Source organism: Pipistrellus kuhlii, unplaced genomic scaffold, assembly GCF_014108245.1.
Source record: "Pipistrellus kuhlii isolate mPipKuh1 unplaced genomic scaffold, mPipKuh1.p scaffold_m20_p_3, whole genome shotgun sequence".
Lineage (NCBI taxonomy): Eukaryota > Metazoa > Chordata > Mammalia > Chiroptera > Vespertilionidae > Pipistrellus > Pipistrellus kuhlii.
The window spans coordinates 72,749,265-73,037,622 of NW_023425529.1; the positions used below are offsets into that span (position 1 = coordinate 72,749,265).

The 288,358-nt window shown below is 36.5% G+C and overlaps 1 pseudogene; it reads right to left on the reverse strand.

Moving 5' to 3' along the window:
- Positions 1-283,246: 283,246 nt before the first annotated feature.
- On the reverse strand, positions 283,247-283,886 carry LOC118729937 (annotated as a pseudogene).
- Between the last annotated feature and the right edge of the window lie 4,472 nt (positions 283,887-288,358).

Below are 288,358 nucleotides of genomic sequence, written 5' to 3' on the forward strand. Positions count from 1 at the left end.
ATTCATCAAATCTGAGAACCTGACTTAAGTGGCAGAGTGATTTGTTAAAATTATGATGATGTGACTAGAAGCCACACAAAATAAGCAGTCATTTATTAATTAGCATCTTAGACATTCTCATTATTATTGTTATAAATACAATAACAACACAAAGCAACAGAGATATGATAATTCATATTGTGCTAAGTTTTACATAAAAGTTAAAGAACTTTAGGGATTTTCATAGAAAATGCTGTACTCTTCAATTGATTGTTTCTTGGTGTTATTGTCAAATTCAGAATCCTGAATTGGACAAAACATTATTCTGAACCTATTTTTTAATTTCCTCTTATTTAATATGGTAAATTTTATGATTTTTGGAAGGGGGTCAAAATTTCAGAATAGCTGAAAAATATCAAGTAGAATGGATGAGCACAGAGAATAAATAAATCACTTACATAAAGATGAGATGAGCAATTTTCTCAAGCTCTTAGGTAGTGCACAAATAATATACATGATACAAGAACGGTGTGATAAATATGCACTCGTTGAGGCACCTTGAGATCTATCTTCTTATACAAACAGACACACACAGACACACAAACATAAAAAATAAACCAAAACAAAAACAGGTAATGGAAAATTAAGTGCCATACCAATGGAACTATTCAATAAAATTATCTAGAGAATAGTTATGTGCCTAACCCAAATTTACTGTGTTTCTTTATACTAGTCATTTAGCAGCTCTGAGTTTTATCTTAAAAATGAAAATAATACGTACTTCTCAGAGAAAACAAATCTGTAAAATGGGGTAGAATTTCTTAAATGAGATGTCTGGGAACACAGATAATAGTCCTCTGGGAATAATATAACAAGTGAAATTTTACTTAAAGTAATGAAATCTTGTCTCAACATAAAGTAATTTAAAATAAAAACACATTATATATGCATAAATTATAAAATATAAAATGACATGTATTGACATATAAAAGATGACATACCAGAAAGCAAACCCTCTTTTTTGACTCTACAGACCAAATACTGGTGCCAATGCAGAAATGAATCCTGATTTTCTGATTTTATTAATTTATTCCAAAGCTATAAAATGATAAGCTTTTATTGACTCTGTTAGATCCAATAGGCTTGAACTTCATGACAATTATAATAGAAACTTATAAATCTTAGGAGGCAGATGATATTAACATAGATGGGAGATATAAATTAAAATATTATTATCATTGACATTTTCCATATATTGGAAATGCATCTCAATATGTCCAATGTAACTCTACTGAAAAATAGCTTGTTTTCATAGTAGACTTAGAACAAAGAAAGTTTTTTCTTAACCCAAATCCAGTACATGTATATTTTCAATGTTCTAATTCTTTGGAATTCTCGTTGAACACCATCAGTAAACAAATAAACTAGAATATGTCATAAGAGAGTTTTTCATAACATCCCTAGACAGCATTATTTTTCTAATCTGTGTTTACTACTACAATGCATATTATATTTACACATCATTTTCTCTTTCACATCCCTCCAAAGACAATGATGGTAATAATAACATCTAGCATCATCAACAGAGTATTCCCATGTTCTAGTGTGAATGCTGAATATTTAATGTGATTCACCTTATTAGTTTTCACAGAAGCCCGGCAGAGTTAAGTCACTTGAGAAAAGTGAAGTTTAAGTGGGTTAAGAAACTTACCCAATTTCACAAGGATAATGAACGGTAGAAACAAAATTTGAAGCAGAGATTTTAATTCTAGCACCTCTACTTTTAACTGCTTTACTCTGCCCCTGCTTCTGGGCAGATAAACACATTGTATGGCAAGCTTGAGATTGTTTAGCATTACTTAAAAAATTCAGCAGTGAATTGGATATTAGACAAATTTAGTGTCATATCTGCAACAACTTTGCATATCTCAGTGCTACTTCAGACTTCAGGTTAAACTTATATTTTAAATAATTTCATATCAAACCTTGAAAAAAAGTGCGCTCATGTTTGTTTAGAAAATATCGCTTGGGGTTTAGGAGAAGTCAATACATTTCAACTTGCAGCAATTTTGTATCCAAGTAAATTTTCCATATGTGACTTTTTTTAACCAATTAATAAACCTCGGATGTCATTTAATAATTATTGATGCAAATGCCATTTAAATTTAAATACCATTTAAAAACATACATACTCCATATCATTGCTTATTCATGAGTGTAATCATAGTGCTTTCCTAGCAAAGATAATGTGTGTGTCCTTTCCCTACAGCTTTCAATGTTTTATTCAAGATGACTGAGTTAGACTCAACTTGCCTGTCTCTTAACTCCATCCCTGGAGAATCGGTCTACTTCCACTGGAGTTCCCTTTATGACACCATACTATAAAAAGTTCAACGAATCACATAAAGATCCCAGTAGTTTCTATTTGTTGTGTGCCTACTAGTTCTGGGGCCCAGTTAAAACTTAGGAACTCACTCTGATAATGCCACAGTGTGTTTAATGAGTGTCTTGTTGGTGTGGAGTACTTTATTATACTAGAGTTAATCATGGTTTTATTGTTTATAAGAAGTTCTTCATGAAAGGGTGTTTTAGCTGCTAGCATTTTTAAATGGCATAGAGGTAATCAGCCCTCTAAGGACTGTGCCTACCTAGGTTAGCTGAAAAACACAGCAGCCTAATTAGCATCCTGAATTACCCCCAACCATCTGTTATCTCTAGGCAAAGAGGAAGAAAATGTAAATGTTGAGAAAATAAGGGCTTTGTGTGGGAAGTCCAAATTTTTTTATTTTTTTATTACAATAATTTTCATTGTATTTCTGGTATATTTTATTGTTGAGAAGTGAGTGTGAGAAAAGGTGTCAGAAATAGCAGAGCCAGGGAATGATAACAAGCATATATCACTTTAGCCCATTTTTAAGATAAAAAATGGGATGCAAAGTAGGAGGACAAACAGAATTTCACTCCCTAGAGCTATCCATCTGACACCTTGTGCTGACATAAACTCATTATAGAAATGACACATTTTTCAAATAGGTGACATAGTTTCTTCCTAGATTTGAAAATTACACAGCTCTTATCTTACCAATAGTCACTATTTTTCACACATCATTTTGTTGATATAAAACAAGAGCATGGGGTAATGTTCTCACCTTTTGAAAAAAAAAAAAGGTTGTTTTTCTTCCCCCCCCCCCCCCCAACCACTGTATTGCTCTTCTTTGTCCTACAGGGCTATCCTGATATCAAAAACAAAACTAACCTTTCATTATGTCTTCGCTAAAGAGACACTCGGAATGCAAAATCTTATATAATAAAAGCATAATATGCTAATTAGATCAGCTGTCCTTTGGGATGTCCTTCCAGACATCCTTCCAGACAAAGCAGAGGCTGTGGGGGAAGCTCGGGTCCCAGGTGCCAAGGAAAGCAGGTGCCGGCAGCTGGGGAAAGGAAGGTTTTCTCTGGAACACATTTTGTGCACCATGCCTCTAGTAGTTTATAGTGACTAAAGCATAACACAATTTAAAGCTTTTCCACATTTCCATTTTACTGTCCTACCAAGGCCTTTACTTTGATGATCAAACCACTTATGAACATTCTATCATGTATCTCACAAATCTCACAAAAGCACTATGATTTTATCAAGGAAAGAAGGTAATTTCAATTCCAATCCTATTCATACACACTGTAATTATAAATTAATCAAGCAGTTAATAGTTAAAATACTTTAACTAATATAAAGATCCTGTTGTTATTATATTCAAATACCCCTGAAAATCATGCTATAATATAGTCATCATTATGTAACTTGGAAGAAATCTTATTCTAAAAGATCGTATATCAGTGACATATAATAGATTGCCAAAAATAAAAAATCTGGACTTCTCACACAAAGCCCTTATTTCCTCAACATTTACATTTTCTTCCGCTTTGCCTAGAGATAACAGATGGTTGGGTGGTGATTCGGGATGCTAATTAGGCTGCTGTGTTCTTCAGCTAACCTAGGTAAGCACAGTCCTTAGTGGACAAGTTTGCTCAGTGGTTAAAGCATCAGGCCTTGGACCAATGGATAAAAGGTTTGATTCCCAGTCAAAGGCACATACCTGGGTTACAGGTTTGATTCTGGGCCCAAATTAGGGCTCCTGAGGGAGGCAACCAATTGATGTGTCTCTCATGTCCATGTTTCTTTTTCTCTCACTCTTCTCCCTGCTTTTCAACTCTGTCTGAAAATCAATGGGGAAAAAAACATTCTCAGATTATTTTAAATGACAAGCCTACGAAAAATAAAAAAATGTGATATTTTTATTCCAAATACTAAACTGATAAAATCTGTAAATGTTTTAGATTCCCGCTTACTGTAATTTTTTTTTTACTATTCTGGGATAGTGTTCTGTACCAGAAAGAGAATAAGCATTGAAATATGCATTCTCTTTCTGGCTGACTTGATATTCAACAATAGATATATTGAGTGCCTATCATATATTAAGCAACATTGTGTACCCTAGGAGTACACAATTAGCAAATGTTACTAGTCTCATAGCATACTACCTACTGTGTGATAAAGATATTAATTAAATATAGAAGGAAACACACAAAAGAAAACAAATAAATGTATGTAGGTACCCGATGGAATCTGAAATAGCCTGGGGAGAAAGCCACACTTGATGGAATCTGAAGGATGAAAGTTAATTCAGCAAAGAAATAGGAGCAAAAGATGCCTGAGTGCATAAACCTCACAGGTGAATACTCTGTATTATGAGAAAGTATGCCATATGTAAGGAACTAAAAGAAGACCAGGAAAAGGAAACTTCAAAGGTAGTGAAGGGGCAGTCCATGCAGTGCATTGGTCTCAGTTCTAAAGTACTGGTAAGGCAGTAAATGTATCCTGCCATGAAGTTATTTTAGTCAGGTGTGTATTTTGAAAAAAGCTCTGTGGCTGGGTTTCATAGGGGATATCCAGTGATGATGATGAATATGGTTTAGCCGTTAATGTATGATTATTTGGCGTGAGCTGGGAGCAGTGACTAATGGGCTAAGTAGATGGAGTGGAGAAATTATTTGACAGTACTTAATAAGTAGCCACCTACTTTGTGATCTTTTAAATTATATACACTCGTAGAGGCTTTATTTCTTCATGTGTAAAATCATGAACATTAATCATTAATTAAAGTGATGGAGTGATAGAATTGGTCAGTGAAATATGATGGATGATTTGATGGGTTTATTTCCTTTTCTTCCAAAACCATTGCGTTAATCATTAGTACCTTCTCCAATGTATATATTTCTCCACCCTTCTGGCCAATGGCATGCTTGCCCTTACCTGTCCTATGGAAATTAGGCACAGACATGTAATTTGTTTGGCTAATGACAAGGTGGACAGAAGAGTCATGGAAATCTTTTGAATATGCAACAGTTAAAGAAGAATGGGATGTAGGTTTTCTTTTTTTTCTTTTTTTCTTTTTTAAATATATTTTATTGATTTTTTTTTTTTTTTTTTTTTTTTTTTTTTTTTTTTTTTGCAGAGAGGAAGAGAGAGGGATAGAGAGTTAGAAACATCAATGAGAGAGAATCATTGACCAGCTTCCTCTTGCACACCCCACTGGGGATGTGCCCACAACGAAGGTACATGCCCCTGACCGGAATCGAACCTGGGGCCTTTCAGTCCGCAGGCCAACGCTCTATCCACTGAGCCAAACTGGTTTTGCTGGGTGTAGGATTTCAAGCAAATCCTCAACCTAGTTAGTTAAATTCCACTTTATCTTTTCTCTCAAATATATTTATTTTCATAAAAGCAGTCTGTTTTCTCAGCAATCCAGGTACTGAGTACATTGCACAATCAGAAAATAACACTTTCCCTCAATTTAATATGGCCCTCTGTGTGAGCAAGGGAGCTTCTGCAAAAGGAGCCACTCACACATGTCTGTGCCTTTCCACAATGCCAAGTTCATTAGAGTCACTCACAGGTTGCACACAGGGAGCGGGGCCTTATGTGATAGAAGCCAACAGAGTGAGTCTTAACGCAAAGACTGGGTCACTGGCCACATCCACAGGTGGAGAGATGGGTGTCAGTCTCAAACCAGGTGGTCACAGTGGCCTCAGGTGTCCAGTGGAGAGAAGTCCTGCAGGGCTCCTTGGGTGACCCAGGGTGCAGCGAAGCTCCACACTGAGTGGTTAGAACTCTGAATCCTGACAGCCCACAGTGGACCAAGTCCCACTTATCCACTTATGTTGGGTTCCAGATGGAATCTGTATCCAACTGTCCAGACTTGTGGTTTTAGGCACTCGGCCTCTCCTATGGATGTTCTTGGTAAAGGCTATTACCTCAGTCTTTTATTAAAAATACTAGCTGAAACAGGTTTGGCTTAGTGGATAGAGCGTTGGCCTGCGGACTGAAAGGTCCCAGGTTCGATTCCTGTCAAGGGCATGTACCTTGGTTGTGGGCACATCCCCAGTGGGGGGTGTGCAGGAGGCAGCTGATTGATGATTCTCTCTCATCAATGTTTCTAACTCTCTATCCCTCTCCCTTCCTCTCTGTAAAAAATCAATAAAATATTTAAAAAAAAATACTAGAGGCCCAATGCATGAAAATTCATGCACTGGAGTGGGGGTCCCTCATTCTGGCCTGCACCCTCTCACAGTCTGGGAGCCCTCAGGGGTGGGAGACGGCACGGCAATCAGGGGAAGGTAATGCCCCATTACACCTCTGATGCTGCCACTGCCAGCAGCACAAACCTTGGCCAGCCCTGGTTACCTGAGCCTCTGGTGGCCCTGGGTGGATGGTCAGCCATCATCCAAGGCTTGCCTGTGCAACAGGCTAGTCCTGGACAGCTGGGGCCTGAGGAGGCTGGAAAACTCCAGAGGCAGGTACGCAGCAAGGCCGGGTCTGCCTGAGAATGGCCCGGCCTTGCCACATGCCTGCTTCCCCAGCAGGACTGAGGGGACTGAGCACTGCCATCTTGTGGCAATGGGTGCTGCCATCTTTGAGGGCAGGGCAGTCAATTAACACATTCCCTCCTTATTGTCAGTGGGCACCGCCATCTTTGCAACAGCGTGAGGGTCAATTGGCATATCCCCTCTTTATTATATAGGACTAGTGGACCAGTGTATGAAATTCATGCATGGGGTGGTGAGATTTGTTCCTCAGCCCGGCCTGTACCCTCTCCAATATGGGACTCCTTGAAGGCTGTCCTACTGCTGGTTTACAGGGATCAGGCCTAAACCGGCAGTCAGACATCCCTCTCATAATGTGGGACTGTTGGTTCCAGCCACTCACCTGCCTTCTGGACTGCTTGTCCCCAACTGCCCCCCACTACCAGCCTGCTCATTCCAAACTGCCCTCCCCCAACCCTGCTGTCCTGTTCATCTCTAACTGACCCCCACTGATGGCCTGTTCACTCCCAACTGACCCCCCTGCTGGTCTGCTTACCCCAAATGTCCCCAAACCCCACCAGCCTGATCACCCAGGGCTGGCTGGAAACTACCTAGGATTTATTTATCTTCTATAATTGAAACTTTGTAGCCTTGAGCAGAGGCCAGGGCCAGCCAGCCAGGGCAGGAAGCTTGGCTTCCTCCATTGCTGGGGCAACCCAAGCCTCCTGCTCACTCTAGCTCCCTGGTTGCCACCATCTTTAGTTGGATTAATTTGCATACTCACTCTGATTGGCTGGTGGGTGTAGCAGAGGTAGGTATGGTCAATTGGTCAATTTTCATGTTTCTCTTTTACTAGAAAGGATATATATTGAATTTATTTGGATTACATCAGTTAATAAAATATAGGTCTCAGGTGTATAATTTTATAATACATCTCCTGCATATTGTATCGTGGATTCACTTTGTCAAGTCTCCCCTTTCATCACCATTTATCTCCCTCTAAATTTAATGATACAAAATTTTTAGACTGGAACCTGGATTCTTTGTCCACAAGAGTCAAAGAATGAATCCATGGACAGAAGGTGGTATAGCAAAGGTGGAGATTTACTGAAGAACAAGTACAGACTTCCATGTGGGGAGAGGGAAAGTCTCAGAGAATGGACTCCCATGTGGGGAGGGGAAAGGGTCTCACTGAATTCCTTTTCCTATGACTTATAAAGGCTACAGATCCTGGTGCCTTGATATCCTCTCTGATTGATCACTATTTCTTTGGCCTGGTTACTAGAGTAACTCCTGAGCCCAAAGGTTAAACCTCACATGAAACATGTGGAGTTCTCTCTCCCTTCTTCCTTATTGTTTTCCTATTCCTTTTGGCTTTCTTCTTCTCTTTCTGGGTGAAGGGCTTCCTTCTCTTTGTAAATATAGACCTTTTGCTGTTTCCAACTCCCTCATTCTATGGAAATGTATCTTTTGCAGTTTTTTACTTCCCTATTCTATGAAAATAAACCTTCTGCTGCTCTGCAGCCCTGTATTTCTTCCATGGTTTTCTTAATTTCTAAAATTTCCTAAAGCCTGTCTTTTTCACCCCCCAAAATTTATGTTTCAATAGCAGATGACATAACTGTCATGGCTAACAGTGACTACATAATGGATTGTAAAAGTGTTCAAACAGTCCTCTTGGCTCTTGTTCTCACACTCTGTTATACCAGAACCAGTCTTCAGCATCCACTTAATCAAATGCAAGCCTGCAACTGGATCACTTAGTGCCTTGAGTGTCCATTAGGATTCATTTGACTTTAGGGCTCCAGAATAATTTTTTTTTTAATTTTATGCTCTACCCTCTAGCCCCTGGGGCAGCAATAGCAACCCTCAATGCTCCTCAGGTGGCCCCATTCCCTCATCTCTCTTTAAGGGCCCTGCCCTATAAAACAGACTAAAGCAAATTGCCCCCCTCTCCCCCGCTAGCCTGTAGTAGTAGTAGCAGTCTATAATATTTCTGAATCACCCTCAGGCTCATTCTTCCCTAAACTTGAATGATAATGCTTATTAGCAAACTTCCTTCATTTTGTCCCATTCATTCTATTTTCTTTATTCCCAAATAGTAGTGCTTCTGCAGACATAATCCCAACTTTATTTCTAGCTTTTGCTGACATAGATGATTAAATTTCCAGATTATACTCATTCTAATCTCCTTTTCAAATAGTTGTTCAATCATACCTTTAGGGTTCTCTTTCTCATTTCTTACAACATGGCCAGGCTAAGAAATGCCCAAGTTTTCAAGTTCAGTTGTTTTTGGCCAATAATTTTTTCAATCTGTCTCTCTCCTCTCATATTTTACTGAAAACAGACCAAGTAGCTCATTCAACATTTGCTTAAAAATAGTATCAACTAAACACAGTTACCTAATTATTTCACTCATAAGTTTTACCTTTTACACAACACTAGGACACAATTCAGGTAAGTTTGTTGCTACTTTAGGTTAAGGATCACTTTCCCAGTTTCCAATAATCTATTCCTTAATTTTACTCTGGACTTCACCAGAAAGACCTTTAAAGTCCGTATTTCTATCAATATTCTCTTCATGATAGTGCATGTTTTCTCTAAAATTTATAGAGGCTTTCTCTATAGCTCTCCTCTTTTCTTCCTAAGGCTTCAACAAAATTGACTTTAGTGTTGATACCGAATATTTGGACTGGAACCTGGATTCTTTGTCTTCCGGAATCAAAAATTGAATCTATAGACAGAAAGGGGTATAGCAAAGGTGGTGATTTATTGAGGAAGAAGTACAGACTCCCACATGTGGAGGTGGAAGAGAACCACAGAACTGACTCCCATGTAGGGAGGGGGGAAAGTCCCACTGGATTCTTTTCCCCATGGCTTAATAAATACTGCAGATCCTGGTGCCTGATATTCCCTCTGATTGGTTACTATTCCCTTAGATTGGTTACTATGGTAATTCCTGGGCTTTAAGGTTCTCCCCACTTCACCCCCTTCCTTATTGTTTTCCTATTCCCTTTGGGCTTTCTTCTCCTTCTGGAAGAAGGGCTTACTTCTCTTTATTTTGTAAATATGACCTTTCTTGGCTACTTCCAGTTCCCTTGTCTTATGGAAATGTACCTGTTGCTGCCTCCTTATCTTATGGAGGTTTAACTGCACCAGGCTTCCATGTGTTATGGTAATGTACCTTCTCCCAGTCTGCAGCCCTGTGCTTTTTCCCATGGACCCCAATTCTAAAAAATCTCTAATCCTGCCTATAGCCCCCTGAAATTCCCTCTTCAGTGTCCACATTTCAATTAACAGTCCCTTCAAGACAAAATTGGATTTTTCCTAGCATTTAACACAAAACCTCTTTTATTTTCTATCACCTACTACCTACTTCAAAGCCACTTTTGCTTCTTTAGGTATTTATTATAGGAGCACTCCACTTCACACTTTCAAAATCTGTATTAGTCCATTGGGACTGTCATAACAAAATAGCATAGGATGGAGTGGCTTAAACAATAGTGTTTTTTTTTTTTTTTTTTTTTTTTTTTTTTCCTTATCTGTTTTGAAGATAGAATTCTAAGATCAGGGTGCTATCTGATTGAATTTCTGGGGAGAGCTCTCTTCCTGGCTTGCTGAAGGTTGCCTTCCTCTACCCTTATGTGGTCTTTCCTTAGGCCACACCTAAGAAAAGGGGATGGGGAAGAAGCTCTCTGGTATATGTTCCTATAAAATGCCAATTCTATTGGATTTGTACCTCACACTTATGGTCTCATTTAAGCTTAATTAGTTCCTTAGAGGACCCATCTCTAAATACAGCCACACTGGGCATTAGGTCTTCAACATATGAATTTTGGGGACAAACCAAACATTTAGTTCTTAACGAAAGATGAAACGGAGAGGACTGGAGAACAGGATGTCAGGACACAGGCTTTATTGGAGAAAATAGTACCACTGCCTATTGCCTTCCAGAGGAGAGAGGAAAGAAAGTGAGGGCTGGGGTTTAGGCACCTTTCAAGGGGGGGAGGGGAAGAGAGGGGAAAGGGCTTAGGGCACTCAGCACACACTGGTGGTTTCATGTAAGCCATATGATTAGGGACCTAGGGTCTTAAGAATCAAGGGGGGAAGGCGGCTTAGGGTATTTGGGAGGTGCTGATTTGTGGGTCAGTGCTCAGGAATGTCCAGCTGCAGGTGGAATTTAAATCATTCTCTGTCCATCAGTTGGAGGAAGGGAGGATCTATCACTTAACACCTGAGTTGCTTCCACTTTTAGACTGTTTTGAGTAATGATGCTATGATAATCGGTACACAAATATCTGTTGGGGTCCCTGCTTTTACTTCTTTTGGGTATGTATTAAATTGCTGAGTTTTATGGCAAATTCATTAATTTTTCAACAGTATTTAAGTACTTACTATTTCATAAGCAATGTTCTGTGTACTGAGATCAAGTGACTGCTTTTAAAATTAATCTCTAACTCTTCTAAACTTGCAAGGTCAAAGTCATCCCCTAAAGAGAGATTAACCATATATTTTAGTTTCATCAGTAGAAAGTGTCCAGGTTTAAAATAACATCACCTTTCAGTCTCAGTAGTGTTCATTTTTAGAGGACAGATTTTATGGTCACATTACCTAAAGCAATTTCCTAAAACTCAGGACCTTAAAACAAATCCACCTAATGTATAACCTCATAACTCTTTTAATTCAAATAAATATTCTCCCACATGAATGGTGCTTTATTCTTTTAAATGGTTTTTCTATTTTTATCCTATTCATAATTTCAAGGATTTTTTCTATTAACTAAAGATCATTACTACTAAAACTTAAGTGAACAGTAAGTTACAAATCTTAGGATGTAGAGAAAGTCAAAAGCCAGGGAAGAGACAATGACACCCATGTGATTGAGGATACTGCACCTTCAGCCTTACCACTGTCACTTCATCTTTTGTTTTCTTTGTTGTGATAAGACTTAGGAGGAATGAGTAAGAAATATAATTTTGGAAATGTACCATCATCCTTTCCTACTCAGTTCTGGAGAAAAAATAAGAACTTCAGTTAACTCCTACTTCAAAATTAATTACTCTGAGAGTAACAAATTTACAAAGCATAATGAAATGAAATAAATAAAAATAATTTTATAATTTTGCTAGGGAAATATCCCTTCTTTACTTTAAATTAATTTTAAAAATCCCACTGAAGGATAGAGATACATATAAAATTAATTAAAAAAGAAAAAATAATGTTTATTCATGATACCAGCAATTATTGAACTCTGTTCTAAGACATCTTCTCTTAGATTCTGGGACAACAAAGATTAACATCACAGTCCTGATCCCATAAAATAAACTAAGGGGTAACAGATACCAAAACAATCATGAAATGAGAGAGATCTAAATAAATATATATCTAAATTTATACTTATGAAATGCTTCCTATTGTTTATAGCTTCAAAGCAATAATTGGTTAAAAATCATGATAACACAATTTTTAAAATTTATTTTAATTGTTGAATGTATTAGGGATGCCCCCTTTTGTCCCCCCCATTGACCACTCCACCCTGTTCTCACTCCCACACCAGGTCTTCACCACACAATTATCAGTGTCCATGGGTTATGCACATATGCATATAAATTATTTCGTTAATCTCATCCCCACCCTTCTTTCCTCTGAGATTCCTCAGTTTATTGCATGCTTCCATATTTCTGTATTTATTTTATTCATTGGATTCCACATGTGAGTAAGATCATGTGATACTTGTCTTTCTCTAATTGGCTTATTTATATTAGCATAATACTCTCCAGGTCCTGGCCTGGCCGGTGTATACAGTGGTTAGAATGTCAGCCTGCACACTGAAGGGTTTCAGGTTTGATTTTCAGTCAAGATCACTTTACCTGGGTTGCAGATTGGATTTCTGATCCCAGTTGGGGCAGGTGCAGGAAAGAACCAGTTGATGTATCTCTCTGTCATTGATGTCTATCTCTTTCTCTCTCTCTCTTTCTCTCTCTCTCTCTCTCCTCTCTTTCTCTATTCCTTTGTCCATCCCTCTCTGCCACTCTCTCTACAAATCAATGGGAAAAAAAATATCCTCTGATGAGGATTAACAAAAAAAATCCTATATAACAAAAGCCTAATATGCTCAGTGTCTGGTCATCTAGTCAGCCATTCAACCAATCAAAGTGTAATATGCTAATGATATGCTAAAGCTGCTCAGCTGCTCACTATAATGTGCACTGACCATCAGGGGGCAGGCAGTTGACTGGTCAATGAGTTGCTATAATGTGCACTGACCACCAGGGGGCAGACAATCAGACCAGAGGTTAGTTTGCTGCTGGGGTCTGGCCAATCAGGACTGAGTGAGATGGGCCAGACATACCGTAGAGCCCTTCTGCAGTCCTTTTCCAGCTGGCCAACCTCATGTGTCTCACCCTGCATCCTCTAACAATCCAGGCTGAGGGGACCACCCCCCCACCCACCGAGTGCACAAATTTTGTGCACCAGGCCTCTATTAAAAAAAAAAAAAAAGCAACTCTCTAGGTTCTTCCATAATGTTGCAAAGGGTAAGATGTCCTCCTTTTTTATAGCTACATAGTATTTCATGGTATAAAGGTACTACAGATTTTTTATCCACTCATCTATCGATGGACACTTGGGCTGTTTCCATATCTCAGCAATTGTACATATCACTGCTATGAACATAGGGATGCATATATTCTTCCTGATTGGTGTTTCAGGATTTTTAGGACATACTTCTAGAACTGGGATCACTGGGTCAAAAGGAAGTTTCATTTTTTTTTTCACTTTTCTAGGAAACTCCATACTGTTTTTATAAAGACTGCATCAGTCTGCTTTCCCACCAGCAGTATACTAACTAGTATTCCCTTTTCTTCACATCCTCACCAGCACTTGTCATTTTTTGATTTGTTGATGATAACCATTCCGGCAGGTGTGAGGTTATACCACCAACTTACAACATATATAAGAATAAGCTAAAAATGGATTTTAAAAAATGTAAATATAAGATGTGAAACTATAAAAGCCCTAAGAAGAAACCATAGACAGCAAAAACTCAGGTATCTCTTATAGCAATATGTTTGCCAATACATCACCTTGGCAAGTGATACAAAAGAAAAAATAAACAAATGGGACTACATAAAAATAAAAAGCTTCTGCACAACAAAAGAAACCATCCACAAAGTGAAAAGTGACCCCCCACTGTATGGGAGAATATATTTGACAATGATATATCTGACAAGAGATTAATTTCCAAAATATATAAAGAATTCATACAACTTAACAAAAGGAAGACAAACAATCCAATTAAAAAATGGGCAAAGGACATAAACACACACATTTTATAGCTCATCTTCAAATGGCTGCTTTTCAAGCAGGAAGAATAATTTTGATTCTTTAAAATACATTAACTCTTCCTGCCCACTCTTTATGAATTAGGTTCCTGGCTCATGAACCACATCTCTACACATAAAGTTTCAGGTTTCTACTAATAAAGGTCTTTTTATTACAATGACCCTCTTGCTACTTTAGTAATTCAATACAATTTTCTCTTTTTTTCACTATTTATGTTTATTTTTTAAAAATTTAAGCCATCTCAACCTTTAATTTATATTGTGTTGGGTTTTTTTTTTTGCTTTTTTGATAAGCATTAAATATTCTATTAAAGTAAAAAAGGTTAAATTTGCTTTCAAAGGTAATTCTCAAGTAAGAAACATGTTAGACTCCTTTTATTGTTGCATTGCATTCTTAATTTTACAAAGCATTCTAATAAATGGTTATCCACTTATACGTCACATCCCCATGATTATTTTATAACCACCAACTTGTCTTTAACCCATTGACATTTTTCACCCTTCAACCTTCTTTCCCTCTGTTAACCATCAGTCTGTTCTCTGTATCTGAATCTGTTTCTATTTTGTTTGCTCATTTGTTTTGTTCTTTATAATCCACATACAAGTCAAGTAATACTATTTTGTGGTTGTTATTAATGTTTTTCTTTGTTTCCACTTGCCTTTCCACTATTGGCAATATCATATAGTAAAGAGAAGTTTTTTAGCACATAAAGAGACCACATTTGAATTTTCACTTTATGATTCAGCTTCCCTATTTATCAATAAATTTAATCAAACTTTATAATAAAAATAAATAAGTAGTATGTATGATTATGTTGCTATGTCTTCAGAAAAATTATATTATATAAAATCATGTAGGTGATATTATTATTTGCCATTTCTTGCCCACTTTATAAAAGTTATTTGCATATTTACCTTCCATAATATATTCTCCATAATTTTTCAGACTAATGGCTAGAGTTGGCACAATATCTACTCTGTTTGTATATTACATATCATCTGGCATCACTGTTTTCCAAACAATTCCCTCTCATGTAATCTGTTTTATATTATAATGCCCTAAACATATTAACCTGTATTTGTACAAGTTGATCTAATTTTCTTAAAATTTGTTCATATTTTTAGGTTCCTCACTTCCTTAGCAAGAACTCACAATGAAATACTGTTGGCAACTTTTTTAAATGCTTAATATGGAAAAAACAAAACAAAACAATAACAAGCATCAAACTCAAAGACTTAACCTAGAAAAACTTAATGTAGAATCAAATGAAGTTGGAATGCCTCTATCAATTTATTTAGCTTCTCTCCTTTGACACTTTTATTCCCATATAATTTGACATATTCAAAACAATATTAAATATTTGTAAATATTAAGATATCTTTTTCTCTTTGTGTTCATTATTGCCTGTTTTATTGTATCTTGACATGTTCTTCATATAGAGAATATTTATGTCTTATATAAAGACTTTCTAATTGCCCTGCTTTTTTGGTAAGACTAACATTTTTAAATTTTTAAATTACAGTTTACATTCAATATTATTTTGTATGAAGTTCTAAATGTACAGCATAGTGGTTAGACAATCATATACTTTTCAAAGCATTTTCCCCACATTTCCATTACCAACCTAGCACCATAGATAATTATTACAAAATTATTGACTATATTCCCTATGCTGTACTTTATATTCCTATAACTATTATGTAAGTACTAGTTTGTACTTCTTAATCCCTTCACTTTTCCATCCAGTGCTCCAAACACCCTTCCCTTGGCAACCATAAGTCTGTTCTCTGTATCTGAGTCTCTTTCAATTTTGTTGTTTATTTATTTTGTTCTCTGGATTTCACATATAAGTGAGATCATATAGTATTTGTCTTTCTCTTACTACCTTATTTCACTGGGTATAATAGCCTCTAGGTCCAACCATGTTGTCACAAATTATAATAGTTCATTCTTTTTTATGGCTGAATAATATTCCATTATAAATGTACCACAGCCTTTATGCTCATTCGTCTGTTTGACGAATATTTTTCTCACTTGGGTCCCTTCCATATCTTGGCCACTATAATAATAAAAGCATAATATACAATTAGACCAGATAGCCAAATGACCTTCTGGACTATCTTCTGGACAACCTTCTCGACAAAGACACCATGGCAGGGGCAAGGCAGAGGCAGTTAAGAGCAATCAGGCAGGCAGGCAAACAGTTAGGGGTGACCAGGCAGGCAGGCAGGTGAGCAGTTAGGAGCCAGCATGCCCAGACTGTAAAAAGGATTCCTGCAGAATTGGGCCTAAACCAGCAGTCAGACATTCCCTGAGGGGTCCCAGATTATGAGAGGGTGCAAGCTTGGCTGAGAAATCTCTCCTCAACATGCACAAATTTTGTGCACAAGGCCTCTGGTCCTACATAATAAAAGCCTAATATGCTAAGTGTCTAGTCATCAGGTCATTCATTCAACCAACCAAAGCATAATATGCTAATGATAGACTAAGGCCACTCAACCACTCACTATGATGTGCACTAACCACCAAGGGTCAGAGAGTAGACCTCTCAACCAGTTACTATGCCATGCACTGACCACCAGGGGGCAGACACTCTGACCGGTAGGTTAGGTTAGCTTAGTGCTGGGGTTTACCTGATCGGGACTGGGTGAGGCAGGCCAGACATGTCCTGGAGCCCTCCTGTGGTCCCTCCCAGGCTGGCTAACCTCCCATGTATCTCTCTGGCCCCGATCATGCACCAGGGGGGTTCTTCAGCCTGGCCTGCACCATCTCACAATCAAGGACCCAGGTTTTGACCTAATCCCTCAGGACAAATTTGTGCACTGGGCCTCTAGTTATAAATAATGGTGCAATGAACATAGGGGTGCATAACATATGACTTTTTTATTTGAAAGCAACACAAATCCACTTTAATAACAAAACTGCCAGGATAAACAGTATTTTATTGGAAGATAGTAGGAATAGCTTTAAAAAAATCGACAAAAGCTTAAATAGCAAAACTGCAAAAACGAAACTAACTACTATAACATTAGCAATAGGATGTTATCATCCTGACTTCTAAAGTTTAATGATTAAGGTGACTCAAGTTTTAACTCCACTTTTCTCTCTGTCTTCCAAGGCAAATTCTCAATTAAAAAACTGTTTTTGCCCAGCCTGATTAGATCCCTTATCTAAAACACAGCTATATAGGCCCCTGAGGCCTACTCCATTGAATGAGTATGTGAGCTGCTCAGTTAAGAGGTCCTGGCAGCACCACTCCACCGGAAATCTACAACTCTATCCTTTTGTAAACAAACATATTGCAGGCTTAGATAATGTCATGGAAACATTTTTTCCCCAACAAACATGAGTTGAACATCTTCTGTGGACCAGCTACTATGGAAAGAACAATATTTATCAGGGTTAGCAGACTATAAATGATCATTCTGATTAGTAAGTAAAATAATTATCAATTACAATGAGTGCTGTGAAAGAAATACTAGTAAGATTGATGAGAGAACCTGGGTATGGCACTTATCTTTCTTTTAGATAGGCTGGTAAAAAGAGGCCTCTCTGAGAAGTTGGCATCTTTTTGGAGACATAAAAGATAAGAAGGAGCCGGTCTAAGGAGGGAGAATTCTTTCTGGCAAAGGCAATAGCAAGTGAAAAGGATGGACGGAGAAAGAGTGCATTGTGTTTGCTCGCAGAAAGGAGGTACTCGCTGCAGCAGATTCAATGTCAGGGGCCAGAGTAAGAAACGTTTGGGAAGGTGGAGAGAAGAAAGATTGCGCAAGACTTGTAAACTTACATAAAAATTTAGTCACAAATTTAATGAAATAGGTACCAAGGGAAGTGTTTGAAGCATGTTGAGGAGGGGAAGGAGACTACCTTTCAAAGAGTTCATTGCTCCTAAACTATAGAGAAGGGTACAAAAGAATAGAAACAAAACATATGTATCTATTGGCACAGTTTGGATAATACACAATGGCGGCTTTATCTAGAGAAATTACAATGAAGATCAAAAAACAAAACAAAACAAAACAAAAAACAACCAAAAGATGTAAAATTTATTTTGGCAAAAGAATTGATATTGGATTAAAACTGGGAAAGGGGAAAAATGGAGATTATTGGTGAATGGTATCCTTTGCTGGGATGAGAAAGACTCCCAAGTAGCTAAATCATTATGATGTGTTGGGTTGTTTGTTTTTATACACCCAATTAAAACAATCAATAATGTTCAAAGAGTGTATTTTCCTTAAGAAAAGGCTTTACCCATTGTTTAAAAAGGAGACCACTACCAAAATTCTCTGATTTCAAGTATTTGCTATACATTCCCAATGTTAGTAACATTATCAGAAATATCAACCCCTTTTGTTCCCAAGGAAACAGCCAATAGCTCATGTAGCTTTTTGCCCTCTCCATATGAATTAGAAAAGATCACAAATGTCACTTTATTTATAATTTCTATCATCAAATACTGCTAGTCCTGTTTTTCTTTATCTTTTTTCTTTTTTTGGCTTATCTGCATTTGGGTATATGTGCTTCTATGACCTTACTGTGGCTACAAAGATTGTCTGCACTAAATAGCTTTATCTTTTGTAGGGTCTAAGAAGCAATTATTCAGTCAGTAAATATTACTAATTATCCATTATATCATAATAGGCATGCAACAACGAGAAAACAAAAAAGTAAAACCAATAGCAACAAAAACAAAAACTAATACGCTATTGAATTCTCATCTTACTGCAAAGCTGTAAAATTCAGTATGCTATAAAGATAAGATAAAAAGGGAATGGATGTAATAAATATTTCCCAAATATATGCCACACTGTCTGTTAACAATTTCTGTATACAGGGTGTCCAAAAATGTATACACACTTTTTTTCCTCAATTGATGCTTTTTTTCTTTCTTTTCAGATTAAACCCATTGGAATTAATAATTATTCAAAGTGTGTATACAGTTTTTTTGGGGGAGACACCCTATATTTTACACTGTTGTAATCTCACCTACTTGGGGGAAAATTAAAACCAATTCTATCTCCATTATGAAGCACATATGTTCATAATTTCTGTGCTAATAAAAAGTGAGATGAATGTTATAACTTTAGAGGGGGACATTTTTTGAAAATTATATACATAAATTGTTATGTTCTAATTTAATTTGAAATAAGTAAAGTTTAATTACTTTTACATGTGTAGTTTCAACATATGAATTTATGATTTATAATCAAATTTTACATATTCAGCATCCATATTTAGCATTTTTGTTAACTGATTTGCAAGTTTGCTGCTTCCTGTGTACATTAATTTAATGATTTGTTTCTGAGTAATTAATATTATCCTTCTCTTTTGTAGTTAATGATCCTTTTTCTAATATTTTTTTCTAAACTAGCATACTAGGAATACTATCAAAACCAGAAATATTCCTCAAGAAAAGATTAAGTAAGCAAAAAAGAGAGACAAAGAACCTGCCTTTATTGGGTTACCAAAGAGATCAAAGAAGAAAAAAAAAAAAGAAAAGAAAAGAAAAGAAAAGAAAAGAAAAGAAAAGAAAAGAAAAGAAAAGAAAAGAAAAGGAAAAAGAAATAACATCCTGGGAACAAATGACACTGAAAACACAACAATCCAAAATCTATGGGATACAGTGAAAGCAATCCTGAGAGGGAAGTTCATAGCTCTCAGGCATAGCCTACAATTTAAAATTTGGTAATAAATTATCTAATCCTACAATTTAAAGAAGTAGAAAGAGAATAACAAAAAAAGTCCGGAGTAAGCTGAAGGAGGAAAATAACAAAGATCAGAGTGGAAATAAATGACATAGAGACCAAAACAACAATGCAGAAGATCAATAAAATCAAGAGCTGGTTCTTTGAAAGGATAAACAAGACTGATGAACCTCTACCCAGGTTCATCAAGAGAGAGGACCAAAATAAACAAAATCAGAAATGAAAGATGTGAAGTAACAACTGACCCCACAGAAATACAAAGGATGGGAAAAAAACACAAACAAAACAACAAACAAACAAAAACACTATTCCAACAAACTGGACAACCTAGATTAAATAGACATATTCCTAGAAAAATGTAATCTTCTAAAGCTCAATTAGGAAGAATAAAAAATCTGAATAGGCCCATAACTATGGAGGAAATTAAAGCAGTAATAAAAAAAATCTTCCAGCAAACAAAAGTCCTGTTCCAGATGGTTTCACAAGGGAGTTCTACCAAACATTCAAAGAAGAATCAAAACCTACCCTTCTCATATTATGCCAAAAAGGTTGAGGAAGGAATATTTCCAAGCTCTTTCTATGAGGCCAGCATTACCCTAATCCCAAAACCAGATAAAGTCACCACAAAGAAAGATAACTACAGGCTAATATCCTGATGAACATAGGTGCTAAAGTCCTCAACAAAATTCTAGAAAATCAGATCTAGCATTACATTAGAAAGATCATACCCCATGACAAGTGGGATTTATTCTGGGGATGCAAGGCTGGTATAATATCCACAAGTCAATAAATGTGATTATTGTATTGTGTTTATGTGATACATCACATAAACAAATTGAAAAACAAAAATCACATAATCATATCAACTTATGCAGAAAAAGCATTTGACAAAATCCAACACCATTTCCTGATTTAAAATCTCAACAAAGTGGAAATAGAAGTGTCATACCTCAACATAATAAAACCCTTATATGACAAGCCTACAGCCAACATCATACTCAGACAAACCTACAGCTAACATCATACATCAAACACTAAAACTATTTCTTCTAAGAACAGGAACAAGACAGGGATGCCCACTTTCACTACTCCTGTTCAACATAGTATTGGAGTGCTAGTCACAGTGATCAGACAAGAAGAAGAAAAAAAAAATGGCATCCAAATTGGAAAAGAAGAAGTAAAAATGTCATTAATCACAGATGACATGTTATTATATTGGGTAGGCAACTAAGTAATTGCGGATTTTTAAAAGAAAATCAAAGACAATTTTTTCATGGAACTAAATAACTTTATTCTGTAATGTATTGCCCATTTTGATCAATGACCTTTTGCCATCTTTCAGGCAGCATCATAATCCCACGTTCAAAAAACTTCTGGTTTTTATTAGCAAAAAACTGAATCAGGTACGATTTGACATCATCATCATTATTGAAATTTTTACCATTCAAGGAGTTTTGTAAAGATCGAAACAAAAAGTAATCAGATGGTGCAAGGTCAGGACTATATGGTGGATGTGGCAAAACATCCCAACCAAGCTCCATTAATTTTTGCCGAGTGACCAAAGATGTGTGTGGCCTTGCATTGTCATGATGGAATACAACACCTTTTCGATTTGTCAATTCGGGCCGCTTTTCTTCAACTGCATTGTTTAATTTCATTAGTTGTTCAATGTAGACATCAGAATTGATCGTTCGGTTGGGTGGTAAGAGTTCAAAGTAGACAATTCCTTTGTAATCCCACCAAACTGATAACAAAACCTTCTTTTGATGAATATCAGCTTTTGATGTTGTTTGAGTTGGTTCACCTGGCCTGCTCCACGATCTTTTCCGCTTGATATTGTTGTAAACAACCCATTTTTCATCGCCAGTTATAAGTCGTTTTAAAAATGGATCATTTTCATTACGTTTCTTTAGCAAATCGCAGCTGCTAATGCGTTGCGTTAACTGTGATTCTTTCAGTTCGAGAGGAACCCATGTATCGAGTTTTTGAACATAGCCAAGTTATTTTAAGTGATTTTCAATGCATGTATGTGATACATGAAGCTTCTCTGCAATCTCACGTGTTGTACTGTGACAGTCCGAATTGATTATTGCTTTGATTAGGGCGTCATCAACTTCAACTGGACGACCAGAGCGTTTTTCATCTTTGAGTGAAAAATCACCAGAACGAAATTTGGCAAACCAATTTTGACACTGCCGTTCTTTTAAGGCTTCGTCACCATAAACAGCACATAACTTTTTATGAGCTTGCGATGCGTTTTTCCCTTTGCGAAAATAAAAAAGCAAAATATGACGAAAATGTTCCTTTTGATTTTCCATTTTTCAACGAACGCCAAACGAAAACTACAAAACAGATCAAAACACTTTTTTTACTGATTAACAGCTGAATAGCCAACTATCAAATAACAAAATGTGTTTTACATTTGTACTACGTCTGCAAACCTAAAAATTCAACTGAAGCCATATATGTGTGAAACCCGCAATTACTTAGCTGCCGACCCAATATATAGAAAACCCCAGAGACTCCATTAAAAATTATTAGACTTAATAAAGAATTTGGCAGTGTACCATGATACAAAATTAACACCCAGAAACCTATGACTTTTTTATACACTGTAAATGAACTCACGGAAAGAAACTACAAAAACAATACAATTTACTATTGCAACAACAAAAAATTAAGACACCTAGGAATAAACTTAACCAAGGAGGTAAAAGACCTATACTTGGAAAAATACAGGATGTTGAAAAAAAAAGAGATAGAGGAAGACACAAATGGAAGAACATACCATATTCATGGACTGGTAGAATCAACATCATTAAAATGTCCAAACTACCCAAAACAATCTATAGATTCAATGCAAACCCCATTAAAATATCAATGGCATAGTCACAGATCTAGAACAAACTCTGCAAAAATGTATATAGGATAAAAAAGACCCCAAAATAAATTGCCTCTCTCATCTTATTCCTCATTTTTTCCCCCCTTAACTCCATTCCCTTCTCATGAGAGACAAAGAGTGTATGAATTTAGACTTTAACATACAGATGCATTTTTGTGAAATTGTGAAACTACAACCTTCATATATTATTTGTGTGGTGACTTTGGTGGTGATAGTGGTAGTTGTCATGGTAGTGGTATAGTGGTATGTGGGTAAACTAATAAAAACACTTCAGATAACATTTTGTTATAAATTTAAATTCATAAATACATTATACTAGGTATTAAATTCCTGGGAATATACAGTATAGAAACTCCTGCACATATGTCTTATATAAAAAAGATGATAAGTAATAACTCAGATCTATAAGCATCATAAGTATTCTTCAAGTTTATAGTGGTTAAATATATTATGGTATGTTTATGCAATGAAAAAGGCTATAGCAAAAGACATAAACTAGTTTTATATACCAATGAGTTTAAAACTCAAAACAATGTTAGGAAAAAGGAACAAGTATTCATATAATATTATACCATCACATGAAATGCACACAGATGAATATTATATGTATACTATATTGGAAATATAATAAAGAAAATAAAAATATCCACCACAGAATTCAGAACAATGATTAAGCCTTGATAATGAAAAGAGAGGGGTATGTAGAATATTTATAAGAGATTGATATGGTTCTGCTTCATAATATGAATGGTGCACAATGAGTGTTGGCATCTTTTTATTAAATCAGCAATACTATTGCTATTAATATTATTACATTATTAATACTGTTATTAATAGAATATTCATGTGTAGACCAAAGGAAAATTTTAGGATTCCCCACTGAGTTTCTGATTTAATGCCAGCTACCTTAAGGCATCACTTCCTATCTATGTCCTAGCCCATCATCTTTGTAGCATACTGATAAATCCCCCCACAAATACACAGACACAGACACCCAATCTATGTTATGTTGCTGTCTCTTTTAAATTTGGCACGGGGCAGAAGTTTTTTTAAAATCTCTTGCCAGTGAGATATTTTCTTCATAAATATTTGCATACTTTTAAAAATTATATTAATAATGAGAGAGGATCTTTGATTGATGGATAGACTGTCTCCTGCAGACTCTTCTCTGAGGATCAGCCAGCAGTGTGGGCATGTGCCCTGACCAATCTGATAACTGGTTCCTATATTGATGTTCCACCACTAAGCCAAACCGGTTTCGGCTGATTGCATACTTCTTGATTGCTTTTTCTTAACTTCCTTCTTGGTGGCGAATGCTCTGCCCCATTTATGGAACTTCCCACCTTTGTGAATAAATATAAATTTTCTTTGAGTCCCAAAGATGAACTGTCATCAGTTTCAACATCAGGACTTAACTTTGGGAGGAATCTTACCCACATCACTGCAATGTTGTTATAATAATAACATACATTTTTTAAATTTTATATTTTAATGTGAAAAAGATAGCTCTTATCAAGGTTAAATTTTTAATAAGTCAATTTACAGAGTAATTATTTATTATAACAGGTTTTTTTTTTGTCAAAATTTTTCTCTTAATAAGTTTCTTATAACCTAAGATCTAAAAAGGCCTTTGGTGCCGCTGGTGATACTTATTTTCCTTAAAATTGAATTTTTTATTAATCATTTTAAAATGCTGCCAATGTTATTTCATTGGAAGTTCCTGTTAAAGAAGCTGAGAATCTAAAAATATAACAAACTGAAATAAATTAGATTAGTTTGTACAAATACCGGTTAATATGTCTAGGGCATTATATTATGAAACAGATTACATGAGAGAAATTGTTTGGATAACAATGATGCCAAAAATTCTCCCTCAAGGATGATATGTAATATATCCAAACATATTAGAGATTGTGCCAACTTTAGCCATTAGTTGGAGGAATAGCAAGAGAAATGATGGGGAGCATGTCATAGAGAGAAAGGATATGGATTATTTTTATAAAATGGGCAAATAATGGCAAATAATAATATCATATATTTAAATGTATATAGCATCATTCCTCTGAAGACATAGAAAACATCATAGCCATCTATACTCTTTTATGTACATTATAAAAAGAAATATCAACTTTATTGATAAGTGGAAAAACTGAATTATAAGCAAAAATTCAAATGTGGTCTCTTTATGTGCTGACAAAATTCTCTTTGTTATGTTGCCTACAGTGATATGGCAAGTAGAACAAAAGAGCATTATTGACAATCACAAAATCATGGGATAACCATTAATGATTGTGTTATGTAAAATCAAGCATGTAGTTCAATAATAAAAAGTGTCTAACATGCACCTTACTTGAGGTTTATCCTAAAAAGTGAATCAACACTTTCTTACTTCTATAGAATATTTTAAAATGCTTATTATAAGAGAAAAAGGCACAATAAAAATCAAATGTTGAGATGGCTTAATTTTAAAAGATAAGTATAAATAGTAAAAGAAAAGGGAAAATTTTTAAGTTGCTAAAATAGCAAGAGGAACCTTGTAGTTAAGCAATCTTTACTAGCCGAAACCTAAGACTATTTGTAGAGGGATGAGTGGTCAGCACCATAAACCTTGAAATCAATGAACACCTCACAGCAACATACTTACCTTCTTGCTGAAATCCCACAATACCAACAAAACAAATACTTCCCAGAAAATCAAACTGATTTTACCTTAGTGATTTGGCTTTAAAATGCTCAATACTTTACAGAACAAATAAAATGCTGATGGCGATAGCTTTAGATAATACAAAAATGAGCTTGAAGGTGCTTGAAAAGAAGTTCTTGCTCCAAGAGTTTCTGCTTCACAAACTTAAAAGTCCATCTTTTGCAAATGTCTAATTTATTTAAAGGACACTTAGAATATCTTAACATTATAAAGGTAGAAAAAAATTATAGTCATATAAATAAAAACTTTTTTCATGCTTCAGTGAATTTTAATAACTGTAATCCATAATGAATGCAATACAGTGTGGAATTCTAATAATGTAAATTCATGCTCTCTTGCCCAGGAACATTAAAAGGCCATGAGGCAGTGGGGGGCATTTATTAAAACTGAACATGAGATTGGGAGCATGAATATACATACACATTACAATGCTGTATTTAGAGGACAGATCAAGCAGTAGTATTCTCAGATAAATATGAGAGGAAATGTTACACCTATACCGTTGCTTTTATACTGGGGAAAAACAAATTCCAATTTAAGGTAACAATAACACTTCAAGACATAGTCATATTGTTTACTATTTCTTTAAATTTCTGAATCCCAATTTCCTTAACAATAAATTAGTTTTACTTGCCTTTCCTATTGCATAGTGACAATAAGAATTGAATAGAGTGTATGCCTAGGTGACTTGTTAAAAAAACACCATAATGCGTTCTATTGTGTACTCTGTAGTAAAGCATTCAAACTTAAAATAGATATGAAGGTTGAGCTATGTTTGAAATCTATGAAAAATAAACATCAAAATAGTTCATGAAAGAAAGGGAGAAATAAGCAGAGAAATATCAAAATGCTTTAAATTGAAAGATATGAAAGCAATTGATTTTTCTGATCTTATGAAATTCAGTTTAAAACTAAGTTATAGATAAATGCATGGCTTCTGATGAAAATATTTCAATACCAGTAAAATGGAAAATAATTCCAATCAAAAACCTTTTTAAGAAATCAAAATATGGAAATACTACAGATAGAGTTATCAATTAATAAAATAGAAAGCAAATGAGCACTAAAACTATGAAAAGTTAGAGTTACAGAGTAACATTATGAGACACAGAATAGTTATACATTTGAAAGGGGGCAGGTGCCTTTTTAAAAATACAGTTTAAATGAAGTGAAGTGAGAGTACATATAAGAGGCTAGAAATAGGAAAAAAGCATAATGCATTTACTCAGTGAACAAAAATTTATTGGACACCTATTATGTGTCTGGCACTATTCTGGGCACTTTTCTACAAAAGATAAATGACACTTAGAGCACTCATTGTAGTAGGAAAGATTGCTAAACAAAATGAAAAAGCAAATAATTAGCACTTTAAATTGTAATGAGTGTTTTGGATAAAATGTAATTGCAGATAATGAGATTTGAGGTTTGCTGGGGATGGAGGTTGTATTTTTAAACAGGGTGATGAGAACAGGCTTATCTTTCTCAAGTCAGTCTTATTTTTGAAAAATACAAAATAACTCCAACGTTTATTTTTTCCATCAAAAGCATATATTTCTAGTTCATATCTCATATTAAAAATCTCCAAGTCTATTCTGAAGTGCCATAAAAATCTGTATTCTGTTGCTACCAAAAATGCTTGGTCCAGTTTTTCTCATGAGTCAATGGCACCCTTTCAGTTACTTAGAAAATAAATATTAAGTAAATACGTAAACAAAGTCCTTCAGAATTTCTTGTTTACCTCTTCCTAATAAAAGAATATCTAATGTGTAAAAAAAAAACAAACAAAACACCACAAAAACACAAAACTGTCTAAAATATCAAAACAGTGTATGAGTATTTAATGGAGCAACAGATGTACATATAAGTAAGTGTGTATGTGTCTGAATACCTGTACAGAAATACATATATCATTATTCACCAAATAATCAAATAATCACCAAAGGTATATATATATGTATATACCTTTACTTATCTCTGTATACAGACATACATATATGTGTGTGTATGTTTTATGTATGTGAGTAAAGATAGAAAAAAAATTTAAATTCCAATAATTTTGTTCGAACTTATTTGAATAAGCATTTGTAGGACACCGTAACTTCCTCTGAAAATCCATTCTTCCTAACCACATATACGTAGTGTTCATAAAAATTGCAATAAATCACATCTCAACTTGCTTCAAATAAGTGATGTTTAAAACCTAACATTAAAGGACACATATTTCAAAATTTAAAACAAAATTTTAAATATTCAATGAATTAAGTAAAAAGTCATAAAGCCCAATAAACAAAGACAGTTGAATAAGTCACTATATGTCAAACTGAAATGCAAAAGATGCATGATTTGAGTGCTTACTTTTTAAAGAAGCAGTAAGAAAGAAACTTTAAATTAGCTGTACCCCCAAATCTTAAGAAGTTAACAGAACAGTAGAACAAATTCACAGGTACTACAAGGAAATTAGTGGTGGGGAGCTCGAGAGACTTGGTTGGAAAGTTGTAAGGATGACTCTGAGAAAAGGGAAGTGTGTGGAAGGCTTCCTGCCCTGTTTATCACAATTCCAACTTCAGGGAGACTTCGGGGAGTGTCGAAGGCGTGCCCCTAATCATTCCTTGACCTTTCCAAACAAGTCTGTGCTTGTATAGATGCCAGGTGTTTACTGGAATCCTTAGGCTTAATCCCTGGATGCCCTTGCCTAGAGGACAATGTGAACATGTGTCTTTCCAGGATTACTCACCCTACTGATTGGATTTAAAGATAAAAACTGTAATAAAAGCCTTATGAAGCAGGCAACTGAGGCTGCCTGGCTTCTTCAGCTGTGCTGTCCCTCTCTTAGCCTTCTCCCCCACAGAGAAGCTGTGTCGGAGTAATCTGCCGTTCAGGGGCTGCTGGCCAGCCCCTGCAGATTAGGATAGTACATCACTTCACCAAGTATAAAATACTGATTCAAGAAAAAACAAAAACTGATTTTTTAAAAAAATATATTAACAATGACAAAAGTAGAACTAAACCACAATAATAATTTACAGGCAAATCATACACACAAACAGAAATGCAAATGTCTTCCATAAAATAAAGTGTACTCAGGAATAATTAAAGAATATAATTCCTTATTGTATATTATTTTACATATACAAATGTATTAGGAGGTTAGAGATATTTATATTTCAAAACTGTTATTCAACTTAATATCAAGTTGGGGATCCCCATGTGTTTATACAGCCCAGCGGGTGCACACAGCAGTGCCCTCCTATACCCACTAGATCAATCTTCAGCTGGAGGGTCCCTTTACATGATGCTGTAATGCCCTCCTGGGTCTAACTCCAGCAGGGATATTAGGGACACACTACAATGGCTATGCAAGTCAGCCAGAGAGCTTCCAAAAAGCTGCCACCATTACCCTAGTGCAGGAGATACACTCCCAATGGTGCTCACCAGATATGTGGTCTGGATAGTTCTCTCAGTTCCCAGAGAGTGCTTGGTTCTCCAATGTTCTCCCTGAGGTACCTCTCTCTTCCTTGCTGTGCACAAGCTGTTCAGCGGACTGGGTTATTTTTCAAAAGGGATTGCTCTAAATATAGATGTATATTCTATGTTTTTTTAGAGAAGGGGTGAGTTCAGCATCGTCCTACACCATCTTGGTCCAGCCTCCCTTAGATCATTCTTGGACAATAGGCTATCTGGCTGGAAAAAAACACACACAAGTGATCATTGTATCTCACTATATATACAGACACATGCATGCTCATACACACACATCAGTGCAAATATACATACATACCTAATATAAAAATGTATATAGTCTGTATAAATTAAAAATTAAATGTAAAAACAAGCTATGTGGTGTTAGCTTTCTATGATTTTGAAATATTTTTGTCAACACACTAGCATAAATATATTTTCTTTAAAATGTTAGCTTGTTTTAATTAAATGTAAAGACAAGCTAACATTTTAAAGAAAATATATTTATGCTAGTGTGTTGACAAAAATATTTCAAAATCATAGAAAGCTTTTCAAAGTAGATAAAATAATAAGCTTTAATATAGTGAAAATAAAACCATAACCAAAGTATAAAAGTAAACATTTGTATATATGATTATGTATATGTATATGTCACAATGGATTAGCATTTGAATTGTAGATGGAGAAAAACATAATAGAAAAAAATGAATAATTCAAAACGTATGAACAGATAATTTTAAGAAAAGGAAACCTGACTAGCAAGATAAAATATTTGCTTTACAAAATTACTTTGAGAAAAATCAAGTTAAAACATTGCTGGTTCACTCAAAACTTATAAAATAGGCAGCAATCAAAATCTGCATGAATATTAAGTGTGTGGGCAGTGCTACATGAAATCTAAAATTGGAAAGTAATTTGTCAATATCTGAGATAGCTGATGATGTACAAGTCATATAATATAGACATGCCACTTCTACATAAATGGTTTGGAAAAAGTGCTTGAATCTATATAATAAAAGCCTAAGCAACCATTATGGCAGTATGACCAATATGACTGGTCGCTATGGTGCACACTCAACACCAGAAGCCAGGCTCATGGCTGATGAGTGCAGCAGCAGTGGCGGGAGCCTCTCCCACCTCTACGGCAACACTTAAGCAAACCAAGCAGTAAGGAGCCTGCCAATAAGGAGCTGCAAGCTAAGTAGTAAGGAGAGAGGGGTCCTGGACTGCCAGAGGACACAGGACACCCACCCCCACCATACCCCCTTGTGCATGAATTTCATGCACTGGGTCTCTAGTATGTATATAATAAAACATTCAAATGGTTATTTCTTGAACCTTTAATTATGGTGATATGGTACTTTAAATTATGTTATCATTAGGCAAATGAATAAATATAATAGGACATACAGCATATTTGAATTAAGTAATTAGGATAAATATCTGAAAAAATCCTAACATATTTAATAAATTTACATGCATTTTTTGTATATTTAAAATCTGTCAAAATTTAAAAAATGAATCAGATAAATAACTATGAAGCCTTTCCTAAAGCACTTAGGAAGTTGATGCTTTATTCTCTGCGAAAACTGTGGTGTCCTCACTGACTACTATAAATATAATAAGAGGATAAGGGAAGATTAAACTTGACTCTCAGTCATTTTTATACCATTTGTAACTTAATGGTGGCATTTAATTTTGCTGATCAAATGGATTAAATGAATGAGTTTGCATACTTTAATATATTTAATAATACATTTAAGTCAGTTAAAACTATAAGAATTTATCAATAATGTATGGTCTGCCACACACAAGCACACATATACACATCAAGCAAAAGATATATAAATCTATGTGTGTGGTTTTATATATTATATATATTCAATGTATATGCATATATTACATCGGTAAATATATATATGCTTGTGATTCAATGTCTAAATAATCCAAAGAAAGAAGAGAGTGCTTATTTTCATTCTAGGATAGCATGTTGAGAAAGAAAGTATACCATCAATTTAAATATTTCCCTAATTCTTTTTATTTAAAAAAAGGGGGGGGAATATATATATATGTGTGTATATATATATATATATATATATATATATATATATATATATAATCAGTTTTCCTAGCCTTCTGAATTTAAAGGAACCTAGAACACATTTTATCTATATTACTTGATATATTTGTGTAGAAAAAAAATTCAGCAAGACCGATTTTGTGTTGTTTTGTTAGTTGAGACCATTCAATTATAATTCCTCAGCATCTCCTAATGTAAGACTTAAAAATCTTGTGGCAAAGATCAAATGAAATAAAGAAGTTTAATGTCAATAAAAATACACAATAGAGTAAATATCACTGATGAAAAAGTCATTTCTTCTTCATTTCTTTATAAACATTTCTTCTGAGAATTCTTAACTAAAACTCATTTTTATTTGACATACATATACTATTTAAATAATAAAACAGTGGCTTCAGTCACCATTGAATATGAATTGCCCAACTTATATATCTCCTAATTCCCATGACTAAATTTACACATTTCATGCTACCTAATTAAACTAGCTATTTTCCAACTGGGCTGAAAGCATTTTTTCTTTGTGCAAACCCAACACAGTGCACGGAATGTGGTCAATATTTAATAAAGAGTTGTTACATGTGTGCCACTGTTGCAATGGGTTGACTGGGTCCCAGCGCAATTCAACACAAACCACATACAATAATTAATGAACACATGAATTTTTCATTCGCAGAAGATCTGGCTGTGTATTTGTTAAGGAAAATAGTATTCTTAAATTATCCCAAAGTAAGCCTTTAAGATTAGTTCTGAATTTAAGATTAAAAAGAATGAATTAAAATTATAATAAACTATACAAAATAAAAGAAAAAACTTTCATTTAAATTTACTAATATTTTTAATATTAAAAATAAATACAGTTTTTATGTATATATTCAGATATAAGCAAATATTTGAAATCATCCCTATGTTACTATGTCAGTGCCCCAGGCACATGACAAAACTAATAATAAACTTGGATCATTTCCTGATTAAGTGGCTAAAAATCATTAAATTAATTAGTTAATGGGAAATCACTAACCATAGGTTATCTGTCTCTTTAAATAAAACTACCAGGATATGTTCTTATTTGCCCATTTACATGGCAGTTCTCAATTTAGATATTGGTTATTATTGGTCCAATTTGGAAAATTGTTTTTGTTATATAATTTGCATTGATGAGCCTAGTTTCCATGAGGTGAAAAATCATTATATTATCATTTACTTCATTGTTTCATTTAGGCTTATTTTACTACTAGAGGCCAAGTGCATGGATTCATGCGGGTCCCTCAGCCTGGCCTGTGGCCCTCTCACAATCTGTGACCCCTTATTCCTCTCTGGCCAGGCCACGGGACCCCTGACCGCAAAAATCTATAGGAATAGATAAGTAGTACATTTAATAATGAAAACAAATAAATATACCTACCTAACTAACTAAATAAATAAATAAATGGAATTCTTTAAATGGCTTAGCTAGAAGCTTTTTTAGGATTGGAGCTAACTTTAAGTACATTGGCAAGTTCCCTGCCTTTCAAGCAGCCTTCTAGAGAGCATGAAGGATTTGTAATGAAGATGGCTGAAGTGTTGCTATTACTTTCCAGAATTCTATTCAACGCTGCGATGATTGCTGAATAATTTTTGCTCCTCAGTGGGCCCATAGTAGCATGTGTTGGTTCATATCCAAGTCCTCAGGCTTAGGATACTAGAGAGAAACATGAATTTAGTCATACTTGGCATTTTACCATCTGCTCTCATGCTTCTTGGCTTGGTCTGATGACCATGCTGACAAACTTTCAGTAAGAAATTGCAGAGTTAGCCAATGATTTCCTTGATCTGCTTCTTAATCTCAGAATAATTTCCAGGGACTATATCCAGATCATAGTTTATGCTATTTTTACTATAGAAGAGCAGTACTGTTTGCATTTCCCCATCACCTATAAAATTCTTATTAAATATTTATTGAATGGATTTTTTGCTTAATGGTTGTGAAAAAATGACAGTTCTATAACAATCATTCTGAAGTTTTCATGCTGGAAAGGATCCAAATGAAACCTGAATATCAATCTACTATACATTTTTTCCCCTAAAATTTTCTGGTGCTGTTACCAGAATATGTGACTGAATCAAAAATTTAATCATTTATTGATTTATTCTTTCAAATACATTTACTCATTCATATAGGCACTGTGTTAGGACTAAAAAATTATTCTATATCAATATATTGATTACAATTTATTAATTGTACTATAAATATAGTAATATCCAGATAGTCTGCAGTGGTCATTAAAGAATACAGTGCTGGTCAGTATCCTGAACTTTTTTTTTAAAGAACATAGATGTGAACAATCCTTGATGGATTTTTAAAATTTCTCCATACAAGTGGAACAGCATCTTGCATCTCATTCTCTGAAATCATTTACTCTTTGTTTGCATTAGCAAAGTCACATTGATGTGCCTTTGTTCTAAACAAATTTAATCTTTAGCTTTCAGCTCTCCTTGTTGACATTGTATGATAAACATGAATGGGTTTGGAAAATATCAGGCAAAAATTTGAAAAGATGACATAGAAAAGATTGTATTTTAGGAGTGAAATTTACCTTTTATAGCATCTAAGTTAACCTTCCCACCTCATCCTCTTTTTGTGGATGAGAAAAGCTAGGTTCAGAAAAGTGAAGCAATTTTCCAAAGTCAGGAGTAGAAATGGTATAAACTCAAATATTCTAAAATTATCCCACAATAGTAATGATAATAATAATAATAATAATAATAATAATAACAAACTACAACAAATTAAACCCAGTGTTTAATTAAGCTGAGTTGCCTTGTGTAACACTGTCTGTCACATTTTTGGCAGACAACCCATTCTCTCACCCCACTTGAAACTTCCTCTAAGTTTCTGCATCTTCATTTGGAGGAGATACTTTACTGTATGACCTTCTGAGCAGAGTAATTCTAGCCACCCTTTTACTACTGCCTTTCATAAGGAAAGCTCAGGCAATCCTATTGTTTCTTTGCTTGTCCTTGGATGTATTTCAGAGACCAGGAATAACGTAAATTAAAACTGTAAATCAAATGCACACTACAAGTATTTATATAATAGTTTAAGTTACTAATCAAAAATAGAGGCAACTTTTGGCTGTAAAATTCAATTCTACCCAATTAATTGTGTGAGATTTCACACAGCACAACCAGCCAGCTGGTTCCATTGATATAGCTTGTATAAGGAGGGACCAGTAAACATCAGAACCTCTAGTTTCATATTTCAAGAATAGACAAGTAGCCTCCTGTTGAAACTCTACATCCCATCTCAATCACAATTTTTCTCTCCCCACCTCTCTCATATATCTCTATGTTTATCTCTGATAGCACCCAAGTCATATATGTTTCAAAGTATGTCTTTTTTAAGTGGTAAAATAAACACAAAATGTGTGTGTAATTAGAATACCCTCAACAGAAAGTCTTTGCACATTAGAAAAATAGACATACTACTGATTCCAGGTAGCATACATATTTCCCTGTAATGAATGTTTTTCTGACTTTGTTGAAAACATTATTTTAAATAAATAACCAGAAAGGACAAACTTTTGATGGTAATAAATAATCAGGCTGTATAAGCAAAGACAAAACTCCATTAATTCTTTGATGTTCAGCTTTTTTAACTTGTTTATAATACCAACATTACCATATATAAAATTTCAGCTCACAGTTTGAATTAACATTGTTCTGAGCATGCAAAAGTGAATGAGAATAGAAGTTCCTAATAAAATCCCAAGTTCTCTTTCTGCCAATAAAAAGAACAGTGATAAGAACAATTATGTTAATACCCAACAGGAATATTATATTGAGTAGTATGATTAAATGTGATCCTTCTTTCTTCATTTTTTTTACTTTTTAAAAAATTTGTCTTTATTGTGGAAAGTATTACAGATGACCCCTCTTTTTCCCTTGGTGCCAGTGTCTAGGTGCACACAGGGTAAGGGAATTTCCCATCATCCCCATCCCCCTGGGGTGCTGTAGATTTAAGGAAGCACTGCAATCACACCACGACAGACAAAAGACTAAGGTATTGGTTATTAGTAGGGAAACATGGGTAAATAGAACCCTGATTTATCCTGAGTCCAGTAAGAATAGAATCAATTAAGTTGTCAGCACCACTCTGGCATTGAAAAAAAAAATGCTCCAGCTTGCAGGAATAAGCCTCAGTAGACTTGCTTCTAGAACCAGGGCTCAGTTTCAGGCTCAGTTGGTGACATCCTGCAGACACTCAACCAGGAGCTCCTCCGCTGTGTTGTCAGATCATCAAAAAGAGTGTGCAGGGTGGTGGGAGGATATAGCAGGTGACTTCAGAGGAATGGACACAGGTGTCACACGTGTCCCAATCTGGGTTTAAATATCCCAATCAGATGGCACAGCAGACAAAAGGATTCTCAGACACTGGGTGGGAATGTAGATAATACTGAGGAAGCATTTCCATTAATCAGAAGCCACTAGTGATCAGGTCTGAACTTTGGGTGCCTTTTCTCAGCATTACTGAGATTCTAATAATCCAGGTGTAAATTTTTTTAAGATCACATTGAGTTGGGGAGGGAGTTTATAACTATAAAATGAACAGGCAGGAGACAGTAACCTGGGCAAGATGTAAAGAAATAGATGCTAATTTCTACCTGAAATAGAGAATTGACTTTGGAAGGACACAGAAAAACAAAACATTTTATAGAGACTTAATACAAAAATGTCACAGAGGATTATAGACTTCATCTAAAATTAGTACAGAAATAAAAAGAATAAATTAACAACCCATCATGTAGGGAACAGAAGAAAGACAAAGTAAGGCTGCCATTCAGAAATCAAAGTTGAATTGAATCATCAGCCATTTGAAATTACAGGTTTCAGATTTTTCAAAAGTGAAATGTATTTTCCATTTTATTATAAAAGACAACTCGGAAGACGATTATAAGACAGTCTGAGAGACTAAATAAAAAAGCATTTCTCAGAGGCTATCTTCAAAAAAAACAATGAGTTTAAGATTTTACAGATAGCCTTGAAAAAGCATCAAATGATTATTTTTGCATTGAGCTTTGTCCCTCTAATTTCTATAAAAGGAAAATTTTTTAAATCTTTCTTAATATTCTTGACATTTACTTATACATTGGAAAGTTTCTGCAAATAGATAAGTGGGCTTTCAGCCAGGGTGTTTTCTCAAGTAATTCTCATTAATCAATGCTCAAAAAGAAAAAGCACCTCACTTTAATGCCATTGTAAGTGGGTTTTATTTACAGAAGTTCTAAATTCACGGCATCTTAAAATTTGCAGGTCTGAATACAGAAATTATCATTTGAATATTTAACTCCTTTGTGTGCATATGTGCATTTAGTAAAGAATTAATCAAGACCATACTGGATGCTTTCAACTAGCAGTATTCATTTATAATAGCCTATATACATATAAAACTGAAATAATCATTACTCGTGTTTGGACCCCATTAACAGAAGAACTCGGAAAGCAGTTTTATGTCAGTGTCATTAAATACTTCAAATTGAAAATCAATGAAGTTAACTTAATAAAATTTGATTCTTCTCAACCAATTTATAGAAACAAATAAAGCTTTTTGAAGTTAATTCTTTCAATGGTGAAATGCTTGACATTATGTGAATGTCCAAAATAATTTAAAATATCATCAAGAAAGATAACTTTATATGTTTCCATGTTGTGTTATAAATACATATTTTGATGGAGCTTACTTTTATAGAACATTTTTTAACTAATTTAAAATAAAGTGGGTCAGAAATATACTAAGAATTGCCCATGGTGAATACATAATCCTGACTGCTACTGAGAGGATGTTTAGAGACAAAACAGGTAGGTTTAAGGAATCTTAAAGAGGGTCCTTGGGAGAAGAACGCATACATGGTGGATTGGAGACACCAAAATGTTTATCTTACTTGTACAGAGGATAAAAGAATGTTGTAAGATAAAGGGAGAAAAAGAAGGGGGTACCGCGTGGCCTTTGAGCTACTAATACAATGTAGCAGAATGACCAATGAGGAAAGCACTGGGGTCCTAAGTCAAGGAAGGGTGCAATTAGAAAGGGTCCGGGTCAGACAAAGAACTGCAGCCTTTATAAACTGGATACAAAGAGACTCGGTAAATTTAGATTTTGGATTTTTTTCCCATTAGAGAGAGAGAGAGAGGGAGAGAGAGAGAGAGCAGGCCATTCCCATTTTGGGGGCCCTCCCAAGGAATTCCCATTTGGGGACTCTCCTGTCCAGGTGGAGTTTGTATCTGCTTCTAATAAACTTCTACATTTTTTATTAAGAAGCCTTTTTTGTCCATGAGTTTTATTCTTCATAGAGCAAGAACCCATGGAAGTTCCATGTTTCACTATCAACTAAGGTGAAATATTCCAATAAAAGCATAATTTTAAAAATTTACAATTTAAATATAATCACATAATTATTAAACTAGAAAATTATTTGTGACAAATCTAATGTTGAATTAAAAAAAAGAATTTGACATGACAAGTGTTTGTTTGTTTTTATTGTCCCATCATTAGATTCTAGAAGTATTTCAAATTTTGAAAATATACTTTCAAATTAACAGTGTTAGGACACTAAATGTTGTTTGCATATTTATAATCAGTTGGAAATTCTTATTCCAAGCAATTAATGAAAGAAGGCCCACAAACTTAACTCATTTTATTTTAAGCTTCATAAATATATGAATCAGGCTTTACTACTTTTATCATCTCCCTTTGCCTGTTCACTCTGTAGTACCTGGTTATGTTTGTTTACATTGTGATCTGGCATACTTCAAGTAAGTGGATAGTAACTATTTGTAGAATGATTGATTGGACTTAAAAACTGCAGTGTAAATAGAATTACAAAAGGGTATTTTTAAAGATTTAAACCTACATAATAAAACCCTAATATGCAAATCGACTGAACAGCAGAAAGACCCAGTCACTATGATGCACACTGACCACTAAGGGGGCAGACACTCAACAAAGGAGATGGCTGAGGACATTTCCCAAAACCTGAAAAGGATGCATTAAATGATTGCTTGCTGCCAGACAGCTAAGGCCAAATAATCTACATGTTATTGCCTCCTACTGGCCAAACACTCGAACAGCCTAAGGCAATTCCCCAATCTGACAATGGACTGTGTGTATGAAACCCTACCCTTTGATGAGTATATCTCAACCTTGCCATAGGACAAATTTTATTAATAAAAAGCAAGGGATCCTGAGACAAGGAGAACTTAGTTCCTTTTGCTAAGTCTTCACTGAATCCTCATGATGCCTTTAAAAATTATGTTTCATCTCTGGACTCTTATTTAATTTATGTACAGTGCCTTTTCCAGGTTCCTGAACCCTTCTATTGATAGATGTGAGATCAAGACCAACGGCATTATTTTCCAAATCATTTGTTATGTTAAATAATTAACTTTCATCAACTTTGGTAATTTGAGTGCTGATTATATCTACTTGTTAGGTGTCTAAAACATCCTATAAGTTCATTCTCTTAAACAAGATACAATCTCAAATGTTCCATTCTTGAGTGGACTAGAGTCCCATTGACCATAAAAACCTCAAAAATTAGGAGTTCTTATGGAGACTGAGCTTCACTCAACATATATCTGTTTTATCTACTGGAGATAATAATATTTTTTTTTATGGATTAGAGGTCATTAGACTACTATTCAGGTCCATGTTTACTGTGAGAAATGTATTCAGAGTTTGGAGATGCTAGAGTAGAAAGCTTATTCATTAAATTACTGACAACATTAATTTGGATAAGACAGTTGGCACCTTAGAGAATAGGATAAAATTTAAAAACCTGACAAGTTGAAGTATAGGGGATGTCAACAAGATAAGTTTTAATATGGAGGTCGAAGGAAGAGAATTCACCCAAGAGGAAAAACAAACTGCACAAATACATAAAGAGAAGATAATATTTGCAGAAATGTGATGCATGTATATACTGTATATAACAGTACTATATATAATGTCTTATAATGAAATATGCTATTAAACAAATTTTCTTTTTTAAATATATTTTATTGATTTTTTACAGAGAGGAAGGGAGAGAGATAGAGAGCTAGAAACATCGATGAGAGAGAAACATCGACCAGCTGCCTCTTGCACACCCCCTACTGGGGATGTGCTTGCAACCCAGGTACATGCCCTTCACCTGAATCAAACCTGGGACCGGGACCTTTCAGTCTGCACACCGACGCTCTACCACTGAGCCAAACTGGTTTTGGCTAAACAAATTTTCTTAATTAGCATTTATACTTTATGATCAAAAATAAATTTTAGTTGATACATTTCTATTTATCTTTATGTCTAACTGGCTGCATTATCTATACTTTCCTTCATTCATTCACACTTTCATGCTTATATGCCTATATTTAGTCAATAAATATTTAATGAAATTAAACATTCTTATTTTTTTAATATATTTTATTAATTTTTTACAGAGAGGAAGGGAGAGAGATAGAGAGTTAGAAACATCGTTGAGAGAGAATCATCGATCAGCTGCCTCTTGCACACCCCCTACTGGGGATATGCCTGCAACCAAGGTACATGCCCTTGACCGGAATCGAACCCGAGACCCTTCAGTCCCCAAGCCGACACTCTATCCATTGAGCCAAACCGGTCTCGGCAAACATTCTTATTTTTACAAGAGAGCTATAGTAAAGGAATAGGTAAAATCTGAGTCAGCTATTGGAGCAGAATCTTTCTGTGATTTTGATTGTAAGAAGAAATCAGACTGAAATTTTGGAAAACCTTTCTTCTTGCTCTGATACTGATTGAAAATCCCATGTATTATAGACCAGATGCTTGTGTCCCTTTCAAATTCATAAGTTGAAGTCAGTGTTGGCATTTGGAGTCAGGACTTTGGGGAGCTAATTAGATTTAATGAGGTTATGAGGGTGAGACTCTCATGATGGGATTAGTCTCCTTATAAGAAGAGGAAGAGAGACCATATCTCTTTCTTTCTCCACCATGTGTGGACATACTGTGCTTCCCTGAAAATAAGACATCCTCTGAAAATAAGACCTAGCACATGTAAAGATAAGACATCCCCTGAAAATAAGACCTAGCGCAACTTTGAGAGAAAAAATTAATATAAGACACTGTCTTATTTTCGGGAAAACAGGGTAGTAAGAGGGCTATAGTCTAAGTCAGAAAGAGTGTGCCACTAGCAGCTGAGTTGGCCTGCAGATAGAGGCCTGGTGTATGGGTGGGGGCTGGCTAATTTGCCCTGAAGGGTGTCCTGGATCAGGGTGAGGGTTCCCTTGGTGCATGGGGCAGCCTGGGCAAGGGGCCTGTGGTGGTTTGCAGGCTGGCCAAGTCCCCATGGGGTGAGTGTCCCTGCTGGGGATGGGGGGGGGGTAGACAGCCTGTATGAGGGGCTGAGGGCTGTTTTCAAGCTGGCCACACCCCCTTCAGGGTGGGGGTCCCTGCTGGAGTGCTGGCCAGCCTGGGTGAGGGGCTGGTGGCTGTTTTCAGGCTGGCCACGTCCCCTGGTGATCCAGGCCCCCAGCCCCTCCTTGATAAGAGGCCAGGGCTTGAGGGAAGATTGGCATCCTCCAAAGCTGGGGGCAACCCAAGCCTCCTGCTCACTCCAGCTCCGCGGCTGCCACCATCTTTGTTGGGTTAATTTGTATACTCACTCCTGATTGGATGGTGGGCATAGTAGAGGGACAGTCAATTTGCATGTTTCTCTTTTATTAGTGTAGATAAGCCTCTACCCACAATTCCTGACCATATGCTAATAAAGTGACTCTTGATGAGCGGGAAGAGAGCAAAGGAAAGGCCAGACATTATAAGCATGGTATTCAGGAAGCTACAGCTTCATATTATACTCCCCACAGTAAACCACCAGTTCATTCCCTGCACATCACTGGGGAAAAGAGTCCAATAAAGGTGGAAACTGGAGTATTTGCAGTGAAGTTGAGGCGAGATAGGGAAGGTACTTGCCTGTCAGGCTAACGCGGGAAAAAGATAATTGGCTAGAAGGGTAGAGCCACTGCAAACATTCAAAATCCTGAAGGGTTAATTGGTTAAGTTCCCAGTTATAATTCCCAGACAAAGAGCTGTCTCCTGTGCCATCCCCTACGCCATGATGCCTTCTCACTCATGTGCCTCCCTAACCATGTGTCTTTAAGCAGCGGCAAGGCGCATGGCCATGTGGACCCACAGGCAATGGACTGCAGCTGGGAGCACAAGCTCAGCTAGCCAGATTCTGGACTGGGCTGGACTTTAATACAGAGAAGAGACTTTGGGAAACAGCCTTAATCCTAGCCCGGCCCAAGACAAGTTTGGACTTTTTCCATGGTGAGACAGAAAGAGATTGGGTCATGGAAGGGAAACCCCTTAATTTTACATGTCAATAAAGATTTCCACAAAGTCCCATCCCCTATGGGGGCCTCAGGAAATTCTTTCCCCAGTGTCACCCCAAGAGCTCCACTTGCACCAGCAATAGATAGGAACACAGAGACACCCCCGGATAACAGTCCCAGAATTTGAAATCAGGTTTATAGGATCTGTATACACTTTGTCCTCAAAACTCCATGGTCTCTTTCCAGAGAAGAAAAAAAATGGCAGCTTAATGCTTTCTTTACACTGTTAAATCTCAGGATTGTTTCATACAGCTTTGGCTTGATTTATTCCCAGTATCAAATGCTGAAATCTACTGTTGCTGGCTCCCTATATGGTTCTTATGGACCCACTGGAATAACTCCTGCCAAAGACATGAAGCATGTAGTCATCTCTGTTTCCGTGGTTGCATTTATTATTCCCGCTATGTTAAAAGCCTCCAAATACTTTTGGCTTTTCTCCTAACTCAACACTCTGCTTCCCATTGCTTACTCAATTTGCATTTTACAAGCCTCTCAACTTCCCCTACCAATCACATATTCTGGGCCAGTAGCTTTTTAAGCTGCTTTTCCAGAAAGTGGTTTCCTTGAAAGAGAAAATATTTTATTTGTAAAATATAAAAAGTAGTTTGAGCAAGATGAAACTGAGTAGAATATACCTGATATATTCTATTTTCACTATAAGTTTTGGAATAAAACATAAACAGATGCAGTGTTTTATTGGTATTAACTCTGTCTCCTGGGACTAAATTGCCAAACAATTAAACTTTTGGTGCCCCCTCTTTTCATGTGTGCTATAAAGATAAAATCCATAATAAATAGAGAAAGAGAAAGCTCAGAAATCAGAAAGGTAATAAAGTCAAAGTTTTTCTTTGGAAACTGTATTAATTTTTCTGGGGAATTTTAAAAAAGGTTATAATAGGGGGGGAAAAACACCTAAATTTTAGGAAGCATAAACAGCTTTGTTTTTTTAGCCTGATAAAGCAATGTTAAAGATACATTAGAGAAAGCCAGGCAATTGTTGAGAATTCTTTTTTTTTTACTATGTGCTTAAAAATTAGAAATTTTCTAATTGAGGGGGTGTGCAGAAGGCAGCTGATCAATGTTTCTAACTCTTGATTCCCTCTCTCTTCCTCTCTGTAAAAAAATCAGTAAAATATATTAAAAAAAAAAGAAAAACAAAATATATTTTAAAAAAACAAAACAAAACATTTAAATGATATAAACAAGTTATAAGCATATAGCATATTTCTATATGCAAATGTTTCTATCACAATCCTAGTTTTATTATACAGCAAAGTAATAATGTGACAAAGTTACTAAAATAAACTAGGCATTCTGAAAAAACAAAGTGTTATATATTTTAAATGTATAAGAAAAAAAATTGAGAATGGAAATCCTGAAGTGACTTAATAGGTAGAATAGATATAGCTATCTGGAATGTTTTAAAGGAAGTAGTAAAATTAAAAATTAACTTTAAAAATAAGGAAATTCCTGGGCTAAAGGAGAAGAATGACAACCAATATATCAGAGGTGAGACAATGGTGGAACAATTTACTATGGAACTAAGCCAATGCTACAAGTCAGGATTTTCTTTTTTTTTCTTTCCTTCTTTTTTTAAAAATATATATTTTATTGAGTTTTTTTACAGAGAGGAAGAGAGAGGGATAGAAAGCTAGAAACATCAATGAGGGAGAAACATCAATCAGCTGCCTCTTGCTCGCAACCAAGGTACATGCCCTTGACTGGAATTGAACCTGCAACCTTTCAGTCCACAGGCTGATGCTGTGAAACCTGTTTCGGCCAAGATTTTCTTTGTATGGTTTTCTGAAGAGCTGGTTTACCAGTAAAACACAAAAGTCACTGCTATACTTGAAATTAGTTTCCAAATATGATTATAGAAATATGTTTTGGAATGTTTTAACAAAGAGTGTCCTAAGTATCTACTTAAATTATTATTATTATTATTATTTTTAACTATATTTTATTGATTTTTTACAGAGAGGAAGGGAGAGAGATAGAGAGCCAGAAACGTCGATGAGAGAGAAACATCGACCAGCCGCCTCCTGCACACCCCCCACCGGGGATATGCCCGCAACCAACGTACATGCCCTTGACCGGAATCGAACCTTTAAGTCCACAGACTGACGCTCTACCACTGAGCCAAACCGGTTTCGGCTTAAATTATTTCTTATTTACTAGGTCAAAAGTCAAAAATATAGGCCCCTCAGTAAAACTCTACCTTTACTAATTAGCTCCTGAGGAACATTTCTCTAAATTTTCTTGTTAGCTTTTGATGCAGTTAATTTTTTTAAAGATAATGCTAAGACCAATATTTTTTAGATAAAGGAGAAATAAAGCTGCTATCTATTTAATGAAAAGACAGCTGTCAAATGAAGAAAACATGAAATCATGGAAAAAGGAACAAACTTGTCTATAAAAAAAGGATACTTTCTAATTTTAAAGAATGAATTATTTTTTTTTCTTTTTGTTACATATTAAGTGTTGATTTATGTAAAATTTTTGAGGCTCAAATGTATGTTTGTTTGCCCAGGTGCTTTGATTATAATTATATAAATACTGTAGGCCCAGTGCATGAAATTCATGCACTCTGGTGGTGGGGTTCACTAACAGCCTGCACCCTCTCACAGTCCTAGAGACCTTGGGGGATGTCTGACTGTCTTGGAGGCTGGAAAGGCTCCCGCCAATGCCACTGCACTTACCAGCTGTGAGCCCAGCTTCTGGCTAAGCAATGCACCCCCTATGGGAGTGTACTGATCACCAGGGGGCAGTTCCTGCATTGAGTGTCTGCCCCCTGGTAGTCAGTATGCATCATAGAGACCAGTCGTTCTGCAATTTGGTGGATTTGCATACTAGCCTTTTATTATATAGGATGCTTATTAGATTAAAAATAATTGGATGACAAAATACAATGAGTTAGCATTTTAAATTATATTTAAAATTGTATTCCTCAAATTTGGGGATGAATTAAAAAATAGAGAGTAAAATGGCTTCTCACAGTGCTGCTTCCTCAGTATTCACTTGCTTGAATAAATATACTAAATGAATATAACATATAAAGCAAAATATTGCATTTGCTAAAATAAATGCACATTTAAATGTGCGCAGCTACAGATGGCTACAGCTCTTAGAGAAATAAATAGGGTTCAGCCCAAAATGCATGTAAGACATTGAAAGAAGCATAAAACCGTTTTATAGAACATGATAAAATGAAAACTGATTGACAGGTAATGAACTATAAAATCTACATTTAAATGAAAATTACACAAAAAAAGAATAGCACATGCCCTTATTCCTATAGTCTTGGGGTTGAAAAATTGAAAATTTTCTAAACCACCAGCTCACAAAAATTAAGCAAATTAAAAACTGATGAAAAATCTATGTGCTATGATTGCTGTGATTGAATTAGCCAGTTGCTAAGGAAGAAAATGCAGTTTAACTTTGTGATATCAGAATGATCTTCCAACTCATATTAGATTGAATTGGCAGTTGAAAATGAAATGTTTCCTGCATATATGTTTGTTTATTTATTCACCTTTATGTTTCTAGATAATTCTTCATCTACCAGAGTATTAAAGCATATGTTAGAGATCTAAATTCTTCATTTTAGCCTATCAGCATACCCAGGTAGACCTTATTTTGGTACTTTACAATTTAATAGTCTGAATTGTGTTGCCATAACTAGTAAACATTTAGTTTTATTGCTAATTTTATGTAACTGTTCTGCATAAAATTTAAACTGCTTCACTTACAAAACGTATGTCTTTATACTTTAACTCCCTATCTTTTTTACCTGCCTAAGAAATGTGGTAGAAAAAAAGAAACCTGCACTTTACCTCTTACATTAAAAAAAACTAACTAAAACTAGATTTATAAATGAAAAGCAATATTGGTGAAGTTATAAGGATATACCACAAGCTTACTTCAGGACACAAGAGCATGCATGCACACATGGATCAGCTATCATGTATTAAAAACCTATTATTAAAAAATAAAATAAAAAAGAGAACCTATTATTTGTCAGGTTCTACTTTAGAAATTATATTTATTGGGTCGGCAACTAAGTACTTGCGGATTTTTTAAAGAAAATCAAAGACAATTTTTTCATGGAACTAAATAACTTTATTCTGTAATGTATTGCCCATTTTGATCAATGACCTTTTACCATCTTTCAGGCAGCATCATAATCCCACGTTCAAAAAACTTCTGGTTTTTATTAGCAAAAAACTGAATCAGGTACGATTTGACATCATCATCATTATTGAAATTTTTACCATTCAAGGAGTTTTGTAAAGATCGAAACAAAAAGTAATCAGATGGTGCAAGGTCAGGACTATATGGTGGATGTGGCAAAACATCCCAACCAAGCTCCATTAATTTTTGCCGAGTGACCAAAGATGTGTGTGGCCTTGCATTGTCATGATGGAATACAACACCTTTTCGATTTGTCAATTCGGGCCGCTTTTCTTCAACTGCATTGTTTAATTTCGTTAGTTGTTCAATGTAGACATCAGAATTGATCGTTCGGTTGGGTGGTAAGAGTTCAAAGTAGACAATTCCTTTGTAATCCCACCAAACTGATAACAAAACCTCCTTTTGATGAATATCAGCTTTTGATGTTGTTTGAGTTGGTTCGCCTGGCCTGCTCCACGATCTTTTCCACTTGATATTGTTGTAAACAACCCATTTTTCATCGCCAGTTATCAGTTGTTTTAAAAATGGATCATTTTCATTACGTTTCTTTAGCAAATCGCAGCTGCTAATGCGTTGTGTTAACTGTGATTCTTTCAGTTCGTGAGGAACCCATGTATCGAGTTTTTGAACATAGCCAAGTTGTTTTAAGTGATTTTCAATGCATGTATGTGATACATGAAGCTTCTCTGCAATCTCACGTGTTGTACTGTGACAGTCCAAATTGATTATTGCTTTGATTAGGGCGTCATCAACTTCAACTGGACGACCAGAGCGTTTTTCATCTTTGAGTGAAAAATCACCAGAACGAAATTTGGCAAACCAATTTTGACACTGCCGTTCTTTTAAGGCTTCGTCACCATAAACAGCACATAACTTTTTATGAGCTTGCAATGTGTTTTTCCCTTGTGGAAATAAAAAAGCAAAATATGACGAAAATGTTCCTTTTGAATTTCCATTTTTCAACGAACGCCAAACGAAAACTACAAAACAGATCAAAAAACTTTTTTCACTGATTAACAGCTGAATAGCCAACTACCAAATAACAAAATGTGTTTTACATTTGTACTACGTCTGCAAACCTAAAAATTCAACTGAAGCCATATGTGTGTGAAACCCGCAATTACTTAGCTGCCGACCCAATACATTAAAATTGTTTAATTTTATACTGGACTCTAATAAGATAGACGTAATGCTATTTCTGATAATCACTTATGACAAAGGTAAGACACAGAGACATGAAAAAAATTTGCCAAATTTGTACAGGTAGTATATGGCCATAGCCTATTCCAAATTCAGTAGCCTTACTCCCAAAGATGTTTTCTTAACCTTTTCAAGCCAAATTGTTAGGTTATTTTTTTAACAGGTATATATTTTAACTAGCCACCTGGTGCACAAAATTCATGCATGGGTTATGTGTGTGTGTGTGTGTGTGTGTGTGTGTGTGACCCTCAGCCCAGCCTGTACCCTCTCTAATCTGGGACCCCTCGAGGGATGTCTGACTGTCCAGTTGTATCAGGCCTAAATAGGCAGTCAGACAACCCTCTCACAATTCAGGACTGCTGGCTCCCAACCACTCACCTGCCTGCCTGCCTGACTGCCCCTAACCACTTCTGTCTGCCAGCATGATCACCCCCTAACCACTCCCATGCCAGCCTGATCGATGCCTAGATGCTCCCCTGCTGGCCCAATTGCATCTAACTGCCCTCCCCTGCTGGCCTGGTCATCCCTAACTACCCTCCCCTGCCGGCCTGGTCACCCTTAACTGCCCTTCACTACAGGCTTTATCGCCCCCAACTGCCCTCCCCTGCTGGCCATCTTATGTCTACATGGGGTAGGCCATCTTGTGTGTTGGAGTGATGGCCAATTTGCATATTACCTCTTTATTATATAGGATTATACCCAAACTGGATTGACAGCTAAATTATAGAGCAATTAACCTGAACAACCAAATGAAGTCTAGCTGAACTGAAATATCATAACCAAGGATTTGCAGAAGAAGCCACATAGAGACTGGTAAGAAGGGTAGAGAAGTGAAAAAGTCTATCACCAGCACCCAGGTGTGGCAGCAGAGAAGCTAGAGGGATATCTTGGCTGCAAAACTCCCCACCCAAACCCCTTTCCCCCTAGAGCTTGGGGTCTCAAACCCACCCAGAAATCCCCATATGAGAGCAATAGAGGTAGGAAGAGGAGCTCACATAGCATCTGGGGATGAAAGTCAGTGGGGTTTCAGCACCCCTGGGACACCCAGATACCACTTTCCCAGGGAGGAGCACTTTGCTTGTGGAAATGGGTTCACAATGCCATGTGCAGGTGTTATGTTTTATTGAGTTGTACCCTTGAAACCTCGTTTTGTGAACCAATGTCACCCCAATAAATTCAATTAAAATAAAAATCTATAGCTCCACTTATCCTCTAAAAAACAAATGCTGAATCCTGAAAACCTTCATTTAAATCTACTGGCCTCAAGTCTGTGTACAATCTTCTGGAAAAAAAGATGTGCACATATTTGTGCAAATATATTTATTTGTAGAGAACTTGTTACTTCTTTGGACAATAAACCAATTTGGGATGTGTAATTCAATTCTTCTCTTAAACTTTTACAATCTTAGAGCTGTCAAGATGACATGGATTAATGGAAAGAGGAACCAGTGATAAAGCTAGATTGTGTCATGGTTAAGAAAACATATTTGAGAGGAAAGCAAGCAAATCTGAATGTGGCCTATGGCCACTTAGAACCTGTGCAAATTTGGACAATTTGCCTTACCTTCTCTGCAGCCCCAGGCTTGTCATTAGATAATTAGTTACAATTGCAGTATGGATCTTATTAGGCATCCCATAAACAATTTTGACATACATAAAGTGTGTAGAGTTATAAAATTTCATTTTGAATCCTATGCCTTTATCAGATCCTATGTGAGCCTTGGAAAAGCCAATTTTTTACTCTAAAACTCAGGCCACATGTGTTAAAAATAATGACTATTTTAGTCATCTGTGGCAGAGTAACAAACCACCCTAAACTTAGCAGCTTAAAACAATAAAGATGCCGAACTGGTTTGGCTCAGTGGATAGAGCGTCAGTCTGAGGACTGAAAGGTCCGATTCCGGTCAAGGGCATGTACCTTGGTTGCTGGCACATCCCCAGTGGGGTGTGTGCAGGAGGCAGCTGGTTGATGTTTCTCTCTTACTGATGTTTCTAACTCTCTATCCCTCTCTCTTCCTCTCTGTAAAAAATCAATAAAATATATTAAAAAAAAAACAAAACAATAAAGATGTATTTTGCTATTTGTCAGGGTTCAATAAGAACAGCCTATCTCTGCTCCACAGGACATCACCTACAGGGTGTGACTCAATGGCTTGGGCTGAAAGCATTTGAAGGCTTCTTCCTTCTCATGCCTGGAAGTTGGTATTGATTGTCAGCAAGAATCTCCACTGGGTTTTCAACCAGAATACCTACATGTAGCATCTCCTTGTGGCTACTATTGTAGATTTCATCAATATGGCTAGGATCCAAAAGTAAGCACCTAGAAAAAAAAAACAAAAAACAAAACAAAAAACAAAACAAAACAAAACAAAAACAGGCAGATTCTATATCATTTTTATGACCTAACTAGAGGCCTGGTGCACAAAAAGTTGTGCACCTGGGGGAAGGGGGATCACCTCAGCCTGGCCTGCACCATCTCACAATCCGGAACCCCTTGGGTAGGGTCCCTGGGCCTGGCCTAAGATCAGGGCCTATTGGGGCTTTCTTCCCTGGGATGCAGGCAGCTGGCCTCACTCCCACTGCCGTGCAGCGTTAAACACCCCCCCCCCCCCCCCCCCCACCCCCCCACCCCCCACCCCCCCCACCCCCCACCCCCCCCACCCCCCCGCCACAAGTGGCCTCCCTTTGCAGGCGACAGGTTGGGGTGCAATGGTTTGGCTGGCCTGGGCCTCCCTCTTTCTTTGCTGGAGGGCAAGGCCAGCCTGCCAGGGGCCGTCTGCCTATCTGATCTCCCCTAACCATTTGCCTGCCTACTTGATCACCCCTAACCACCAGTCTACCTACTTTATCACTCTTAACCACTCTGACTGCCTTCCTGATTGCCCCTAACCCCTTGCTTGGGGGTGGGGCTAGCACTGACTTCTGATTGGTCAACCTCCAGATGATCATTACCACCGAGGGTTTTTATAGGATTTCAGAAATCACAGTGTTGAATCTGTCATAATCACACACACACCCAAATTCAAGAAGAGGAAACTTGAAGCCAACTTCTCAGTGAGACAAATATCAAAACTACAATGTAAGAGCACTGTGGTGGAGTTATTATGGTAGCAATCTGTGAAAGATACAATCTAACCACAGCTATTTAACAGGTAAGGATTTTGCCAGAGTGGAACAATGTGTCTGAAAATGGGTTGCAATATCTTAATTTCAGTAATTAAAGTAAATCATATGTGGGTGAGTACATGGAAAGCACTATTACATAGTTATATGTTATCATTATTATCCAGCACACAAAAAATGTTAAATTACAAATATGCTTACAACTTTTACTAAATCTTTTAATTTCTCTGGAGCTCAGATTGAAAATATTCTAAATTTTTAAAAGGGCACAAGTGTGATAGAGTTTTGAAGGTTAGGCAATTTTAAAAATTATCTGCAGTATACATTCTAGATAGGTTTAATTAATATATTGAATGGTAGAACCCTTTGAGCATCTTATAACATAGCACCAATATCAGAATTTTCAACAGCCACATGGAATCCCAGAGATACAAAGAAATGTATTTCCCCATGCAGAGTGAAAATAACTTTCACATTATATGGAGGAAAACTATCCTTTAGGAATAAAGATTACCTAAAACTGAGTTCTTCCTAAAGCACTTTCTGAGAGATATACTTCTGGAAGAAAAAAAAGGATCCAGAATTTGAAAAACAATGATATTAAAGATACTAAAATGTTTGTGGATATATCTAATTTTTTTAAAATGTATATGTCAATAATAAAATTATACCGAATATGTGAGTTGAAAACAATGAACAGAGCCCTGGCAGCTGTTGCTCAGTAATTAGAGTGTGGGTCCATGTACCAAAGGGTTACAGGTTCCATAGCTGAGCCAGGGTATGTAGCAGGGTTGCAGATTTGATGCCTGGCCCTGGTCAGTATGCATGCAGTGAAGCAACCAACTGATGTGTCTCATATCTCTCTCTCTCTCTCTCTCTCTCTCTCTCTCTCTCTCTCTCTCTCTCTCTCTTTCTCTCTCTTTCTCTCTCTTCTTTTCACTCTCTTTAAAAATTAATGGGAAAAAGTCCTTGGGTGAGGGTTAATAAAGTACAGAATTAAAATATTGGTATGTAGTAGCATAAAAATATTGCTTTATGGAAGGGTAAAACTTTTCATATACTTTAGACAGGTATAGGCAAACTTATGCAGCAAAGAGCCAGATAGTATTGTTGTGTGAATTCTGCATAATTTTAACTTCCAAGCCTGAGGAGAACTGTACAATGAATGACTAAAATCCAAAACACTGACAACACCAAATGCTGGTGAGAATTCGGAACAAGAGGAAATCACATTCATTGCTGGTGCCAAAGCAAAATGGTACATTCGCTTTGGAAGAAAATTTTATTGTTTTCTGTAAAACTCAGCACACTATCATCATATTATCCAGAAATTGTGCTCTTAGGACTTTATTCAAATGAGTTGAAAATGTATGTCTACACAAAAAATACCTACACATGGATGAGATAGTAAATTTATTAATATTGCCAAGACTGCTGCATAGAAACCAAAAATATCCTTCATTAGGTGAAAGGATCTATAATAATAAAAGTGTCATATGCTAATTAGACCGGATATCCTTCCAGACCACCTCTGGAGGAAGCTGGGGCTGTGAGGGAAGCTGGTGCTGCAACTGGGAGAAGGAAGGCCTACTCTTGCATGAATTTCATGCATCAGGCCTCTAATAAATAAAAACACAGACAATGGAATATTATTCAAATCTTTAAAGGAAATAAGCTATCAAACCACAAAAAGACATGGAGGAACTCCTTTTTTAATTTTCTCTTATTTAAAAAATTACAAATGTCTTCTTTTTTCCCCATTGACCTCTCTTTGACCACCCCCAGCACACGCCCTCACACCCCTAGTGTCTGTGCCCAACTTATCTGCATGCATACCAGTCCTTTGGTTGATCTCTTACCCTCCCTTCCTACCCTTCCCTGCTTTTTCTCTGACAGTCTATTCAGTGCTTCCACATCTCTATTTTTCTTCTTCAGTTTTTGTTGTTCATTAAATTTCACAAATGACTGAGATCATGTGATATTTGTCTTTCTCTGACTCTTATTTTAAGGACCATCTAACTCAAAGCAACAATTAAAATAATTTTACCTCTTCCAAATAAGCAAAAGTCTATAAACTCTTATAGTTTTCATCAGTGGCTGAATAATGGGATATTTTATAACCTGTTAGTGTGAGAATACACTCTTTCAACCACTCTTTTTTTATTCTTCTTCTGCGCAGGAAATGCTATTGTAGGTTACATAGGACTGGGATAATATTTTATGTTTTATTGTGGCAATAGCTAACCTTCAAGTCAGATCTGAGAGTTATGTGAGAGGGAGCCAGAAGTAAATAATTCCAATAGCCCATGTTTTCTATAATGGATGTATGCAGACTACTGCAGGAACACAAAGCGGAATTAAACAAAAATGGCACAGATTGGTCTAAGTGTCAAAGGAGTTCTAGAGGAGATACATCTTTAGATCAGGCGAGAGCTGTATGCAGTCTGATATAGGGGGTTTGCTTACTCAGAGCAAGAGACCAGATTGGATGAAGTCAGAAGCAATAAAGACTAAGGCACATTTGAGGATCTCTAAATATAATAGTCTAGTACCACAGGTATAAGGAGTGTCTATAGAAGAATTAGTAGACATAAGGTTAAAGAATAAGATAGATGCTGGATTAATAAAGGCCTTATTTGTTACAGTTAGATTTCATGGTAGGGCAATGTTAACAGTATAGCATTCACTTTTGTCAGTTTCGTATTTGAGGGCCTGTTCTATGATCTAAAAGTTTAATAAACCATATATGATATTGACAGATAGTGAGTCAATCTATAAGTGTCTTATTAGTACTTGCAAATTTATTAATATTTCAATAACATTGTTCTGTTCAATAACATACTTTTAAATTTTATTCTTTTAATACAAAAGAATAATGGTCACAATTATGTATAATATATATTACAATAGATTATGTATGTTAATATAAGCAGTATATTAATTATAACACAATATATAATCATATATTAATTAATATGTTATATGTTAATATATATTATTTGTATATTAATGATAATATATTCATACTAGAGGCTCGGTGCATGAAATTCGTACCTGGGGAGGGGGTGTCCCTCAGCCCAGCCTGCACCCTCTCCAATCTGGGACCACTTGAAGGATGTCCAACTTAGATAGATATACATACAGTATAGATATATATGTTCAGGGCTCTCATAACTTTGGGAAGACTAAAAGTTTCTTCTTCCTTAAAATATAACTTATAAGTTTAGGAGAAATAAGCTTTGGTCTAAGAAAGTTGCTTTTTGGAGAATAAGACCTTTAACATGTTCACAATTGTACAATTAGAGCTTCAATAATAGTTGGTGCTTAACAAATCTTTACTGATGAATAAAATTAATCTCCTAATTAAATAAATGTTTGATGTATGCACACCATGGGTTCAAATCTTTGCATTTCCACTAAATGTACCTTAGAGCAAGGAACTGTTTTTTCCTCTTGGTTTTTTAAATTTTTACAATAGAAGTATGTAATTCCTACCTCCTAGAGATGGTGACAACATTTACCATTTAAGATGCCACAAAATGCCGAGTATATTACCTCCCATCTAGGAGACATTTAAATTAATGGTAACTATTATTATTGTTACTGTTCAACATCCTCCTCCATTACACTTGCTGATGTCCAAGCTTGTGGAAGTTAAAAGCCTATCAACCACAAATAGAAACATTTGTCACATCTTGTCAGAAAAGGTTAAATACAGAGCTAGCCAAAAACATAAGATCAGGATGCTTCTGACTTGATTTTTAATATGCTCCAGTGTGCCACCTTTAAGGAGATCGTAAGCAATACTGCTTTTTCAGCTTCTACAGGCATCACCCTAAGAGCAATTATTTTTTAATCTCATCCCTACTTATCCTCTCTCTTGCTCTTCCCTTACCTGCATAGGAAAGGGCATTTTCCTCTGCTCTTAAGAAAAATTTACTGCAGTCTACACCCTCTTTGTCCTCACAGGAAAGTGAATTGGCCTTATCACATAGCAATATAGTGCCACAGTCCAAAAGCTTAAGTTTAATTCACTCATTAGTGAGAAATACTCTACCTCAAGAGAGATAATGGTGATCTAATGCATATGCTACATAGCTTCCCAATAGAGTGTTCCTTTTAAAAAGAAATAATTAGATGACTAAATTAGATCTTAAGCACTGATCTACCTATATACCCCACCGAATATGTAATTAGAAATTTAAGCACTCAGCCAGCTATTAAGTCATTGGAGACATTTCTATCAGAAGCCAATAGTATTACCAAAATGTTAATTTTCTAAAACCATTTTAAATTCCTTAAACATTGTGAAGTGCACATAAAGTTGATTGAGCAAGTCAATTCAGATAAATGTGTCAGATAAATAATGCTGTACTTATGTGAAATGCATGCTATACTATAGTTATGAAGTAGGTATTTAAAAACCATGGTAAAGGATAATGGAAATGGTGTGGCAAAGAGACATTTACATTCAAGAAAACATGCACCCCTTAAAAAATAATTGATCATCATCTAACGATGACATTGAGCCAGGTGACAGAGAAAAACAGGCTATTTCCTTTCTCCTTGTAGGCCCTGTCTACAAACACAATCACACTGTGGTGAGGGCTACAATATGTGAATTTGGGTGGAGTACCCATCAGTCCATAACACATGGATATTCAAAATGACCAAATGACTTTTATTCTTTTAATACACAAGAAAAGATAACTAGAGAAACATGTAAGATGGAAATATGTGTGTATGGAGGAATGGTTTCATATTTGGAAACAGAAAATTTACTTATGGATAATTAGAAATTCTTTGCAAGCTGCTCTCCTTATTTTCACTTTTACTTCTAAATTGACATACTCTTTTTTTTTTTTTTTCTACTATGAGAATAAATTCTAGATTAATTCTAAACTGTGTGAACCTCTGGGATATGAACCTGTCTGGACAGGCTAACAGATTTGTTAGATGAGTCTAAAGGAATCCTATTTGCATAGGGAACTAAGGAGTCTCACTCATGGGATGGGGAGGGAGGAACAGGATTCATGGGTCATAAGCTTAATCTATTTTTTTTTAAAGTCTTATTTTTGCAAGGGAAAGCATATGCTACATCAATTAGAATTATCCATCAGCCTAGCATATGGTATATTGCATGAAAAAATCTAAGGTACTAAGGCAAAAGCAGCAACTATTTTGTATTTATATACTATACCCAAGTGCTATAATTAATATGAAAAGAGACATTTTTTTCTTATTTTTTAACACAGCTCTAAAGGTTTGGCTTTATGAGGACTGCAGACTACTGTGAAGACAGTGGCATTGCCCAGCATATAGTAGAATAAGAAATTACCCTGAGGAAACAGAAAATCATGATAACATTTAGAAAAGGTTGAGTGCCTGGTGTATTCTCCAATGAGGTTGAGATGAAACAGAAATTGTTCTTAGCACAGGGGCCAGCATAGTTTAGGAAACTGATTTCAGTAAGAGGAAGAGGAATAAAATTACAAATGCCGGTAGCAAATAACTTGACATATCTGTAGTTGGTGTAATCAAATGTCACCATGTGTCAGAAACCGTTCTGACTTATAGCCGATTGACAGAATACTTATTAAAGTGGCCCTCTGCCCTCTCCATCATTTTCCATTTTGGAAACCAAGTCCAGGGGTAGAGAAATTTGGAGGAAGTTTGAAAGAGCCTTAGCAAGATAAGGACAACAGTAAAATGCATATTATGCTTTATAAAATTATATTGCATCATATTATATTGTGTGGAATTCAGAGTACTGAAAGATTTAAAGTACTCTCAGCCATATTACTGGTTGATCACTAAGTTCTAACAGTGACAAAAATAAAAACAGAACAGGAAGTTCTCTAGTTTTATGATTACTTTGTGCAATGTCTACAAAAAAATTCAGTTCCAGTGCATTTTTCTTCTTGGACATATTAAGGAAGTACTGGGGTATGTGACAACAGGGGTATGTGACAACAATTGGAGACAATTGTGTTCACTGGAAAGAAGAGGCCCTCCTAGCACTCACATGGGTTAACTTTGGGAACAAAAGTTATAAACTCCAGACACAGGTAGGGAGGGTTTCAGACTCTCCAGATAGAATGGAAATCAGAAAAGAAAAAAAAAAAAAGACTTTCTTTAGTACTTTAGATGCATGACAGAAATCTAGAATCCAAATTGATTTTATTTTTGAATCAAGGGTAGAGTCATACCATGTCTGGAAATTCTCCCTATTATAAATGAGGTTTAACTAGAATCAGAATTATAGTTAGGCACTTCTCCAATTATATGGTGTTAGAAGTTTTCAGTAAATACCAGAGAAATCTATACGTATGCAATATTAAGGCTTAGCAGAGTTTCTAATTTTGGCATTAAGGTTTATCAGTGTTTCTAATTTTAGGTTAGATAATCCTTCTTATGGGATTATTCTGTGCATCGAAGGATTTTTTTTTATAGCATCCTTGGCCTCTATCCACAAGATTCTGGTAGCACAGTTCCCCACCTCCACAGTAACTCAGGACATTGCCAAATTTCCCCAGAGTGGGGAAGATGGGGAGAACCTCGGGTTTAGATGGAATACCATGGTGAATTTCTTGAAATGGGACTCCATGTCCATTTGCTCATGGAAGCAAAATTTGGAAATCTCACACACAACCTTACTTGTGTAGACACAGCCTTACTGTCTGGGCTTAAAGCCAGAATTAAAATTAAGTATCTCCCAATTCCCTAAGACAATCAGGAAACACATTTTTCTACCTCCCTTCTTTCTACCCTGACATTATTTCTTTTGGACAATTAAACTACAGTACTTTAGGCTCCTGAGAGAAAAGCTACTGTGCAAATGCAAAGTAATAATGGATAGTAGCCAAGTAAAATGAAAGAAACTATACTAAAAGCTAATTGTCTAAATTGAGAAGTTGATGCTCATGAATAAATATTCATCGACATATTTTCATACTAGTAAACTGAAGTAATACCAGACTCCTACTATCAGATTAATTTGAAGCCAAAGGAGACATAGTTTTGAAGCTAGAGACATTGATCTTGTGGTGATCTATAACAATAACTGCATTTCTACCATAGAAGGTGAATTATATAATTTTAAAATGATAAATGCCACTGTTGTGGCTAGATGCACATTTATTAATTTGATTTGCTTTAATGGAATTTTCCCCCTAAGGGTCTTGGTGGGAGGCAGCACACTTATAATGCACAAGAAATGGTTGTTCTTACTGTTACTTTTATCACAGAAAACATAATCACTGACTATGCTTCAGCATCAACATACATATTCAAATACTAATATCTTGCTGCGCAGTGGGAATTTGAGAGTTTTGGTGATGAAATACACACTGTTGAAAGGAAAGTTTCATTAATTCCAAGGAGGAAAAAAAATGTGGTTATGTGTTCTCTGAAAAGACTAATTCTGTTAATTAGTTAATTGTAGGCTTGATTTCACTGTGAAAGGCAATGGGATAAGTAGTTAATTATACTATAAATTTATCCAATTTATTTGATAATCTAGCTGAATTGAATGGCTGAATTAAGGCTAATAACTTAATCTTGGTAATAAATTTAAAAAATAACATTTCTTTGGAATAGAGAGCTAAGTGAACTCATGGGTATTTATTTTTATTTTAATTTATCTTTACTTTAAATAATAATTTTTAAAGGAATTCTATAGTTTGGCTAGACAGAGGATATCTGATAGGGGACAGGGTGTATATGTAAGCAGGATTTGAAGATGAGAGTGAAAGAGAAGATAATCTCTTGGGTGGAGATAGAGGGAATTACTACAAAAACCCAGGTAAAGGTTTGGATTTGCAAATTAAGATGATAGGGCATCTCTTCCATATGGCTATAGGAGGTTTCTTTCCTCCTCAAGACTTGTTGGAGCTGGCCTGAGCTGGGAAACCTTGTTTTCCTACCTCAGACATTTGTAATAATAAAGAAGATGGAAATATTTAATTTAAAACAATGCACACTCCCTTTCATGTGTTTTGTCTTAGGTTAAAGGCCATAGTTCTATATAATGGCTAACAGGACCTTCTTAGCTCCTCATTACCATATTATCTCCTTAATTTCAGCCATGTGACCTTCTATCAGTTCTTAAAAGTATTCAGGGCCTTCACTCATGTTGTTCCCTTTGTCTGTAGCTATCTTATTTATTTTCCTTTCTGGATTGTCTAATATTCAGGTCTCGCCTTAGATAGCATCTCATTAAGAAAAATGTTTCCAACTGTCTTTATTAGGTTAGAGGGTAGCAAATTATAGATACTTTATGAATTGCTATATTACATGAATATCTATATTGTCACTACACTATACCCCATGTTATTAGGCAAAGAATCTGTATTCTTTGCTAATACAGCTCTAACTCCCAACATAATGTCTGACAAATTTTTATTGAAAAATGAAGCAATATAGTAGTCAGATTGGAAAGAATGGAACATTAAAATATAGATATTTATAGAGACAGAAAAGCAGATGTATTTCATATTAGATACTTTTTTTTTCTTCATGGTGAACTAGCTAAGTAGAGTTGAAAATTTTCAGAAAAATAAGAAATTTACCATCAGACAAGGTGAAAAATTTAATAGGAAATAAACAAAGACTCAATTTAAACCCACTCATTAGCCAACAATATCCTAGCCAATAAATAAATCTGAGATTATCAATGCAGCTCTCCAAATTCTTCCTTGCCCTGCTAGGACACACCCTGCTCCAAATTGACAGCTAAAATTTCTAAGCAATTTAGGAAAGACATCATTTCCACAAAGCAAATTATTTTAGTTATAAAATATACTCATTTAATACTCTGATAATTATAAAGTTGGCATTAACATTTATCAGTGGATTATGTCCGGTAAATGCTTACAGTTAAAGTTTATTATGACCAGCAACTTTGACTGACTACAGAGATACCCTAAAGCTTTCCATAGATCATGATTTTCCATTACCTTTCTACTGGAAGTCTGATACATACACAGGAAGGCTTTTCTTCAGCATTTCTTTCTTCTTTTATCTTATTTCTAGTGTCCTTGGAGAGGGAGAATGGAGAGGATGAATTATAAAACAGCTGCCAATCTTGGTCTTACTACTTAGTATCCCAAGTTCATTTAAATCAATTGCCAGATAATCATCAGAAATCAAGCACACAATTTTAATGTGTTCTAATATCCAATTTATAGGAGACATCTGAAGAAAAAAAAAAGTATACATACCCCAAGATTTAACTTTTTAGAGAGAAAAAAATACATATAAAAACAAAATAGCCACTTCCTATTGTGATCCTTAGATGACATTGACCAGTGAATGATCTCTCTCTCTCTCTCTCTCTCTCTCTCTCTCTCTCTCTCTCTCTCTCATAATCTTATTGTATCACTAGAGGTCCGGAGCACAAAATTTGTGCATTGGAGGGGGGTATCTCTCAGCCCGGCCTGCATGCTCTCCAATCTGGAATGCCTTGGGGGAAATTGGACCTCCCTCCCACAATCCAGGACCACTGGCTCCTATCTGCTCACCTGCCTGACTGCCTAATTGTCCCTAACTGCTTCTGCCTGTCAGCTTGATCATCCTCTAATTGCCCCCCCCCCTTCTGCTGGCCTGATTGATGCCTAACCACCTCCCTGCCAGCCTGATCATCCCCAGCTGCCCTCCTCTGCTAGCCTGATCGCCTCTGACTGCTCAAAAATACCTTCTCCCCCAGCATTGGGGAGGGGGCAGCAAGAAATAGAAAACATTCCTCCATATTGCACATGGACCCTATATATAGGCCCATCTGGCCCAGGCTAGTAGGATGCTTGGCACATTCTCGGATTCCTGCACAAGGGCGAGAGGGGTGACTGGTGGCAGCATACATGAGAGGGAACCTCCAGGTGATCACTCTGGTCCTGGCTACTAGTCCTGCCACATCCTGATGATCGGTTCTTCCTTGTTCTGCCTGCAGCCCTGGTCCTCCTACCCCTGATTGGGCTGGTTCGCTGGCTAATGGGTGGCAGCAGTGCTTCACCGGAGGCCAGCGAGAGCCACTGGCACCCACAGGGGGCAGTAGTGAGAGGAGGGAAGCAGGAAGGAGCCGCCACCACCCGTGGGAGGAGGGAGAGAGCCATCACTGCCCGCAGAAAGTTGGAGGGAGACACTTCTGCTGCCCATGGGAACTGGCGGAGGAGGGACCAAGGGGTCAGCAGTTCAGCCTGCTCGCCAGTCAATGCCACCTCATGGTGACCAGTCCTCATCAGGTCGTTTCAGTCATGTTGCTCCCCTGGCTCTTTATATATTAGGATACACAATCTTCTCTCGATAATGTGAGGTAATAAAATCCCTACATGATGAGATGAAGTGATGAAGCATTATTGAAGTAAAATAAGAGTTACTTGAACATAGCACTACAATACTGTGACAGCTGATCTGCTAATTAAGAGGGCTACAAAATGCCTAGTGGGCAGGATGTATGTACAACATGAACAGTAGGAACTAAGGGACGAATCATATCCCAGGGAAGTGGAAGTATATTTGCACAAGATTTCATTACTCTACCAGAACCCAGTGCAATTTAAAACTTATGAATTATTGATTTCTGGAATTTTCTGTTTAATAGTTTCAGACCTTAGTTGATTGTAAGTAACTGAAAATGAGAAAAACAAAACCTTGGGTAAGGAGGCACACTATATTTTTAATCTCATTTTTCAGATAAGCCAACTGTCATATTAAGAGCATAATCATATCCACATTTTCTAACTCAATGTCCTCATGCATCATATGCACCAGATTTTATTTTCACTGTTCTTTGCTTCTGTGGCATTTAAGTAGAGTTGAGTAGAAAATGGCTTTTTTTTTTTTTTAAATTTTAATGTAGATACTTTTCTCTATCCCCCATTGCCTTATAAATGTAATGAGTCTTCTACTTCCACAAAATAATCACAGGGCTGCAATCAAGGAAGGATTGTAAACATCACTACATTTAAAGACCAAGATTTTGAGATAGAAAGATAAAAGAGAATAAAAATTAAAGCCTAAAAGAAACCAAAAATATTTTTCTTAATTTTCCATTTTTAAATTAGGAAAAAACAAAAACCTGATCCTACACTATACCTTCTTTCTGAGCTTTTTTTTTTTTTTTTCATTTATTTTTTATAAAGCACAAAGGAAAATACAAAATTACAAACAAATAGAAAAGAATACCAACAAAAAATGGAAACATTGAATTAAAAAATTATAAATTTTACAAACAATTATAAAGATTACAAAAAATATATATTTTTATTTCTTTTTTATATTTTATACACAATAAAAAATATAAAAATATTAACAATTACAGAACAATAAAAAGCACACAAATAAGATAGAAATATTGAGTTTAAAAAATTGAAATATAGATGTAAAAATTCAAAACTCAACTTCCGTGTGATATATTTTATAACAATTGTTGATACATAGTGCTTTTAATTTTAAACATACATAAGTCTTTTTAAACATAGAAACCCATCCAATTAAAAATGGAACCATGCTTTCTTTTCTTTTCCCCTTAATAATTCCTTCCATCATCTCACAAGAATAGCTCCACATACTAGTTTCTTCATGTATATAATTAAGAATATATAGTAAATCAATTGTTTCAAAAACAGTTTACACTCAGGTGTTAATGTCACAATAATCGTAATGTGATCTTCATTTATGGTCAATTCTCAAGCAGGATGAAAAAGAGTCAGAATAATCAATTATCCCCCAAACTCAGAAATTGAAAGGTTCCCAGTCAGTAACTGTGCCTCTGAGATCAGCATAAAATTGTACATTGAAGGCTTTTGCTAGGTATGGGATGATAATATGTAGCATCAGTCAGTGAACACTGGCTATCTTAGTGCTTAAGGGAATCAAGCTTTAGCTTATTTCTCTGGGTGAGGAGCTGACAATTATCCTGACTAGTATATTTTTGAAGGATAAGTGTAGAGAAGAGTCTGTTTTTGCTGCTGGAAACAATAAAAAGCAATATCACCCTCAGGCAATGAAGCAATGCCAGTGTAATGGATGGATTCTTTAGAAAAGGGAAAAGTAAGAAAGATAATAGAAGGTATTTGGTAAACATTTATTACTTTCCACTATATACTGAGCAAGTGAGGGAATAAGTGCAAGTAGTGGGAAATGAATATCCAGGGGTACACTTACTGTCAGAATAATGAAGTTTAAGCCTCACAGCCTTTCTTTTTCTGTAGACCCCTTCTGAGAAAGGTTCTATCAATATTTGATATAACCATATATTTCGGTAAAATTTACAAAAGCATTTTGTACTCTTCTTTTTAATGACAGCTCCGCTTTCCCATACTGTTCAGACTGTAGTTATCCTCAACTCTATCTCCCTATGCACACACGTCCTGAAATTAATTAAGATGATCACTTTTAATTATTCCAGGAAAGTATATATGAGCTTTATTTCCTTATAAGATTTGAGCTCATATATCTTTCCAGCTTTGTAGGGCTTTCTCTGTAAGCATGGACTTTTTGGAAAAGCAAGAATAACTGAAAAAGTCTCTTTTTCACTTGTCATTCAAAATGTACTTTGCACATAGAACACCTTTTGACATTTGTCCTCGGCTGTCAGTGGCAGCTTCTCTCTCTCAGAAGGAGTCATGTGTGGGGGCATTTTTAGGGCAGCCAGAATGTATTCTGAGACTAAAGTGGTGGTGGGTAAACATATCCTCAGAGCCAGCCTAGACTCAATTATCCCACCCACATTATGCCTGTGAAGGCAGCTAATTTATACAAATCTGCTGGAGGTGTTTGGAGTTCTCAATGAGAATGGCAATCCAAGGAGCCAGAGCTATAGAGCCAAATTAATTCCAGGAGAGATTAGGCAGAGAAAGATACCGAATCAGGGGCACACGGAATAATCCTATGATCACATGCATCCTAAAAGTTTTCTTATTTCCTCTGGAATCTCTGGGCAACACTTGAATAGACTGATAACTATGCTTTCTATTGGTACTGTGACATTTATTGCAGATTCACTGTTTTTGTGACTGTCTGTCTCTTCCTGCCAACTTAGCGATCATGATCCCCAAAATAAAAGAAGCCAAAAACAAACAATAGTACAAGACTGTCTAAGGTACTGCCACTCACCAGAGGTTAGAAGTCCAAATTCTGTTAATAATATAAGGTGAGGTCAACAGACTCTGAAATTAGTTTTACAAAACCTGAGCCTAGAAGTTAGTTTCACCACATTTTTTTTTCACCACATCTTTAAATAGCTATGTTAGACATAAAGACAAGCCCCAAAGATGCCCACATCCTAATCTCCAGAATGTAGGAATATATTACTTTACAGAGTAAAAGAGGCTTTAAATTAAAACATTTTGAGATGAAAAGATTGTATTGGATTATCCCCATGAGCTCAATGTAATCACAAGAGTTCTTACACGAGGAAGGCAGGAGGGTCAGTGTCGGAGAAGGAGTTGTGACAACAGAAGTAGGGATGCTATCTTTGCTGAAAGAAGGCCAAGAAGAGGGCAGAAGAAGAAAAAGAAAAAGGGGAGGAAATGGATTTACTTCTAGAGCCTGCAGGAGGAGTGCAGCCTGCCAACACCCAATATTTGTCCCATTTCACTCATTAAGGATTTCTAACTTTCAGAGCTATCAGACAAAGTTTGTGTGGTTTTAAGCCATGAAGTTTACAGTAAATTGTTATAGAAGTAATTGAACACTAATACAATGATTGCACAATCTGTGAGTTCCATTGGCTTTAGTAGTAGGTGTTTAGCCTTCTACTTTATAGGTATTGTTTCTCATTTGAACATTAGATCAGAATCACCCCAGCCTCTCGCTGGGCTGGCCCCACCCTCCAGCAAGCAGTTAGGGGTGATCAGGTAGGCAGGCAGAGTGGTTAGGGGTGATCAGGTAGGAAGACCAGTGGTTAGGGTTGATCAGGTAGGCAGGACAGAAGTTAGGGGTGATCAGGTAGGCAGATGGTCCCTTGCAGGGCTGGCCCTGAACCCAGAAAGCAGTTAGGGGTGATAGGTAGGCCGTAAAATGGTTAGAGGTGATCTGGCAGGCAGGCAGAGGCATTAGTGGTGATCAGGCAGGCAGGTAGAGAGGTTAGGGGCAGGCAAGCAGGTGAGCAGTTAGGAGTCAATGGTCCTGGATTGTGAGAGGGATCCAAGATTGGAGAGGGTGCAGGCTAGGCTGAGGGACACAACCCCTGTAAGAATTTTGTGCACCAGGCTATATATATATATATATATATATATATATATATATATATATATATATATATATATAAAGCCTAAGCAATCATAAAGACCAAACGACCGGATTGACCCATCGACCAGTTGCTATAATGCGCACTGACTACCAGCTCAATGCAGGAGCTTCCCCCTGTTGGTCAGTGCACTCCCACAGCCAACCTCCTGTGATTGGTTAATGGCATCGGCAGCCCAAGGCTGTTCCTTCCATGTCAGTATGGCTACTGTTGCATCCTCTTCAGACCTTGTCAGGGCCTTCGGACCCCAGGCTGGAATGGGGAACCAGGGTGAGTGGCGGCAGATGTGGCCCCTTTCCTAGGGAGGGCAAGGGCCAGCTGCCAACCTCCCACACCTTGTTCTTCTATTGTCCCGTCCCCCCCCCCCCCCCGCCCCATTTGCTGGCAGGCCCTAGTCGGCCCAGCCCTGATTGGTCCTGATCACTGGCCAGGCCTAGGGGGACCCCCCCAAGGCATGCTCAACTCTATGCACCAGGCCTCTAGAAGTATATAAATATGCAATTGACCAATTGTTCAGCCAATTATAAAATTAAATAATTTCATTCTAAAGGTTAAATGAATGAAGAAAAATACGTAAAATGAAAAGTAGATTAATCAATAAGAATGCTTTTATTTTTAAACCTTTTATTGATTTGAGAGAGACATCAATTTGTTGTTCCATTTATTTGTGTATTCATTATTTCCTCTCGTATGGCCTGAACAACATCAAATACACAACCTTGTGATATCAGGACAATGCTCTAACCAACTGAGCTACCCAACAAGGACAAATACTTTTAAATATCAGAAATACTGTATAATCTATATTTACATAATTTTAGAGCTAGTACAGAAACCAAAAGGGGAAAAAGCAGAAACAAAGCTACAAAAGTCCCCAGAATCAGGGACATTTCATTTCTATTAATACAACATAATGAAATACTTCACATTAATCTACTATAGGCACAAATATATGATACTTTTCTGAAGAAGTAAATAAACTTTCTGAACAGAGGTCAGGGATTGATTCAGACAAACCACTCTCATAAAAGCTTCACAAATGTTCTGTTTAAAATAGTGTGCATTTTTACAAACAGGCAGCTCTAAAACAAGGTATGAAGTACGAATTAACTTCCTTAATTTGGAGTGATTTTTACTTAGTTTATAACATCAGTTTAATTGGTTCCTTTTTCATTGACATCTCTAAGACTTGTCACTTTTCTAAATCCTCAGTCAAATATTAAGACTAAATTTAGCTTATCCTGTTCTTTCACATCTTTTAATTATGTCCTCCCATCAAAATTATTTTCTTCTGCTATCAGTTCAAATGGTTGAGCTCATAACCATTAGCTTTGTCAGGTGTTTCAGTTATTTAAGTTGTTTACTTAATTTCAGCTTTGTTTATAACACTCAGTTTCCCACTCTTATTATGCTTTTCCAGCTGCCCTAGATAGCCCATTATGAATAATAACATTTACAAAACATCCCAAACTTGACTGCCCACTACATTAGTTCTAATTAAGTACATTTTCTTGCAGCCTGATTTGTTTTATATTTCTTAACATTATGGGAAAGCATAAAAAAAATCCTCAACACCGAACCTGATAATGCTGATCACTACTTGTAATGGATTTTCATCTCATGGACAACAGATGGGATAAGCAGACTGTGGCTATTATGCACTGTTGTTCTTCAGCAAAGTATGCCAATATATCTGCCGTTTCTTGAGATTGGCACACAGCTATGAGCAATAGCTACAGATCCTCTGCATAAGTCCTTTAGCTTAAAAATCATAATGTTGTTGTTTTTTTGTTCTATTTTATTTTTATAATATGAAAGAACTTGTTCATAGATACACCAAATAATGTAAGTGTAACAGAAGCTCACTAAGGAGTCACTCTTTCTACCACTCTTTCTAAAAGTCGTAAGAAAAGTCTGGACACTATTTCTTTTCTCCCACCCAATGTACCAGCCAGTCACCATCTTCCACACATATTCACACCCCTTTCAGATAAGTTCCAGACCATGTTTTCAGAGGTTCTGCTAAAGATAGCATATGAGTTATGTTTATTGTAGTATATTTCAAAGTACCTAATCCTATATAATAAAACCCTAATATACAAATCAGCCGAACAGCAGAACTACTGGTCGTTATGATGTGCACTGACCATTAGGGGCCAGATGCTCAACACAGGAGCTGCCCCCTGGTGGTCAGTGCGCTCCCACAGGGAGAGTGCTGCTCAGCCAGAAGCGAGGCTCAATGGTTGGTGAGTACAGTGGTGGTAGCGAAGCCTCTTCCCCCTCCACTGCAGGAGAGCAATAAAGAGCGAGGGGTCCCAGTCTGTGAGAGCCCCAGAATGTGAAAGGGATGTCTGACTGCTGGCTTAGGCCCAAATACCTGGGGCAATCAGGCCTAAACCAGTAGGCAGACATCTCCCAAAGGGTCCTGGACTGCAAGAGGGTACTGGCCATGCTGAGGAACCCCCTCCCCAGTGTACATATTTTTGTGCACCAGGCCTCTAGTCTAATATAAGACCTTACACATACTAGGCTCTCAGTAAATATTTTCTGTGTCATGACATTTAGGAATAAATATTAAGGAAGACACTGAAGCATCCTACCTAATAAAAGAGTAATATGCAAATTAATCATCACTCTGCTATACCCACAAGCCACACTCACCAGCCAATCAGCGAGTATGCAAATAAACCCAACCAAGATGGCTATGGCCAAAGAGAACAGGAGGGAAGCTTGGGTTTCCTAGGCAATGGAAGAAGCCAAGTTTTCCACCTGCCTACCAGCCTAAGCCTCCACTCAAGGCTACAAAGTTTCAATTATAGAAGGTAAACAAATCCAAACAGAAATGGCAGCAGCCATGGGGCTGGAGGTTAGGGCTGCCCCTGGCAATGGGAGAAGCAAAGCTTTCAGCACACCCTGGCTGGCCCAGGCCTCCACTCCAGGTTACAAAGTTTCAATTATAGAAGGTAAACAAATTCCAATAGAAATGGCTGCTGGCCACGGAGCTAGCAGGAGGCTTAGCTCCCCTCCAGGCTATAAAGTTTCAATTATAAAAGGTAAATAAATTCCAGATACCAGGGCCTCCACTTGGGTCGCCAGGGGCATGGCTGGCCAGCAAACCACCACAGGCCCCTCACTAAGGCCGCCCCATGCACCAAGGAAACCCCCACCCTGATCTGGAACACCCTTCAGGGCAAATAAGCTGGTCCCACCCATGGACCAGGCCTCTATTCTATCTAATGAAAGAGTAATATGCAGTCTGACCATCACCCCAACACAATATGGTTGCCCCCATGTGGTCAAAGATCCTGCCCCCATGTGGACATAAGATGGCCACCACAAGATGGCCAGCAGGGGAGGGCAGTTGGGAGGGAACAGGCCTGCCTGGGAGGGCAGTTCTGGGGAATCAGGTAAGCAAGAAAGGGAAATTGGGAGGCACCAGGTCTGCAGAGGAGGATAGTTAGGGGTGACCAGGCCTGAAGGGAAGAGTAGCTAAGGTTGACCAGGCCTGCAAGAGAGGATAGTTAGGGGCAACCCAGCTGGCAGGGGAGCAGTTAGGCATCAATCAGGATGGCAGGGGAGTGGTTAGGGGGTAATCAGGCTGGCAGGCTAAAGTGGTTAGGGGCAATCAGGAAGGTAAGCAGGCAAGCAGTTAGGAGCCAGCAGTATTCCAAACCAGTAAGAATTAATGTATGCCAAATCAATCTTGATGAATTAATGAATATAGGGGTGATCTTGAGAACCCCTTAAACATATGAATATACCGTTTGGGGCAGTCAGACATCCCTTGAGGGGTCCCAGATTGAAGAGGGTGCAGACTGGGCGGAGGGACACACCCCCATGCAGGAATTCCATGCACCAGGCCTCTAGTAATTCATAATATATGGTCTCTAGCCCTTCATCTATAGATCACAACTCTTGATATATATAATGTGGGAAATAGTTATTTTTGAAAGTCATTCCTGTGTTGGCATGGCTAGCCATGATGTAATCATACATATAAGTAACTGAGCATCATTTACATATTTCCCATCAAGCTCATATTATATCGGGTCTAGTAATAATTAATGTCGTTTTTAAACATTCGTTTAAAATCTTGCTTGGCGTTGACTTGTATTGACATAACCTTCAAACACGTGGTATCTACAGAACGTGTGAAGTGCAATTAACAAGTTTTGCTTGAAAAAGTTTGTGTTTGGTTTGGTTTTTGTTGCAAAACTAGGGCTAAGAAGATGGCGGATGAAGAGCATATTCGGCACTGCATGCTTTATGAGTTCCAATTAGGAAGAAAAGCAAGTGAGGCTGCAAAAAACATCTGTAGTGCTCTTGGTCAACATGCAGTTAGCGCCAGAAAATACCAGCCTTGGTATTTGAGAAATTTCGCGAGGGAAATTTTTCGTTAGATGATGATTGTGGTCGAGGCCATGTGTCCAATTTTGATCAAGAAGATCTTCAAGCTCTTTTGGTGCAAAATCCTCAAATTACCCAACAAGAGCTTGCGACAACTTTAAATTGTTCACAAAAAACAATTTCCAATCAATTGCGTGCACTTGGCAAAGTCCAAAAGTTTGGAAAATGGGTTGCTCATGAGTTGACCTACAACAACCGTAATCAAAGAGTCACAATTTGCAGTTCGCTCCTCTCTCATCAAAACCGTTTGCCGTTTTTAGAGCAAATTGTTACCGGAGATGAAAAATGGGTGCTGTATGTTAATTTGAAAAGGCAGCCTCAATGGCTGGACAAAAATGAGGCTCCGCAGCCCACGCCAAAACCTGACTTGCATGCGAAAAAAGTGATGTTGTGTGTTTGGTGGAATTCTAAAGGAATTCTTCATTATGAACTTTTACCATCTAACCAAACCATTACAAGTGCAGTGTATAGTGCCCAATTGGAAAGGTTAGCCCAAGCTTTAAGAGAAAAAGAACCCGCGCTGATTAATCGGAAGGGCGTAATTCTTCACCAGGATAACGCATGACCGCATACTGCAAGAATCACTGCTGAAAAACTGTGCCAGTTGGAATGGGAAGTTCTCCCTCAACCTGCATATTCTCCTGATATTGCCCCTTCCGATTACCATTTGTTTCGTTCTTTGCAAAACTTTCTTCTTGGAAAAAAATTTAATAATGAAGAATGCCTCAAAAATGCATTGACAGAATTTTTTGCATCAAAATCACAAGAATTTTACAACAGAGGGATTAAAATGCTTCCTGAGCATAGGGCACAAGTAGTAGAAAAAACAACGGCAAGTATATTGTTGATTAAATTTTGTTGTATTGTTTAAATAAATTCGATTTAAAAAAGTATTAGAAAACGACATTAATTATTACTAGACCTAATATGTAATCATATTAAATAAATCTGCAGTTGAACTTCTTTTTATCTAGTTTTTCAAAAATGTCTGTGGTACATGGATACCATCTACAAAACTAGAATATAACAGAAGAGAATTTGAAGCTAGGAGTGACCTTACCCAATTGAAGATAAAAAAAAAGTTCAATTTATCAAATATTTTCAAAACTTGACCACATGATTGTATTTCTATTGTCATGATACATACTCCCGTGTGACCTCTGGATTAGTAATGTACTCCCTTCCTTCTAGTCTCCTCATATATCACCTTTCTAATGAGGTGTACTCTACCCAACCTCTTTAATTTCACTACCATCCACAGCTTTCTTGATATTCTGATTTATTTCTTTCATATACCTCTGTATATTATAAAATTTGCTTTACTAAGTATTTCTAGGTGGTTGCTTCCCTAATATCACTGTTAGGTAAATGCCATGAGAACAAGAATTTTTAATAACTTTTTTTCTCCTGATGCATTCCCAATGCTTTCAATCATGCTTAGAGCAGAGTAACTACTGAATATATGTGTACTCAATGAATAAAGAAGCCAGAACTTTTTATCTTTTTGCTCTGCCAACTTCTCTGGTCTTCAGACTTTTCTCTCATGCTTGAAAGGCAATACAGCTGACATCATCTTTTCAAACAGCTTCCTTTCCAACATGGACAAGGAAGCTTTCTTTCTTGGCTTTCCTGTGTGTTCATTAAGTTTAATTTCAATATTGTCAATTTTCTTCATTATGCTTTCTTGTCATTAATTGCATTTTTTCTATCATCGTGTTTTGAATGCCTGACTTCCTTCTCTCTTTTTCCCCCTATGAATATGGGTACCAAATGTGTGTGTGTGTGTGTGTGTGTGTGTGTGTGTGTGTGTATATACATATATATAATCTTTTCTTTTAGGCTTATTTAATGGTTCCATTCATATTTATATGCCAGATTTTAATTGACATACATTTAATGGTTTTGCAATTTGTGATTGAACTTCCCATATAACTCCTAAATTCCTTAAGAGATAGTTTTGTTTTGATATAATTTATAAATAAATAAGACAATATTTCTCTGTGGACATCTTTTATATGTATAGTTTCACTGTGTTGTGACAAGAAAATTCTTATTTTAAAAATATATTGGGGTTTTGTGAAGTCTAATAAATGAAAGTTTATAATGATTGATCCACTGATAGTCATATGTGTTTACATGTTGCTGCATTTTTAAAACATATTTTTATTGATTTAAGAGAGAAGAGTAGAGAGAGAGATAGAAACAACAATGATGAGAAGAGCGGATCATTGATCAACTGCCTCCTGCATGTCCCCCACTGGGGATTAAGTCCACAATCTGGGCATGCTCTCTGACGAGGAATCAAACCATGACCTCCTGGTTCATAGGTCAATGCTAAATCACTGAGCTATGCCAGCTGGGCATATTGCTGCATTTTTTTTTAACAAAACACATAATTTATTCCAAATAGACTTATTACTTCCATTAAGCTATACATTCAAAGAAATCTACCTATAACTAGTATTGCTAAAGCAGATAAAAATGTTAAAATTGTCATCATTGAAAAAGTAAAATGTTAATGGCACTGTAAAAAATAATTCATTTCACATTTTACTATACATAGAAAGTGCTAAATTAAGAGATTTCTTTTGTCACTTAGGAATACAAAGAAAAATAAATAGAATAAAAATAATGTACCAGTTTGGCTCAATGGATAGAGCGTCAGCTTAGGGACTGAAAGGTCCCGAGTTCAATTCCGGTCAAGGGCATATCCCCAGTAGGGGGTGTGCAAGAGGCAGCTGATCGATGACTCTCTCTCATCGATGTTTCTAACTCTGTATCTCTCTCCTTTCCTCTCTGTACAAAATCAATAAAATATATTTAAAAAAACAAAACAACAACAACAAAAAATGAATGCATTTGAAAGCAACTTTTTACAATATTCTTTAGTAGATGTAAAAAACTCACTTAACATGTAGATATAAACAGTGACTAAGAGTGTGTAATTAATGGCTGTAGTATCGTTCGTTCAGTGAAAGTTTAGTCCAAAGGATGAACTGGAAAAGGGATCATTGAAGTTGTCTCTTTTACCCATAAAGGGTGAATTATTTATCATGAAAATGTAAGGTTATCATTAGTATTAGTAAGAGTTTATAATAATATGAAGTCAGTGTCCTGTCTATGTATATGTGTAAAATTTCAAATAAAGAAATGGAATTTATTTCAATAAGCCAGATTTTAAGATTTAGATGGAAAAGTAGAAAAATCCATTTTTCTGTAACCTTAAATTTGACCTAATATCTGTCTTTGTAATGCAGCTCTTTGTAAATACTGTATTATGTCTTATCTATTTCTGAAAAGGCAAAGCCAACAAAAGAATATTTCTGTAGTTATTTTTAGCATCAGGTCAGCCTCTCTCTAAATTCCCACTGCTTTAAAATGTGATTTCAAGATCTACTGGGTTTGTAGGTGGAACAGGTTTCAAGGATTTTGAACTTGAATGCATTGTGATTATTTTTTTTCTTTCCTTGACAAAATTGCAAAGAATGTCTGCTCCTTCTAAAGCACTTCTGAAGAAATGGAGCTGACTAGCTACAGCTTTATATACAGCAAGGCTTTCCCTGTGGGAGATGAATAATAATTGTTTTGTTTCCAGAGCATCACAGAGTAATATGAGATTTGAAGAAAATAATAAACAGAACCTAGGCTCAGTTCCTGACTCTGAATCATCAGTCAGATCAAATGAGTACTGGATGTCGTACAAAGTGAATGTAATGTTAACTTTCTGTACTTGAAATGAAAATATTTCACCTGCTAACATATTTCAAAATGACTTTTGAAAGAGATGCCTTGCTTTGATTGATAGTATTCTATTCAGTATATATTACAGAAACTGTTATTTATCAACATGATTTTTTTGATATTTTACTCTAAGATTTAATCTTGATTAAAAGAACATGCTTGAATTTACATTTTTTATGATTTCATGGAATCTTAAAGATATTTTTTATTGTTGACAGAGGAGTGTTTCAAAATCCAGTCCTCGGTGTATGATAAGGATATGTGTGATTGAGAGGTTGCTGAATGTACTTAATTTCTAGGGTTGAAATTTAGTTTAGATTCCTAATTCAGGAGTTCCTAGGTTTTGAGACTGGACTCAAGCCTTTACTTTTTCTGTGATCTCATAAAATTACTGATCTTTAATATCATGAAAATAATAACTAACCCTATCTGATAGTAATGTTATGAAAATTAAATGAGGTAGCCAGAGCAGAACTCCTTACAGTGTGCCAGACACATAATGAATGTTAATAAATTATAGATATTAGTTATAAAAGTGGACTTATAACAATAGCGAAAATAATCCTGGCCAAGAAATGCTGAGTTCTAATAAAAAATAAAAAAATAAACTATTACTTAATCACTCTATAACCTTGGGAAAAACACATAAACTCTTTGAATTCATTTTAATATTCACACATAAATTTTATAAGTATCTTCTATATCAAATAAAACTGAAATAAAAAATAAAATATGATAATATATATGGTTCTTTCATATAGTCAGATGCTCTTTTATTTAATGGTCTATTTATTTTATTATCTCTCTTCACACCCAAATTCCTTTAAAATCATGAAATTAGTTGATGCTTTCTACATAAGTCCATATTTAAAATAAGTGAAAACTCAAATTTAAACTGCCTTCAATCTTATGCAGAATTTGCATGTATATAAATATTTTTCATGGTTTCAGTTTTTTAGAAACGTGCTTTTCAATGCTATTTTACCTCCTTCCTGATAGTTAACTATCAACCCTATATTCAGAATAGTTTACTTCTCCAACCATTTGCTACAACTGCCGTATTTCTTATATCCCTATGGAATACTCTGGTTATAAAATTGAGCATAGAAAAAGAATGAAATTGGATGTACAGCTCAAGAAGCTATTTTGGTCACCATATCTCCTAGGAACAACTTGATATAGATTTATAATCCATCTTTAAAATTGATTAACTTTAGGGACTGGAAAGGAAATGAAATATTTAAGCACTCAAACTTTAATATGATTTAAATATCCAAGTATGATTTAGAGGGCTAGCTTGGAGGAAATAAAGAAAAAAGAAAAAAAGAAAAGAATTAGTTTTCTGTCTGATTTATTTTACCTCAAGAAAACATTAACTTTTGCATACTGGACCAAAATATATATCACTGGCATTTGAGTTTCTATTTCCACTCACTATTGCTGGGAATCTAAAAGTGAATTGAACTGAATGAATGTTTTTGTATATTCCCAGGTGCTCCAGTTTCTTGTTTGTTTGTTTTTTGTTTGTTTGTTTGTTTGTTTGTTTGTTTTTGGTGTGTGTGTGTGTGTTTGTGTGTGTGTGTGAATTTTAGAGGTGATTGGCAGCGCAGCTATCTCGATGGAGATAAGTAGTATGACCTTGCAACATGCTTTTAAAGTAACTTAAATTGCCAAATTTAATGATACTTAACTATAGAATATGAGCCAATTTTGTGCCAAGCTGTAAATATTTGGGCATGAGATCTATAGAAAACAAAAACTATATTACCTACATTTTCAATATAAATAATATACAAAATTATATCTCATGCAATTTAAAAAATAGTTGCTATTTAATTGCATGTGAGTCTTTTGGGTTTGGGGGCTGGGGTTGGTAATTCTCTATGGTATTTCCACACATTTTTTGACAGTTTTGTCCTGGGATATCTTTCCAAGGACATTTGTAAAGTAAACGGCCTAAGAGACTAGGAAGAGTATCTCCCTGTGGGTCAGTGCACACGTTTGTTTCCTGACCAGGATAATAGAGATAATGTTTTCTTCTTTCCTTAGTAGATTGTGGCAAGCCTAAACTCAGGTTTCCAAAACTGTGAATCAGCCCTTGAGGATTTGAGGGCAAAAGTAACTGATGCAAACACGAAACCCGTGTGATGTGATGACGTGTTGTAAGTCGCACAGTCCTCTGTTTCTGTCTCGGGGGGTTCTGCCTTCTTTCAACACCCATGAAACGGTGGCAGGCAACTTGTTAGCTTAGAAGTAGGATAAAATCTCAGTTTTTGCAGATTTATTGTGATCTTAATGTATAAATGATTGTGTTCAATGTTGCAGAGAAATACAGAAACTATGTGGGCCATATTTTAAAGGTATTTATCATTAAAGGTGAGGTGGGAAAGCAAACTACACCCAGAAGAGTGTAACTCAGAGGAAAAAAATATTTATACTGACACAATACTAAAAAAAACCCACCACCATCACTAACAAGTTATATGTTGATAGGTGCCAAATGGGTTATATGGGGTAAAGAAGTATCCAGACTAATGAAGCTAAGGTAGTTCTTGACCTGTTTCTGTAATGACAATCATGGCTTAATTTGATATTATGTGGAACACTGCCTGAGTGTGATAGTTAAAAGGCAATTTAGGACAGATCAAGAAATAGACGATAGACAAAAAAAGAAGTTGGATCTTGTGTTTCCACTAGGAAACACACACACACACACACACACACACACACACACACACACAGATTTATTACAGGAAATTGGCCTACATATTTGGCAACTACTTCAAAAGTCCTTGCAAGGCTGTCTCCTCATCTCATGGTGGAGCCCCAAGTCCAGTAGGCAGCAGAAAGAAAGGGAAGTTCATGAGCAGACTGGAATCTCTTGAGAGTGAGCTTGAATCCCCTAAAGTTGGATTGAATTGTGTGTTCATTCTTTTTGCCTCTGACCTTGGTGATAAAGGTACCTTTCATGCAAACAAGGTGAGTTGGCAGATGATCAACAATGTATGTATAAAATGATTGCTGCTTCCCTTCCACCTCCAGAATTGTGTAAGAATCTCTCTTATAGCACACCTTAGCAGGAGGCATAGGAGAAAGGGAAGCAGTTTAGTCTAGCCCAGTTGACACATTACAAAGTCATCATAGATCTTAACATATAGATATCAAAAGGTCTTTATATATTTTTAATTTTTTAATAAATACTACATTAACTACCAATTAATATATTATATTAAAATGCACAAACACATTTGAAAAATAATGTTAAATTCTAGAAGAGCAGCTAATTGTATTGAAAACATTTATGTCATTGGCAGTTTATAAAGTATGTGCTGTATTACCCTCTAAAGTTTATCATTTTTTTCTATTTTGCCTACCAGAAAAATAGTATGCTTCTCTTCAATATAATATTAAGCACATACTCAAATAACTAAATTAGCAAACAATATAATAAATCAGCTTTAAATATATACCCTTAATGTAGCAGGAAGATCCCAATAAAGGCTATCTTATTAGTTTATCTCATTCAGTGTGGTCGTCTGGTTTGGACCATTCAAAACCAAAGCTGTGGAAGACCATTTCACTGTCCTAAACAAGTGCTTTGGCTGAGAACTTAATTATGTGGGCAAATCTCTAGAAGGTAAAGAAGCACAAAATTGTCAAAGGTCTTCAGCTGTTCATTTTTATTTTAATCTGCTTTAGATGCTACACACTTCTTTTTGTGCCTCAAAAAAAAATTGAATGTGAAGACAGTGCCACAAGTTTTACTGTATTTAATTCAGCTTTTCCTAAGCTTAAAATGGAGAAAGCATTAATAAATACTGACCTCCCTGTCTCAGATCTGCCTGCAACAAATTTTAATAAGTTACATTTTATGCTGCAATACAAGCATTGAACTGCCATAACTATGATTAATAGAGCAGTATTGTTATAAAAGAACAGCAGTTCTAAAAGAAAAGAATTTGTTACACAGTTACTATCACATCAATATTAAAAGAGGTACGATACTGTTGGAGTAAAAAACAAACACCTAAACATAAAAATTTTATTGTTCAATAGTAAATTATTATGCTGTTAATTCAATTACTTATCAGATTTTAAAGTATCATAATAATAGCTGTCATCAAAATTTGAAAAATAATTTCTAATAAAGTTATGTGAAATCACTATTATTTTGGTGTAAGACTTTAAGAGACAGATTACTCATAAAAAATGTATTTGAGCCAAGGCTGATTTGGCTCAGTGGTAGAGCGTCGGTCTGCAGACTGAAAGGTCCGGGGTTCGATTCCGGTCAAGGGCATGTACTTTGGTTGTGGGCACATCCCCGGAAGGGGGTGTGCAGGAGGCAGCTGGTCAATGTTTGTCTCTCATCAATGTTTCTAACTCTCTATCCCTCTCCCTTCCTCTCTGTGGGAAATCAATAAAATATTTAAAAAAATGTATTTGAATAGAAAGATTCTAAATTGAAATTAGACTCTTTATTTGATGTCTTAAACAAATAGACATGAAAAACCATCAAAGCTGCCAGTAATTTTAATATTCTTAATAAATGTCTTTATCAACATTGAAACTTGGCATTTTAAAATTTTAATTTCTATGTTTTTTAATAATTCAGTTATTACTGAAATTATTTTTAAAATATTGTTCAATAAAAACTGACTTCTCCATTCAGTGGGGGTAAACATATATTTTCTCAATAGCTATTCCAGAATTTTTCATTGAACAAGAACTATGTTTGTTTAGAAATTGTACTGAAGAAAGAAAGATTAAACTTTTAGGTACATCTAATAGATCATGTGAGTGAAGGAGGAGGGAAATTGTTACACATTACAGATTAGCAGAAATTAGAAGTAAGAAGAGCAGAGAAAAGAGAAGACTATAAGAGAGAGAGCTCAAGTACTGTCGTGGTTCACCAAAGCTTGAGTTGCAGAAATAGCTGAGGAACTTTTACCCAGGTAGTTAATATGGATCCTCAAGTCATTTTAATTACAAAGAGAGAATTTTCTAATCTTCTTTAATCTCCTAAAGCAGTGGTTGGCAAACTCATGAGTCAACAGAGCCAAATATCAACTGTACAATGATTGAAATTTCTTTTGAGAGCCAAATTTTTTAAACTTAAACTTCTTCTAACTCCACTTCTTCAAAATAGACTTGCCCAGGCTGTGGTAATTTGTGGAAGAGCCACACTCAAGGGGCCAAAGAGCCGCATGTGGCTCATGAGCAGCAGTTTGCTGACCATGGTCCTAAAGTGAAGACAACTCTCCTCTAGAAACAACAAACATTCTAGAGATTAGTCATCTTGATGCTTTTCTTTGACTTATTTGCTATCCTCATGTCTTTCAGTTCTTCTAAGCAGTGGCTTTCAAAATTCTGCATTCATCAGAATTGCCTGGGCAACTTTTAAAAAAATCATAATCAGTGTTTTTTATTTAGTAAATTTATAGTGTGGCCCAACACTGCTGGTTAGCAGACCACATTGTGAGAATCCTATATAATAAAAGGCTAACATGCAAATAGACTGAACAGCGGAACAACAGAACAAACAACTGGTCACTGTGATGTGCACTGACCACCAGGGGCCATGGATGGAACATGACGGGCATCAACAGCAGGTAGCAGAACACAGAACATGATGGGCATCAGCCATGGAGAAATGGTGGAGCAGTTGAGCTGGAGCACTAAACCAAGGCCAGTCGCTGTCATCTGGGTAAGCCTCTGGTGGTTACTGAAAATTCTTTGCTCCCATGCACTGTGGTCCTACTCAGTGTTCACATAGGCTCCTGGTGCTGGCCCCTCTCACACCTGCTGATGATGCCAGCACTGGAGCCGCCACTCGCACATGCTGCTGGTGCCCAGCTCTAGTCCTGATTGCTCCACACCATCAGTGGCTGCATGGCCCCTATTACCCTTGAGGGCTTCTCCACCTCCCCCTGCTCCTAAGGGGTAATCGGGACTCCAGCCACCACTTGTATCTGCTGATGGCACCGGCTCTGCTCACATCTGCTATTGCAACTGGCCTCAATTGCTCTGCGCTATTAAGGGTGTGAGTGGGGCTGGTGCTGTCAGTGCATGGACCAGTGGTTGTGGAAGCAGAGCTGCCAGCAGACAGGGGACCAAAGGTTGCAGTAGGAGGGGCTGGGCAGGGGCATGGAAGATGGGACAAGATCCACAGTTTCTTTCAAGGTGCACAAATTTGTGCACTGGGCCCTTAGTCTACATATATATAAAAGACTAATATGCTAATTGTCCACTTACCAGTAGCTATGATGCACACTGACCAACAGAGGGCAGACATTCAATGAGGAGATGCCAGGATACACACTAGCCATTTATAGAGAAACAGCACCATGAATCTGGTGCCCACCAATCAACACTCGGCTTCCCTCAAGTGTTGACACAAGCTCTGCCAACATCCCCGAAAGACACCCCACCAAATCTCAGCCAACACTGCTGAGACCCCATGGTGCAAAATGCGGCCCACAGCACAGTCCAGCACAGCCCATTACATAGCAACGCCCAGCTTCCTCTCCCTAGCGACTAGCCTCCTTGGAGTTTCTTCAACCCATGAACAGGATTTGCTTTATAGCCAGATGCAAACATTTTACAGTTCAACCAAATGTCTATGAAGCATTTTGCCATGCCTCATCTCATTTGATCCTCACAGAAGTCCTGGAATAGGTAGATAGCAGACTTGGTGAAATCCTGTTTTCTTTTCATTAGCCTAAAAATGGAAATTTAGAAAGCTTAGAAACTTGACTTGACTTAAAAGAAGTGAGAAAGGGTGGACCTTAAAAATGGCTTCAAGTTTTTTCACTAAGCAGAATATAATCAAACACTGCTGTAGGTAAATATCTTACCCTCTGTTCTCCCTGCATGATCTTCAATAATAATCTGCTTTGTGTTGATATTTAATGCTACGTTGCTAACAATTACCTGGAAGAGAAGTTGGATTGATTCACTGGGCTGGAAAAAGTTTAGTTAAATCAGAAAGCAGGCCTAACTAAGCAAATATATATATATATGCATTGTGCACGCATGAGTCAACTTAGCTATATATATATATATATTTGCTTAGTTAGCTATATATTGCAATATATATAGCTAAATTGACTCATGCGTGCACAATGCATATAAAGCTCTCGCTGGCACCAATTGCATGCGTGTGTTTTGATCTGTCATTGTCAATCATGAATTTGGTTGACATTTCTATTATAGAGAAAAGGTGAATAGTGATATTAAATATTTCTTCTAATTAATTTCCTTTCAATGTGCACAAATTTGTGGACCAGGCCACTAGTAAGAGTATATTTAGGTAGGTCTCATTTTCCTGCTACCAAGCTCAGTCAGGCCACCATCACTCACCTGAAAAATAGCTTCCTAACTGATCTACCTCTCCTCTTCTTAGTAGTCAAAATGATCTTTCCAAAAAAATATAAATCTGATTGGGTAAATAAAATTTCCACAATAGGCCTCCTCTGTCTATTTTATGTAAAGTGAAATGAATTCCTTTTCTCCTATATCCCACTCTCCAAATATACATTGCTTTATATTTTAAAGGTATACAGTATTATATTATTTTATATGTTTTATTTATAAATCATTGGATTTGTGACAATCTTGTCTTTCTTGCTTATATCCCTGCTCCTAACCAGTGTATGGCCCATATTACAGATTTCATTAATATTTGTTGTAAGAATAAATAAAATTGTATATGTGTGTTGGGTTGGGGGGGATATTGCTGTTTTGTAGAATTTAAAGAACAGAATTCTATATCTAAATAAGCATATTAAGAGAGAAATTATGTAGTTGAGATAAGAAAACAATCTCTAAAATATTTAATTCTTTGGAATAGGAACTCAGAAGTAAAGGTTATAAGAATAATATTTTTGTTCCCCTATATTTAGGAATTTCAATGCCTTTGAGGTTTGGATTTTTCACAGATGATTGAATCAATATTTAATCAATATTTTCTAGAGCTAAAAGGAAGGGTGATATCAAACAAATTGGATATAATTAAACTTATTTCTTCTTTGATAACCTAACAATTCAGATACAATGGTATTAATAAGTAACTGATGACTACACTGGGAGATATGTTTGAACTGCACTCTATATTTTGGAAGTTGGCATGGCAAATAATTCTTGAAAACTTGATTTGGTTTTTAAACTCAGAGGATCTTTCAGTCTAATTTATATATTGTTTAAAGCATTTTCCTATGTATAAATACATAGATATATTCATACACCTATATGTGCACATGCACACCACAATCCACAACTTGATTCAAATATATCAGACATTTACAAACAGGTTGATGCATCTGCATGTGTGGTATGCCAAAGAGAAAAATATTATAAGCTGAATTTAATTTTCCTCAAAATAATCACTTGTTTTAATTATCATTACATTTTAAGATTACACTTGTGATTCTGTCTTTTAAAAATATTTTGCTTAAGTTGGCCACTTATTTTCAAATTTTCCATGGAACTTCAGATTGTAAGAATTTCTTTCTTTTTAAAAAAAATATATTTTCTTGATTTTGTACAGAGAGGAAGGGAGAGAGATAGTCAGAAACATCGATGAGAGTGTCATCAATCAGCTGCCTCTTACACACCCCCCACTAGGGATATGCCCACAACCAAGGCACATGCCCTTGACCGGAATCGAACCCGGGACTCTTCAGTCCCCAAGCTGATGCTCTATCCATTGAGCCAAACCTGTCTCGGCAAGAATTTCTATTTACACCCTTACTCATAGCTCTGTCATTTTCTAGCTTTATGACTTTATGACAGATAGTTGTCTTCTCTGTGCTTCAGTTTCTTTATCCATAAAATGGGGATAATAATACTATTAATACCTATGTCAAAGGTTGCTTGGAGGAGTTGATTAATCATTACATGTAAGATACCAGACTATTGGTAAATTCTCAATAAATGCTACTTTCATTATTATTTTGTTATTTTTATTATTAGTAGTAGTAAATACCATGTGTCTATAGATTATATTGTTTACTACCAACTAAAAATATTGTTGGCCAAAGTAGGAGGATAAAGAGCAGTCAAAAGATAAATGAAAATGATGGTGTCATAAAGTTAAAATCTTTATCTGGTTGGTACAGTTTATGAGGCTATATGTAGAGATTGAGATTGTGGAGCAGCTGGCTCAAGCAGCAAATTGTTTTGGAAAATGGAGTTGTCTGACATCCAATCCAATTCTGGAGACTGTGAAATGGAACAATTTACTAAGCACTTGCTAACTATCAGGTAATGGTATTCATTTTATCTTATTTCAGAGATGCCAATATTTTTATTTTTTAAGATTATAAAGGAAAAGACACAGACAGTGGGTATCTTATAGAATACTAATGGCCTGGTGCATGAAATTTGTGTACATTAAAAGGAAATTAATTAAAGGGAATATTTTAATATTGCTATTTGTTGTTTCTCTATAATAGAAATGTCAGAGATGAAAGAAAATTAGTAAAATGTTTATGAAAATCTTCCTCCTGTCAGAGTCTGGGGCATGCCATGGGACCCAGAGTCAAATCCCCACCTACTTGCATGCATCTCGAAATCTCATGAGACCAAGACCCAGCTGGCCCCACCCTTGTCAAGCTCCACTGGGTTGGGGGCACACCCTCAGATCCCCTGGAACTGATGCTGGGGCAGGGGGGAAACCTCAGGTCCCCTGGCCCAGTGCCGGGTGGGAGGCATGGCCTGAGGTCCCCCGGCTCTGGGTTGGTGGTACAGTCTGAGGTCCCCCATTAAACCCCTCTGGGCCGGGGCGACCTCAGGTCCCCTGGCCAGGTGCCAGGGCAAGGGTGTGACCTGAGGCCCCCTAGCCCAACACCAGAGCAGGGAGCTTGGCCTGAAGTCCCCCTTGAAGCCTCACTAGGAATGGGGCATGGCCTGAGGTCCCCCACCCCAGCGCAGCACCTTGAAGCCTCAGGTCCCTGCTAATCCCTCTGCTGTGGGCACAGCCATCTTGTGACAGCGTGACAGAGTGGGGGTCAATTTACATGCTACCTCTTTATTATATAGGAATACACAATTTTAAATCATAATATCAGAATTCAATCTTGGTTTTGTCTAAATCTAAAAACAACAGCCTCTTTTATGTTTTCTTTTGATGTTAATAAGCAGTGAATTTGCAAGAGTTTTTTTATATACAAATTCAATCTGCCTACAATGTAAAGACTTCCTTCATTTTATATCAAAACCAAAACACTTTTTGGGGGAATATGGCTTCCTGGAGCCAAGTTTAATAAGGTGAGGAAGTAAGTGGCTAGGATATCTAGGGGATGAATAAAAAGGAAGTGTACTAGAGGCAACAGAAAGAGATTTCTAGATTTCAATATTAATGCTCTAGACCTGACACCATTACCAAAATATGGCTCCTCTTTATACTAAAATTCTTTATGTTCAACCAAGACAAGTCCACACTGGAATTCTGAAAAACTAAAGAGGTTAAAAGTGTGTCTACAACACACTAAAGCTACTTAGAAAGAATAAATATCAGATCCAAAATGTCTCTCAGAGATAATCTAGTTCACTTGGCAGACTTGTTAATTGAAATACGCGTTGCTTTCCAACCCTAAACCCAAGTTTCTGATTCATTAAGCCTCAGGTTAATGAGAAAATTTGCATCTCTAACAACTTCTGAGGTAATGCTGATGCTGCTGATCTCAAGCCATTCTTTGAGAATCACTGCTGAAGTCTAAAAGCACGCATTTTATACGGGAATAAATGAGGGCCCAGATGAGGGTGTGTCTAAAGTTGCACAGTAAAGGGTCTTAGAAGTATAAAAAGAAGGAAGGACCACTGAGATTTGTCCAAAGAAATTATACAAAGTCAATCTTGTTATAGCGTGGTTGTGGCCTTGCCTGATTCAGTATATTTTGATATCCAAACACTTTTGGACTAAGTTAACTGTCAGGAAAAGGAATCAACATAATATGTTTGGTGCCATCTTCTTGTACATACTAACAATTTTTCTGAACCTTACTAAATAGAACAAATGTTATTAGTCCATTTTAAAGTGTAATAAAAATAGGTGAAACATATTTTTGTCTGAAATGCATTAGAAAAAGTTTGGCTATTTAAATCATGTAGTAAATGCTATGCTCTCAAGAGAAAATTGATTTTATTTCCCAGGCTAAATCAGATAGAGTGAATTTGATTGGCAAGAATGCTATTTTGAAAATTATTTGGATGTTAAGATGGAACATAGAGAAAAAGATAACTATCTGTCAAGTATAATGAAGAGAGAAGGAACATTATCAAACTTTGTGATGTTATTGTGATGGTTTTTCACATTTTTATATGAAAAATGTTTGCATTGTTCTAAATTTGCTTAAAGTTTATGCTAATAATTATGACCATGGAAAATTCTTTATCACATATTATTTGCATATTGGTTGATACACCAAATTAAATTCTACATCTGGGATAGATGGACAACCTGTTAATTCCACAATTCTACTATACTACTTAGTTTTCTATGTGACTGTTCATGTAACACAACTTAAGACTCATAATTTTCAATTGAAAAATATCGGCTGTTAATTATTTTGAAAGTTTATAAGAATGAAAGTGCAAAATAATTTTAATCAACTGTGTGGCATAATTTTGAGTAAAACACTATTACTTGTAAGAACTATCTAGAAAATTTATTAATAAAAAATGTAAAAGGATATTAGCTCTAAAGAGCTGTTTTATTTATCTACTGCTACATTAATTGCCACAAATTTAGCATAGTAAACAAAACAAATTTATTGTTGCATAGTTTCTATAGGCTTAGGAGTCTGGGTTGAGATTAATAGACTCAAAGCCAAGCATTATCCAGGCCAGCAAGCTCCTCTGACGCTTCGATCATCTTCCAAGCTCATTAGTTGTCAGTAGAATTCAGTTCCTTATTTTCATTTTAGAGTAACAGGATCTTTATCACAGAAGGCACCCTCAGTGACTAGTGAAATGAACCTCTTACAATATGGCATATTACTTTTATGAAACTAACAAGAGAATCTATGTCATGCTTTAAATCTCCGCCTTCATTAAAAACAAAAAAGAAAAAACAAGGTCAAGTGCCTTTTAAGACTTACCTGAATTAGTCAGAGCCCCCCAGGATAATCTCACTTTGATGAACTCAAATGTAAAGCATTTGGGACATTAATTATATCTTCAAAATCTTTCAGTTTTGTCATGTAAAATAATCTAATCAAAAGAATGACATTTATAATGCTCACCGACCTTCTTAACATCGAAGGGAAATAGATTATAGAGAATATACATCTATCAGAGGAAAGGAATTGATCCTTGCCATCTTAAAATTTGAATACCTACCAAAGCTACTGTTTATATAAAGTTTATTTTATATTATTTTCTGATTATAAAGTATTTTGGATACAGATTATGTGTTATGGAAATGTACACTTGAAACCTATGTCATTTTTTAATCTATGTTACCCCAATAAATTTAATACAAAAATAAACCATTGTTAAGCCATGACTCTTCTCTATTTTTTTATTTGTATACATATGTGTAAATAATTTTAACTATTAGACCTTACTGCATATACAATTTTGCATCTTACTTTTTCACTTAAAATATTAGAAATATTTTCCATGTTATTTATATTATTCTAAAACGCTCTTTCCAGTGACTATATAATACTGATCCTATGAATGCATTATCATGTATTTTAATAATTCTTTAGGTTTATTTCCATCATTTTCATATTTCAATGATCCTTGACATAGGTACTTCTATATATTGGTCTTTGTTAGCTTCTTTATTTAACTTATGTGTAGAAGGTATTGATGGATATAATGTTTCATGCCTACCCACATCTCTGCCCTGTGGTTTCAACCCCCATTCTCCATGATTTCTGTGCCTGGCCATTGGATTACTTTAGCCAGTCGCACATTAGCAACCCGATTCAATCAGTGTTGAATTACCCCTTGAGCAATCTGTTTTATGAACTCTTGCCACTTCCATGAAATCGCTCCAGGCTACGCTGTGGAGTTATGTGATTATCACTGAAGGAAACCTGCCTGTACATAGCAAAGGCCAGGTAGCCGAAGCCTAAAACCAGGTTAGTGCACACACCTAAGTGAACCCAGTAAAGATCGTCTGCTCCAAGGCAGGGAAACCATAGACTCGTGAAAAATGATCATTGGTAATTGTTTTAAGCAACTAAACATTTTGAGTAGTTTGTTAACTTATACAAATTTCTAGAAATGAACTAAAGAGTATACATTTAGTGGTGTCAAAAAGTTGACATGAAGTACTAGTAATTATTTAGCAGAGTAATATTTAAAGTCCCACTGAAAAGCAAGTGAGATGAAAACTGCTTTCTTAAAAGAAAAAGGAATAGGCTTTTTTTGTAAAGACACAGAGAGACTCATTAGGAAGAAAGACAATCCAGAGCTTTGGCTTGAGACATATAAACCATGTGAAGATATGAAAAAAGTAGTTTCATTGTGACTTTCAGAATTTTTCTCTTTGACATGATAAGGCCATCACCATATCTTCTACAAGATACAACTGCACCAACCTCCAAAGAACATAACATTTTGTCAAAAACTTCTGAATATAGTCTGGCCAGTGTGGCTCAATGGTTGAGCATTGCACTATGACACAGGAGGTCATGGTTCGATTCCTAGTCAGGGCACATGCCCAGGCTGGGGGCTCGATCCTCAATAGGAGGTGTAAAGGAAGCACTGGATCAATGATTCTCTCATCACCGATGTTTCTATATCTCTCTCCCTCTCCCTTCCTCTCTTTCTAAAACTTAATAAAAACATATTAAAAACAAACAAAAAAACTTCTGACTATATATAGCCTACACTGCTCTGTGGCATGACTAACACCCCAGACAAACTGAAACCACTCACCTATATGAGCATTCCCCTTTCTCCTTCAATCCATTTAATTTAGTGAAGCAAGAACTTGGCTGCATTCAGAAGTAGTCAGCAGAGATCATTAACCACAAACTCTTTCTTTTCCCTTCTTTTACATTTTTTTTGAAAATTCTTCAGAAACAGCAACCTACAGAGTCTCAAAGGAACATAGCCAATGGAATTAAAATATGCACAACTTTTCGGTCTGGTGATGGATGGAGTCTCATTCTTGGCAGAGCTGTGTATTCTTCTCATGATGCTGCCCAACCAATGAAACATACCTATTTCAGGAATAATAGCATCCAGGTCCAATCAACCAGGTACAGAGACTCATTCCCTAAAGCAAAATTTGTATTAATATCTATTTGAATTCATATATTAAAAATCTACAGAAATTTAAGACTGATAAGAAATGAAGTAATCCTATCTTCATACCACCTTAAGTTTTACTATTAAAAATATTGACAGGAATGGAAATAAGAAGAAACTAGATAAGAAAAGTATATATTTCATCATCATTAACAGATTTCATTCAGTTAAGAGCACCATAATTTTTCCTTCAAGGATAGTTTTATTGTTGTTGTTTCATAATTATATTTTTGAAGCAGAGGCAATATCAAGTTTGACCATGAAAGGAAAACCAGAAACAGATTACTCACCATTTTTTCTTTCCCATGCATTATGCCAAGAAAAGAAAAGAAAAAAAAAAGGCATTTGACTTAAACATATTGCAACTGACAACAATCAACGTTAGTTTATAATGAGTAATAATTAAAATCATCTAAATGACTTCCTAGATGTTTTATGTCATTTTATTTGCATTGTTCAACTTAATCTCACATGCTTGTTTACTCCTTCAGTAGATAATTAATCTAAAATAATGATTCAAGATACATTAAATTATCAAAAATGTTGAGGCATTTTGTCAACATAGTATTTATACAGAAGTTTACGCATTAGAATTACAGTTGAAAAGAATGTAAAATATCCAAGAAAAAATAATTTGATAGATTAAAGATGGCCACAAGTTCTTTGCCACTCATTCCATTAAAAAGCAAGAGTACTGGAACAAAGACTTTTACAATGCTTGGATATGATTTTGGTTTAAGACAAATGGTTCTCTAAACTTCAATTGTATCTTCAAATTATGACTACTTGAAAAGAATGTTACTAGGGGAAATTAAATAAAGATAAAATTACAGAAATGGACATTTACTCATGGTTTGCTGATGCATTCGTCACATGTCAGCAGAAGGGGAGTAGCAGTGGAGTCAGGAAAATTATTTCACCAGGATCATCCCAGAAAGAAACATGGATTCTCAGAAGATTTTGCATTTTTTTTCTTATATCCTTCTATATATTTAGAAGGTTGGGTCATCTCCCATTTGATAAATTACTAAAGCTAGATGTGTTAATACTTTTATAGTCAACATACATTTTATCAGTTATCACAATTAATACTAATAAAAGAGTAATATGCTAATTAGACTGGGAGATCTTCCAGATGTCCTTCCGGACAGAGCTGGGGGCTTGGCTGCCCTGCAGACCGCCCCAGGCCCTCACCCAGTCCACCCTGCCCCCAGCATGGACCCCCACCCCATCAGGGGCCTGGCCCGCCTGCAAACTGCCTCAGGCCCCTTGCCCAGGCCACGTGCTCCCCAGCAGGGACCCTCACTCCAATTGGGGCATGTCCACCCTGCAAACAGCCCTCAGCTTCTTGCCCACACCAGCCATGCTCCCCAATGGGGAGCCCCCGCCCCTGGTGGGGGCATGGCTGGCCTACAAACCCCTGATGGCTTCTTTCCAGGCCAGCCCCATCCCCCAGTGAGGACCCCACATGTCAATCAGGGTGTGGCCAGCCTGAAAACTGCCCCAGACCCCTCACCCCAGCCAGCCCTGCTCCCTAAGGGGGCGCCCACTATGACCTGGGACCCCCTTCAGGGAAGACTAGCCAGCCCCCACCCATGCACCTGGCCTCTATACTAATAAAAGGATAATATGCTAATTAGACTGGACACCTTTCCAGACAAAGCCTTGGTGGTGGGGTCAAAGCAGAGGCAGTTAGGGGTGATCAGGCTAGCAAGGGAGAGCAGTTAGGGGATCAGGCTGTCAGGGGAGAGCAGTTAGGGGGATCAGGCTGGCAGAGGAGAGCAGTTAGGGGGATCAGGTCAGCAGGCAGGCAAGTGGTTAGGAACCAGCAGTCCTGAATTGCAAGAGGGATGTCCAACTGTTGATTTAGGATGATATCCCCTGAGGGATCTCAGAAAGGAGAGGGTGCAAGCTGGGCTGAGGGAATTTCGTGCACCCAGGCCTCTAGTTGATTATACTCATTTAATCTACTTTTTCTCAGAGTAACTTTTAGAGAACACCAGTCCTTTAGATATGCACATATGTAAACACAAAGAATTGGGGGCAAGTAAATATAAGAAACTCTTTAAAGTGCAATCTCCCTCTTGGGAAATTATAATGCCTGTTAAAATATTGGAGAATCCACAAATTCCATTATTAAGAAGAACAAACTTAAATGACAATGGGAACTATTATCACTCTACAGAACTAGTGATCTGTGAGAACACTAAAATAAAGGCTGCCTGTAAGCATAGCTTTAGAAACTACAAATTAAATCAAAATAGAGAAAATAATAGAAATGTGGGTATCCAATTGGGTAGAAAACATGTGTATATAAGTGGCTGTTTCTAATCATTCCATGTCTTTAAAATGTAAAAACAAGAAGGAGATACTTCTTTCCTGCAGGAAAAACAGGTTTGCTGACTATTTTTCTAGAATTCCTAATATCTTTAAACATTGATTTAGGAGGTCATAGTTTTCAGAAAGCCACATTTTATGATTTTACTATTTTTTTCCTTCTGTATGAGTTTGCACAAATTAATCCCTTTGCTTCAGTTTCCATGTCTGCAAAATGGAAACAGTACCAAATTTATAGGATTTTTGAAGATTAAATGAATGGATATATCTAATGGGTTAGAGTAAATTTTTATATTAGCAATCCCTTGTTACATTTGCTATTATATTTTGTTATTTATTATTTATTTGACAATTCATTGGCATATTTTGGGAACTTGTTGACTTTGAAGTTTCACTCTCATATGGATGTCATAAATGAGGAGTTTTAAAATTTGTATTGGAATAGAAAAACAAACAAATATTAAATTTATACTTTGTGCATAGGTTAAAGACCTCTTTGAGTGTAGCACCAATGTTTTCACCATCATCTAAACATTCCAAATTAGAAAAATTACATAAATAAGAACAGAACATGTGTTGAACAAGTTTTTTTAATAGAGATAGAAAAATAATAGATATGTAGCAAAATCCACCTGCAGACTAATCAATAACTATATTATACAGGGATATTTCTGAACAATTTACATATAATAAGAACATGTATTTAAACTATTTATAACCCTTAAGTGTATGCAAAGTGCTCAGATCACTGAGTAGTCTGTGATCCTACATTTTACCAGCTTCCAAATTGCTTTTCTCACTTGCAGTCAAAAGGTGCTACATCTAACTAAACCCCAACTAACCCAATTAAATGGAACATTTCACATCATCTTTTAAAACAGGCTGCCTATGTGTCATGATCTCATAAGTTAGAAGTTTTATTAAAAGGTTTCACACAAAATGCCTAAAATTTTCAGTTAAGACCTAACAATTTCAAAATGCCCAATGAAGTGTAAATGAATTTACTTAAGAGGAGGAATTAAACAATATATTATTAATATATTAGCATTATAAACATTTTTATAGTGAACATAAAGTTACTAGCTACTATTTCAATAAAGTAAATGAGGCCCAAGAACTACTAAAAAGATAAATGTTGAAGATGGTGTATACCAGGCAAATTAATGTTTGAGCTGGTATGATGTCAAGACTAGAAGTGTTCCAATTGATGCCAGGAATGAATAGGTTGGAGCAGGCAATGAAAATAGATATTAGGAGAAAGAAAAATTTCAAAAATATGTATCTTTTTCCCAGTAATATGGTTTTGTCATTGTGCATGAATGTGGGTAAATATGGATGTATGGGGATATTTTTAAACGCAATTATATTTGGGGGAAAATGTATAAATTATTCAAAATTAATAAAGTTTAAATTTGTCAAGTTGGAATTTATGGAATGAATGAATGTATAATATCCAAATCTATGCCAAGTGGAGACCTGGCATAGGTGCAATAAAAAAGTGCAATAAAATGCACTTAGATGTTACACTCATTTTTCTCCCATAAGATTTTGTCAATTTATAGCTCACATCCCTTCCACCATGTAATTGATTATCAAAGCAGCTTATTTGCTTGTAAAAGAGATAGTTTTCTTACGCTGAAGGTTTTGATAACCCTCTTGGGGGTTGGATGAGTGGGTGAAGAGCAAGCAGCTGAGCAAGACCACTAGGTGGGTGTTTAAAAGTGTAGATGTCTGCTGAAAGCTGTTCCTAGGGAGATAGAGCATTTCACCATCTCACTGCTGAACTTTCACTGGCCTAAGTAGAAAGAAAAACTAAGCACTGGGTCTGAAATCAGAGGAACAATGAAGAGTACCTAAGAGGCTACACAAGAAAAGAGATATGTGTTAGCAGTTATTAAGAGAAGTGCCTTTTGGAAAAAATATCAAAAATATAAAGAAGTCTGGTCTAGTCGGTATGTGATATGTGATGCAAATCCTTTCCCTCTTCACCCACTAAATCTTTAAACATCCATTGCTTGCAAATACGTTGCAGGTAAAATTAAGTTGGGAGAGAAAAACCCTATAATTCTATGAGAAGAAGCAATCTTTAAAGATTGTTATTTTAGTAAGTGAACATTTATAAAACATTTAAAACAACTAACCTAGATGTAGGTATTATTGCTCATGTGATTCCCAAATTTACAGATAAGAAAATAGAAACTCAACAAAATGAAATTACTTGATTGACTAATAAAAGCAAAAATTAAAAATTTAAATTCAGGCTTAATTTCACATCTCGATGGCTCCACATTTGATGGTTCTGTGGGGGTTTTTTTGTTGTTTGTTTTTTTCCTGACCAACAAGCCAAGATGTATTATTGCTTTTCTCCTTATTTGGGGGTGACAAGAAGATATAGCTGATAAATTTGAAATTTGTCTAACATAAATATTCTAGTTGGAGAGAAAAAAGAAAAAAAAATTAGAAGAAATCATGTTTTGATTCTATACAGGGATGAATCACCTGAAAAGCATGGAGTATTTTAGAAAATTATCATGCTGGCTGTTTGACATTTGAAAGAGACAAGGGATTCAGCCAGAGATAATACCTATACAGTGCATGACCTATATAAAATATCCATAGCACCCAGAGACAGGTTCAAAGAGACAGCAAAAGAATGGAGAAGTCAGGGGAGCCAGACTAACAGTGGGAGTGAAAATAAATCTTTCTATAAACCCAGTGAGAGAGCACAATCCTAATGGAAAACCAATATTGCTTATGAAATGAATATGGCCATAGCTACAGAGCACTCGAGAGAATAAGATCATAGGTTAACAACTAAGAGCCCCACATTTCAAAATGTTAGATATTAACTATGACTATAGGCTTATTCCAATTACTGAACAAAAATATTACACTACAGAACTTTGTATAAACACTCCTCAGGAAATATCTTCCAAAGCACTGTCAGGACAGTTGTTGAAAGGAAACTACAGCCTAGGTGTGGTAAAAGGGTCACATCAGCTTGTGTGTGTGGCCAAGGCTTGAGGGCAAGGCAGGAGGAGTTAGATTTAAGCATTGGAGCATTTTCAAATTGAAGTCACAGTGACAAAAAGCCAGTGACATGCCTTGAGCAACAAAGAAATGTAAACTAGATCCACTGAAAAGCTTAGCAATTTGCAAGATGAAAATAGTGGAAGGCGGATCACTTAACTTGTGAAGTTCAGTCAACTACTCTAAGAAATTCAGCATTTATTATCAAGACTGACTAGAAAAAAAAATCCTTTGGGAATATGATAATGATGTTGGCTGAGCAAAATCAGTGAATGCATGCATAACAGTTTGGACATTTTCATTTATTTTTTTGGAATACCAATTAGCATGTAAAGTTGGCTTGCCTGGTTTATGACTACAACCTCCAGTCAGGGAAGAGGACAAATCTCAGAGGTAGTAAACTTGGAGCCAGGTCAAAATCATGAGGCCTTGCTTGAATTTCCTGAACATCTATTGAAAGGAGTTTTAGGGATAAAACAGGCAGGTTTAGGGAGTTTTAGGAACAAAGAGGGCCCATGGGGGAGGAAGGCATGGGGGAGGGCTTGGAGCTGCCAAAAGGCATGCATCCACAGACAAGAAAAAAGAGGTGACTCAGGAGAGGGGAGAGGAAGACATCCACGCACAGAAGAGAGGGAAAAGCCACAGGGTATGGGGAGAAAAGGAAACAAACTTTCACAGAGGATAGAGAAATGCGGACAAATGGGAGAAAAAGAAAACCACATTTTCACAGGAGATAGAGAATCCCACCACTGAAGGGAAAGAAAAAAAAAAGAGGACACCCTGTGAGTTTTGAGCTTTGAAGCTGATATTCTACGAAATGGTGGACAGTATGAAGAAACAAAAATCTGCAGCCTTTATAAAGCTTAGAAAAAAGGAGCTTAGTGGATTGCCCCCTTGGGACCTCCTCCCAAGGAGTGTGTCCTTGCTTCCAATAAATTCCCACCCTTTTCATCTCCCATCCTTTGTCCATGGCTTCATTCTTCGAATCCACCTTGACAGGAACTTGGAAAAGAAACTACCCTGCTCAGGAAAACAACCCAACTCACTATCTCAATCTTTTTTTCTTTTTCTTCTGGCAAACACTCTAGCATAATATACTAGTAAAAACAGATCAAGGCAATTACTATCTAATAAGATGCAGTTACATGTACCAGAGATCAGAAAACTAGCTTTTGGGTTTTATCTGGCCCACTAACTTTTTTTATACAGCCACCTAGCTAAAAAGACTTTTTACATTGTTAAATGGTTGTAAAGAAGATATCAAAGGAAGAATCATATTTTTTCATGTGAAAAAATAGAAAATTGAAACTTCATAACCATAAGTGGAGTTTATTAGAATATATCCACACATACTTTACTTACGTACTAGAGGCCTGATGCATGAAATTCGTGTAAGAATAAGCTTTCCTTCCCCCGGCTGCCAGCTTTCCCCTGCTCCCAGGATCCGGGCTTGCTTCCCTCCACAGCCAATGGGCACCTGGGACCCAGGCTTTCCTCACAGCACTAGCTTTGTCCAGAAGGATGTCCAGTCTAATTAGCATATTGTGCTTTTATTATTATAGATTACCTATGGCTGCTTTTATGCTAGAGTGATAGAGTTGTGCAGCTGCGTGGTAGGCAGTTAGACAGACATGAGCAGAGCAAAGATGATAGGCCAGATACAGAAGGTCACCGTGAGGGAAAGCCCTGGATGCCTAGTGATGGGCAAAACTGGAAAAACAATTACCACATCCCTAGTTCATGTGCTTCAGACCCTCCCCTGACCTTTCTTCCCTTGGCATGTTGCTTGTCCTGTGGATTAGATCACCTTAGGGGAGGGGGGGATGAACAAGGGACCTGAGAATAGCTCCTAATATCGGGTCTAGTAATAATTAATGTCGTTTTTAAACATTCGTTTAAAATCTTGCTTGGCGTTGACTTGTATTGACATAACCTTCAAACACGTGGTATCTACAGAATGTGTGAAGTGCAATTAACAAGTTTTGCTTGAAAAAGTTTGTGTTTGGTTTGGTTTTTGTTGCAAAACTAGGGCTAAGAAGATGGCGGATGAAGAGCATATTCGGCACTGCATGCTTTACGAGTTCCAATTAGGAAGAAAAGCAAGTGAGGCTGCAAAAAACATCTGTAGTGCTCTTGGTCAAGATTCAGTTAGCGCCAGAAAATGCCAGCGTTGGTTTGAGAAATTTCGCGAGGGAAATTTTTTGTTAGATGACAAGAGTGGTCGAGGCCGTGTGTCCAATTTTGATCAAGAAGTTCTTCAAGCTCTTTTGGTGCAAAATCCTCAAATTACCCAACAAGAGCTTGCGACAACTTTAAATTGTTCACAAAAAACAATTTCCAATCAATTGCGTGCACTTAGCAAAGTCCAAAAGTTTGGAAAATGGGTTCCTCATGAGTTGACCGACAACAACCGTAATCCAAGAGTCACAATTTGCAGTTCGCTCCTCTCTTGTCAAAACCGTTTGCCGTTTTTAGAGCAAATTGTTACCGGAGATGAAGAATGGGTGCTATATGTTAATTTGAAAAGGTGGCCTCAATGGTTGGACAAAAATGAGGCTCCGCAGCCCACGCCAAAACCTGACTTGCATGCGAAAAAAGTGATGTTGTGTGTTTGGTGGAATTTTAAAGGAATTCTTTATTATGAACTTTTACCATCTAACCAAACCATTACAAGTGCAGTGTATAGTGCCCAATTGGAAAGGTTAGCCCAAGCTTTAAGAGAAAAAGAACCCGCCCTGATTAATCGGAAGGGCGTAATTCTTCACCAGGATAACGCATGACCGCATACTGCAAGAATCACTGCTGAAAAACTGTGCCAGTTGGAATGGGAAGTTCTCCCTCAACCTGCATATTCTCCTGATATTGCCCCCTCCGATTACCATTTGTTTCGTTCTTTGCAAAACTTTCTTCTTGGAAAAAAATTTAATAATGAAGAATGCCTCAAAAATGCATTGACAGAATTTTTTGCATCAAAATCACAATAATTTTACAACAGAGGGATTAAAATGCTTCCTGAGCGTTTGGCACAAGTAGTAGAAAACAACTATATTGTTGATTAAATTTTGTTGTATTGTTTAAATAAATTCGATTTTAAAAAGTATTAGAAAACGACATTAATTATTACTAGACCTAATATTTAGCCCCAGAACAATGAGGTTCTGACCCACATCAAATGCATCCAGGCCCCTGTGTATTTCAGGTCCTCACCCAGAAAAGCAGCAGATTTAGGCAAGCAACACCACAAACAATGACCTCATGATCATCTGCATTGACTAATGACCCTGACCTGGCAGCAAACAATCAGTGGAGACCATAACCCTGAAAAAACACACCTGGAAAGTTGATGAATATTCTATTGAGATCCTCCCTTAATACCTCTTCTAAGACCCCCCATCCTTAAAAGCCCTTAGAATGGATGTCCCACTTTTTTACAGCTACATAGTATCCCACAGTGCAAATGTCCCACCGCTTTTTTATCCACTCATCTACTGATGGGCACTCAGCTGTTTCCAAATCTTAGCTATTGCAAATAACACTGCTATGAACATAGGGGGGCATGTATTCTTTCTTATTGGTGTTTTGGGGTTTTCAGGAAGTGGGATCACTGGGTCAAACAAAAGTTCCATTTTTAATTTTTTGAAGAAACTCCATACTGTTCTCCACAGTGGCTGCACCTGTCTGCACTCTCACCAGCAGTGCACTGGGGTTCCCTTTTCTTCACATCCTCACCAGCACTTGTTGTTTGTTGATTTATTGATGGTAGCTATTCTGACAGGTGTGAGGTGATAGCTCATGGTTTTAATTTGCATTTATCTGATGATTAGTGACTTTGAGTATTTTTTTCATATCTCTCTTGGCCATTTGCATGTCCATATTGGAGAAAATGTCTATTCAGGTCTTCTACCCATTTTTTAATTAGATTGTTTGCCCTCTTTTTGTTGAGTTGTATGAATACTTTATATATTTTGTATATTAACCCCTTATCAGATGTAACATTGGCAAATATGTTCTCCCATTCAGTGGGTTTCGTTTTCAATTTGATGGTGGTTTCTTTCACTGTGCAGAAACTTTTTATTTGTTTACTTTATCCTCAGTTTCCTTTTCTCTAGGAGATATATCCATCAATATATTGCTACATGAGATGTCTGAGAGTTTACTGTCTATGTTCTCTGTTGGGATTGTTCTCCAACATCTAGAAGGGTTCAGAAACCTGGAGAAGGGGCTGCATGTAAATTAATAAAGAGACTAGACATGAAATATAAATTTGGAAAGCATTTTGGGGAGCCAGAGGAGACCTAGCTTTAGTAACCAAGATCTCCAAATCTCTGGACTCTTAGCTTTTTATTCATACAAAGTACCCTAAGGCAAAGTAGATATACATATCAAAGGTAAGGCTTGGTATAAAGTACGCATTGTCAGATTTGGGGAACTGCCCTCAGCTGCTCAGCTGTTTGGCCAGCAGCAGGTAATAACATGTAGATTGAAATGCCCTCAACTGTCTGGCAACAGGCAATAACATATGAAGATTTTCAGGTTTGGGGGAAATGCTTTTGGCTATTCCAGCAGGCAATAATATGTATCTTCAAGCCTTGCTGAATATAGAAGCTTATCAACCTTTTGAGAACTTGTTGCATTTATTATGACATGCTGGTATTAGCTTCCAGCAGTTCTCCTCTCAGATTTTTATAGTTTCAGACCTTATATTTAAGTATTTTACCCATCTTAAGTTTATTCTTGTGTATGGTATTAAGTTGGTGGTCTAGTTTTATTTTATTTTTTTGTATGTGTCTGTCCAGTTTTTTCAGCACCATTTGTTGAAGAAACTGTCTTTACTCCACTGTATGTTCTTGACTCCTTTGTCAAATATTAATTGTCCATAATGGTGTGGGTAAATTTCTGAGGTCTCTGTTATAATCTCTGTTATGGTCTATATGCCTGTTCTTGTGACAGTACCAGGGTTTTTGGGTTATATTGGCTTTTTAGTATAGTTTAATATGCAGTATTGTGATCCCTCCTCCTTTATTCTTCTTTCTCAAGATTGCTGTAGTACTATGCGTCTTTTATGGTTGTAAAAATATTTTTGGACTATTTGTTCTAGCTCTGTGAAGTATGCCATTAATATATTAATAGGGATTGCATTGAATCTATAGATTGCTTTGGGTAATATAGAGATTTTAATAATGTTAATGAATGAACCTGGGAAATATTATGCTAAGTGAATTAAGCCAAACTGAGAAAGACAAACATCACATGACTTCACTTATTTGTGTAATCTAATGAACAAAATGAATTGACCAACAAAATAAGACCTGAAGCAGGGAGACATGACAGACTGACATACTTCAATTTGGAGTTGGGGGGAATGAAAAGAAATAAGGCTTATTGTAAGGGGTGTGATTTGCCTCTATATTGACTAATATAATCATTGGCTTCTACTTACCTGACAAATTAAAGAGGTTAATTAGTATATAAATTTTAAAAACAAAACATTGTTTTCTTGAATTAACAAAGTTTCATTTGCTAAATTTAGTTTTCAAATTGTTTTTCAGAACAAGAAGTATTCTATATATTTTTCTCTCCAGAAAAAAGGTGTAAGTTGGTGGTCTAGTTTTATTTATTTTTTTATACAGACCACAAAACAACAAAAAAATAATACTTTCCCCTTTCTTCTATTATATTTAAAATAAAGGGTATAAAATAGCTGATAGCAGTAGCAGCACCTGCAAAATTAATTTTTTTGCAATTATGTGGATGCTTTAGAGCCAGAGCATCTTTAAAGCAACACATTCACTCCTCAACCTAGCTCAGCCTTCCAACATGTAAGAAAAAAAAATTAAAACAAAAGCACATTGAGCTTCTTTCTCATTAAAATTTACACTTCAAGGGACAAGGTGAATAGAATAGAAAAGCAGTTATTATAATTACATCTTCTCACCCATAGTATATTACCTTCTTTATATTTCAATGGGCAATCTAATTCTACTATCTAAAAAAAAAATTACCTCCAACCGAGAGAGAAGATGATATTTGTAAGCATAAGGTGTGTAAAATTGTGTGATACTGAACCCTGCTCAAAGTACCTGCCTGCTGGAGTGATTTTAAGTTTCCAGAAGCACTGAAAACATTATGTGTCAATAAGACATGTACCTATAAAGTACTAGAAGAATCATTTTCTCCCATTATATGCCATAATAATATGTTATACCTCTACATGAACTCTGGTTGCTCCATAGCTATTCATATCCCTCTCTCTCCAGCTATTCTATTCCCTTCTCTCCTGAGAGTAGGGAATATAATACAAGGTGGTTCCTATACAATATTTTATTTAATCCTCACTCAATAATAGGAGCTAAGCATTTGTAACTCAATTTTTTAAGACACAAGAAAACTAAGGCTTAAAATGTTTAAGAGATTTTCCCATGATTGCCTCAGATAATAAAAGGCTGAGACAGAATTGATACCTCTGAGATACTCCCTCCTCCCAACTGGTGAGCAGAGATATGACATTTCTGGCATCTGTCACAGAGACATCCCCAAAACATTGACCCACCAATCAGCGCCTGCCAAAGTGCCCTGAAGTCCACCCCTTGCTGTTCAGCCCTGGGTCCAACCCTCTCCTGTTTCTCCCCTTAAAAGCACCCTCAGACCAGCCACGTGTTGCTTTTTCCTCCCTGTTCATCTGGAGGAGCCCGGCTGAGTCTTCTGTCCCCTCCCTACTCCTTCAATTCTGATTTCTCTACCTCTGTAATGAGACCCGCTCATTACTGGGGAATAAACTTTACTTTAAAATGTTTTGGTGGTCAGTTTCCTGCACCTCAAACCTTAAAATACCCAATTCTGGCCTCAAAGGCCTCAAGTGCTTTAATTTTCATTCATTTTCTATATACCTCACCCACACAAATTCACTCATGCCCATCCTAATGCCTTGCACATAGTGTTTATATATGCTTTATTATTTTTTTTATTATGTTTTAATCCTCACCAAAGGGCATGCTTATAGAGAGGGAGAGATAGGCATCGATGTGAGAGAAATACATCAGTTGGTTTCCTTCCATACATTCCCTGACTAGAGATTGAACCTGCAATCTAGGTATGTACCCTGACCAGGAATCAATCCAGCAACCTTACTGTGAACAGGACAATGTTCAACCAACTAAGCCACTCCTGCTTTGCCATAATACTTTTTTGAGTTGAATAGTTTAAATAAACCATCCAGTACTGACTGATTTTCATCACTCATACTTTGTCTTTTTGACAATTAAGTTAATGATATTATTTCATGGTAACAATATATTATATTGTAATTGCATTACATTTCACAAAAAGTGGAATTTTGCCAAATGTTAATATTTACTTCATTAAAATGTATTCTAGATTCCCATTTCAAAAATATTTGTATGTCCCTTATATTGCCATTGACCAATATAATTTCTGTTTTGCTTGAGGGAATTAGAAAGATAATATCTCATCTTATTTTATGTAATTGCTTAATTTGTATTTGTGCTAACAGTCAATTGTCTTCCTTGGAAAAGGCTTATTCTTCATGTTATCCTCTGCTCTGCAATGTCATCCTAGGCTCACAGCCTTAGGAAGAGTGTTAATACTATTACTTCAAAATTTCCAAATTGATTTTTTTTTTTTAAATGGGCATCTATGTTGAAGAAATAAAGGTAGGGAATTATCTTAAGTAAATTCACTCCTAGGGTTTATCTTTACAGTAATCTTATGGTAATGGATGAAAAAATATAATCATCTTGGCTGTAGGTATTCGCTTACTTTAAAGAGAAATAACTTTCACTTCAATGACTTAAATAGTCCACTTTCATGTACAGTCACCCTGCACACTCATAGAAAATGTATATGTAAACCCAGTGACTGATATCAATTTAGCCATCTTGCTATAAAAATATATATGATTTTCAAAGAATGCCTTTTAAAAAACTGGGTTGATTTGGGTTTTTAAGTTTTTACTTATGCAATATGCAATATGCTAAGCAGAAAAACAATGTTGATTTGAAGGGAAAAATAAAAGGAACATAATCAATTAAGTTGATTTCGTAACAGTAGAATTTTATCCAACTGAGATTGACATTAGCCAGTTTTTTACGTGCAGACATGAGAAGCAATTCTAAGGAACTCATTTTTTTTCAAATTGCATTCACTTCTTTTAGACTCTGATGAAGGGGCCAAACATTGTACCCAGTAAAGGCATTGGAGACATAAAATCAAGTTATGCTCTTCTGAAGCTTACTGAAAAGTGAAAATAGGATTTGAAAATATCCATCAACTAGAAGTCTGGCTTGGGAGAGCTGCACTGAATGAACAGAAGCAGTTTGCTTGAGGTATGTGGCAAAGGAGTAGATAGCAGAGTTCTACAGCCATCCACTTTTTGAATGCCCAGATAACAATAATGATTTTCAGTCAGGTATAATATAACTTCCTCTATTTCATACCCTCACTTGCAGCATTTTGTTGAAAGATTTCATTGGAAATTCTGTTTTCTAGCTAGAGATACTAATATGGATTCATACTGCTACTTCATATTTTAAAGTATGTTATAAAATTGTATACATGTGGGAACCAAACAAAGAAGATAAAGCATCTGGTTCTATGCTTTGTGTCTTTAAGCTATTATATAAGAGATACACAAGTCTTCTTATTTTCAATATCTACTGCCAATAGGAAATAAGCTATTTTGATTTTATTAGCTCTGAAATTTGAACGGATTAAATGAGACAAAAATACTGGAATTATTTTAGAATTCTAAACTATAAAAAAGAGTATCTATTGTGTAGAAAATTACACAGGAATCCAAATCTGTGTCCACCACATTGCTATAAAACTCTGAACAAATAATTTATGTAAATCTAAGTTTCTCTTGTTATGTAGGAAAGATAGCTGCTGGGGCAGGAGAAAGGGAAGAGGGAAAGGGAGGAGTCTATCTCACTCACTAAACAAAGGAGTTATCAGTCTTGGGATTTGCCAAGATAAAATCACCAGATGTTCTCATGAATTCTGGGGAAAGCTGCAGTAATGTAAAAAAGGGGGATCTTGAAATCTGTAGGAGGAAACTGTATAAAACCCTTGAACCCCCACCTGGTGGGGCACTTAGACTAGCTGAGTTGCCAGCTTGTGCTTTATGCCAAGTATATTCTTAATAAATCCACTTGCTATGCTTCTTTAATAAATATGCTTGCTTTGCTTTAACATTTCTGTTTTTCACTGGTCTGAAAACCTCCTGAGGTGACGAGAGCTGAGAGGAGAGCTGAGTCCCTTTGATTCCTCCAATAGGTAGCTCTCAGGTAACAATCTGAATAAAAATTACTATCATTAGATCGTATTTCATGAGTTATTGAGAGGATTAACTGAGGGAAAAAATTATAAAGGTATTAGAAAATGGCCTAAATACTTGTCATTATTTTTAATATCATCATATAATCATTTTCTTAGTTTTATCAGTTATAAAAAAATGCTGTTTCCTATAATATTTCTATGAATTTTCAATAAATTTTTCTTTTTTTTTAAACCTTCATTCTTACTTTTAATGCAGGAACCAATGCAAGTTACCATACATAACTTTTTTTCCAAGTTATCATTGTATCCTGTTTATAGATTTAGAACATTTTTCATTCCAGCAAAATATTACAATTTGTAGCAGTCTCCTTTTGTATCTTAAACCTTGTTTTATCATTCCTGTACACATAACTGCATTACATTTTTCAGTGTCCTTATCAGGCCATTGTGATAATGTTGCTAAATTATAGCTTATGGGGCAAAAATAATGCAATCCTCCCCCCACATTTAGGCCAGACCCTTAAAACTCTTTTATACATAATCCTCTGGGCTTTTCCTCTATGCTGTCTTCATTCAGGGGAGCAATAGAATCCACACTTTAAATAAAAAAGAACACAATGAGGAAGGAGTTAGGGTCTCTCCACATCTTGCAAAAGGTCTGTTTATTACATCTACCTGTTTGGATTTACATGATTAAAAAATATACTTCAATTGTGTTTAGCCTCTGATATTTTAGAGTGCAACTATTCTAGCAGCTCTGATTAAAGAGAAAACCACAGGCCCAAAATGACATAATTTGTGCTAAGTCCCATAATACCAAACCCGATTTAATACCTGACCTAATTATTATTTGAAACTCTTCCAGAAATATAATCTTTAACAACCAGTCTGAAAGTTTCTGATCAAGCACTAGTAATTTATCAAGTGAGCCTTTTTTATCTCCTCTACCAGAAATAAGAAATCTGCATTATAAACATCTTTACTCCAAAATAAGGTGTCCCAGTCTAAAAATAATCCTTTCTTTTCTTATGCTAATAGTTCCCTTGTTCCAACCTTCTTCTTATAAAAAACTTGGAGTGCCCTTCTAGTTGCTAGATGAGATGTGGCCCTACTCATAAATTGTTTAATAAACCCAATTAGATTTTCAAATTCACTTGAATTTTGTTTTTCAGCTCTCAAGGTGAGAAAATCTCATAAACATATACAACATTTCAAAGCTAGAACAAATGCTCAAATTATCTACAGTCTGAAAAAATTTGTTACATCAGGCATTTAGAAACTAAATCCTGAAGGTTACAAAAAAAAAAAAAAAATGGTGGCCAAATAGGCAGAGGTGTTGTGCACCTAGTACCTGGGCCAGACTGGAACATCAACTAAATCAGAGAACATCCACCCAGAATTAAATTAGACACAGCTGAGAAGATAATTTACAACAAGGAAAGGCAGAGGATGCCTGGAGAATGCTAGGAAAGGGGATGCCAGCTTGAGAGAGAGACAATGACCTGCAGGCCGAGAGGGTCAAGAGGAAGGAGGAAGTAGCATTGCACCAAAGCCACAGGTGACAGGCTTAATACCCAACTATGAAAAGGAGAGGCCACAGGGCTGCTGGCAGCCAGGGAATCTGGAAATCTGGGCCTAAGACCACAGCTCAAAAGGCAGCTCAAGCAGGGCAATGCTGGGGGAGAGAAACCCACAGTTTTGTTGTTCTGGTATGTTTTATCCTTGCTTTTAATCTCTAAACCCAGAATCCAGGACTTTTCGATTGCAAATACTCACCCTAGACTCTGGTGCAAAAAGAAAGGCAAAGACTTGAGGTGCCTGAAGAGAGGCTGGGGGGGAGAGAGACGTGGCCAGGATTCTGTGTTGGGACATTCTTAAGCTTCCAAACCTAAATGGCCATTTCTTCCCAGAAGAGCTAACCCCTTCCAGTAGCCTTCTGACAGGTAATACATCCTGCCCACAGATTGAGCTATACAAAGGAAAGAAAAGCTCCGAATAGCCCAAAGAACCCTTATTAACTGCATCAGAAGAGAGGCCAATCCACCCCCTATTCTGGCAATCAGATTGATAAAAACACCGGGTTGCCAGCCAAACCCACTTGTATCCAGTTAAGGATCTCTGACCAACCAAGGCCAAAGTAATATCTGGACCACTGGCAGAGGAGTAGTTCTGGGTCAGGAAAAAATAAGCAAACACAAACACACACCCACCTTATTCCCTGTAAGTGAAACAGCACCAACCTCACCTAAATCCTTGTCAGAAACAGAAGCTTGAGTGATTAAGACTGACAGCTGGCAGACAGGCAAAGAGGGCAGACTGGCCTCATCTGCTTGCTGCCATGGCCTGCAGAGACTGACATAAGCAAAGGACCTGGATCACTTGGAGAATCAAGCAGGGTGCTAAAACCCAAAAGACAGTGCCTAACAATGGTTAGGACCTGAGTATCTACAAAGGATTTAGCAAACGAAACAGAAAAGTGGGGTCCTAAACCAGTCCTCAGAGGGCATTAAAAGTCAGCTGAAATGAACAGCACTTTCTATTTTTTATTCTTTAATTTTAAAAATGATTTTTATTTTATTTTATATTTTCCTTTTTAGTTTTTTAACACCTTTTTCTTCCTCACTTCTCTTTTTCCCCCTCCTGTTTTTGTTTTTCTTCTCCTTTTCCATTTTAGTTTTTCACTTTTGTGTCCTTTTCCCCCTCTTTTAAAAAATGAATATTATCTGTTTTGTTGATATGCTATTATCCTAGTCTTTGTTGCGTTTTTCATATGTATAATTTCTTCTTCCTTGCTCGTATTCCATTTCCCCTTTTCTTTTTTTTCACTATTAATTTGTTTCTTTTTTCTCTCTGCTATTTTTTTTTAAATTTGTTTTACTTAATATATTTAGGCCTACCTGCTCTTTCCTCTATTCTTTTCAAAAAAAATTTTTCAGATTTTTTTTCTTCTTCTCTCTTTATATATTTTCTTTCTCTCCTTTATTCTAAACCATAGTCCTTCCCCTATTCATTCAATTCCTTAACCTCATTTTCTCTAAGTTATGCTTCTACAGATTCTTCTTACTTGTTTTATTGTTTTTCACCATAATAATTTTTTTCTTTCCACTTCTCACTATCATTCTTATTCTCTTTTTTTTCTTTCTAATTCTCTTTTCTCTGTTGGTCACTTTTATTGAAGTTATAGATGTCTTGTGTACATTCATGTTCTGTTCCTTCTGTGTCATGTCTTGTTGTGTTGCATTTTGCGCTCTTTGGTCAGTGGCTCCATAATGGTTGGCATGATGTAGTAGGGAGGGAGCCACATAAACAGACACCCTGAGAGGAGACTTCATCCATGAACAGGATAATAATATTCAAAACCCAAATACATCAGTAGAACCCAAATATCTCAAGTAGGGGAACTCCCTAGAACACCCAGCCCAGGAGACCTGAGAGACTGCACCACTGGTCCCACAAAACATCTACTACATAAGACAAATTAAAAAATCTGGTAGCATACCAGTTGAACCTAATACATAGAAATAATTACAAAGGAACAACAAAAATGGGGAGACAAAGAATGAAAGAAAAGAAGGAATCACCAGAAAAGGAATTTATTGAAATGGAGGCAAACAATTTGAAAGAATTCAGAGTAATGGTTATAAGGATGCTCAAATGTCTGGATGTGAAATTCACCATGTTTAAGAATCAAGAGGTAATGAAAAATGACATAGTTACAATAAAGAACACAATGGAAGAGTTCAATAGTAGACTAGAAGCAGATGAGGGCTGAATCAGCAACTTTGAAGACATGACAGAAAAAAGACACAAGCAGAGCAGCCATTGGGGGGAAAAAAAAATTAAAAGCAGAAGGAGAGATTAAGTGAGCTCTGGGACAACATGAAACAAAACAACATCTTCCAGGAGAGTAAGCTGAGCAAGGAGTAGAAAACCTATTTGAATAAATAATGACAGAAAATCTCCCTGACTCTGGGAAAAAAAAGAGTCACACAAGTCTAAGAAGCACACAGAGTCTCAAACAAAATGATCCTAGAAAGACCCACGCAAAGACACATTGTAATTAAATTGGCAAACGTCAAGGACAAAGTAAGAATTTGAAAGCTTCTAGAGAGAAACTAAAAGTTACTTACAAGGGATCTTCCATTAGACTATCAAATGATTTGTCAACATAAACACACCAGGCTGGAATGGAATGGAATGAAGCATACAAATTGATGCAAAGCAAGGGTCTGAATTCAATCCAGCAAGGCTATTATTCAAAATTGAAGGGAAAATCAGGAGCTTCACAGATTTAAAAAAAAAAAAATGTTAGGGAAGTTTATTACCACAAAGAAAGAAATGCTAAAGAGTATTATAAAAAGGAAGAAATAGAAAGGGAAGAAAAAACACAGGCATAAAGAAAAAAAAAAAAAACAGCAACAAACAAGTACCTATCAATAATAACTTTAAATATAAATGGACTAAATGCTCCTATCAAAAGGCTTAGGGTAGCTTAATGGGTAGGAAAACATAACCTGGATATAAGCTGTCCACAAGAGACATAACAAAGGACTCACACAAACTGATGGAAAAAAACATTTTTTTCAGGCAAATGGAAATAAAAAAAAAAAGCTGATGTAGCAATACTTATATCTAATAAAATAGACCTCAAAATGCAGGCCATAACAAGAGATAACGAGGGTCACTTCATAATATTAAAGAGATTATTTTAACAAGAGGATACGTATGTGCACCAAATACAGGAGCACCCAAGTACAAAAACAAAACCAAAACAAACAAACAAATAAACAACTTTTGGAAGACATCAAGGGAGAGATTGACAGACATATGATCAGAGTAGGAAACTTTAATACCCCATTGACATCACTGAATAAATTTTATAGACAAAATAACAGCAAACAAACAGCAACCCTGAACAACTCACTAAATCAGATTGAACTATTAATTAACATCTTCAGAACATTTCACCCAAAAGGTAAGGAATATACATTCTTCTCAAGTGGACATGGGACATTTTCAAAGATAGACCACATATTAGGACACAGGCTAAGTCTCTCCAAATTCAAAAAGATTGAAATTATATCAAGCTTCTTTTAACAATTGCATAAAATCAGAAATCAACAAAATAAAAACAATTAAAAAAAATAAACATATGGAGGCTAAATAGCATGTTATTAAATAATGAATGGGTTATCAAAGAGATAAAAAAAGAAATAAGAAACAAAAGTTAATGAAAATATAAAAATACAAAATCTATGGGACACAGTGAAAGCAGTCTTGAGAGGAAAGTTCATGTGGGAAGTTCATAGCACTACAGGCCTACAAAAAGAAAGAAAAGAAAAGAAAAGAAAAGAAAAGAAAAGAAAAGAAAAGAAAAGAAAAGAAAAGGAAAGGAAAGGAAAGAAAAGAAAAGAAAAGAAAAGAAAAGAAAAGAGAAAAGAAAAGAAAAGAAAAGAGAAAAGAAAAGAAAAAAAAGAAAAGAAAAGAAAAGACAACTGATAATAAGTCATATAACCATACAATGTAAAGAACTAGATAAAGAGCAACAAGAAAATCCCAGAGGTACTAGAAGGAAGAAAATAATGAGTATCAGAGTGGAAATAAATAACATAAAAAAACAAGCAGAAAAAATACAAAAGGTCAGTAGAACCAAGAGCATATTCTTTGAGAGAATAAACAAGATTGATGACTCTCTAGCCAGGCTAACCAAGATACAAAGAAAGAAGACCTAAATAAACAAAATCAGAAATGAAAAAGGTGAAGTAACAACTGACCCCACAGGAATACAAAGGACTGTAAAAAAAAATTATTATGAACAACTCTATTCCAACAAACTGCACAACCTACATGAAATGGACATATTCCTAGAAAAATTTAATCTTCCAATACTTAATCAGGAAGAATCAGAAAACCTGATTAGGCCAATACTACTGATAAAATTCAAGCAGTAAAACAATCTTCCACCAAAAAAATCCCTGTTATAGATGGCTTCATAGGGGAGTTTTACCAAACATTCAAAGAAAAACTAATACCTTCCCTACTGAGACTATTCCAAAAAATTCAAGAGGAAAGAACATTTCCATGTTTTTTCTATGAAGTCAGTATTACTCTAATCCCAAACAAGATAAAGTCACTACAAAGAAAATCACAGGCCAATATCCCTGATAAACATATATGCTAAAATCCTCAATAAAATATTAGCAAATCACATCCATCAATACATTAAAAAATTATACAACATGACCAAGTGGGATTTATTCCAAGGAAGCAAGGCTGGTACAATATCTGCAAATCAAATAAATGTAATACATCACATTAACAAATTGAGAAAAAAAAAACACGAAAAAAAAAACCCACACCACATGAATCATATCAATTTATGCAGAAAAAAAGTTAACAAAATTGAAAACCCTTTTTTGATTGAAATGATCAGCAAAGTGGGAATAGAGAGATCATACCTCAACATAATAAAAGTCTTACAGGACAAATCTACAGCCTACATCCTACTCAATGCTAAAACCATTTCCACTAAGAACAGAAACAAGATAAGGATGCTCACTCTCACCACTCCTATCGGACATATTATTGGAAGTGTTAGCCATAGCAATCAGACAAGAAGAAGAAATAAAAGGCATCTTAATACCCTGTTTCCCCGAAAATAAGACAGTGTCTTATATTAATTTTTGCTCCCAAAGATGTGCTAGGTCTTATTTTCAGGGGATGTCTTATTTTTCCATGAAGAAGAATACGGTACACATTTATTGTTAAATGATAATAAAGGAAATTTATTACCTGTATATGGTACGGTAGTATGGTAGTTGTCAACACAAACCAGACAAACTGTGAATCCTACAGTATCAAGAATTTACTCATTTGCCGAAACCGGTTTGGCTCAATGGATAGAGCGTCGGCTTGGGGACTGAAGGGACCCGGGTTCGATTCCGGTCAAGGGCATGTACCTTGGTTGCGGGCATATCCCCAGTAGGGGGTGTGCAAGAGGCAGCTGATGGATGACTCTCTCTCATCGATGTTTCTAACTCTCTATCTCTCTCCCTTCCTCTCTGTATAAAATCAATAAAATATATTTAAAAAAAAAAAAAAAGAATTTACTCATTTATTCAATGACAATCACGCCATCATCTTCTGGAACACCATCATAACAATCCAATTCCTGAATTTCCTGGTGAATTTCTTGTGACTCCATTTTTTTTCAGAATCAGTGGTCCAAATCTCTCATGTTTAGCAATAGCACTGTCTTTAAATGAGTACTTCTTGTCAAGGTAGCCTGCTCGCAGTGCATTTGCAATGTAATTGTCAGTGATTTTCTCCCATGAATTCTTAACTCAAGTCACAACTTCTTGCAGTTTAGGTTTCACAAAGTTTTCAAGCTGATTTATTTCCATTCTATTTTCAATATAGTCATTAATTTCCATGCACAAATTGTCTTTGAATGGCTTGTTTATTGCAATAACAAGAGTCTGGAGATAGGCCGTCATTCCTGCGGGAATCATTATTTGATCTATTTTTCTTTCCTGAAGAAATGTCTTCATGTCTTTAATGTGGTGAGTGCTGGCTGCATCCCAGACTAGCAGACCTCATTGGCTCCCTCGGATAACAAGCGGCAGCATTAAATAGACCCACTTCCTTATAACTGCTTGTGTGGCCCAGGCTTTTTCAGTTTCAAGAATAAAAACACACAAAACACATTCAATCTTTTCCTTCTTGCCCTTAGAAATGATTAAAGGTGGGATTTTAGGGCCATCCAGACGAATTGCCTAATTACAGAAAACATGTGCACTTTTGTAAGCAGTGGAGGGAATGTACACTAAGGAGGCACCCCGCTGTTTAATTGTTGTTTGAGATGATTGGCCCATAAACACTGCAGTTTCATCCATAGCAATCATGTTGGAAAGATTGTATTTAGAGAAGTCAGCATCATCAATAAAGGACTTGAATGCAAGTGCTTGCTTAATAACTTGAGTATCTTCTAACCTAAAAAATGTTGTATTGGTAGATCTTCTTAAAGACAGTTCACTTCTCTGAAGGAAATTATCTAGCCAGTGTTGTGATGCTTTGAAATCTTGAGGGCTATGTCAAACTGTGGTGCCATTGCAAGGGCAAATTCTTAAATCTGAGCTCTATTCACAACCAAAGCCTTTGCTCTCCTCTCAACAACCCATTCACAGATCAGGTCTTCTAGCTCGGAAAATAATGGTTGCCAACCTGATCCACACTTGTGCTTTTTAGCATTTCCCTTGTCCACTTGTTCAATGAGGTTACCATACTCTGCTCACCATTTCGGACCAATTGGATACTCAACAACTTCTCTTTGCAGAAAGCAGTAAGATTTTGACCCCAAGAGTCTTCCACGATTCCTTTCTCCATGGAGTAGCTTTTTCTTTTTGTGCTCATTTCTAGGGGTAAAAAAAAGAAATTGGGATATCACGGTGGGGGGAGGGGGGTCACTTAAAAAGACACAGGAGGGATCAGAGGGGGGAATCAAAATGACACAGGAGAATCAGAGGGGGGATTACCATTTTAGTAACCCCTTTTGATCCTCCTGTGTCATTTTGATTGCCCCCTCTGATCCTCCTGTGTCATTTTAAGTGATCCCCCTCCTCCCATTCCTGTGCCACTGAACCCACTGATCCCCCTCCTCCCATCCCTGTGCCACCTTTACCAGACATCCCCCTACCCCTTTATCAGACATTTACCCCCTGGGGCCTGCCTGGGGACTGTCACTGGGCTTGCTGGGGCCTGGATCTGGGCTGGTGCAGGGTCTGCCACTGACTGAGAACCTTCAGTCATCATGAGGGCGGCTGTGAGCATCAGGTAGTGTCACCAGAGACAGACCAGCACTCACCACCTTCACAGCGTCCTTTCTGCTCTAATCCTCCTGTTCTTCTACACGCATCTGTGAAAGTCTCCTCCTCTCTCCCACCCCGAGCTCACAGCTCACTTCGACCTCCGCTCCGCCTCCACACAGCAGTGACATCAGGACTCTGCGTAACATCACTGGATCACTGGTTGCTAGACGACAGTCGGTGCGGCCCTAGCCACCAGTTTACGGTAAATTAATTTTCATTCTGAGACAGAGCCTCGGGGGAGGGGGAATTTATTTTCGAGGGGATGCCTTATATTTCACTCAGAAGGAAACCTGTAAATAGGCCTTATTTTTGGAGGATGTTTTATTTTCGGGGAAACATGGTAGGAAAAGAAGTAAAATTGTCATAATTCACAAATGATATAATATTGTACACAGAAAATCCTAAAGACTCCACCAAAAAACTACTAGAATTAATACATTAATGCAACAACATAGCACGATACAAAATTAACACCCAGAAATCCATGGCATTTTTGTACACTAATAATTAACTCACAGAAAAATAAACTTTAAAATCCTATTGACCATTGCAAAAAAATTAAAACACCTAGGAATAAACTTAACTAAGCAGGTAAAATATCTGTACTCAGACAACTACAGGATGTTGAAAAAAGATAAAAAAAGATATGAACCAGTGTAAGAATATGCCATGTTCATGGATTGGTAGAATCAACATCATTAAAATGTTCATACTAAACAAAGCAATCTATAGATTCAATACAATCCCTATTAAACAACCACCAGCATATTTCACAGACCTAGAACAAACTCCCCAAAAATTTATATGGAATAAAAAAAGACCCTGAATATTTTCATCAATCCTGAGAAAGGAGAACAAAGTTGGAGGGATCACAATACCAGATGTCAAGTTATATAACAAAGCTACTGCTCTCAAAGCTGCTTGGTACTGGCACAAGAACTGACATATAGACCGATGGAACAGAACAGAGAACCCTGAAATTGACTCTAGCCATATGCTCAATAAATATTTGATAAAGTGGGCAAGAGCATACAATAGAGTCAAGAGAGGCTTTTCAATAAATGGTGTTGGAAAAATTGGACATATACAAACAAAAAATAAAAATTAGACCACTAACTTATCTAATAAAAGATTAATATGCAATTTGATCATACCTCCACTACACCTGCAACTACGCCCACAAGCCACACCTACCAGCCAATCAGAGTGAGTATGCAAATTAACCCCAATCATGATGGCTGCAGCCATGGAGAGCAGGAGAGAGGCTTGAGTTTCCCTGGCAATGGAAGAAGCCAAGCTTTGCACCTGTCCTTGCTGTCCAAAGCTTTCACTAAATGCTACAAAGTTTCAATTATAGAAGGTAAACAATTCCAAATAGAAATGGCGGCAGCCACTGAGCAAGCAGAAGGATTGGCTCTGCTCCAGGCTACAAAGTTTCAATTGTAGAAGGTAAATAAATTCCAGATACCAGGGCCTCCACTTGGGTCATCAGGGGGGCATGGCTGGCTTGTAAATCACCACAGGCCCCTTACTGAGGCCGCCCCATGCCCCAAGGAAACCCCCACCCTGATCTGGGACACACTTCAGGACAAACCAGCTAGCCCCCACTTGTGCACCAGGCCTCTATCTTATCTAATAAAAGAGTCATATGTAGATTGACCATCACACCAACACCCAAGATGGCTGCACCCATGTGTTCAAAGATCCTGCCCCCAGGTGGACACAAGATGGCCAGCAGGGGAAGGCAGTTGGGAGGGACCTGGCCTGCAAGGGAGGGCAGTTGGGGGTGATCAGGCAAGCAAGGGAGGACAGTTGGGAAGCACCAGGCCTGCAGGGTGGGAGCAGGCTGGGAGAGGTCAATGGAGGGAAAAGGAGACATATGTAATACTTTCAATAATAAAGAATTTTAAAAAAGAAACAAAATTTTATTGATATAAGAATCAATATCTCTTGTCTTTTTTTCTACACATTAAAACTTTGTTTTTATGTGGGGCTTATCTACAATAGAACATGACTGAATGTTTTTCCTCTATTATTTCTTAAGAGTAATCAGAAATTGATATATAGTGACATCAGAGATAGAAATCATGTTCTGTGAAGCAGGAGTCTTTCATTAAGTTTTATCTATCTAGGTAAATGGATTCATAAAAGTATATGGGGCTTATAATCTGTCATATCTGGGTTTAAATTCCAGCTCTAATACTACTTTTTTTTCTGCTTGCTATATGGCAAATTACTAAAATTTAGATATCCAGTCTATAAATTTGGAATAATAACAGTAACTACATTAAAGAATAATTACAAAATATATAGCTATCTAATATGTACTTAATATATATCTCTATACTCATGAAACAGTATAGAAAAGGAGCAGAAAATAACGTTGACTTTGTATGCCCTAGGTGCCAGGAACAGTGCTAAGTATCATTTAAGATAGATGTTAACCTATTTAATATTCCTTATAATCAATGTGAGTTCTTTCAAAAAAACATGTCTTTATATATAAGTAACAAGGGGATTAATATAATAATTAATGTTTAATTATGGTAGAACAAAACTGAAGCTGGGGGGGGGGTGAAGATCAGGTGCACTATGACTGTAAATAAGACAGTCACTAACCTCTTCAGCCTCAACTGCTGACACAGATGGAAGATCCAAGTCTCAGAACTGGGACCACAGAATGGAAGCTGATGATTGCAAAGCTGCTTTGCTAGTTTATTGCACTGTGTTGAATAAAGTCACTATGTTTGACCTTTATTTATTTCTCTATCTCAAGTGAATTCTCATTTGGCAAACTCTAACTTGGAACCACACAACTGAGGAAAGCAATTCCTAGCCTTAGAATTGGTAGTACTGATGTTGACCTGAAAATAAATAGTATCTTCATAAATATTTTCTATAAATACAAGAAATAAAGAAGAGAAGAAATTATAGTAAAAACAACAAATGTGTGTCTGGCATTAACTATGTTCTTGGCACACTTCACAACGTTGTTATATTTGCATTCATTTAATTTTAAAAACGCTTTCTGTTCTACATTTAAGAGTAATAAGAGTGAACAAGTTAAAGCAGAGCTGCTTAGTAGAGCCAAGATTCAAAGCTCCCATCCTTTCTGATATCAGAGCTTGTGTTTTGAAAAGGTGAATGCAGAAATAAGATTATGATCTGTTTAAATTCTAAGTCCTTGCCATTGACCACTTTACCACTTCTATGGTGCAACACTTAGTGTTTTATCTTTTAAGGATTTGCCCTAAGATAGATGATTTAGCCATAGATATAGTTATAGTACTGTAATTTGTTGGCATATATGAGAATTGGTCAGTTAAGTTTCAGTGAAAATTAACTCCACTAAGACACATAAATAGAATTGCATAATATGACTATTATGGACTAAGCTGCATTGAAGCCCTGACTCCCAGTGTGACTGTAGTTAAGGCCTCCACAAAGGTAATTACAGTTGAATGAGGTTATAGGGTGAAGTGCTAATTCAATATGACTAGTGTCTTTATAAGATGAGGAAGAGGCAACAGGGCTGTGTGCATACAGATAAAAGGTCATGGGAATTGGATATCCTCAAGCCAAGGAGGAGACCTCAAGAGGAACTAAACTTCTCTACACCTTGAGCTAGGACTTCCAACTTCCTGGACTGTAAGAAAGAAATTTCCTCTGTGTAATCTACCCAGCCTTATGCTATCTTGTGATGGCAGTCCTAGAAGACAACATAACAGAGTGGGAGAGAGGATGGGTTTGAATGTGCATTGGTCAGATGGAAAGCACTTTTAATTTCACACAAAAATAACATCTGTATCAGTCAGGATTCCACTGTAATAATAATCATCCTATCTATGTTAAAGCAGAAAAGGATGTTCATAAGAATCCTACAGCTAATATCATGTTTAATGGTGAAATATTGAAAGTTCTACCCAAGATTAGCTACAAGACAAGGATGACTGTCCTCCAAACTTCTACCCAGCATTTTACTGGATGTGATACCCAGTGCAGACATGTATAAAGAGAAATAAAAAGCATCCAGATTGGACAGAAATAAGTGAAATTATCTTTACTAACAAATCAAATGATCTGCCTTATAGAAATCTGATAGAATCAACAAAAAAGCTACTACAACTCCTGAATTTAATAAGTTTTATGATGCAAAAATCAATGAACAATTAACATTTGAAATTAACAAAAAATATGATAAACAGTATCATCAAAATATTAAATATTTAGGCATAAATCAGGTCAAAGATCTATAAGATGTGTATGTGAAAACTGTGAAATATGGCTAAGAGAAATTAGAGAAGATTTAAATAAATTAAGAGATTAGCCAAATTCATAGTGAAAAGATAATATTTTAAAATATTAACTCACTTAAAATCATTATTATTGTATACGAGGTCCAATTTTTCAATTGTTTCAAGCAGGAGGTTAAATTGGGTTCCAGTTTATACCACCTTGGTAGAAGTGAAAATAATTAAAGGTGTTTTGATTCTGATATAAAAATAAAATATATATTCAACAGAGTATATGTATTATAGTAAAGAAGGACAAAGCAAAATTTTTAAAAAAGATAAAAATCTACTTTTACAAATTAAAGGCTGATGCCAAGTTCAAGTAATTAGACTTTCTGGGCTTTAGTGTTCTCATCTGTGGAATTAAGGTATTATCTATAGTTTCTGCTGGACACTATTATTGTGAGACTTCAGTGGCAAAATTAAATATTTTAAAGGAAATATTTTAAGTAGTTCAGCAATATCAGGCATCTTTCTATAATAAGAAACTGATCACATAGCCCTAGCCAGTTTGGTGTCAGCCTATGGACCAAAATGTCCCAGGTTCAATTCCGGTCAAGGGTACACACCTCAGCTGTAGGCTTCTCCTCGGCCAGGGACATGGTCAGGGGCATTCAGGAGGCAATCAATCGATGTATTTCTCTCACATCAATATTTCTGTCTTTTCCTTTCACTTACATTCTCTCTAAAAACCAATGGAAAAATATCCTCGGGTGATGATTTTAAAAAGAAAAAAAAACTGATCACATAAATATTAAAGTGCATATTAAGAACAAAATTAGCTCTTACTTCAGCAATATGGACTTAAGAGCTATTTCTGCTGCCTATTAGGTGTTTGGTAAGTAAAACTCAATATTCTCTTCTTCAAAATGAAAGTAATTGTTCCTTTTTAGAAAAGTTGTTTTTAGAAATTTTAAAAAGAAAATATATGCACAACTCTTAGGGAACTGGATTGTGTAATAAGGAATAAAAAAAGAAAAGAGAGAAGCAGGCTATGGAGAAAGGAAAAACAGACCATTCTGCACACAGGTGTTATATACTGTACTTGTGTTGTCTGGACTTTTTTCTAAGAAGTGGGTATCAAGGCCACCACCAGTCTACATCGCATCCCTGTGTGTGTTACTAATGTGTGAACAAATTGGAGAAAGATGTCTCTTGCTTCAGAGGACCCAACCCTTTAAAAAGCAAAGTGTAAACTGGATTTTAGCCTCTCACCCCCAGGGCCAGACTTCTCTGTGCAGGGCCCAGACTGCAAAGCTCAGTCTGGAGGCCCTGGTGGTAATGACTGGCATTTATTCTCATTACACTCACCTTCTTGGCTTTCCTTTCAGAATCTATGGCTTCAGACAAAGGAGAATAATTTGAGGATAGGCAGAAGTTGACACTTGGTGTTAAGATATTTGTTTATATACATTCCCTGAACTCTGAGAATTTGAGCATGTGCTATTTGGGAGAAGTAAGTAGTAATTTTTTTTAAATTACATATTTGTATGATCTATTCTACAATGAGCTAAATAATCCCTGTTAAGTATTGGTTATTTAAAATAAACATTTCCCTTTTAAAAAAAAGTTAGGAAAGCATATGCAACTATTTTTAGACTATGATATCCTTCTTAGGTTCAGAGACTTAAAGATGATGATGATTTCTCTGAATTAAAGTTCAGGTTTTACTGAATTTTAATGCTAAACGTTTTATTTAGATTTTTCAAAGTCGAATAATTAGAACTCTTGTTACTGTAGCTATTTGTGTGGGATCTGTGTAATTGAAAAGAAGAGGTAATGTTAATGAGGAGAAAGAAGTGCATGCTACCAGGACATATTTCTGCAGGCAAAATCATGGAGACAGTATATAGATGAGTGGTTGCCAGAGGTGAGGCTGAGGGGATGGTAGCATACAGTGAGAGATGAGTAGATGAAGCACAAAACATTTTTAGAACAATAAAAATAGTCTGTATGAGTATAATGCAAAACTATAAAACCAGTAGAAGGTGACACTAACAAAAACCTAGATGATACTGATTATGGTGATGACTTTATAAATATAACACCAAATGTATGATTCATGAAAAAAAAAGAGTTGATATGTTAGGCTTTATTAAAATGTAAAACTTTTGCTCCGTAAAAGATGTCAAGAAAATGAGAAGACAAACCACAGACTAGGAGAATGTATTTGCAAAAGATAAAAGACTCATCTAAAATATACAAAGAATTCTTGACCTCAACAATAAGAAAACAAACAAATTAAAAATGGGTCAATGACCTTTATATTAGACATATCTCATGTATTTATTCTGATATATATATACACCAAGTGGCCAGATTATTATGCCCTCTGAATGCATAATAATCTGTCCACTCAGTGTATATCCTATGTAATAAAAGGCTAATATACAAATTGTTACCTCAACCAGGATTTTGACCAGCAGGCAGACTGGTCAAGTACCCATGCATGAATTCATGCACAGGGCCTCTAATATAGATATACTGAGTGGCCATATTATTATGCATTCAGAGATCATAATAATCTGGCCACTCAATGTGTGTGTGTGTGTGTGTGTGTGTGTATTCTGATATCTATATAGTCTGATGTATATATGTATGTATATAAACCATGCAGACAGTTTGGTACATTTTTACAAAACTGAACATATTCTTACCTAACAATCCAGAAACAGTACTCCTTTGTATTTACGCAAATTATTTGAAAACTTATATTCACATGAAAACCTGTACGTAAATGTTTATAGAAGCTTTATTCATAATTGCTAAAACTTAGAAGCAACTAAAATTTCCTTTAGTAGCTCAATAAATAAATTGTGGCACATCCTGACAATGTGGCATCATTTTAGTAAGAGTAGCTAAACTAAAAAGAGATTCATCAGAATAACTGGAACAGAAACACAGGCAGATGCTGTGCCCTGGTTGTGGGTATCAAGGACCCAGATGCTGTGGATGCTGAGTCAAACCTGCAGGTGACCCTGGATTCTTGAGTTCTTACTTTGTGACATTTCTTCTGGGGACCCAATGATTTGAGGAACAGCCTGGCACCTCAGGGTCTCTGAGGGCTGTGGGTAGAGCAGCAGGAGCAAAAGGGCCACCTGGGAAAGGCTAGAACTTGGACATGGACCTGACTCCCACCATTTGCCCACAAGAGATCATTTCCTCTCCTTAGGTTCTCTAACTTGCTCTCCTGGGCTTGTGACCTGGGCTGCTCTCCACTTCTTCAGATATTTTCCGGGGGAATCAAATCTGATTTCCATAGCAGAAAGTGCTTCTTCGTAGTTCCTGATTCATGTCTTGGACCATGTTCTTATACATGCTCAGAAAATGGTAGTTGAAGTTCATGTTTTTCCAGACATTGAAAAATTTCTTCTCCATTTCAAAGCCGCACATTTTCTCCTTAAACAGTTTTTTTTCTGTAGTTGTTTTACAGGATCTTCATATATATATCAGGGAGGAAATGAAACTTCAGATACAGCCTCGGAATCTCATATTTTAAGTTTAAATTTTCACACTGCAAAGATACTTTCTCAGTTTGCATACTCATTATTTCTGATGCAAGCTCTTCATTCCTTTGCTTTTGCTCCCACACTTGTCTGGCTAATTCCCAATTCTCTTGTCAGCACTCGGAAGGGACACCTTAACCTCAGCATCATGAGGGAGACCTTTGAGATCAACTTCCAACTCGAGGACAAATTGATCCTTATTCCCTGCCTCCCTCTTTTGTGGGAATTCCAAGTTCATGTCATCCACGTGATTTCCAAGTTTGTCAGGCTTGGGGATGGTCAACACCAGGTTTCCAGCCACTGGCATTGATTGGCTGCCTCTATCTTTCAGAATCTGCAGCATTTGTATGTTCCCTTGCTCCAGCCTTTGTTTCTCCTCCTTCTCCTCTTGGATTTTCCTGCTTTCATCCCATAATTTCTTATTGGATCAATTCTGGAGTTATTAGATAATGAGTGTTTTTGTTCAGACCACCCATTATGCTTTTCTGAAGTCGTTCTCTATCAATCCCCAATGCTTTTGAGATCAGCTTTTCATCAATCACTTGAGAAACTTTAGGAAGCTGTCTCTTTCTTGCCATTTTCTTTAAGTCAACTGTGTTCTGAAGTGACAACCTGCTCAGGTATTTACTCAGTGCCCTCAAGCACAAAGTCTGTAGCAAGAGAGGACCTGCCTCCACCCCAGGTGACTTGATGGTGTGGTTGGCTTCTGTCAATGGCCCAATATCCTCACTATATCTTGCACAGACTTCATTGTGAACAGAACACCTTTTACCTGGAGCCATCATACTTCTTGAAGTGTGTCATCTACTATCACAGACATCACGACCAGCTACCCAACCAGGATTCCCCAAAGGAACACAGGGGCACCTGGGGACATGTCTCAAGTTCTCAGAAATCACCAACAGAATCCTGCAGAGGTGCTTCAGATCAATGGGAAAGTGAATGCTGTGGCAGACAGCAGCCACTTCATGGCTGGTTGGGCTCACAGTTCTGCCCTTGACTACCAGTGTCAGGTGGGCACAAATAACCTTCGAAGTGTTCTGTCTCTAAGGTAACCAGGTATCTAGCAACCAGGGCTGATCAGTTGGGCTGGGAAAGGGGAGGCCAGTAGGTCTAGAAAACAGTTCCTAACTTGGTTCTTGTTAGAGAATGAAAATGTTGGAGCATGCTTCCAGAGAGGCTGTGATCTGTGCCCCAGAAGACTTATCAGTGCTGATACCAGGCCAGGCCTTGAGATACGGTCTCATGGCCTTCTTTTCCAGCACATTGGCCTTCTTTCAAGGGCAGAGCAGGACTGACTCCATTTTGTACTGTGTCTTCCATCTTGTATAACTATGTCTCCAACATAACCCCTTTCCAAGAAAAACCACAAAATGTATCAATTACCCAACTCACCCTTAAATCAGCCAATAGAAATACAGAGGGAAGTAACCCAGCATAACCGGACCCTGGCCCTCACCCTTCCAATCAGAACCAGCCAACTCAGTGGTCAGGGCATCACTGCACCACCCAACTCTAAACCCTATAAAAAGCCCTTGTTCTCTCAAGGCAGTCTCTCTCTCGCCATTGCGCTGGTGATTGCTGGAGACGGGAGCCCATGCTAGCATGGAATAAAAGGCTCTTTTGTTTTTACATCGGACTCAGCTACCTGGTGGTCCTTGGGGATCTTGAAATCTGGGCATAACAGTTCTGAAAAAGGACACAATTCTACAGGCCCTGGAGCAGGTGAAGAGCACTGATTGCAGCCTAGAAATTGGTCACTCTAGGCCCACCTGGCTCCACAGCAAACCTAGGGCGTCAAAGCAGGGAAAGGCCATATTCCTTTCCTTGCACAAGAGCCAATCAGGACTGAGATAGACTCATTCCTGGGTGAAGCCCATTCTCCTGATTTAAAGTTTCCTTCTGTTGCAGGGATGTCCGCTGCTTCCCACAAGACTCCTGGGCTTTCTCTCCTCAAAGACCCCTCTCTCCTTGTGGTTACTGTGGGCAGGCAGGGACCCAGGACTCAAGGGGTCCCCACAGGTATTAACAAAGGGACCTAGATTTCAATCCTAACATCTCAGGAGAAATCAGAACCGGGAAAGGCCTACAATCATGGAGGCTGTGGAGCCAGCATGTCCTGTTCAAGTTTCCTTGAAGAGGGTTACTTTGACCCTGGGTGACATGTGACCTGGGCTCCTTGCCTAGTGTGACCCTGCTGTCATCAGCCCACACCCAAGGTGGCCCTGGGAATGGTTTTCAGTCTAGAGAATCATATTCACAAGTGGCTTCTGGGAGGGGCATGTCCTCCTCTGGCTCAATTTGCCACCTTTTATGTCATAAAACCATGTCTAATCCACCTAGCATCTCTGTGGCAGACCAGGTCAGAGCCTTTTAGTCTGTTGCCTGGGATTCTTCTATGACAGGCTGCCCCCACCTTTTTCCCGAGAGTGAAAGGAGCCAGCATTCAGCCCAGGCCAGTCTGGGGGTCCTGAGGGGTGCAGTATTCCCCTGAGTGGAGAGAACAGAGACTTGGTGGTAAAGGGAGGATGTAGCTGTGGTATGAACTGTGAGTTGTATTCTATTTTTTCTTTCTAATGAGGCTTTTTTCTTTAGAGCAATGTTAGGTTTAAAGAAGAAGGAAAAAAAAGAAGAAAAAAAACGTAGTTGGAAAGTACAGAGTTCACATGTACCCCCTTATGTCCCACATGAAGAATCCCATGCTGTTGACATCTGAAATGACTGTGGTATGACTATATAGTCAATAGATGAACCAATAGTGGTGCATTGTTGTCACTTAAAGAATCTTTACATTAGGGTTCATGCTTTGTGTTGCACATGCTATGATTTTTGCGAAATGCATGATCTCTATAATTTCACTGCCCTAAAAATCCCTCGTGCTCCACCAAGTCATTCCCCCTCCCCCTGAACCCTTGATCACTTTTCCTCCTCTGTACTCTGCTTTGTCTGATATCAGCTTTTTTAAGTTAGTGTCAGCATGGTGCCTCTCTCCTACCCTATACTCTTCACCTCACTGTGCCTTATATATAAAGTGGGTTTCTTAAAGGCAACATTATAGTTGGTTATTTTTATTTTATTTTATTTCTTCTCCCGCCATTTAACCATTCTAAGCTCTCTTCTACTATCCCCTCCCCCCACCCCAATCACCACAATTCACCACACTGTTGTCCTTATTCATAAGTTCTCTCTCTTTTTTTTTCTTTTATCTCTCCACCCCTCCCAATACCACCATCCTCTTCCCACTAGAGTTTTCTATCTGTTCTCTATCTATGAGTTTGTTTATATTTTGCTTGGTAGTTCAGTTTGTTTACTAAATTCCACATGAGTGAAATCATACCGTACTTTTCTTTCTCTGATTGCCTTACTTCACTTACTAGTAGCATATTGTTGTCCAAGTTCATTCATGCTGTTGCAAAGGGTAAAATTTTCTTTCTTTCTATGGCAGAGTAGTATTCCATTGAGTAACTGTACCACAGCTTTATTGTCCACTCATCTACTGATGGACACTTGGGGTGTTTTTGTAAATAATACTTCAGTGAACATAAAAGTACGAATATTCTTTTGAATTCTTATTTCAGGTTTCTTAGGAAAAATTCCCAGAAGTGGAATCACTGGCTCATAAGGCAGTCCGATTTTTAAGTTTTTGAGGTAACTCAATATGGCTTTCCACAGTGATGGTACCAATCTGCATTTCCATGCAGTACACAACTTACTTGTTTAATTTAGACCTGTGAAGTAAATTAAAATTACATTGTTAAAATAAAGCAGATTGAACATTACCTTTGACAGTGGGAGGCATTCTCTATCAGGAAACCATTTCTAATAACACAGCAGGATATATGTCACACACCTAGATGATATTCCTGTCTGAAAAACCATGTTTATGTAACCTGCCTAAATGTTCTACTCATGCTAATATAATCTAAATTGGAAGTGGCAGCATGCATTCTACAATCCTTTCCTTTTTATCTTTCTACAGTTCCCAAAAGACTCATTTCCTTTTTATTTCATTTATTTTAAATGCTAAAGTCTTACATGCATTCACTGGCTTTGTTTCCAGTTCCAATTCTACATTAATTCTATCTTGGGCATTGAGCAACAAAGTGTTGATGCTAATGTACTGAAGAAAAAAAAAATTTCTTCAGTTTGTATTGATCGCACTAGAGTGTTTAATCCAACACTAGATCCTTTTCTATTTTTAACTTTTCTCATTCTCCTAGAGTAAGTTGTTTTTCTTTGTCCGGGTTACTTTTATTCTCCTGATTACTTTTCAGAAAATGACCAAATTTTTTTTTAAAAGACAGGGATATAAGCTGAGTCTTATAAATTACTGATCAGTTCTCTGAAAAGCGAACATTTCTGTCAACCAACTAGATGCCTCCCCAAACATTCCAGATGTTTAAAACAATAAAATTGTCTGAATTTGTTAGTTGTGATATTAGGTGACTATAGAATAGAGGCAGGAGAACTAGACATAAAGCAAATATTATAGTATATTCTACTCAGCAAAATTGTTAAATTTTTATATCTTTTTTATTTTCTGTTTCCATAATCACCATTTTTATATTTTTTTTGTTTTGTTTTGTTTAGTTTTTTGTTGTTGTTGTTGTTGTTTTTTTTACTACAAGAGACTTTTTTCCTTGTAATGCATCCTGTAATTTTCAGCCAGGTCAGTGTATTTAAAACACTATTTCAATAGTGTCATTTGTGGAATATATTTAAAAAGACACTTTACTCACCTGCCTAAATGATAAATTCTAAACTTCTTAATCTGAATTTCAAGGGACCAGCTAATCTAACTAGCCCTGCCTTTTCAGAGCTAAATCTACCCTTCTACTGTGAATCCCTGCTCAAGCCAGATTTGTAGATTCATTCACTGTCTCACTTTGCCCCTTTGTACCTTTGCTAAAAGCAAGTTATTCCCTTCCCATCTGCCTACCAAAGTAATATTCCCCAGCAAGGTCCATGCCTAATCTTTCTCTCCTTTCAATATTACAATAATCTCGCTGGTATAAACCCCTGTAAGTGACAATCAAATAAAATGAAATAACATTTGATACCTTTGAAGCTTGATAGTTAACCACTTTCTTACGAGGTCAAAGTATCATGAAAGGAATAAGTGATTGTGACAATTCTTATTCTTTGACACCTACACTAACATTTGTCTAACCAACAAGTTTACTTGCTTTTACAGACTTTTTATATTTTTATCCATGGAAGCAACTTTATCAATAGATTTATTGTTGGGTTTTGTTTTGTTTTTGTCCCATGCAGAAGATTAAGACCAATGACTTCAGAAGGATTAGGAATGCACCTGTTATTTTTTCTTCTACTCCAAAATCTACTGTAATCCAGAGTCTGACACATAGCAGATATTGAATACATATCTCCTGAATCAATGATAGTTCACTTCTATGACATTTTATAGGGATTATAATACAAAGATCATACATAACAATAAAACTTCTGAAAATAGTTATTAGTGTACAATCTTAAGAAAATGATCTTATGTTTTGTTAGAAACACAACATAAAATATGCTATGAATTCCAACATTTTTTAAAAATGCAAGAAACTAGTCCTCTTCTGATGGCCTAAGTATATATAGCCAGTTGTTGGGATTTTATAATTTCAAACAGATAAGATGTGTTACCTCCAGGTTCTACATTCAGCAAATATTTACTTTCACAGTCACTGAGTCAGATTCAGGATATATGAATATTTTAAAAATTTCCATCAAATGCTATAAATAGAGGAACTAACAAATAAATACACAACTTCAATGCATTATGATGTAGATTATGACACAGTAATTACAGGCACTATAAAAGTATTTATTATATATTTAATTAGAAAAAGATTCTGAGACAGGATCTTTTTCTAATTAAATATATAATAAATAAATATATAATTATAATTATATTATAATATATAATGTATATTATATAATATAAATATATAATATATAATATAAAAGAGAGAAAATATATAATAAATAATTTAAAAGAGAGAAAAACAGATCTGGCTGAGGGGGTAACCAGAAAAAAATTATATGTAAGCTAGGTTTTTTTAAAAAAACTAGTAAATATTAACCTTGTTTAAAACAAAGAAATAATAGCAGGGTTCAAGAGAAGTTTGAAAGAAGTTAGGGTGTATCAGATAGAACATCCTGTGTAAATGTACAGTGGAATAGATACACCCAAGGCATTATAGTTATTTTAGAATTACTCAAATGTGATTATAGCAGGATCTTGGAAGAACAAAATGGGAGAATTACTAATAAAACATCTATACTTTTTTAGATTTCATTCTGTAATAGAAGGGGATACATTCAATGTTTTTAAGTGGAACAACTGAATATATGCTTCTGAAAGACCACTGTCATCTCAACGTTGGGTGAATTGCAGAAAACAAGACATAGTAAAGAATTATGAGATTGTTGCAGTAATCTGGATGAGAAATCATAAAAGCATGAGCTAAGGTGGTGACAAAAAAAGAGGATAAATTTTAAAGACATTAAGGGGAATCAATAAGGTTCAGTGACAGATATTGCACTGAGTTAAGAGACAGGAAAGAATAAAAGATGACACGAGTTTCTGGCTTAGTAGACCTTTTAGATAGTGAAAATATCTACCTTGAAAGGAATAAAGAGAGAAAAACAGATCTGGCTGAGGGGGTAACCAGATTACCTTCTAATAAACAGGTTACCATCTGTTCCAGTGAACATAAAAAGAAGAAGTCTGGTTTTAGATTTGATTATTGTTAAAATAGAATGTAACCTCCTGCAATGATAAGAGAGTTGCTGTTAAGCAATAAATGGGTATTGTTTAATAGTACTTAAGTCTAAAATGTTACAGAATTTTTAAATAGGAAGTACAAACTATGCTTTACTGCATTAAACTTCATTTGTTATGAATCATTGACAGAAACTTTTAATATCACTGTCTGCTTCATAACAACTCCATGTCTTCTTCAAAGGGATTACTATTTGTGGATATTTCTCTTTTTTCCGAGTGCAGTGTGGCTAGAGTAGGGGTGGCTGGGGATTGAGAAAATGAAAGAGACAGAAACTGAGATAGAAGGAAAGAGCTGGGCCAGGTGGGGCCACTGTCCTCTAACAGGGACAGGGACCCAGAGCCAATACAGAAAAAACAGAAAGTTTTAATAAAAGTCAAGATAAAGGAGATTATATGCATTCTTGGATGAGCCTGAGTCATATTCATTCCTGATGCTTGCCTGGATTTAAATAACAAAAACTACCCCCTGGCACCTGGGCTGAAGGTCAAGCTGACAACACTCCTGCCTTTTGGCAAAGTGTGTTTCCAGGACGTGGCTTTGCCAATGCCACTGGATTCAGCTGACAATAATATGCCTTCTCAGACACTCTCTACAACTATTTATTAACTTAATAACTGCCTATTCTAGCAGAAGGTGGACCCAAGGGCATAAGAGAAGACATTGAGAAGAAAAGGAATCCTTTCCTTTAGCGTGTCATTTTAAAATTTTCCCTGCTTTAGGATATATTCACATTATGGCCCTTCATTCTAAACTACTAGAGACCTGGTGCACAAATTTCTGCATGGGTGGGGTCTGGCCAGCATGCCCTGATCAGGGCCTATTGGGCAAGACTGGGGGAGGGGCCATGTAGAGATGGCTGGCTGGCCCTGCCCCCTGGTTGAACTCCCCATTCGAGGGGACAATTCATATATTAGTCTTTTGTTATATAGGATTTGATTAGTGACTTAGATGTCTTCAGCTTCATTGCCTTTAAAGTTCTTCCTTTCTTCCCATCTGACTTATGGAAATGACTAACTTGTATCCTTGACTTTACCAATGACCATTTTTGCCCTATTCCCAAAACATGGCATTACTCTCAGTTCACATGTTACTTCACCTTGTTTGTTTAAAGTTTACTTTTAAATTATATGAATTAACCTGTGTTAACAGTATAGTAACTTCTTTGTAACTACTGGAGAAGTGATATTTATGTAGTATTTTAAAAGAGAACATTACTTTATATGCCATTATAAAAATAAGATATGCTTACTCTAAATAATTCTTACAATAAAAACATAAAGAAGCTAAAAAACACTCAAAATTCCATCTTCTTTAGGCAATCTATGTCAATATATTAATAAATGTACTTTTATATATGTGTGTGTGTGTGTGAGAAAGAGAGAGAAGAAAGTTGATAAATAATTTTATATTCATGGAATTGCACAGTATTTCCAATTTTATAACTTTTTTATGAAAACATTTTATCTCTTTTTATTGGTACATAATCTCTCCTTGTTTGCATATAATATGATTTTACTTTACCACTATACTTTAATAAATTTGAGGTTGCTTCCTTTTTATTTCAATATAAAAAGTACTTCAATATGAATCTTTGCCACTTGTTTAATTATTTTCTTAATAAAAAATAAATTCATAGACATATTGCCAAAATGCATAGCAGAAAAGCTGTATCAATCTACACATTCACCAATAGCATATAAAATTATCTCTTTCCCTATATCCTTATGCTAATGCTCTTTTTCTCATCTTTGCCAATCTTTTATAAAATATTCCATAAGTTTGTACAAATGCCACTTAGGAGAACAACTTCATTCTGTGGTCAACCTCTGCCTCCCTTATTAATGTTTCTCATAGCATTTTCACTGCCTGACATATCATATATTTATTTGTTATTTATTGCATCTCTTTAACCACTAGGATTTATACTCTATAATGGTGTGGATCTTATAGCTTTTCTTTAATTTTTCTAGCAACTTGTGTGGGTTTAGGCATGTAGTAGATATTCAAAACTAAAATGGTAAATAAATTCTGAATGAATTATAAAAACCCAATATTTTTCTTTATGAATCAATTATGTCTAAGGACCTCTTCTAAAACTTTGTCATATGTTAAATTCTTATACATATTTCAATGGTCCATAGATTAATATGCCTATTTTTAAGTCAGTATGACATACTTATTTTTACTATATTTCCTAAATACATTTGGAACTAAAAGAGTATGTCCCAGCCCTATTTTATACTTAGAATGTTTCCGGTAATATCTTGATTTTATATTATCGCAGATGATCTTTAGAGCCACTTAATCAAATTTCACATAATGCCATCAAAATTTTAATTAGAATTTTACTAAGTCTAGAAAAATATTTAGAGAAATTTGATATCTCCATTGTGCCTTTCTCTCTAAGATAATGCATGTCTATATTTCAAAACTGCATTTTAAAACATACTAAATTTCATTTGTGTATATCTGTAGAGAATGTTAATAGTTTTCTTTACATATAGTCTGAATTATCTTAAAATCTACACCTAGAAACAAAGAAACAAAAAAAAATCTACACCTCGATATATTAAGCTTTTGTTGTTAGTATGAGTGGGCTATTTCTCTATTATAGCTGATGTTTACCTTGCTTTTTGAAAGACCTGGCACTATTAGAAGCTCTCAGAAACACTACATTGTAATATCTTAAACCACAGTAAAACTGGATAAAAACTTTAGATATAGAAATGGTTCTATGCCCTGGTAGGTGGTTAGAGCATGGGCTTGTGCACCAAAGGGTCAGGAAAATTGTAGGAGGCAACCAATCAGTATGTCTCTGTCACATTGATGCTTCTCTTTTACCCTTTCTCCTTCCTCTTCCTCCCTTCCACTGTCTCTAAAAATCAACAGAAAACCATATCCTCAAGTGAGGTTTAACAAAAACAAAAAAACAAAAATGATCCCAACACAATATGGATTCATAAGCTTAAAAATGAACAAAATCAACTTACATTTACATTGAGTTTAAAAATAAGTCTCATTTTTATTTTAAAAATTACCAATAAAAATATACTTATAATTTCATAAATGAAGCCCATTGATCTTTTTATTTAGGATATATTTTAGAAGTATGGTTGAATCATTCTTCCAAACTTTTAAGATAGTGATTCTATGTATATTTTTTAAATGTTCTTTTTTTTCTTTGTTTATTTAAATAATCAAGAATTAAAACCTTAGGAGTAAATGAAAAATAAATGCATATGCTCAATCAACATGCTCACTCCCGAGAATGCAATTTGAAAGAACTCAGACATGCTTTGACCTGAGGAAAATAGAAAACTCCCATAGATGTATCTGTAAGGGCTTGTTTGTTTTACATAAATGCCACACCAGCCTTTACATAGTCATAAAAAGTTTTATAGCTTTGCCATTAAGAAGAAAACTTAAAATGAGTAAAGTTTCCCAAAGGTGTTTGTAAGCCAAACTATTGTTGCTGGGAGAATATGATTGCTAATAAATGTGTTTACAATCAGTTGAGGGAAAAGCCTGAGTAAGAAGAAAGCTAAATTGTAGCCTTCTGAGTATTTCTAAAGTGACCATAGGTTTAATATGTTATAGGACTTCTGAGTACTGATCTCTGAATTGATTATAGCTTTTCTGATAGACTGATTTTTTATGCCCTATTTCAGTTGGCATATATAAACCATAACTTCTACATTGTTACAATTCCATGATTTGAATGAATCTTCCTGTGTAATTTCCAGTAATCATTTTTATTCCCCCATCTGTGCAAAAAACTACATGATATTACCAACTAACCATCTGCACATTTATGGAAAGGCTGCACAGTGCCCATTTATGTGAAACCAGCCATGTCCCTTCCCATCACAAGCCGGATTTGCCAAGAGACTATTATAAATATTTTTAAATGTCCCTTCTTACATTAAATAAAGATGTATGAGATGATTAATGCAGCATAATCAGGCTGCATAATAAAAGCATCAACCACAGTATTTCAATGCTAGTTTTATTCTTTTGAGAGAAAAAGGAGTTTTAAAAACAAATGCATAAAATAAGGAAATGATTTTAAAGCAAAACTGTGCTAAATTGACGGTTTTGCATCACAACATTTTCTTGGGAGATATAAAGGCAATTTCTGCCAATTGTGCAAAAACACCTCCCTTTTCCAGCTTTACTTACTATCCCCTAGAGCACTCTATCTCTTTTCCTGTAGAATAAGATGCTATTATTCCTCTAGGGGATAAAGAAAAAACTAATCTCACCACTTGAAATTCACATGCTGTGCTCTAGTTTTCTGAGATTTTCAAAAGAAGACCCTGCTCTCTCTCCCATTCTCATCTCACTACACTGGAGCCCACTCCATCAGATGCAACGCAGGCTCTCTTCACTGTCACAGTTCAAGTGTTTTTTATCTCTCCTCAAACAGTTATTGTATCTTTTGAAATATTTGAATGTACTTGACAACTAAAATCACATATTTTACTAATTTTCAAACATATTTTAGTCTCTGAAATTGTCTTTAATGGGATTTACTCAACAGACTGCATATTTTAACAATCAGCTGGTGTGCTCCCATGATTGTGCTGCATATTTGAATACTAAAGGTTATATTATATATATATATAATGTATGTATATGTATATATATAGATGTGTGTGTGTGTATGTATGTATATATATATTGATTGAGCCTCCTACTTTAATGAGCCACATAAATTATGTCTTTGCTGAGAAGGACCATCAGAAACTTAGTATTCAGTGTTTGGGAGGCACTCCTCTTACATCTTCAAATGTGTGTTTATGTATGTACATGGGCATAGAGGGAGGTTTTGCTGGTGTCTGGGTAGTTGCTGTTAGAAATAAGCCTCATATTATAACCAAGAATTAAAACCTTAGGAGTAGATGAAAAATAAATGCATATGCTCAATCAACATGCTCTGTCCAGAGAATGCAATTTGAAAGAACTCAGACATGCTTGACCTGAGAAAAATAGAAAACTCCCATAGATGTATCTGTAAGGGCTTGTTTGTTTTACATAAATGCCATGGCAGCCTTTATATAGTCATAAAAAGTTCAATAGCTTTGTCATTAGGAAGAAAACTTAAAATGAGTAAAGTTTCCCAAAGCTGTTTGTAAGCCAAAATATTGTTGCTGGGAGAATATGAGGGACACCAGCCACCACCTTCACCCCCACCTCCACCCCGTGAATGAATTTTTTGCACCAGGCCTCTAGTCTATAATAATAGAAGCCTAAGTGATCATCACAACTGAACAGGCTGTGTGGGGCAACTAGGCCAGCAAGGGGATTAGTATGGAGTCTCCAAACAACAGAGCAGCAGACTGCATGGGGCAACTAGGCCAGCAGGGGGTGCAGTTGGGGCGATCAGGCCAGAAGAGGGGGCAGTTAGTGGCAATCAGGCAGACAGGTAGGCAGGTGAGCAGTTAGGAGCCAGTGGTCCCAGACTGTGAGAGAAATATCTCCAGGATCAGGCCTAATCCAGCAGTTGGACATCCCCCAGGGGATCCTGGATTGCAGAGGGTGCAGACTGGGCTAAGGCTACCCCTCCCACTGCCCCCAGTGCATGAATTTTGTGTACGGGGCCTCTTGTTCATTTATATTTTTGACTACTTAAATGTGGCTTAAGTATGTGGTGCCTCGCATAAAGAACACCTCGCACAGCGAACGCTGCACACAATGAACTTCATTTCATGATTCATACAACGAACTTCGTTTCACACAACGAAGTCGCCCGAGCTTCCACGACCGCTTTGCCTGAGCTTCCACGACTGCTTCGCCCGAGCTTCCACGATCGCTGCCGATGTATTGCATCCTTCCGCACAGGCACTGCAGGCAGTCGTTAGTCACTGCGCTTAACTGAAGCACGTATCGCGGCAATCGTTCTTCATTACGAATTAAATCACGCACGTATCACGGCAGTCGTCCTTTTAAGTTAAACTCAATATTTTTTTTATATCATGATGTATCTAAATAAAAATAATAACAAAAAAATTATCTTTTTTATGTCATCTTAGCATATTTTATGCTACAGAACGAATTATTTTTTTTAACATTTATTGTTATGGGAAAACGCGTTTCACATAACGAACTTTTCGCATAACAAACTTGCTCCTGGAACGAATTAAGTTTGTTGTGTGAGGCACCACTGTATGTGGATTAGAGATGAGATACTATTTGAATTGTATGTATAGTTTGGTAACAACACCATCAATGAAATCACCTCACAATAAAAATAATCCCTTACTCATAGACTATCTAGAAGCAATAAAACATAACTATACATTTTATTTATAATGATTTTATCATACTATAGTTTGAGAAATGTGGTTTTACATTTATATTACCATTCATTCATTTGTTAAGGAAAGTTATAAAAAATATTTTTTAAAGCCAGATGCTGCTTGGTATCAGAGAAATTGCTGTAGAAAAACAAATAAACAAACAAACATAGTTCCTGGTATCAATACATTGTTCCATCTAAAATGAACAATTTCTGTTTTTACTTCCCAGAGTTCAGCTTTTTTGACTTTTACAGATTTTTTAAGTCAAATTATGAAGAATTTGAGATTTTACTCTATTTGCATATTATCTTGCCACAGTTTCAAATACAGTACAAGAAAAACATGAAACCTCTGGGTCAAAAAGACAAAGACATTTTAGTACCAATAAGAATGACAGAGCCAGAATACCATCTTAGTGCTGGTTCACTGAGCTCCATACCCACACAGCAACACAATTCGGGCCAGTGTTGGATGCACAGATAGTGGAGATGTATTACAAGAGAGGAAGCCTTTGATGCAGTGTAGGAGGTTTGGGCAATCTGAGCATCCTCTTGTTCAAAGAGAGAGACATTATCCTCATTGCCCTGGATCTAAGTAAATCTTCTCTAGAGATAGGAGTGAGTCATGTCTATCTTTACTGGAATATAAATAAAACTGAGCAAATTGGCTGTTAATGCCTGGTCACAAAGTAACGTGAGAAATTTATAGATAATTACTCCCACCAAAGGGAAGTCCTCATATTACTTTTGCAAGGGTGTAGCATATGTGTTAGGAATGGACAACCTCTTGCTCCCACTCTGCAGTGTTGTACTTAGAAAGTCTATCTTATATAACCTAATTCAAATTATCTCTCTTTTCCCCATTAAACATGCACAAAGGGTTATTGAACAGTTATTAAGTTCATCATGCATTCTTTGAGAGTATGATAATCAATAAACAGATAATCAAACATTGAATACATATAAGACACATATGATATAAAGATGAAGTGGGCATAGTTTCTTCCAACAAGGAGCTCAACAATCAGTGGGGAGGAGGTGGATAAATAACTATGTATGAGGTTAAAGAGGCAGCAGAACACAGGTAGTAGAGTATAAGCTCTAGGAAGCCTTTCTTCTAGTTAAGGTTGAGGCAGTTTATTTAAACTTTCTGTAGCCCAGGAATAATCACCAGGTAATAGATCCATGAAAATATAATTACATATGTACTGATATAAAGCACTATACATTTTAGTTATTATTATTATTATTATGCTAAGTGATGGCTATGTTTTAACTGCTTTCAACTTATGGTTGAAAAAGCACTGTATAACTTATCTTCTTTTAATTTTATTCATGGCATATATTACTATCTAAAATGATGACATGCATATACATACATAAATATATATATGTACATATATATTTATTGAGGATTTATTTTCATACATATGCTTACTTGTTTGTTTAGATCTCCTTTTTCTATAATACTAGAGGCCCAGCACATGAAATAGCACATAGTAGCCCACCTGCTCACTGCCCCGTCCACCCATCCACCTCCCTGCCATGCTCGCAGCCCTGCCCACCCACCCACTGGTGCTCACTATGTTCGCCACCCCGCTCACCTGGGCTCACGGTGACCAGTTGTTTGGTTAGCATGGTCATCATGGAAAACTAGCTTTTTATATCCTATCTAATAAAAGAGTAATATCCAAATTGACTGTACCTCCACTACACCCACCAACCAATCAGGAGCAGATATGCAAATAACCCCAACCAAGCTGCCTGCAGCCACAGAGAGCAGGAGGGAGGCTTGGGTTTCCCTGGAAACGGGGGAAACCAAGCTTTCCTCCACCCTTGCCACTTAGGCTTCCACTCCAGGCTACAAAGTTTCAATTATAGAAGATAAATAAATCCCAACAGAAATGGCTATGGCCATGGAGTGAGCAGGAGGCTTGGCTCTGCTCCAGGCTACAAAGTTTCAATTATAGAAGGTAAATAAACCCCAGGTACCAGGTCCTTTGCTTGGATTGCCAGAGGCGTAGCTAGCCTGCAAACCACCACAAGCCCCTCACTCAAGCAGCCCCATGCCCCAAGGGAACTCTCACCCTGATCTGGGACACCCTTCAGGGCAAACCAGTTGGCCCCCACCCATGCACCAGGTCTCTATCCTATCTAATAAAATAATAATATGCAGATTGACCATCACTCCAACACACAAGATGGCTGTCCCCATGTGGCCAAAGATCTTGCCCTCATGTGGACACAAGATGGCAATTACAAATGGCCAGCAGAGGAGGTCAGTTGGGAAGGACCAGGCTGGCAGAGGAGGGAAGTTTGGGGTGACATGGACTGCAGGGAAGGACAGTTGGGGTGGGGGACTCGGGCCTGCAGGGGAGGGCAGTAGGGGGGGACCAGGCCTGCAGGGGAGGGCAGTTAGGGGTGATCAGGCCTGCAGAGGAGGGCAGTTAGGGGCAAACAGGCTGGCAGGCAAGCAGTTAAGCATCAATCAGGCTGACAGGGGCATGGTTATGGGGTAATCAGGCTAGCAGGCAGAAGTTGTTAGGAGCAATCAGAAAGGCAGGCAGGCGAGCAGTTGGGAGCCAGCAGTCCTGGATTGTGAGAGGGATGTCCGACTGCCAGTTTAGGCCCAATCCCACCCTAAACAGGCAATCTGACATCCCTGAAGGAGTCCCGGATTGGAGAGAGTGCAGGCTGGGCTGAGGGACAACCTTCCCCACCTGTGCACAAATTTTGTGCATCGGGCCTCTATTATATAGATAATTTAAAAAGCAACTAAGATCTTCTCTACTTTATTATTCCTATATTTTGACTCAGAAAATTATCTTGCACAAAGTATGGTCCAAGTAGATATTATTGAATACAGTCAGCTTAGAGTAGTCAGGGAAAGTAAAAAGTGCTTAGAAATTCACTAGCACACATGTATTGATAAAGTACAATGTATTTTTTATAGAGCTGGAGACAGTAATTATTGGCTGGAGATTAAGCTGGAAAGCCATGATGGAACTAATTTGCAAAAACTCTAAGCCTACCATGGTTAAACATTTCATTTTAAAACAGTGTAGCATCAGGTTCTTAAACAAGAGAAGTATTTGCAGATATTTATTTATAAAAAACTAGGTCAGCAATATTTCAAATGGATTAGATTGGGACAAAAAACAAACAAGCAAACAAACAAACCAATAAATGGATATTACATAGGAATTAAACTTCAGGTAAGAGATAACAAGTGCCTGAACTAGGTCTCATAAGATAGATTCAAGTGGTATTTTATAGGCATTGTAAACAAGATTGGTGAGTAATTAATATGAGGGATGAGTGAGGTATAGGGTCAACAGAGTTGATGATTCAGATTGCAGTTTGATTATATTGTGTGATTCACTCACTTAAAAACTTGGACTACAGTAATTGTCAACAATTCCTACAGGTTCTCTAAGGAACTGGAAGTCAAATCAGGGTCAAAGTGAGTCCTTCTAGATTGAGTCAGTGTACCAATTTATATAAGACAAGGCAGTTGCTGCCACAAAGAACTAAAGAAATAGAAACAAACTTGGATTTTCCTTGAAAAGATGTAAGTAAACTTATCACACACATCATACTGACTGCATTTACTCCTATAATAATATATAATGTTTCAAACCCCAAAGATTAATAGAGGATCACTCCAAGGTCTCTAAAAATTACAATAAGGAAAAAACAAAAGACCTATTTAAGCAATAATATGCAGCAAAATATTAAGAACTCATTTCTTTATAATGTTTGATACACGACAATAAAAATGCACATGGAGACCTAATTAACTATAACAAACTACTAAAAGACTTCCTTCTCAGAGGAATCTACAAAGATTCAGATAAAAAACTCAGTGGGATAAATTAAACTTTGGCCTCAGTTGGTAAAAATAATAATAATAATAATTATAGCTCAGAAATTAAAAAAGGGTCAAGTTTTAAGTATATGTATTTGGAAAAGCAGCTTTATCAAAGGAAAATAGAAAGGACTTTGAAAATAAATTCTAAAGCCTGAAATTATTTGATGCTGGACATTTGTCCATAGGTTCTGAAGGGATCACAGAGTTATATGAAAAAGAAAGCCATGGTTTGTTCAGCTTCAGGTGCCAGACTCTTCCCAGACAAAGGAAGCCTCCCATTTAGGTACGGACTCTGTGTTTAAAAGGCTTTGCCATCTCAGTGAGAAGTGCTTGTTCTGTATGATAGTGGGTACTGAGAGCAAAACCAACTCTGTTTTTTTTTGTTTTGTTTGTTTGTTTTGTTTTTTACTTTTTATTGTTTCTTTAGCTTGCCCTACTTAGGTACTCCTATTTATGTGATAATTTAAATAAAGAGGAGCAAAAACAATTCTTGCTGCCCCCTTTTGATAAAGAAGCACTGTATTGAACACTCTGAAATGCCTTCCTATTATTACTACTGTGAACAGTAGAGACCTGAAGTGTTGGTCCAGAATGAGGGCACACAAAGGCCTGCAGTGAAGGGGAGAAAAGGTGCACAAGGAAAACCTTTCCAGGTGGGAATCTTCTGCTTGAGTTCTCTGTCACTGTTTGCAGATTGACTATTTGGTGTGCTAACATACATAGTGAAGGACCAAGAGTACTCTGTGTTATGAGGATGCTTTCATACCATGGAGCAAAGAACCAATAGATGATTTTCTGTAATACTTTCTAATATGTGATTAGATGTGCCAACTTCTTCACATATATCTGAATTCAACCACATACATGAATTATTAAAGTTCACGCTAAAAAGAATGCTCTTAAAAGGAAAAATGAAAGGAGTAAATGAATAAACACCCCAAGGATATTCCCAGGGAGGATAGCCCTTTATGCTACTTTTCAATTATCAAAACACTCACTTCAGTGTTTCCCCAGACTATCAGAATGTGATAGCACATCATCCTGGGTATTTCATGACAATAATCATTTCCTATGTTTATTGGAGAATAGATAGCCTACCAAAGAGGAAATAATAGAGAGGAGAAATATTGTGATTCATTCTAATATTTGCTCAAATAATGGCATTGTGAGTCTCTCTTTCTCTCCAATTATTGTTGTTAATATCAGCTTCACTTTTATTGTGTTTGTTTGTTTTCAGGCAATACCCTAATATGCTCAGGCTTATATTGTGCTTATAATTTACAAATTCAGAAAAGAAATAATATTATTAATTCTTTTAGAATTCTAATCTTGAAACTTGTTGGCTATAAGACCTTGGGCAAGCAACTTAACACCTCTGTGCCTCAGTTTATCTACAGAATGAGTATTACAAAAATAGTATCAAAGCTCATAAAGTTGTGACAACTAAATTATTTCTTCCACAAAAACCACTGGCTAGAAAGATGTCAGCTCATGTTTTGCTTCACCTCCCTATGCATTTCCTAGTCCCTTATCAGTCTTCTCCATATGAACACTTAAAATCTACTCCTGGTTTTGGAACAATCTTAGTAAAGACAACTCATAGCTAGAGTATACCTCCCCCCGACCAGCTGACCCTATTATAGTTCTATAAAAATAAATACAAGGGTACCAATCACCAATCTCTCTCATGGTGTCAATGTTAAAGGGTTCTGACTGGCTCTATTTGTGTAATGCCTTCACCTGTGGATCAATCTCTGTGCCCTGAGTAAGGACACAGCCAGAATTCAGGCTGAGAAATGCAAGGCTTCTTCTATAACAATGTCATGGAATGCCTATGGTGGGCGGGGGTGGGGGGTGATTCTAAAATTCAGCTGGTCAGGGAAAGGCCCTTCTTCTACTCACCTGCTTCTAGTCATTCTCCTTCTCTCTCCATTACATTCTTCCCTCACCCCCAATAACTCTCTATTTCCAGAATCCTAGCATCATACTTGGCTTTAGTATGAGGGTATTATTATATGTGTTCTAACCTTTTAATGGCAAATGTCTTTGTAAGACCCAACTGTGTGCCTTTATCATATTATAGACTTGCCACTTCAAATGTGTGAATTCAGTAAAAACAAAAATCGTCTTAATGGATTTATAATTTTTATATAAAATACTAGTTAAGTAAATGAATTATTTAAATGTAAACTGGTACACTCAAAGTCAAACCACCACAACTATAGAAAAATAATGATGGGAAAAAAATAAAATAAAAATAAATTTACAAAAAGAACAGGGAAAAAAAAGTGTCCTTATATATTTTATCTTTTATAAGAAGCAGGTTTATTCCTTTTTTATTGGAATGTTAATCCAAAAAGTAGGCAAATTCTTTATTATAAGTCTTCTGTTCCTGATGTCTTAATACTTTTAAGGATATATTGGCAGGAAAATCACAGCACAGTAAAAGTAAAAAATCTCCAGTGTAAAAGAAATGGTGCACAAACTGAGCTTGGCAGACCTAACAGTATTTGTGCCCTTTAAGGATGTGTTCAGCTCATCTTCCTTGTTTCTAATGCACTCAAAGGCTCAGCCTGACAAATTCATACTGAGAACAAATTGCATAACACTCCAAGACTGACACTTCCAAAGTTCATCCATCCTACAGTTGCTTGACATTAGAAAAGGGCAACTTTTAAAAAACGAATAAAATAGATTTTCTCCCTCTGCTGCTCATGTCGCAAAAAGAGCAGAACAGGTTTTTTGAAACTTAACTTTTAAAACAATCTATCATTCAACACTCACTATTTCAACACTGATGCCGTTAAGATTAGTAACATTTTATAAAAATCTAAATATCTCAAGATATTAAATGTTATTAAACAAACAAGTTCATGAGAATAATGACCATCTCATTCATAAAAAACATAATTGTTCTGAATAAGTGATCAATTTAATGAATGATTAAAAAGGATTCTTTATAGAATATAAGAAACAAAATAATGGTGAAATGAGCAGGCAGGTGGTCCTGAAGTTAATTCATTATAATCTTATTTCTGGCACTGAAATCAATTATACTCAAATAATGTTTAGCATTAACAAGAAATTACTGGACATAATTCAAGTGAATTTATACCAGTCTATATTACTAAAGATATAGATATTAAGTTTATCTCTGACATTACTACCGTGTTTCCCCAAAAATAAGACATCCTCTGAAAATAAGACCTACTTACAGGTTTCCTTCTGAGTGAAATATAAGGCACCCCCCCAAAAAAATAAGGCCCCCCTAGGCTAAACATGAGAGATTTGGTCCACTGATTCTGAAAGAAATGGAGTCACAAGAAATTCACCAGGAAATTCAGGAATTGGATTGTTATGATGATGTTCCAGAAGATGATGACATGATTGTCATTGAATAAAAGAGTAAATCCTTGATACTACAGGATTCACAGTTTGTCTGGTTTGTGTTGACAACTACCGTACTACTGTACCATATACAGGTAATAAATTTCCTTTATTTTCATTTAACAATAAATGTGTACCGTATTCTTCTTCATGGAAAAATAAGACATCCCCTGAAAATAAGACCTAGCACATCTTTGGGAGCAAAAATTAATATAAGACACTGTCTTATAAACAGGGTATTCAGAGATACTTTATATATACTAACTTAATTTAAATTGGCTTTGTTAAGAAAAGAAATTTAGCCGAAACAGGTTTGGCTCAGTGGTAGAGCCTCGGTCTGCAGACTGAAAGGTCCCGGGTTCGATTCCGGTCAAGGGCATGTACCTTGGTTGTGGGCACATCTCCGGTAGGGGGTGTACAAGAGGCAGCTGGTCGATGTTTCTCTCTCATCAACGTTTCTAGCTCTCTATCTCTCTCTCCCTTCCTCTCTGTAAAAAATCAATAAAATATACTTTAAAAAAAAGAAAAAGAAAAGAAAAGAAAAGAAATTTATTTAAGAATGTAAACATGACTTTTAGGAATCTAGATTGATTCTAATATCAGAACATCTAGGGTCTAAAATAATGTCTCAAAGCTCTGTTCTCTCTTCATCTCTCATATCTCCTTTTGTTAGCTTTCCCCTATTCTGAAAGTATATTGCCAGCTTTATTCTAAAAAAAAAAAAAAAAGGGGGAAGAGGGGTTGGCGGGGGAGATATTTTGGTCATGTTCCCAGCCCTTATAAATCATTGTATCAGGGGATTTAGCTATACTGATTATTTCAGGTCATTAGTCATGTGCCTACCCAGGAGGCAAAAGAAAATTCACTGAAATTAACAGAAATACCAGAGATGTAGGTAGGGTAGTTCCATGTTGAAAGTGTTAGTACACTGACTACATAAATGGTCTCAACTGTTTGCACTTTCCTATCTTAAATCCTTTGCAATGCAACGTGACTTTATAATTGTTGCTGTCACAGGCAGAGACTATTTCTCAACCCTTTGAATATGGAATAGCTTTGTGATTTGCTTTGGACAAAGAATACCCCTGCTCTCTTTCTTGACCTCTGCAACTAGCAGGCACCAGTGAGGCTGATGAAGATCAGGAAAACACCTGTAGTGATTTGTCCCAGACAAGATGATGATCTGGTCCAGGTAAGGCTGACCTAGATCAGCCTCAGACCAGAAAAACTCTTCCATTAACTACAGATAAATGAATGAGCCTAGCTGAGATCAAACAATTTAGCTCATTAAAGCAAACTTTGCAAGAAATAGATTAAAAAGAATTTTAATTGAATTTTCGAGAGAAAAGGGGGAGAAGGAGAAGAGAGAGAGATACATCAATCACTTGCCTCTCATGGGACAAAGCTCATGGGCCACAACTAACCAGGGCTAGAAGAAGCAGATTTTGAACCCCCCCAAAAGTTGAGTTACTATAAAATAATGAATGGGTTTCCAATGTTGATTGGAACTCTCTCTAAAATAAAATATGTACCTGCCATGATTAGATAAATGACAACATTCAATGGAATAATCTATAATAATAAAAGTGTAACATGCTAATTAGACCAGACAGCTGAATGACCATCTGGACATAATTCTGGACATCCTTCCAGACAAAGCTGCAGAGCGAGGGTCAAGGCAGAGGCAGTTAGGGACAATCAGGCAGGCAGGCAGGCAGGCAAGCGGTTAGGAAACAGAGGTTCCGAATTGCAAGAAGGATGTCTGATTGCCAGCTTAGGCCTCATCCTGCTGTGGGATCAGGCCTAAGCTAGCAGTGAGACTTCCCTTGTGGATCAGGCCTAAGTTGGCAGTCAGACGTCCCCTGGAGGGTCCTGGATTGTGAGAGGGTGAAGGCTGGGCTGAGGGATCTACCTTCCCCCTGCATGAATTTGGTGCACTGGGCCTCTAATATGCCTAAGAAACTGTTTGATTATTTTTTTTCTGTTTTTCTGTTCAACAGACAGTTATGACACACTGTGACACAAACTGACCACCAGGAAACAGACACTCAATGCACAGGCATGAAAACATGGAACAGAATGATGAATCTCAGAGGCAAGGGGATAGGGGGAAAGGTGGGAAGAGATTAACCAAAGATCTTATATGTATACTAGAGGCCTGGTGCATGAATTCTTGCACCAGTAGGATCCCTTGGCCTGGTCTGTGGGGATTGGGACAAAACTGGCAGTCCAACATCCCCTGAGGGGACCTGAATTGTGAAAGGGTGCAGACCAGCCGAGAGACCCCACTGGTGCACGGCTGGGCCTCTAGTTTTATTATTAAAATATATATATACACTAAAATTATATTACACTAGAGGACCAGTGCACAAAATTTGTGCACGGAGGGGAGGGGTGGTGATGTCCCTCAGCCCAGCCTGCACCCTCTCCAATCTGGGACCACATGAGGGATGTCCAACTACCCTTTTAGACCCAATCCACTGGGATCGGGCATAAACAGGCAGTCGGACATACCTCTCACAATCCAGGATTGCTGGCTCCCAACTGCTCACCTGCCTGCCTGTCTGATTGCCCCTAACCACTTCTGCCTGTCAGCCTGATCACCCCCTAACCACTCCCATGCTAGCCTGATTGATATCAAACTGCTCCCCTGCCAGCCTGTTTGCCTCCAACTTTCATCCTCTGTTGGCCTGGTCACCATTAACTGCCCTCCCCTGCAGGGTTGATCACCTCCAACTGCCCTCCCCTGCTGGCCATCTTGTGGTGGCCATCTTGTGTCCACATGGGGACAGGATCTTTGACCACATGGGGCAGCTATCTTGATCTTGTGTATTGGAGCAATGGTCAATCTGCATATTACTCTTTTATTAGATAGGATAGAGGCCTAGTGCATGGGTGGGGGCCAGCTGGTTTGCCCTGAAAGGTGTCCCAGACCAGGGTGGGGGTTCCCTTGGGACATGGGGCAGCCTTAGTGAGGGGTCTGTGGTGGTTTGCAGGCCGGCCACGCCCCCCCTGCAACCCAAGTGAGGCCCTGGTATCTGGAATTTGATTGCCTTCTGTAATTGAAATTTTGTAGCCTGGAGCAGAACCAAGCCTTCTGCTTACTCTGTGGCTGCTGCTATTTCTGTTTGGATTTGTTTACCTTCTATAATTGAAACTTTGTAGCCTTGAGTGGAGGCTTAGGCTGGCCAGGGCACCCAGAAAGCTTGGCTTATCCCATTGCCTGGGAAACCCAAGCCTCCCTCCTGCTCTCTATGGCAGCAGCCATCTTGGTTGGGGTTAATTTGCATACTTGCTTTGATTGGATGGTGGGTGTGGCTACTGGGCATGACTGGTGGGTGTAGCAGAGGTATGGTTAATTTACGTATTACTCTTTTATTAGATACGATTGTGTCTTTTATATAGAACTAGAGTCCTAGTGCACAAAAATTTATGCACTCAGGAGTGTCCCTCAGCCCAGTCTATACCCTCTCACAATCTGGGACCCTTTGGGTAGGGTTGCTAGGCCTGGCCTGAGTTCAGGGTCTATCGAGGCTTTTCTTCCCTGGGCTGCAGGCAGCTGGCCTCATCCCCACCACTGTAACTGCTTGCCATCTGTGCAGTGCTAACCCCTCTCCCCTGCCACCAGTTGCCTTCCTCTGCAGGTGACAGGCATGGAGTGCAATGAGTTGGCTGGCCTGGGTCTCCTCTGCAGGGTGATCACTGACCAGCTTCACATTTGCCACAGAATCGCCACAGGTGGCCTGGGCTCTCCTCTTTCTTTGCTGGGGCGGAGTGGGGGGGGGGGGGGGGGGCAGGGCCAGTCTGCAAGAGGCCATCTGCCTAACTGATTGCTCCTACCTGCTAGACTGCCTACTTGATTATCCCTAACTGCTGGTCTGCCTGCCCGATCACCCTTTACTGGTTCGCTTGATGGTGAAGCCAGCCCAGCGGGGGAACTACTGTCTACCTGATTGCCCTTAACTGCTTCTTTGGGGTCGGGGCCAGCCCAGCGATAGTAGTGCTAGTGTGGTCTCTGGTCGTTTTGGAAGTTATGCTTATGGTGGCTGGCCTTTTATTATATAAGATAATCTTTATTGCATAAGATATGCAATTCCTTAAAATTGTCTGTAAAGCATTAAAGGGAACAATATTATAAGAAAATGAAAGGTTATGTGGCTAAAATAAATGATTAATAAACCTAAAAATTGATATGAACACTGAGGTATGCTTTTTAAGATAGGCTACCAATCAATTCCTAGTTTTTAACCTTTTTTCTTTGCATTTAAAAGCAAGACAAAGTAAGAAATCAATGAATTAATAACCCAAAGCATGAAAGAAAATGTGAAGTATGTAAAGTTAACTCTGAAAGAGTCACCTCACCAACCATCATGATATAATATTAAGCCACTATCAATGGAATGAAAAGTCAAAAAATTAGAAAGATGATTATAATGATAGTAGTGATGATGATTATGATTAGCTACTAGAGCAACAGAGTGAATAACTTGAAGTATAATGCATGCTTAGGCTGTCTATAGGGACATTTGCAATGAGTAAGAAGAAGCCAGAGAGTCATTTCATGATGTAATTTTCTCACAATTATATCATGTTACTCAAAGTCTCACTTAATATCTTTTCAAATATAACTCTTGAGATTCCCTCCAGAGAGTATCAATCCTCCTAAAGCTGTCCCTGTGCTTTCTGAACAGCTGCAATAAAGATTAGTCAGGGATTATAAAGAAGATAACTCTTTTCACACTTAACTACATCATGTCAAAAACAACTTTATGAGGCTGTATTTCTCTGGTTAATCAAATCATATGACTATTAGCAATATTTGTATGGAATGAGTCTATAATTTATTGTTGATTAAATGTTTTGTTTTAATTTTAAGATAGGTATCAAGCTCCTCACTGAAAATTAAACACTTGAAAAATTACTAGTACTAACATTGTGGCATCTTAGTTCTGAATCTTACCGTTTCTCCTCCTGAAACAAAGTGAAAATGGGGAAACATTCATGAGCTAATTTGAATACAAACTATTAGACATAAAAATCTAAAAACTACAATGTACTTTTAGGTGCTACCAAAACAGCTGAGACCCATAGAGCAGTGTAGGGATTTTTGCACGAAGTTACACAGGGACCCCAACCCCATATTCCCAGCAATGATGAATCTCAGATATTTCCATTTAAAAATCATTCCCAAAAGTTGAGCATCTATGATTACCAAGAAATGCAAAGAGTAGGACAGATTTCTTCAAATAAGCAGGAGAACTAATAAAGGGGTAGAGTGAAGGTGGGGAAAATGTACGGAGTAAAGTCCTCTGAAAGCACCAGCAAAAATCACCTTCCAAAATTCGGGGAGTCATTTGGGCTGCATAGATGGGGGACAGTGGCTGATGAAGAAATTCTGGGGGTGTAGGGCAGGTAAGAACAAGCCTAAATTACCTGCATGAGTTTGGAGGGGCAGCAAAGACATGACTTGATAGAGCATTATGTTTGAAGGAAATAGCAAATTATCAAGTGAAGAAGCCTTTTGCCAAGGCTAATGATCTACCTCAATATTCTTGCTTAAATCTCTTCCCTCCCAGCCAGGAATATCTTACAAAGAGCTAGTCCATAAAATTGCTGCTCACCCAAATATGGGTAATCAAAAATGAAACATAAAACATATTTAAATAAGGATTAAAGACAGAATGCAATAGAATTTCTCTACAAAATAATTTGTCAAGGAAACATTGCCATGGAGAAAATAAATATTGTAAACATTCTACTACGAATTAGAAACAATTATAGTAATGAAATCATGATCTTGACAACATTTAGACTTAAAAAGGAAGGAAAGAAAGAACCCCTAGGCCAGTGTGACTCAGTTGATTGAGCATCACCCTGTGCACGAGAAAGTTTGCCAGTTTGATGCCTGGTCAGGGCACAGCCCAGCCTCTGGGCTCAATGCATAGTGAGTAGCCTGTAGGAGGTGGCCAATTGATGTCTCTTTCTCACACACAGATGTTTCTTTCTTCCTCTCCCTCTTCTTTCCTCTTCCTCTAAACACCAATAATAAAGAAAACATATTTTGAAAGGAAAGAAATATAGAGCTATCTCATATGGGTTATATTTCTTTCCTTTTGACCAAAGTTGCCATCTTCTCGTTACTAAATAATTTTTGTATTGAACCTGTTAATTGTTTTAAAAATAACAGAAAAAGATATATAAAACAGCAAACAGAAAGATTTCATTTACATATGAGTATGTGCATGAACCTGGAAGAATGAAGATTTCAATAGTAACACTCTCCAGGAGGTAGAATGCCATGTAATCTTAATTTGCTTCTTATGCCTTTTCATACTTAATGATTTAAGGGGGAAATGCATAATTTTTAAAAGGCAATATTTTAATTATTAAATATTAAAAATGTTTATTTAATTCAAATTTTTTCAAACTGATTTGTGAGTATAGGCAAAATACACTTATAACAATGATGTCATATGCCCACATTGTTTTTCTAATGGCTTTTCTACAAATGTACACCAAAACGTAGCATGCAGAAATTTATATTTTCTCTGTCACTTCAGTATTAAGATAAATAAAATTCTTAGACAGTTTGATAAGAATTAAGCTGTTGTAATGACCTCATGTTTCAGTCACTTATTTATTTAAGTATATATTCTGACAATATTTTACATTTGCTTCAAAAACATTCAACTTATTAATTTAAGCCAAAGCATGCTACTTCTTAAAATTAGGATATTCAACACTTTTATACTCCTTTTACCTCTATTTGAGTTTGCCCAAGCATGCCTTTTCTCCCTCTCTTTCTCTTTAACATTACCCTTTTAGAAACATACGCCATTTTCATAATAATACTGTAAAATTGTCTGAAGGGGTGATGGTTTAATCTATTATTTCTGACATACAGGGTTAAGAGGCTTAGATAGATGTTTTTGAATTTGCTGAAGACACATTTGTGAATAAAAACCTAGTCTGAGTTCAGAAGGCTGAATACAGCTTCTTTCACTCCATATTAAAATTGATTCACTAATGCACTGTCTTAATGACTGTCATCACAATTTACATAGATTCATTTTATTGAAGCATATCAGTAAGTAGTCAGTTCTTTTCACAGTAAAGAAGAAAAAAAAAGAACTAAAGAGCTCTTCATTTCTTTCTTAATATAAAGTATAGTTTCCCAATCTCAGCACTATGGGCAATTTGTTCTACATAATTCTTAGTTGTTGGAGCTGTGGAGGGGATGGGTAATGATAGAGAGTTGAGGGCAGAGGTGTTTTGTGGATGCATCCTGGCCTTTATTCATAGATGCCAGCAACTTCCTCACTAATAATATTCCCAGACATTGCCAAAATTCCCCTAAAGGCAAAATTACCTACATAGTATCATTGTAATAAGAATTTGCCTAATATAGTAGGTTAGGCTAACTGGCAAAACTGGGGATAGAATATCTTAGCTAACCTAGTGATACATTTCATTAAAGTTTTGTTCACACTTTTTGATATGGCAACTTCATCTTGGAAATATTAGTTGCTCAACTGCTCTTATACTTAAAAGAAAAGGTAACTTTTGATGGGTGTGTGAGAAGAGGTTGTGATCCAATGAGAATGAAGCAAATAAGGTTTAAAAATATCAGTTGCTTCCTCACCCATAAGATAACATACATAAAATACTTCAATTATATACATAAAAAATAGCATACATAATATCATGCATAAAATACTTAGAATCTTCCCTGACGCAATACTATTGCATTCTTGGTTCATTATCCTGACCCTTATCTTTTCTATTATTCACACTGGGGGAAAAAAAAGAAAAACGTGTGAGAGACTGTACACGTTTTCCTTACTCTCTGAAATTGTGCCATCAATCTACTCATATATGTCACACTTTTTCCAGTTGCTATTTCAATAAAATTTGCATTACATTTCACTTGGTCTGAAGGATCCTAGGTTCAATTCCGGTCATGGGCCTGTGCCTTGGTTGTGGGCACATCCCCAGTGGGGGGTGTACAGGAGGCAGCTGGTCAATGTTTCTCATCAATGTTTCTGACTCTCTGTCCCTCTCTCTTCCTCTCTGTAAAAAAATCAACAAAATATATTTTTAAAAAAACCTTGATGATTGCAGAGGTGGAGATGACAGGTGGAGATGGTAGAGGGCATAGAGGGAAAAATAGGTGATGGGGGAAAAAATAAATAAATAAATAAATAAATAAATAAACAAACAAACCTGATCGCACTCGTTGAAAATCACTGATATGTGGGATTTCTTTGTATTATTTTTTTACAACTGCATGTGAATCTACACTTATCTCAAAGTAAAACATTTTTATAGTAAAAGTGAATTGAATATAAAAAAGAAAAATAAACTTGCTGTCCCTCCTTTATATTTTCTTTATCTCATTGACATCATCATAACCTTGATTTTTCTTATAAATATCTGTATGAAATGTTTCAAGAAATTTTGGTATAAAAGTGAACAGAAAACAATCCTTTGAGGAAGCATGGAGGGACCTGGAAAATAGTATGCTAAATGAAATAAATCAGTCAGAGGAAGACAGGTTATCACTCATATGTGGAATCCAATGAACAAAATACACTGATGAACAAAATTGATCAGAGACATGGAAACATGGAATCTCAGAGGAAAGCAGGAAAGGATGAGTGAGTGGAATGAGATTAACAAAGAACTATATGCATACTAGTGAACCATCACACGAAATAATGTGAGACCCAGGGGCCCTTCCCCTCCTCCCCCTCTCACCCCCTCACTCCCCTGGCACCATGGGACTGCCCGAAGTCCAGGAGTCCTGCCCCAATGCCTCACCTCTGGACCACATGCAGTGGCTTCCAAGACCCCCGCACCCTGAGAGGCCACAGAAACCCCGGTGGAAGCTGCAAGAAGCAGCTGCCAGCCCCGTCCCTGCTGCCCAGCCCCAGCTGTCCCACCCCTGTTATGCATGCTGCCATCTTGTGACAGCATTATGGCATGAGGGTTAATTTGCATATTACCTCTTTATTATATACAGGATATGCATAACCCATGGACAGGGATAATAGTGCATAGGCCTGAGGGTGGGTGGAGGGGGTCAATGGAGAGAAAAAAGGGGATATCTGTAATACTTTAAACAATACCAGTAAAGATACATTTTTAAAATGTATAAAAACAAAAACAGAGCAGTGGGAATAAGGGAGTACTTGTTTAGTTTTTTGTTTGTTTTGTTTTGAGGTCTAGGCTTAAGTAAATGATCCAAGGAGAGGGGGAGAGAGATGACAATGGAGGTGGAACAGGCACATGCAGAAAAGAAGCTTTCTGAGAAAACAAACTGATGCCAGGCAGAGGACTACAGAAGGAAGGATTCATCTTTGACTGGAGGGACATACTTTATCCCTCAATTCTCATAGGCAGGGAAGAGAGGTAAATATTCAAGTATGCTGGAAGTTTTTCTGGTGATCAATTACCAATATGCTATGATTTGAATTTAATAAACTATAACTGATTAACTATACAGGCATCATTTAACCTATTTCTGATTAATAAGAAACGTTCTCAATTCTTCTCTTTTACTTTGGAAGAGTACAAATATATCATTAATGAGTGCAAAATTCCATGTTCCACTTTGTAACCATTTTTAACATGAGGAAATAAGAGAAATAACGTTCTTTCACCTACCGTCAGAAATAATCAGGTACAGAAAATGAATCAGTACTAAATCTGAAGCCAAAGAACAAACTAAAATTGAATCTATATCTTTGAAAAAACTGCTCATACTCTAACTTACCCTCAAACACAGCTATTTTTTCATGGTCCTATCAGTTTGTGTTAGCCAGTTCTAAAAAATAAGCTTTATCCTCACCTTTGATCCCCAAGGACACCGGAAAATACCTTTTGGACATGAGCTCAAGAGGATTCCGTCCTGGTCTAAATGCCCTATCATCCACAGAACACCTCTGCCCTCACCTCTCTGTCACTGCCCGTCCTGGTCTAAACCTCCGAGGATGTTGGCTTTGCGCCCAGACCACCTCAGAATGCAGGTCAGCTGGTGCGATGGCAATGTTCTCAATTCTACAAGGAACAAATGGTGCCTCTCTGTTGAGTACAGACTTCCAGAGTATGTTAAAATCCATCATAAGTAGAAGAAGACAAATGGAAATAGAAAGGTTCATGGCAAAAGTGCATAATACATTGTAAGGGGCTCCCCAATAGCAGTGTATTTGTCATTATCATTCATAAAGGCATTGTGATTGGGGAGAAGGAAAATGAGGTCAATGCAGTGATTGGTTCATAATTTTTTTATTGTAAATTTAAAGGATTGTCCTTTTTCAGGATGATTATTATAATTTCTCTTTTGTGCTAAAATATACTTTTTATATTATATTGCACAGAGTTTGCATTCATACCATTCTTGGGAAAAAATTAAGCTTGTTTGACATATCATGAAATGCAAATATTGGGCAAATACTAATCATGGCTAAGATGAATGGTTAGTACTTATTTTATATCAGAGTGGTAAAGAAAGAGTGCTTTGAAATTATATTGTTGGTGTTCATATTTTAACTCTAAAAATGGCATTGTGGAATCAGGCAGGTTACTTAGTCTATTTCTTCATTCCCTCCAGTAAAAAATAAATTAATGAAAGGGACTTAGCTCATCCATGATCAATTAATTAATTCATTTATGTACAATAACTGGCAAGAAGAAAATGTGAACAGTCAAGATATATCATATCCAAACAGTTAAACTCCCCTAGTAAATTATAATTAAGTTCATTCATTAGTTAAATGTAACAAGCCTAAAAGGTTAGAATTTATTTTGAGCACATTTGTTGAGCAACTACTATGTTCTGAATAACCTACATTAATAAAAGAGAAACATGCAAATTGACCATTCTTCCCCTACACCCACAAGCCGTGTCCACCAGCCAATCAGGAGTGAGTCTGCAAATTAACCCAACCAAGATAGCAACCACCACAGAGCTGGAGGCAGCAGGAGGCTTGGGTTGCCCCCAGCAATGGAGGAAGCCAAGCTTCCCGCCTGCCCTGGCAGGCCCTGGCCTCTGCTCAAGGCTACAAAGTTTCAATTATAGAAAATAAATAAATCTCACATACTTGCTTCCAGCCAGCCCTGGCCCTTGCCCAAGGACCAGCTGGAAAAAAAGAAAAAGGAGGGGCTGGGAGCTTCGGTCGCCAGCAGGTGATCAGGTCAGGATTGGATGGCAGTTGTGGGTGATCAGGCTGGTGGGGGTGGGGCCGTGGGGCCATTGGGGGTAAGCAGACAAGCAGGGGGGCCAGTTTGGGATGAGCAGGCCCTCAGTGGGGGTCAGTTGGAGGTGATCTGAACAGCGGGGTAGGAGGGACAGTTTGGAGTGAGCAGGCCAGCCCGGGGAGCAGTTGGGGATAAGCAGGCCAGCAGGCAAGTGGTTAGGGGCAACCAGGCAGGCAGGCAAAGTGGTTAGGGGCAACCAGGCAGGCAGGCAGGTGAGTAACTGGAGCCACTAGTTCCGGATTGTGAGAAGGATGTCCGACTGCCAGTTTAGGCCCCATCCTTGTAAACTGGCAGTAGGGCATCCTTTGAGGGATCCCAGATTGGAGAGGGTGCAGGCTGAGCTGAGGAACATACACTCCCCCCACCAGGGCACATATTTTATGCACCAGGCCACTAGCATGCTATAATTTAGAAATACAACATTAAATCAGACAGGACCCTCAATTGAGTTTGCAACCTACAATAATCTCTTAATTTTCATAGAGAGTTTTATTTCTGTTTAAACAGATATAATTTTAAAGTGCTGACCAGTGCTTGGGCTGAGTAGTGCTCTGAGATAGAAGTTGGGAAAGGCAAAAATAAGTAGGCACCAAAAAGATTGCCAGTGACAAAGAGGAATAGAAATAATTAATCCCAAAGAAGGAGACAAATTCAAAGTAACATAAATGGGAGTTTGTTAACCTCTATGTTGCAACCGTTAAGCAAAGAAATGTGTTCTACGAAAAGTAGCCTTTCTACAATTTCCTTCCAATGTATATTGAACAATATCATTTTCCTTACTATTCACATAATGTTTGGACTTCAAGAAGAATTTCTTAGAGGGCAACTGGTGGGATTGGAAAATTTTTTGTTTAAAATTTGATAAAAACATGATTTTGAACTATAATTTTGTTATGTTCCAATACAATCATCAAAAGTTTCAACTATGACAGTAGCCGGCTTGGCTCAGTGGATAGAGTGTCAATTTGTGGACTGAGGGTCCTGAGTTTGATTCTGGCCATGGGCACATGCCTGGTTACAGGCTCAGTCCCCAATGGAGGGGCATGCAGGGGAAAACTGATCAATGATTCTCTCTCATCATTGATGTTTCTATCTCTCTTTCCCTCTCCCTTTCTCTCTTAAGTCAATAAAAATGTATTTTTTTTAAAGTTTCAACTACTTAATGCAAGTATTTTCTATTTATCAAAGATGAAGTGGGCAATGTAATATGGTTCAGTTTTTATTTGAAATGCTGTCTCCTTCATCCACCTCTCACTCCATGCAGTCCAATTCTAGTTGATACCGAAGTTCCAAATCCAGGCTACACATCCTCTTAACTTGTTTATTGCTCTTTTTATGGTATCCTATCACTTTTCTGGGCTCAGTTTGGTAGATCTGTAAACTTACAAATTAAAAATCAGTACAGTACAATTCAGAAAAAAAATGGAATATTTTATTTTCTCAATCAATTCCCATAAAAACCAAGGTGTTTATCCCACAGTAGGAATGAAACTTTATTGTGTGAGCAAGTAAGCCATACCTTAAAAAGCAAAGTATTTATCTGTGTCCACAGGTGCCAAGGAAAGTGGAGGCCTTATGACAATTTTGCCCTACTCTGAACAAGACAACATTAAATGAACAAAATATCACTTGTTTCAGTTATTGATGCATGTATAAGTTTGAACACATAATTAAAGCATGATTTTTTTTTCCCAATAGGATAAAGATAAATCCCAAGTCCTGATTAACAATTTTAGGATCTACCCATGAAGTCACATTAGGTAGACATCCTAGTGGTACAAATTGGAACAAAAGTTAATGTGAAAGTCAAACTTGAACTTTAGCCCACATTTTTTATAGTAAAAATTATAAAGATGAAAAACTTAGTCAAAATTAATTTCCTAAAAATATTCTATACCTACTATGTGAGACTAAGATATGCATTTGTGGGTCACATTAAGTCATGTCTTCCTGAGAGAAGGATCCAGAAGGAGAAAGGAAGGAATAGATATAGTCCAAAAAAGTTCTACTCCATGACTGAAGTGATACAATGATCAACATCCATCTGATCCTAAAGTATCTATTGATATTTAGCCAACGGCTGATTCTCTTTCTGATTCAACATGTCTAATGAACTAGACATTTTTAGCCTGGTGAGAAAGATTCCTGGTTCTGATGCAGGCATTAGCTAACAGGGAGTGAGAACCTACTATCCACTGCTACATGAATGACTACTATCTCAACTGCCTTTTGTGGGGGAAAAAATAGCTGGACAAATATATATGTCTATATTTCACTTAACACCATAGTAAATAACTTCTTCCTCTCAATTTTTAAATTGCTATTTTGAGAAATTTATTTAAAAATTTATGACTACTAGTATGAAAAAAATCTATAACATGTTTTGTTTGCATGCAATAGTCATTTGAATTGGCTTTATTTCAACTTAATTATCATTTTAAGCAAAATGTAAGGTCTGGGATATTTTCTGGTCTATACTATCTATCTTAAAATAAATAAATATAAACAAATATGTTTTTCATAAGTGTTAATGTTGACAGACACTGGTGAAAAAACCAACAGGCATTCTGAAGTGATCCCACTCCTTTCCTGGGAGGATTAAAACAAATTGCTCATCAGTCTGTTTTTGCACTCAATAAGAACAAGTGTCAATAAGTCCAACTTGAAATCACAACCATGAATTCTTTAATCTTTGGGATCAATTTGTGCAAAGAGGAGAAAAAGTTTTCAGAGACACAGGGGGAATACTTCAGCCTAGCAGAAATACAGCCCTTAGATGCAACCCAATTATTCATCAGCAGGAAGAGATGCAATCCCAGGTCTGGACTATGATTTCAGATCCAATTTCTAGTTATATCTTGAATATCTTTGCTGTCACAGGAAAATATGTTGGCAAATTCACAACATTGACCCAGTGCTCAAAGATAGTTTTCAAAATCTCCTTCAACAACAAAAGGAATATAAAAACTCTCTGAAATTGCATAACACTATTCTCCACCTGATATAGTTTTAGATGTTTGTAAAACGTTATTGCTCACGGATGAGTTTCAGTATGATTTAATGCTACAATGCACAACTGCCTCTTTTTCATAAAAACATTTTTAAACTTTGATTCCAACACAAAAGTCTATCTTTTAAAATGCTTGTGGGTAAGAAAAATGGTCTCAAACTTAATTTTTTTCTAACCTCCTATTTGATATTTCTGCCACTAATTTCTCATCATCACCATGCAAATTCACTCTTCAATACAACTCAGAGCTATTTAATTTAAAAAACGAAGTGTTACATTACCAAAGCTAGTTTTTGAATGCCTTCTATGTATCTAGCACTATGATAGGCACACATAGATAAAAATAGAGTATAAAAGCCTATAAAGTCTTGATATTTCTATATTGCCTATTTCTCTTCAGTTTATGTTATGTAACTCCAAACCCAACTAACTTCGGCAGCTTGATTTCTTTGTTTTCTTTATTTTCCCGCATCATCATTTATCACCCCTACACCCTCTTCCACCTCCAGCCCGTAACCCTGCAACCATCACACTGATAACCCTTTGTCTTTTTTTTTTTCTTTTTACTCAATCCCTCCAAACCCCAGAACCCCACATTCCCAATACTGTCAGCCTGCTCTCTTTCTGAGTCACTATTTTGCTCTTTAGTACATTTTGTTCATTAGATTCTATATATGAGTGAAACCATTATGGTGCTTGTCTATCTCTGATGGGCTTATTTCATTTAGCATAATGTTTTCCAGGTCCATCCATGCTGTTGCAAAGTGTAAAACTTTCTTCTTTTTTATGACTGAAGAGTATTCCATTGTGTAATGTACCATAGCTGTTTTATCCACTCTTCTACTGATGGACATTTTAGCTGCTTGCAAATCCTGGGTATTGTAAATAATGCTGCAATGACAAAGGGGTGTGTGTATATTCTTTTGAATTAGTGTTTCAGATTTCTTCAGATAAATTCCCCAAAATAAAATTGCTGAGTCATTAGGCAGTTCCATTTTTAATTTTCTTGATTTTATTTCACTTCATGCATTAAATCTTTTATTCACCCTGAACTTCTCCTTTTACCTGAATATCTCAAGCCCTTAAGTTCCTCTGTGATTTTTTTCTATGATATATTCTTCTCTGGCAACCTAGAATACCCACTTATCAACCTGTCAAATATTTACCTACTCTAAAACCATGGCTAAAGTTATCTCCTAGTCAATAAAATTGTTTTTTTTTAATCCTCTAGTAACATCCATTCACTCCCTGTTCTGAATTATATTAAGTGCTTTGTTCTTACCTCATCCATATTAGCACTAAAATTATGCCATGAAGTTATATAAGAGCTGAAAATTTTTTAAATCATTTAAATGTTAATGTTATAAAAGAACAGTGGGAAAAATCTATTGCTGTTCATTAAAAATAGTATTATATGTATTAACAGAAAGAGATGTGATTGTTCTTTCAGCAAAGTAGACTGGGAGAGATAATAGTTTATTATAATATTGAAAAATTCATGAGTTAAATGCACAAGTGAGAAATATAAAACTGCTTTGTACATTCAAAATATATAAATATGTATTTTTTTCAAATAGTTATTTTTCCAGGACATTAAAATTCCTCATGCTTAGAGAAACTAATATTAGCATACCAAAAAGGTATATAGGCTCTTTTTTTTTTTTTTTTTTTTCAAATTACACTACAGCATTCAGAAAATGAAGTCACTCTTTTGGGCAGACTCACAAGAAAGGAATCAATTCAGATAAGTAAGAAGAAAGTAAAAAAACAGGGAAAGGAAACACATGCTGAAATAAATATCAAGTGAGAGTTAATGCAAATGAATCATTAACATATTTAATTACACAAAAATTTCTCCATGATGTGTATGGGAAAAAACCCCTAAGACTATTAAAATTAATAAAAGTTGCAGTACAGAAGGGAGTTCAATGTGGTATTTAGTTTTGTGTGTCAGCTTGCCTAAGTTACAGCCTCTAGTCATCCAATCAAATACAAACCTAGGTGTAGCTGTGAAGGCATTTTGTGTAAGTTCAGGAACAGTTGATTTTAAGTAAAGGTATTATTTCATTTAATGTGGGTAGGCTAAAGAGCAGAACTGAGGCTTCCCCACAGAGGAATAAACTCTGCCTGTGGGTTGAAGCTTTGGTTCCAACCTACTTCTCCTAAAGGCCTGCCTTAGGGACTTCAGACTTGCACTGTTACCTCCCCAAATCAACTCCTTTTTCTAATTCTCTAATATCTATCTCCCATTGATTATGTTTCTCTAGTAAACCCTGACTGATACATAGAGTTTAATGTCTTAATAGCCTATCTAATAAATGGGTGATATGCAAGTTACCTGTCACTCCATCACAAACATGGCAGTGCCCATAACCACAAGATAGAGGTGCCCAGTCCTCTCAGTGCCCCCGAGCATCCCCCAGTCCCGGCGGGGGGCTGGGGGGAGGGTAAGGGGGACGGCTGCTGAGAGCAGGCAGCCTGAGTGGCCTGGCAGAATGTTTGCCTCATCGCCACAGTGACAAGGCAAGTGTTCTGCACTGACTGTGGATGGGCCTTTAGCCAGGCTGCAGTTTGGAATGCTTGTGTTGTTGCTCCTGTAAGGAGGCAAGCATTCTGAGCCCAGCTGCACATGGGCTCAATTTACCTGAGTGAGTGCTGACAGGAGCATGTCATCCCTGTGACTTACTCATTTTAATTGGAGAGAAAGATGTGCAAGCTAGGCCCAAGAAGAAGAGCAGAACTTCACTTGGGGAAATCTGAAAAACATGCCTCATGCAGGCACAACCACTCTGGCCACTTCATAAATGAATGAGGTGTCCCCCCACCCCCCCCGCCCATTCCTGCTACCCTGAGCATGCAAATGCCAGAACCAAGACTGCATAACACAGATAAAATGGATGGACCTCTGTGCAACCAGGCCACCAGAGAGCTACTGATGCATGGATTCATGCATAGGGCTACTAGTGTCTTTAGATTTACCATCTTTGTCAGTCAATTCATAGTCATTGAGCAAGTAGTTATTTTAAAGTTATAGACAAGTAATTGAATCAGGTAATCTTTGCTCACCATTTGACAAATTAGTCTGTTCAGTCAAAATAGTTTTGCCTCCTACTGGCTGGGGTGGCTTAGTTGGTTGGAGTGTCATCCCATACACCATAAGGGGGGAAGGTTCATTCCCAGTCAGGGGACATAACCAGGTTGTGTGCTCAATCCCAGGTTAGGGCATAAGTGGGAGGCCATCTATCAATGTTTCTCACATTGATGTTCCTCTCTCTATCTTTTTTCCTTTCTTTCTCTAGAAATCAATAAAATATGGCTTTGCCTTCTGTGTGAGCCATTCACCATGACCAAATTTAATCTGTTGATCTTGCCTCTTAGGATGTTTCTCTTCTAGTATCCTAATTTCTAATCTGACACACCACTTAGGTTCATACCAGAAATCTGAAAGTCATCTTTAACACCTTTCTCTTTCCTTTCATATCAAATCCATTACTGTTTATCATAACAATATCAAAAACCTATTCTGAGTTTCCGATTGGCATGAGTACAATCAACCAGAAGGTGTAAAACTGGAGTGTAGAGCACTTTTGTTAGAATGAATGTCAATAATCCATTTCAGATATAAACTTTAAAGGGAAATGAGTAAAGCTTTCTCAAGAAAAGATAGAAGAACATATTTGTGATCTTGGGATAGGAAAAGCTTTCTTTTTCTTGAATATGGGTTTATAAATAAATATTTAAAATTGTGTGCAAGAAAGTTCTTGTAAATATAATTCACTTTTTAGTTTGAACAAAAGAAAAATATCCTTCAAATAGATAAAAACACGTGCAGAGGCAATAATACTTTAAATAATGGCACCTTGCTTTTGAAGTTCTTTCACAGATAAATCCTTATTTCATTTCATCTGTCAGCATTGATGGCATACCAATAATAGGAAGCATCTTTCTTACTTGAGTTCTCAGGAAATTAAAAGATAAGGAATAGGACAGATGAAAATAATCACCTTATTACTAATAAGGAAGATATTAGAAATCTGGTCTAGTAGGCTTACTGATGTGACACCTACTCATTGACAGTGTCAATTACACTGTCAATTGACTATTGTGGGAACCCCACTGGACAAAGAACAATTGAAAGTATATATTCTATGAAGGAAGATGATTTCCTAGAGAAAGAAGCAAAATGAAGTATGTTTAGGTCCTCATCCCAAGCAAACCTATAAATTAGGTAACTCCTCCTTCCTGAATAAAAAGGAACAACAAATCAGTGTTTCTTTCCCTCCTCAAAAACCAATTAAGAATAAAAAATAGCTGAAACCGGTTTGGCTCAGTGGATAGAGCGTCAGCCTGCGGACTGAAGGGTCCCAGGTTCTATTCCATGTACCTTGGTTGCGAGCACATCCCCATTGGGGGGTGTACAAGAGGCAGCTGATCGATATTTCTAGCTCTCTATCCCTCTTTCTTCCTCTCTGTAAAAAATCAATAAAATATATATTTTTAAAAAAGAATAAAAAAATAAATGAGGTAAGATCAGAATTTTTATACTAATGAAGTTATATTCTTTACAGAGGGAAACTTCAGGAATGAAGCAAAAGCACTTGCTAATATTATCCTATATTAATATACTAGAGGCCCAGTGCATGAAAACTCATGCACTGGATGGGCTCTCTCAGCCTGGCCTGCCCCCTTTCACATTCTGGAGCCCTCAGGGGCAAGAGGCGCCCCCATGATCAGGGGAAGGGACACCCCCATCACACCTCTGCTGCTGTCACTGCCAGCAGCACAAGCCTCAGCTGGCCCCGTTACCTGCACCTCGGGTGACATTCACGATTCAGAATTGGCTTCCTTTGATAGGCCCTACTTCTCTAGTTAGGAATAAATGCAGTAAATGAAGCCATGATCAGGAATTTTTCTTCAGTCTTGAAGATATTGATCTTTAGACTTTATGGCCACAGTTGTTCTTAGTAATATGATAAACCTTGATTATCTTTCAGCTGAGCAAGGAGATGTCTGACCTGTAGCTAGTACATTGCACTGCAGTTGGATTAACACTTGTGGAGAAGTTGAAACTCCAGGTTAATGAGCATAAAAAGGTGAGTCCTTCACTGGGGTCTTTGGTTTATGTGATTTCATTGGTTTGGGTCTTAAGGACTAAGGCTTTAGAGCTCATTCTAAACACTGGGAATTATGCTGCTTATACTTATAATAATCTCCCTGATGCATTTATCTAACCGTTAAAAAGCTTTAAATGCATATTCACAGCCACTGACCACCAGGGAAATTCTCTCTTCAAGACCAGAATGTCAGGCCCTGGCTGGGTAGCTTAGTTGGAAAGTTATCTCAATATGCCAAGATTTCTGGTTTGATCATCAGTCAGGGAACACACAGGTATTACCCAATGCATTCATGAATAAGTGGAACAACAAATCAATCTCTCTCACTAAAAAAAACAAATCAATAAGTAAATTTTAAACATATATTTCTGCGTACTTATTTGAACAAAGACTGAAACATCAAAAAAGAACAAAGAGAATGATCCACTAAAGATTGTGAACCCGAAACCATATTTTTTTTTTTTAAATGGGAAACTAGAATCTAAAGCAGGGTTTAAATTTTTAGGATTGTCTTTTCAAAGAAGGGAGATAGGCCCTGGCTGGCTTGGTTCAGTTGGTTGGAGCATCATCTCATGAACCAAAGGATCTCCGATTTGATCTCAGTCATTGCACATACCCATGTTTTGGAAGATCCACTTTTATTTTTTTATTTTTTAAAATATACATTTTATTGATTTTACATAGAGGAAGGGAGAGAGATAGAGAGCTAGAAACGTCGATGAGAGAGAAACATTGACCAGCTGCCTCCTGCACACCCCCCACGGGGGATGTGCCCGCAACCAACGTACATGCCCTGACCGGAATCAAACCTGGGACCATTCAGTCTGCAGACCGACGCTCTATCACTGAGCCAAATTAGTTTGGGCGGGAGATCCACTTTTAATTAAAGTACACTTATAGTATGTATTTGTGAAAAACATCCAGTAAGTAAAAAAAACAAGCAAATAAAAACTACATAATTTTTAAGATAAATATATGAAATAGACATGTCTATTATCCAAATAACAGCTTTCTTGGAACCCATATTTGGTACACACATTACATATTTGAAGTTCAGTTAAAACATCTTTGATCTTGTAGAAAAAGGTTGGGGATGTTATGATATTTACAATATTAAATATTCTTTGTAATCACAAATTTGAATTATTACTTGTAACAATGACATAATTAACTATCACAACCTAAGGAAGTTTATGAAGCTTCCAAAGACATGTAAGTTATTATCAACAGTTGAATGAGTACTAAACACTCTAATTATTTTATGGCAAGACAATTTATTTGTCCAAATATTTGGAACCTTATGATAATATTTCTTTAGAAACATTTTATACTGTTTCTTAAGAATGTAATGGGCATAATTTTGAGATTTATAATGTCATATGTATAATCTGTGTTTGTGCTTATGCATTAATAAAAATAAATTTATCTTTTATCAGAATCAAAAATTGAATCAGACCTTAAATTGGATTATACTAAAAAAAATTGCATTGGCTTAAATTTTATTTCTTTATATATTGAGGTAAGACAGAAAAGTTAAGGGACAAAGAAAAATAAGAGGGATTTAAAAAAAAAAGATTGAAATGGATTTGAAATTAATAAAGCACTGATTTTAGATGGCATACAAAGCATTAAAAAGATTAAGGGGAAAGAACAAAGAAATCAGTGAACCTTTAACCAATCTTTTAAAAATTTCAGTGGCTTAGAAATATTTCTGAGAAGAAAGTAAATAATAGATCTTTTTGCATTTTGTTGTTCAGGAATAAATCAAGAAATTATAACCCAAACAATTGAAAATGTGCATTTCAGAAAAAGCATTGGCCTATAAAGAGGAAAATACTGGCAAAGCGTATTACTACACAAGGAGAGAAAGTCATGCCAAATTTTAGTAGTTCTTAGAAAAATGTTACAGCAATCACATGCAAGAGAATTCAAAAGCTGTTAAGTATCATCATTTATTTCCTACAGAAAATTCTGTCAAAATCTTTGGAAATCAAAAATAAAATATTACCCAAACCTCTGAACAGTTGATGAAAAGGTACAATAAATTTATTTAATTCTTTTTGCAAAAATTAACTTGAACTACCTGTAGGGAGAACAAGGGAATAATAATAATAATAATAATAATAATAATAATACCTTAATTTTAACACTCAGTTAAGGCACATTAACATTTGTTATGTCATTTGAGTAATTCAATAACTGTAGAATAAATAGGAGATTAACATGCTTCACTTCACAAATGAAAAGATATGCAATATATCCAGGAAACTATGACTTTGGACTAGCATTCATCTCTCCTCACTATCCATATAGACACCCACACTGGATTAAATTATGGAAATAAATTACAATAGGACTGAATCCGTTTTTAAAATCAGTCTGTAGTGTATTTCAGGTAAATGTGAAAATCCAGAGACAATGGATGAAGTTAAAGGAAATAATCCATGGCCTGAAGCTATTAGTGACTGCTGTAACCTGTGTTGGCATTGCACTGTGTACTTATGGATTTTATGGTTGTGTCAATAAATGGTAATTAATCTGTAAGCAAAATTTGGGAACATATATGTGCATATATTCTCAATGGAATTTTTCTTCAGTTTAACTAAATGCCAACTATCTATAGATATGTCTGTCTATCTATTGATAGTTTTGTCAAGACCTAGCATTGTCTTGAAGGTATAGTAAAACTAATGCTTGGTGATCAAGAAGATGACTACTTAATGCATTAATTAATGAGATACTTCCTCATTTCAGCTTCAAAATGATAACTATTCTAACCCAGAAATAAAAAATAATTAATTCCAATGTTTTAGATAAGTTATATAGAAGGGCCAAGTCATGCAGCTAAAAATAAATGTCCTGGCTATCTGGAATCCTCCTCTCCTTATGGGAATAGCTAATAGAAAGAAGGCTAAACACAATAAAAATTAAAATTTTATGCTTACATACAATTTATGTTATCATTTTCAACCATGAGTAGCTCTGTTTAATATGTGTGAGTTAATCTTTCTGTTTTTACAGATAAGGGCATGTAATTTCTAAAATAGGGCAGAAATGTTGAAACTGTGAGATAAAAAACTGTATAAACTAATTAAGTTAAAAATTCATGCTCTAACGTTTAGAGTCTCAAACCTTATTGTCTAAATGAAAAAGTCACATTGTAAATATACAATTAAAATGATAAAACTTTCATCGATAAAAGAGTGGGGAAGTACTTTTAAAACTAGTTTGGAGGTTGAATGTGTGATTTACTAGGAATAGCTATGTGTCTATGTAAAACAAAAAAAAAAGTTTAATATTCATTGATTTCAAGTTGAGCTACAAACTGATAAAACAAAAATGCTGTTAATAATTAAACTGATGCTTGTCCTGTGTGGCTCAGTAGTTGAGCATCCACCTATGAATCAGGAGATCACAATTCGATTCTGGTCAGAGCAAAGGCCAGGGCTGTGTGCTTGATCCCCAGTGGGGGACAGGCAGGGGGGTAACCAATCAATGATTCTCATCCTTAATGTTTCTACCTCTCTTTCCCTCTCCTTTCCTCCTTTCCTCTGTAAAGTCATATATATATGACTTTATATATATACACTTTCCATCAAAATGGTGGGATAGGTAGACTCTGAGATTACCTCCTCCCATGATCAAATCAAAATTACAACTAAGTTATTGAACAACCATCACTAAGAACCACCAGACTATCTGAACAGAATTGCTCTAATGAAGAATCAAGAAGTCACGCTGAAACTGATAGGAGGGGCAGAGATGCAGACCAGGTAGGTCCCACACCCAGAGGTGATGATTAAAAAGTGAGAGGGGTATTTTGGCCCCAGAGATGGTCCCTGAGGAGTGAGGGGTTACAGCTCCACACCAGTCCAGGCACTAGTCCCTATAGCAATTAGCTGTGAAAATCAGCAGGCACGGTGTTCCAAAGAGACAAAGGGCTGAGGGAGATAAGACACATTTAAAGAGCCAACCCACTAGGCACCAGTGCAGGGGCAGCAGTTCTAAAGTGCCAGGCACATATGGGAAGGAATAAGATTGATTAAATTCAGAGTGAGGACCTGAGAAGCAGGGATCAAAACAATTATTTCTGGGGACCGAAGTGATAGCAGGTGACACTGTTCCTTTGTTGACTCTCCTCCCACCCTGCAGAAACAGTGCTGAGAGAGCAAATCTGGGTGCTGCATTTACCTAGTTAACATTGCTCATTCTACCATGTTGATTCCCTCAGACCCAACTCCTCACAATTCACTTGCAATTTTATGCACCAATAATGAACTAGCAGAAAGAGAAATTAACAGCAACAACAATAAAACACAACATTTATAATTACATTATTTAGAATAATATACTGAGGAATAAATTTAACCAAAGAGGTAAAAGACATGTAGTGGAGAACTATAAGACATTGAAAGAAATTAAAGGCACAAATAAATGAAAATATATACTGTGCTCAAGGATTGGAAGGATTAACATCAATAAAATGACTATGCTACCCAAGACAATCTACAGTAATAAACCATAGAAAATACCATTGGTATTTTTTACAGAACTAGAATAAATAATGCTAAAATTTATATGGAATCACAAGAGACCCAAAATAACTAAAGAAATCTTTATTTCAAAGAATCCACATATAGCCCTAGCCAGTTTTCTCAGTGAATAGAGCGTCAGCCTTCTGACTGAAGGGTCCTGGGTTGGATTCTGATCAAGGGCACATGTCTGGGGTTGTGTGCTCAATCCCCAACAGGGAACATGCAGAAGGCAGCCAATCAATGGTTATCTCTCATCATTGATGTTGCTATCTCTCTTTCCTTCTCTAAAATAAATAAAATTAAGTTAAAAAGTTAGAATTACCATGCTATCTGATATCAAACTACTACAAGGCTAAAGTAATGAAAACATCATGGTACTGGCCTTGAAATGGACACATAGGTCAATGGAACAGAATAGAGAGCCAGCAATAAACCCACATCTATATGGTCAATTAATCTATAATATAACTAAGACTATACAATGTGGTAAAGATAATCTCTTCAATAAATGGTTCTGGGAAAACTTGATAGATACATGCCAGAAGATAAAATTGTGTCACTTTTTTACACATATGCAAAGTAAACTAAAAACGGATTAAAGACTTAAATGTAAGGCCTGAAACCATAAAACTCCTAGAAGAAAAATATGGGCAGTAAATTCTCTGACATTGCTCTTATATTTTTTTGGATATGTTTGTTTAGACAAGAGAAACAAAAGAAAAAACTGGGAATACATTAAAACTAAAAAGTTTTTGTACAGTGATAAAGTTTTTTATCTCTAATAAAAGAAAAAGATAACATACTCTATGAGAGAAGATATTTACAAGTGATACATCTGGTAAGGACTTCTTAATCAAAATATATAAAATAATCAAAACAAACAAACAATCTGATTTTAAAAAGATCAGAGTACCTGAGATGTTTCCTCAAGGATGATATATAGATGGCCAACAGACATATGAAAGAATGCTTAATATCACTAATCATCAATGCAATTAAAATCACAGTAAATTATCAGCTCATACCTATCAGAATAACTATCACCAATAAATCAAGAAACAAGTGTTTGTGAGGATATGCAAAAATGGATACCCTTCTACACTGTTGGTGAGATAATAAATTGGTACTGCTGATATAGAGCTTACTAAAAAAATTAATAATAGAACTACCAGGTAACCTAACAATTTCACTTCTGGGTATTTATCTGAAGAAATCTAAAACACTAATTCAATATATATGCACCCTTATGTTCACTGCAGCATTATTTATGATAGCCAAAATATAGAAGCTACCTAAATATCCATTGATAAGTGAATAAATAAGTGGTACATGTATGCAATGAGTTATTTCTCAGTCATACAAAAAAAGAAAAGAAAGAAAGAAAGAAAGAAAGAAAGAAAGAAAGAAAGAAAGAAAGAAAGAAAGAAAGAAGGAAGGAAGGAAGGAAGGAAGGAAGGAAGGAAGGAAGGAAGGAAGGAAGGAAGGAAGGAAGAGAAAGAAAGAAAGAAAGAAAGAAAGAAAGAAATCTTGCCATTTGCAACAACATGTATGGATATACAGGGTATTTTGATCAGTAAAATAAGTCAGACAATGAAAGACAAATATCAAATAATTTCACTTATATGGGAAATATAAAAAACAAAAATAAAAATGAACTCAAACAGAGAACAAATTGATGGTTGACTGATTAAGAAGGGAGTAGGTGGAGTTGGGTTAAAAGGTCAAAGGGATTAAGAAATACAAATTGCCAGTTATAAAAAGAATCAATGTGATATTAAGTACAGCATTAAAAATATAGTCAATAATATTGTAGGGGCTGTGGGGGATTACTCAGGGTGGGAATGGCTTGGGGGGAAGAAGTGGGGTCAAGCGGGGAAAAGGGTGACATATGTAAAAAAATAATTAATTAATTAATTTTTAAAAATGAATAAAAATAACATTGTAGTAACAATGTGTGGTGTTAGGCTGGTACTGCACTTAAGGTGATCACTTTGAACAACCTATAAATGTCTAATCACTACATTTTATACCTGAAACTAATATAATACTATATGTCCACTTTAAAAGAAGAAGAAGAAAAAAAGGAACTAGACCAAATGTTAAAAGCACAATTCTGATTTTTATTTTGTTATTTGTTGTTTTGGTGTTTTCTCAAAAAAATAAAAAAATAAAAAAAATAACACTTTGAGGCCCTGACTAGAAATTGGTAGAATGCCAAAAATTAAGATAAAATGTCTATCCCAAATGCCTGTTCTGTGAATTAGAAAAAATGCAACCTTATCAATTCAGAATAAACTTAGTCAATTCAGATATTTTTCATATCTTCTTTTTTTTAATCTTCAGATTTCTAGTTCCCAATTTGTAGTCGTCTTAGAGTTAACTTACACAATAGCTAGGATGACGAGTGAGAAGAGATTGGTTCTGGTCCTATAATATATCTTTATCTACACTAATTCTTATTTTTTCATCTAGCTAACTACTATGAACAGTGAATGTCCTTCATTTCAAATGTAGATGTCCAGACAAACTCATATTATCTGCTTTGCCTGTCCAATATCATGTATCTAAGTGACCTATCTTCAGAACTCTCAGTAATAACAATTACTATAGATTGCATCACTTACCTGTAAGAAAGTGTGCTATCATATTGAATCAACAAAAATCATGATGTTATGAATCTAAACCAAAGAAAGACTAAACTATAAGAATTTGTGAATCCCTTGTTAACTAATTTAAAAATCTAATTTTCCATATAATTTTTTTGTAATTTGTAGAAAACATTCAAGAAACTGTTTGCAGATTGAAACATATATGTAAAATTGCAAATTTAGAACAATAAGAGTTATAATGACTCAGAAAACAATACTATTAATTAAATCAGTGTTTTATTGATTTTAAAATTGATACATATCAATGAAAAATTTTAATAAAAAATAAAAACAGGAATAGTTAAGAATCTAGCATGCAATAAAGTAAAATTAATGAGGAAAGAAAAAGTATTTAGTAATAGAGGCCTGGTGCACAAAATTTGTGCACTGGGATATGAGGTGGTTCCTCAACCCAGCCTGAGTCCTCTCGCAATCTGGGACCCCTTGGGGGATGTCCAATTGCTGATTTAGGCCCTATCCCTTTGGTGATCAGGCCAAAACCAGCAGTTGGACATCCCCCAAGGGATATAGCAGTGTGCCAAGCAGCAGATGTCCAGGGAAGAGCCAGAACTGAGGCCAGGTGCCACACCACTTGTGCTCATCCTGGCTCACTGTGCCTGCTGCCACCTAGTAGGGAGAGGCTCCCACTACTGCAGCTGTATTCGCCAGCTGTGAGCCTGATTTCTGGCTGATTGGTGCTCCCCCTGTGGGAAAGCACTGACCACCAGGGGGGAGCCTCTGCCTTGAGCATCTGCCCCCCTGGTGGTCAGTGCACATCATAGCAACTGGTAGGCTGGTCCTTCCATCATAATGATCACTTAGGCTTTTATAGATAAAGATATCCTATCTAATAAAGAGGGAATATCCTAATTAACCCTCATGCCATCTCAAAGATGGTGGCACCCACAGCCAATAAGGAGGGAATAAGCTAATTGCTGCCCTGCCCTCAAAGATGGTAGCACCCACAGCCAAAAGGTAGTGACGCCCAGTTCCCTCAGCCCCGCTGGAGTGTCAGGCACATGGCAAGGCCAGGCCCTCTCCCAGGTAGGCCCAGTGGCTCTGTATGCCTGCCTCTGGAGTCCCCCAGTCCCCTCAGCCACCCAGATGGCAACTGCCCAGGGCCACCAGAGGCTCAGGTAAGCAGGGCCGGCCAAGGCTTGCACTGCTGGCAGTGGCAGCAGCAGAGGTGTGATGGGGCATCACCTTCCCCTGATTGCCGGGTCACCGCCTGCCCCTGAAGACTCCCAGACTGTGAGAGGGGGCAGGCCGGGCTGAGGGACCTCCAGTGCATGAATTTTCATGCATCAGGCCTCTAGTGTTAAAATAATTGATTGGTTGTTTAGGAAATAATCTCATTTTATTTAAACCATATATCAGGTACAAAATAAATTACAAAAAAATTACTTAAAATAAATTATCAAAATATGAATTAAATATATAAATGAAGAACTTTAAAACTAAAAACACAAAATACCATAAACATATTAATGGGCTTAATTTATACATATGAGATTAAAGATTGCATTAAATTTATTGGGGATGGTTGAGTGAGAGGATGAGACTCAATGATATGGAAGAGCAATGATTTCCAGGTTAGTAGCACATGTTAATAGAAAAGATACACCAATCTAGCTCAAAGATAAGGATCGTGCATTAGTAGTAATTTAGTGAGCTAACTTGCTTCCTGACTGAGCTCCCCAAAACACTGTTAGTATGTAGTTAATGAGCCCTGAGTTAGATTAGTTAGAGACCTACAGGCTGAACATGTAGACAATTTTTCAAGAATGGGTAAATGAAAGGTTATGGCTAAATCATTGGAGTTTTGAAACTAAGCTGCTGTAACTTGACAGCATTTCTTTCTCCTTCCGTGAGATTTTGCAAACTGACAAACAATGATGAAACATTTAACTACAACCAGAGACCTGGGAACCAATTAGGATTATATATATACATATATATATATATATATATATATATATATATATATATATATATATATATATATTTCCCTAATGCCCATTTATTCTCGACTCAAAGCAATCGTACACTTTAGATATCACCACATTGTGTTTTGGTTTGTTTACCTATAGTTTTATTTTATTTTACTTTATTTTATTTTATTTTATTTTATTTTATTTTAAACCATATTGTTTTAAGTCTTTATTTGTGTTAGCTATCTCTACTTTTTTGGGGTAAATTTTCAACTTTTGAAAAATTTGATCTGTACAAACAATTTTGTGAAGAGATGTACACAAAGGATTTTGTCAAAATGAACCAGTGGCCATGATATTGTGCCAACTTCTGCAATGCTTTGAAGAGTCTGTTTGGTGAATATATTTATACAGGTTTGAGATATAAACTTTTAATCCATTGATATTTAAACTAGAGAGGATAATATCACCAAAGGAAAGGACATGAGACAGAGCCTTGAAAGAGAAGAACAAGATTTATGTGGTATTTATCCAAATGTGATCCATGAATCAGCCTTGTGAAAATCATTTTGGTGCTTATAAAAATGCTGCTCCTGGGGTGAGAGTTAAGCTACTAAATCAGAATGTTAGGCAGGTCCAGGATATTACATTTTTTAAAGCTCTTTAGTTGATTAATTCATATATTAAAATGTGAGAATCACTCAATTACAGGATTGAAGGAGAAGAGCCTGCAATAAGACACTTAAAAAAAGTGGCTAGAGCATTGATTAAAAAAAACACAACAACCCTGGAAGTAATTTAGAAAAGAATCATTTTATTTGTTGAATTAAGAAATCAGATACTAAAAATAAAGAAAAAATAGAATATTAATCTGGTATTAATATACTGAAGTTTATAAAAAGTCAAACATTGTTGAAAAAAAATAGAAATTTGGGTTGAGAGAGTTCAGTATCTACTCAGAGATAGAATTCCAACTTCCTAAAAAAGTAGTGTTACATCTATACAATGGAATATTACTGGGCCATAAAAAAGAATGAAATATTATAATTTGCTATAGCATGGATGGAACTAGAGGGTATTAAGCTAAGTGAAATATCAGACATAGAAAGACAAATACCATACCATTTCACTTATATGTGGAATCTAAAGGACAAAATAAATGAACACAAATTAAAAACACTCATAGATACAGAGAACAGTCTGATGGCTGGCAGAGGGAGTGGGTTTGGGGGACTGGGTGAAAAAGGTGAAAGGGTTAAGAAGTATGAATTGGTTGTTACAAATTTTTCATAGGAATCTAAAGTACAGCACAGAGAATATAGTCCACAATATTGTAATAACTATGTACGGTGCCAGGTGGGTACTGGAAACATTGGGTGGATCACTTTGTAAAAGTGTATGATTGCCAAACCACTATGCTGTACACCTAAAACTAATACAAAGAAATATTAAATGTAAAAAAGATAAAATGTATCAGCCTGGGGGGGGAAAAAAAAGAATTTCTAAGTTCTAGTCATGTTTTAATATAGGAAATTATGAATATATATTGTAGGAATACAAGGGGGAAAAACTTAGTTAATAGTGGTCATTCTCTTTTGAGTAACCATAGCACAGTCTCGCGGTTATGAAGCAACTGTCCACAAAGAAGAAGCGAAATAATGTCAGTGGTGAACGGAAGCCACAAAGTCATCTTCTATGGGTTCCCAAGGCAAATGCGTCATTCTTAGCTTGAAATAACAATGGTGGAAATATCAATTATCACTACCACACCTGGAAATAACAAACATCAGTCCCAGAAGATGGAGAAAAATGAAAAGAAATTCAGAGAACAATCCTTAAAGCTCTTAACAAGCCAGATGGATTTTCTTAGGAGAGAAAACAAATATTAAAGAATTAAATAGATAAAATTTAGCCAAGGAAAATATAATAATCACCTGAAAGTATTGAAAAAGTTAAACAACATTGAAAAAAAGGAATAGCATGGTAGAAGGTAGAAAACAAGGACTAAAGTAATATTATAATGGAATTTAGAAAAATTACTGAAAATAAATATTTTTGCAAAAATTTTAAAGATTATAAAAAGTGTATAGTTTCAATATTATAAAAATATATAATTTCTAGGTCTATTGAAATGGACAGTTTTTTACATTATTTAAAAAAATTTAAAATATTTTTTTTAAATATTTTATCTAAGAAAGAAACTAGAAGAACCAATCACATTTGGGTAGAAAAAAATTGTTAGATTTTGTTGATATTGTAATCATAATTATTGTTACTAATTGGTAAAATATAAGTATTTTCTATAAGATGAAAGATATATTCAGGATACGGTGATAAATAGGAAACTGAAGGATGTGGATATTTTACATTCCATTTAAATGTAAAACTCAATTATTTTAATGCATAAACTATTAAGTTTTAAAGTTAAAACATATTCATCAATTGCAGAGGAAAAAGAAAAAAAAATAGATTTTCACATCATTAGGAAAAAAAGACTAATTACTGGAATACTTTCACACTAAATGTTCATGTACTTAGTTGCTTAATTTGAATTATCCCCACATCTTCTCACTTCTTAGAAGGGGAATATAATTTAAACATACAGAAATTTTCAGGTTTAGTAAGGCCTATTTTGTATTCATTCTCATGCTTCAATTGCTATGTCTATGTCAAAAGAATAGATATACTTAGGGCTGAATAAAATTTCTTTATAATGTTGTCCATAGACAGTTATTTATTTATTTTTTTAGAACATTTGGGAACCATTATGCAGCAATAACAGAGGTTTATAGGCCTTTTGTTGAAACCTTAAAAATGTAATGTTACATAGGGGAGTATGATATGCCAATTTTTTTCTGATAAAATTTCTTTTCACTTCAATATTGTATAAATATTATGCATATCTTGGCTAGTTCACACTCATGGACATCATCTCTAAATAACTAAGGCTTTAATAAAAACCACAGTCCTATGCATTTAAAAAACTATTATCAAGTCAATCTGAGGAGTAAACCTATTTTAGCACAAGTTCTGGTAGCATTACATTTCATAAAATAGCTATATTTAAAATTTTATTGTTCCTTCATTCTCTTCAGTAATAATTGGTTTGAATAAAGAGTGCATTATGGGTTTCTATTTACCCATTTAGCTTTGGACATCCCTCCCACCTATCTTTTGCAATGCCTCTTTAAGCTGTCAGTCCATTGTAGTCAGTGGAGCATCGGAAAATATCAGGTTCTTTCAGCAGTACAGCAGGTGTGCACTTATGAAGCATATCTAATATATTCAGCAACCGTCAACAGATTGTCCACTGCTCACAATTCTTGTTAAGAGAAAAGAGGAAACACTGATATAAAAATAAAATTACTATTTCCTTTATACATTGAAAAAATATTTTACACAATGTGATGAAATAGTCTATCCAGATTCTTTACTGACAGCAGATATTAGCTTTTTAAGCATAATTTCTAAAAATATTTTGGCTTTAACTATATTAATAATCACTCATTTTCCTTAATGCCAATTGGGCCATGTACAATGGCAAAAATAAAGGAAAATAAAAGATAGATTTAAAAGATGCAACAGTTTATTTTCCAAGTCTATTTATATGACTTACTATACTTTCAAAATAAAATGGACTATTTTCTCTTTCTTTGCTTCACTCATTAAAATGAATAATAATAATAATAAATCCTATATAATAAAAGCCTAATATGTGTCTGGTTGTCTGGTCATCCATTAAACCAATCAAAACATAATATGCTAATGCTATGCTAAGGCCACTCAATCACTTTCTATGATGTGCACTGACCACCAGGGGCAAACAGATGACTGGTCTACCAATTGCTCTGATGTGCACTAGCCATCAGGGGGCTCTGACCGGTAGGATTCCTTGCTGCTGGGGTCCGGCCAATTGGGACTGAGTGAAATGGGCCAGACATGCCCTGGATCCCTCCTGTGGTCCCTCCCCAGCTGGCCAAATACTTGCAACCCTCCCCAGCCCTGATCATGCACCCAGGGGGTACCTCAGCCTTGCCTGTGCCCTCTTGGAATCCAGGACCTCTTGGGGAATGTTGGAGAGTCAGTTTCAGCCCAATTCCACAGGCCAGGCTGAGAGACCCCACTGGTGCACGAATTTGTACTCCCGGCTTTTAGTAAGTAAGTAAAACAGAAAAAATAATAATAAAACCAGGTAATATGCAGGATAGATTCTTAGATAATTTTCAATTTTCTTCCCTTTTATTTTCCCACATTAATGAGGTTATTTTCTTAGGTTGGCATTTTGCTTGTCAGCATAATCACAATCTCCAAACTCCCTTTAACTTTGTGTGGACTTATGACCAATTTTTGGCCAATGGGATATCAGCAGGGCAGCTCCTGGAACTCATTTTTTAAGGGATATTTTATGTGTGTTTTTTACCTATTATTTTCCATTCCCACCTCTGAATACTACCTAGGAAATGCAGGCTTTTATCTTGCACGATGAGATAAAAAAGGCGTGGTGTAATACAATAGGATTGAAAAAATAAGCAAATAGATGATGGTGGAAGATTTCTTGCAGTCAAAAAAAAAAAAAAAAGGAAATTTACATATAATCATGAATAGAAGATTAGAATAAACTATGTGGTACTGGATTAAATTCAGAGCCATATGAACTCATGTCTAGCTAATATATACTAGTCAATATATGTGTGTTTGTTTAAGTGTATATGTGTATGCATAAGCCTATGTGTCTGTACACACAAAGAGACATATAGAGGATAAAGAACTAATTATAAATATATATGTATGCATTAGATATTTATATATTATCTAATTCACATATTACATTGTTCTGTCTATTGAGAGTTTAGAAACAGTGATACAGAAGCAACAAGAAACAGAAGCAAAAAGCACATCTAGCAACCAGATTTTGGTTTCTAAGTATTATTTCTATAAAAACAAGGAGGGCATATTTGGAGAAATGATTAATTCTAGAATGCAGACAGGGAAAATATAAGATGATTTTGGAGCATTTTATAGTACCAAAATATAAGGGGTTTCTTAAACAAACAAACGAACAACAACAACAACAAAAAAAAACCCCACAAAAATATAAGAATGTATGTCATAGAAAAATTGAAGCCAATCTTAAATAGTTCCCAATGTTCAAAATTGAAATAATTTGAGCCATACTATTAATAATGTAGTGTTGGATTATATTCCAAAGCATAAAATAATTATCAATGAGTCTTAATGATGTAAATAAATAACTGAACAAATATATACTAATAAAATAGTCAAATGGACCGTACCTCCATGACAACCACCAGCAATCAAGAGTGAGTATGCAAATTAACCCAACAAAGATGGCAGATTGATTTGTATATGCAGGCGCAGAGTAACCAGGCAGGCCAGGACGCCTGGCCTGCTATGGGGGGGAGGGAAGGGGTGGAGGGAGCTACAGGAGCAGTGCTCCAGCTAGAGTGGAGAGGACTGGACACGATGGCCAGAGCAAAGACAGAAGGTGGTGGCCAGAACAAAGGTCTGGGTCCCAAGTGCCAGAGGAAAACCTGTGCAAGCAGCCAGGGGAAGGAAGTCCTATTGCACAAATCTTCATGCAACAGGCATCTAGTAATTAAATAAAAGAGGATATAGATATTTTTCTAAGTAAGATTTACAAATGATAAGTAAGCACAAGAAAAGATGATCAACATCACTTGTCATTAAGGAGATGCCAATCAAAACCACAATAAGGTACCTCTTCAATCCCTCGAATAACTGACATAAAAATAGTTAGATAATAACAAGTATTGACTAGTGGAATTATAAACAGTGCAACTATCTTGGAAAATCACATGGCAATTTCTCACATGTTTATCTTTTTAAAAAAAAATATATTTTATTGATTTTTTACAGAGAGGAAGGAGATGGATAGAGAGTTAGAAACATCAATGAGAGAGAAATATCGATCAGCTGCCTCTTGCACACCCCCTGCTGGGGATGTGCCTGCAACCAAGGTAAATGCCCTTGACCAGAATTGAACCTGGGACCTTTTAATCCACAGGCTGACGCTCTATCCACTGAGCCAAACTGTTTTTGGCTTTTTCACATGTTTAAACATGGTGTTATATGGCCCAGCCATTCTACTCCTCAGTATATGTCCCAAATAAATAAAATAAATGTTGACACAAATACATGTACACAAATATATATATAACAGCATTACATATTTATAGGAGCCCCAAAATGGAAAAAGCCCAAATGTCTAGCAATTGATGAATTCATAAACAAAAGTGGTATATTATACAATCCTATCTAATAAAAGGGTAATATGCAAATTAACCAACACTCTGCTATACCTATAAGACATGTCCATCAACCAATTAAGAGGGAGTAACCCAATCAAGATGGCTGTGGCCACAGAGTGAGCAGGAGGCTTGGGTTTCCCCCAGCAATGGAGGAAGCCAAGCTTTCCTCACACCCTGGCTTGCCCATACCTCCACTCAAGGCTACAAAATTTCAATTATAGAAGATAAATAAATCCCAACAAAAATGGCTGTGGCCACAGAGGAAGCAGGAGGCTTGGCTCCACTCAAGGCTACAAAGTTTCAATTATAGAAGATAAATAAATCCCAGATACCCGGGCCTCCGCTTGAGTTGCCAGGGGTCATACCCAGCCTGCAAACTACCACAGGTCCCTTTCCCAGGCCACCCCATGCCCCAAGGGAAGCTCCACCCTAATCTGGGATACCCTTCAGGTCAAACAAGCTGGCCCCACCCATGCACCAGGCCTCTATCCTATCTAATAAAAGAATAATGCACAATTGACTGACTGTCACTCCAACACATAAGATGTCTGCCCCCATGTGGACACAAGATGGCCACCACAAGATGGCCAGCAGGGGAGGGCAGTTGGGAGAGATCAGGACTGCAAGGGAGGGAAGTTGGGGGGCAATCAAGCCTTCAGGGTAGGGCAATTAGGGTTGACCAGGCCAGGAGAGGAGGGAAGTTATTGTATTTTTGTAACCTTATTAATGTTTGTTTTTATTGTTGTTCTGTTTCTCCCATAATTTACTGAAAAAAGTACATTGAAATCTCAGACTGTGAATGTGAATATCTAATTCATTTAATTCTCTAAAGTTTTGCTTTATATATTTTGGAGCTCTGCTATGGTTTTGAATCAATTGATTCCTCATGGCTTGATACTTTCATCTTTCTAAATTTTTTCTCTGTAGGTCTAGTGATGCTTTTTTACTAAATGTTTGAAGTTAAGTAATAACATTTGAGTCATATTTCTAAGGACATGATGTAAAGGTAATTAAATATTTATTCTCAAGAAAAAGGACCATAATTAGGATCACAATATAAAGTCAGAGTCTGATTGATTTAGGATTCTGCTATTTCTAAAGAGGCCTGGTGCTATGGTCTATAGAAAATTGTGAGGCTGGAGAAGTAACATGTCACAAAGACAAGCCATCTTTTTGTACTGACTCAATTTGCCTAAAAGTGTAACTGTGGAATGAACAATTGCTATTATAATCTGGTCTTCAAATGGAGAAGCAATGGTAAAACAGTTTGATAGGAAAACTGCACAGAATGAGAGAGGAAAAAAATAGAGAAATAGAAAATGAGAAAGAAAGAATAAGAGAACAATCACAAGAAATATAAAATGGATGCAGGAATATGTGAAGAGTCATAATTCCTTACAAAATAGCTAAAATCAAAGTCAGAAATAAATTCTTCCCAGGTCCAGATAATTACACAAAGCAGTTAAACACGTACTTTAAAATTAGTATATTTCCATGCTCAAAAATTTAAATGAAGATATAACTTAGATTTTATAATATGAACTAAAATAGAAAATAAGCAAATATTGATTGTAATAAAGCCAACTAAAGTGTTAGAAATAAAATAATAGAGATTCTAATTTGTTTTAAAAGATGCAATATGTGATATGTATTTAATAGTATACTCTGTCAGTGAATTAATGAATTGAAAAATAATGTTAAGTATCACACAGAGTGTTACACAGAGGCACAAAAACTAAATACTAAATGCAATTAAGGCATCTGAGGATTGATAAGATATTTTATGAAATAATTACTTTTTGTGTTTTTTTTCTAATTCTCTACTTTTTTGTGTTGTTCTTGTCATTCATGGATTTACTTGCTACCTTAGCTTCTAGGAAATTAAAGTATCTCATGGGTGAGATACATCTTTATGTGTTTCTCTAAGAATCATGTCACCCAAATTCACATTACTTATGTTGCATAAACATCTCTGAAATATCTAAATTATTTTTAATAATAGGTAAGGCCTTTGATCTCACCATTTCAGACTCTCTAACTTGCACTCCTAAACTCTTCCACTTCTCATAGATTGTAGTCTTTCACCAATGTAGAACCACAACAAAGGCTTCATTTTCTTAATAAAACTGTGGACATTTCCAAGAATATCCCTTCCCTCCATATAATCTATTTAATAACCTAAGTAGTCTGATTTGTATTAGGTGGTTATTAGTTTAATAACCTAATTAGTCTTCACTAACTAGATTAAATTAATTGTGGTTTTATCTTTCACTATAATTATTGGGTTTCAGATATTAGATTGACTTATAAGTGGCTGCATTTTTCCTTGTCTATCTACCATATACATAAGTCTTCTGAAAGTGTGTTTTTTTTTCTTTATCTCTCATACTATTTGTTTTCCTTTTCAACATCCCTCAACACACACAAATAAAATCAAGAACTTATCTTGATCCTCTTCTTTTGAGTTTAATGAGTAGAGAATCTTATTACATATTTTAAAACTCATTTCTTTAATCATGTAGTAGCATTAAAACCATTTCCTCAAGAAAAGGAACTTAAGAATATCGTACTACTTATAGGGAAAGTAAAGAAGGCAATTTCAGGCAAAGCCAAATATTCGACACTAAATCTCATTAGCCCCATATCAACTCTACTCTGAAAACCCAAGTGCCATGCTGTTAGCAATAAACAGGTTCTAATGCCTTTCCAGAACTCCAAATTACAACATGTAAATCCAAGTGTAAATAATTAAATGTACATATATTTAACCCAAATCACTCTGCCAACATGCTGTTCTCACCTCCTGCCTCCCACCAAATCTTGTCGGTTGTTGGTAAAATACTAACATGGCACTAGAGAAGAAGGAGAAACAAAGGTAGTTAGGACATTACAGCCCCTGCAGTGTTTAATCCATAAAGCAGGGAACGCAAATTGGAGAATTGGATCCATGACATGGCTACACTGAGCTACAGAAAAAGAACCCTTAGGGAAGTAGCAGGAAGTAAATTGGATTCTATTTTGAGATAATGGTTCATTTACATTGTTGTAATTATTTAAATAATTAATTTCATAATGAAAGAAGCTTATAAAAGTCAAAGCCCCACTGAGCTGCAAATCCAAATTTTTCTCATGCTAAATCAGAGCTGATTATCATGCACAGTATATCAGTATATCTATTAAAGATAAAACAGTATTTTTAGTGGGATAGAAAAATCACATATGGCTTAGTTGGTACTTTATTATTAAAATGTTTCAGTTTTATAATACGGTTGGTGCTTTCTTTGTGGAGTTTCCTTTTAATCCAGAGCAAGCAGATAGATGTCTTACTCCTAGCCAGAAAACTTGGAATGTTCATTCACATCCAATTTAGGCAACCAAAAACTCCACAGGAAGCATCAGGAAGATAGGCAAGGTCAGGACCAAGGACACTGAAGAGCAGAAAGTCGCCAGAATGCAGTGAATCTAGGTCAGTAAGGTAGCTAGAAGTCTACAACAAATAGGGTCAAGATTAGGCTTGACTCAGAGCATAGGTAATAACAAAAGCTTAATATGCACATCGACCAAAGGGCTGAACAGCAGAATGACTTTCTAGATGACCACACTATGATATGCACTGACACCAGGCCAGCCAAGGAGGGTGTGATGCAATTGGTTGGGACCCCCGCCACTGCCCCACGATTACCCCGCAAAGGGAGGCCCAGGCTACTTGGCTTGTAACACTGCAGCCTGTGGATAGGGCCTTTCTTTGTGGGGCAATTGATCACAGGGCTCCCAGACTGCAAGAGGGCACAGGCCAGGCTGAGAGAGACCCCTGCCCCAAGTGCATGAATTTTGTGCACTGAGCCTCTAGTATTAAATAATGCATATGTGTTAAACATCCTAAGCGCAAGTTAGACAGATAACTCTAGAGTCTCAGAAGGTTCTCAAAGGCAGATGTTCAGCTAAGGCTAAGAATATTGGAGAGGAAAACAATAGAATCATAGAACAAACACATAGAAAGAATAATCAACGGATTTCTATGGTGATTCTATTTCTTTCTTTCTTTTTTCCCCTTGCCCTGTCAGGAGAGAGAGAGAGAGAGAGAGAGAGAGAGAGAGAGAGAGAGAGAGAGAGAGAGAGAGAGAGAGAGAGATATGCTGGACTTGACCAATTAAATGAGACATATAAAGTTTGAAAATTCAATAACATACTACATACTACATAATCCTTTCCTCATCTTAATTATATCCTCACCTGATAGATATATACTTTCCTCCAATTCTTTGAAGATATTAAAACTGATATTCATCTCTTTTTAAGAAACTTGACATTTTCCTTGTCCTAAATTCTATGAATGTAGCATTTAGCAGCATAGGCTCACTGTTCTACCTCTTTTCTTCTCTAATCATCTTCACCTCTGTTCCACTTTAGTTGTGCTTTCCCAATACCACTCCCTCAGTTTTCTCATTTCCTTCACTTTTCTAACTGTCTTAAGCATATGCTATTCTACTTTCAATCTACAATCGCAATCCTTCACCTAAATTCAAAACCCTACCACTGCTGAAACTCATCAAGATCTGTAGACACTTCCATTCTGTTTGCTCTAAATCCTTATAGTTCCTGTTCTTCCTCACTCACTTCTGTGGTCATTCTTTGGAAGCAGGATAACCTGTGGTTAACCCAGATAAAATATGGGTTAAGAATGCTTAAATTTGAACTCCAACATCTTCATTTTTTAGATATGTAACATGTGGGAAGTTTCTTAATATTATTAAAATCCAATTCCTTTCTAATAAATTATTATAAAAGATTACTTACTGCATAAGGCTGAAATTAATATTAAAGAGTTATTCTATATAATAAAGAGGTAATATGAAAATTAACCATTACTCCAACCTAGGGGTGTCGAACTCAATCAGAGAAGGGGCCAAAATCTAAAATCCAGCCTAAATCGAGGGCCGAATGGTTTACTGAACAGTCATAAACTGTCATTGTGATGGAAACGCAGCAGAGTGCAGTGATGACAGCGTGGTGCGGGCCACATTGCAAGGCCTGGCGGGACAGATTTGGCCCGCGGGCCTTGTGTTTGACAGATGTGCTCCAACCCATAAGATGGCCATATGGTCAAAGATGACCATCTCCATGTGGATACAAGATAGCCAGCACAAGATGGCCAGCAGGGGAGGGCAGTTGTGGGTGATCAGGCCTTCAGGGGAGGGCAGTTGTGGGTGATCAGGCCTTCAGGAGAGGGCAGTTGGGGGTGACCAGGTCAGCAGGGGAGGGCAGTTGGGGGCTACCAGGCTGGCAAGAGAGGGCAGTTGGGGGTGACCAGGCCTGAAGGGGAGGGCAGTTAGGGGCAATTGGATCAGCATAGAAGCAGTTAGGCATTGATCAGGCTGGCAGGGAAGTGGTTAGGGGTTTATCAGGCTGACAGGCAGAAGCAGTGAGGGGCAATCAGTTAAGCAGGCAGGCGAGCGATTGGGAGCCAGCAGTCCTGGATTGTGAGAGGAATCCCAAATTGGAGAGGGTGCAGGCTAGGCTGAGGGACACACAAACACACCATGCATGAATTTCGTGCACCGGGCCTCTAGTTTTATATAAAGAAGTTAACATAATCCCTGAAACACTGTAAACACTTTATATTTCACTTAGAATTACTATTAGTCTTTAACCATGTTTTATCAATTCAACTATTCTAATATATAATTTGGTGTGTAGTTTTTATTATTAACAATTATCTTTTCCATTTCTACTCACACTCTATAGCCAAGTTCAAGCAAATATAATTCAATCATCAAATATTTATGACCTCCCTTTCTATCTTTAGTCTAAATTGTCTTCTTTGAACTCTAGTTATCTATTATATATTGTGTGGGTATGGTATAAATATTATACCAAACCTCAACCTCAACATGTTCCAAATATGAATCTATCATCACCTTCCCTTTACCATATAGAGTTCTCCAGTATTTTTTGCAATCGTGATGAATGTGAAAAACAATGATCCAAATGCTAAAATTAAAATTAAAATTAAATTAAAAACTGAGGTACCAAATTGGATTATTCATTCTTCCTATATAACTATATCTAATTACTTATTTAGTTATATAGATCTGTATTGTACACTCTTGAAAAATATTTCATTTCTCAGTCATTATTACCTTAGGGCAACTCCTTCCTATTCTTGTATGGATTGCTGAAATAGCATTTAACAAGTCCTCTTGACCTCAGAACGTCTTCCCTCAAAATAAACTTAACAAACAAAAGCTATCTTCACTGCTTTAAAATTTCTCTTTATGAAAAGCCTTTTAACAAGTCCCCTTGACCTCAGAATGCCATCTCTCAAAACAAACTTAATAAACAAAAGCTATCCTCACTGCTTTCAAATTTCTCTTCATGAAAATGAAATCTGATAATAGTACTCCTCTGTTTAAATTATTTCAGTGTTTCACCATGATCTTCAAGAAAAGAAAAAAATTGGCATATATGTGCAGCTTTTTTTTCTCTGTTTATCATCATAGAGTTGAATTTGCAGGACTCAAATCCATACTTAAATCTATTTCTTAACTCTGTGGCTTCCAACAAGTTACTTTACCTACCTAATACACAGTAATATAATGTATGTAATAATCTAATAATGTAGCTTACTTTTCTATGGGTCTTTATTTCTCTTAACTTGGACTTTAAATTCTGGAATTCTGTTTCCAACATCTTTTCCTATTTATTTAAAGTAATAGCTGGTACTTTGGTGAAACACAATAACATTTAATGGAATAAGGAACATCAATGTACTAATTGCTTTATAATTATAATTCATTAGGTTCTCTCCACAAATTTTTTTGGTAGGCACAGTAACCTTAAACATGAAGAATACCGCCAATTAGAGAAATTAACATCTTTCTCACTGTCACATGTCCAGTTAGTAGAATAACTATGATTCAGATCCAAATCTGTCAGTTTCCAATCTCTTTGCTGTCTATTAGAGGAAAAGCAGCTGACAACAAATGCCTCCATTCCTATTTTTAATTAAAACCTTCAACCGTCATATGTGATAAAACAGTACAGCTGAATTTAATTTTCAACTAGGTAAGCATTTGAAGTGTTCCTTAAAATGTCCATCAGGCTCTCTGAGGGTGATTTTAAATAAAAATCTCCAAAATCCAATTTAGAACTCCACATTATTATCAGTAATAGCCCAGGCCAGTGTTGATAAGTGGTTAGAGCTTCAGACCCTGCATGCACAGAAGGGTCGCTGGTTTGATTCCCAGTCAAGGACTCTTACCTGGTTTGCAGGTTCTATTCCCCACCCTGGTTTGGGAGGCAAGCAATCAATGTGTGTCTCTCACATCAATATTTCTTTCTCTCCTCTCGCCCTCTCTCCCACCCTTCCATTCTCTCAAAAAAAAAAAAATAATAATAATAATAATAGGGAAAAAATTTCCTCTGTTGAGGTTTCACAACAAGAACAAAAAATAACTGGTAATATTTACCAGGAGGTTGATAATGGACACAAAGAGAACCACTGGCCAAAAATTAGTGATAAATATACAAAATGTCATCACTAATCATCTAGTTGCTTAATGTGATGTCCTAAGAGTAGAGAATATGCTTATTGCCAGATGTTATTATCAGCTTATGACTAAAAAACAGGTCAAGGAAATGGCTTTAATGATTATTCTGCAAAGTCCACCTAAAGTGGGGGGAAAAAAAGAAAAGAGAATAAAATCCATATTATTTATTGCTGGGACCAAGTGACATATAATGCCATAATTCACTGGTATTTTATTTCTTTCTACTTCCAGGCAAATGAGAGAATTATACCTTTCTGCCTGTGAAGACATGGCCACATGATTTGCTCTTAGCAATTATATGAGTGGAATTTGTGTTTGATAGCTCTGTATAAAACCATTTAATTGCTTTTTTTCCACTTCCCAGTCACTTCTTACCTGACGCCATATGTAGGTGCGCACATATATATGAGCAATCACACAGGTGAGCTCTCTTCAGGAGAGGTGCTGAGGCTCATACTGAGCATCAAAGAAGAACTACTAAATCACAAAGATTTGGTTTATGTTTGTTTGTTTTTTTGTTACCGTAACTTAAACTATGCAGCTATACGAACTGATGTAGGGTGTATTTACATTATGTTTAATGAATTAAAAAATAACTTGATTAACTTATCAAAAATGTTCAAATTAATTATAAACAAAGGAGACATAGTTGGTTAGCTAATTCATTTCAAGGAGTAGGTTCAAGTGCCTTGGGGGGAGGGAGGGGGAAGAGATATCGCTAACTCAATTTCAGATAGTAGAGGCCCCTAAAAGGCAAAGTGAAAACAACTAAGTGAAAAAATAATATTTACTACCACATTTGTCATCAAATACTTAGATTAGCTTTAGGTTGCATGCTATCAAAGTAGGTGATTTTCAAAGCTGAAAATGAATCTCCTTTGAATCCCCTGTGACACAAAGTAACTTTAATCACCACAGTATTTCACAAGTAAACTTCTTAATGCTACTCCAGGCCCAGCGGGTTATTAAAAGATTTGAATACTAACCCATGTGGCTCAGTTGGTTGGGCGTCATCCCAAGCACTGAAAGGTTGTGGGTTCAGTTCCCAGCCAGGGCATGTGCCCAGGGGTTTGATCTCTCATATCTATCTCTCTTTTCCTCCCTTTTCTTCCCTTCTTCCTCCCCTCTCCTCCCTTTTCTCTCCCTCTCTAAAACAAAAACAAGCAAACAAAATACAATAAAAGTATTTAAAAAACAACAACAAAGAATGACTTCTCAATGGTCTCACAGTGCAGCCATCCTCAGACCCAATCTTCCAGGCACCCTCAGCTCGGTAGTCTTTGCTATTTTTAAAATAAGACAAACAAAGAAATAAGAGATTTGAAATATTTTTGTTGATATGAAAAACTAAATAATGTAATGCTAATTGTTAGGAGGCATGCACTTTGACCAGAAATTGAACCATGACCTTTGGGTTCAAAGGTCAATGCTCAACCACTGAGCCATGCTGGGTGGACTGCATTATTTTTCATATGTAGTGCAGGGCATGAGGCATGATCTTCTATGAGTTCCATTTGAAGTTTGAGACATCCCATAAATATATAGCAGTGTAGCTGCTTTAGAATCAATTTTTATATCATTCTGCTTTGGAAAGAAATCTGGATTTATTTAGATATTAATCAAAAATGTCAACAAAAAAGTCAATCTGCTAATACTTGTTCTAAGAATTGATGACAGTAAGTCGGGGCAGGAGGCATTTTATTTTTCTTTCTTAAGAAGCAATTACTGTCAGTATGTTCTGGAAGGATATGGACAAGTCTAAAGAAATACTTTAGCTTTCCTCCACCTGTTTCATGGTTGTTTCAGTTTAATGAGGCAAGCTGTCTTTTCATTCATTCCACAGTTGCTTTTCTTGGATTTATTAAGTGCCACACAGTGATGCGGCACTAGGGGATATGTGCTGCACCAAACAAAGCAGAGCCCCTGCCCGGAAGATGTTTGCATGGCAGTAGGGAGCTGGGCATCTAATCAATCACACAAAACAACTGAAATGTGAAACTGTTAAATGATCCAGAAAGGCAAGATAGAGAACATTCTGAAAGTATCAAATAGAAAATTGGCTTAATCAGAGACACCAAGAAAAACATTTTTGAGGATGTGATACCAAGTGATTAGTAGTCAATTAAGCAAAAATGTGTGCATGTGTGTTTCTGCTGGTGTGTATTCACACACATATGTGTGTAGACTTAGCATTCCAGGAAGAGAAGACTGTAGATGTACAGGCCTTGTTTTAAGAGGGGGTTCAACAGTTAGGGCTACTGGAATGCTGCGGAAAGGCTAGCTGGAGCAGAGATGTGCAGAGGAGACTATAAGGAGAAGTAGAGGCCAGACTCCACAGGGCTTATTAAAACACTAGATGCCTGGTGCATGAAATTCGTGCATGGCAGTGGGGGGGGGGGGAGGTCCCTCAGCCTGGCCTGCAAACTCTCACAATCCAGGATTCTCAGGAGATGTCTGACTATGGGTTTAGGCCTGATCCCACAAGAATCCCTGTAGGATTGGGCCTAAACTGGCAGTTGGACATCCCTCTTGCAATCCAGGTCTGCTGGCTCCTAACCCCTCTGCCTACCTGCCTGATTGCTGCTAACTGCTCCCCTGCCTGCCTGATCACTTCTTACTGCCTTTGCCTCAGACCCTGTTGTGGTGGCTTTGTCCAAAAGGACGTCCAGAATGACATCTGGAAGGTCATTTGGCTCTCTGATCTAATTAGCATATTATACTTTTATTATTATAGATTAATATATTTTGAGTCCTTTCTTGAGCTTTTCAAACTAAAATCTTCATGTTTATTCTCAATTGCATCTATTCAATTTTTCAGAACAAAATTCTTCTGTTTAACACTATGTGGCTCAATTACTGTCCTAAATTTTATAATACTTTATGTAGGCATAAATGATAAAAGAAATGTGGGGAGGAGACATAAAGGGAGGGAAAAAACGAATAATCAGCAATTAAGACAATGGATGACAGCAACAATTCTAAATCTATACCTTCATTAGTTATTCATTAATAATGCATAATTAAAATGCATTGAGCCCTTCAGCAATAAGAACACTTTACATACCTCATTTCTAACACACACATCATCTGGTCCCATATATAGCTCTATCAGTACCCATTATCAACAGGCACAGTGGGGTAAGGAGGGGGCAGGTTGTTTACCTAACACCATAGTGTTAATGGGCACTGACATACCTCAAAGGTACTGCAGGTTCAGTTCTAGATCACTGAAATAAATGGAATATCACAATAAATCGGGTCACACAAATGTTTTGTTTTCTAGTGTATATAAAATCATGTTCACACCTTACTGTAGTTTATTAAGTATACTACAACATTATACTTAAAAATCAATGTACAATACCTTCATTTAAAAAAATACATTATTGCTAAGAACTGCTAACTATCATCTCCTAGTCATGCCTTGAAATTGATGAAGATGAACTATCTGCAAAGGATAATAAAATGAGGTATGTTTGTATAAGTGCCAGGATTTAAACTCTGCTCTCTTAGACTTCAAAGTTTATGTAGCTGTGATGAAAGAGTGCTATTATTGTAAGTCAGAATAAGAGCAAGTTGACTTTGAAAGAAATATCAAATGTTTTAGATACATACTTTTACTCCCTAAAATTATATTTAGATGTTTATCAAGAGGCTTCAGGGACAAATGCATCCAATTAAAAATAGCTTTTCTATTTTATTGAATTCCAAATAAGGAAGGCAAACTTCTCTCCAGTTTCCAACAGTGCTTCTTCAACATTTTAATGTTGATAAATATGCTAATAATGATATGGACACAATATAAATTCCCAAAACATAGCTAATCTGTTCTCACAGAAGCATTTATTATGGTATTTAGATTACTTTGGTATCATTGTTTTAGATCCATTTAGTATATTACCAGTGTTTGCCATGATATTAATAGTATTGGTGTAGGGAGTTTACCATTCATGAAAATGGTAAAAGCATTAATATATATCACATATAATTCAGATTTCAAATTGAAAAGTGTTTCCAATTATTGATATACTAATTTTCTGAACTAGTTTTGAAATATTTCAGTAAAATTACTTTTATAACAACTAAAATTTTATATATTTTTTCATTATGATTTTCAATGACAAAATTCTCAAATTTGTGGAACTCTAACTTCATGTGTTAAACACAATGATGCCATTTATATTTTTTATAAATATGAAGCAAAAATTCATACATTTTAGGAAAACTTTTACCAGTGAGTTACAAACTTTACATATTTATGTAAAGTCTCTCAGGATAGTGAAATACAGGTTAGGAATAATAAAAAAATGATATTCTTAATAATGTCCAACCTATATTTTATTAATAGGCTATATTTTAGAATACTATTTTGATTTATAAAAAAAATTGAGCAGACAGTACATAGAGTACCCATATTATATCCATTCCCACAAGAATCTCACCAAAACTTCTGAAAAATATTCAATTATCAAGGCTCCTCAGGTTCTTCTTGACTATACCATTTTCTTAGATATTTTTTATTTCATTTTTATGACCTTGATGGTTTTGAGGAGTATTGCTCAGGTATATTGTATAAGATGCCTCTCTATTAGAAGTTGGTTGAATTTTTTTTTATTAGACTAGATTTGTAGGTTGTTTAGAGGAAGCTAACAGATATAAAATGCCATTTTTATCACATTATATGGAAGGCCCATTCTATTAACATGCTTTATAACTTTCTATGTTGACCTTGCTCACCTGGTTGAAGTGGAGTTTATCAGGTTTATTTACTATAAAGAAAGTGTAACTCCTATACCTTTTTTACACTCTATTCCTTGGAAGTAAATCACTATGTATAATTTATACTTAAGGTGTAGGAGTTATACTCTCTACTTTAAGATGCGATATTTACAAATAGCTCAATTTTGAAAATGAAATGTATTTTAATAACACTGACTCTATAGTTATTCAAAGTGTGTATATACATTGTTTGGTATACCTTATATATGTAATCATTCAGTTATTTATATCAATATAAACTCATGAATATTTATTTTGTGCTTTGGGTTATAATAAAAACCATTTATTTGTTTTGTCATTCAAATTGTTTTATCCTTAGCCATTGGGAGCTCTTTCAGTTGGCTCTAGGGTACCTTTAATATATCACCATCAATAGGGTATTGGTAATTTGGTTGGAGTTTTGAATGCCCTTACTTTCTGGCACTGTAAGATTTTTTATGTTAATATGGTATATTCCCTGCCCCAATCATAGAATTAGCCATTTCTATTAGGATCTGATTTATGTAAATGAAGAATAATATCAGAAACCAAGATCTGGGTGATAGGTGTGCTCATTAATACCAGGGAGCCATTTTTTTTTCAGCTAACAGATAAAATAATATATTTGTGTATACTTACCCATATATATATTCACAGATCTCTAGATATTTCTATATGTAGCAATCTGCATAGTAAATAAAATCTAAGTTCTTATTGATGTCTCCAACTTTAATTCACTACTACATGGATCTCTTTGACCTTCTTTCTTTGATTATCTGTAAATTTCCAATGTAAACATAAAAAACCTGGATCTGAGATGGGAATCAGGTGAATGAATCTACCATCAATTTTCCAGTCCAAGTATACATGTATAGAAGTATCAAAAATGTTAACTCATACTCTCATTAAAAACAACTTTATCAAATAGAATATGGTGCTAATGCACAGTTCATTTTGACTTAAGTCATTTTCAAAGGTCAGAACATTATCCCCTCCCCCTACAGGAAGCTTTTGTCAAACATTTGTGATACAGGTAGATTATCTCATCACAGTCTGCATTCTTTCCTGGAATCCTCCAAACTCCTAATTTTTTATTAATACATACATTAACATACACTCTTTGTGTTGTAAAGTTCTATAGGTTTAAATGAAAGTGTAATGTCATATATCCATCATTATGATATCTTATAGAATAATTTCAACACAAAGATATTTTACTAAATGATAATATTCATGGCAGAAAAAGAAACTTTTCCTAAATGTCTATTGTTTGGAAAGTATTGTCATCAGGCTAAATTTTGTATTCTTTATTGGATGATAATGATTGGGAAAATATCTACATTTATTATTATTGATACCAGGGGCCCAGTGCATGAAATTTGTGCTAGAGTAGGCCTTCCTTTCCCTGGCTGCCAGCATCAGCTTCCCTCTGGCACCCAGGACCTGGGCTTCCCTGACAGCACCAGTTTCATCTGGAAGGTCGTCGGGTCTAATTAGCATATTGTGCTTTTATTATTATAGACTAGAGGCCTGTTGCCAGAAATTAATACATGGGGAAGGAGGTGTCCCCTCAGCCCAGTCTTTACTGTCTCTAATCCGGGACCCATCGGGGATGTCCAACATCGTGTGGGATTGGGCCTACACTGGCAGTCGAACATCCCTCTCACTATCCGGGACCACTGGCTCCTAACTACCCACCTGCCTGCCTGATCACCCCTAACTGCCCCCCTGCTGGCCTGGTTACCTCCAACTGCCCTGCTGGCCTAATTGCTCCCAACTGCCCCTACCAGCCTGGTGGCTCTTAACTCTCCCCCTTCCAGACTGGTCACTAATCACTGCCCCAACCTGCCAACCTGGGCGCCACACACAGTCTGCTATTTGGTTGTTTGGTCACCCCACACTGCCCCCCTGCCAGCCTGGTTGCCCCACACAGCCAGCCTGGTCACCCCACGCAGACTGTTCAGTCATCCGTTCAGTTGTTTCGGTTGTGATGGTTGCTTAGATATATATATTATAGATATATATAATTAAAATTATTAAGGCAAATTCTACATATGAGCTAATTAAAACAATGCAGTAAACTTTTGGATATTATCAGAAAACATACCAATTTTTTGTGTTTAAATAAAGTGAGTTATAAATCAAATTTATCATAATTTTAAAAAGCAGTGTGTATATTCTTATTGTCCTGGAATTAGTTCTCTCATATGTTGTTTTAAATAACTGCACCTTCAGTTCATAGCCTGGCAAGATTTCTGAATGCAGTTTTTGTTTGGACTATATTTTTATTACTTTTTAGTAAGTTTTGTAACAATGAATATGAGACTGGAGAACAATATTATGCTTTTCAAGTAACTGAAAAAGAAAAAAATATTTATTTTATTGGATCCATATATAGGGTATTAACTAATGAAATAACTGATTTGTAAATAGTTTGGAGGAAAAGCAATCAAAATAATATCTCTAAAATCTTAAAAGACTATTAAATAAATACAAATATGTAATTCAGAATTCAGGATTTCATAAGTCTTGGGACTTCCAGTTTGAAAAACAAACAAAAATTTTATATACTTTAATTTTTTTTCATTCATAGAAAGTCTATTCCACAACACCAAGATATTTCTATGTAAGTCATAATGTCTGCTTTCATTTCTTGGTACCCTAAATTTTTACCTTAAAACACATCACATGGCCCTAGCTGGTTTGGCTCAGTGGATAGAGCTTGGGCCTGTGGACTGAAAGGTCCCAGGTTTGATTCAGGTCAAGGGCACATGCTGGGGTCCTGGACTAGGTTGCGAATGGGGGGGTGAGCAGTAGGCAGCCAATCAACATTGATGTTTCTATCTCTCTCCTTTTCCTTTCTTCTCTGAAATCAATAAAAATGTTTTTTCAAAAAACTCATAAAACCTTATATTTCAAAGGAATGACATAATAATTTGTTGTATTGAACATAAAATTTTAGTTCTTTAATGAATTGTTACAAATTTTGGTATCTTGTCATTTAAATCTATGTTTATTAATATACAAAAAAAAGGATTCAATTACAACAGGTCATCAAATAATGTTTTTTTCTTTCAATATCATTTTGTTATAACATTGATTAGATGCCTTAGGAACTTAACTCTGGTTTATGTCAATCAGCCTATTGTAAATTGATTTTGTTTTATGTTGTTTCACTTAAAGTCTGAGGACCTATCAACAACTTTAAGTGAGAAACGTTTTTCTAATAGTTTTTTAAAAAGACAAGGGCTTGCCTGTGGAAAAATTGTCAATTACTCCATCACTAGATGAGTTCATTCAGAAAAACTTTTATGATCACATATAAATCATTTAAACATCAATCTATGAGATAAAGATATAGTAAAAAACAAGACTGAGTACCATCCCACAATATTCATGTTTTTTAATAGAGGAGACAAAGCTAGAAGTGAGGTTATAATAAATGATATAGGCTCAATAACACAATATTATACAGTTATACATGGTTATATGAAAGCCAATAGAAAAAATAGGTCAATTTCAAGTGTTAGTTCTTCCCCATTCCTTCCTTTCTTCATTTTTAAATTTTTCATCTTTTTTTCTTCTTGAACAGAGGCAAAAAAAAAAAAAAAAAAAAAAGTGGGTGCACAGAAAAAGCATTTTGAAGGGAACTCTATCTATTTTAGATTTTCACTGTAAATTTTTAGATTATATATATAGGCTAAGGTGGAGAGGCATATGAAAGTTTAAAAAATAAGCACTTTAGTTTTAGGGACCTTGATAGATGATTAATACATTTTAAAAATCAATGGCTATTATAGAAATAAAGTGGCATCACTTACCAGTGGATCCAATGGGAAATCAATGATAAGAAACCAAAAGTAGAGGAAAAATGATGAGCTATGGGATGATGTCAGTTTGAATATGGCAGAGAAGAAACACATAATCTCAAAGAAGACATGTTACCTCTTTGAATTAATTTCCCACCATTTTCCCTTTGTCCAATTTGCTCTGCTCTGATTACATCATCCTCATAAAAATTAAACACATTTCTTCCTCAGGGCCTTTGTATTTGCTGTTCTAGTATCTAGAAGAATATTCCTCCAGATATTTGCATAGCTTACTTCTTAATATCCTTCATTTCTCTGCCCAAATGTCTCTTTGTTAGAAAGTCCTTGCTGGGCATCCTCTACTTTTAAATATAGGCACAATTTCCATCAGCTTATCTTGCTTTGTTTTTTCTTTAGTACATTTACCACCATAATCCTATTTATTTATTTTTTTATTATATATCTTTTCTGACTAGAAATAAAACTACAGGAGAGCAATCATTGTTTAGGTCACTGTTATGTTACCTGTACCTAGTATAATGCCTGAGAAAGAACAGGTATTCATTACATGCTTGTTGAATGAATGGACAAAATCCCTCCCACATTGAAAATAAAATGAAAGCATAAAACTTCAGAGATCATGTTTATATAATTAGTATTCAGACTTGGTAAAGAGGCAGGTAAAATATGTGGATGGAAAGATTAGAGGCAAATTGAAGAACCCTATGTCACCAAATAATAGATAAAGAAAAGAATAGACAATAGTGGATTAACAAATAGAAGATAATGGTTAAGGAAGAGATGATCAAAGATTTGATTCAGCCCTTATCAGTATATAAGACTTTTGTAATGAATGCTATTAAAAAAAAATCTATAGATATGTAAAATACAGTGAAAGAAGGTAATTCAAGTGTATGGGATAAAATAAAAAAAAAACAACTAAGAAACCCAAATATCATCATTATGAAGGTAGGGGATGAGAGACTGGAAAGCAATTATTCATAAAAGCCTAGATAAATGTTTCTACATCTTCACAAATAATAGTTTTGAGGATTGATAAAAAATGAATTGCATCATCAAGTAAATTTTTAAAAGGTAAGATCTGTGAATTAAGGTGGCAGAACAATGATAGACAAATGTCAATAAAAGTAATATAGAGTCTAGTCCTCTTCTTTTGAAATGAAAGTTAAAATGTTTTCTCTTTCTTATTTTAATAGAAGTCATATTTTTAAAGCAATGTAAAATTTTGGTAATAATATGATGAAATGAAAATGATTTAAAAAGAAATTATATATTCAAGAGATACTTTTAATATGATTTAGTAACTGACTTGTGGAGTAGATATTGTACTAGAAAAAGAAGGCCATTAGTTCACTTAGGACTTGGCTTACTTAGCTGCACTGGTAGTGGAAACTTGTTCAAGAAAAGAGGAGGCATAAGTTGTTTAGGGGGGATTTGGTGCTTGAGTCATACTGAATTTCAAGAAAAATGTTGCAGAAAATAACAATAAGCAGTTGGATAAACAAGATCTATGATTGGGAGAGAAAACCAGAGTAGAAATATTTGTCTGCCTGTTATTAACAGAGCTGATAATGGAAACCATTGCAATTGATACCCTATCCTAAAGAAAGTAGGAAAAGAGGAAGAAGAGATCAGAAGGTGATATTTGTGAAAACACATGATTTGTGAGAATATAGGCACCTAAGATATTGGGAAAGAACAAGAATTCCACAAAAGATGCTGAAAATAAAAGACTGGAAATCAAATTAGAGAGAATTTAAAGAAAAAGAAAAGAAGTAGCCCACGGTGTGAAAAGATGAAGAAAGTGAAAGGAAGGTAGGGACCAAAATGTTTTCTTTTTTTTAACAGTAAAGAGCCACTGTGGTGAGTGAATAGGAGCAGAACACATATTTCAAGAAGTATAGCAATGTGAGATAAAAAGATGAAAACCACACATTTCAGTATCTTAGTCATGAAGAGAAAAAGACAGATAGGGTCCAAGATAAGAAGTGATGTCAGGTGGAAAGACGGTATTTTGTGATGAAAAATACTATTGAAGACTAAAGGGGAACAATAGACAAGAAAAAGGAGCTAATATAAGAAAGTAAGGGTATATTTAATAGTCGTAGGAAAAGGGGTAACATCAAGGCATAGATGAAGCTGTTGTTGGCCTTGTACTTGAGGAGAGAAATCTATTGATTGTGACAAGCTGTTAGGAAGAAAGAATGGATGAACTGTAAATCAAGAACATATTTATTGAGGGCACTCATGCCATTAAGTAGGTGAAATCTTCTGCTGAGTAGGAGGGGAAAGGTAAGTTGTAAGTCATTAGACTAAAAAAAGTTTAAGACAGTTGCTGGTATTTTTCAGTTTTAGTGAATTCACTAAAGAAACTGAAATAATTACATAATAGAAAGTTAAAAACCAATTGAGGGTAGAGACAGAAAACCAATCTGGGAGAATGCATAAATTCCTTCAACACAACACTTAGATTTAGGAGCAGAGAAAACAGTGGATTGTTGTAGTTTTTACTGCAAGCAGAAAAGGCAAAGATAGAAAAGCGAGGAAATATGCAGAATGCAGTTAAAGTAGTAAACCTTGGGGCTCTGAGCTGGATAGCAATAAACTAAGTACAAGAGGCAGGTGATGAATGTGAAGAATGAAAGATAATAAAGGAGTCAAAGTTTAATCAAGTGTGCTAAACAGAACCTGAGAAATGATGTGCTATGATAGTCAGTTTGTTTTCAGCCCAAAATATAATCAGCATTCTAGAGCATGTTTTAGAGTTTGGTTCTGGGGATAGCAGTGTTCATTTGAGTGGGTACTTCTTCCAGCTTCATATACTTGACCCTTGCAGACAATAGTACTTTCCTTTTCTCTACTTGATATTACAAGTATTGGTTTTATGAAAAACCTATTATGTTATACCTGAGACTAATAAGTAGCTGACAATTACTATAATTTTCTCAGCATTATACAGACTCTTCTTATCTAGCTGCTCCCTGGGACCCAAAGTGCTGATGACAGCCCAACATTCTTTAGGCGTCGTCAAACTCATAGAAAAATATCATGTATTCTTACTGGTATTTCTACTTTGGCAGAGTTCCCAATTCCTACATCTGCTTCTATTCCAGCAAAGTCTGTTTCCAACTGGGAGTCTCAGAGTTCTGATAGCTGATGCCCTTGCTATGTCAGGGAAAATATAAATGTGTTGTCTTTTTTAGAAAAAAAAAATGTTATCTTGATTGTAGACATAAGAAAAACATACTTCACTTAAATTATGAATCACAGATTTAAATTAGTCAGTGCTCCTTAGTTACCACACTGCCCCCAGCCTAAAGATAAAAAAATAAAACTTGAAAAAAAATGAGAAAAAGAAAAAAATTTAGTATAAGAATGAAATACTTCTTTAAAAAGCACATTAACTCTCTTTAAAAACTAATAACCATTACATATATAGAATGTTTGTAGTTAACCATAATTAATTCATAACTTATGTATCTATATGTCTTTGTGTAGATAGACACTGCATATGTTATATGTAGTATACTATTGTATGTATTAGTACTACTACCGTGTTTCCCCCAAAATAAGACATCCTCCAAAAATAAGACCTACTTACAGGTTTCCTTCTGAGTGAAATATAAGGCATCCCCCTGAAAATAAGGCCCCCCCTAGGCAAAACATGAGAAATTTGGTCCACTGATTCTGAAAGAAATGGAGTCACAAGAAATTCACCAGGAAATTCAGGAATTGGATTGTTACGATGATGTTCCAGAAGATGATTACATGATTGTCACTGAATAAATGAGTAAATTCTTGATACTATAGGATTCACAGTTTGTCTGGTTTGTGTTGCAACTACGGTACTACGGTACCATATACAGGTAGTAAATTTCCTTTATTTTCATTTAACAATAAATGTGTACCGTATTCTTCTTCATAGAAAAATAAGACATCCCCTGAAAATAAGACCTAGCGCATCTTTGGGAGCAAAAATTAATATAAGACACTGTCTTATTTTCGGGGAAACAGGGTACATACTATTACTAGTACATACACATATGTATTAGTTTAATTATAAAATTAATTTAATTTTTCTTTTCATCTGTCATCTTGATGATAGCTCAAATTAAACATATCATTTATATTTCTTAGTTGCAAGCAATAAAAATTAATTTGTTTAATTAACAACACTCACACCACACACACACACACACACACACACACACACACACACTCAAAAAAGGAAATGTATTATAAGGATACTGGGTAGCTTGCAGACTCTCAAGAAAGAAAAATGCCCCAAATTATGCCATAGAAATAACTCGAAGACACTAATACTTCACCATCTGAAAAACTACAGGGCCAATTATACCACCAGTCCTAGATACTCTATTACTGAAACAGGAATTTTGTGGGGAGGGGTTGGGGGAGGTTGTGTGTGTGTGAAAAAGACAGGTTTAGGAAATTTTAGTAATTAAGGGGACCATGGAAGAAACACTGCGCTGCAGAGCAGCAGAAGGTATATTTCCATAGAGTGAGGGAGCTGGGAACAGTAAAAGGTCTATATTCACAAAATAAAGGGAAGGAAGTCCTTCATCCAGAAGGAGAAGAAGAAACCCCAAAGGGAACAGGAAAACAATAAAGAAGAAGTAGGGGGAGAACCTCATCTACCTTTGGATTTAGGAGTTACTATAGTAACCAGTCTAAGGAACTAGTGACCAATCAGAGGGGGGGATATCAAGGCACCAGGATCTGCAGCCTTTATAAGCCTTAAGGAAGAGGAACTCAGCGGAACCTTTCCCCGCTCCCTAAGTGGGAGTCTGTACTGGTTCTTCACTAAAGCTCCACCTTTACTATACAATTTTCTGTCCATGGATTCATTCTTCAACTCTGGTGGACAAAGAATTCGGGTTCCAGTCCAAAATTTCCGTTTCACTACCTATTTAATTACTGAGTTAGCTCCCTTTGGAAACAAACACAGATTGACAATTGCTCCCACCCTTAATACAAGGGATCTGGTATTGTCCATTTGTTTGCATCATGAGCTTAGGCACAAGGTGTGCGGAAAGATGCTTTAGATTGGAAAAGCTTTAGTTGCAATGATGCATACTGGTCACAAGGAGTCTAGAAAAATAGAGAACCCCGTTGCAGAGGCCAATTTCATCTCTTTTTCTCTGAAAACTCCCATTTCATCAGGAAAAGCAAACATGTCATGAAAGTTTATTCTGCTAATACTAATCTTTCCATCCTTCTCATTCACAATACATAAGAATAAGTAAAGTTAAAAAGAAGAGTTTTTATTTTTTCCAAAGGAACTTTCAAACTTGTCTTTCATTTTCTAAAATTAACAAATCATGACTTGAAAACCAACAAACATGGTGGAAAAAAGGATGGGGGGACAAACAGAAGAAATGGGTGTTACAAGAACCGAGGATCCTAGAGGAGAGGATTCACAGAGGTGGGAAGCAGGGCAAAGAGGAGGGGTTGCCTGGTTAACGCTTTTACCGCTGAGGGAGCAAAATGGGCCTGGCTCAGGGAGTATCAAAGAGTGAATAATAGTAATAATAATAGTAGTAGTAAAACAAGAAGTTGATACGGGAAAACTGGACTGGAACACGTGCTATTCCTCTGGGCAGGATGGTGGAGTCAAAGAATGAAAGCATGGACGAAAGGTGGGATAGTAAAGGTGGAAATTTATCGACAAATAAGCACAGACTCTCACATGGGGGAGGGGGAAAGAGTCCCCTTGAGTCCCTTTTCCTTCAGTTTATAAAGGCTGCCGATCTTTGTGTCTTGATATCCCCTCTGATTGGTCACTATCACTCTTAGATTGGTTACTATAGCAACCCCAAGCGCAGACCTCACAGGAAGTATGTGAGGCTCCCTCCTTCTTCTCCCTTATTGTTTCCCTGTTCCTTCTGGACTTTCCTCTTCCCTCTCTGAATGAGGGCTTCCTTCCCTTTATTCTGTAAATGTGTGCCTTTCAGCAGCTCCCAGCTCCCTTATTCTATGGAAATGAACTTTCTGTAGTTCCAGGCTCCCTTAATGGAAATGTCCCCCTTGCAGCGGTGGTAGCCCTGTGCTTTGCCCATGGATCCCTTAATTCCTAACGTTTTCTAAACCACTGCAGCTGACTAGGTGAAAGGTCACACCTGATATTCCAGTTTTTCCCTAACTAGAACTCTTCTGGGTAGAACATAACAGGGCTCTCTCAGGAAAAGAAGCATATAGTTTGTAGAGACACAGCTCTGGTATCTTAAAACAGCATAAAGGGAAAGTTTGGATCTCAGAGATAATAGCTTAATAGCATACAAACCCTCTCTCCAATTGAACAGGGTAATGCATAGCTGATATTCTTTAATTCAAAAAATCCAAAAAATATTTCTACTTTTTAAATGTTTTACAAATTTCAAACATCCATGGGCCTGAAAATAGCCTAAATATAGAAAAGTAATGTGCTGCTGCTCTTTAAAAGTAGTCAGACTTCTATCTTTTTTTCCCAAATGGAAATGCAGAATGGAGCTTTGGCCTGACTTGGATAGTTATGTATTGAACATCTTGGATCACTTATTAACCTCTCTGTCTGAATGTTTTCTTACATGTAAAATGTGATTTAAATATGGCTTCCAAGTTTTTCATAGAAGTTTTATGTGGATCTGAGAAGGAAAATAGAGGGACTACTTTGGGGGTGAAATATGGTAGCAACCATACTTGGGTAAAAACTACTGTTTGAATTTTAACCCTGCTATTCTGGCTTCTGCACCTGTTTTAACATAGGGTAGTTACCTCAGCTTCCAGGTGGAGACCTGGAGGCTAAGGCAATTTTCCTGTGCCTGGGACCAGAGATACAGGAGATTGATTCCCACTGACTCAGTAACTTCAGGGGTAGAAACTGTAGATAACCTTTAGAGATTAACTGCTGAGCTCTGTTTCAGTATTAACGGCTATCGCTAGATAGGCCCACATTCCAATGTCCCCTGCAGGCTGTTCCCAGCCTTTAGAATTTAGAATTTAGAACAAAGGAAAATTCCTGTGGTTTGTACCTTTAAAAGGACTGCCTACACCTGCAAACAGTGCGGTCATGTGGACTCCACCTGCCTGTGGTGCTCTCAAGGCTGTCCTGGACAGTTTTTCAATAAATTGTTGCCTGCTTTTTTAAATTAATCATCAGCCTCTGGTGATCTTATTTTGAACTGGGTTCGACCCCACCACAGGGGGCTTACAACCTAGTTCATTATCTAGTTAAACAGTAATCTTGCGCCCCATTATTACTGACTTGGGCAGAGCTACAAAGCTCACCCCAAGGGGCCGGCCACAAGAAGATATATATACATGAAAACCTCCCGCATTGTCAGATCGGGCTTTAGATCAAAGTCCCCTGGACTAGCAGTGCTGTGCAATAAAGGTTTTACTGTCCTGATTCCTCTGGTGCTGGCTCTTGCTTTTCCTGGGTCATTTGCCACAACAGATCAAGTTTTTTAAATGGATATTAAAATGTTTAATATATATATTAAAATGTTTAATATATTGTGTGTGTATATATATATATATATATATATATATATATATATATAATGTTTTTTTTATATATTCTTAAAATTAACCATACAAATATTTGGGCAAAATATGGCATTCAACTTTCTCTCCATTATGTCTCTGATCTCAATACAATCCCTGGGTAAAAGACTACAATCCTCATGCCAGAATTGCTGAGACATTGTCTGTTGGGTCTACTGCAGATAGGAAGACCCTGAGGGGTGATCTGCAACCACATGGCCTGGCTGGGAATGAACAGCACCTATGATAGTGCACTGATTTCCATAATTTTAGAGGAAAAAAGACAGCAGGCATAGAAAAAAGTACACAAGAATGATTAGCTGCAATTAGATCTATGCTATATAATTATGATTGGTTTGTCTCTTATATATACTCTGCATATTTTATATTTGTCACAATAAAACCTTATCATTTTAAATTTAAAATGCATTTTAAATATGGCTAAGTATAGGAATACATTTTAAACAACATCAATAAAAGCCATATGAATTATCATTAACATTTTTAAGACTAAAGCTAGTGATTCTATAATCTTAAAATACGTACGAACACACAAAAAACAAGGGTAATTTTATTTTTTACTTTGTTAGAAGACACAAAGCAAGTAGCACCATTCAAACAATTCCATTAATTATCTTGCGTTTTATTAACAATAAGGGCTTTTGAGGTTGATAGAATGCCAAAGCAAAGGTGAAGAGCACAATCAATCCCAGTAGACATTTATCAAAAGCACAATGCAAAGCAATTAAGATTATTCCTGAAATGAATATACCTAATCTCCTTGGAATAAAAGGACACATGGAGAATGTAAAGGCTGCAACAATTTTTATGTATTCTTAAAACAAGTCAGTAGTACACAGGGAAGGGATGAATGTTGAATGGGCAATCAGCTAGTAATAAATAGTTTGTGATGAAAGACTGAGTAGGAAAATATTAAGGCTCTTTTTAAAAAAATCAAATTTGGATAAATTTTAAATATGTGGTTTGTTATCACAAAGAACAAGTTTATTAAACAACTTAGTTGAGTCATTCTTTGATTTCTTTGATATATTTAGAAGACTTCATCAAGACAAAGTGTGAATCTTGGTTATCAGTCAATGATAAAAGGGCACCAATTCAAGCCTGCAGACCCATAGTATACAGAGGATTAACCACTATTTCATTGATAAAAACAATATTCTAGCTTGGTAATGAAATAAGAATTTTAGGGGAATATAGGCAGATTTAGGGATTTTTTTTAGAATTGGGGTTCATTGGAAAAAATAAACATAAGGATACAGATTGGGAGAAGTTACATTTCCATAACACAAGATAGCAGCAACAGTTACATTTCCATAAAACAGGGGAACTGAGAGTAGGCATATAGTCTAGATTTACAAAATAAAGAAGGAGGAAGAAAACCCAGAAGGAACTGGAGAAAAATGAGGGAGGTGGGCATCACAGGTCCCATGTGATATTTGGCCTTTGAGCTCAGGAGTTACTATAGCAACCAATTCAAAAGGGAATATTGACCAATCAGAAGGGATATCAGGATGCAGGGGCTTGCAGCCTTTATAAACCCTGGAAACAGGAAGTCAGTGGGATTCTTTCCCTCTCCCCACCTGGGAGTCCATTCTGTGGGACTCTTTCCCGCTTCACACATGGGAGTCTGTGCTGTGATATTGTTTCCCCTTTCCCACGTGGGAGACTGCACTTGTTCTTCAATAAAATTTCTACCTTTGCTATAGCACCTTCAGTCCCATGGATTCATTCTAAGACTATGATGGACAAAGAATCCAGGTAACCATCCTGCCCAGGGGAACACCACCTGTTCCAGTCCAAAAATTTCATTTCAGTAATAAAATGTGAGTAGGCAGAGCCAGCTTCGTAGGAATGTGACCTGTGTAGTTGCCTTAAGTTTAGAAGATTCACACCTGCATTATGCTCTGCTAAAACTATCTTAAAATTCTTAGTATTATTTGTACAAGAAGTCTTATAGTTTTATTTACACCGGACCAGAAAATTAACTAGCCCATTTGGAGACCTATAGTAACTAAATAAGGGTTAAGAGATGAAGAGAAAATCCAGGCAGGAAAAAAAAAAAAAAAAATGGGCCAAGTGGGAATGAGGTCCTTGCAATATCTTCAGGAAAAGAATTTTATAAGACTTGAATAGTGGGATGGGATGTGGAAAAAAAATTTTAATGGCATGGAGTTCCATTCCACAGGTTGTAATGTTCCATTCTCCCCAAGCCAGGCCTGAAAGAGGGGCAGCTGGGTGTTCAGCAGAGCCAGAAGCAGGGTCAGTGTCCGGAGCTTCCATTCCATGTTACAGCCAGTGTGGCTCAACATGCAAGCTAATTAAAATCTATTAGTCCATGTGTGGAGTCCAACATGGCTGTGAGTCCTGTGGGCCCAGGGGAGGGCAGGCCTTTGAGAGAGAAAAGAGAGATAACTTTGAAAGTTTATATTTTTAGATTTAGTTTATATGTTTGGCTTGCAGTGGTCATGCTCATCATGGCCACTTATTTGCTCCCAGATATAATTGGCAGACAAGTAGACAACTTCCTGATAGGTCCTCCTTCCTCCAGCTGATGGACGGACTTAAACTCCACCTGCAGCCAGACATTCCTGAGCACTGAACCACCAATTAGCACCTGCCAAATACCCTAAGCCCCCGCTTCCTAAGTCCCTAGGTCCCTAATCATAGGCCTTACATGAAATCACCAATAAGCATGTGCTGAGTGCCCCAAGCCCCGTCCCCTCTCTTTCCTTCCCTTAAAAGGTGCATGAACCCTAGCCCTTGCTCTCTTTCTCTGGAAGCAGCCGGTAGTGGTACTCTTCTCTTCAATAAAGACTGTGTCCTGGTATCCCGGTCTCTGGCCCACTCTATTTCATCTTTCACTTCCCAAGTCACCCAGATCTTACTGGGCATCCCTTCCCCCATCAAGCTTTGGGGAACAGACTTGGAGAATGATAAATTCAGCTTTTTGGCAAAACTGTATAAATGACATGCCTATACTATTTATACTATTTGGTCTTTTTTTTTTTTAATAATATGAAATCCAGGTTATTATAATGCATTATTATGGCTTCATGAAAAGTAACTCTGTATTCCTGGGGCTCAAAAGGGAAAATTGTACTTGTCAAGGTCAGTGCAATGAAGAAAATGCCAAAATCATTAAGCGCCTTTTAGGTAAAGTTATGGATTTTGTTCAATTCTTTTAAGAAAGAGATGCCAAGACAGAGTTAGAAGTGCAAAAGATTTATTGAAGAAAATGCCTGTAAAAATTTACAGTCCTCAGGAAAACTTCCAGACTATGACGCAGGAGTAACACTGGGAGAAAGAATTGCGCAGGATGTTAAAGGTTGCAGTGCAGCTCCCATAACGTCTTACCTGGGCTGAGGATGGTCAAGAGCATGGATTGCCCATTAGATGGGTTCTGCAATGGGTAAGGATGGCCCAGTTCTGGTACCTTCATTATTCTGTCATTAGCCAGCAGCAGTTCAGGGAGTCGTCTTGGTAAAAATTCTGAGGCACATCCTGCATATCAATGTGTCAGCTAATGCCACTCCTCATAGCAGGCTCTCTCTTGAAAAGAGATCTGGGTGCAGTGTCAGAGGTTTGCATTTTCCTTTGCAGAATTTGATGATTTCTACTTCACAAATCAAGTATACAATGTGTATTTGTGTGTGGTGTGTGTGTGTGTGTGTGTGTGTGTGTGTTGGGGGGAGGCAAGTTTCATAACCAAGTATATCATTCCAGTTACATGGAGGCACTGACAAAAATGACCATTGGACACTGTGGATCCAGTCTAAGGTGAATTTTGGTTAGAAATACTGGCCACCGTATGTTCCAAGGTTAGCAGGAGGCTATGATGATGCTTTTTATCTTTATCAGTGTTAGCTACAATGTGGGTCTAATTATCCTCTAAATGTTGAAATATTTCTCTTTCTCTAGTATGCAATCAACTAAGTAAATTGACATTGGGGAGGTACTGACAAAATCTTTGTAGCATGTTCTTGTTGTGGGACTACAGGGTTCTTTTTGAAAAAGAAAAGAAAGGACAGAAAAGAAAAATAAACATCTCTTTTTAAACCTTAAAATTGGGTTAGGCATAGAAACTGAGCAAGGAATGTGACTTTATGCCAAGATCATTGTCCTCAACCTATTGCTTCTATATCCTGACTTTTTCTGCTTTAGAGATGCTAAACAGAATTTGGGTTATTTCTCTTTTATTTGTCCCCAGGGATATCATTTTTTATTGACTTTCTCCACAACCAGCTGTGGCGCTTCCCTTATTGTGCAAGTCATTGTGAACACCGTGCACCCCTGCCTTCTGGTGGTTAAGCACTGCCTGCCACTTGGCACCTGTTGCTTTTGGGCCCCATCATCCCCATTGTCCCCCTTAATAAGCCAAGGCCTAGTTTAGAGGCTGCTTCTCCTACTGACATACTCAACCTGCATATGAGAGCAATCCCTGAACTTAGTGATGCTAGACACTATCTCATTGACACATTTTTGGTGTTTTTGGTAGGAGTTGTGTCCTCTGGGTTTCCTGGCTCTGGTAGCTTCATGTAACAGAATTATTTCAACTTGCCAGTATCCTTAAATCATTTCATCCTTTCCTCTACCATCTAACATAACAACTAGTGCATTATATTTTTGCTCAGTGTTAGCCTACATGTTCTCTATTCTTCTATGAGCTACAACCCCCAACCCCCGCAGTGAATTTTCCCTACCCTGTGGGGTACTTGCCAGTATGTTAAAGCCCATATCCCAAATAAGCACCCCTAATTAATTTGTGCATATCAATGTTATATTCCAGTTTACATAAAAAACTTGGTGATATCTTCTTAATATCTTTAATTTCCCTTTACTGAGATCTGTTTTCTCCTCTAGTGGTCATATTGATAGAGTCTTCTCTTTCTCCTTCTCCTTCTCCTTCTCCTCCCCTTTCCCCTTCTTCTTCTTCTCTTTTTCTATCATGCATTCCATCATTAATTTGTAAAAAAATGTTTAATTTTCTCTGAGAACTTCTAAGAGTGCAGAAATCTTTAGATTGATCTACTAGCTAAAAGTCATATCTGTCCCTTTATTACTTACTAGGTAAAAGTCCAACTTCCAACTAGGGTAGACATATATTAAACTCATTAATGGCCTCTTTCAAACTCATCTCTTATTTTGAGTTAAGAAAGTAGGGAATTTACCTCTCTCATTTGGGTAGGTCAGGAACGGTAATCACCTCAATCTGACAATCCTATTTAAAAGATGTTCCTCTTCAAATCCTCTCCAATCTTCAACTCCAGACCCTTTCATAATATCATGTGTTTGAAAGCCTTCACAAAGGTCATCTAAGCTTTTCTCTAACACTTATTATCAACTGTTAATATTGGCTCAAAAGCTCACTTCAGTTTTTCATATGTGTTATATCTTGATGTTTTAAGATCTTCAAATTCAACATCTGGTTACAAGTACATGGAGTGATTTTAGCAATTTAAGTGAAGCCATATATTGCAGCCATCCTGAGGTAAAAAATGGAGAAAGTAACAGTTATTCAGGGAGATTGTTCTGTTTTGCTTCATTTTTTAAATGTAAGTAATTAAAGAAAGTTAAAAATGATTTTGAGAAGGACCAAATAGAAAGTAAGAGTTTAATGATAAAAAGAAAAAAAGATAATGGATAGTTTGTAGTCCTCAAAAATGTAGTATACCGTAAGGTGGAAGGATGGATTTTGAATAAGAAACTCTCTTATCCTTTCCACAGGCAGAAGAAAAACAAAATGTAGACTCCTTGCCAGTCTAATTACCATAAGCTCAGTAGTGATATTAGCAAATGTGAATATCCAAAAATGTGTTGGGACTCGGGAAGAGGTTTTAGGAAAAAGAAGACATATTGAATTAGCTTAGCAGAAATTGCAATCTATAATTTCTTACACTGTGTGAATTCGATGCCAAATGCAGGGCCCAAGAAGCTGGATCTGCTATTTTATGGCCCTTCCTGGATCAGGTGGGATATGAGCCAGGTGAAAAGCTTAAGATATATCTATCTGGGGGTAGAAAAAAGTGACCACAGCTCTATGAACCAACATCTACCAGAATGCTGCCCTATTAAGGGAAAAACTGACCCCAAAAACCTTGGATAAAATATTAGTTGCTGTATTTGCCCATAAACAGTCTTAAATATGTGTTGCTACCAAACCCTCATGCCAAGTATTCTAAGAAGATATTTATAACTGTTAATCCAGGTCCTAGAGAGAAGATTTAAGTGATGGCAATTTTCCCATGAACACATTTAAACTCTTTGTAAATGTTGTAGGTTGAACTGTGCCCCGAATCCCAGTATATATTTGTACCAGTAAAAGTAACTTTATTTGACATAGTGCCTGTTAAGATGTAGTCAAGTTAAAAGGAAGTAATACTGGATTAGGGTGGACTCCTAATCTGATCACCAGCTCATATTCTTCTTAGAAGTTAGCTGCTACTTTATCACAGAAACTGGGAGAGAGTGGGCACTGTCTTCTTTGGTGGGTATATTTCAAAGGGATGATCCTTGAGAAAAATATTTCCAGTTTATAAAACCATTAAGAAGCTCATTAAAAGATTTGTGTATTAAAGGAGCAGAGGAAGAATTCGAAATTACAAGTTACCAAAAATAAATGCTCTAAGAAAAGGGAGGCCATGAGCCAAGAGGCATGAAGTGGCCTTATTCAGCTTCTAGAAAGGACTCTCAGGGACACACCCACACCTCTCTTTCCTCTCAGGCCTGCATCTCCTACTCTAAGGGTCCCTTGGGTTTTGCAGTCAGGGAGTAATGGGCAGGGACCTTTCATCCCAAGCTAAGCCCCTGAATCTATCTTCAAGGCACCCTTTTCTCTGACTTTATAGTGAGCCCAGCCTAGGCTCTCTTGTTGCTTTTTTTTATTCTAAGCCTGTTCCTATTTCACTATTTCACAGTTTTAATAAAGATACTCACAAAATCCACCTGGAAGGAAAAGGAAAAAAAAGAACTTTCCTGCCACACCTCGAATCAGATTTTTAGCCCCCAAACTGTAAGAGAATACATTTCTGTTTGTTTTGTTTTGTTTTGTTTTTTTGTTTGTTTGGGGTTTTTTTTGTTTTTTTACTGATTAAGGATTACTTATGTGTCCTTAAACCCTCATTGCCCCTTACCCCCCACTTATGCCTTCACCCCCCTGATGTTTGAGCCAATTAGTTTGTGGTAATTTGTTACAGGAGACCTAGTACATTAATTTAAAAAATAATAATAATGTTCTAGAACTGCAGGATGGTGAAGATGGTGTATTGTCACTCTTATTTACAATAAGAAACACAAAATCTTAGTAATAAAGACATCCTCCCAATAAAAAACAGTTATGAATCAATAAAATAACATATAGTTTTAGAAATTAAAATTGTCTCCAAATTTAAGTATACTGAATAGTAATATATGAATTTTGTTAAAATTTTAAGCACCTCTCTTCCTAGATGTGTGTGTGTGTGTGTGTGTGTGTGTGTGTGTGTGTGTTCATCCTGCTCTACAGGACATGAGGAAATTAAGTCTCATTCAGCTTTTTCTCATGTACCTGGATGTGATATTAACAAATATTTGCTGAATAAATGTAAGAATTAAGATAGTCACCAAAGTTCAAGGTTACTCTATCTTTCAAAACTCAGACACCTAATAAGTAACTAAGATACTCTGACTTTATTTTTTATACATCAGTAAATTCCACTCTGTCTTCTGCATCTGCTTAACCACTGTTTCAATTCAGAGAGCACTCAAGATCTTGCTTCAGCACTATTTCCACAATTTTAATGCATTTAGTTTTCACTTTTCCAATTCATTCACTACAGTGTTTCCAGCTATTTATTTAAAATAAAATCATAATTATTCCGTTCTCCTGATTAATAAATGTGATGCTGTAACCCTATCAGTGTACTATAAGTCCAAAAGCTCTTCTCTCACATCCTGTCTAATAAAAGAGTAATATGTAAATTAATCATAACTCCTCTACACACACCAGCCACACCCATCCACCAATCAGAGTGAGTATGCAAATTAATCCCAACCAAGATGGCTGCAGTCACAGAAAGCAGGAGAGAGGCTTGGGTTTTCCTGGTAATGGAGGAAGCCAAGCTTTCCACACACTCTGGCAGGCCCAGGCCTCCACTCAAGGGTATAAACTTTCAATTATAGAAGATAAAAAATTCTAACAGAAATGGCGGCAGCCACAGAGCTGAAAAGAGCGGGAGGCTAAGGTTGCACCAGTTGATGGAGGAAGCCAAGCTTTTGCAGCCCTGGCTGGCTCAGGCCTTCACTCCAGGCTACAAAGTTTCAATTATAGAAGACACATAAATTCCAACAGAAGTGGCTGCCAGCCATGGAGTGAGCAGGAGGCTTGGCTCTGCTCCAGGCTACAAAGTTTCAATTGTATAAGATAAATAAATCTCAAATACCAGGGCCTCTGACTGGGTCGCTGGGATGCATAGCTGGCCTGCAAACCACCACAGGCCCCTCACCCAGGCTGCCCCATGCCCCAAGGAAACCCCCACCCTGATCTGAAACACCCTTCAGGGAAAACCAGCTGGCTCCCACCCATCCACCAGACTTCTATCCTATCTAATAAAAGAGTAATTTGAGGATTGACCATCACTCCCACACACAATATGGCTGCACCCATATAGTCAAACATCCTGCCTCCATGTGGACAGGATGAGCAGCAGGGGAGGGCAATTGAGAGGTTCCAGGCCTGCAAGAGAGGGCAATTGGGGGCAAGCAAGCCTGCAGGGGAGGGCAGTTAGGGGTTACCAGGCTGGCAGAGGAGGGAAGTTGGGGGCAAACATGCTGGCAGGGGAGCAGTTAGACATCCATCAGGCTGACATGGGAGTGGTTAGGGGGTGATCAACTGGCAGACAAAAGTGGTTAGGGGCAATCAGAAAGGCAGGCAGGTGAGCAGTTGGGAGCCAGCAGTCCTGGATTGTGAGAGGGATGTCAGAATGCCCGTTTAGGATCCAGGCAGTCGATCATCTCTCAAGGGATTTCAGATTGGAGAGGGTGCAGGCTGGGCTGAATTTCATGCACCGGGCCTCTAGTGTTATATATAACTCCATGTGTAGAAAAGTATCAGTGCCTTTTCACACTCCATTCCTATTGCCTGAATTGTCAGCCTTTATAATATCTCCTCAGTGAACATATTTATCATTCAAAAGTCTGAGTTCAAACATAATTTCCTGTGTGGAGCTTGCCTGATATCACCTCACTAATCTGCCTTTTTTCATATGTTTATTCTTATCTTGACATAGTTTATGTTGTCAAAGCACATCTCCCTCACTTGGATGATGTCTTATTTATCTTTGTATATCTCCCACTCCAACTGCCTGAAGCAGTTGTTCTAATGGATACTGGTGTAAGAATTAATAGAAAATTAATTTATTTAATTGATTAAATGCAAATAGATATACAGAGATTAATAGCTAATACAATATTAAAATATGAAGAACTAGAGGTCTATTGCAAAGTAACAGCAAATCATAAATTAAATAAATTTCATTTGTATTTAACAGGTCATGTAAGATCATAATACAGTGTAGTATTTATTGATAAGAATATAGGATGGTTTTAAATAATGAGTTTTCTAGAGAGATATCATGGGAGACAGTACATAAAAATGAATTCTCATCAAAGTCTATCATCTCTCCTTTGATTATTTTCAGTTACCTAGAAGTCAATGCATTATTTGAATTCTTAAATGCACAGCAACATTTCATGCTGCTTAAGAAATCCTGGATGGCTTGGCCGGTGTGGCTCAGTTGTTGAGCATTGAACTATGAATAAATTTCTGTTTATGGTTTCATTCCTGGCACATGCCTGGGTTGCAGGCTTAATCCCCCGTGGGAGGCATTCAGGAGGCAGCTGATCAATGATTCTCTCTTATTATTGATGTTTCTAACTCCCTTTCCCTCTTCCTCTCTGATATCAATAAAAATATATTTAAAAGAAAAAAGTTCTAGATATTTCAAATAATAAATATATTAATTTTTCACCAAATTTTTTACATTACATAAATAAAAAATTAAAAATAAGGTTAGATAAATAAAAATGTAATGACATGTTGACACTACAAAATTCTCAGAGAGTACAAATTTAAAAAAAAAATTTTAAATTGCTACACAAGAATTTATACATTGCCTAAAAGACGATGGCTTCTTCGGTCATCTCAAACAAAGCAAGTGTTTTTATCCATAAAGATAAAAATCCACCAAATTCACCAAGGAATAAAGCTAATGTAGACTTTACTTTGAAAAAATTTATTTAAAAGTAATCAAAGTGTAAAATAACAGTACTAGCTTAATGTGAAAGTTATAATTTAAAATATTTGGGGAAATAATTTAAGCACTTGTGATAGTTAACACTCATTAATTAAAACTTATTAGTTTGGTAAGTATAAATTCTTTCCATTCTTATATTAAAACACTTTGAATGAGAGTCACATGTTTTCATTATCCTTTGCTCTAGATTGCATTATCTTACCTCTCTTGTAGCAGAATAGAAATTGTTTACTTTAGCATCACACAAAAACAAAATGTGAATTCTGCCTGCATCATGTAGAACCAGTATTATGGAAGTCTAAGTCATATAGCTTCCACTCTCTGAGGTTCAGAGATTTTCTAGTATGTCCCATGGAAAGAAATTTTGAATTTGATTGAGCAAAATGTAATTATTTTAGATATTAGCTCCTACCTCGCCAAAACAATACTAAGCAAAACAATACAAAACAATACTGACTGTTTACAAAACCATCATCCTATCTAATAAAAAGGAAATAAGAAAATTGACCTTCATGCCATCACAAAAATGGCAGCACCCTTAGCCACAAGATGGCAGCACCAAGTCTTTCAGCTCCGCCATGGAGGTGGTAGGCTCATGGTGTGGCTGGACACACTTGAGGGTGCGCTGTCAGAGTCCCACAGTCCTTTCATCCCAGCCAGGGGGGCAGCAGGTCACTGTCAGCCGGACCCGCCCTCAGACCCCTAGCCACCCAGGGCCAGCATGAGGCAAAGGTAAGCCTCGGATGGCTGCTACCCAGCCATCCAGGGCCACTGGAGGCTCAGGTAAGCAGGGCCGGCTGAGGCTTGTGCTGCTGGCAGTGGCAGCAGCAGAGGTGTGATGGGCATCGCCTTCCCCTGATTGTCGGGTCGCCTCCGGTGCCTGAGGTCACCTAGACTGTGAGAGGGGGCAAGCCAGGCTGAGGGACTACCACTCAGTGTATGCATTTTCATGCACCAGGCCTCTAATGTATGTGTGTATATATATATATTTAGAAAGCTTAATTACCCATTCTGTATAGCATGTATAGAAAGAAATGAGATATGTGGGACAGTGTTGTTTGTGTGAATATGCATGTATATGAGCATGCATACACATGTGTATGTGTACTATGAGTCAGAGTAAGTAAATATCCTCAGGATCCAAAATAATAAAATTTCTCAAAACAGTAATTGGAAAGAATATATGTACCCCTATGTTTACTGCCACATCATTAACAATGGCCATGATATGGAAGCAACCCAAGTGCCCATCTATATTAAAAGAAAAAGGCCTGTGGCTGTGACACTGTAATGCTGTCATGACCAAACATGCAGTGGCTCTTATAGCAGGCGGGGCAGGGCAGAAGTTACTAGTGGTGGAGAGCTATGAGCAGTGATGGGTGGGGCAACCAACTAAGGCAAGTGGAAGCGAGCTACTCTCACAGAATTTCATGTGCACTGGCCCTCTCATCAATACATAACTGATAAAGACTTTGTGGTACATATATACAATGGAATATTACTCAGACATAAAAAGAATAAAATCTTACCATTTGGAACAGCATGGAGGGACCTAGAAAGTATGCTCAGTGAAATGAGTCAGACAGAAAAAGATAAACAGCATATGATTTCACTTACATGTGGACTCTAAAGAACAAAATAAACGAACAAACAAAATTGAAACAGACTCGTATTTACAGAGAACAGTCTGATGGTTGCCAGAGAGGAGGAGAGTTGGGGGACTGAGTGAAAAAGGTTGCCCATTATAAAACCAGTCACAGGAATGGAGAGTACAGCATAGGAAATATAGTCAATAATATTGTAATAACTACCTATGATGCCAGGTGGGTACCGGAAATATTGGGAGGAACACTTTGTAAAATATATGTCTGACCATTATGCTGTACACTTGAAACTCATAGGAAATAATATTTAATATAAACCTGTGACTTAAAAATTAAATTAAATTAAATAATCAAATTTATTTAGTTGGGAAAATATTTTAGTGTTGCTTAGATTCGCTATCACCTGAATAATGTACTCCTAATAGATAATGCTTTTCTTTTTTGTATTTTTAATTGCCCTCAATTACATCATGGAGTAATTATCCCCAAGGAGTAAACTTTGACTGTCCCTCTTCGACAGAAACAGTCCTTCTGGACATTCAGAGGTGTTGGGAGATGGTATATAGAACAAAAGCCTAGGAAGCTTCTTCTCTTTGCACTTGCCCAACTGAGATACAATGCAAGGCAATTAAAATCATAGGTTGTGCAGCACCTCAACCTGCTTTCTCTGTAAGTCTTAGAATTTAATTGACTACTATACCACCATTCAAATATTGAGCTGCTGTGTGAGTTATTTGGGCAATTAAAGAGGAAAAAGGTTAGCTGCAGGATACGATCTGGCCTTGTCAATACCTGGCCTTTTCTTTATGGATATCTGAGATATAGTGAGGTCACACACTGTTTCTTTAATGTTAGCTATTAGGCAACTGCTGGAAATTTTTTCTTAAGTATAAATCCTGTAATAGAGATATACAGAAGAGAAAATAGAAGTTTAATTGTTCAATAAACATGGTTGGCATGAACTAGTGTTGTTGAATTTTTTTTAAAAAAATATATATATGACTTTAATCATCATAATAATAAACAGTTGGAAAGAACTGCTCTCCCTTCTCATGAAAGCCACCTTTTTAGAGAACACATTTTAAATGCTACCTTCTCTTGAAGGACTTTCTTTAAAGCCAACTAAGTCCCTATTTTCTCATGCTATTTTGTGTATTTTCCTTTATTATAGCCCCAACTTTCTCCCGGCATGCCTCCAACTTCCATTCTTCAAAGGAAGGAATTCAATATAATCTATTTAAGTTTATTTAGTACCTCATAAAGAACTAGGTATTTAATTCTCAGCAGCAGCTAAAAAATGTTTAATGAGTGAATGAAGCAATATACAAGCCAACAAAGAGTGTGTGGTCAAGAATTAGAGTGGGCCATTTTAGCTAAAAGTGACAGAAACCTAATCATAAAGAATTATATTGGTTAAAATAACTCAAATGTTTAAGAACAAAGTAGAGTTTACTTTAAACACAGAAAAATTAAGGGGAATAATTTTATTAAAGCTGGATAAAAAAAAATCCTGGTGAGAACTCTGATAATTAATTTTGGCTTTCTCGAATTAATGGATCTGGGATCGTTCACCTATTTCTAAAACCAGCTAGGATTGGGGCAGGTTAAACCTCATTTAAAAAGAATGAAATGGGTTTCTCATAGTAAATAAAATGTCTCTGAAACAAAGAAACAAGTGGATGCTAAGCAGGCCAAAACATCTGATGTCCACTTACATCAAAATAATTTAGAAGACAACTATTGGAAGCACTTGATTGGCAACCAACCAACAAGAAGTTACCCACACCAGCTCTTCTTTGACTCCAAACCTGCATATCTCTAAGCTATCAAAGACATTTATTTATCTACTCATGCTTTGCTTTATTCATTTATTTAACAACAATCTATTGAGTCTGTATCATATACCAGACACTGTGCAGAGACAGACACATAAACAGATGATTACAAAGACATCAAAAGTTTCTTTAACCCTTATGGAATATCTTATTAAATAATTAATTTGTTGCATGACTGAATAATGACTAATTCGCTTAAACAATACATAATTATTTTATATGCATAATGTACTATTTTTTTCATGATTATACTTTAATATCTACTCACATTAAACTCCAAAGTAAACTGAACACAAACCAACATTTTTGCTTGATTTTTTTTCTGTGAAGAGAGAATGACAATAAGATATATATCTTTGGAAAATGTATCTTATTCACATTTGAGCATTTCCTTGTGATATTGCTTGTTTTTTTTTTTTTTCTTTAGTTCATTATTATGGGACAAGATAATTTTTAACTACTTGGAGATGTATTTAGGTTAAAAATGGGCACTCAATGTAGAATTGTTATGTTATTCTGTTCTTTATTCTTTAAATTGGAACTCTGTATTAGATAATTGTATAGTGACTCAATTTTAGTATTCAATTGAAATCACATTTTGAATGATTTAAGAAAATGAAACTGAATAATTTACATACATTTTAAAATGAAGAAAATATCTACATATTAGAGGGAATACAACAAATAACAAAAGTGAAAGGAAAATTAGTTGTTCACAAAAAAATATGAATTTGCAAAGGTGCAAGACAAACTACTTTTTACTTTTCTTTGCAAAGGATAGTGTTTCAATAATTGAAGAGTATTTGTATTATAAAATAATTGATTTTATATTTTTTCTCCCACTCTTATTATATTATCTAGTTGAAGTTAATTGCTCTCATAAGACATGCCAGTACAATTGATGATTGGTTCTATAATATTTGTATTTTCATTTTCCACCTTTTCAGTGTCTATGGAACAACTCTGATATATGGTTCTAATTTGTCTCTGATAATTGAAGGATCACATTTCTCTGCATGCCTGGAATAAATGTAGTTTTTCTCCTCCTCAATATCTTGTTTAATTCTCTGTGTTAACATGGTGCTCTTACGTAATCTTATTTGTTTGTATAAAGTATTTGTTCCCATTTAAAAAAAAACATTTTTGAAAAAAATATAAACAAATTAAATGAGAGAGATAATGCTAAAATCTCAGGTGTAAGAATTAACTGTTTTAGAGGTTGGTACCCATTAATATTTAGAGCAATAACCAAAATAGTTCTACAGTGAAAATAATTGGAGATAGTCATTATTTAAAATTTCAAGGCTGTCCAAAGATCTAGTCACAAAAACTCTTTAATAGTTAAGAAAAACTCCTGCTCCCTGAAATAAATTCAAAGCAATAAAAACTGTTCATGGTTTGGAACATCTCTCTCCTGTGGAAACATATCTTGAGCTCCATATTCTGTAGTTGACACATCAGAAAAAGTAAAAGAAATAGGTACAATTAATTTTAATAATACATTTTACTTTATCTAAGATACTAAAAATATTTTACCAGTTGACCCATACTAAAATATTTATGATATATTTAGTTTTGATAATTTTATTAAAATATAATATATATTAACTTGTGAGGTATAGGAATTATCTTGATTTGGAATAATCATATAACAAGTACCCAACAGTGGATGACCACACTTCTGGAACATTCAATAATATAAGAGAAATTCAAGATCTCAAATGAAGATATAACTAAAGTGAAAAATTAAGAAATTACCATTCTTTACCAAATAAATAGATATAGTTAAAATACATTTTATAAGGGACATGCTTACTAGTTTATGTATTTGCATAATGAATGGAAAATGCAAGAGCACAACTCTGATGAACTAGTTGCTGAATAAAACATATTCCATGCCATGGCTGGTTTTGCTCATTGGTTAGAGCATCAACCTGCAGACTGAAGACTCAAATTTGATCCCTGGTCAGGGGCACGTGCCTAAGTTGCAGGTTCCCCAGCCCCACCTTGGTGGGTCACATGCAGGAAGCAACCAATCGATGTGTCTCTCTCACATAGATGTTTCTCTCTCTTTCTCTGCACTCCTCCACCCTCCCTCCCACTCTCTAGAAATCAATGGAAAAAATATCCTCAGGTGAAGATTGAAAAAATAAAAAGTATATTCTAGACATATACTATATGTACTAATCAGCTGGTATTTGAGGCTCACCTGCATTAGAATCTCTAGGCTATCTCTTGGTAAGCACCAAAATCTTGGCTTACATTTGAGAATTGTTTTTTTTTGTTTGTTTGTTTGTTTTCAGAATTTCTGGAATTGGAGACTAAGGATCTATGTTTATAACTATTCTTAGTATAATTCTTATGCATGTAAATATTTGAAATGTGTGACTGTATGTTACACACAGAATTTAATAATTCTCTAATAATTAACAAGGAGAATTGCTTCACTTTGTCAAACTAATCATAAATCAAATAAGACAAAAATGTTGTCTGAAGATACATCCTCTGTTATTCTCAGGCTGGCAGATCCAGATTCATGTTTGGTAGACATCAACTGGCCATTCATTCTAAAGCAAATCTAAGAAATGTTAATAAATTATTAATTTACTCTAGACTAAATCTAAGAAATAAAGGATAAGAATATAAAGAAATAAAGTTTATAGAATAAGAATAAATAAAATAAGAAATAAAAATCATTAATAATTTTAAGAAAGATGTAATAAGCAAGTTTAATGGACCCTGATCTTTCTAGATGTAGGGGATACATAGTAAAAATTTTCTTTATTTTTATTATAAAGGAAAAAAAAGACAACTAATCACATTAAAATGTTGCTATAATGCAGGCTACAAGAGAGATAAAAATGTGTCAGACACAGTACATTGTATTTAAAGTGATAATAGAGGTTCTTGAGAAGAAACTTGAGCAAAGATCTAAATGAGAAAATCAAATGAAATCTTGAATGTAAACTTATTTTACATTCAAGGGGATATTGAGAGGCCCTGGCTTGTCATATTCAGAGAAAGGAATCATGTCAGTAGGCTTTTGTAGATCAAGTCAGTAGGAGAATGATAAGAGGTTATATAGAATAGCAAGGAGTCAGATAATTTTTATTCTTACAGTATTGTAGGGGTTTGGAATTTTATTATATATGTGATAAAAAGCACATACAATATTTAGCATAGGAAAGAAACAAAACAATTTATGTTGTTTAAAAGTCACTCTGCTCTGTGGATAAATGACTAGAAGAGGGCAAGAGCGGAAGCAAAGATATTGTGTAGAAGAATATTATAGATGTTCAACAACCTATTTTGAGACTTGTACTGGGTTATAGAGAGATCAAAAGGAATGGCCCAATTTTGGCTAGATTTTAAGAACTCATGAGACTAGTTGATGAAATCAGATGTAGGCTATAAGAGAAACAAGAAGCAAGTTTGACTCCAAAGTTGTTGGTCTTTGGTTTTTGGATAAGTGGATGCATGACATTTCTACTAACTGTAGAACAAAGTTTAACAAACTTAGTGTCTTAAAATAGCACCAATTCATAGTTTCTGTGGGTAAGGATTCTGGGTTCAGGTTAGCTGGGTCCTTTGTTTAAGGTCTCACCGCGTGGAAATTGAGATATCACCCAGGGCAACAATATCATCTGAGGCTTGGAGTTCCCTTCTCAGCTCACTGAGTTTTGGCTGAATTCAGTTTCTTGTGGTTGTCCAACCAAGATGCCTAGTTTCTTTCTGACTGCTGGCCAGGTACTAGTCTCAATTCTGGAGGCCAACCTTGAGTCTTTGCCACGTGGCTCTCTCTACAGTACAGTGTTGTGATCCTTCAAGGCTATCAGGAGAATCCTGGCTGCTGTTTCTTGTCTTTTTTAATACTTTATTCAATGGGATCGGGACCACTCAGGGTATTATTCCTTTTGATTAGTTCAAAGTCAACTGATTAGAGACTAATCAAATGTTTAGAGATTTGGATAAAGAGGAGAAGCCAATAAATACTACTACTAGTAAAAGCGAATAGCCTAAGAGAAGGAAAGTGTGGTATCCTGGAAAGAAATGAACATAATAGTGTCAGCAAATAATTGATTATGTGTAATGCAATTAAGAAGTTAAGTAAGATGTGGACTGATAATTGATTATTGCATTTAACAATATGGATGTCAATGTGAAACAGGCCAGTGAGCCAGGACAAGCAAAATAGGAAAAACAACAGCAGTTTCTAGCCACTTAGAAAATCAAGATGCCAAGCAGTTACAGCCATCTAGTAAATCCTATATTTCCCAAACCAGGTAAATTTAAGGGTAAATGGTTTGCACTTGTCCTCCTCAACCAGAGGATAAATAGCTTAAATCACCCTACTCAGGGAGACAAATAACAGAAATTCAATTAGTGCTATTTGCCAATCACACCAAAGAACAGATGAAGTTAAGAGAATAAACCTCATTTGGGTACATCAGCATAAAGTTGCTGAATATTCTATTGAGGTCCTCCCTGAAGACCTCTTCTTAGGCTGTGAGAAAGAGATAAAGCCTCAAGACAAAGAACCCATCCTGTGTTCTCCCTAGGGAAGCATCCCTGGCCATGCAGGCCCTTTCCCTCCTCCTTCCCCCATAGGCATGCATCTCCTAAACCCCAATGGGTCCCAGGAGACTTGCATTCTGGGAAGCTATTGGCAGTGGCAGCTCTTCCCAGGCTACTCCCTGAACCTGGTCCCAAGCTCCCCTTTTCTCTGACTTCTCTGAGAACTAAGACAGCCAAGCCTAGGCTCTCCTGTTGCTTCTTCTATGCTAAGCCCTTTCTTGTGTTACTGTCCTCAGCTTTAGTAAATGTTCCTCATACTTACATGGACTTATTTTGTGAAATTTTTTCTGCACAAAGTGAAGAACCCACACACTACCAGCTGACCAAGGATCAGATTCCCATTCTGGTACCAAAAAAAAAAAAAAAAAAAGTCACACTTGAGAAAATACAGTGGTGTGATAAGTGGCATGATTTGGAGAAAATAGGAATTGAGGAAAGAGTATATGGTGACTGGTAGTATAGTTAACTTTTAAAACCAGCTTTACCATAAGGGATAAAAGGAATTGGGGCAATAGCTAGAAAGGAATATTGATACAAAATTTTTGGACTGGAACCCGCTGGAGTGGAAGAATAACTCCATGGATAGAGGGTAGAATAGCGAAGGTGGAGATTTATTGAAGAACAAGTACAGATTCCCATGTGGGGAGAGGGAAACGGTCCTACTGAGTTCCTCTTCCCTACAGCTTATAAAGGCTGCAGATCCTGGTGCCTTGATATACACTCTGATTGGTCATCACTATTCCCTTAGACTGATTACTATAGTAACTCATGGGCTCAAAGGTGAACCTCACAAGGGATATGTGATGTTCTTCCTCCCTTCCTATTCTCCCCCCTTCTTCTTTACTGTTTTCCTATGCCCTTTGGGCTTTCTTCTTCTCCTGGACAAAGGGCTTCCTTCTCTTTATTTTGTAAATATAGACTTTTTTGCTGTTCCCAACTCCCTCATTCTATAGGAATTGAGGAAAGAGTATTTTGCAGCTTTTCAGCTTCCTCCCCTTTTCTATGAAAATGTACCTTCTGCTGCTTTGCAGCCTTGTGCTTTCTCCACGGTCCCCTTCATTTCTAAAATTTCCTAAAACCTGTCTTTTTCCCCCGTAAAAATTCCTGTTTCAATATGGATATGAAAAGGCTTTAATTTTTAATATGGAGAGTCATCTATGCTAATAAAATGACCCTGAAGAGAAAGAAAATTGCAAGATGCTATAGAGAGGAAAACAGTTCTTAAAGCAAAGTTCTTGTGGTGGCAAGGAAAACAATATCATGGAACCTAGCACAGAAGTAAAAGGTTTGCCCTTAGAAGTCCTCATAGTTCACCTGCAGTGAAGAGAAAATCAGTCTGTGGCTAGATACAAGGTAATTAATAGATTTGGTGGTGGGAATAGAGATTAGCTTCCTTAATTGCTTTATTTCTTAGGGAAATAAGAACATTAGGGGTACATAGCATATAAAGGTTTAAATAAAGAAAATATAAACTATTTCCTTATGAGTGGAAGATTGAATTGACCAACTAAATCTCAGAAAACCCAGTTGAGATTTGTTGTAGCAATAAGCACATTGCATTTTCTTCTCTCTAACCAAATCCAGCTGTTCACACAATATCTTATTGGACTCTTTATGATTAAAAAGATAAATTTCTATTTTAACACAAGGAAATGTTATTGTACAACAACCAGTGGTACCTTAAGATAGAGTGGATACAGATGAGTTATATAAAGTGAAGTGTTTCAGGTCATACCAATATAAATTTCAGGTTTTTCTAAATGCAGAATATACAAATGAAATATTTGACAATTTGAAAACTTAAAAAATTATTTAAACTGTCATCCAAATTAAGAATAGAAATAAGAGTCAGTGTAGGAAGGGAAGAAATGCTTTAGAAATACCTTTGTATAAATTGATTGTTAGGCCACTTCCAATAAAAGTGCTCCTGAGGAAATAGTGTCAAATATACTAGTAAACATCTACAGACCCATACATATCATAGAACTCAGCAATTTCTCTTCCAGGTATCTACTAAAACAACTGAAAACACTTGTTTATAAATATATGTACTTTTATGTTCATTGCTTCATTATTTACTACTAGAGGCCCAGTGAGGCACCAGTGGGGTCCCTCAGCTTGGCCTGCAGAATTGGGCTGAAACTGCCTCTCCAACATCCCCTGAGGGGTTCCTGATTAAAAGAGGGTGAATCCAGGCTGATGAATCCCACCAGTGCACAACTGAGGCTGGGGAGGGACACAGGAGATTGGCCAGTTAGGGAGAGACTGTGGAAGGGCTCCAGGACATGTCTGGCCCAACAGTGCACATCATAGCAACTGGTTAACCAGTAGATTGTCTTACCATCATAGCGAGCAGTTGAGCAGCCTTAGTATATCATTATCATTTTATGCTTTGATTGGTTGAAAGGACAACCAGATGACCAGATACTTAGCATATTAGGCTTTTTTTTTATATATAGGATAGTCAAGACATGGAAACAACCCAAGTGTCCTTCAAAAATGATTGGATAAAGAAAATGTGATACCTGTCCTGGGGAGTAGGGCAGATATCCCCGAGGGCTCCTGGACTGTGAAAGGGAGCAGGCTAGGCTGAGGGACTCCCCAACTCGAGTGCACAAATTTCATGCACTGGGACTCTAGTATACAATGAAATACTACTCAAACATTAAAAAGATGAAATATTACACCCTAACCAGTTTGGCTCAGTGGATAGAGCATTGGCCTGCAGACTGAAAGGTCCTAGATTCGATTCTGGTCAAGGGCATGTACCTTGGCTGTGGGCAGATCCCCAGTAGAGAGTGTGCAGGAGGCAGCTAATCAATGTTTCTCTCTCATCGATGTTTCTAACTCACTATCCTTCTCCCTTCCTCTCTGTAAAAAAATCAATTATATATATATATATATATATATATATATATATATATATATATTAAAAGATGAAATATTGCTATTTATGACAACACGGATAGGTCTTGAAAGTATTATGCTAAGTAAAATAAGATGGAAATAGAAAAAAACCATATGATTTTACACATGTGGGATATAAAACAAAAAACAACAAATGAACCAAAAAACAAACTCACACACAGACAATAAATAGTATGGTGGTTACCAGAGAGAAAGGGGGCAGAGGGGAGGACAAAGAGGGTAAAAGGGGTCAAATATGTGGTGATGAAAGAAAATATACCTCTGGTTGAGCACACAATAACATATACAGATGTATTATAAAGTCATGCACCTGAAATTTAAGTTATTAACATATGTTACTCCAATAAATTTAATAACAAATAAAATGAATATCGGCTAGATTCAAAGAGGGTAAATACAATTTATAAATGTGCTCATTAAACTAAGAAAATTTTTATTTCTCTTATTCCTAGTCCCTTTCTAAGTCTCAATCACGAAGAGAACAAAAGGATAAATTAACCAGTTTGAGAGAAAAATAGAAAAAGAGAAAAGGACCATTCCCTGTGTGGCTCTGCGCAAATTTTCATTTTTTTTTTTATAAGGACGTCAGTCATATTAGATTAAGGACTCATTCTAATGACCTCATTTTAACTTGATTACATTTGCAAAGACCTTATTCCAAATAAAGTCACATTCCCAGGTATGGAGATTAAAGCTGCAGTGCACCTCTGTGGGGAAGACAATTCAATCCATAATAAACACCAAACCCTTTTCTACATTAACTAGTGGCCTGCTGCACAAAATTCATGCACATTAAAAGGCAATTAGAGGAAATATTTTAATATTGCTATATGCAATATAATAGAAGTGTCCAGCTGGCCCCACCCCTATTGGGCGACACCAAGATCTGGCCGGCCCCAACCCTGTCAAGCCCCACTGGTTGAGGAACACAGTCTCACTTCCCAGTGCCAGGGTGGGGTCATGGCCTCAGGTCCCCTGGCCCCAACACACAGCATGCAGCCTCACCCAGACCTGCTGTGCTGTGAGACCCGGAGCTGCCGCGCATCGGACCCATCCTGGTTACCAGTTGTTTGGTCATTACAGATGAAAATAAAAGTGATGTATTTAAGCATGCACATTCACTTTTAATGCCTGATTTGTCTACATTTTCTAAATTGCAAAATAAATAAGATCTTCAGTCAGAGATCATCATAATGCCAAGCTCTTTATATAATGACACATATGGTGCTCTCCACTCAGTATGCTCCATTTGAATGGATTACATGTATGTGACTCATATGAAAGGCACTGCAGCTTGTTCTTATAGAGGAAGCATTAGCTCATTACATAATGCCATAAAATGGTTTAAATGACATATACTGACTTGAAAAGCAGAAGGAAAAATAATACACACAAAGCAAGAAAAAACACAACATTCAGTGCTGTGAATTGCAGGATCCTCTCCCTTTCCCTTTGTTTTTTTTCTGCTTTTCCCATGAACCTATTTGCGCTCTGCCTCAAAATCAACACAGAAAACAAAGTCAGATGCTGTGATCTGCATTTTATAGTGTCATTTGAGTACAAAGAGGTGCTTTTCAATCTTTATTATTATTATTATTTTAATCAATGCAGCTCAAACTTGCTCCCCACGTTCCAGGGGCCAGGCCAGCATGGCTGTGCAGACACAGCTTTGCTAGATGTTGTCAGGCTTCAGGCTGGGGTGGGGAACACGCCAGGTGTTGCTGGAAACAAATCAGCTCTCCTCTCTACATGGCAGTAATCTTCTTTATAAAATGCAAAGCAGCAGCCCTTTTCCATTATCCCCATCCCCTGTCCTCCTCACCCAGGAATGTAGGAAGGGGCTGGGAGGATATTTACTCTAAGCTCTTTGATTTCTCTTATGTAACTGAGCCCAGAGGACAATGCCAGCCACTCAGGGATGGCAGCACCTTGAAGGCAAGCGGCAGAGCTGACTAGGGACTTTGACCAAGTCCAAACTGGGCTTGGGACTTCAGGAAGCTGGAGCCAGTTTAAGAAACCAGGATGTGGTGGTCCCCAGCACGCTGTGTCGCAAGGCAGCTGTTGGCTTCCCTCCACCCCTGCAGTTGGGAGTTGGTGAAACTTGCTCACCTTTCGGAACCCGGATTTGGGCAGGGAGCAGGGCCTAGCGGCCAGAGGACATGGGTCACAGCAACCTCGCAGGCAGCTCTTCCCTCACCCAGCCTCCACAGTCAGGGGGGCAAGTGTGGGGGCTGCTCCCAAAGACTCTAGGCCCCTCCCAGCTCCGCACCCCAGCTACCTGCTCTCCCCCTTTCACCCACAGGCACCAGCGTGGTGTGCCCCAAGACTTGGTGTGTAGATGCCAGGCCTGTTACAGGTTCAAGATGCTCTGTTTCCTTCTGGCACTTTGAGCCATATGTGCCTCCTGGGACCTTTCCACTCATCTTGGTCTTTGGTCACTGCTGAGGTTTTTGGAACTCTGTAAGCCAGGGACAGCCAGGACCTTTGCCTCTGACCAATGTTGTGTCTGTAGCCTGCCTGGGGTACTCACAGCCCTGGGAAGCATGGGGGCATGACCAGCCTGGGTGAGAGATGGGGCCTGGGGAGTTGGCTAGCTGCCCCACCCACAATTGGGGTGGGTGAGGCTGATGAGGGGTGAGACCGGGGGAGGGGCTGGGTTCTCTGGTACCTAAGGACATGCAGAGCTTGCAGCCTTGGTGCCACCCTCAACCCCCACCTCAGGGCTTCAGGGTCCACCACCCTCTGCCTGGGCATCCTTCCATGATGGCAGTCATCTCCCCTTGTTCCCCACTAGGCCAATCCATGTCTTGGGACCACTACAGAACCTCACTCTCTGTGAGGGAGGCAGATCCCCACCCTCTGGCCCCTGCCCAAGCCCGAGCCCCCTCCAGTGCACCCCACCTCAGCGCCCCTGGGGCTGCCTGCCTCCTGGCCAGCTGCTTCTCTGAAGCCTCTGCATTCGCCCAAGAGCTGCCCCTCAGGTGGAGGCCTGTCTGTGTGCCCCTTCCCCACCCCCATCCCCAATGCTGCAAGTCTCCTCCCACCCACGCCTGCCGTGATTGGTTGCTATGTGAAGGTGAAATGGACAATTTGCATATTCCTCTATTATTATAGAGGATTCTGTGTTGTTGTTTTAAATGAGCACTCAAGGTAAACCATATGCAGAGAGGATTATGCCATCAAGTATCCTGTGTGTTATGACAAAGAATGTCTGTTTATTTCCCAGATCATTTTATTAGATAAGAGTGATAGGAGTGTCTTTGTTCAATTTCCTTGTTTTGTTTACTATTATTTGTGCAACATCTCTATTTCCTCCAAGTCGGAATATTATGAAAACCCATTGTTCTTTATGAGAAAATATAAATTATCTCTCAGAATATAGATGTTTCAGAAAAACAACCAAGTTTCATTTTTCCTCTTCTTGTTGTATAAATATATTAAATTTAATAAAACAGTATTAAAAAAGAAAAAAGGCAATAAAAGAAGCCAGTGTTTGTCACTCAGGAGAAAAATTATGAACATTATAGCTTGGCAATATCTTAGAAAATATTTGGGTGTTATAATTTAATAAAAGAGCTATAAATATGTCAGCACAAACTATAAGTGTCCAACAGAATAATATTTTATAAGAAAATGACTCAAAAATCCACCTCTTTTTTATCACAGTAAATATGCAACTAAATTCTGCTTATACAGTAGGCACAAAATATTCTTAGTTTTTTCAGAATGTGTGACAAATTATATACATAGCAATAGTAGTAGTTGGGTTTTAAATAAAGATCAAATTCTTAGCATATAATTAGAGATTAGCATGTTTCCATAAAATCTAGTTATGTTAGTATTAGATAAGTAAAATTCAAACCATTCATCCTATTTATAAATTATATATAATTTGAACTTATAAAACTGAAATTGCCTGTCTTCTGGCTTTTACTGATATGACCCATGATTTAACACTCTTATCATTCTATACTGACATTTAGACCACTGAATTCCAATACATGGAATTATCAAGCTATTTTTGCCTTGTTCTTTCAATTTGAGATATGATCATTCTGCTGAACTTTACATTTATGATTCAAGTTAAAACCTTAAATCTACTGTTATCATAGGAAAAGAAAGTTGATGGCTTAATGGATAAAAGTTCTGACCTTTGCAGGTCTAAATTTTGAGCACTAACCTCTGGTGAAGAGTAATCCACATCTCAAACACAAACAGTTCTATTCCATCAGCTTAGTGGTAAGAAAAACTCCAGTGAATAGACTGGGTCTAGGTTTTCCATATCTTCACCTGTGAACTTTCATGCCTTAGAAGGGGACCAAACAAAATAATAAAACTAAACAGACTTTTATTAAGCAGAAAAACTTTGTGTTAGGAAAGAATTATTTTTTTTCCAGGAATAAAGTCAATATTTTCAGCTATTCAAAATAAATCTTAGCCTAGTTTAATAAGATAATATAAAATTTTAAGTAACACTATATAAACTAGCATTTTTATTCTTTATGTATATTTTTATTGATTTCAGAGAGGATGGAAGAGGAAGAGTTAGAAACATCAATGATGAGAGAGAATCATTGATTGGCCATCTCCTGCACAATCATCAAACCATGACCTCCTGGTTCATAGGTCATTGCTCAACTACTGAGCTATACTGGCTGGTCAAGCAGTTAAGCTATTTAAACTAAAACTCTCAAGTAAGAATTCCCTTATCCTCTATCCATTGGCCTCTCACAGTGGCCAATTCTGCTATATTAAAATATTCAAAATTCTAAAATGAAAATCTGCATATTTGAGTCAATCTTAAAGTGAAACTGAACATACATCTCACTTCTTAGTCCTACAAACCCCATCTGGATCTCACATAGACTCCTGAATTCATTACAACTAAATCAAACCCACTACTTTTTCTCTGACTCCTCTTTTCCCTCTATTATATAAGCCTATCGGCTCAAAAATGCAAACCATGAATTTGATTTCTGTTCATTTTGGTCATATGGTCATCTGATAGGATATCAAAACTTTTCTATTTTCTTTACTTAAAACTTTATTTCATAAAGTAATTTTCAGTTCACCCCAAAATTGAGGGGAACATTCAGATATTTCCCATGTATCCTCTGCTTTTAAGCATGCATAGCTCCTCCCATTATTAGCACTCCCCACTCTGCTCTGTCTAGTCACCAATGATCTTTTTATCAACTCCTTAGTTTTGTCTTTTACAAAATGTCATAGAGTTGAAATCATGTAATATTTAGATTTCTTTTTTTCAGATTAGCTTATTTAACTCAATAATATGCATTTAAATTTTCTACATGTCTTTTCATGGCTTGATTGCTCATTCTTTTTAGTGCTGACTAACATTCTATTTTCTGGATGCATCACAGTTTTCACATACATCTACTAAAGGACCTCTCTGTTGCTTCCAAGGTTTGACAATAATGAGTAAAAATGCTCTTCACGTCCATGTGCAAGTTTTGGATAGACATAAGTTTTCAACTCCTTTGAGTAAATACCAAGGAGTGTATCACTAAATCACCCAGCATAGGTATGCTTTGTTGTATAATAAATTATCAAACTGTCTTCCAAAGTGTCTGGACCATTTTGCATTCCCACCAGCAATGAATGAGAGTTCTGTGGTTCCAATCCCCTTCAGTATTTAGTGTTGTGTTCTAGATTTTGGTCAATCCAATTAGTGTGCAGTGCTATCTCATTTTAATTTGCCTTTCCATGATGACATATAATATGGAAATTTTTTTCATATGCTTATTTGTCATGTGTATGACTTAACTGGTGAAATCTTCATTAAAGTCTTTGGCACATTTTTTAATTGGGCCCTTTGGGTTTTTAATGTTAGGTTTTGAAGGGTATTTGTATATTATGAATAATAGTCAGATGATTCTTTGAAAATACTTTCTTCCATTTGGTGGTGTGTCTTGATATTCTCTTCACATTTTTTTTGTTTGTTTGTTTTTGCAGAGCAATTTAAAAAATATATATTTTATTGATTTTTTACAGAGAGGAAGAGAGAGGAATAGAGAGTTAGAAACATTGTTGAGAGAGAGTCATCCATCAGCTACCTTTTGCACACCCCCTACTGGGGATGTGTCTGAAACCAATGTACATGCCCTTGACCGAAATCTAACCCGGGACCTTTCAGTCAGCAGGCCAACGTTCTATCCATTGAGCCAAACCAGTTTCGGCTTTGCAGAGTAATTTTTAATTTTAATGAAGTCCAGCTTAGTTATTTCTTTTATGGATTAGTCATTGGTATTGTATATAAAAATCATCAAGGTTATCAAGCGTTGTGTTGTTGTTTTTTCTGTTATTTTTTAGAAATATTATAGTTTTGAAGTTTCATTTAGGTCTTAATTTTGAACTAATTTTGAGAACTGTGTAAGGTCTGTGTCTAGATTTGTGTGTGCATGTGTGTATCTGTGTGTGTGCGCACGTACATAGATGTCCAATTGTTCTACCACTATTTGCTAAAATGTCTGTCTTTGCTCCATTGCATTGCCTTTGCTTCTTTGCCAAAGATCAGTTGTCTATATTTATGGGGATCTATTTCTGGGCTCCCTACTATCTTTCACTGAACTATTTGTCTAGTATTTTTCCATAACCACATTATCTTGTCTTGGTAGCTTTATACCAAGTCTTAAAGTTGTGTAGTGACAATCTTCCAACTTTGTCCTTCACTCTCTTTTTTAAATATGTTTTTTTTTATTTGTTTCAGAGAGAGGAATGAAGAGGGAGAGAGAGTTAGAAAGATCAATGATGAGAGAGAATCATTGATCGATTGGCTGCCTTTTATATGCTCCCTACTGAGGCATCAAGCTATAACTGAGGTATGTGGCCTGACCAGGAATTAAATCTTCTTTTTTTAAAAATATATTTTATTGATTTTTTATAGAGAGGAAGGGAGAGAGATAGAGAGCTAGAAACATCAACGAGAGAGAAACATTGACCAGCTGCCTCTTGCACACCCCCTACCGGGGATGCGCCTGCAACCAATGTATAATACATGGCCTTGACCGGAATCGAACCTGGGACCTTTCAGTCCACAGACTGACGCTCTGAGCCAAACTAGCTTCGGCTTGTGCTTCTTTTTTGACACTCAATTGGCTATTCTGGGTCTTCTTAACTCTATGTAATCTTTGTAATCAGTTTGTCAATATCCACAAAATAACTCGCTGGGAATTTGATTGCTGGTCCCTGTGTGTCATTAGTTCAACTTCTAATTGTGAAAGGGGGAATATCAGCATCACTCTCAGGACACTGCTACATTTTACATCATCTTCATAAAACAAATGACTCTCAACTGCTACAGTACAAGAATGGGAATGAGAGTCTGGCCCAATCAGCTTAATCACATCCATTGTAATTTCTCAACCAATCACTTCCATGGTGGCTCCCATTTGCTCCTAGTTTTCATTCCTCTGATTTTGGGTCATGACAAAACCACTATAATCTTTGTTGAAAATAATTCTTCTTCAATTTTTTTCTTCCTTATGGTTTCTTTCTGTCATGGAAAATTTTCTCAGAACTCTTGCTCCTTGATGTCATTTTGTGTTGTTGTTTTGTTTTTGTAAAGATTTTATGTATTATTATTATTCTTTCCTTCCTTTCTTTCTTTTTCTTTACTTTTATTATTTTTCTATCATTTCTGTTATTTAGAAAACTAGAACAAAATAGTCATGTGTTTACTTTACTAATTTAATTCAAACTTTCCAATAAAATCCTTTATTAAAAAAAACAAAAACAAAAACTTTTCTTATGGCTCTATCTTTCACTGAATTACAGATGCACAAATTTTTGTTTTCAAGAAAAAAGTTAGACTAAAATTAGGTAACAAAATGTTTTTGGGACCTTTATGGTTCATTTCTTTAATAACCTAACATTGTGACTCATTCTGTCATTGCATTGAGTTTGAAATATATATTTCCAGTCCAAAATTATTGATATTATCTCTATGTGTTGTTGTTTTTTAAAGAGAGGGAAGGGTGAGAGAGAGAGAAACATTAATATGAGAGAGACACTTCAATTGGTTGCCTACTGCATGGGTCTGGGAATTTCCAGAGATTAAACCTGAAACCCAGGTACATGCCCTTGACTAGGAATAGAACTCATAATTCTTCAGTGCAGGGGCCAACACTCTATACACTGAGCAATACTTTCAGTGCTCACCAAGTCTCACTCAGATCTCTGTTACTTTCTTTTGCTTTTCTTGTTTTTTTGCCTCTCATTATCCACAAAGGAGAAATAGTTCCCTTTTATTGATTTCCTAAACAATACTCACATTGGGCAATTCTGTATAAAAATCATAATTGAAGATGATATAATATTATCTATTATTATATCATATTAAACAAAACTTATATGATAATATTATATCATATTAAGCAAAATTAAAAACTTATTTACAAATTGTCTTTATCCACATAGAGCACTGCTTACTGGCTGACTTACTTCTGTATGCCTTTCTCATTCCACATCCCCACACTCCCACTATTGGGTCCCTTCCTTAAATTAAGTATTTACTTTTCTCATTTTAAGACAAATCTCTACTAAAAGTCATTTGTAGACAAAGGAAGTAAGCTCTTTTTACTGGTACTAATCTATATATATAAAAGCTAAGCGACTGGAATGACCAGAACAACCAGAATGACCAGTTCCTTTGACATATGCTGCAGCCCCAATCGGTCCCTTCCACCTCAATCGGGGCAGGGCCAGCCAGCCAACCTCCCATATCCCCTCCCCCGACTCTGGCCCAGACCTGATTGACCCCCATTGGGGCAGGCTGGCTGGACCCCACCTATGCAGGAATTTGTGCACCAGGCCTCTAGTATTTAAATAATTTCTGCATCTTTCATGATGCTGGCTCAGCTACATTTTCCACCTGTTCCTTAAACATAACAATCAACCTAGTATAATGTCCCTCGAAAAAAATATATCCATTTCACTTGACTTTTGGCTCTGACCCTGGTCTTTTGGAAGAGTGTTGTTGACTTAATACAAGACAGGGGGTCAGCCTTTGGGAAAATAGCTGTAAATGAGTAGTCTTGTAGTAAAGGCAAAGTAGAAAGGAGAAACTGAGCAGTTCTTCTAAAAGTAAACACTTTACTTCAAACTGAGAGATAAAAACAAAACCTCAAGAACTAGCAAGAGATATCACAAAGGGGCAATATACATCAATAGAGCTGAAAGTCAATCTCATTAGGAAAGAAACGTTTGAAAATAAAAGGTCAAATATGTACAAAAGCTTGAGGCAGGTCTATTTTCAGAGGTTTTTAACTTCTATGCAAAAAATTCTACCACATGAATACATTTATGTATATAGTTGCATGTGCATATATATACATAAATGTATTCAAGTATATATATATATATATATATATATATATAGTTGCATGTGCATATATACACATAAATGTGTATATATATATATATATATATATAGTTTTATGTGCATATAAAAACATAAATGTATTCATGTGGTTGAATTTTTTTCCCTTTTGTTTTTTTGCACAGAAGTTAAAAACCTCTGAAAATAGACCTGCCTCAAGCTTTTGTACATATTTGACCTTTTATTTTCAAACTTTTCTTTCCTAATGAGATTGACTTTCAGCTCTATTGATGTATATTGCCCCTTTGTGATATCTCTTGCTAGTTCTTGAGGAAAGGGATAAAAATGACAGAAGCTCTAATTTTCACATTTTTAAATTCCTTTCTTCTGAGACATCCTCATCAGGTTAAATAAGATGGAGGTTTATTTTTCTTTCATGTAAAAACGTCCTGAGGTTTATTTTAGAGCTGGCGTAGCTAACCCATGAGCAGCAGGAAACAGGCTCCTTATCTGATTTGTCATTTTTAGAAGTGACATTCATTGTAATATCCTTCTCACTGACCAAGATAGATGCTGGGTTTTAAGAAGTAGAGCCCACATTCTAATCAGAAGACAGAAGCACACAATCTAAATTAGCTGACTGCCTTTTTTTTTTTTTTAAAGCCACTAATATTAAATTCATATTCTTTTATTAAATAATGATTGATGATAGGTATTATTTAGACAACTATTTCTGCTAGCATCAGTCTGTAGGTGCTATTTTTCATTCATGAACTTGATAGGGAATTCTACCACATATTTTGCAAAGAAACATTTTAAAATATGACTTTTGAGCTTTAAAAATGATTTAAAATCAGTCTCCATCCACAAATTTAAAAAAAAGAATTATCTATTGTGTTCTGATGAATTTTCATATAAGAATATTATTGCCTGAGAATTAGACAAAACTTAGCAAAGAAAGCATACCATGATGATTAGGAATGATAGCTCTGACACCAAATGTCTGGATTTGAATACAAGTTCTAACCTGTACCTCAATTCAGTGGGACTGCAGCTAAGTTATATAATGTCAATGTGCTTCAACTTCTTTATGTATTAAATAGGTGTAATTTATTTATGAGATTTCAAAATAAAATATGTCATTCAAAACCTACGTCCAAACACCATACAAAAATGAAAAATAGAATATTCTTATCTCTGAACAGCGTAGAACACTGACAAAAGCAAGACATTTCCTATGTAAGTAGAGTTCAGAAAAACACCATACCTCTGTAAAGATCCTCTCTTAGGAGACGAAGTTTGACATAAAAAGTCTCTTTTTAAAGTTGCACATTTTCTTCAGTAAAATTATTTAATAATATTTTTGTTCATAACTATGCATGAAGAAAGCATTGTTTGCCTAGACAAAATGTTACTCATCGTCTATCAGAAAAATAAAAGTATACTTGGAAATAGGTAAAGACATCCCCCCGCCCTCCCACCCTGGAATTATATCTATCATATATAAAATTGGATAATGTCTTATTTGTTATGCATTTTCCACTTTTCCTTTTCCTGATGTTTATATTCCATCTCCATGTTGTCTTCACTCTATTTTATATTTTTAGTTTTCATTTTCTTGCTTTCTGTAATTAGTATCAATAGAATTTTAAAATTAATTTCAGGATTTCTTCACAGATACGCTATTCACATTCTGGATTAGGTTATTTTTCTGTGTGTGCAGATGTGCTTGTACATTTTACACCATTAGCAGCATTTCTGACATCTACTCACTAGATTTCAGCAGCATCCCTGCTCCTCAAATTGTGAAAATAAAAAGTTAGTCCAGAAATCGTCAACTATGCTGTGGGGAGGGATCATAAATTATCCCCAGTTGGGAACCATTGATTTGTATAATTTCACTTGTCTTATAAACATTTTCTGATTCATTTGGATTTTGTCCCACTTCATTTTGTGTTACCTTCTGAACTTCAGTTCTCAAAGCATTGCCCATGAGTCAGTTGGTGAACTGGGAACAATGGAACTGCCTTCAGGAATTCTGATGTTAGGTTTTTATACTTGACTCTGGCAATCTGAGCTTGGACAACCCGCACATCCAGTTTATTATTGAGTTTCCTCAACCATAAATGGAGAAGTTAGACTACATGACGTCTAAACCTTATAAAACTTAAAAATGTTAAGATGATGTCTAGATGGATAAGAATGATTTCAAAGGAAATAATTCATTACAGTATTATAATATTCAGTTTTTTCTTTCAATTTTAACTTTTTAATTTACTACAGTTGTTTTGTTCTCTTCTTTTTCTTCATATTTTATTTATAGCTTTGTCACTTTTTAAAAAGTAAACATGGCTTATACTATTAATATTCTTGTAGATCTCTCCATTCTCTTCTAATTCTTATGTTATCAAAATGCACATTTTTACAAATAAACTTACAAACCAGAATTGTATCACTCAGAGTTTAAGTAATTTTTTATTGCAAAGGGAGAAATTAATTGATTATGTTGAGCTAAATTTTGAAATGTAAATTTTAAATTATTCTTTGCTATATTACTTAGCCTTTTTAATAAGATAAAATATAGTTACTGTTTTGAGAAATTTTTCAAACTTAAAAGTGGAATAAAAAAAGTCTAAAATACTGTTACATAATGTGAAAATGGTAGAAAAATATTTAAAATTATTTATAAGACTATTTGAAAAAGGAATGTCAACTGTGCTTAACATTAACTTCACCAAAAGTATAGATTATGAACAAAATTAACTAATGATAGTTGTACATACATTTAACTAATAACTAGAAACATCCATATTGGCAAATGAGAGGCTATCTTATTTTTCAATTTGCTAAGAGTACCTAGCAAGACTAAACAATGTAGAGCATTTATCTTTGTTTCATTTTTCCCCCCACCTAGTTTGTGGTACCAAATACTGTTGCTTCATATTGTATTGTTTTATATGGTTGTATGAATGATCATATTCAATGTGTCCTCTTTGTATTCCCTTCAATACCTTAGGAAATTACAGATGTATCATATTTGTCAGATGAGCAAATGGCCAAATGATGGCAATAATGTAGGTATTCTAAGGGCAATCATCTTGATTCTGTGATATGCTAGGATTCGATCTGGAAAAATTTGGTTCAAGCCCTTTTAAACATTTGACTTTCATTTCTTCATCAAAAACAATAAAGATAACAAATCATGGAGATGTCTTGTATCCAGTGCTAATAGATGTTTTAAAAAGATAGAATAATATCTATTAGAAACAATTATTTAACAAAAAAAATATTTGTTTAATCATAGAGATATTTCATTGATTTAATGTTCTTATATGTGTAAAACAACTAGAATAGTTATCTATCAGAATGCACACTCAATTTATACTGTTTCCTTCTCTGAACATGGATCTCTAGAAACCAAGTCAGTCTTTGTTAGTTAACTTAAGTAAAGGTTGTGGCTTTTCCTTATTTATGTATGTTCAGGAAAAACATATAAAAGCTGAATAAAGTGTAATTTATTTTCCAAAAATGTTCACTAGCTGATGAGAAAGAATATTACACCTGACTTCACTACCAGTCAAATTATAGAACAGTGATCAAACTTCAAGAGAAATATTTTAAACTATGTCCTATGTTGGGGGTCAAAGAGAAGGGATCTGAAGGAAAAGCAAGATTCATTACCATTCAAAATGTTAAACCAAAAACCTGAAAGCTTGTACAGTAACTACAAACCACAGGCTATAAAATCACTTTGTTACTTATGCATATGTAATTAAAAAAATTAATAAAACAACATATGCTGTAAATAATAAGAGGTTATAGTTTGAATAGGGAAATGTTTAATCTTTTGGATAAACTATTATCTCATTTACTTGAGTGTAAAATTAAACAGAATTTCAGAAGTGAGATAAATGTGTCTATATTAAAACGGAGTGTTTTGGCAAGTCTACTTAGTTCCTAAATTTCTTCTGAAATGTGTGTATATCCAATCTATTGTGTCTTCCCTAAGCAGACTAGGTAAGGTAGATTCTAAGTTAAAAAAAAAAAAAAAAAAAAGGGAAGAAAATCTAGATGTTAAGATTTTCATAATTTAATTTCATTGAATTGTTTCCCTAGTCAAGGTAACTATCCTGTCTAAATATGTAACTTATTTTTTCTTAAGTTCCATTACTCTGTTTTTTGTTTGATTGGTGTCTGATTTAGAGAGGAACTAGTTCACTGTAGCTAAAGAAGTTACAGAAAAAAAATTGGAAGTCTTATATTTTGTTATTTGACAAAAGGTGTGCTTGAATTTCTTCACAGTGTTTTTTTTGCTCATTTGTGCATTTCTATCAGCTTAAGAATACTTCATGAAAGAATTTCACCATGTGAATAAATTCTAATACAAAGGTCAAGGAAAATAAATTAAAGCCATTCATTTTTAAAATGTTAAAGTGAAATGTGCAATAAGAACTTTGTATATCTACATATAAACTGAAAAAGCCTATTATACAACTATTTTTTCCTGAAATGACTCTATTATGACATTTGTCTTGGAGAGCTGTTTTTTTTTTCTTTCTAACTTTTAATAAACTGAAATAAAGCAATGTAGTTGTATAAATAAGAAATACATTATTCTGATTATGAAACCAAAGGCTGTTTGATGGAGATAAAATAATACCTGATCAGTTTTGTTCAGTAATTTTAGCAAATAAGATTTTAGAGACACTAATATTATTTCTTTGAAATATAGTTTACTATATTTCTTAGGAAATAGTTGGGCAATTCTGGATAGCATTTAATGCTAACCTGCTTAACTTGTTTCAAGTTTAATTTTGAAAATAAATAAAATTCAAACCATGCAAGAAAAATTCATAAAAATTCACCAAAAGTCTAGTATCCACGTATAGTGCAAATATGTATTGTATTATTTCCCCAATATAAGATGTTTTCAACTGTAATTCAGACTGTTATTTTAATACTATTATTTTAAATAGTGATATAAAATACATTTGTTTTTCTTGCAGAATAAAATGTCTCAGTCAAGTAACTTAAATTGAAAGTAATAAAGTATAAAGTATACTGTTATTAAAATTTATATTCTAATTGCATAAAATTTAACCTAATTATATTTGGTAAATACCTGAAGATTGAATAATTTATTTAATATACTAATTATTCACAAACATTCATTCAGCAAGTACTATGTACCAGACACAGTTTTCAGATTGGGAATAACAATAGTAAAAAAAAAAAAAAAAAAAAAAAAAAAAAAAATTAACCCAGTCATACCACATATCATCATAGCACATGACTTGGATCTTGAGAAACAAAGATGGTGGCATAGGTAAATACCTGAATTTGCTGCCTGGCACAATCACTTCCAAGCTACAACTAAAAGACAAAATGGGTATCATCCAGAACCATGGGAAGACTGGCTAAGTGGAAATTTTGGAACTAGAAGGAAAGAGAAAAGCACTCTGAGACTCAGAGGAGGAGTGGAGGTGCAGAAGTGAAGTACAGAGGTATGTAGACACATGTGCAGAAAGAGCTAGCAACTCAGTACACTATTGTCTCTTTCAATCCAGAGGGAGACACAAGCTCCCAACTGCTCTGAACTCCAGTTCCGGGTGCGACTCTGGGGACTCTGACTCATACAGGGAGAAACTGGACTGTCTGGCATCAGGTAGAACTCGAGGGTGTGTGTTTTTTTCCAGAGGTACTTGCAGTGATCATTGTTCCTGTACAGTGCTGCAGGACACAGAGACATAGGACCTCTTCCAAGCAGGGGTGATGGTCAGCCATTGCTGTTTGCTCCACCCTTGTGAGTCCCTGAGACTCCTCCCCACCCAATTTGTGTGCAGAGGCTTTTGCATATGTATGGCCTCACCCTTTGCAATCAGAAACCTAACTTACTGAAGCTGGGTCAAAGAGCCCTAGAGCCTCCAAAAGAAGACTCAAGGCCTGACAGTAGCTTGCATTGCTTCGTAGCTGGGCCTCATCTGGACATCTCCAAACCCCACACAAAGAGAAGGAATCTGTAGATCTCTCTGTAACTCCTGCTGGGAGGCCTCTTTCCTTGGATATACAAGAGCCAATATACCCAGTGGTTAGAGAGAGACCATCCAGACTACAACTCTTCAGATCCATAAGAGACTCACTAGGGGGGCAGACTCAGTGAGCGCCAAACTCCACTGAAGCAAGTCTTGCCCCATCAGGGTTTCTCTAGGACAGAAGTTCTCCCATGATAGACACAACTGATCTTCACAGCCAATTGGCCTGGAGGTCAATTCCTCCCAGTGATACCAACAACAATTAAGGCTTAACTACAATAAGACTGTGCACACAGCCCACAAAGGGGTGCACCAAAGTTTCAACCTCAGGTATTTAGGGAAGCTGAGCCACTGGGCCCTAAAGGACACCTACCACACAAAGCCATGCTATCAATGGGGGGAAGCAGCCAAAATGCAGAAAAAAAAGAAACAGGTCACAAATGACAGAAATGGAGGAAAGCAAACTACTGGATATAGAGTTCAAAACCACGGTTATAAGGCTACTCAAGAATCTTCTAGAAACTGCCAATAAATTTAGTGAGACCCTTGAGGATATGAAAAAGAACCAAGTAGAAATTTAGTATACAATGACTGAAATAAAGAATAATATATAGAGATCCAACAGGAGACTAGAGGATCCCAAGAATCAAATCAAAGATTTGAAATACGAAGAAACAAAAAACACCCAACTGGAAAAGCAAAAAGAAAAAAAAAAATCCAAAAATATGAAGATAGTGTAAGGAGCCTCTAGGATAACTTTAAGCATACCAACATCTGAATTATAGATATGCCAGAAGAAGAGAGAGAGCAAGATATTGAAAACCTATTTGAAGAAATAATTACAGAAAACTTCCCCCACCTGGTGAAAGAAATGGTTTTACAAGTCCAGGAAGCGTACAGAACCCCAAACAAGAGGAATCCAAAGAGGACCACACCAAGACACATCATAATTAAAATGCCAATGGCAAAAGACAAAGAGAGAATATTAAAAGCAGCAAGAGAAAAATAGTTACCTACAAGGGAGCACCCATACGACTGTCAGCTGATTTCTCAACAGAAACAATGCAGGCCAGACAGGAGTGGCAAGAAATATTCAAAGTGATGAATAGCAAGAACCTACAACCAAGGTTATTCTACCCAAAAAAGCTATAATATCATTTAGAATTGAAGGTCAGATAAAGAGCTTCGCAGATAAGAAAAAGCTAAAGGAATTCATCATTGCCAAATCAGTATTACATGAAATGCTGAAGAGTATTCTTTAAGAGGAGGAAGAAGAAAAAGGTAAAGACAAAAACTATGAACAACAAAGTGATAACAAATATATATATCAACAAGTGAATCTAAAAATCAAGTGAAGAAAAAGTCTGATGAACAGAATAAACCGGTGAATATAATAGGATCAGGGGCATAGAAAGGGAATGGACTGACAATTCTCTGGGGAAAGGGGTGTGGGGGATGTGAGAAGAGACTGGACAAAAAAACCTATGGATGAGGACAGTGGGGAAGGGGTTAATGGCAGAGGGTGGAGTGGGAACCAGGTGGAGGGGAGCTATGGGGGGGGGAGGAGCAACTGTAATAATCTGAACAATAAAGATTTATTAGAAAAATTAAAAAATAAGTACATGACTTGTTGGGTTATGATAAAGGCAATAAAGATAAATGGAGAGAAATATGAGGGATAGATAGAGATGGCATGATGCTATTTTTCCCCTATATGAATGATCTGGGAAAGCCTGATAACTATCTAATAAGATAATACTTGAGAAATCTAATGCATGTAAGATAATGAGCCATATGGATAGATGGACAGAACATTACATAAAGACAAAACAGCAAATGCAAATACCTTTTGTGATGTGTTCAAAGAATACTAAAGAGACCGATTCCAGGGCAGTACAGAGACTGAAGGAAAATTTTGTAGGAGACAGTGTTGCAAAAATACATAGAGGTCAGATACCTGGGATTATGTAAGAATGTTGGCTTTTTCTCTGAGAGATATGAGAATGCTGTAGAAGATTTGAAAATTGATTTGACTCTATATAAACTAATAATTCTAGCTGCTGAGTAGAGATACTATCTAGATAGGGAGCTTGGAAGAGAAGGGAAGCCACTAAGGATGCTATTACAATAACTCAGCTGAGAAACAATGTTTGCATATTCTATGGCGATAGTAGTAAATGCTGAAAAGAGGTCAGAAGTTCAATGATGAATCCATGGTTTTTGTTCTGAGCAACAGGAGGAACAAAATTTTAATCCCTGAGGTGGGAAAGATTGGGGGAAAAAATCAGGTAAAGGTGACATGGTAATCAGGAGTTAAGATTTGTCCATTTTAAGTTGGAAATGCCCAGTAGGTGTATATAGGACGAGATACACATTTGAATAACTCAGGAAGAAATCTCAAGTAGAAGTGATATCTAAAGGCATGATATTTTGGATCTCAAATCAGAAAATCCTACCTATGCCCCATCTTGACTAAACATTTGATATTTAGTATGTCATGATTTTGGAGGATCAATATTGATTTTTAAAAAGCACGGCATTAACTGTTATTCATTCATCTTGTTAACAGCATTTTGGCACCCTGTTGAATTTTGTGCTTAAAGTAGGTATCTCATCACCTAGCCCCGATTCTTCTTAGTAACGCTCTTTGTGATAGACTTATACATACTCCAGTGTTATTCTTCCTCACTCCTTGAAGAACTTAGTATTTATGGTCTCTCCCTTGAGAATTAATCTTATCATAATTCTCAGAGATGTCTTTATCTTCATAAATATTTTATTCAATATCTGGGCTTCTCAATACCTTGATTTTTTTCTCCTCCAATGATATTTTCCTGCAGCCTGCCTCAGCTGCATTTCTATTATCATACTCTAATATTATATATATGATATGACTTATCTCATTCTCTAGATTTCATCATTTTTTCATTGTAATATTTCCATAATCTCAATTTTAAGCATCACTTTTTAGCTATTTTTTTTTCTGACTTTAATATCTTCAGAGTGCATGTTATCTCCCAAGATATTTTTACCACTTGAGGAAAATCTCACAAAAGAGTCAAATTATAGAGGTTGTTGGCAAAGTTAGTTAACTAACATGGAATAAGCATGATTATTTTTATTGAGATATAATTAATATAATAAGTATTAGTTTCAAGTGTCCAACATTTGATATTTGTAGGGATAAACATTTTTATTTTTTTATGTTTGTTAATTTTTATTTTAGTAACCTAAGTAATTTTAGTATCCAATAAGATGTATTGGTTATTGTCACCCTCTTTATTCAGCATAAATACCTCAGACTTGCTGCCTGAAGGTAAACTTGTCTTCCTCACTTTCCTTTTTCAGGTCTTTGTTGACATATAACCTTCTTCATGAAACCTTCCCTTGCCACACCAAATGCAATTGCAACACCTCCTTCACAGCATTTCCTATATTTCTCCCAACTTTGACTTTTTAAAATATTTTTGTTGATTTTTAGAGTGAAAGGAGGGCAGAGGAAGAGAGAGAAACATTGAGTAGGCAACCTTTCAGTGCACAGGAGGATTACCCAACCAACTGACCCACACCGGTCAGGGCCCAACTTTAATTTTTAATGGCACTATCTCCACCTGCCATTCTAAAGTTCTAGTTGTTTGTTTACTATTGTATTAAATACCTCTCCTATACGTACACAAATGTGAGGAGGGCAGAACTTTGTTCATTTGTAGCAATAGCTTGTCATAGAAGAGGTACAAAGTGCATTTGTTGAAATATGAATAAGCAGATGAATGGATGTGATCCCCCAGGGAGGAGAAGAAACAGAATTAGCATAAGAGAAAATAATAAAAGGACAGGAGGAAGGTTTAGAAAGGAGCAGTGCAGAGGCTAGGCAATGGATCCCTTCACTCTAGGTATCATGAAGATGAGGAAAATCATCAAAGGAGATGAAGGAGGGAAAGTAAATACAGTGAGAGAAGAACCAATCCTAGCAACAATTAGCAACTGGGTTAGAAATTGCTGAGAGGTCTCTCCAATAACACATGCAAACATTGGGAGGCAAAGAGTATAGACAGTGATTATAGATAACTTTTTGAAGAATCTTGCTGTAAAGAGAAACAAAAATTGGGATAGAAGTTTAAATGGGTAAAGAATTTAGAAATGATTTTCAACTGCGTTGTAAATATACACACTTTTTTAAAGTCTTGTGTGTGTTTTTTTGTTTGTGGGTTTTTTTTAAATTGATTTTAGAGAGAGGCTGTCTCCCACATGTTCCCAACTGGAGATGAAGTCTGCAACCTGAGCATATGCTTGCTGGAAACAGAACTCTGATCTCCTGGTTCATGGGCTGAGACTCAACTACTGAGCCATACCAGCTGGTCTGAACTGTATTTAACTTAATAATAAACTTACACAAACATAGTTTCCATCGCTCAACTGGTGACTAAAAATCATAATACCTTAAAAAATGTGCTTTCTTAAAAAATTTAAATCATTTCCAATACTGTTTCTCTTCATATCAGGGGTACACTGACCATTAACATTCTAATTTAAAATGAGAATATTATGGAATAATCATTCTTATCCATTAGTAGCTTCCCATATTTTCTTAGTAATGATTATGGAATTGGAATACTGTAGAAACCAATTGTCCACTGCTATACTTAAAATACTCAATTAAGCCCTGGCCAGTGGCTTAGTTGTTTTGAGTACCATCCTGTACACCAAAAGGGCTCAATTTTCAATCAGGATGCACACCTAGGTTGGAGTTTAATCCCCTGTCAGGATGCAATCAATTGATGTTCCTCTTATATCAATGTCTCTCTCCCTACTTCTTCTCTCTCTTCCTGTCCTCTCTAAAAACAAGAGATATATATTGTGAGTATAAAACATAACAATCTTTACTGATAAAAGGATAATATGCTAATTAAACTGGACATCCTTCCAAACAAAGCCACAATGGCAGGGGCCAAGGCAGATATATTAATAGTTAAGGGCAATCAGGCTGGAAGAGGAGAGCGGTTGGGGGGGTTAGGCTGGCAGGGGAGAGCAACAGGCGTCTTCAAACTATGGCCCGCGGGCCACATGTGGCCCGCAGAGGAGTCTGATCCGGCCCGCCAGGTTTTTTGGGCAGTGAGCGCAGCCGAGGTGTTACAGTAGGAATTAGTAGTTCATATAGTCCGGCCCTCCAGCTCTCTGAGGGACCGTGATCTGGCCCCCACTTTAAAAAGTTTGAGGACCCCTGATAGAGGGATCAGTCTGGCAGGCAGAGGCAGTTAGGAGTGATCAGACAGGCCAGGCTGAGGGACCCCCCTCTCGCATGCATGAATTTCGTGGACCAGGACTCTAGTAAATAAATAAATATACTCAATTGACTATTTTTATCCTATAGAATTAAGTCCAAACTCTTTAGTATGAGATATAAATCCACTAATCAAGCTTCGATTTGATTCTATTGCTTGACTCTCCTTGACTTAAACTTTCTTTTTTTTTTTTGTAAATAAAATGACTTTCAAGGTAACACAGGTTTTGCTGTGTGGTGCTCTTAAATACCTAAACTATCATTCATCGGTAAAATGGGCATCACAGTTCATGATTGAAAGGATTTTTCCTAGGACAAATTGAGACATGCTAAATCTAGTGTATACAATGTTGTGAACAATGTAGTTGTGCATTCTGTTCATCTTTACATTCCTAGTGTCTTTAAGAACACAGACTCAGTATAGGGTTTGTTGTTTGTTTGTTTGCTTGTTTGTTTTGTGTTGTGTTGCATCAATTTCTGTAATTGCAGGATTATGTAAACAGCACATAGTGTCTCCAGGCATACTTTGAAAGAAGTAGAATTTGCAGCAAAATAATATGAAAAATAGTTCAAATGCAGGGATAGGAAAATGCTTCCAACTTGAGGTAGCTCTAACAGTAATGGTGCTCTGTGTTTTGAAGGCATTGAGGCCACCTCTGACTATCAGAACTGGTACCTTCCAGGAGAATGGCAGAGTGCCATCTTTGATTAGAGTCTTCATGGTGCAACTTTCAACTGGCTTTCCTCTTTGGAAAGAACCGGTTTAATTTGTACAAAAGTCTTAGCATGACAATCCAGATCCTAAACTTTCAAAATGTGTTAATAGTATAGTAAATAAATTTATTGGAAAAAGTGAGAAATAAAGTTATAAAGAGCAGATGAACTCACAATGTAATTAAAATCCACAGTGAAAAATATATAGAAATAAGTGCTTGTAACCTATAACATCTAATACTGTGAAATGTGCAAGAGCAATATTTCAAATTTAATTATTTTTAGTCTAAAGAGAGTTAAAATAATTTAGTCTGATTACCATAAAGGGTAACTATTGCATTTAGATTGAAAGGCTAAGGATTGTAGACAATAATAGTAGGAGTTTAATAAATCTCAAAAAAGACACATAATTAATTCAATTTTATAAGTCACAAAAGTCACCAGGGTTCTCCATGGTATCTATGAGGTTAATTTTCAATCATTCAGTGTGTTTGGTAGAGCAAATTATAATAATCTCTGAGGGACAGCTATTTGTTATCAAATGTACACACAGGTTAAATTCTTCTAAAATTTTCTTTTAAATAAATAGGACAGTGAGAATATTAATATACTGCCAATGTCAATATTTGAAAATAGATTTTCATATATTTGTATTTTTAATGCCAGGATATAATCATGGGATTAAAATGTAATTTACAAAATATATTCATGTTTTATATGCTCTGGTGCAGTGAGAAATATTCTAGTCTCAGGAACAACACTATTTGCATAATCTTTCGTAAGTCCTGTATCTTAAAAATAAGAAGACTTAGGTGGTTAAATTAATTGATTTGTAAGATTCCTACCAATTCTAAGATTGTATTATTTTAAGTAATTAATTTTGTTAGAGCTTTAAAGATATTATATTTAGGTTAAATAAATCATTTATATCTGAGCATTGACAAATAAATATTTTTAATACCTTCTTTTATTTATTTTTTTCTTCTGAGATTAATCTAAAATTCAATGAATGATTCATTCATTCTGGGAAGCACAATTGTTCAGAAGCTTTCATGAAAATGGATATACTCTCTTTTGATCCAACCCCAAAATTACAGCTCTCTTCCTACAGAAATTCCTCATAAATATGATCTCACTTCTTATTGTTGCATCTTAGTCCTGTACTTTATTATTTCCTTGTAGGCCTTAACTTGTCATCCGAACAGCCTCTTCAACCTGTAGCCTATTCTCCACAATGTTAGTATACTTATCTTTCTGAAAAATATATCTGATCATAACACTCTACAGATTAAAAAACTCTGTACTCTTGAACTAACATCAGATAAAAGCCAAATTTCTGTATATGACATATAAATCTTTCTTTAATGTGCTTGAAACCTCACTTTCTTGATTCAAAGCTATTACTACCCACTGTCACCTCAGCTTGGGCTTGAAGATATTTTAACTTATGATATTCTTATTGTTGCTCTGGCAGGAGAGTCTTTCTTCTATGTCTACTTGATTTTTCAGATATATCTCTCTGTAACACATTTCCTAAAAATGTACTTAAAATATCTGTAAATACTTACTATAATTTTAATTTTTAATATTAATGTGCCTTATTTAAACATCAAAATTTATACAAGTATAATAGTATCTCTATCTCTATCTCTATCTATATATCTATCTATATCTATATCTATATCTATATATCTATATCTATATCTATATATCAATCTCTATATATCTATATCTATATCTGTATCTGAATCTGTATCTGTATCTGTATCTATATCTATATCTATATCTATATCTATCTATCATCTATCTATCTATCATCTATCTATCTATCTATCTATCTATCTATCTATCTATCTATCTATCTATCATCTATCTATCTATATATATAAAAACTTAAGCGACTAAATAACAGAATGACCAGAACAACCAATTGACCAATCATTATGATGTGCACTGACCACCAGAGGGCAGAAGCTCAATGCAGGAGCTGCCCCCTAGTGGTCAGTGTGCTCCACAGCCAATTTCCCGTGGCTGGCCAACCTCCCATGTCCCTCCCCCTGACTGGCCAACCTCCTATGGTCTCTCCCCTGGGCTGGCCAACCTCCGTGGCCCCTCCCTTGATCCCTATAGGGTCTGGGCAAGCAGGCCCCGATTGGTCCTGATGGCTGACCAGGCCAAGGAACCCCACATGTGCATGAATTTGTGGAACAGGCCTCTAGTCTTTATAATGTAAATGTACAATACATGTGATTGATTTTAAGAGAGTATATTGCCTTTATCATAGATGCCTCAGAGAATGAATCGAGAATACCTTTTCTTTATAGATGTTCAATATACCAAATTAAGACATTTTTTATTTTTTTATTATTATTTTATATTTTATTGATTTTTTTTTTTTTTTTTTTTTTTTTTTTTTTTTTTTTTTTACAGAGAGGAAGAGAAAGGGATAGAGAGTTAAAAACATCGATGAGAGAGAAACATCGATCAGCTGTCTCTTGCACAACTCCTACTGGGGATGTGCCCGCAGCCAAGGTACATGTCCTTGACCAGAATCGAAACTGGGACCTTTCAGTCCACAGGCTGATGCTCTATCCACTGAGCCAAACCGGTTTTGGCAAATTAAGACATTTTTTAAAACTTAATATGCAATCAATCCATTCTGTACTTTATGTAAGAATCGTTCTTAGGTAACATGTTCAGTTTCTTCCACAGTAATTGGTCAAGTCTGTTCATTGTTTCTGTATTGTATACATAAAATTGTTTTATACATTTTGAAGAAAATTGTTTAATGTAAATTCCATATTATTATTATGTAAGAGCATAAGATTTTCTAATACATTTTGAAAAGTTTTGTTTTTATGTTTTCTTTCATTATTTTTGTAGTGATTTGTATATGTACTGTATTCATTTTGTATTATTTTCTATTATGCATTGAAATGCCACAAATTTTATGGTATAAAACCACATTTTTTTAGTAAGTCAGTGTAAGTCAAAAGTTTAGTATAGCATAACTGAATTCTCTGTTAAGAGTACCAAAGGTTGATGTCAAGATATAGGATGGGCTGAGTTCTCTAAAGGTTTGGGAAAATATCTACTTCCACGCTCATTCTTATTAAAAATTTCAGTCCCCTGCAGCTATGTGACTGAATTCCCCTTTAGCTTGCTGGTTGCAACCCAGGGGCCACTTTTAGATCTTAGGGGCTGCTTAGAATCTTGTAACATATCTCTCTCCATCTTCAAGCCGACAATGGTATACTGAATCTTTCTTATGCTTTGAATCTCTGACTTGCTTTTAAAGGGCTCATGTGATTAGGTTTTCCTATGTCAAGGTCAACTGTGCCATATAATATATCCTAATTGCAGAAATAAAATGCCTCATATTTACTGTGCCCTAAATTATGAATACAGGGCATGTACAACAGGGGTGGTAAATCTTGGAGCTATCTTAGAATTCTGCCTACCACAGTCTCCAAAATGCTTCTAAAATAAATGTATTTTAATATATTTCAGGTAAATGTAGTTTCAATTCATTCACATAACTGAGCTGGGTATTTTACATTTGCTCAATATTTAAGCCACATGTATCCCTACATACACGCAAGTTTTAGCAGATAACTGAAATAAAATTCTCATGATTAAATCTAGAGAATATGTAAGCTTTATTTTTTAATCCACTAACAGTTTGGGCTCAGACCCTATCAACTCTGCTCAGACTGCACCAGCCTCTCTCCATTTATTCCAGCAGCCTCTCCTTATTTTAATGAACCATTTTTCAGTCTGCATGACATCAGCTTGCTAAAAGCAAATATAATTTTATCTCTGTAATTAAAAATATATTTTAGTCCTCTTCTTTCTTTATGATACATTTCAAGCTCCTTGACATATTAATATAAATGTGTGAGGGCAATATGCAGTGTGAAAGAACTATCTGGATTATAACATGCATTTAGTAATATTTGCTTACTGACTTATAGAAAAAAAGTGAATTTTACAGAGTATTTTTTATTTCCTCAGCCACTTTACTTTGTGTTCCAATGATGTTAAACTTCTCACCTTTCACAGAATACACAGCCATTTCATGCACTTTCTCTTGACACATGCTCTCAGATATTTATGTAAAATTTCTCATATTTTCTGCCTTCTCATTTTTCATCATCCATCCAAAATGTTTCCTCCAGTGTGAACTCTTCTATGATAGCTCCAACTATCTTATTTTTCTTCTTTTTCCATCATATTAATGACTTTATGAAGTTATAAATGATATAATAATTGTGTTAGGAAGAAAGTTCTATAATGTGACAGTGTGGTTGGTAATTAGTAAGCCTAGGATATATTTTTGAGAATGATGATGGGCTAGAAATATTACCTTTCCCATAGCAAGTCAGGAAAAAGTACATGTCCAAAAATAACTGCAAACGTGACTCAGAACAAACTTAACTTTGGACTCAGTGGATAATAAAAAGTAGGTAATGTTTACTTAAATTGAAACTGCATCCCAGGGTATGCCTAAAAGAATACTACTGTTGGCTGGTGGAATCAGCCCTAATAGTGATCCACATGAGGGAGGAGTGAGGACCAGAGTGGAGACAGTTGGGGAGAGGAGGAAGACTCCAGCTGTCAGTGTGATTTGACCTCCATACCAGGCCAGTTAGCAATGAGAGTGAAATCAACTTTCCGACAAGAATAGGGAAGTTGGGATAAACTAGAAACTGGTGACTTCTGAAAACATCAAGAGCACAAATGCCCAAAAAATCCAATAGAAGAATTCATTTCTTATGAGAATATAAAAAAATAAATTCAAATTGAAAGATTTTAGGGAAAACCTTGGAATCTAGATTCTTAGATCTTTCCACAAAGTTCAAGATTTTGATCTCTGAGAATTCCCTTGGTGAGGAGACTTTCCATCATTCAATGTAGTCTGTTTTTTTCACTTTTTTATTCAGTGCTCACTACATGCTAGGCACCATTCTAAGATTTTAGGGTTGAAAGATGGATAAGACAAAGTTCTTTACCTCAAAGAGCTTACATTTTAATAAATGAAGATATGCAATTACAGGTAAGTATATATTATATAAGATGGAAACAGAAGGAAAATTTCTAATGCACAAGAGAAATAATGAATTCAATGATTTAAAGTATGCACGTTATATCAGATGTTGAGAGAAATAACTCATCCACATTGTGGTCAGAGTCCTGGAGAATGAAAAGATATAAACACACATGTGAACAAAGAACATTCTAGATAGAAGGAACAAAGTGTATAATACCCAAGTGAAGTGAGAGGGTGTCTGCTATGTTCAAGAAAAGAAGGTTATCAGTGATAGCTGATCAAATCAGAAAGGCAAAAACAAGGGGCAGGACAGGAGAGTCCTTCCAGACCATTTTAATGACTTAAACTTTAAATTTGAATAAAATGGCCATTTAAAAATAATTTGAAATAATTTATAATGTATATATTAAATAGCAGTAACATGATCTCACATATTTTAGATGAGTCACCCTGCCTATCAGTTGAGAATATATTTTTTCCTCACTTAAATTTACAAAAAATTTAAAGATTAAGCATTTAGAGGAGAATCCAAGATGGCTGAACAGGTAAACACCTAGCTGTAGCCGCACACAACAATTTCAATAAAATACAACTAAAATATAAAATGGACATTACCCAGAACTACAGGAAAGTCGACTGACTGGAAATTCTACAATGAGAAGCAAGGAGAAAGCCAGAAGGAAGAGCGGAGGAGCTGTAAAAGCCTAAGGTACGGAGACACACGGCGCGCGTAGAGAGGACGGAGCCGGAGAGGAGGGAGGCCGAGTGCCTGGCTGGTTTTCCCTAGCTGGAAGGAGATAAAAGCTCTGACTGTGTTGAGCCCCAGTTCCGACTGCTCTGAACCCCAGTTCTAGGCCAGACCCCGAGGACGCAGGCTCATCCACAGGGAGCTGGGTTGTAAGGCAGAGCCCCGGGGGAACAGCTAAAGGAGGTCCCGGCAGCACGCACATTGCGCGCAGAGAAGGGACGGCCAGCTGTGCCGTGGAATTGCCCTGGCGGGAAGGAGACAGGGGCTCCAGACTGCTCTGAACGCCACCTCCAACTCCACTTCCAACTGAACTGAACCACAATACCGGGCTCATTGGGGGAAAGCCTAGACTGTTTGGTAGCAGGCGAAAATCGAGGGTACCTTTCTCTCAGAGGCGCTTGCAATGAGTACTGAAGGACCCTGATATGCAGGAGCCGAATAGGGAGGGGCTGAAGGAAGCCAAAGCTGTAGGCTCCACCCTGAAACCCCACCCCATCAGGGAAGTTGTGAAAATGCAGAGACAAAATAGATCACAAATGAAAGAAATGGAGGACAAAAAGAGACTGGATATAGAGTTCAAATCTAAGCTTATAAGGTTTTTTCAAGAATTTCCTAGAAAAGATCGATAAGACCTATGAGGATATGAAAAGGGATCAACTAGAATTAATAAGGAATCAACAAGAAATGATAAGGGATCAACAAGAAATAAAGAATACATTGTCTGAAATAAAAAATATTATACAGAGTCTTAAAAGCAGAATGGAAGATCGCAAGAATCAAGTCAAAGATTTGGAACAAAAAGAGCCAGAAGACACTCCCCCACAGAAGCTAGAAGGCAAGAGAATCCAGAAAATTGAGGATAATGTAAGAAACCTCTGGGACAACTTCAAGTGAACCAACATCAGAATTATGGGGGTCCCAGGAGTTGAGAGAGAGCAAGATATCGAAAATATACTGAAAGAAATAGTGACAGAAAACTTCCCCCACCTGGTGAGAGAATTGGACTTACAAGTCCAGGAAGCACACAGAACTACAAATAAAAGGAATCCAAAGAGGACCACACCAAGACAAATCATAATTAAAATTCCAAGAGCAAAAGACAAAGAGAGAATATTAAAAGCAGCAAGAGCAAAGCAGGTAGTTACCTATAAGGAGCACCTATACGATTGTCAGCTGATTTCTCAACAGAAACCATGCAGGCCAGATGGGAATGGCAAGAAATATTCAAGGTGATGAATAGTAAGAACCTACAGCCAAAGATAATCTACCCAGCAAAGCTATCACTCAGAATCAAAGGTCAGATAAAGAGCTTCACTAATAAAAAAAAAAGCTAAAGGAGTTCATCACCACCAAACCAGAATTATATGAATTGCTGAAGGGGGTTCTTTTAGAAGAGAAATTAAATAAAGATAAAAATTATGAACAACAAATACGTAACTATCAACAAGTAATCTAAAAACCAAGCAAATTTAGAAAACAATCTGATGAACAATATTAACTGGTGAATATAATATAATCAGAGGTATGGAAGGGGAGTGAACTGATGATTCTTGGGGAAAAGGGAAGAGGGGGAATGTGGGAAGAGACTGAACATAAACTGTGCACCTATGGATGAGGACAATGGGGAGTGGGGAAAGGGAAGAGGGTGGGGTGGGAACCTGGTGGAGGAGAGCAATGGAAAGGGTGGGGAAGGAACATTTGTAATAATATGAACAATAAAAATTTATTATAAAATATAAAAAATAAAAAAACAAAGATTACGCATTTATAATTTTAACTAAAAGAATAGTTCCAAGTAGATACAGAGAATTCTGATTGCTAAAGGAGAGACTTTCTCTTGATAAAAATAGGCAAACAATGATACCTAATTCTTAGGTTGGACCACTTAAACTCTCCAAAATTCAAGAGCTTTTGAATTGCAAAAAGAAACAATTTCATATGTTTAAGCTGATAATTATTAAATACTAAAAGAAGAGTATTTTATGCATGTATCTTTTGTTTATTTAATTTTCCCCCCAAGTGTCCTGCTAATTCTTCTTCTTCGTGCTCATTAACCTCCAAACACATGTATTGTATCAGTTGAATTATACATTTGACTCTCTTAATCATTTTTTTTTAACTTAAGTGATTGTTCTTACGTTGCTTACTCTTTGGTTTTAGATGGTTATGTTTCTAAATTTTGGTGAGAAATATAAGAACTTAAGTGTGGAATGCAAGACTTTACATAAAGGTAATATCCCCACAAACACAAGATGAAATGAACAGGAATTATTTTATAAAAACATCTATTTCTAGTTTCTGCTTAGTTTACCCTAAACTTTTAGATTTGTGCTTCATTAGCACTCCTAAAATGTGATAAATATGCATTCCTCACCTGAGGAGTGAGGATATTTTTCTCCATTAATTTTCTAAGGAGTGAAAGGGAGAGGAGAGAGGCAGAGGGGAAAGAGATCCAAGAGAAACATTTATGTTACAGAGACACATTGATTGGTTGCCTCCTGCAAGAACCCAACAGGAAGGTGGGGATCAGACCTGTAACCCAGGTACATGCTCTTTACCAAGCCAATCTGCGACCCTCAGGTGCACAAGCCCACAATCTAACCATTGATTTTGGCCAGTCAGGGTTTTGTTTTGTTTTGTTTTGTTTTTTTGGGGGGCTTTTTTTTGTGTGTGTGTTTTTCCCCCTCATATTGTAATGATTATAGATTAAAAAAAAAAAAGATAATGTTTAAATTAAGTTTTGATTATTGGATAAGAATTGCCAAAATAACATGAAGGGTTTTAAAATTATGATTATGCAATTAGACCCTTTCAGGAGAAAACGGAATGGGAAGATTTTGTTCATAAACATTAAAGTTATATGCATATGTTCTTTCTCTTTAACCAATTTTTTTATTTTATCATGATTAAAATCTATTGTGGAATAAAGTATGCAGAACGGTGACACCTTAGCACAAAATAAGTAATAGGTACAGAATTTTAGAAGAGAATTGTGGCCTACCTTCAAGTTAGTGTGAGAAATCTCCTCCAAATTATATGTTCCCTCAAGAGAGCTTGGTCAAAGGGTAGTTTATGTTCTTAAATTATCAGCTGCACTTGAAAGAATAATTTATAAAAGATAATTTTACTCTCACTGAATTAAAATTGCAGAGCTTGAAGTAAGATTGTTGCACACAGGAAGAACAAATAGATTCTGCAATATTAACTATGGGTTAGCAATACATAATCTTGAAATATAATATTCTGGGTCACACATGTCAACAAAATGACTATCAATGGCAAAATGCCACTGGGATTTTTTATTGCTTCTCATGTAAGCATTATTTATTTATTTTTAAAATAAAATTAATTAAGTTCCCTGACAAGTTATTTCATGAGGCATACACCCAAACTAATTAAGCCTGTTTTCTTAGGGATTTATGACTTATGGTTGATTGACTTTGTAACTGAATTACATACTAATCTTCTAGCTTTATATCCCCTGATATTTTTGGTTTAACAATATTCCTCTATAGATAATATCTTTAGGAATTTATTCACAGAAACTATTGTTATTCCAGAGTACAGATTTAAATACCCTCAGTGTTACAACAATGCTCAACATTTTACAGCAATATAGTATAGTAGATGCTTCACTTGTAAGAGAACCCCTAATAGGGCAATGCTACCATATATCCTGGCCACAACCAACATTAGACTTCCAGCCCTTGAAAGGTAGGTAATGCAGGTGATATAATCAGTCATAGAGAAATAATTACAGTATAAATGAATATGTAAATCGCAATAAAAACCTTTCTGGATTTGCTACCATGATTTAAAATAGTTGTGATAATTGAGAGGGGCAAAATGCTTGGTATTTCCAGCTTTTGAAAACATAATTTTTTTTTGCAATATTAGCTTGAACCTGCAAATTCATAAATCAATCATAGAAAGCTATTATCCTATGCCAAACATTTAATAATAAAAATGCCCTGATTTAAGAAGCTTAAGGTTAGGTTTTTCCTTTACATTTACATTGTAAAAGTGAACTAAATCTAAGACCCCCCCTAAAATATTACATTTCAAATTATGTTCTGCATATTAGTTACCTCCAGTTGTCCTCTGTTTATTAAAATTTTATTTTGTTCTCCTTTGTAGAATAGCAATACTTTCTTACTTGGAGCATCAATTATAAATTCTATAGAAGTTAGGTAGATTATAGTTACATAGTTCTTATATGTACACTCTTTATTTAGTTTAGGTCATTAGTTAAGATCTTAATTAAAACCTAGCTCTCTTGTTCTTGGCCTGTTATCTCCTTTATTTTCAGCACTGAAGAGTTCCTACTCTCTTATTTCCACATTTCACCATCACTCCTCTCCCAGGATGTAGCTTAAAAATTACTATAATTCCTACCTTGGTGAAAGAAAAATAAAGCTTGTTCTATCTGCACACATTAGGTACCAGGAAAAGTTCCCTACTCTCTGCTACAAAAACCCTGACCAGGTAATCAATATTCTGAATTCAGCTCAAAGATTAGTAGCTAAATTCATGGGAGTTTTCATTATTATTATTATTATTATTATTATTGTTTGTTTTTTATTAATCCCCACCCAAGGATATATTTCCATTGATTTTTAGAGAGAGTAAAAGGAAGTGGGAGAGACAGAGAGAGAGAAAAAAAACATCAATATGAAAGAGACACATCGATTGGTTGCTTCCTGAAAAGCCCTATTTGGGACATAGATGCAGCCTGCAACTGAGGTATGTGTCCTTGACCAGAATTGAACCTGACCCTTCAGTTTGTGGGCCAACACTCTACCCACTAGCAAAATCAGCTAGGGCTAAATTTGTGTTTTTGAATATTCTATTTTGTGCGACAAAGAATAACATTCTTTAGCTAACTGAAAAGCTTATGCCTCTTCAGTATTTCCAGTGTTTCAGATATAAAAGAGAAAAATCTCTAACTTCAAAATAATTTTGCAAAATGTGAAATATATTTCTTTTTTTCTTATTTCAGGTTAAACATTTGATAGACATTTTGTACCAGTGTATTCCCCAGGCTTTGGAGAGTGAACCAGATCAGCACAGCCTGGTCCAGCTGAAGAGAGCCCTTGCCCAAAAGCTGCCTTGCCCCAAGCCTGCTTTCTTCAAGGGCTGCCTCACAGATGTGTTGTATCATAATTAAGGTGTTTGCATTGAATGAAGTTTCCTTCTTCACTGCACACTCTTCTCCCCACTGCTCTCGCGCACACATACACACACACACATACACACACACACACTTAGTTAGAACTAACATCCTTGCCAATAAACATTTGCTTTTTATGAAATTGTAGTGAAGAAAAAAAATATATACATATATATAATAAAATTTTTCATTTTTTAAGTATAACCATTTGCTTTGTTTTGTTTTTTTTAATAAAAAGAATTAGAATTATTTTATTATTGTAAGGTATTCACACTATCAAAAATGATACAATGCTATTCAATTGTAGATGTGAGTGCTGATAAGATAGATCAGTTAATTGGAGCATTATTCTGTACTCCAAAAGGTTGAGGGTTCAATTTTTAATCAGGGCACATATTTAGGTTGCAGGTTTGATCCCTGGTCAGAGCGTATACAGGAGGCAATGTTTCTCACATCAATGTCTCCCTCTCTCTCAAATTAATAAACATATCCTTGGATGAGGATAAAACAACTTTATTTTATTATTATTTTTTTAATATATTTTATTGATTTTTTTTTTGGCCCCCTCCTTCCCTCCCACACATCCACTCCCTCCCCAGAGTTTTGTGTCCATTGGTTATACTTATATGCATGTATAAAACTCCTTCGGTTGATCTATTATCTCTCCCAGATCTTCCTCCCCTCCCCGCTGTAATTTGATAGTCTACTTGTTGATATACTGTCTCTATATCTATCTTTTGGTTCATCAGTTTATAATGTTCTTTATCATCCACAAATGAGTGAGGTCATGTGGTGTTTCTCTTTCATTGATTGGCTTATTTCACTCAGCATGATGTTCTCCAATTCCATCCAGGTTGCTGCAAATGATGAGAATTCCTTCTTTTTTATGGCAGCATAGTATTCCATTGTGTAGATATACCATAGTTTTTGGATCCAATCATCTGCTGACGGGCACCTAGGCTGTTTCCAAATTCTGACTATTGTAAATTGTGCTGCTATGAACATAGGGGTGCATATATCCTTTCTGATTGGTGTTTCTAGTTTCTTAGGATATATTCCTAGAAGTGGGATTAGTGGGTCAAATGGGAGTTCCATTTTCAGTTTTTTGAGGAAACTCCACACTGTTCTCCACAGTGGTTGCACCAGTCTGCATTCCCACCAGCAGTGCACGAGAGTTCCTTTTTCTCCGCAACCTCGCCAACACTTGTCGTTTGTTGACTTGTTGATGTTGGCCATTCTGACAGGTATAACCATTTGCTTTGAAATGCTTTTATATCTAGAAGCCAGAAGACTGATGGCTTACAGTTTTGAAACTTTAAGTCACATAACTAGGAAAGTAATCACATAAGGTCTCTGAACTGAATTATAGGTCTGTTCCTCTTGACATATGCCAGGAAGCTTCATGCAGAAACACAAGACACTAAATGGTCAAAGCAAACTCACAAAATCATGATCTTAACCAACACAAAAATTCACTAATGGTTAGAAGAGTATACAAGCAAACAGCAAACACAGTGAAGCATCAAAGCTTGGGTCCCTTGAAGAGATCTGAGCTATTAAACATGACTTCAAAACAAAGTCCCCTTTTCTGCCTTAAGACAAATTTGTCATCATCTCAGATTACCATATGAGATCTATAATGATGTGTGCAGTACAACTTAGAGACAAAGCTGCTCAGATTCTAGCCTGTTGGTGTTTACACTTCATTGCCCATTCAGTTTGTTAGCCTACATGAACAACTTTTATTCTTTAACTAATTGTATTCCACAAGTCCATGATTTCAGGTGTATTTAAAATAAGCTATTAAGACTGACCAGACATGTCTTGTTAAAATAACCTACATATTTAAAGAGCCAGGGTCCGTAACATCCACAATGACCGGAGGCTCAACCAAATGCCTGGCTGCTTGGCCTGCAGGTGCAGGTGGAAGGGGACCTGTGGCAGCGGGGCTGGGGACAGATGGCAGGGCCCAGTGGAGGGTGGCCTATACTCCCCACATATCCAGGGTGGCTGTGAGTGCTCCTGATGGCCCATGGGCACTGCGTCAGCTCACAGGCTCTGCTTGGCCACATTCACAGAAGCACAGGCTCCACCTCCATGCCACAGCCCCACTTCCACCACTCCCACTGTCTTGAGTCGCCCTCTCTGAGCTGTTTCCAGGAAGATCCCGCCCTCGGAGCACACCTGGATCCTGAGGAGGTGGATGGCACTGCAGGCAACATTTGGCGGCCGTTTTTCTGCCTACCACAGTACGAATCAGAAAGAACACAGTGAAAAGGGACAACAGCAACAAACATTTAAATCTGGAAGGCGGATGAATGTGGTTCATGCATTAGCAGCCCGAGGACATTGCCCCTGCATTGAACCCTAAACCAGGAGTGAGAAAAGCGAAGGGGCACCAAGGGTTACCCCACAAAACCCCCAAGGGCGCCCCTGTTAATGAACTAAGTACCCCTGGAAGTGGGAGCAAAGCTGGGGCCAAAAACAAGAGGATTGGTCTACAAAGGGCTCTAATCCTCAGATTTCCTTCTCCACTCCGCGCTGCTGGGCAGCTGTCCTGCCCCCCCACCCCCCCCCCCCCCCCCCCCCCAACAAAGACAGAAGGTTCATTGTCCTAGGAGGATAAAACAGGGTCTCTGAACCCAGGACACAGCAGGACAACTGGGCGGGGCAGCCCTGTGACCCACAGTGGCTTATTTGACTGCTCCATCCCAAATGTGGGAAGCCGCCTCCTGTCCCATCACCTGGGGCCCCTCCCCTCTGGCTCCCAGACAGTGAGGTGAGGGCTAAACTCTCCAGACAGGACACTCCAGAATTTATTCCTCCAATCTCTGACAATTAACAAGTATTTTGTTACTGTTGTTTCATTTCCTCTTTGTTTTTGATTTCTTCTTCCTGCATATTGTTTTCTTCAAATTGTTCGCTTTTTTTTCCCCTGTTTGTATTAGTTCTCTTTCAGAGACCAACTCACCCAGAAAAGAATACCTAAGTAGGTTGGCATAAGAAATTTCCCAATGAAACAGACCAACTCTCTGTATTGAATCCCTGAGTCAACCAGCCCTCATACCTCCCACCCCCACATAGGGCTACTAAGCAGCTTGGTTCATAAACCCTTTTTTATATTCTTTAAGCAATTATAGGAAAATGCAAAGGTCTTAAGTGCTCAGTATAATGGCTCTTGACAATTGTATACACCTGCGCAACCCACAATTCACTCAAGATAGAGCACATTTACATCTCACCAGAAAGTTTCCTTTTGCCCCAGTAAACACCTCCCCAACCAGAGGCAACTGCTATGCTGTTCAATCTCTTAGATATGAGCAGATAACCAGAGGTCATCAATATTTGAGAAAAATCTCTAATTTAACAAAAACAAACAGAATTTTGAGCAAACAATATGCACTGGGTAAAAACTTAAAAACAAAACTACTATTACTATATTCAGACAGGAAAATACACTGAGTGGCCGGATTATTATGCTCTCTAGATGCATAATAATCCGGCCACTCAGTGTATAACCTATACAATAAAAGGCTAATATGCAAATTGTCAGCTCAATCAGGAGTTCAACAAGCAGTTAGGCTGGCCAACTGCCTATGTCCCCTCCCCTTAGCCAAGATGGCTGGACCCCATGATGCACAAATTCATGCACCGGCTATATATATATATATATATATATATATATATATATATATAGAAACTGAGTGGCCAGATTATTATGCATTCAGAGATCATAATAATCTGGCCACCTAGTGTATATGGCACATGCTGTTTTTGGGGGAAAACACTCTAAGAATGAACAAAACAAAACAAAACAATTCTTAGACTTATGTAATATCCTAGCAGAAATACAAACTTACTTAAAAGGGGTCAGTAGTCCTGACTGGTGTGGCTCAGTTGGTTCGGCAATGTACCCTGCACCAGGAGATTGCCAGATTCTCCGTGGGCACATGCCTCAGTGTGGGCCTATTTATCTCTCTCTCTCTCTCTCTCCTCTCTCTCTCTCTCTCTCTGTTTTTCTCTCTCTCATTCTCTTTCTCTTTCTAAAAATCAATAAACTATTCTTTAAAATAATAAAATAAAGTGGGTCAGCAAACTGCAGCCTGCGGGCCAAATCCAGCTCCACCTGCTTTGTAAATAAAGTTTTATTGGAACACAACTACACCCTTTCCCCCCCACCATCTTTATTGTTGAGAATATTTTCCCCTCCATTGCCCCCTCCACCATGTTCCTGCCCTGCCCCAGGCCTTCACTGTCCTAATGTCTGTGTTCATGAGTAATGCATATCTACACTAATAAAACAGAAACATTCAAATTAATCACCTCTTCACTATGTCTACTAGCCAATCAAGAGTGAGTATGCAAATTAACCCAATAAAGATGGCAGTTAATTTGCATACACAGGCACAGAGGGGTCCAAGATTGGAGAGGGTGCAAGTTGAGCTGAGAGACACCCCCCAGCCCATACCCCTGTGCACAAATTTCGTGCACTGGACCTCTAGTGATATAATAATTGGCTACTTGTCTTTTTATTTTATTCAATACCAGAGGCCCAGTGCACAAAATTCATGGACTAAGGGGGATGTCCCTCAGCCCAGCCTGCCCCCTCTCACAGTCTGGGAGCCCTCGGTTGATGTCCTACTGACAGTTTAGGCCCGCTCACACCAGGAGGGACTGGGATGATCAGGGGAAGGTACCACTCCCATCACCCCACTGCTGCTGCCCGTGCCAGCAGCCACAGCTATCAAGGTCTTTTTATCAATACAGACGCTAGTCCCTTCACCATGAAAAAATGACAGCTTTCTTTAGGCACTTTCAAGATGTCTCTCTTATAGGATATGACATTTCTTTCTTTCTTCTTTACCCTCACCTGATGATATTTTTCCATTGATTTTTAGAAAGCATGGGAGAGGGAAAGACCAGAGAAACATCAATGTGAGAGAGACTCTTCGATTGGTTGTCTCCTGCATGAGCCCCAGCCAGGGAAGAGCCTGCAACGTAGGTACAGGATTGAACCATGACCCTGTGTTCGGCAGGCTGAGGCATTATCCTCTGAGCCAAACCGGCTAGGGCAGGATATGACATTTCTTAGCCCCTTCAGCAGTGGGCCTCCATTTTTTCCTCTAGGAGTGAGGTGGAAAAACCATAGATCATCTTCCTTGATTCTTGTTTCCCAAGTTACCAAGAACACTGAGAGTGGCCTATGGGGAGCTTAGCCAATGAGCAGTCCAAAAAGGTGTTTCCTCTGTAGCTCATGCACAGAGGTGGGACTGTCGACACACAGCAGTTAGCAAGCAGGCCCCTTCCCGCCCCCCCCCCCCCCCCCCCTGCTCCCAGCTCTGCTTTTCAGGCCTGCTCAAAGCTGCCATGTCTGGTGCTGGCAGGACTCCTCCCCACCACCCCCACAATCTCCCTGCTCCAGGCCTGCTCAAACTGCTGCAGCATCGATGGCTTGCCTAACCTCACACACAGTCCCCTCCTGCCCACCTGTGTGCGCAGCCTCCTCCTGAGTAGTCATGACCTTATGGCGTCACAGACAATTTGCATATTACCTCTTTATATTATCTATCTGTGATATATACGAATCATGTATAAAAAAGGCTAAATTTTAAAAATATAATATTTAGCCTTTTTTATACATGATTCGTATATATCACAAATAGATAATATTCTATCATATGAAACATTTAATTTTGTACATTCTACTGAAGATAGATAATGAGATCATATCTAAATTTTCTGTATTATAAAGAATATTATTATGAGCATCCTTGTATATATTATATATCTTTGTGCACATGGTATATTTTCTAAAGGGTAATAAAAAATCTTTGTTCTCAGTTTTACTGTAAATTAAGTAAAATTAATAAAGCATACCACAATGATTTATATTTTTAATGCCATGTTAAAGAAAACTTCAATTTTCCAAAGCCATAAAGATATGATCCTATAAAAGCACAGCAGTAATATGTTTGTTTTTTTTACTACTAATTTAACAATCTGAAAGTAAGTCATATTTCTGTTACTTTAATTTGCACTTATTTAACTATTGCTAAAGTTAGGTGGCTATTTACAAAATTGTTGGCTTTTTTAATTGTTCCCAAAGCTTATTTATAATTGTCCTTTCATTACATATCATATATTTCTTGTCATTTTTAAAAGCCTGTTGTATAATATATGTATTAATTCTTTCACTACTACCTATATTGCTAATATTTATACATAGTTTCATTTACATATGGATTTTGTGATCATGCTTTTTGACATGTCGAATTTTAAAATTATAATAGAGTCAATATTTCTATCTTTCCTCTTAATGGAATCTGAATTTTCAGTCTTTGTTAGAAAGGTTTTTACTATTCTTATATGTTGCATATTATTACCTGTATTTTCTTCAGTATTATAATAACTTTATTTTTGATATTTAACTACTTGGTTCATCTACATTTTATCATTTTGTATAGCAAATGAGTTCACTTTTACTTCTTTTAGATAGCTTGTTATGTTGGCACAATTTATTAAGCAACCCATCTCTTTCCTAATGAATTATACTATTACCTTTGTAAAGTGCTCATTTCTATTATAAATGTAAGGATAAAGAGTGAATAGAACTCTTATGCCAAATCAATACTGCTCAAACTGCCCTGTGGGTCACTTATGGCTGCCACAAAATAGTGCAAGCATGTCAAACTCAAAGGCTAACATGGGCCAAATAAATAAGATTTAAGTTTATATGGGCTGCAAAAAAAAATGAAAGCTTTAATTTTCATAGAAACATAGGTTTATTTCAATAGAGACATGCTGAATACAAAGGGCTGAAATGAATGAGTAATCGATATAAAATAACTAGAGGCCTGGTGCATGAAATTCCGTGCAGGCCTGGGTCCCTTCTAACTGCCCTTCCCTGCAGGCTTAGTCACCCTCAACTTCCCTCCTCTGCTGGCTTAGTCACCCATAACTGCCCTCCTCTGCAGGCTTGATCACCCCCAACTGCCCTCCCTCGTAGGTCTGGTCCCTCCCAACTGGCCTCCCCTGCTGGCCATCTTGTGGTGGCCATCTTGTGTCCACATGGGAACAGTCATCTTTGACCACATGGGGATAGCCATCTTTTGTGCTAGAGTGTAGGTCAATTTGCATATTATTCTTTTATTAGATAGGATTAGGTAGGATAGCGGCCTGGTGCACAGGTGGGGGCCGGCTAGTTTGCCCTGAAGGGTGTCCTAGATCAAGGTGGGGGTTCCCTTGGGGTGTGGGGCAGCCTGGATGTGGTGGTTTTGCAGGCCGACCACACCCCCCAGTGACCCAAGAGGAGGCCCTGGTATCTGGGATTTATTTATCTTCTATAATTGAAACTTTGTAGCCTGGATCAGCGGCCTGGGCTGGCCAGGGCAGCCAAAAAGCTTGGCTTTCTCCATTGCCAGGGAAACCCAAGCTTCCTGCTTTCTCTGTGGCTGCAGCCATCTTGGTTGGGTTAATTTGCATACTCACTCTTGATTAGCTGGTGGGCGTGACCTATGGGTGTGGTAGAGGTATGGTCAATTTGCATATTACTCTTTATGAGATAGGATTAATCATCTTAGATAATTGTTGTTAGTGGAATCATAGCACATTTGAAGAAACACATTAAATAGTCAAGATGCATTAGTTCACAGATATTGATGGCCATATATGATCATGCCTCTTCACTATAGAAATTACTTTCTGGTTTCCTATATTTAAATTACTACATTAAGAGGGCTTGGTAAAATAACAATGATGAATATGATGGTGTGAGCAAGTGTTGTGTTTATGTTTACTGTAAACATAGTTTTATATTAAATGTACTCTGTATGAATTATACAGTAACAATCCAGTTGTAAGATGTTCTTTTTAAAAAATGCACTCAATTAAGCAGAATACCTCACTCCTCAAAGTTCAAATGTTTTGAAACAAGGGACAGAGGGAAATGTGTTCAAACAACCTTTCTTCTGGTCAGATAAGGATAAATAACAAAACTTTCCATTTAAAAGTATGTCAGCTTCTTTTCATTTCCCATTAAAATGTAAATGAAGACTTAAAAATGAAAATAAAATATAACAAATAGAAGACTAAGACATAATCAGACATTGTCAGATTCTAGGAGTAAGCTCACTAAGTGCAACATCTATAAAACTGAAATTAGAATTATCAGAGATGTCACACTTTCTATGACATAAAAAACATGGGTGAGCAAGGCCTCTTTCTATACTGGCTGCCATCAGTTGCAGAACCCCAATGGGATGGGCAGGGCCTCCCTCTGTGGGGCATTGACCTGGGGACTCATGATCCACCATCCCACAGAAGAAGGCCCAGGCCACCAGCCAGTGACACTATGGTGGGTTGATGGGGCTGGCCAGCTATCTCTCCACAGAGAGAGGTACAGGTCAGCCAATCAATGGTGACCCATACCTTTCAACGACAGAGGGAAGCGACAGGTGGTGGAGTGGGGGTGGCACCACACAGATGGCAAGCAGTGGCAGCTTTGGGGTTGGGGCCAGCTGTCAGCAGCCAGGGAAAGGAAAGCCCTGATAGGCCCTTTTCCCTACCAGCCCCTCCTTCATTGCCCCTCCCCACTCCTGACCCTGACTGGAGGGAGGAGGGAGCCCAATTCTGCCCATCCCTCACCCGGCCTGTGTCAATGACAGAATATGTCTGAAGACCAACTGTTGGCACAATGTACCTCCAAAGCTGAAAGAAGCCAGTGTCGTTGACAGAATATGTCTGAAGAACAGCCATTGACAAGTACTACCAATACTGATAGGAACTGCTTTCACAGCAAAAATGAAGTAAATGAGGATGCAATTATCGAACATAGTTGTGGTGGAATGACTGTTACATGTCAATTTTCCCTATCACTAAATTTCTCTGATGAAAAACCATCTGATGGAAAATTTACTTGATGTTGTATAAAAGGTAGTTTGTCCAAATTATATGTTTTCCAGAATACCCAGCATATTTTAAAAAGTAATCATAAATGAAGAATGTTACAGTAAAAATTACATGGAAAGTATTTGTTCGATAAATAGTTCTTTTGCTTTTGCTTCAATGGGTACAAATATTGCATCACAATCAGGATATGGACCATACTGTTTTAGAATACATGGACAAGTTTATCACCATGCTGGAACTTTACATCCTTCAGGTGGTGTTTCTCAGAAGTTTGCTCAACTCTATATTTTAGATATGGCTGAAGTGATAAGTAAAAGATTAGCAATGCCAGAATTTTAAAATTATAATAGAGTCAATATTTCTATCTTTGAGCAGTATTGATTTTGCTCACATCAACAATCTCATGCATGAAATAAGATAGACCCAGAAATATGCAGCAGCGATATCAGGATGCTATGGCAATTGTAATGAAGTATGGCAAGTCCAATTTATTCATAACCATGAGATGCAACCCCAAATGGGGAGATATTACAAACAATTTACAACGCTGGCAAAAAGTTGAAAACAAACGTAATTTGGTAGCCAGAGTTTTCAATGTTGAGCTGACTGCTCTTTTAAATGATATATGTAAATTCCATTTATTTGGCAAAGTAATTGTTAAAATTCACATAATTGAATTTCAGAAATGTGGACTGCCTCACACTCACATATTATTGATATTATTGATAGATAGTGAATCCAAATTATAAACAGAAGATGACATTGACCATTAAGGCAGAAATTCCAGATGAAGACCAGTGTTCTCAACTTTTTCAAATTGTAAAATAAAATATGGTTCATGGACCAAGTGGAATATAAAATCCAAATAGTCCATGTATGGAAAATGGAAAATTTTCAAGAGGATATCTGAAAGAATTTCAAAATGTGACCATTGGAAATATTGAAGGATATCCCAAATACAAGCGAAGATCTGGAAGCACCATGTCTATTGGAAATAAGGTTGTTGATAACACTTGGATTGTCCCTTATAACCCGTATTTGTGCGTTAAGTATAATGGTCATATAAATGTTGAAGTCTGTGATTCAATTAAAGGTGTCAAATATTTATTTAAATACATCTATAAAAGGCTCGATTGTGCAAATATTCAAATTTCTAAAAAAAAATATTATCAATCATAACGAAGTAAAAGACTTCATTGACTCCAGGTATGTGAGCACTCCTGAGGCTATTTGGAGACTTTTTGCAATCCAAATACATGACCAATCTCATGAATCACAAGATTAGCTATTTGTTTGCCAAATGAAATTGTATTTTCATACTAGTGATTTTGCTGAAGTTATAAATAGGAGTAAAAGGCATAATTCAACTTTGATGGCTTCGTTTTTGTTGAATAGAGAAGATTCCCGAAGCGCGTAATTATCATTATTGGGAGATTCCACAACATTATGTGTTTAATAATTCTTTGTGGAGAAAATGCCAAAAGGATGGGAATAAAGCATTAGGAAGACTGTTCACTTTCAGCTTTAGAGAACCAGAATGATATTACTTTAGACTTTTGCTTCTGCATGTAAAAGGTACAATAAGTTTTGAAGATCTGCGAACTGTAGGAGGTGTAATTTATGATACATTTCATGAAGCTGCTAAACATTGAGGATTATTAATTGAAGACACTATCTGGAAAGAAACAATTGATGATGAGATCATCTTTAATATGCCCAAACAACTACAGCAACTTTTTGCATATGTATGTGTGTTTGGATGTCCTTCTGATGCAGACAAATTATGGGATGATAATAAATCTCATTTTATTGAAGGTTTTTGTTGGAAATTACACCGAAGAGAAGGTGCCTGTGTAAACTGTGAAATGCATGCCCTTAACGAAATTCAAGAATAATGAATGAAATGTTCACATTGCAAACTTCCGGACTATCCTTTATTAACAAATACAACCAACCACATGTGATACATCGTATGAGCAACAACAGGCAAAAGTTTTGATAAATTCTCTGAATGATGAACAATTGGCAGCCTTTCACACTATAACTTCAGCCATTGAAGACCAAACTGTACATCCCAAATTCTTTTTCTTGGATGGTCCAGGTGGTAGAGAGAAACATATCTTTATAAAGTTTTAATACAATATGTTAGAGGTTGTGTTGGTACTGTTTTACCCACAGCATCTACAGGAATTGCTTCAAATTTACATCCTCAGTGGAAGAATTTTTCATTCCTAATATAACTTACCAATTCCATTAAATAAATCTTTAATTTCTAGACTCAATATAAAGAGTAAAGCTGACACATAAATTAAATTTTAAGATTACTAAGAGAAATTATGAATTGGGTTCATGACCCAATTTGGCACAAAAATACACATTTCACAGATATCCCTACATGATAATATCAGAGGTGGTTTAGAGAGGACCTCTTTCTCCTTTTGAGATTGGGTAAAGTAAAAATGAATCAGAAGCCACAATGGGGACACTAAAATGAGGAATGTCACTGTTTATAAGAGAAAGTTATATAATATAGGTTTCTTAAATAATTGTGTATTTATCAGGATCATCCATGGGAACAGAATCAATAGGTGTGTATGTACGTGTGTCTGTGCATATAGATTTATATGAATAAATTTATGATAATTGGCTCATACAATTGTGGAGGCTGAGAAGTATAAGATCTGCAGTTGGCAAATTGGAGACCCTGGAGAGCTGATGATGTAGTTGTAATTGGAGTCTGAAGACCTGAGAACCAGGAGAAACAAAAGTGTAAATTCTAGTTTAAATATTGACAGGCTTGAGATCCAAGGAAAGATGGTGTTTCAGTTAGAGTCTGAAGTCAGGAAAATACCAATATCTCAGCACAAGGCATTTGGGCAAGTAGAGTTCCCCATTATTTAACCTTTTTGTTCTATTCAAGGCCACCTACAATAGGGAGGTAATATGCTATATATTATCTAATGATTCAAATGTTAATCTCACCTAGAAACACTCAGAATAATGTTTAACAAAATACTTGAGTATCATGTGGTGCAGTAAAGCTGACACATACAATTAAATTTTAAGTGGTAAGAAAAATATGTCAAGTACAAAGATCTGAAATTAATTCTCACTTTTCACACTTTTCAAATTCACCACTTACACCCACCCCCCTTTATCCTCTTCTGCCTGCGCCTAAACCCCCTTTTCTCTGTTAATCTCCATCCTGTTGTCTGTGGCCATGCTCCACCAATTTTTAAATTAGATTATTATTTTTTTTTTTGGTGTTACATTGTATGAGTTCTTTATAAAGTTTTGGTGTTAACTACTTATCGGATATACTATATCTTTGGTAAATATATTCTCCCAGTAGTAGGTTCTTTTGTTGATTTTTTTTGTGGGGTGTGTGTGTGTGTGTGTGTGTGTGTGTGTGTTTCTGCTGTGCAAAAACATTTTAGTTTGATGCAGTCCCATTTGTTTATTTAATTTGTTTGTTTGCCTTGCCCAAGGAGATATATCAATAAAATTATTATTAAGAATAATGTGAGAGAGTTTATTGCCTGTGTTTTCTTCTAGAAATTTGTTTATGGTTTGGGAGTCTTTAATCTATTTTGAATTATTTTTATATATGGTTTAAGAGGGTAGTCTAGATTTTTTTTTGGCGTGAATTTGTCCAATTTTCTCAATACCATTTATTGAATAGACTTTCTTTACCACATTGTATATTCTTATCTCCTTTGTCATAGATTAATTGACCATCCATTTATTTCTAAGCTTTCTGTTCTGTTCCATTGATCTGTGTGTTTGCTTTTTATGCTGGTACCATGCCATTTTTATTACTATACCCTTATAGGTTTGAGAGAAGTTACCTTGAAACGCAGGCAGATAGGGCAGGGGTCCAGGGGGAAACAAAGGCAAGTAGAACATATGTAGGGGCAGACATGGTAGTTTGAGAAAGCCTAACCACAGGATCCAACCAAGCAGAAATAATAAACGTTTCTGGAATCAAAGCGGGAGACATGGGAAACCAAAGAGGGCCTGCATTCACAAGGTGTATGAACTCATAGGAACAGAGAAAGAACACATAGAAACAGGGAAGTTCAGGCCCTTTGCTGGGCAAGAACAATTGAGGGAATCAATTGGGTAATAACATGGATAGATACAGAAACAGGCTTGTAGCAAACATATACCCCTGGACTACAAGGCTTTAACAAGCAGCCCACTATTGGGTCTCCTCCCCAGGGAGTCTGATTCTGCTTGTAATGCATTTTTCACACTCTTGCTTAAGTCTTCTGGTCCACGGAGCTCATTCTTTGGTATTGCAAGACAGGGCCCTGGGAAAACATTTCAAGTTGATTATCAAGCTCTGTTATCAGCTTGATATCAGGTAGCATGATACCTTCAACTTCATTCTCTCTCAATAGTTCTTTGCAATTTTGGGTTTTTTGAGGTTCCCAAAATTTCAGGATTACTTATTGTAGTTGGGAGCAAAATTCCATTGGCATTTTGATAGGAATTGTATTGAATTTATAGTTTGCTTTTGGTAGTATGAACATGTTAAGCATGTTAATTCGTCCTATCCATGAGTATAGCATATGCTTCCAATTATTTGACTCTTCAATTTCTTTTTCCAATGTCTTGTAATTTTCTAGTACAGATCTTTTACCTTCTTGGTTAAATATATTTCTAGGTGTGTGTGTGTGTGTGTGTTTTAATGCAATTGTAAATGGGATTGTTGTTTTTTTTAATTTCTCTTCCTGGTAGTTTTTTATTGGTGTATTGCAAATTTGTACAGTTAATATTAAAATAGTATTTTAATAAGAAAAAATTTAATTTTTTTCCTCAAAAAAATTAAAACTAGAACTACCTTCTGACCCAGCATTTTCATTTCTGGGTATTTATGAAAATAAATCCAAAACACTAATTCAAAAAAGTTAGATGCATCTCTGTCTTTATTGCAGCATTATGTACAATAACTAAAATATGGAAATAATCTGAGTGCTCATTGACAGAAGAATGTATAAAGGCATGGTACATACATACAGTGAAATATTACTTGACCATTGGAAAGAATGAAATCTTGCCATTTGTGACAACATGAATCAGCCCAGAGGATATTATGCTAAGTGAAGTAAGTCAGATAGTGAAAGATAAATACCATATGAGTTCACTTATACTTTGAATCTAAAGAACAATATAAACAAACAAATAAGCAAGCCATAAATAGACTTAAAGATACAGAGAAGAAGCTTGATGGTTGCTAGATGGAAGGGATTGGGAGGCTGGGTGAGAAAGGTAAAGTGAATTAGAAATACAATTGGTATTTACAAAATAGTCTTGGGGATGTAATATATGGCATAAATAATATATTCAATAATATTGTACTAACTATGTATGGTGCCAGGTAGGTACTGGACTTATTGGGGGGACATTTCATAAACTACTTAAATATCCATCTATATGCTTTACACATGAAATAAATAATATTAAATGTCATCTGTAATTAAAAATGAAGAGTACTTTTGTGATACATATTTAATTTCTTTATAGAAAAACAATCATTTTTTTTTCTTTTGGAATTTAATCTAAGATTTGAAAGGAATCTTAGAAATAAAAAGCTTTTTTAAAGTAAAAACATTTCAAATAAGATATATGTAGTTATTCTTATCAGTGTGACAGTGGTTGTTCTAGAGTCAAAATTACTGTTTTTCGGATCATTCTCACTCACCCATACGTTCCTATAACAGATGCCATCCTGGAGTAACTTCAACACCACTGGGTATGAAGTTTAAAAGTTGCTCCAGCTTTAAAATCTGCATGTCATTATATGTACTGGTAATGGTAGGTGCCACAATCTTTTGTGTTTGCAGCAGGGGTTCAGGATCTGAAGGAGGGGCCGATATACAAATTAAATATGAATTTAGAAGGCATGGGGGGCCAGGTGGAGACCTCTCTCTTGGAGAGGCACTCTGAAAGCTGGCCTTGTCCGTTTTTTATTAATTTTAGATATGCATCTTGCCCTTAGTAAAGCACAGCAAATAGGTTCTAGACAGACTATCTCTAAGGTCAATAAAGATCAGTAAAGATCAGTAAGGCTCAGTAAATATTTACTTTGAGGCTGTTAGGTCAGGAAATCTCTTGGAGCCACCACTATGTCAAGAGAACAATGGTGCATGGTATTAGCCCTGCCAACACCCAAGGTCCATCAGCCTTCCAAGTTCCTTGGCACACTCTCATGATAGCATCGGGAATGGATGGCTTTCCACAGATAGGTAACCTAATAATTTTTCAGAAGTAACTGATGAAGACAAAACTATAATCTGCAAATATGCAAGGTGTTTCAAAAAAAATGTACACACACTTTTGAATAGTTATTATTCCCGAGAGGTTAAATCTGAAAAGAAAGAAACTTAATTGAGCTATCAGTCGTTAAGTATTTATACACTTTGAGACATCTATAATTATTAGAAAAACATTTCCCCAAATGCACTTTTTTTTTTCTTTCACTTAAGAATAAATAGGAAATAGCAAATATTGAAAATATGTTTATTCCCACAGGAATCAAATTAGGTAAAAGGATGGGATAAAATCCATCCAGGTATAAATATGGAATAAAATATTTTCCCTCAAATCTCATCTGATTAGTCAACAATAAATCCATCCCATTCATTCCCGCATAAAATCTGGCTTTATGATGGAGCATTTAGTCAGATCAATGTTCTGACTGTTCATTTCCCCCACAAAAGCAGATTTTAAGACTCCAAATGACTTTCAGATCACTGATTCTACTGCCAGCTGTTGCATTACAAGCTTAGTTTTTGGTTATGGAAGGCATTTCTGTGTGCTCCCATTTTTATTCCTTGGCACATCTTTTTAACCAGGTGCTCCATAGTAAAAAGGGGCTAAGCATTATGAGGCATTACAGGTGCTAGAGAAAAGATGGTTGAAATAAAACTAACTTTTAAAATTGGAATAAAGTTGGTTCTTGGCAGCTATGATGTTTCAGCTATGATTTAATCAATCTATGCTTTCAAGCCTTTGGTTGCTATAACAGTTGGTTTAGAACGGCTATTTGGCTTTAGTTTCCACACAATTATGTCATCACTTGAGTGGAAAATAAAGGCTATCCTCATGTTATTTACACAGAATAGCATTGGTACTACCATTGCTAAACCTAAGCTAACTGAAAGCTTTTTTTTTTTTTTAGCAAATCACATAAAAGGATTTATGGGCTACTTGTTCCAAATAAAATAGTGACAAAGGAATTCATAATAGAATTTAAAAAATAATAATTTAGGTATTGTAAATTAAATATTTTTTATAATATGAGAAAATTATGAAAGTCACTGAAGTATTTGGACAGAAAATCACTGCCTAGATTTTTCTTTGCACATGTTGTCTTTGTAAATTTTTTTTAAGTTTTGAGTTTTCAAAGCTCGAGGCCACTTTCCATGAAACAAAGCACTGCAGAAAGAGCTAAAGGAAGGTACACAAAGGACACCTGGCTTATTCAGAGCATTGAGTTTTCAAAGTGAATTATTTTGAAAATTATCTTTATTGTTGAAAGTATTACAGATGTTCGTTCCCTTTTTCACCCGCTCATCCCCACTCCCACCCTCTCCCTAGACCTTCCCTGAACTCTTATCTGTCCCTAGTCTACCCATATATGCATGTAAATTCACTGGTTAATCTCTTACCACCCCACCCCCTCTGACCCTGAAATACCCCAATCTGTTGCATGCTTCATTGTCTCTGAATCTATTTTGTTCCTCAATTTATTTTTTACATTAGATTCTACATATAAGTGAGATCATGAGATACTTGTCTTTCTCTGACTGGCTTATTTTGCTTTGTATAATACTTTCCAAGGGTAAAAGATCCTTCTGTTTTATAGCTGCATAGTATTCCATTGTGTAAACGTAATACCGAGGGTTTTTTTCTTTAGTGATTAAGGTATTACATATGTGTCCTTATCCCACCTACCTCCCCACCCCCTCTCATGCCCTCACCCTCCTGTTGTCTGTGTCCTTTAGTTAGGCTTATATGCATGCATACAAGTCCTTTGGTTGATCTCTCCTCTTTACCCCCACCCTCCTCTACCTTCCCTCTGAAGTATGATGCTTCTCTGTCTCTGGGCCTGTTTTTGTTCATCAGATTATGTTGATCATTATATTCCACAAATGAGTGAAATCATGTGAAACTTATCTTTCTCAGACTGGCTTATTTCACTTAGCATAATGCTCTCCAGGTCCATACATGCTGTTTCAAATGGTAGGAATTCCTTTTTATAGCAGTGTAATATTCTATGCTGTAGATGTACTACAGTTTTTTAGTCCACTCATCTGCTGATGGGCACTTAAGCTGTTTCCAAATCATAGCTATTGTAAATTGTGCTGCTATGAACATATGAAAATATCCTTTCTGACTGGTGTTTCTAGTTTCTTGGGATATATTCCTAGAAGTGAGATCACTGGGTCAAATGGGAGTTCCATTTTTAGTTTTTTGAGGAAACTCCATATTGTTCTCTACAGTGGCTGTACCAGTCTGCATTCCCACCAGCAGTGCATGAAGATTCCTTTTACTCCACATCCTAACCAGCATTTGTCATTTGTTGATTTATGATGATAGACATTCTGACAGGTGTGAGATGGTACCTCATTGTCATTTTGATTTGCATCTCTCAGGTGATTAGTGACTTTGAGCACATTTTCATATGTCTCTTGGCCTTCCTATGTCCTCTTTAGAAAATTACCTATTTAGGTCCGTTGCCCATTTTTTGATTGGGTTTTTTATCTTCCTTTTAAGTTGTACAAGTTCCCCATAAATGTTGGAGGTTAAACCCTTACTGCTGATAACATTGGCAAATATGTTTTCCCATGCAGTAGACTTTCTTGTTGTAACACAGGTTTTTAATCCATTTATCTATTGATGAACACTGGGGTTGTTTCTAGATCTTAGCTATGGTGAGGATGTGGAGAAAAAAGGTATTCTGGTGGGAATGCAGACTGGTACAATCACCATGGAAAATAGTGTGGAGTTTCCTCAAAATATTAAAAATGGAACTGCTATTTGAGTGATCCCACTTCTAGGAATATAGCCTAAGAAGCTAGAAAGAATAGAGGAACATATGCATATGTTCATAAGAGTATTGTTTACAATAGTTAAGATCAAGATGGACTTTTAATTAAAATCACTCTATTCATCTATGAGGGGGAGTCATGGTTGGCCATAAAAGTTAAATTTTATAGTAGAAACATTTTTTTTTTCTCAAACTAATAGTTATAACATCTTTTGAGGCATAAATTAATAAAATGTATTTTATTTATGGTTTTTCTTTTACATTTTTTCGTTTAATTTTAATAAAGGTAAATATTTAATAGAGAAAAGTAGCCAATACATTATTTTCTTAATTCAGAAATATAAATATTTTTCTTAACTTTACTATAAAATAAAATTCTTGCAATGGCAAATGTAATTTTTATGATTCCCCTTAACTTACCGCTTTATCCCCTTCTCTGGCCACTCCTTCCCATGTATCCTATACTTAAGCACTTCTCAACAAATGTGTTCAAATTAATTTCTATGTTAAAACCCTCAGAGTATTGATCCTTACCTAATGATTCTAGCTCATTCTTTCGATATCATTTAGATGTATCTTTTGACTGGAAGTCTCTCTGAAGACACCCTCTCCCCACTCTACCCTTACCTCATCACATCCTGAATAGGTATGTATTGCCTGATACTCCTAACCAAGCTTCTGTTTCCCTTCCTGATTTGTTTTCATCTGAATTTATCTAACTTGCCATATTAATTGTAATTACCTCTTTATTCATTGTTTCCTCATAAGAATCCTAGAATTCCTTGGAGAAAGAACTGTATTTTATTAAACTTTGAATTCCTACCACCTGTTTCATGAACACAGATTAAGTCATTAATTGCTTTAATGGTTGCCCCAAATAGCTTATTTTACTTTGAACCCTAGTGATCCTATAAAAGAGGAATTTGTGATTGGTTTTCAAACCTACACAGAGAAAGACAAACATTCTTACCTTTAATATTCTTGTCTTTAGTGTCCTTGTTTGGTAGCTGTCAATGTAAGACTGAAAGGGCACATGAGTATAAGCAGAGGCTTTATTGTCACTTCAGGGCAGAGAATAATAGGGAGATTTTTTGAGATTTAAGGGTACCTGTGAGTGTGTGTTTATTATATGATTTCATTTAAATGTAAATTCTAAAATAAAAATCAACAAATGAACAAACAAACAAAATAAAAACACTCATATAAATAGAGAGTGAAAGGACGATTACCAGAAAGGAGAAGTGTAGGCAGATGGATGAAAAAAATGAAGAAGAATATAGTCAATAACATTGTGATGAGTTAACATGTGGTAACAGATAATTACTATAATAGAATTAATGGGATAGTCACATTGTAAGGTATAAAAATATTAATTAACTATATTGTACACCTGAAATTAATATGACTAATGTAATATTGCATAGCAACTACATTTAAACAAAAATAAATAAACCTCAGATTAAAAAAATAAAAAATTAATTTCCCTAAATAAAAACAAACAACACAAAACAAAAGAATTGTTTGCTGAATAAATGTATAAATAAAAAATATATGTACTGCTTCCAACCCCCGCCATACCCAGGTTGTCTGTACAAGAGACAATACATCCTTATATTCATTGTGTCTGCTTATACAAACTGATCTTTCCTACATGTGCTTGAAAAGAGGTAAATTGTAAGATTCTTCTAATATTGTAGTACAAGATCATCAATGATGCACGGATGATTTCTGCATTTAGGGCTTAATTCTAAAAGAAGAAGTAAATTATTCTGCATAAAATGCACATTTTATGTGAATAAAAACAAATTATAATTAGGGGTTGGCAGCAATTGGAGAATACAGAAAACGGAGAAGATGGGAGACATGAAAGAAGAAATAAACTTGGAAGACTGTCATCAAGTTAGAGCTCAGGGGCTCTCGATGATTTGGATCAGTGGATCAAGCCTCAGCACAGGACTGAAGAGTCCTGGTTTGATTCTGGTCAAAGGCACATATTTCCTGGCCCTGTTGAGCTCCTGAAGGAGGCAACCAGTTAATGTGTCTCTCACACATCAATGTTTCTCTCTCTGTCTGTTCATCTCCCTTCTATTCTCTTTAAAAAAAAAAAAAGAAGAAGAAGAATAAATAAATAAATAAATAAATAAATAAATAAATATCCTCGGGTAAAGATTAACAAAACAAAACGAAAAAGTTAGAGCCTATGGGTAAAAGTGTCTCAGAATTTCTGTCGATGGGTTAACCAAATGTTGTTTAAGAATGGTCATGTCTACTTTTAATTATAAGTTAGCATTACTGTGAGGTGAACCCCTCCATTAATCCAAAACCTTAAGGCCATCTGAAAATACAAATGTCTTCTAAAGGTTTTTGCTTTTTGCTGTTTTCTGTAAACAAGGAAAACTGGGCTGAGTTTCCATTTAAGACAGAAAGGAGACAGGAACAGCCTCAGGAGAAGAGACACAGGGATTTTCAGCAACAACAGAAACTTGTGAGCAGAAGATGCCCTGTGAATTCACTAAAACATGGGGAATGTCATTGGACAGGGATGTGGGTAGGGTGCTGAGATTTACGTGTGTGTGTGTGTGTGTGTGTGTGTGTGTGTGCTTGTGTTTGTGTCTATGTAAAGAAACTGCACAATTTTAGCTGTGCTGACTTCTAAAATATACATAATGCAATCAATGCAATTATATTTAATCACTAAATTAATATCAAAACTATGTATTACTTACCCTGTTGTAGTATATTCTCAAAGATACCAAAATATTAGTAATACTAGCAGCAAAATTACCTATCTACAAAATAATAGTTAGAGAAAGACCTTTAAGATATTTTAAATATTACTAATATAAATTTCTAGCTTTAAGAAATAATTGACAAAGCTAAGAGCAAACTAAACTTTTTTCTAAAGATAAAAAACAAAATCACTCTGATACATAAAGTTTAAAAGATAACAAAGAATATTAATTTTTAATTGTACCATCCTTTTTAATTTTCATCAGACTTATAGATTTATTTGTACATAATTTAATCACCTTTAAAGATGTTGAGTTTTAATGTATGATACACTATATTTTATTTATACACTAAAGGCCCAGTGCATGAAAATTCATGTACTGGAGGGGTGAGTCCTTCAGCCCAGCCTGCCCCCTCTCACAGTCCAGAAGCCCTCAGGGGCGGGAGGCAACCCAATGATCAGGGGAAGGTGATGCCCCATCACATCTCTGCTGCTGCCACTGCTGGCAGCACAAGCCTTGGCCGGCCTTGGTTACCTGAGTCTCAGGTAGCCCTGGCCAGCTGACCAGCAGCCATCTGAGGTTTACCTGTGCCTCTGGCTAGCCCTGGACGGCTAGGGGTGCTGAGGGGACTGGGGGACTCTAGAGACAGGCACATGAGGCAGGCCTAACCTTGCTGTGTGCCTGCCACCCTACCAGGGCTGAGAAGACTGGGCACTGCCATCTTTGAGGGCATAGCAGTCAATTAGCATATTCCCTCCTTCTTGGCTGTGGGCAGTATCATCTTTGTGATGGTATGAGAATCAATTAGCATATTCTCTCTTTATTAGATAAGATACTTTAAAATAAACCTCTATGCCTTGTGACAGAAGAGTTTTTTTAGACACATTCTACTTTGACTTTATTTATGAAGTAAATGTGGTCCATTTTGGCATAGTTATATAAAGATTGGTAAATTTTTATATAAAAATAGTGAATATTTAAAAATCAATTTAATAACTATGGAATTCAGAAGAAACAACCACAGTGGTTCTTATATAGGACAAAGATCCCATAAAACATTAAACAGGAGGACAAATGCCATTTAAAATATGAACTATGTTGGAGTGCATTGCTTTTCTTGTAACAGTTTCTGTTGGGTGTGTGTAATTTGACCTGTTCATGATGTGTCAAGATGAATTATGTTATAGTGGCACTCTTCTGAGAATGCATAATTTGAGAGTATTTATGTCATTTAACATCAGTGCTAAGCCTAAGAGTTTTCATATTACAGTTTATGGGACCTGGATTTTCTCCAGATCTCTTGAACTTTCTCATGCTAATGAGATCACATTTTGCCAAGTAACTTGTCAGTGTACAACATAAGCTATTAAATAAGCTGTGAAATATAGATAGATGCTACATGTTAGATAGATGATATAAGATAGATAGATTAGAGAGATAGATGCTGATAAATAGATGATAGATAGATGGTAGGTAGATAGATAGATAGATAGATAGATAGATAGATAGATAGATAGCTGATAGATAGTCACCAAGGATTCACCTTCAAATAATTTATACACCAGCCCCTTCACTAGTAGCCTATTCCATTTTTTTTCACTTTAATCAATGGCACAGCAGTGAAGTTAACAGTTCATTAACATTCTAATCACCATGATGTCTTGCAGCTATTGTTGATACACATAATGATGTGATTAGTCTTAAAAATCTTTGTATTTTTCTCAATAAGAAAAGAGCTTTAATTTGCAATCAGGGATAATAGACTTATCATAATAATATCTATCTCTGACCTGGTAAAAATTCCCCATTAAGGTACACATATACTAAGATTTTTCAATTAGGCATTTCATTCATAGGGATTTAGTCCCTTTTCCCTCTCCCAGCCTCGTCTTCTGTTTTAGTTGCTAGAGCAACTATATAACAAACTATCTTAAACCTAGAGACATAAAACAACCACATTATAGGCAAATTATCTTGTTAATGTTATCAACAGTGTGATACTACACACAGCACCCACTCTGGACTGGACACTGTGCTATGAGCTGCCAGGAGCTCTGGAATGGAGCAATGAGGTGATCTGCAGTGCTCACTCTTACAAGACAAATCTGGGGTTAGATGAGGTAAGCCAGTGCACTACAGAGAAGATGGGAAACAGTGTCAATCGGGCAGGACCTGACAAGGAGAACCCGTATCAGATGTTGTCTCACAAGATTCTAAAGTGTCAAAGAAGGAAATCAATACCAAGTCCTTCTTGTCATTATAATCAGTTAGATATTTGCAAGTTTTACATTGCGCTGACAAAGAAGATCATACTTTGCTATTACATGCAAATTCTAGTATTATTTTAAAAAATCTTATTTTCTTAACATTTTGTTTTTTGAAATACAGAATTAAGAAAAGTTTGCCCTGGTTAAATGGCTCAGCTTTGTTCTCGCTGGGTGGCTCAGTTGGTTGGAGCATCATCCAATGCATTAAAAGATGTGAGATCGATTCCTAGTCAGGCACGTACTTAAGTGCAGGTTGGTCCCTGGTCAGGGAGCAACTGATCAATGTTTCTCTCCTCTGTCTCTCTCTCTCTCTCTCTCTCTCTCTCTCTCTGTCTCTCTCTTTCAAGTCAATAAACATATCTTTGGGTCAGGGGAAAAAAAAGAAAAAAACTTTTTTTTTAAATTTGTGTGTGTATGAGAAAGAGAGAGAGAGAGAGAAAGAGAGAGAGATTCATTATTCCATCCATTTATCCTTGTGCATTCATTGGTTGCTTCTAGTATTTGCCCTGACAGGGATCAAATCTGCAACCTTGGCATATCGGATGACATTCCAATTAACTGAGCTCCCTGAACAGGGCAGAATTAAGAAAATTAAAAAAAAAAAATTAAATATGGTTTTGTAAAGCTTCATGACTATTTAGGCATTCTCATTGTTGTGACAAGCTGTAGTATCCCAGGAAATATGCTGTCCCTGGCTTGTACTTTATAACTCATTCTGGTAAGTAAACTGCTATCATTTCTATCTAACACCTGTGAGCAGTTCACCAAGCTGCATATTTTACTTTCTATATACTTTTAAAACCAAAATTTATAGCCACCTGGAATTTTTCTTTCAATTTAACAATAATATTATTTTTTATTGTACAATTTGATAAAACTATTTCAGCATTGCTAAGTTTTTGTCTTCTGGGACATAATGTATTATAAATTTGAAACAATAGCTCATATAATTAGATGTACACAAGTCATGTAAAGGCAAGTTTTAAAAACTATGCTTTATTTTGGGTTGAAGGAAAATTTTATACTTAAGTATATGGGAAGCTCTGTCAAATAAGGAAATGATAATTATACTCTATTTATATATACATATTAAATAGATTCTAATATGCTTTCACTTATAACTGTTATTAGTTATAACATTGTGGAATATTATGTTTTGTGGGACAATATTCCATGACATTTGCATTATAATTAAATCAATAGCCATGCCATTTTAAATATCTTCTCATTTAGACATAGTCACTGTTTTGTTATGATGAATTTAAAAAAAAAAGTTACATCTTCTGAGATCCATAAAAAAGGACTCTGATATATTATATTTAGATCATCTTCTTTATGCTGGATAACTATATAGAGTATCTGGATTACAGAAATACTGGAAAAATCAGGAAAAACAGAATTTGATTATAAGATTAAAAGAACTAAAAATAATTATAGTTTTTGTAACTATTGTTCTCATAGCAATGTGTTTGTTTGCATAAGTCCAATAAGAATCTGATTTCCTCATAACAGGACATGAGTCAGTTTCCAATTGTGGTTTTATTAACTAAAACTTTACTGGAATGTCATGTCTGAGAGAGACATGCCAGGACTCTGGATGTCACCAGAAAGCTCAAAGGCAGGCATGCATTAATCGTTTATTTGGCCCGTGTTAACCTTTGAGTTTGACATGCTTGTTCTAAGGAATGAGGACTGACTTTTAAGCCGATAACACTTCGGATAAATGGCCTGCTATCTTGCTTGGTCACATGGTTCATGGAAGTCTTTCCAGGTAAAGAATGAAGGTTGCTTTCCTGAAAGATGGCATGAAAGGAACCTGACACCTGTGGAAACCTCAACTTGAAGAATACCCCCAATTATGTAGGTATTGCAGGCAAAACCTGATGACAATTTGTGGCGTGGCTTCTTCGCCCTAAGAGTAAACTTTCTTATGAGAGTCCAACAAAGCATATAGTTTTTTAAATAGCCTATGTAATCAAACTGTTATTCTTGTTATATTTATGCAAGTGATCAGGCCAAATTGTAACTAAACTTAATACAATAAATAAGTTACTTTTAATTTAATTCTAATAAAAATAAGGGTAATTTTAGGGAGAAAAAAATCACGTTTCAACAGGAAATTATTAGAACTGAAATAGTTGTGCATGTCTTTGTGTGGTTTTTTTCCTTCTACCAGTCCATTTGTCATAATTATTACTGTTCTAACTTTTGCCCAATAACGCTAAATTTTGTAACACAGTTTGTCTCCACCAGGATACAAACCCTACTCACACTTAGGGAATATCACTTCTAGGCACCATTGCCACCTCATTCCATGTCCAGGCCTCATCATCCCTCTGACAGAAAGCAAGGATCTCTTGGCTCTGAGAGGAACATTCGACCACTTATTGGCAGGAAGCAGCTTCAGAAGAGACCCTGGGTCCCCTTTCCCAGAAAGAATTCAGAGCCAGGATCCTTGAGGGGGATGTAGTAGGCAGTTAAACAGACATAAGCAGAGCAAGAACAATGGGCCAACCATAGGAGTAATAGATGAAACCTTGAGACTTTACTTCAACTGCTCTGAAGCTGGCAATGGAGGAGCCTGTGTAGAACTGACCTTTAATTCTAACTAATTAAAAAGAATTTATAGTTTTAGCATAATAGAAGGCATAGAGATAAAGGAAAAAGAAAGTAATTTAACAAACTGAAGAGGACTAGGTAAGTTGCAGAGGGTCTGTGAAGAATTAGAGTTGAGGAAGTAAAAAAGGTGAGAAGGAATATAAAGAAAAGGTTATAAGAGGAAGAAAGGATATCACAGTAGGAATACTTAAGAATAATTGTGAAAGTTGTAAGAATGTAAAAGTTATAGAAGGGTTATAAAGAGAAATCTTAAAGGGAAATTATAGGTATACTGGATAGTAAATCTAATTAGAAAAATGAATCTAAAGGAAACTAATACAGAATTTCCAGTCTGCTAAAAGGAAAAGCTTCCTTTACAAAGGAATGTACTGCTATAGGATAAGGTAGATAGACATCAACCAATTTACCTAATGAGAGGGGGGAAATATAGGGGATGGGGGCTTATAACCTGATAAAGCACCTAAACTAATCTAAAAAGCAATTATATTATTTTAAATAAATCTTTATTGTTCAGATTATTACAAATGTGTTCCTCTTCCCACCCCCCCCCTCAATTGCTCTCCTCAACCAGGTTCCCACCCCATCGTCCTCTTCCATATGTGCACAGTTTTTGTTCAGTCTCTTCAAGCACCCCCACTCCCCTTTTCCCCCGAGAATCGTCAGTGAACTCCTCTTCCATACCTCTGATTCTATTATATTCACCAGTTAATATTGTTCATCAGATTGTTTTAATTCCCTTAGTTTTTAGTTTCACTTGTTGATAGTTACGTATTTGTTGTTCATAAGTTTTATCTTTATTTACTTCCTCTTCCTAAATAACCCCCTTCAGCAATTCATATAATTCTGGGTTGGCAGTGATAAGCTCCTTTAACTTTTTTTAATTTGTGAAGCTCTTTATCTGGTTTTGATTCTGAGTGATAGCTTTGCTGGGTAGAGTATTTTTGGCTATAGGTTCTTGCTATTCATCACCTTGATTATTTCTTGCCATTCTCGTCTGTCCTGCATGGTTTCTGTTGAGAAATCAGCTGACAATTGTATGGGTGCTCCTTTATAGGTAACTACCTGCTTTTCTCTTGCTGATTTTAATATTCTCTCTTTGTCATTTGCTCTTAGGATTTTAATTATGATGTGTCTTGGTGTGGTCCTCTTTGGGTTCTTTTTGTTTGGGGTTCTGCAGGCTTCCTGGACTTGTAAGTCTATTTCCCCCAGGTGGGGGAAGTTTTCTGTCACTATTTCTTCCAGTATTCTTTCGGTATCTTTCTCTCTCTCTTCTTCTGGGATCCCCATAGTTCTGATCTTGGTTCGCTTGAAATTGTCCCAGAGGTTTCTTTCACTATCTTCAACTTTCTAGATTCTCTTATCTTCTTGCTCCTGCAGAGGAGTGTCCTCTGGCTCTTTGTGTTCTAAATCTTTGTCTTGATTCTTGCAATCTTCCTGTCTGTTTTTAGGACTCTAATATATTTATATTTTTTTTTTATTTCAGACAATGTATTCTTTATTTCTAGTTGATCCCTTTTCATATCCTCATAGGTCTCATTTATTTTATCGGCCTTTTTTAAGATATTCTTGAAAAGCCTTATAAGTGTAGTTTTAAACTCAATGTCCATTCTTTTCTTTTCCTCCATCTCCTTCCTTTGTGTCCTTCCTCTTGTCTGCATTTTAGTTGTTTCCCTGATTTGATGGAATAGTTTTGTGTGCTAGGTGTTCTGGTAGAGCCCAGTAGCACAGCCTTCCCAGTTACCTGTGGTGGACAGTCTTGGTGTAGCCCTTTGTGGGCTGTGTACAGTCTTGTTGTTAAGCCTTGCTTATTGTTGGTATCACTGGGAAGCGTTGATCTCCAAGCCAACTATGAGGATCAGCAGTGTCTCAGCTAGGAGGGCTTCTGTACTCCGTTTGGATGGGGCAGAGTCTTGGAGTGGTGCAGACAATCTTTGGTTCCCTGTCAGTCTTACCTTAGAAAAGTCCTGTTCCTGGTGAGTCTCGCAAGATTGGTTGCAGGCGCGCACACCTCTTTGGTAAAGGTGCAGACAAGCTTTGGATTCTGGCCAGTCCCTCCTTAGAAAAAGCCAGCCTCTGGGAGAGCTTCTGTGCTCAGCTTGGATGGGGCGGAGTCTCGGGGTGGTGCAGACAAGCTTTGTTTTCCCTTTGGCTCCTCCCCAAGTGCCGCAACAATGGCCTCTGGCTTCACACACCTCCCAGAGATCTCTGCCCATTGCCTGACAGTCTGGCCTCTCCCTGACTGGGGCTATCTATCACAGCAATAAGGTGATTCTGTTTTCCTCTAGAACAAGAAAGCCAGCTGCACCTTAGCTGTCCGCCCTCTCCAAGTGATGGGAGTAAACCAGTAGCAAACTCAGTCCGGCCCACCCTCTTTGCGCACCAGCAGTAAGCCAACACCTTTTTGCACGCACAGTTCTCTGTACCTTCACAGTTTCTGAGGGTCAGTGTGCCTTCTCTCTCCTTCCCAGATGGCAGAGCCTCCTCTCAGCTAGCCATCTGGTGCTTAGGGCAATGCCTCCCCTTTTTTCCAGTTCTAAATTCAAATTTGTTGTGGTAGACTGCATTCGGGTGTCTACCCTATGCCGCTATCTTGGTTTCTCCTAATTATATTATTTTAAATCTTAGAACACATATACTTATGTGAATAGAGGGTTAAGTTTTTTATAAAGTTTCCTTTTCAAGGACTACATGTGAAGCGATTGAGGAAGTATCAACTGTGAATCCAGCAAGCAGAACTAATAAGCAGGGTCAGACATCTATGCACCCACAGCCTGTTCTTAGCCACATTCCTCACCCTAGCCTCTTTTCCCTTTATAATCCTATCCCCTATACCAGTGATTGGCAAACTGCTGCTGGTGAGCCACATGGCAGCTCTTTGGCCTCTTGATTGTGGCTCTTCCACAAAATACCACATGCGGGCATGCACATACAGTGCGATTGAAACTTCATGGCCCTTGTGCCTCTGTTGTCTAATGAGTTTGCTGACCACTGCCCTACACCTTGCTAGAAGGCAGGATTGATGCTTGTAAGCACACTGTTTTGTTTTGTTTTTTATTGGTATGCTAATTCAAGTAAAATAGACTGAATTACCTGCCTTTAAACTTCCAGGCAACTAAGAGTTAATCATGACCACTTCTTGTAAGTACTAAGGTACTGTAGGATTGAGTCCATAAGAAGGTGAGATAGCAAGATTGTCATACTTATTAATTGTGTGAATTTCTAATAATGTTTTCAACCCCAAACCAGACTTGTTATAATTAAGAAAATGGATAAGATTCAATGACTTTTCTATGCCCAATAGAAAAGATAACCTCAAAGGTTATAGTATCATTGTATTATAGTATCATTGTATTAATGAGCTTTTATCTAATTTAAATTTTTTTATCTAATTATTTGACTTCTCAGTGGCATACTTTCTAGGGCAGAATGTGCTAGCCAGATAAATTAAGTATCTGGCCTCTTAATTTAGTGTAAGAAAGTCCATACCTGAGAGACAGATATTTTTTTAATGTAATACAAAATATGGTCTTTTAAAGGGCTGAAGGACAGATTCTAGATTATGCTCAATTGTTAATCCATGTGGACAGTCAGTTTTTTGTAGTCTAAAAATGCCTCAGTGAGCAGCTGCCTGTTTGTCACTTCTGTCAAGGAAAAATTATCCTTAACTTGATCTGGGAAAGAACATTGTGTATCATAGGATTCACAACCTCCTTCTGGGAGAAAACTGTGTCCCTAAAAATGTGTAAGTAAGGTTTTAATAAATGTATATACAAGATTAAGAATTTCTGGGAAATTAGTTGTCCAAACTTGCCTCAATTTGAATCTAAAGTATTCACCTTTGACCAGATATTCTTTACTTTTTATATCTACTCTACTCTTGTATTGATTATTTAACCTCGTTTTCCAAAACAAAGAGAGGATCTTAGAATTGGTTTGCTAGTGGCGTTTTTCTTGAAGCAACATTATAATGAAACTTTGATGGTCTGTTTAACTTCTTTCCATTTGAGGCCAGTCTTGCCTGACCATGAGCCCTCTGGATTTCCCCGTTCTTATTTACAGCAACTGGCTTATTTTTAAAAAGACATCCTTTATATGTCACTTCTTTGACATCATTGTCTACCTAAGCAGTACATACCCGTAGCACATAAATCATACTTCAAACCATTCTCTCAACCTGAGGTTTTAGTACAAGCATTCTATGCTATATACATGGAATCTATTCACTCAAAAAAGTTCTGTATTTTTCTCCCCACTGGTCTTTCTTTCTTCATGCTTTTATCTGAACTTTCCTATCCCACTTTCACTGTTAATATTTTATCTGTAAATTGGAGCTCAAATGCCACCTATAATGTATAACTAATCCCTTCAGTCATAATTAATGCCTTCTTCTTCTCAAAATATATTAATTTACTCAGATATTTAGCTATAGTAGTGCTCTGCATAATGATGTTTTAGTTAATGATGGACCACATATATGACAGTGTTCCCATAATATTATCATAAAGCTGAAAAATCCTATCACCTAGTGACATTCTAGCCTTTGCAATATCATAACATAATGATGGTGTAAAAAAAATAATAATAAAATAAATTTAAAAACACACACACACAAAAAAACTACTGTGCTGCCAGTCATATAAAAGTATATGAAATTTCATAGTAAAGAGTTTACCAGACACTTTTACAGGCATACACAAACTCCATAAAATGTTTGAAAACATGGGCTCCAGCACCAAAAGTTTCTCATTAATATGACTCTTCTTGGTGAAAACCAAAAGTTTCTCATTAATATGACTTATAAGCAAATCTACAATTAAAAAGAAAGAAAGAAAGAAAGGAAGGAAGGAAGGAAGGAAGAAGGAAGAAGAAGAAAGAAAGAAAAGAAAAAAGAAGAAAAAAGAGAAAGAAAAAAGGAAGGAAAGAAAAGAAAGGAAGACAAAGAAAAAGAAAGAAAGAAAGAAAGAAAAGAAGCAAAAGAAGAAAGAAAGGAAAGAAAGACGAAAGAAAAAAGAGAAGGAAGGAAAGGAAGGACGGAAAGAAAGAAAAGAAGGAAAGAAAGAGAAATGAAGGAAAGAAAGGACAAAGAAAGAAAGAAGAAAGAAAAAGAAAGAAAGAAAGAAAGGAAAGAAAGAAGAAAGAAGGAAAGAGAAAAGAAGAAAGAAAAGAATGGAAAGAAGAGAGAAAGGAAGAAAGAAGAAGAAAAGAAAGAAAGGACGGAGAAAGAGAAAGAAAAGAAAGAAAGAGAAGAAAGGAAAGGAAAGAAAGGAAGGAAGGAAGGAAGAAAGAAAGAAAGGAAAGAAAGAAAAGACCACGGAAAGAAAGAAAGGAAAGGAGAAAGAAAGAAAGAGGAAAGAAAAGAAAAGAAAGAAAAAGAAAAAGAAAGAAGAAAGAAAAAAGAAAGAAAGAAAGAAAAGAAAAAAGAAAGGAAGGACAAAAGGAAAAAAGAAAGAAAAGAAAAGAAAGAAACAAGAAAAGAAAGAAAAAAACAAGAAAGAAACGAGAAGGAAGAAAAGAAAAGAAAAAAGGAAAGAAAAGAAAGAAAGAAAGAAGAAAGAAGAAGAAGAAAAGAAGAACAGAAAGGAAAGTAAAGAAGAGAAAGAAAGAAAAAGAAAGAAAGAAAAGGAAAGAAAGAAAAGAAGAAAGGAAGGATAAGAAAAGAAAGAAAGAAGAAAGAGAAAGAAGAAAAGAAAGAAGAAAGAATCGAAAAGAACGCAAGCAAAGAAAAAGAAAGAAAGAAAGAATAAAGAGAAACAGAAGAAAGAGAAAGAAAAGAAAGAACAAAAGACAAGAAAGGAAAGAAAAAGAAAAAAGAAAGAAAGAAAAGAAAGAAAGAAGAAGAAAAGAAGAAAGAAAGAAGAAAGAAAGAAAGAAGAAGGAAGGAAGGAAGGAAGGAAGGAAGGAAGGAAGGAAGGAAGGAAGGAAGGAAGGAAGAAAGGAAGAAAGGAAGAAACAAAGAACAAAAAGAAACAAACCTAGCAAAACTGCACAGACACATTTTTGAAAAGAGTGACATCTCCTCAAGATAAGCCTCAGGCACCCTGTAGGAGGTATTCCAGAAGAAGGCATCCTTGTAATTGGAGATGACAACTCCATGCATGTTATTGCCCCTGAAGATCCTCCAACCGGATAAGATGTGGAGATGGAAGACCATAAAAATGATGAGCTTGGCCCTGCATGGGCCTAAGCTAAGGTGTATGTTTGTGTCTTTGCTTTTAATTAAGAAATTTTAAAAAGTAAAATAAATAAATAAATAGATAGATAACTTAAAAAAAGATAAATAGAAAAAAGTTACGGCATAAAAATATAAAGAAAAAATATTTTGTACATCTGTTTTTGTGTTTTAACTAAATGTTATTATGAGTAAAACGTTTCAAAATATTAAACATTTATAAAGTGAAAAAGTTACAGTAAGCTAACATTAATTTATTACTAAAAAAATATTTAAAAAAAATAAATGTAGTGCAGCCTAATCATAGCAGGTTTATAAAGTCTGCAGTTGTGGATAGCAATGTTCTATGCCTTCACACCCAGCACTCACTGACTGACTTACTCAGGGCAAATGCCAGTCCTGCAAGCTCCATTCATAGTAAGTGCCCTATATAGCTGTATCATTTATTATCATTTATACAGTATTCTTACTGTACTCTTTCTATCTTTATATATGCTTAGGTACACAAATACCATAGTGCTGCAACTTCCTACAGTATAAAGTACAGTAATATGCTGTACAGATTTGTAGCCTAGGAGCATAGGCTATATACCATAGAGCCTAAGTGTGCAGCTACACTATCTAGGTTTGTGTAAGTGTACTCTATGATGTCTGCACAATGATGAAACAGCCTAACAACCATTTCTCAGAACATATTCCTGTCATTAAGCGACTCATGACTACAATGTTCAATAAAGAACTAATATATATCATACAATATTCTAAGCACTAAGAATACAGTTCATGTCTTTACAGAGCTCATATTCTAGTGAGGACAGTAAATAACAATAAGTATACAAAATGGTAAAAGTAATACAATTTTGGAATCTAAAAAGTCCTAAGATAAAAATGAAACAAAGGCTTTTCAATAAATAGTGTTGGGGAAATTGGACAGTTACATACAAAAACAGAAACTAGATCACCAACTTAAACCATACAAAAGATTAAACTAAACATGGATAAAAGACTTACTAAGTGTAAGTAGAAAAACTATAAAATCCTAGAAGAAACTATAGGCAAGGGAATCTCAGACTTCTCTCCGAGCAATATTTCTGCCGATATATTCCCAAGGCAAGGAAAAAAAAATGAACAAATGAAACCACATCAAACTAAAAAACTTTTTTTAAAACAGTAATTTAAAGTTTATTCCAGCTATAATGCAGGTTATTCTGACTTTAAGATAGCATCACATGGCATACTTCTGAGTCCATCCCTGAGATATTTTATCTCTGTCTGTTTTATAGATCTGTGCAAGTGGGGTCATCTGGGTTTGGATCACTTAACAGAGAACAAACGGATAAAGGAACTTTAGGAATGATTAATGCAGGAGACCACTGTGATCTCAGAATATCGAAACAAATGCTGCCATTACTGTGAAATTCTTGTAAATGCAACCTTAAGTGGTTTGAAGGGGTAGTCTATAGGAAAATGAATTGTCAAAAAGAATACACTGGCTAAATATGGGCTGTCACTAGATCCTATAATTGTGGCTTGCCAATGAAACATCTTCTCCAACTGGACCTGCAGAACATTGTGTGGGAGGGTCAAGGGCCAAATCACTAAGTTCTTTATTAATCCGTTTCAGTGCCATAGTCTGTGCTTTGCCTCTCCCTCCTCACTATCTCAGTGTGTGCTCAAAGGTCCGCCCCAAACTCCTGATTATCCCAGTGGCAGGGAAGGATTGATTCTTAGTCTCACACTGGCTCTCCCAGGCCCAGATGCTTGGTATTAAAGGGGATCTCGGGATCACCTGGAGGCTGGCTTACAGGAGCTGACCAAACTAAAAAGTTTTTGTATAACAAAACAGACCAACATCAAAATAAAAAAAGGAAGCCTGCTGTATGAGAGGACATATCTGCCAAAGATACCCGTATTTTCCGGCGTATAAGACCACTTTTGAAACGAAAAAAAGTCAACCGAAAATCGGGGGCAAAAGACCAAAATTGCACAAAAATTACCTGCAGATCTTGACGGCAAAGTAAGTCTTTTCTTTGAAGTGGGGGGTAGTCTTATACAGTGAATATAGGCCTAAACCTATGTTTTAACTGTAAAATTAGGGAGTCATCTTATACACCAGAAAATATGGTACTTCTGGTAAGGAATTAATTTTCAAATTATATAAAGAACTCATACACCTCAACACCAGGAAGACAAACAATCCAATTAATAATGAGCAAAGGACCTGAATAGAGACTTTTCCAAAGAGGACAAATAGACATGTGGGAAAAATGCTTTTCAACAATCATCAGAGAGATGCAAATGAAAACTGTAATGAGATCACCTTACACCTGCCAGAATGGCTACCATCAATAAATCAAAAAACAAGTGCTGGCAATGATGTGGAGAAAAGGGAACAATAGTGCATGCACTGTTGGTGGAAATGCAGACTGGTGCAGCCACTTCTGGGAATATACCTTAAGGTATTTAGAGTATGCCATGTGATGCTACCTAAAACACCAATTTGAAGGAATATATGCACCCCTATGTTCATAGCAGTGTAATTTACAATAGCTAAGATCTGGAAACAGCCTAAGTGCCCATCAGTAGGTGAGTGGATAACTAAAAATTGTGTTACATTTACACAATGTAATATTACAAGGCCATAAAAAAAGAAGGAAGTTTTATCTTTTGTGACAGCATGGATAGACCTAGAGATTATTATGCTAAGTAAAATAAGCCAGTTAGGGAAAGACAAATTGTGGAACCTAATGAACAAAATAAACTGATGAACAAAATGACAGAGGCATGGATACATGGAACATGCTGACAGTTATCAGAGGGCAGACAGGAGAGGGAGACTGATGAAAGAAGGTTAAGGGATTAGCTGAAGAACATATATGCATAGCCCACAGACCCACAGACACAGCAACAGTGTAGTGATGGCAAGAAGGAAGGGGGTCTGGCACTGGGTGGAGATGGGCAAGGGGGGGGATATCTGTAATAGTGTCAACAATAAAGTTAAAAAATGAAAAAGGGTAGAGAAAACCGAGTTCAAGGGTGAGATAGATGGGGAATGCTTTTGGTAGGACTTGACGAACAACTAGAAAGGTGATACTTAATGTTTTACTCAACAGACACTGTGGCAGCTTTCAAAATATGTAAATAGAACTCTTTAAGGAAAACATTTTGAAGCTTATGTTTTATTTTATGTCTGGAATATCAGCCTTTTCTAAATTGGATCTCCCTCACCTTCTGAATATCATAATTTTTTAAACATGGTTTAAAAGTACTGAGTGGTAACTTTTTATAAAAAGAAATTTATAATTAGTGATGAAGAGACAGAGGTGTGAGTAACTCTCTTCATTTTCTTCCTACATGAAGATTTGAATAAATTACAGAATACCATTTAAAATTTTAAGTCCATTCACCTTATTTTTTGCCCCACCTTGTATTATAGTTAGTTATGGAAGTATGTCTCTTTATGGAGACATAAACTTCTTGAAATCAAAGGCCATGTCTCATTTATCTTGGTAGCTGCTTCCCTATTATACCCTACTAGAGGCCCAGTGCATGAAATTCATGCATAAGGATGTCTCTCAGCCCAACCTGCACCCTCTCCCATCTGAGACACACCAAAGGGATGTCCAACTGCCCGTTTAGGCCCAATCCTGGTGAGATTGGGTCTAAACGGGTAGTCAGACATCCTTCTCACAATCTAGGACTGCTTGCTCCCAACTACTCGCCTGCCTGCCTACCTGATTGCCACTATTGTTTATGCCAGCCAGCCTGACTACCCCCTAACCACTCCCTGACAGCCTGATCAATGCCTAACTGCTCCCCTGCCAGTCTGATTGCCCCTAACTGCCCTCCCCTACAGGCCTGGTGCCCCCTAACTGCCTTCCCCTGCTGGCCTGGTCACCCCTAACTGCCCTCCATTGCCAACCTAGTCACCCCCAACTGTTCTTCCCTGCTGGTCCAGTCACTCCTAACTGCCCTCCCTTGTCAGTCTTGTCGCCCCCAACTGCCCTCCCCTGGAGTCCTGGTCCCCCCAAACTGCTGTCCTGCCCTGAAGGCCTGGGTCCCCCTCAACTGTCCAACCCTGCAGGCCTGATCACTCCCAACTGCCCTCCCTTGCAGGCCTGGTCTCTCCCAACTGCCCTGCGCTGCTGGCCTGATTGCCCACAACTGCCCTCTCCTGGTGGCCATCTTGTGCTGGTCATTTTGTGTCCACATGGGGGCAGCCATCTTTGACCACATGAGGGTGGCCTTCTTGTGTGTTTGAGTAATGGTCAATTTGCATATTACCTCTTTATTATATAAGATCTTGCAGAAGAGTTATTCTCAATACCTACTGGTTGAAAAAATGAAATCTATGTATATAAAAACCAACCATCCAGAATGACTGGTTGCTATGATGCACACTGAGGCCAGCCAACCCTCCCAATCTGGGCAGTCTGGCCAGACCCTACCTGTTCAGAAATTCATGCACTGGGCCTTTAGTTTATATATGTGTGACTTCTATAAGGAAAGGCTTTGCAACATTATAGATTCTAAATTTACTTTCTTTTTTTAAAAAAAAAGATAATTAATACTAAGTAGTTTTACAAAGGCTGCATTCTTTATTACCAATGACTCAGAATCTAGCAATCTTGTCCTATAGTAAGCTAACAAATACCTTTTATTTTTTCTTTATTTTTTTTAATTGTTTGAAGGGTTACAAATAGTAGTACATATGTATTTTTTCCCCCTTTGAACTCCCCACAACCTCCCCAACCCCCCCTCCGCATATGCCTTCCTCTAGCCCCCCCCCCATGGTCTTGTATCCATTGGTTATGTTTATATGCATGCATACAAGTCCATCAGTTGATCTCTTACAGTGCCCCCCCCTCCCTTGCCTCCCTGCTATAGTTTGACAGTCTGTTCAATGGTTCTTTATCTCCATAACTATTTTTTCCCCATTTCTTTTCTTTGAAAAATCTTGCAACTGCAGACTAGAAATAAACATACAATAACAAAAAACGTTTGAGTCCCAATTTCAGTGTCCAAGAGTTCTGAGACCCAGTTTCAATGTCAAATAGTTCCTTATGTATACATGTCAGCAATGATATCTGGATGATGGACAGATGGTGGCAATGCAGGTACGACCCCCTCTGGTTTGGTCCTGGGCAACCTGCAGCAATGCACAGCTGCTGACTGCTAGTGTGGCCAGGTGTCGTTAGCATCTTCCATCTCTGGGCTGTTTCTCTTCTTGTATTCCTGGTTGGAGCAGACCTGAAAACTCCTCTCTATTTCAGGAATCCCATGGTCTTGGAGTAGTTTTCTGAAAATATAAAAACATATTCTTGACCAAAAGTTAATAAAGGAATCTTTTCTATAAAATTAACTTGGGATCCTTTTTATTTTTGCCCAAACAATTTTCCTTTGGCTTATTTTGACACCATGTGTGATTTTCATGGGTGTCTTGCTGTTAATATTACACATGAAAATTAATTTTCTACAATAAAAATTTTCTAATACCTTTTAAATATTGAGCAAAACTTCTCCAAATATTCAGTCAAATAAATATTGGTATTCAAAGCAATCAACTCAGGAATCCATTTGCTTTTTCTGATTCAACCCTTGCTCAAAAAATTTTTGGAAAAAAAAAATTGACTTCTGAATAAGAGTACAGGTTTCACAACAAAGTCATATTGGCTTCTTTATAGACACATTTGGTCATTGATAACTCAGAGCCACTAACTCTAAATTCCAAACATGAACTATTATATTCTATGACAGAATCCTATATAATAAAGAAGTAATATGCAACTTGACCATCACTCCAGCACACAAGATGGCCACCCCCATGTGGTCAAAGATGGTCCCTAAATTAACACAAGATGCCACAAGATGGCCAGCAGGGGGGCAGTTGTGGGAGATCAGGCCAGCAGGTGAGGGCAGTTGGAAGCAACCAGGCCTGAAGGAGAGGACAATTGGGGGGAACCCAGGCCTCCAGGGGAGGACAGTTAGGGGTGACTAGCCTCTCAGGGGATGGTAGTTAGGAGTGACCAACTGGCAGGGGAGGGCAGTTAGGGACAATCAGGCCTGCAGGGAAGCAGTTAGACATCAATCAGGCTGGCATGGAGTGTTTAGGGGGCAATCAGGCAGGCAGGCAGGTGAGCAGTTGGGAGCCAACCATCCTGGATTGTGAGAGGTCCCAGACTGGAGAGGGTGTAGGCTGGGCTGAGCGACACACACCACCCCCATGCACAAATTTTGTGCACCTGGCCTCTAGTTACTATAATAAAGTAATAGCTGAA